Source organism: Apteryx mantelli, chromosome 5 (assembly GCF_036417845.1).
Source record: "Apteryx mantelli isolate bAptMan1 chromosome 5, bAptMan1.hap1, whole genome shotgun sequence".
Classification (NCBI taxonomy): domain Eukaryota; kingdom Metazoa; phylum Chordata; class Aves; order Apterygiformes; family Apterygidae; genus Apteryx; species Apteryx mantelli.
In genome coordinates this window covers 1,242,180-1,530,537 of record NC_089982.1, presented here as the reverse complement: position 1 = coordinate 1,530,537, position 288,358 = coordinate 1,242,180, and the positions used below count along the sequence as shown (strand labels likewise).

General features: G+C 43.2%; 1 long non-coding RNA gene across 1 annotated transcript; it reads left to right on the top strand.

Annotated features, from left to right (window-relative positions):
• The first annotated feature begins 45,247 nt into the window (after nt 1–45,247).
• Nucleotides 45,248–192,723, top strand: LOC136992206 (uncharacterized). Its single transcript, XR_010884289.1, has 3 exons — nt 45,248–45,310; nt 135,074–135,162; nt 192,664–192,723. It is a non-coding gene; the product is annotated as an uncharacterized lncRNA (long non-coding RNA).
• The last annotated feature ends 95,635 nt before the right edge of the window (nt 192,724–288,358 follow it).

The following is a 288,358-nucleotide window of genomic DNA, read 5'->3' as shown; positions in this document are numbered from 1 at the left end:
AGCTTTGAACCATTGCCAGTATGAAAGCAAAAACCTCCCTGTGTTTTTAGATGGAAGTCAGTGTTCCTCACAGTCCTGTGACTGCAGCAGCTAGACCTTTATAAAATATCTGGCATCAGAAAGTTCATTTTTAAAAAAACAAATGTATGTCCGAGTTGGAAGTGCTATCAGAAAGTGGTTGAGTGTGTCAGGCAGTGAAGTGATCTAGGTCAGGACCCAGGTGGTCCGGTGATGCCAGACCCCCGGCTGCCTCATTGCCACTGTTCTGCCCTTTCTTTCCTGAGAGCTGTACCACAGCTACTTTCTCAGCTGACGTAGTTTCTTCTAATTCTAGTTGAGTTGAGTTATTCTTGTGAATTTAACTCTCAGGTCAAAAACTGATTATCATTCAACTCTGGCAGAGAATTATTTCATATCATGCTGAAAAGTATAATAGCTAAAGCTGGCTGAAAATTTTGTGCCAAAAGTTTTAGACCTTGAAATGTTTGACTGTGCTTCCGTTTCATTTTTTTCTAGCAAAAATGCATGCAATCCGAACTTTCATTAGTGTATTTTGGGGTTTACTTCCTTTTTACTTTTCGGTTTTCTGGTTTTGTATTTCTGTTTTTTTGCATTTGTACTATAGTATGCAACAGCAAATATTTAGAATGTCTGGAAAGAAAACCTTTGTTAAGCTGTTCTTGGTGCTTTGTGAAGCTGAAGTGTGTCAAAATTGCTGCTATATGGAAATGTCCATGTTTCTCCCCAAACTCCACTTGCTCTAATTGAGCAGAATAGAAACTCTCAGTTACCGAGGGTTTGGAAATCCCTTATCCACAGCATCTGAATTTATTTATTCTCAGGGACTGAAGAGACAATGACCAATACAGAGCAACTGAGCCTTAAAAGTAATCCTTTATTCTAGGGAACTGCTTTTCCAATCAAACAAGCCATAACTGTACTTTACACCTACACAAAGTATTTCATTTAGGTTCAGTGTTATCGTGACAAGGTGATGTTTACCCATATTCTGCTATTTGTATGAGTGCAAATATCTTGCATTAAACCAAAAGACTAAATAAGTGGAGTGAAGGATTTGACTGAGCTGCTTGATTGTCTCCGGGCAGGAATAATTAATGAAAGCTTACGAAGTAGCTGCAACGTCTGCTACAAGAGTACTTTTGATTTTTCTACCCTTCCGTGATGAAGTTGGTAGGACCTTTTGGTATGAGGCAGTTGCATGTTGTGAGCCAATGAAGCATTCTTATCATTTAGACCTGTTACTCTTTTCGGTTAACCCATGGATTTTACACTTCATCTTTTATTCTTGGCATAGCATTTGTTAGTGTCCATTTCTTTGACTGTCGGCATGTTTGGTCTTTCGTTAATCTGTCTGCACTAAAGGTAAGTGCTATGATTCTTATTGGATAAATACTGGTTTAAATTAGCAGTGCTATCATAACTCTCTGTGATAGTCTAAGGATATAAATGAGGGAAAAACTTGTGGAGAGAGGTCACATAAAATACTTTGAAAAGCCAGTATCAGAACATAACTTCATAGCTGTATGAGATACTAAAAATGCTGGATTGGATGGAGACATTGGAGTTATTGCTCATTCCAGTTTTCAGGTCGTCTGCCCCCTTTCACGCAGGTGCTAACAGCTCCTCCTCCTCTCTGTTGACAAAGGTTAACTACCACTTTCTCTCTCATGGTCCAGTTAATTTAGATAATTAGATTACACTAAGAGCTATAATCCTTAACCTGTACTTAGCGTGCATTTTTTTGCTTTTTGTGTGAATTTATGAAAGAATGCTAATTGCAGAAATTTGTCTGGCTCTGCCCACTCTCAGTTGGCCTAACAAATGATGGTTATCTTTGAATTTTGCCTCCCTATTTAAAATAGATAGCATGGTCTGAAGTATTTTTGGTATCTCTTGCCCAGTTGTCTAGGCAACAAATTTTCTCAAATTGAAGTGGTCTGTTATAGAAAGTGCTCAGATATTAAAAGAAAAAGCTATAATTTCTTTGATATTAGTGATACCTTTCAAAGAAATCTTTTAATATAGTAACATTTTTTGTTTATGGCACTGAAACAAGTAGTCTACAGTATCCTTATTATAACATGGGAATAATGCATATAAAAGCAAAGAAACCACTTAAATTCTGAAGATGTTGGGTTTTTTATTAATCCGGAGCCTATGAGAAATCTTCACCGCTTACCTGAATTTCAGCCGTTTGTCCGAAATGTTCCAACAGCGTTTGTTGCTATGCTAAGGAGTTGAGTGGATAAAAACTTGTAATATGATTGTTAAATAGTTTCTCTATCATTCTCACTGTGAGGAATATTTCACTGAAGCCTGTATTTCATTCTCTTATGTACTGGGTAGAACAGTCTGACACAAGCTTCACTGGAAGTAGGATCAGCCCTTCTCTAATTATAAAGCAAATTGAATTTCTAGAGAACTTGGGGTATGCCAGAATTTTATTACTTGTAAGAACAATCCAGAATTTTTAAAATCAATCATGTCTGGTACTGGACATGTGTTTTCTCTCTTGATTTAATCCTTTTTGCTTTTGAAAGATGAGAACATCTTGTTTAAGTCTGAGAAGAGATTGTATCTGATGCTTTTGAATTAGACCTCTGTCAGTTTTGACAAATTTTTTGAGTTGGAGTGAAGACATTTAACTCATCATTTCAAAGGGCAGAGATGAGTTCAAGCTTGTAATAAATGCCTATGGTTAAAAGGAAAGACTCAAAATTGTGTGCATGTATATGTTTAAATGCTTAGCTGTTGCTGACAAACCTAAACCAAACATGGTTGTAATTACTGGAAACTGATGCATAAGCAATTTTAGAAGTTCCGCATTCTTCTTAAAAGTCATGTAATAAAGATACTTCTATATGCTTTTTTGCAAAGCAAAAAAAATATATATATATAGATTTCCAGTCAGCTGTCTTTTAATGGGCCTTTAAGACAAATCTAGTTATACTGGACTGAAAAATCAATTTTTGTTTGCTTTCTTTTCTGTAGCTCTAATTGTCATTCTTTTTAGGCTGATAAGGGCCCAAACTTGACAGTATATCGGTGAATACATAGAGTGAAAGTTAATAATGTCCATTACTCCTTTGTAAGAACTTTGCTAAGGGATTTCAACAGTTTGTTGTCTGAGGATGTCCCATGTCCCACATGGAAAGTCTCTTTCCTGTTGAACAGATGGTCTGAGTTTGTTGCTAAGAAATACTGCTTTTTGTAAACTGTCTTCTGCAGAAATGGAGAAGAAATCGGCACTCTCACTGAGCTCATAATCAGATATTCTAGTAGCAGAACTTTCCTGTAATCTTTGCACATCTGTAGCATTGCATAGTAATGAAAGGTGTGGCCCGTTACAACACCACCACAAACATGACCTTTTACTTTTGACTTCTTTTTCTAGGTGTGTCTAAGCAGTTGATTAGAAGCTAAATTCAGGGGGAGGAAAGAAGAGGACAGTGTCCAAGGGCCAAAACTGCAGCAAACCAGGTGTGTTGAGAGAAACGTGTTTCCTTTTTTTATGCTAAGTGATGTAAAATGTTGTTTAAAGAGATAATACTTGGTTGTACAACTGCATGTAATGAGAAAATTATGGATGTGTTTTCCGTGTACTTAAACATTTGTTTTTTCTTTGTGCCTGGAAAGAGTTTAACTAATAGAAGATGTTAGTTTGTAGTCAGTAGAAATCAATACTCCCAAAGTCTTTCCTATCTTTGACTTGTGTAATGCGCAGTATGCAGTGTATATATAAAAGGAAATGGAAATCCTCAGGATAAAAACCTACAGTGTGAACAAAGCAAGATATTCGTTCCCTAAATACATGATTTTGTTTAGTTCCAGTTCCACAGAGTCATTCAAGGAAATCTCCATGACATTTCTTATCCCTGTAAGTAATGCACTATCACGATCAAAGGAGATGAACAGTTTCTATAGCACAATCTTATGTATGAAATTGTGTTCTGTAATAAATTTGTACGAGGAAAAGTTTGAACTTAGTGGGAAGTTATTAAACTTCAGAGTACTAGTCAGGGAGACTGTAGAAGAGCTCTTGCATAGGATGGATTGTTGTAGTAACCAAACTGTCAGTAAGACCAGTTAACCTTTCAAAATAGCCGCCTTCAAATATAATTGCAAAAAGCACTGCCACATTTATAGAAAATAACAGCTGGGCAATGTGAAAAAGAATGGTTTGCCACTACAGAAAACAGATTTTTATTCTGAAGTTCTTGAGTGGTCTCCTAATAGATAGTACTGATCATCCTATCTAGGTGTTTTATATTGATTATTTGTGAGTGAGAAATAATTGGTGTTGCTTTTCTCCAACACTGAATTAGAAAGTTAATCAGAAATAAGGGAGACAGTTTACTGTCCATCTACCATCCGTCTTCAGGTTTCTTTCTAGTGCCATTTCTGTCACTGCTTTTAAACACCTAGTGCTGTATCCTTGCACTGTGCTGTATTTGTTCAGGTTTTTAACTGGCTGTGGAGTATCTTTTTCAACTTAAGGTTTCAATGCAAGGGAAGCACGTCTGCAGTTTGGGCTAAACTCAATGGACTACTCCCCCTTATGCCAACAGGGCACAGTGGGGCGAGAGAGGAGGGAATTGCTTGCTGTAAGATGAGCACTGGTGCAGGGACTGGAGCTGGAAGAAGAGTGGTGGTTTTGGTTTATGTGTGGGTTTTTTTGTTTGTTTGTTTTAATATCCAACACTTTTCTCTGAGCTGGAGATAGATCTGAAGACAACTTTTAAGTGCATAAAACCTATTGCCATTCTTAGAAAACTTCACATTTACCTCTGTTTGTTTTTGTTTTGACCCATGGTAACATAAAAATGTCACGTTAAGAGGAAAAAAACCCCCAACCCTCAAACCTAAGAACTTTCTCATTTTCTGTGTTAAAGTGGTGCACACTTGGTGCATGCTCGTATCTCTCTGAGAGATTTGTTTGAACAACTGTTAGAACTTGTGTGGTGTTAATTATGAGCACTGTCGCCAGAGGTGGGAAAGCACTATTGTGGGCCAGCACCCTTCTGTGCTACATATTGTACAAGCATAGGAGAAGAAAGCCTGACTGGGGCCGAACAGTCTGCAGACTTGGCTTGTATGCGTTTTCACTGGTGAGTTTGCAATTTAAATCATGCTGCTGATATCTTAAAGCTCCGCCGTCATACGTACATATGCATTTCATATGCGTTCCTGGTATAACAAACCATCATAGTACATGGACACTCAAAGGTTGCAGATGTGAACATTTTTATCGCTAAGAATGAGCTCCAAAATTTAAATTTAGATTCACTGCTTATTTCTCTAGAACCTTTTGAGGACTCTAGATCTGCAACTTCTGTTTTATGCCTGTCTGCTAAGAAATCATGTCTTGCAAATAAAATATTACATAGAAAATGGACAGAACGAGCCATCCTTTTCCCAGCTTTTAAAAATAAACTAATTGAATTTCCTGCTACTGAGGAATTTATAGATAACCTTATAAGCCCCACAGCACCTTTGAGTCACCAGAGAAAGTTAAGATGAGAGTGTGCTGTTTAAAAAAAAAAAAAAAAAAAAAAGGGATCTTGATAGGTTTAAACTGCTTTGGGACAAGCGGAATGTTTTTATTGAGGTTTCTATAGAAATCCTCTAGAAAAGAAGAAAAAGTGCAAAATACAGTATTACCTTGCAGAACGCTTCCTTTTTTGAAGTATTTTCATTTGATGTTTTGCAACTGTAATGCCAAAATGGTATTTTAATAATGTGATGTAGCAAAAAAGGAATCAGAAAACTGTACGTGGAGCTTTCAGTGTTGCTTGTGGCTTCATCCTCATCTTCAAACAAACTGATATATCCCACAGCAAAACAAAATCTTAGCTCAAAGGAGATGAAAAGGAAGACAGAAAGGCCTGGGCTGAATTATGAATGAAGTGGAAGAATTAATTTATTCACTTACAGCAGTTGACAGTCATAGTATGAGAGAGATTTGATGAATTTTTAACTGTCTTTATCATCACTTAAACATTGGGAAGCCCTGAATATGTGTTTTTTATTTCATTGCACTGGGGTAAAAAGGTTGCGTCAAAACTAAGACCATTGCCAGACATGCTTAATAGGGTCTTTCAGATAATAGAAAAGCAACTTAATTATTTTAGTTGTCTGCTTAATGTGCTAACTTTAAACAGAGTGCGAAAGTGTGTTTTTGTTGCATACAAAAGAAGAAGATTGAACTGGCCTCCCAGCCCCTCCCCACCACCACCTCACGTACACCTCTTCCAGAAGAGAGTCCTTAACTTCTCATGCAGGCCATCCTGTCTTCTGTTTCTTTATTTTTATGTGTGCGGCTTACAGCTGACATTGATCTACCTCTTGTGAGTACTTTGGACTTCCACACTTTCAGCATAGTTTTGGCACCAGCTCATCATTCCTCTGAGTGGGGGTCAGGGTGGCTGTGATTCTGTCCTGTTTGTAATGGAGTTCATTCATTCTCTCCCTCCTTCCCTCCCTCTCTCCATATGTATAGTGAAGCCTTAAAGTTTTTAAGGCTTCTGTTACGTATGTTCTGAGATTACCTGATTGTAAAAGAATTCTAGTGTAAATGAAGATGGGAACCACCAGTTTCAATGGAAAGTTTGTCTATTCTGCTGTTCTTAGTCGGTCCCAGAAATGTCCTCAGCCAGCCTGAGTCACGTGAGCTACATTTCCTTGTTGCTTGCACTGAGCTGCTTATTTTTAAATGTATCTCAGGTTCCTCTGTTGAACTCCTCCAGGAGTCTGTCTAGACAGCCTCTCTCTTTCTGAACTTACTTTCTACTTCTCAACAATAACTAGGAAGGAGGGCTGAGGGGGCTCAGGGACCAGGAATTACAGGATTGCTGTGGGCAGATTTTTGCAGTCTATCCTATTCCTCGATAGGGCGAGGCAAGGGAGTGAGCAGGGCTGGGTCAGCCTCAGACCTTAAGTTCCACAGAGCCCCCCAGGGCTGCATAGGAGAAGTGGACCTGAGGACTGTACCTGCATGTGGTTGGCAGGTCTGGGCCTGCAGAGGTCCATAAAGATTAATCACAGTCATCATTGTAGATCCCAGATGATCACAACCAGTTCTATACCCTACTTCCACAAAACTTTCTTAAGGTAGGAACATGGTTAACTATGAAGATTGTTTTTTAGGAGATGGTTCCTGTGCTTGAAGTGCCCTTGGACTTAAAGAACTCTCTCTGAAGTATGGACTCTTATGTCTTCCGTATTTTGAGCTGCAATTAGAGCTAATGGAATGTTTTTTACTGATCAGCCTTTAAAATCTCATCAGGCTAATGTGATTTGTGTACTCGGTGTGTGCATTTCATCTACATTTTTGTTATCTGCCAAAGTGTAAACTACGTAATGAACTGGAATGCTGTGTTCTAACCTAGCAGATAAATCATCATCGTTTCAGGTATCATCCTGGTAATATTACTAAGAGGTCTGTGGCAAGTTGTTTTGACTGTGGTACTAGGGGGATTTCAGCTTTGGGAATCAGTGCTGTAGAAAACAATGTTTCTCTATCTCCTTTACTGTAGAGTGAATAGAAAAGAGGGAATGGAGGATTTTTACTTTCCACTTTTTTAAAAACTTTGCTAGTATTGCCATGAAACTGAGCAAATGGGGGAGCTGGATCCAGTTAATGGAGCAAAGCTGCTCCATGCCTTGAGCTTCTCCACTGTAAGATCTTTTTGAGAACAGCAGCAGGATGTTTGCTAGACTTCCCATAAAACAACAAGGACTACAGAAACAGCTCAGCTTGGAGAAGTAGCTGGCCTTTCGTCAATCAGAATCTGATTGTTTCATTACCTGCGTGATGGGTGGGTGGGTGCCGGGAATAATTGGTAAATAAATAAAATGCTTGAAACTCATGAGATGTCTTCAGTGACCTGAAGTGAGTTCAGACCATGCTTTTATAACTGTTACAATATTTTGGACAATTTCTTATGGAGATCTGGTTGTAGGTGGTGATACCATTTAGAAATAATGGCACTGGCCATCGTGGTTTTTTTTTTAAAAAAAAAAAAAAAAAAAAGATGTGGCCACGTAGCTCAGGAGGACAGTGCTACTCACCATTATAGCAGCTGCAGTTGGGCCGTAGGTCCTTTAATTGTTCTTAACTAAGTCAATAGAATGTGAGCGCCCTATATGAAAACAGTGAAAGAATGCCTTGAGAGCATTGACATTTATATCCAGATGGGAATTTTAAGGAGTGGGATGTTGAAAGAGAATGCAGACTAAAATGCATGCTTTTCAATATAAGGAAAAGCAATATTTACTGTTCATTCTGAGTGGCATGGTAATATATTTGAAGTATGAAATATTTTGCAGATGATCTAGGGAAGAGTTTGAGAAGGACTGCAAAATTTAGCAGTTGCATCCAAGAGGCAGCTGCCAACGTGCTCTGTTAAGTGTGCAGAAGTGAGAAGAACTATCTTGGTGATTGCTTGGACTGTTTAGTGGATTTGGAAGCCATTTCTCCTTTAAAAAGTAATAGAAAGAAGTGTCAGAACCATCAAGAATCTTTGGAAATCATTGTCCATAGACAGTATTATGTTATGTGTAATATATATCTGGTGTTTTCTTGATAGTATGTTTTGGTGCAAAATAAAGTTTTATATGAATGCACATTGCGTCCAGGGTGCCAGTCAGCCTACAGACTTAAAAATCTGGCAGCATACCTAATACACAGAGTGCACTGCAGTTGGGATAAGTAGCACGCGCAGCATCTGGCATCTCTTTACTTAAAGTAGCTAAACCGTTGCACGTATTTTTGCACATCTTGCACATCTTAGGTCTCTTTTTTTTTTAACCTTTAAAAAATTAGTAGGAGAAGAAAGGCAGCACTGGTGTTATAGCCCAGGGCCACCTACTTTCATGTCAAGCCCTTAATCTGTTGGAACGAGTGTTTAGCAATATTAACACTGTTTCTATTTATAAAACTTAATAGTGGTTCATCAGCCTTTGTTTAATGCTCAGCTACTGTTTGGTGCCTCCCATCTTTGGACAGATACTTTTGTAGTATTGTCAGCCACAGAGCTAGCTGTAAATAGAATGCAGTTACTTTAATTCTTTTAATTATTTTTCCTTTTTGTGCATACTGTGAGCATTTCATTATAAAAATAACTATTCTCAAACTGCTCTAGCCATTGTATTCATTTGATTATTATTTGCCGCTAAATGTAGTGTTTACAGTAGTTTTGGCATTGTTCCTCCTAATCAGGAAGTAAACACATTTCTTTTAGCATTTTGCATTGCTTTAGTATACATTTATTCCAATTCTTAAGTTTTACATTTGCCGTTATGTTAAGAAAGAGAATAATTTATTTTGTATTTATTAGATAATTACCTTTTTATTCATGGTCTGTGTCAAACTAAATTTGCATGAAAATTGGAATTCAATTAATGCAGAATCACAGTTTAAAACTGTTTTTATTACTTTCAAATTAAGGTTTCAGCAACTGGAAAGGTATTAGATATCTTTAATGATGAATTAGAAAAGAAAAACCTAAAAGCATTTTTATGTTTCAGTTTAACAGAATTAAGGTAAAAGTTTTGATGTGTCACAGAAATAGAAGGACTTGATTTTTGGAAATGGATGAAGTAAATACCATTCTGATTAAGCTTTAGGCTTCAGTTACTCATATATGTTTTATTGTATGCTGTCACTTTCAGTGGCAGGAGTTTGTGCCTGTGCCATTCTATTCACCCCTTGTGCACTTGATGCTGTGTTTTGGGAACCTGTCACCCAGGTATGGTCCTGTTTTAGAAAGTTTCATTTCTTATGTTAAGTGTTGCTGTCTGTGCGTTTGGATCGGATCTTTTTGGTTAAGTGCTCTTTGCCTTAGTATGTACGAGGAGATTTGGGTTTTTTTTCCCCTCAATTTAAATAAATACAGGAAATTTTAGCTGTAGACTGACGTACATCCATCTCTAACTTTGAACAGGTTTATGTTTTGGAAAACTGTTTTTATAAAACAGAATTAGGCTTTGGTTATTTTGTTTACCCTCTATATTTGCCTCTTCCCAAGCGGAATCTAAATAGTTGAGGCACTAACTCTTGAGAATTCAACAGAAGCGAAGAAGGGGCTAGACTTGCACAAGTATGAGGAGGCTATTTAATGTGGCATGTCCGCTGTGTAATTACTGGGATTAAAATGCGTCTTCCACTGTGAAATGTCTGTCTTGAAATTTTTCTTTCATACTGTCAAATAGATTTTGTTAAAGATATGTTTTTGAGCATTGTCCCTTCCCCAAAATGAATTATTTTGAATGATTGGATTCTGCAAGCTTTTAAAAACAAAACATTTTGTTTGAAATGCATGTTCTATTTATGAAAGACTGAACCATAGCTGAGCGCCTACTAGACAAACCTGCCAGATGGGAGATGTGAAGGAAATGAGTTTTGCATACCAGGGCATGAACAATGTAGCCCTTTTTGTACTTGTACATCAAGGTTTGTAGTCATGTTCCATGTTCAGTCTATGGCTTGTATGCATATGTTAATTTTTGGTATCATATTTTGTTTCAAATTTTCTGGGTTTGCACTGGTTCATGACTCTGCTCCTTTATCTGTACTTTCTGCAGCTCCCTGGACTGTTAGAGAAGCTGAGATTTAAATTAGCATCAATTCTTATAATAACAAATACAGTTCTAAATTTACGGTGCATAAGCATTTAGGAGAAAAGGGGTGTCTGACACAGTTTAATAGCGGTAGGAGTTTGTTTAAGAAGAGAAGCACCAGAGGTCAGAATTAAGTTTGAAATTAACTTCTTGTGGTATTAGAGATTTAAAAAAGGCAGGGGGAGGAACCTCTCCACTTGCATACATGTATTCACTCGCACACAAATATTTCCACTCTCTCTGTGATATAAAACACAAAAGCCTTGGGCAAGTGCCTAATTAATCATAAAAATGACTCTTATTAAGCAAACAAGTGGGTTTGTCATGCTGGGAGAATCGTGCATGCTTTAAGCTGTTGCTCGATGTGATCAGAATGAGCAGCAAGAGCATTTGGCTTCACTGTCACTTGTAAGAAGTGAAGAATCCCTCTTTGCAGGAAAGTTGCTTTTTAGCTGGGTGGGAGAATGGGGGACAGACCATTGCTTTGGCTCTTGGAGTAGTAATCGCAGCTGTATTAATGGCCACTAAAAATGCTTGTGCGGAAGTTTGCAGCAGGGCGCAGACTGAGGTGCCAACTTTTACTAATAGAATAAGAGGATTGTTTGAAGATTTGGACATGCTGCCTTTCAATTTGTTATGCCACATTTGTTCACTGACCTGAAAAAGCATAATTTCAGCGTGCCTGAAATCTAATTGTGCTTAGGTATAGTTGACTAGAACACTTGCTGCTAGCTTGATGCCAGCAGGCTCGTGCAGCAAGTGTCCAAGTGTTTGCACTCTCAGTGCCAAGGAGCTTGTGCAGCAAGACCCGTGCATTTCCCCAAGGAAATGTCTCATAGAAGATTCATGCATTTCCCAAAGAAAAAAGAAGCAACTTGGTTTAGGTGTGAGGAGTTGATGTCAGCTAAAAGGTAGAAGTGGATTTCACAATCAGACCCCTCTGATTAGCTTTTTAAAGATATGTAGGTGTCTGCTAGCTTTCTAAGACCTTGAACTAGGAAAGCAGCTGAGTACTTGATGAATCCATCCTTTTCAGGGAAGCACGTAAGTACAAACTTAAGTTCTGAACTTAAGTACAAAACTGCCCTGGCTGGAGAAGGTGACAAATTTTGTATGACTTCTAAGGGAATCTCGTCCAAGCGAGACCATGAGTACACATGAGCACATCTATAACGGGCTTTGAAATAAAGATTATCACTTCAAGGTGGGAAGTGATTGTTATCAAGAAAGAGGGGAAGGAGAAGGGGATGAGTGAAGGGAGCAAGAGGCATGGGAAGAAGGTTGTGGGCTGCAGCTGCCTTCACAGTCATAAAAAGAATTGCAGTTCTTTATACCAGACTGGCACTAATTTTGTGGAAGACTAAAAATATGCCTTTCTGTAGAGGGAGCTCTAGTAACAAACCCGTGTTTGCCAGCATTTGTCTCGCACTAATACCTTGATCTAATCCAGTATTGCATATCTTGCAGTGTCTGAGGCAAGTATACTAAGCAAGTTGTGAAAGGATTTACAGTGTGAAATATTTGGGATATGACAGCAAAATTTAATCTTTGATATAAACAGTGTCACAACCCCCATTATAATTATGCACTGAAGCAGACTGAGATGAAGATTTTACCATCACATCTATACTGATCTTTCTTTGCTGGTTTAGACCAGCAGCAAAAATCATTCAGGGATACATGCCTTTGTGCTAAACAAAGCTACATTTAAAAACGAAACAAGAAAAAGGGCAGCAATACTAAATACAGTTATTTCTTAGGTTTAGGTGAGGTTAACATGCCACCACCTTGAGAGAAAGCACAGCAGAGGAAAACTTTATTCTTAAAGGTAGGGCAGACAAATTTCTGTTTATCAGTCATCGATGTGGAGAGGTGGTAAGTATCGATAACTTTATTTGAAGTCAAGAGAAGCAGATGCTCAGATTCCCAGAACTCTTGTCATTGCATCTTTTGTTCATACTCAGAGAACATTATTACCTGCAAAAACTAGTTTACATGTCTGAACATCTCTGCTGTATTTCTGGAGTGGGGTGGGATTTTACAAATTTGTGAATTTGGCTTCATTTCAGTTGCAGAAACCTGAAAACTCCTGCCTATATCTTCTGAAATTTTCTTACCGATAATTGTGTGTGTGTGTGTGTGTTTTTTTAAAAATATACACCTATGTATATATTTTTAAATTTTGTTAACTTACTGTTGCAATGATTGGTCATAGTAACTAACCCAGCTGGCTGTGATCTAAACTTTGTGTACTACGTGGGTTTGTGAATGCTGTATCACTCGCATTGAATGTCACGGAGAGATCATTTGGCCTTTACAGCAGCATCAGATTGTTGTGGTTTTGTAAGAGGCTCCACAATACTTGATTCCTTGCTTGAAGGCCAAGTTCCTAGAATCAGGTAATTCTTAGAAGTAAAAATTAGAGAATTACTGCTTTGCTTGAAAACAAAATCCTTTAGCTTAAAATAGCCTCCCCGTGGGAGGGCAAGGGCAAAAAAAGTACTTCATGGAAGATGCAAAGTAATCCTCTTTAGGAAAGGGATGGTACAGCAATGGTGGGGGTTCAGTGATCCCAGAAGCTTCTTATGGTCTTATAATCCTGGTCCTCGTTCTTGGCAAGGAGAAACTTGGAAGGGTCAGCTAAATGAATCTAAATAGTTCAAAAAGTGAAAGGCAAATGAAGGTATTGTATTGATATAGATTATATATAATTTATGTAATATATATTTATATCAGTGTTGAGATTTTTTGGAATCTGGCTTATTAATACTGAACTCTTGGGATTGGCAATATTGTATAAGTAATAGGAATTTCATTGTCAGTCATTCTAGTAATGTCCATGTGCTCCTAGTTCCTGTGATGTAATTGCATTATTTTTAATAATTGTAGTAAAATAATAGCAGGTGTTCCTTCATGAAAGTACAACTGGCTGGTAGGCCTTTCTGGGTTTCAGATGGAGGGTCGGGCTGTACGCTTACTATAGTAAGAGAGGAAATCATGCTCGAGGCTCTTTGTCTCTGGTTCTTTTTTTCCACAACAGGTATTTGCTTGAGAATCTAAAATCAGACAAGGAAATTATAACAGCTGTGTTTGCTTTGTGCAAATCATTATCTTGGCTTATTGCATATATTAGTAATGAATCAAGTCTTCTAAATGAAATTTCTTAGACATTAATAGATTCAATTTTGTATTGCTTCAAAATCTTTTCAATTTAATCCTTCAAGTGAAGTGGAACACCTTTTTAAAAAACAAGCTAAATGCAGAAGGAAAGAAAAAACAACTCTTATCTGCCAAGCTCTTTTTAATTAGAATGACAATTTTCTTAACTGTAAAATGTATATTCCTCAAGACCCACTTTCAAAGCCCCAAATTAGAGGGTGTTACACATCACAGTCTGATCTGAATATAAGGTGACATATTTCAACACATACTCGGTGAAAATTTCCCAGTGTCCGTGTACATTTCCATGACAGACTAATGAGCTGCAGAGTATATATTATCTTAAAAAATCATAAAGATTTGTTTTCCGTTGATATATTTCAGTGACTTTTCTGCATGCAGTGGCATGCACCAGCACTCATCCAGCATTGAGTTCCCAGCTGGTTAGTAATAAACACCTTTCCAGGCTATTTTCCCTTTGGAATTTAATTTTTTTTCCTGTTTTTCCAGTGTGTCCATGTGGGTAAAACTTCATCAGTCCTGCTAGCACAAATATTATATTCTACAGTGTTTTGTGAGCTTATTGTGGATATGAAGGCTGTTTTTGTTCACCCTGAAATCTGCAATCTACTGTCATTAACTCTACAGCTTTCTGTACTTATGCGGCAATTTCTGTTCTTTTATAGGTTCTGAGGCTGATTTTATGTCTCAAATTCAATTTGGATATTAATTTCAAAAGCTGCATGTTTTACATATTACAAAGTAATACAAGTTATGTCCATTACATAATAAAAACCAAAGGGAAAAGACAAAACTCTCTTCCCTGTAAAGATTCTCAGAGATTAAGCTGCTAAGATTTCACTGTCTGTAGGAGAAATAAAGTACTTTGGAGAGACATCTGGATGTAAGAGAAGCAGCATCCCTGAAAGCACTGGGCAATGTTAGCCTGTCTCTGTTGCTAATGCTATCCCAAGACTGGCAAAGTCTTGCCCATCTATTGTAGATGTGCTGTTTTATAGAGGGTGTAATTTTAACTTTGAAACAAGGAAAAGACCAGCTGCTTTATTGCTTGGAGACTTTGAGTCAAGATTGGTACCTTTACTGACAGAGATACTACAGCCATATATGTTCTTGCAGGGTCCGGTAGCAGATCACACTAGTGAGTATAATAATGCTTTTTGTGAGACAGCGCAGATTTTACGGGTCTAGCTAATGAATTGATGGGTTTTGAAATCTCGAGTGTGTTGTATGACTTTGTGGTGTTGGAAGTGGTAGGTGATACTGTGTTATCATGGGAGAAGAGCGTTGATCGCCTTTTCTCCTTGGCACAAAATCTGCCTTTCCTTTTTATGAGTTTCTTCAAAGCTGTTTTATGACACTTTTTTCCTAGGTGTGGTTTTCATAATGCTATTCTGAGGGGGATTGATTCCATCAACTTTTTAATGGAATTGACAGGCTTTTACAGTCCTGTTGCCTTCTCCCACCCCCAATGCAAGAAATAACAAGCGAGGACTAGTCACTAGGTCTTTTCTAAAAACTGTGATCAACACTTACCTGTCTTTCTCTCTGACTTAGACTGTTTGTGTGATTACAACTACCAAAAAATTCCTGATTTTCCACCGCAAGTTTTCCTCCTGAGGCTATGGCGATTTTCTTGAAACAGTAGAAGTGGGAGAAAGTACTTAAGCTAAAGAATAATGTTGGCCCTTGGAAAAAGTGAAAACACCTAAGTGTGTTTAGGTAGGATATTAGAAGAGAATTTCAAATAATTGATTCCAGAGCAGTCTTCCAAGTGGGAGCAGTGGACAGTAAAAACAAATTGATTTGGAGCTGAAGTAGATCACCTAGTACAAAAAAGGTTGAGGTAAGTGCTTCCAGGAGCAGGATGGTATGCTGCTGGCCCAGGAGCTTCCCCTCTGGTGCTGCGTCACACAGAATTCAGATCAAAATGTTGGTAATAAGTAGAAAAAATATCAAAACTGTCTGAGTGGCTCAGCACTAAACTTTCTAGAAATGCAAGCTCTGTCAAAGGCCTGTGCCAAATGCTTTAGAGGGAGATATCGGAACCCGAGGGCAGAATGTGGTCCTCATATCGCGTTGAATCCTGATTGTTAACGTGCATGATGGGCTCCAGCCGTCCACCATGAGATTTAATACAGCTTCCAGATATACAAACTACAGTAGTTCTGATGGAATAGAGAGCAGTCCTGTGGTGTTTCCTGCTTTGGAAGTGTGGGGGGGTGTGATGATCTGGATGCTGCAGTTTGTTCTCGGTTCTGCTGTTCTCTGCTTAAGAAAAGTCAGTTCCACTACCAGCGCCAGAAATGTGCCATCCTGCAGAGAGGGAGCCAGAGACATAAAGGCGTAGCTGTGCTCTGAGCCCTTGCTGAGGTCTCACTCCAGAACTTGACTTCCTTTTGCTGTCTGTGCCGTACCTTCTCTTGGGATAAACAAGAGATATTGAAATCCGACTGCTACTTGACGCATTGAATTAATGTTGAAGGTTGAATGAGTTTGTGTTTAAAAGATCCCAATTGGATGGCAGCCTGAGGCTTTGCTTTTCACGTAGTTATCCTGATTTCCTCCTCCTGTTGTGAAGCAAACATTATATGCAGATGCATTCACCGTTGGCTTCATCGGGGCTAGGATTTCACTTATGCTTGCCACTAAAGCTAGAGAAATCTGTTCTTGGATGACTGCTGCATATCAGCTGATTGGCAAAATATGCCTTGGGTGGATGTCATGATTCAGAGAAAATGGATGAACTTCCGTGACTTCCAGGTTGCTCAAATGGATTGTCATTTGACGACACTTACCAACTGAAGAGTGGGAAGATAGGCCTGCATACAGAAAAACAGCCGGCATAAGGAGACATGAAAGAATATATCAAGTAAAGTCCTGCTTTAGTGCATGTTTTCTTATGTCTTCTTGTGACTCCCTGACTATTTACGTTGTTCAGATTCCGCGAAAATTCTTCTGGGAGCATCTGGTGAGATCCAGTTGCCTTCTGTATATCTTTACTGTGAAGATGATGCAGAATTTGCTTCCTGTGTGCTCAGAGTTTGCCATTATATATTCTAAACACTATCTTAACTTCATTTCAGCTATCTGCTTTCAACCCGGCACCTGAAAAGAAGAGCAAAGACTGGAATATTCCTTAGTTGCTGAGAAATTTTGCTGCTTAGGTGAGAGCTGTTTGTACTGAAACTAGCTAAATAGAGACCAGATGAGAATGTTTACCTTGCTGACAAATGGAGAAAAATAGACCACGTGGAGTCTGTCTGTCTTCTGCTCCGATATCCCCAGTCAGTACTTGCAAAGGGTGACATTGTGCCCACCAGCTCTTTAAATAGTAAGAATCTTCTGTTTTTGAGAGGGAAATGCTAACACAATTCAAATGAGTTTAAACCAACTTGTTTCTTTAAATAATACGTTACTCAGACTATTGGGTTTGCGGGCATAAGGCATGTGTGTGTTTGAATAATATTCAAAGGATGTTCTTTTACCCATATTTATTTGAAGTACACATTTTATTATGATTATTATTATTATTTTTTACTTTCCTGCTTCCTCTGTGCTCCTCTATCTTTATAGTGAATTCAGGGAGATGCTACATCTGAAAATCTAACAGCTCAATCTGAAATAGAATGTCATCATCAGCTTAATATTCTTGATAAAGGTAGGCCTGTCAGAGAGGGAAAAAAAAAAAAAGGAAAAAAAAAAAGGAAAAAAAAAGAACCTTTGACTTAGGCTGTTTTTTAAGATGTGTGTTATTGTTTGCGTGGCCTGTATGCTACTGTAGAGCTGTGAAGACATCAGTGGTAGGACTGGATTCATTTTAAATGGAAAGCTAGCAGTGGGATGACCTGCTCACAATAAGTAGCATGAAGAGCTCTTGATCCCTGAATGGACAGCTTAATCTATTTTATACTGCAGTTTCCTATCAGTAAAATGGGGATAATTGCATTCTACTGCCCTCAGGGGTGCTGTGAGGGTAAATGCATTATAGGTTGTGGTGTGTTTAGATGCATTTGCCAGAAGAGCTGTAAAAATACTAGGCAAGAGAATCAATTTCACAGAGGATAGGAGAATCCAAAGCAAAGACAGGAATGTACTTATCAGAGGCTTTGAGATCTAATTATGGTCCGACACGTCATAGTGTTTTGTATTCTAAAATATTTCAGCTCGAGTGTACAATTAACAGTAAGTCATACTGTGCACAAAATCAGGATTTGCAGAAACCTTTGGCTTTGTGCTGGTTGCTAGGGCTGTCGCTGTCGCTTTCCCACCATCCAAATCCATACGGTTCTGCAGCAGCAGAGAAGCTCTCCGTAGCTGGGCTCCCCTGCGCTGTGCTGACCCACAGGACTCTCCTGTTAGTGCCTTGAAGCTGCAGTCTTTAGTGGAAATGAATCTTGGTGTTTGGGGCATCCTTGGCTGCATTGCCCTAGCTGGGACACCCGGTGTGGGTTCTCTGAAGTCTTGATTTCCAGGAGAAAACAGGGTGTGTTCAGTGTCAGAAGGGACGTGTTTGTGGAGCTCTTTGAAATACTGTAATGATATGGAAACACATGATGTTGTTGTTGTTGTTGTTGTTATGCAGCAGACAATTTAAAAAGTTCTAGGGCAAGGAGGTTCCCCTAGTTGCAGTGATTTTTCAGGAAATTCACAAATAGTAATATATTTTCTGTGAGTATATTTCAGCTGGCTGACACTGGAAGAAGCTTTTCAGGCAATGTTACTGCAAAATGCAAGTGAAAAGAGTGCAGCCGGCTTTTCACAGAAAGTGCAAAGTGCCTTTGTGATAGAGTTGTAAACTGCTAGTGTTTTCTGACCTCTAAGCTTTGGCGGTATTGGCAGAGTCCTGCTGGGGAAAACTTCTCACACTGGGTCAAGGTAAAATCAAAATAAGTCTTTGTTGTCCCTACTGTGAGACATTCAACCTGCTACTACTTTTCCTTTTGGCAGGAGCTCAGAAGTCACAATATCCAACACGTGCAAATAATGTTACTAATTTAATTAAGCAAGCCACATGAAATTGTAGTTCATGGTCAAGAGTTTAGACTTTTTGTTTGTTGGAATTACATCAATAGCTAATTAAAAGCATTACATAATTGCTTTTGGTTACACAGAAGGAGGAGTATGTCGTCTGCAGATCTATTTATGTGATCTTGATTGTGGCAGAATCTGAGTATTTAATGAACTTCTGTGTGTTTATCTTGAGTGCCCCAGTGAGAGAGGAAATACTCCACTTGACAGTTGTAGAGCTGAGGCATGGTGAGGACAAAGGTCAGAACATTTGTAATTTAATTACAAAGACATGTGTGGCAGCAAGCTGACTACAGTTCAAGTTCAAGACCAAAAAATAAGGCTTGGACTGCTGTTGCATTTATTATACAAGTCAATATAAGGGTTAATAGAAGTCAAATCTGCAAATTCTTGTGATAGAGTGGGAAGTATCTTTGTCTGATGACTCTGTGAACATGAGACCTAGGTAGTGAGGCTTGTAATTTCTGCAGTACAATTTCGGCTCTTCTCTCATGAGTTCCTAGTCTTCTAATGTCCTGTTGTGCATTTCTCTTCTTCCTCTCCTCTTACCCAAAACCAAAATATGTGAAGGGTAAAGGAGGGATCAGAAAACCAGAGATGCTTTTTCTCTATCTTCAGGACTAATTTTTTCCAGTTTGTTACATTTGTATCAGTGGCCAGTACCTGACAATTAATTGCCTTGTGTTCTTTCATCTCAGGTTTAACAGTCATGCTGCACATTAAACTGATCTGGTATCATGGGCCAGAATTTAAAGAAGTGTATATGCTTGGATGTATGGAGGAATTGCTGAGCAGCCTCTAGCCTGATAGATGTGCAGGTCAGCATTGTCAGATTTTAGACAATGAGATTGGCCTGGAAAGGATTACTTTTGTCAGTCCTCTAGTTTTTGAGCCATTAAGGACTCAAAGTTTTGAGCTTAATCTGCACGTAACTGCAGGACTTTAGGAGCTGAGGATTTGAGGAAGAACAACAGAAATGATCCACATGTGACAACGGGCAGTCGTTTATCATGGCAAAGCCATCTGAGTTGGCACTGTGATGCTGTGGAATGGAGCAGATCACAACCCTACTTTTTCAGCAGGGATGGAAAAATAGGATGGGAATAAAGGACCTGACTGTGTCCTGACAGATTCAGTGTCCTGGTCTCTGTGCTAACTGCAGCGGTATAAGCCCATGTGCATGAGTTTGGAAAAAGGCATGAGAAATAGCAGAAGGTTGTGATCACAGTGCCCGTGTTCAGTACGAGCACCACCTGATCAATACCCCCACAGAAACCAAGTGGTCCCGCTTGAGGGGAGCAGTGCCTCACCAAAGAAAGAGCTGGAGTGTGTCTGGAAGCCCACGCTGCGGATCTTGGAAATCAGCTTCCGTTCCAGCTGCATTGTGGATGCCGAAATGAGTTTGTAAAGCGTAGTGTTTCCAACTGACAAAATACCAAACACGTTTTTAAATGTTATTTAAAAACATGCATTGAAAGACAAGAGAAACTGTCAACGGTACTTCAATTTGATGACAGTTATTTTGATCTTTTATATTCTTAGAACCTTTTGCAGGCAGTTTCCTGCAGATGCATCTGTGAACGTTGTAATTGATATGCACTAGTTGTTGCTTGTGGTTCTGAGGGAAGTTTTGGAATTGTTTTTGCAATGTTACTTTTGGCATGTATTTGTTTTCAAGCATGATTTGCCTAGAGAATAACCTTCTACTTACCCTGTGGTAGAAGGTCACAGATTAAGAATTGTAGGAATAAGCTTTAACTGTGGCACGTTCTAGTTAGCTTGTAATGTATTTAAGTACTTAAATATTTTAAGCAGAGTTAACTTGTAATATGTTTAAGTATTTAAATATTTTAAGCAGGTATCAGTTATACAGAAAACGTGAAACTTGTTTCACGCAAATTTCTTTGAGATATGAAACAATACAGAGGATTCGCTGGCACGCTGAAGGCGAAATCTGATTATCTACTTAAAATGAAATACACAAACAATACAGATGACTCAGAGTTTTCAGATGTGCTTTCAAGCCTGCACAAGGGAAATGGATGCTTAAATCCTATTAATTTAGTGGGAATTGGGTGTCCATGTCTAGAAGAGCTTTGAAGTTTAAGCCTTTATGCAAATTAGATGGGTTAGTCCATTTGTGCTGGATAATAACACCCTGTTCCTTGGTTGAGGGGAAAGTATTTGTGAGAGGATGCCAGGAAAGGGGATTTCTTTCTTATTTGCGAGCTCCAAATCACCTTCCATTCTGGAAGTATTGGAGCTGCATAAAGACTGGAAGTTTTTTTGATTGTGAGGGAAACTTTTCATTTTGTATTTTGTTTAATAAAAAGGATTGAAAATGGAATGCAGCTTTATACTGAGTTGAAATCTGAAGGGCTATTTCTTCTGTTGTTCTTCCATCTCTGTTTTTCTCATCTGTCTCCTCTTCCCATGTGCAGTGTAGAAAGGGAACCCGCAAGAACCAGAAGTTTAGAAAGTCATGAAGAGCAGAGTGTGTAATTCCATCTGACGTGAATGGAGGGATTTTTGTGTTCAAAGATGATGAAACATTGTGAACTTTTTCACAGTGAAAATGTTGCTATAATTTGAAAAGCCCCATTTTGTCATTTAAAAAAAAAAGGGGGGGGAGGAGGAATCGTACCTAGAATTTTCCAAAGAGGAAAAATGTTTATTGGGCCTTTCTGTCTGCTGCTGGTTTATCCCTATAAAACTCAGTCACCTCCATTCATTGAGAGATACTGTGCTTCACAGGATAGTATTCCGGACATACAGTTGGGTTGCTTGTGCAAGTGCATATTAGGAAGGTTGAAGGTAGTCATTTGAAGCTTTCGTAAGTTTGAAAACTTAACTTCTGTTTAGCATCACTCCTGCTTTTCATTGAATTCCTGCGTGGTGCTTTTCATTATAGCGTCCTGACTTCTTCAGGAATCACATTGCCTGCTATTTAGGCGCTTACAGTGATATTACCTTTCTGTACTGCTGTATGAGCAGAGGGCAGCTTTCAGCTCTAGACTGTTCTTTTACCCTCTTCTCTTTGCTGTTTGACCTTTCTTTGTTGGTTTTGCTTCCTTTTTTGCAAAGCCCTGTGGCATGCTTTCAGAAGAGACCCGTCAAAGTAATCTTTTCAAGCTTATCAACAGAGCTTCTAAAGTAAGAAGGGTGATCACCACAGGCCACAGAAGATGTCTTTCCATAAGCCAATAAGTGTTGCTCCTTCAGTGGTTATATTTACCTGTGCCACTTCCTCCTCTTTCAAATCCTTATCAGTCCTTTTCCTCTCTCTTTGCAACTCAGTGTCTCACCCCCCCGTTTTAAATTAACGCTTTCCCCCTTTGTGCTGAGTCCTCTTCATGTGGGTTTGCACAGTCTTTCTTTCCCCCATCTCATATGCATGTACTTTCTTTGCTTCTCTTTTGAAACCAAGTTTTATTATGTGTTCATACCTGCATTCCTGCTCTTTTGTAAGTGCTCTTCTTACAGAATTCTTGTCATGAATTTTCAGTGCTTTCTTCATCCTTAGGGTTTAATATAGGGTTAAAGTGAGTGTGTGCATCCCTAGGAACTCTCAAAGAGTTTTTCCCTGTGTTATTTATAGGTGGTTATAAATAATATTAGTTATACTGATGATTTTGTGAAAAAGACATTCTCTCTCCTTTGAATTAATTAGCTAATGCAGAGCTGAAGGTTGTCCAGCAGATGCACAAAAAGATGCAATATCCTTCTTGAAATTAAAGAGCTTTGGGGGTAGGTGCACTGAAATTTGTTTACAATAAGTAATAACTCTTTTTTAATATATCAGCTGTGAAGTTGTCAGTTTCTTTGGAAAATAGCTGAGGTCATTCCAGGGTTAGCAATTAATTTCTTTCATATTAATGAATGTATCGGTGGCTATGGATTGCTAACTGGGTAGGGTTTTTATTATTTATTTTCAAATTTTCTATTCAAATTTATGTAAATTCCCTGCTGCAGCCTGTTGAGTGCCTGTGCTATCTGCTTGCCTGCCTACCTCAGAAAAGCCACCTGGGGCCTGGTTGTGTGAAGATACCCAGACAGTTCCACAGTTGCATATACAGTTGCCCTGGACATTGCTGCTAACGTGGGCCATTTGTCACCCTTTTAGTGGCTCTCATAGCCGAATTGTTCACACAGTTTGTAGCAGAAGTCTAAAGGATCCAATTTTGAGTTCAAAAGGTGATAAAGGAGAGCTTTCGTTGTTAACTGCTTTGAGATTTATTTCTAACCAACTGCTTGTCATTGATCCTGTTGTGGCCTGTTGTCATCAGTAGAAGCCATCCCATTGACCTATGGTATGGGAAGTATTCAAAGTCTCTCAAGGGTAGTGGAAAGACTCCCTGTGATCTCTGGAAGCTTTGGATCAAGCCCTGAGAGATTCCGGAACGGAGCCTTGTCTCTGCTCTTCCCTGCTGGGCTTCTCAGTAGCTGCTCTCTGGAGCCCAGTGGCAGACTTGAAGTCCTGGGAAGCTGCAGGAACCTCATGTTTTTCTGAAACAGGGAAGCAGGGAGCAAGTGGGGACTATGAGAAGGTTTGCTGAGGTCACTCAGCAGTAGTGAATAAAAGCGCCGTAGTGATTTAGTAGTAGCTGCTTGACTGGTGAAAAGCAAGGGGGAGGACTGAGAAGCCAGTAGTACTTGATAGCGGGTATTCAAGCTATTATTTTCCGAAAGATAAGGCTTTTCAATGCAGTTGCTCATAAAAAATGCAAATGTCAGAAGGAGAAGGTGGGAGATGGATGGTATGTCTGAATTGCAGTGCGCCTGGGGCTACGTGCAGACAACCCTCTCACTCAGAACCACTCTTAAAGGCATGAGCCAAGCCTTTTATATTGCTAACAAGACCTATTTGCTGGCCCTGTCCTCATGTCCCTGCTCACATACTGACACTTCAATCTACAAGCAATCCACTTAAGTATATAAAAATGTTTTTAATAACCTTTTTTGCTCTCCTCTAGCTCAAATTTTCTACCAGCAGAATCAAATGAATGGGAAATAATGTACCAAATCACCTCTAGCATGTGAGTTTCTCTCCCTAAAAACAGAAAAGTGTCAGATGCAGCAGGTAATGTGCTAGAGACTTTACTGGGACTATGGGGGTAGTGCTTGTATGGTGCTGCTTTGACAAGTAGGAGAATAAAGCCCTAAGACAGACACGCAGGATAATTAAAAGTGGCAGAAGCAGTCCCTGAAATGCATGCTGTTTAATCATCAGCTTCCTATCATCATCATCGTCGTCTCTTCTTATGGCTCACCAGAAATCTTGCCTAAAGCTCTTTTTATTGAGTATTGTGGTGACGCACAGGTAGAAATGCCAGCAGTGAATTGATGTAGCTAATTAGAAGATGGGATATTTTGCAGGACTTCCGATGTTTCGGTTTCACCACGTTCCTCATAACCAGAGCTTGCCAGTCACTTGCTCCTTGAAGAAAAACAAGCCAAAACCCAATAAACCATAGATGGCCTTCCTGGAATTAAGCCTCAGAAAAACAAAGACTAAGTAGGCACTGAAGCCTGATTTATCTACAAATGGAATTGACAGGAATAATTTATCATTTGGAATCTTGCTACTGAGGGGTTTATTGAAGAACAAACCACGGTGGATGTTACTTTTGTCTTACATTTTCTTCCTGCATACAGTTTGGTTTATTTTTCATTGTGAAATGAGCATGCCTTATTATTCTGTTTCAAATATCTTGGAAGCCAAGATGAAAAATCAATAACACATAACACAAATTGATCAATATAAAATGCTTAAATAAAACACCCAGCAACAAAGACAAATGTTAACTGATAGTTAAAATAATAAGAGTAGGACTCTTTAATAGTTCTTTCCAAAGCAGTTTCTGTCACGCATTCCCATTGATCAAACTCTGGGTTTACCACAGGACTTTCCTGCGAGTTCTGAAGTATATTTTATATTCTAATAAATACAAATATATATATATATATATAAAATGTATATATGTATATTCATTCTTGAAATTTGAAAATTGAAATTTCTTGAAATTTCCTGTGAGGATAAATGACAGGTTTTTCATCTTGCTGAGTGCTTTAATCTCCAAAGAACAACAGATTTAAGTGTGTGGTGACAAGGACCAAGTTCAGTGAAATCATTATATTACTTTCAATGTTGCATCCAGATGGAAAGCATTTTGCTATCCTGACTCATCACAAGTCACACACTTTCATAAGGAATCTTCAGGTTGGATAACAAACAAAAAAGGCCTAGCATCCATTTAGACATTTAAATAAGCAGGTGCATTTCCAAGGGTCCTGGGTATTTCCTTGTGGACCTCATCCATGCGTGTAAATAGGCAGATGGATTTTCCAAAGAGCTCAATACACAGCAGCCCTTATGGAAAATAAAGGGAAATAACCTCTTATTTCAGCAGGGCATTTTGAAAACCTGTCACCTTCATTTTGTTGGCCAGTTAGGAGCTGAACTTGTTTGGAGATCTGCCCAATATTGTGGGTATTGAACATTTTGGAAGAATTAGCTTTAATCTGTGGGAAACTGGACAAGTTTTGCCTCCCCCCCTTTTTTTTCTTCCTCCCCACACTTAAGAAATAATTCTTGGGCATAGGTGGATGTTTTCTGTGTTGGAATTTTTTTAATGAGTGAGTTGCAGTAGAGAAGACTGGGGGGCCTGTAGTACACATCAGTGTTTAAACTATTGTTATCAAGTTGATGCTAATACTCAAATTTGCATGTAAATCTGTTATCCATCATTACAGAGTTTGCGTGAAGCAGTGAGCAGCTGCATTTCCAAATAAAATAAGTAGGTTGCAAGCATGCTGGATGTGTTGTGCTGATGGTGAGATATAAAAGACTGGTGATGGCGATTCCCATCTCAGCAGAATTGCCCCTTGTGAGGATCTGAGATTTCATTTTCAAGGGTAAATGTTCCCCTCTGCAGAAACAGCATTTCCCCATGGCAAAGCCTCTGCACATTCCAGTAAGCAGATTTTCCAAATTACATCTTTACTACATGCCTATCCCATTAGCGCAGTCACCTTGTCATTCATATCCCTGTAATGATCACTTCTGAAACATTTACACCCTGTGTTTGGCTGCCTGGTTGCTGCTTACTCAGTGGCAAGATTATTGATTGCAGGCGCTTATTAAGAAAGTATGAAGCAATAAGCCATGAGAGCTGTTGATAATTCAAGAGGCGAAGCTGGCAATTATATAGGGATCAGGGGGATTATTATATACAGGGCCTGGGTAAATATGACTGATTGCTATGGCACTGCTGTGATGACTGTTTGAATTAAAATGTATCATTATTGATTTTTTTTGTTTTGTTTTTTTATTGCATTTTAAATCTACATCTTTTTAATGCAAACAACCTATTCTACCCTAGAGCTAGAATATGCTACTGTAACCTACTGATTTATGAATATATCCCTGTGTTACAGTATTTTCATCTCTTGGTAAAGCCTTTTTTTTTTCCTATTAGTTTTCACCCTTCTGTTGCTTTTTGAATGAGAGAGGAATTCTGCGCCTGATTTTGAATTCTGCCTTTTAGTTTGTTGCCACTGTTACATTGCCTTTAAGGAGATTTCCTCTAATTAGGAAAAAAAGAATAAAGGGGGTTTGAAGGCATAGAATTAAAAAATATATTATTTCCTTTCTTGTTTGACTTTTAGATCTCACATGAGCTGAGCCTTGCTTGAAATGAGAAGAGCAAAACCGAACATATAAACAAAAAAAACCCCTCACCATTAGATTCCTTTAACATTGAATCAGTTTGTTTCAAGTTGCTTTCTGGTAGTTGTCTGGGCTTTCATCAGGGCTTAGCTGCAAATATTAAACGTATGGCCTTATTTTAGATCGTTCTTTCTGCCGTAGATGGTGCTATTCTGTGATCTCAAGAAGCTCTCTAAAGAGACAACAGGAAAATGTAGCTGATAAAAAGGCCCCCACTGAGGCAACTGCTTGTGCTTAATTTTAAGGAAGTTTGTGAAGTCTAGAGTTCAAATGTAAAATTAATTCTTTATTGATGAATTTGGTCCTTTGCAATTAGCTGCTTAGCAAGGGGAACAGAAAGAAAGCATCCAGCGTACAAGGTTGCTCTGTGTTTGACTGTTGGTTGTTATGCAGAGAGCAGTAAGGCTGTAGTGTGGATACAAGTGCACTGAGTACTGGTAGTTTCACTAGCGTAACAAGAGTGGAGAAACAGAAATTTTTAAAATGAAGCCTGTCTAGAGAGGTGAAAGCCTTGGAGCCTTTGCTTATGCATTGTGTGAAGAAGTTTCTCCTTTAGTTTGTTTTGAAGCTGCCACCTGCTACTTTGATTCCTCCTAATTTTTCTTGCGGAAGAAAAAGAGAATTTTTTCCCTGTGTTTTCTGTATGCTCCATCTACCACAGACCTCTGTCCCTTGCCTGTTCCCAGACCCATCTGTTCTCCTGGTGAAGAGCCCATGTCTGTTCCTTGTTCCTCCAACAGCAGTTGTTTCTTGTCTCTGCTAGTTTCCATGCATGATCTTTGTACCTTTGCTAGTTCCTCTATATCTCTCTTGATAACTTCCAGTTTTGAGAACATTGTGCAGTTCTCAGGAGGTAGGAACATCATTTTTTTAGCAGAAGTTAGGTGTGATGGCAGACAGTACACATTGAGATGACAGTGTGTTTGGTATAAATCATCCTAAACACGGCTTACTGTGAGGAGGATTTTAGGATTTTATTTTCTCTTGTGTTACCTTCTCTTGGTTTTCTGTTTTATACTTGAGTATAAGCTCAAGTTTGTCCGTTATGACAATGTGTTACTTGGACTTTTAGCTTAGAGAAAATGAATGCTTAAGATTTAAAACGATAGGAGCTATTCTTTTGTATACTGGTGGGAATTAGGCCTTCTTTCAAGATGATTGTTGGTGCAACCACATCTTTTTACAGACAGATGCATGCTTTTTCTGCACATATTTTTAGTGTGTGGTTTTGTTTTGTTTTAATCCAGAAGCAGTGTAACCTGCTTTAAGAAAGATTGCTTAACATGTTTACTGTGTGGAACGCTGTGCCTGCACTAACTGTCCATAGGGCTTCTGGACTGGAGTCAGGGAACCTTTGGCCTCCTTGAAGTTCGGATAGAGAAGGCTCTCATTTGGCTTCAGAGTGCTGTGTAGACACGTTGTCAAAGTCATAACAGAAGAGCTGGCTGGGAATTCCTCAAGAGAGTATGCAGGAATTAAGAGTTAAGCAAAAGGGTAACTCATAAATGTGCCCAGTGTATTAATTCTGTCCTTGATTCTTGGCTCCAGGGTAGAATTTCTGGTTGGGGGCTGAAGACTTGGGGAAACCAATAGTTTGATAGTTTAACTGCTTACCTGCGTTGTGAGAAACTCCTGTTTAGATTCTCCACCCTCGATTAGAATCTTGAACTTCAGAGGATGGTTTTATAAAAACCTTACAAAGAGGCAGAGTATGAATGGCTTTAGAACAGGTTAGCTGCTCTGCAGTAACTGCCCTCAGGGAAAGCTCCTCATTAGAGAGGTGAGTTGTCTTTTATTGTGAGAAAATGGTGTGCCTGGAAGTAGCCACCAAGTGTAGCTAGTGTAGAGACTTGACCTTACTTAGTGGTAAACTGCTTGGGTAGTGGTACTGTCACTGTCCCACCCCCCAGTGACCGTTTTGTGTCTTTCTCTCTGTTGCGGGGGTGGGAGGAATATGTATTGAAGTTGACATCTTTAGAATGGGAATATTTGGAAATATTGAAAAGCTTTGAGATGCGTAACAGTTGCATTAAAAGTGGAAAAGAGAAGCCAGAGCTTGAACTGCTTCTGTAGAGCATGCCAGGCGTGCAAATTACTTTGAGAAGACAGCAGCTTCTTTTGAGAAAGCTGTTCATTTATTATAGGATGCATAACTATGATCCTGTTGCTATGTTTCCCCTCTACCGCACCACAGCATGGGCCAGCAAAGGTGATGTTGCATCAGAAACAAAGCAGACTGGCTTCATGGTCAGCTTTGAGTTTGAACTGAGCAAGATGTAGTTGGAAAGAGTAGCAAGACACGTGCTGTTGAAGATGATGTAGGAAAGTTTTCTTTCCATGTTTTCTTTTAAATGGAGATGATGTGGAAGAAGTCTGGAAACTAAGATATGCGCATTTGACAATGAAACTTTAATTACAGCAGCATACTCTTAGGTCAACAGTGTTAGTTAATGAGGACTTCAGCTGTGATCACACAGCTTGCATCACATAACCCTAACTTCTTTTGTACTTTTAGGCAACCCCAGCTAAGTTTAAAGAATGTAGTTTACTTTATTTGTTGGTATGTCTTGGGTTTGATAAATTAAGGATGCCTTGAAAATCTGTTAAATTCTAAAACACCAAGGGTAAATAGTCAAGCAAGTTAATTGTTAATGGGCTTTGCTATTTTGTGTGTCTCACTTCACTGCAAATAATTACTGAAGTATCATGAAATAGAAGCAGGTATATTTTAATGAACCATGACATGTTTCAACTAAATTTTTATAACCATAACTCTGAAAATATTTCACTGGTCCAAACAGACCTGTAACATAGATCAGCTATAAAGCCTGAGTAGGTAAGTCTGTACAACCGATACTGTAGAATTTGGCCAGTGTTTTGAAAAGATGTCACGAAGGCAGGCAAAATCTGTGTGTTCTTTACTTGCTGCATTTAACAGGGCTCTTTGGTTTGCAGTGGGAATAAAGAGATAGTAATTATCAGGTTGCCACCCCAAATGTTAAATAAACCTTTATTTTCCATTGGTGTGTTTGGTTTGGGTTTGGGGCAGCCAGACTGGGACCTGCTAATGTGAATTAAGAAAGCGTGTTCTTAACCATTCCACTATTCTACCACTTGGAAATTGCAGGTGGGAGGAGTAAAAAACCCTCTGGTTAGATGCCCAGCTCAATTAGCATGCATCTCTTGTCTTTATAACCATGCCTCTGTGCTCCTCTGAGGCCTGCAAGTTCCCTAAATGCTGTTCATTGGTGATTCTCACCACTTTGGAGGCATTAAGGAAGTTTAAGTGTGCAATATCTTGAGCCAGCTGATGTAGACTTGGCACCAGCTGAAGAAGAAACCTGCAAGACTCACAAGATTGAAGGATGAAGCTGGGACCGGGTACAGTTCTCTCCGATAGTCATGCTAGTTTCCGAGAGGTGAACTCCCAAAGGTCTGGGTGCTCTGCTCAAATCTCTGAGCTCTCCTGCATTGCACTTCAGCTTTTCTATATCCTCTAGTCATTTGCTGTTGGCAGACTATTTTGGGTGGTGAGAGGGCTGTGGTGTGCCTATGCCAGAGCCCCGGGTGGGTTGCTGCGGAGAGCGGAGTTCACTGTAGTGTGGTGCCATGTGAAGGGTTATGTCCCCTCTGCTAAGCAGCCGTTGCTCTTTCTCCTGCCCCGCATTCCTAAGAGGATCACAAAGCAGGAACATTTCCAGCATGTCAGCCTAGGGGTGGCAAAACTTAACTCTCTCTGCATTGCTGGGAAGTCCTGCCTGATTCCCGGTCTCCTAAACAATGGGAATTTCTACTGGCGGTTCAAGAGACTGTTGAATCCTTTCTGTTTCCTGTATCCAGTGCTTGCTTGTATCCAGCTCCATCTCCTACCTTTTCTTCTTGAGGAGGAAAGTGAATGGGGATTTTTGGAATCAAGTGTTCTTCTTACCTACCTCTTCACACCCCTGTGACCTGCACCAGCATGTCGCTGGATCTGTGGTGTGCCTTACCAGGACCCTGGGGATTTGCTTGGCTGTTCAAAAGATGAATCACCAACCCTGTTGTAGTAGTTGGGCCTCTCGCTGACTGTAGCTAGGATATGAATTGCTTTAGGTATGGTGCTGAAAGATTTACTGAGACCCAGGCCAAGACCTGCACTCCCTTTTGCATACCCCCTTTTTCTTCCGCAGGAACAGCTGGTATATATTGTGAGGGCAGCAGATAAATATACAGGGTGTGTTCTGGAAAAAGTGAAAGGCCTATGAATCAGCGAACACCTTCCCTCCCTCAGCCCTGCAGGAACAGATGGACTGGAGGATACAAGGCATCAGTTATTTATGAATGGCTGGGACAGTGCTTCGCTTAAATAAAACAACACACAGCATGAAAGACACGGTTTGAGCCTTGTTCCCAGGCCTCCACTGCTGTATTCTTCCATGGAGCGTACAAAGGAGTCGTTTCTGAGTCGCTGCTTCTAGACCCTGATAAATAATATGTTTCGGTGTTTTTACTGTCATTGCTACAAATAGACAGTGGACGAGGGCTAAAGAAATTAGTCTGTTACTAGCTCCAAATTAATGTCAGTGTGCTGGAAGACTGTAGCATGAACTACTCTTTTGAATGCTAGCATACGCTGTAGCTCGGCCGTTTCAGGCAGTTGTTTGCATTTGTTCTTGCTTCTGATTGTTTTGACCTGGATCCAGCAAAATGCACACTGTCGTGCTTGGTTCAGGCATGCTGCTGCCTTACCCGTTGCAGCAGACCTGGTCAAGTGCTGCAACTGAATAGATCTCTAAATACCTTCCTGGCCTGAGGTTCTCAGCACTGCTGTTTCCTTATTTCACATTCTTATTCTGCTGAGGTTTTTAATTATGAGTAGGCTGTGTAAATGTGGAATTGAGGGTAAGGTTTTTTTTTTTTTTTTTTTTTTTTTTTGGATTTGGACTTTATTTTTAGAGGGGTTGTATTCTGACTTTTCAGATATTTTTTTCTGAATTCTCCCACACGCAGCTTGCTCAAGAATGCTGTCAATGTATCAATATGCTTTAACAAAATTAACAAATATTGAGAGACAAATGTTGAAATTTTGTTGATAGACTGATGGAGCAAGGTGAAGCGGACTCAGGAAACTTGGGCTCTAGTAAGTGCTACTGAACTGCATCTTTGGGAAGGTAACGATTTAAGTAACATTTTCCTGCTGGTGGCCAGTGGTCTAAAGCCAGCTCCTGTCAGACTTGTCTTTTGCCTTTTCCTGGGAACATTTTTTCTAGAAACAGTACAAAAGTGTCAAACGTCACTGAGATGCAGTGTGGGGGGTGGGGGCTGACGCTAACCAGAGTTGGAGCGGACCACAGGTTTAGGACCTGGGCCGAGAAGGTGTCTGCCTCATGCGTGGTTGGGTGAAATGCTTTGCTGTTCCTGGCTGCGAACACAGGATGAGCTGCACTGTGCCTCTCCAGTAGTCTTTGAAGTAATTGCTGTGTTTCAGCTGAAGCTTGAGCTTTTCAGTTGCTGGTCAGCTGCTGCTGCTTTGAAATTTTTGTTACCATCTGCCCAGTTTGCTGGTTTGCTTGTGCTGGCCATATTGTTCTGCTGCTTGGTCCTGTGCTACAGTATTATTGCATGTTATTTTGGTACTAGCTGTTTGCTCTTAATGTGTGCGCTGGCAAGTGGAAGGGTTTAACAAACTTTAAGAAATTATACTTCAGAGTCACCATTTCCTCATGTCCATATGAAATTAAACGTTAGAAATCACTCATTGTTCTCTTTTCATTCACCCAGCAGAATTAGAGATGTTTCTCATCAGACAAGCAACATAAAAATCACTTAATTAGTTACATTTGCTGAAGAGGCAACGGTTATGAGTTGTACAATGCTCATAGAACTGAGCAGCATTTTACTGAGGCCTGTTTCTTTATGGTGCTGTTACTGCACAGAGCCGTCGCACTGTGGATCGCTGCTGGGCAGACCGCATCTTAGACATGTGCAGAATGAAGCTCTTTTACATGTTATTTACCCAGGTATGTTTTCAAAAAAACAGAGAGCTTATTCCAAATAGCTGCCAACAATGACTAAATCAAACAAGCGCATCTGATGTGGGCACTGAACAGGGTGCTGGGAGATACTAGCAACAGCGAATAAAGAGGAGAGTACTTAGAATATGTTGGAAACTGTCTTTAGGTTTGGTAAGGATGTACTTGAATATTAATTGTGCGTTGCTTGCCTGTTTCTCTCTGTTTTCCTTCAGTGATATACAAATCAGTGTGTTACAAGTTATAGGGGGAACCCTACGCGGTGGTGAGGCTGTCAGCACAGTGGGACGAAGAAGAGGTTTTATAAAAAGCTGATGCTGCAGTTCCATGTTCGCTTTAACGTGCTGTAAGCTCGGGCTCTTGCTGGGGGAGGTGGGCGCTCACTGCCTAGCCTTTTGTTTCCTGTGCTGCCTTCTTTATCAGGCTGGGGTGTCTCTGTCGTGATCCCAAGCACTGATCTGACTGCACGCTCGTTTGTTGCAGCTTACGTTGTGGACAGATGAGTGCAAGTAGCTGAGGTCAGAAGGGAGAGCTGGGCTGTCCCTTTTGATAGCAGCCTGCTCTTTAATCCAGGGTACGTGACTGTAGACCTCTCTCTTCAGTCACTGATAGTAGTATTATATTTGAAAAATAAAGTTATTGTCAAATGACTAGTGATTTTAGGAGCTCTTACTTTTAGATAGGAGGTTACTTGGAGGTTAAGGGGTATTTTTTTTGTTTTTTTTAACTTAGTCCCCTGTTGCATAAATAGTTGCCTTCAACAATGCATCATTTCAAAAATTAGAAACTTTCGAGGATATAGCCTTGAATATGGAGACAATACAATAAAGCAAGTTACAAAAGGGTGACATTTGGATGGGAGGGAGGAATAGGGAGAGGGAAAAATAAAGGGACAGTACTGTATTGTCTTTTTTCTCTTGTAGGAATGAGAAATTCCTACAGACTGTTCCTTCTGACAAGAAGCAGTGGTAAAGGATTATGATCTTCAGTAGTTCTGGCCACATTCCTTGGGAAATTACAATGGATTTATAGGCATGTAAATTCCTTTAGCATATCTAGAGTCTTGGTCCCCTGATTATCAGGAGGTGGCTGGACTGTGTATTGCCTGCCATCAGGTCTGAGCAACTGGATTTACTCCACAGGAAAAGCAGCTTGTGAAAGGGATGATGTTCCTCAGCGTCTTGCCCTGACATGGGCCAGGATGCAGCCAGGGTTGTCCATTAGGCTCAGGAGCTGCAAGGTAGACCCAAGGGCCACAGTTTTGAGCATTGTCTTTGATAATATCAGTTCCTGTAGTTCCCTTTCTTCCCTTGCCTGCTTTGAGACCTGCACTGTGCTGCTTACATGTCCTTTCCCCTTGAGGGTGTCTGTCTTCCTGAGGTGAAGGGGATGCAGCATTCTGCACAGCCAGGAGTCAGATTCTGTTCTGGGTAGTATCATGTCATGTACTGGTTAACAACAAGGTATTTGCTTATATATGTCTTACTAACATCAGGACAGATCTACTTGTATAAGACCCAAATATATAGAGGGATTTGGTTGATGTCAAAATGAATTGGAACCTACAGATTTTGGTGCCCCGGGTGTGACAGCAGAAGTAGGAGTGCTGGAGTTTGAATGCTCTGGATGCAAAACGAGACAGTAAAATAATAGCGATGACACAAAAAGAGGCAAGTGAAAAGGATCCAGTTCAGCGCTTCTGTGTGAAGAGGTGCAGAATATTCTTGGTGAGCCAAGACTAGAGGAAGGTGCATGTTCTCATGGATGATTAGGCGTTTTGAGGTGGTTAGACATGAAGAATGAATGCCAGGGATTGCACCTGTGATAATTTGACTGTTGCATGTTGTTTTTAGCAGAGAAAGGAGATGTCAGGCCACTTACATCAACTGATAAAAGCAATTGGTCTTGACTGGGGCAGTCCAAGAGATTCTGTGCTTTGGATTCTCCCTCATTGAGGCCACATTTCCTCTAAAGATCGCTGGTGTTGAGCATACCCAAGAAGGATTCATGGAAGCAGTGGAGACTCATTTCATTTGTTTTCTTAATTGCTGCTGAGCAGTGAGCAGAGATGGCCTCTGAGCAGTCCTTATGGTGCCCAAGTGATCTTCCCACTTTTAACTAACCTGCTTAGTTTTGCATCATCCTTATGTTCCTTCACCTTATTGCTTATGCCATTTCCAGGTATTAGATGGCTATATTGGGCAGCATTAGGCCTAGTGCAAAACATGGAAAGGCTCCCATCTTCTGTCAAGAGAAAGAGTCCATTACTACAGTTTAGTTTTCTCACTCCGTGACTTCCCACTCTATTGGAAAGCATGAAATCACCTTGTTTCCTAGATTTTGTGAACCAAAGAAGAAACCAGTGCTAGAGAGTGGATTTTCTTTGCCCTCTGCAAAAGCGCAAACAAACGGAAGCTTTCTTTGAAGGCAAAATACCAGATCCTCAGGTGCTCCCTCATTGTCTGGGGAAACGTTACCATATCCCTTTCATTCAGAATTACTATTCTAGCAGTTTCCGCTCTTTTGCCTCATGAACAAAGTTTTCACTTCCAGTGTGGTTCATGTTAATGGTGGAGGGAGGAAAGGAGACCGGCATGAAAATTGTGTACAGTTGCATGACTTATTCTACATAAAACCAATATTGTGGGAGACCGTGAACTGCATAAAACATAACAGCCACCTCACTCGCTGTGTATTTTTTGCACGCGAGGCCTGCTCCTGCTGTCACTGAAAATATCCATTCAATTGTTATTTGGGTGGGCTTGACTTTTGCTTCTTTTTAGCCAGATCCACACTCAGCCCCACAAGCCAGGGGCCTAATCAATGCCACACTAACTGCTCCATTAATCCTCTTTTGCTGCTATTTCTCTCTCATCTTTCCAGGAGACTGTTGTTACCTCAGAGCAGATAATTGATTTTTCTAGGTAATAACTGCAGCAGCTTATTATTGATATTTCCCTCATAACCCTGTACTGCAGGACCCTATCAGGGTCTGACAGATCAGAGCTGCTTTCGGATTATCCTGAAGCAAGGACGGTACGAAGTTAGCCTAATGCGAAGAGCCACAGCCAGCGTAACTGGCAAATAAGCCTAACTGGCTTGTACTTAGGCCTTTCCCCCTCAGGTGCTGCAGTAAGACAAGCAAATTTGCATGTTCCAGTCGGGCATGGAAGTGTGCACAAAATTACCTTGCATATAAAGGGCCCAATGAAAAATGACCAGCTCAGTTTGGGGCTGAGAGAGTTCTTGAACTTAAGGTTCTTGCTTGAGGTTTCTTTATATGCTGGAAATTAGCGGGGAGGGGAAGAGGGGATCAGGTGCTTGGGAAAGTGAAAGTCGTTTGGTGTTTCTCATGCAGACAGTGAAATACATGCAACACCTACATCGGTGTATGTTGTTTATCCTCCCATGTGCCTGTTTTCCTAGGGATGTGAGGCTGTTCCTGCTCTTCAACAGGCTAGCTCTTCAGCTGGGGGCTACTGGCTTGGAGACCTCTGCCCAGTTAGGGTTTGCCAGGATGGCAGTCAGCACAGGAAAAAAAAAAAAAAAAAAAGGAAGTTCATAGCTAATGAATCCTGAAGGGGTTGGTGTGCACTCAGCAGAGATTTTTATGTGAAATGGAGGAGCTTGGCAACTCTTAGAAATGCCTGTGATGAGGGAAGTTGTTCTCCATCTCCAGGGATGTTGCAGTCCCACAGAACATGTAAAATAGCATAGGCAACATTGAAAAAATTGTCAGTCTCTTATATTGGCAAGTAACCTGAAGATGAGGGTAAACTAGAACTGTAAAAGGGCTCTGTGTGGGTAAAACTTTGTCACGGGCTTTTGCATGAGATCTCAGTAGTGTTGTATTTATTTCCTGTGGCGTGTTCTGCTGCGCTGTAACATTATGAAATGCTTAATGAACAGATTACTAGATGTGTTTTTGCATGAGGTGTTAATACTTGAAGAACAGTTTTGTTTAATTTCATGTGTGCTCAATAAATACAATCCCAGAAACCAAATTCTGCTCCTGTGTAAAGCTCTTATGAATTACACTATTGTCACTGAACTTTCTTGAGCTCAGCAGATTTATTTTACATCTGTACTGATGTTGTTGGGGGAGAAAATCACGCACAGTTTGTATAATGGCAATAAAGGCAAGAGGTGAAACACAGGAGAAAGGATTGCTTCTTGCTTCTTAGCTCTACAGGTGGGCAGTTAGTTTCCAGGTGCACTAGGAGCCCCTTTTGAGCTGGGGAGACCGGCTTCTGGTGAGCTGCTCTTCTCATCGCTGAGTTCCCGAGGAAGTTGGTTGTTTGAATTTCAAAGTGGATGCTTTGATTCTTCAGCATATAATGGTAATCTGTAACTACCAGTGCCCAGGAATTATTAATGCCATTATAAACAGCATGGTCTTAAAAAACAAAGCCCATATTTTATTATATTTCATTATATTCTGGTCCCTTTTATCACAACTGAGAAGTGGTACAGTAACTGGTAAGGAAAAAAAAAACTCTCATTGTGCACGCTACATTAAGTTTATTATAATACTAAATTAAGGTTTGTCTTGATGTAATATGTAAACATTTAAGGATGTGGGAAAAGATAATTAATGCCTGCTCTTTGCTCAGCAAGAGAGCCAAACAAAATACACTAGTGGAAGAAGATGGGAGGCTTTTTAATCATGTCAGCCATGATGCACTCTTCTAAAGGATGTAACCCTCTCTTGACTTGTTGCATCACTCAGGCCCTCCGTATTTCTTGGCAAAAGAAAAACCATCAGTCCTGCAGGTGCTCAGAGAATGTATTTTATAAGGGCAAGGCTCAGTCAAACAACATTGTTTTTCTTTTAACCAAAGGTGGCAGAAACCTTGACATACTTTCCAGGTATTGGTGGTGTCTCTACTTACAGTATAAACAAGATTAGCTGTGTTTTGTGCGGGAGACTATAGTCAACATGAAGGCAATTCAAACCCTTACTTGTTTTGTTGCTTTCCCATTGGGAAAGGGAACGTGGTTATGTGAAAGGCTGGGTAAAGCGCAGTCTTCTCAGTCCTGTGTTTACTGAAAGTTGACTGTGCATTAAGCAGTGTGTACCCAGCTTCTCTTTGTGCAGGTGAGATGCTTCTGTGGGTGCTTGTGGGACTGCAGCCATCGGAATACTTCCTTGCCGTGTGTGAGGCAGTGCAGCAGGGGAATAGAAATGAAGCAGCTGTGGAGAACAGCTGGAAGGGTCTCCAGCCTGCAGAAGAGCCATAAGGATAGAGCACCAGTCTCCTGTGAAAGTACTAGCTGGCCTGCAGCTTGCCCAGAATGAGGTCTGAGCCATAGGAGCCAGGCTGAGCTTCCCTTTCCCGCCATGCGTCTGCCTGTCCCTGCAGGGGTGGTGAGAGGAGAAATGCATGGCAGGTGAGGAATTGCTCGGGTCCTCCTGCGATAACGGCTAGAGATACCACCTTGTTGAGCATAGTGGATGAGAAATGGACCTTTGTAGAGTGACTGGAAATTGATACCTATGCCAGCCTCACCCTGGGGTTAAGGACATTGTTCTGTCCTCCTTCCTCCGTCATTATTTCACTGTGTGAGTGAGAGAGGCAGTCTTTGGTTTTGTATCTGTATATGAATACATAATAACACATATATTAAACATTACAAGAGTACAGAGGTTTAGGAGGTGTCAATATTCAGGTTGTTTTTGCAGCCTCGCTTGGCTCCCTGTTGCAGGTATATTGTGAGACCTGATAATCTGAAACTTAAAAGGACAGTGTTTTTGTTTGTTTGTTTGTTTTTACCAGCCTCTGACCCTTTCGGTGCACAGGGTGCACTTGAGTATGTTGGAACAAAGCTGGCGGTTCGCTTCAGAACGCTTGGCTTGTGCGCAACGGGAGCAGGCCGGGATGCAGCGACAGAGGCAAGGAGGAGGAAAGGCAGGGGAAGAAAGACCTTGGTGAGCTGGGGTCTGTCCCGCTTTCTTCCCCAGAGCTGCTTCTGTTGCTAGGCTCGTCACTTAAATCTTTCATAAATGTGAATAAGCAGGTTCCTAGGTTTTACTGATTTGCAGTTTGAGAGCTTGGGGTCTGCTTTGCAGAGGCTCTGGATGTTTACCACTGTTATTAAAGTTACTAGGAGCTCTGCTTTGCACTTTGAAATGCTGTGTAGTGCTAAGTATCATGAAAACTCAGGCAGTAATTTAGGAATCTGCTAATTTTAAATACTTTTGATTTAACTCTCTGTCTTGGTAAGATAGTAAATACCACTTGCAGATGTTGTAGAGGTTTGGTAAAGAAAAAATAGTTAATATTTGCAAAGCTGTAAGATGTTACAGTGATGAGAGCAGAAGAGAGACCCGGAGGAAATTGATCTGCGTTCAGTAAATAAATGTTGGCTTCTGCACTAATAGTGTGGGGGAGAGGGGCGCTCCTTCAGTGAGCACCGTCCTAGAAACCTAGGCTGAGTCTTTAAAACAGATGAAGCTTTGAAGACTGTTCTGAGGTACATCTCCATTTTGGGAAAACTGTATCCACACAGGTAAAGCAAACAACTGAAGCGCAGAGATATCAGGCAACTTTAATTGCAGGCAGCCTTACCTTTGTCTGCCCCACATGAGAACAAGACAAAGAATAAATGAGTGCAGAATAAAGGGTTCAGATTATCTTCTCTCTGTTTTGCCACCTGATTTGCACCTGCAGCTTTCCAGATTGTTCTCTGGGGAATAATTCCAAAAGACTGAGACTTGGGATTCTGACGGAGAATCCCAGGTCTCAGTCGGGGACTGAGAATAATTGATATAATACAATAATTACAAGAAAAGCATGTATATCTATTTCCATCACAGAGTACCTGGATTCTTTGTACTTGTGGTGCAATATGGGAGAGCTTTTAGTGTTTTTATCATCTGGAAGAAGGAGGGATGCGTGTGGGAGTAGCATGAAAGTGGAAAGGGTCTGAAAAGCTACAGGTCACTTTTGTTTGTGATCACATCTTCATGTACCATTACAATGATACAACAGTGCCTTTGCTGGCATCTCAAAGAATAATGACTTTTGTTTCCATTCTTACCCATGCCACTATTAAATAATAATTAACGTAACATTACAAGAAACATCTCTCCAGGTTGGCATGAGGTACTGACTGCACCTGTATCTTCCCTTCTGAAATATTTATCTCTGGGAAACAGTTGAGCTTGTTTTAACTCGTGTTGTTATAAACCTGCTCTGATCCAGCACTGTGACCTTATATTGTGTTGCCATAAATTGCTTAGGTTTGCCTGTGTTTTCTAGGAAATTACTAATTCCATGGTCCGGATGTATGTCCATCACCATCTTCCAAGAAACTTCTTTTCAGCTCATTGTCCAATTTCAGTCAAATTTGTCTCAAACATTGTTACATTACAAGTTTTGTGAAAAGTGGCAAATAGGTGCTGAATACCCACCCTGAGGGAACAGCAAGGAGATTTACCTCTTACCAGTTTTGCTGACTTCATTTGGATTGTCAGTCAGTGTAATTGGGGAGGGAAGGCTTGGAGAATATGGGACAGAGGTTAAGAGCGTGTGTATGTATGTTTAGGCAGGGGGAGGACTGGAAACTTTAGGATGAGGGAATAAAGGCTTGGGGAGCTCCTGGGAAAATGAGCGATGACTATGGAAGAAGGTATACAGATTTTTAGGAAGCCAGATTTCATTATTCGCTGTAGTAATTACTTGCAGTGTCCTTGTTCCTCCCTCCCCTTCTGCCTCTCTCACTTTGGGAAAGTCCTGTTGCTTCATATTGGATGACTGCAATTGCAGGCAAACTTCTTTCTGATGGAGAGAAAGAGTCGTTCTGCTGGTTGGAATGAATCTACTGACAAAAGTAAGAAAACATCATAAACTTGTACTTTTGTTTTCTTAGTTAAGGACTGGCGTATATCCTCATTTTTTTTCAAAATCATTAGTGGAAGAAGAAAGTAAAGATGACTTTGAGCAAGAGACGGATGATCTGTGTGCTGGATACCCAGTCCTGAACTGTCTGCACTGAGCGGAAAGAGTAGTGCTTAGAAGGCTGAGCAGACAAACCCAAAGCCAAAAGATGCACCTTCTGCCTTCAGAAAGGAGACTACAGTCCTAAAACCATAATGCTACATTAAGCTCTCCCTCTGCTATGGAAGCCATTGGTGACCTGAAATTTACTGTTTTATTTTAACTATGCCTTTGTTTGTTAGTGTTTTCAACTGAGCCTCTCAGAATATCTTTTTGTGCCAGTAGTTTTTGCAATTGGTGCTAGATTGGAGTTCTGCAACAGTAAGTGCTGATTTGCTTCAAATTAGGATTGCATATGAGCCTTCTCTCCTGGTTTAGTGCTTTCGTCCAAGAAGTTGCTTCAAATTAGGATTGCATATGAGCCTTCTCTCCTGGTTTAGTGCTTTCGTCCAAGAAGTTGCTCTTTGATGTAAACAGTCTCACTTTCTGTTCATTTCCGGTATCATCATGACTCCTGAATGGTAACTCCTAGGTACTTTAATAGTGGAAGGCAACTCTGGCAGAACTTAAGCAACAGAAATTTTCTCCTGCTGTTGTCTACATCTCTGCAAGCTGGGGAAAAACGTAGTTTGTATTTATTTATATGTGTAGTATTTTTCTTCAAAATGCTTGTGGGTGTTACTGCCCATTAATGTCAGGACCAGAAAGCATTTGCTAGAGTCATGTTTAGTGCAGGCAGTTATTGTGCACAATTTAGAGAGGCTGAAATTGCCAGATTGGATCAGACCCAAGATTCATCTTTCTCTCTCCTCTGCCTGTCAGTGGCTTGCCCCAGATGCCTCTGGGAATGGTGAAGTCCCAGAACTGGTCACTCTAGCCTTTTCCCACAGAGGGTCTCACCTGCCTCTAGTCCTTAGGGATTGGCCATACCCTGAAATTGCTGAAGTGCTATATCCTTCCTCAGGATCTTGTTAACAATAGCAGTAAATCTGAATGTTTTTGCTATTGATAGAAAAATCCAGATCTGCAAAGCTCTTGGCTTCAGAGATTTCCTGTGGCAAAATTCCATCTCCTAATGACGTGCTACAAGAAGAATCTTTGTTGTTTGCGTTTGCCAGACTTAGTTTTCTTTGCAAGTTCTCTTGGTCTTTTTTAATGCTCAGATGTGCTCTTTTTTGAATAACCATATATTCCTATAGATTTATCATGTTCATTCTTACTCATAGAATCACAGAATCACAAAATGGTTGAGGTTGGAAGGGACCTCTGGAGATTGTCTAAATCCAACCCCCCTGCTCAAGCAGGGTCACCTAGAGCACATTGCACAGGATTGTGTCCGGACAGCTTTTGAATATCTCCAAGGATGGAGACTCCACAACCTCTCTGGGCAACCTGTTCCAGTGCTCTGTTACCCTCGCAGTAAAGAAGTTTTCCTCATGTTCAGATGGAGCTTCCTGTGTTTCAGTTTGTGCCCGTTGCCTTGCGTTCTGTCTCTGGGCACCACTGAAGAGAGTCTGGCCCCATCCTCTCGACACCCTCCCTTCAGATACTTAGACACAGTGATAAGATCCCCCCTCAGCCTTTTCTTCTCCAGGCTGAGGAGTCCCAGCTCTCTCAGCCTTTCCCCATAAGAGAGATGCTCCAGTCCCTTCATCATCTTAGTCAGCTTCTGCTGAACTCTTTCTAGTAGCTCCATGTGTCTCTTGTACTAGGGAGCCCAGAACTGGACCCAGCACTCCAGATGTGGCCTCAGCAGGGCTGAGTAGAGGGGGAGGATCACCTCCCTTGACCTACTGGCAACACTCTTCCTCATGCAGCCCAGGATACCATTGGCCTTCTTGGCCACAAGGGCACACTGCTGGCTCATGCTTAACTTGGTGTCCACCAGCACTCCCACGTCCTTCTCCGCAGAGCTGCCTTCCAGCAGGACAACCCCCAACCTGTACCGGTGCATGGGGTTATTCCTCCCTAGGTGCAGGACCCTGCACTTGCCTTTGTTGAACTTCCTGAGGTTCCTCTCCGCCCAGCTCTCCAGCCTGTCCAGGTCTCTCTGAATGGCAGCACAGCCCTCTGGTGTATCAGCCACTCCTCCCAGTTTTGTATCATCAGCAAACTTGCTGAGGGTGCACTCTGTCCCTTCATCCAGGTCGTTGATGAAGAAGTTGAACAAGACTGGATCTAGTACTGACCCCTGGGTGACACTGCTAGCTCCAGGCCTCCAACTAGACTCCACACCACTGATCACAACTCTCTGAGCTCTGCCATTCAGCCAGTTCTCAAGCCACCTCACTGTCCACTCATCTAGCCCACACTTCCTGAGCTTGTCTATGAGGATGCTATGGGAGACAGTGTCAAAAGCCTTGCTGAAGTCTAGGTAGACAACATCCACTGCTCTCCCCTCATCTACCCAGCCAGTCATTCCATCATAGAAGGCTATCAGATTGGTTAGGCATGATTTCCCCTTGGTGAAGCCATGCTGACTACTCCTGATCACCTTCTTTTCCTCCACATGCTTGGAGATGGCCTCCAGGATGAGCTGCTCCATCACCTTTCCAGGGATGGAGGTGAGGCTGACTGGCCTGTAGTTGCCTGGGTCCTCCTTCTTGCCCTTTTTGAAGACTGGGGTGACATCGGCTTTCTTCCCTTCCTCAGGCACCTCTCTTGTCCTCCATGACCTTTCAAAGATGATGGAGAGTGGCCTAACAATAACATCTGCCAGCTGCCTCAGCACTCGTGGGTGCATCCCATCGGGGCATCATCTTTGTAAGGTAAAAAATCCCAGTCTTTGCTGCCTCTTTCCTCCATCCTGCTTTAGGGCAGTCACTTGACATGTAGTTAAGTTCTGTGGACAAAACACAGCCTTGCTAGTGCGCTGAGTTAGGTCAATCTTCAGGCATATCAAGATCAAAACTTGAGTTTTGTCATCACTGTAAAATGATTTTTTTTAGGGACTGGTAAGCAAGCAAAACCTAGGATGCTGTTTCTGTGCAGGTACCTGGAATGACAGCATTTAGAGGTGGCTAGTCACAACTCTCATGTCCAAGGCACTAATTTCAATTTTGGCAGGCATCTGATATGTTGTGGATTGTATCCTTCACTGGGTAATGTGAAAAGAGTTTAAGTGCTTTTTAAATGACAGTCATTTTTACTCTGGGATCGAATCAGACATGCAGTCAAAGATCAACAGATTCATTCTGCAGCCTGGAAACATCCTCTCCCTCCTAAACTGGGCAGGGGGCTGTCAGGGCTCGGGCTGCCTTTTGCTTGCAGTAGCAAGGACAACGTAGCCATGCCAAGGACAAGCCAAAACCTAAGCAGTGATGATGCTGCAGTGCACCTTAAGGGCCCTTGTCAGAGTGCTGCAAGTAGGGCTCTTTGAGGTAGCTGGGTGCTTTATTGATTTCAATGCAAAGCTGTGGCCAACGGGAAGTTTAAGATCCTGACCTGATATAACTGAAAAAATCAAAAAACCCTGAAAACAACAAAGAACACGTATTTAAGCTTGTTGAAAATATTCCTACACTGCCCCTTGGAGAACCTGTTGAGTAATGCAATCTTTAGAAAACATGGCTAGTCTAAATTCAAAAGAATCTCTTTAAAAAAATAGAAAAGAAAAACAGAAAAAAAAAAGTGTTTAAGCATCCTTCCTTGCATTAAAAAAAAAAAGGAAAGTAAATGAATTCGTAAGGCAAAACACTGGGCACTGAATCAAAAGGGAGAGTTATGCCAATATTTATGCTTTGGGACAATATCGCTAAGCCACAGTTCTGCACAAAAGCATAAATAAATATATAAACCAGACTAAACTTCAGGTCAAATGCTAATCTGAGATCAATGCTGTGGACCCAGTGGAGGAGTTTGGGTAAAGATCTGAATTGGTTACATTTCTCTTTTCAAATAAACAGTGTTCATACTGCTTTTTAGATTTTCAAATACATCTCCCAGGACTGGGAGATAAACCTTTTAAAATAAATAAAGAATATGATGACAAGAAAGCGATGAGTCAAAAACGCTTCAGACTATTCTGAATGGAAATGATGCAAACAAATCAAGAAAATGTTAAAAGTGTGAATGAAAATAAAGGTCCTAGCTTTGATCAGTGTGTTTCAACAAGCGGAGAAGTCCAAACATTTGAACAATCTGTTCTCAGGATTCATTTTAAAAAAATAAGGACACCAAAAAAGCAAGAGTCTCCTCTGTGGTATTTTAAATCTGGAACAAGTAAACAAACATAACAAATAACGAGTAGAAAGAGTTTACATTACTTTAGTTTCACATGTGGCAGTTCAAAAACAGTCCTTTTCTTATGGTGTGTGAAGCAATATTCTGCTGTTTTATCTGAAAAATGTTGGTCCCTTGTATGCATGTAAGAACATTCCCCTAGACAATCCTGGAAGTATCTCGTGGACTGATCACAGGGTTACCTGTGATCGGGAAGGTGAAGCATGATATTAAGTCCTTGTCCTGAATGCTTACGCCAAGTGTAGGAGACCTGTAACCAGCCACCTTTGAAATGTTCTTCCTCTTTGTTTCTAAACAAGCCCATCTTTGGGAAGATCCCCATCTGTCCCTTGCTTCAGCTTTTCCTTCCAGATGGAGAAGCCCGTTTAGTCAGAGCTGCTACTCAGGCTCGTAATAGGCAGCTGAGGCCCTCCATCTGTATAAAAGGTGCATTTCTGTCTCTTATGTCTAGCCCTAAGTAATTTTTTCTTTCCTCTAGGTCCAAAGAGAGCTTAACCCACTAGCTCAAATGTCAGGGCCTACAAGATTCATGAATGAAGGTAGGCAAGACAAATTCAATCCTTTTTCACACCGTCTTCTCATGTATGATTAATGTCTCATGAAATTTGTTCTCTGGTGGAAAAATGCTTCAAAAACAAGAGGAGAAAGATTCAAATGAGGCAACATCTTTGCCCATTGTATCTGTAAACGCTAGTTAATTCTTTCAAAAAGGTTTTCTCCTTAAGTCTTATTAAATAAGAGCCATGTGAAAAATCATTGGGAAGTGTTTCTGTTTTTCAGTATTTGGGAGGAAAAGAAAAGGTTAAAAATGACAATAAGCATTTGTGTATGTCTTCTGAGCTCTTAGATTGTACTTCTGTTATGCTTTGGAAAAATTCTGCTCACTAGAGTTCTAGAAACTTGGTTTTAGTGATGGATGTTGGGTTGTCACTGTAATCAATTACCACGAGGAGATGGAGCTTTAAGTAAAATACCAAATATGAAATTCATGATAAAAAGGGTGAGAACTGACCACAGTGGGTTCTTGAGGCTGTTGTCTGTTGCCAGAAAAGTCTGAATCAACTCTTGCAAGTTGTTCAGATAAACCTGATATACCGTTATCAAAAGATGGAAAATGAGTAAAGCTTGTAATATGATTAATATGAATCTTTGTTATCTGCGGGGTCTGTGTGGTTGCTGTTTGTATTGTGCGTTTCTCCCCAGCAAACCAACTAAATCACCAAAATGCCCGTAACTGTTTTTACTTAAAGCAGAAGACTTTTGTACGTTGGAAGGGTGAGGATCCTGATAGGAGAGGTTCTTGCTATGGTGAGTCACCAAAGCCCAAACCACATGCAGACCACTTGGCCTTGCTTCTTTCCGGGGGTTACAACCTTTTTGCGTGGATAGTGGCATGTCTGGAGGTTTACAAGTGTAAACAAGGGGAAACATGCATGGGGCAGCTCTCTGAATACTTCATACCTAGGTAAAATTATTTTCTGTCTCTTTTTCCTGTGCTAATATCACTGAGGCAACTGAATTGTGTAGTGCCGTAAAAGAACTTGGCTAATTATATTTATGTTTGGTATTTATGGTACTGCCAAAGTATTCGAAGTGCAGTAGGTGCTCTTCCTCGTGCAGAGTATGGCATAACACTTGCTACAAACACTTGTTTGGTCTAAGGCAGCACTTTCACAGTCAATGTTAAATGCTCTTGTGGAGTGGTAGCAATGGTTTTCTGCCCTGTCCAGACTTCAGTAAGTGCATGCTGTTCCTGAAAAAACTCATGGCATCACACAAAAAAAGAAAACTTGAGTGATTTGTGCGGGAAGGGGTTTTCCTCTGAAGTGTTACAAACCATCAAACCTGCCTTCAGTTACTTTCTGTATAATTGCATACTTTGTTGTCCCAAATAAAAGGGAAATGTAATGATGGAAGGATTTGGTATATAGGTATGTCTGACTCAATAGGCAGATTACTTGTGAAGTTGGCAGGTAGATTATGACTTGTGTTTAATTGCTATTAAAAATGGGGATAAAACATGTCTTTTATTAGCTATTTGATTAAAATGAGGGCTTTTTTGACCAACACTGCAAGTATCTGCATGTCTATCAGCTAGTGCTGCAGAGGATGGAGACCTCAGAAGACCACAGTGACAACATACTATTCTTGCTGTTGACATTTTAGATCTAACTTTGATAAAATGAGTTGAATACAAAATATTCAGCCAAAGAAACAGGTTATAAATAATATTTTTGCCATCAGTTTCAGCATTTATCCTACTGCCTTTCTCCCTTTAGCTGCACATCTTTCTCTGGCATCATCAATAGCAATAATGAGGTTTGTGTCTAGCCAACATCTCTTGTCAGCTGGTGCTCAGAATCATCACTCCCTTCTCCTTTAGCCCCCCCAAGTACAGGGGACACTGTGGCCGCAGATCCTCTTCGAGTGCCCTGTGGCCTTGGAAATCTTCCTCAAGTCAGTGGACAAGCAGGTGAAAAAGATTCAATTTTTCCTCTGGTAGATTTTTATACTTATTAGAGTAGATGCAATTAAGTACATGTGGTGCAGAGAAATAAAAAAAATTCATGGCATTTCATTTCTAATTGAGAAGAAAATAGTGGAGATGAAAACAACAGAAAGATTGTAAATTAATTCGAAAGTACTCTGAAGGCACAGGTACAGCAAGTTGGCTGAGAGGAAATAGTTCTTAGGTGCTTTTGGTTAGGCTGGCTGTCAGAATGTGGCAGTCGGGCCCAGCACGGCCCCGGGGTAAACGGAGAGCCATTTCCCTGGTGCCCATGCGGCGTACCTGGAGGAGCCCTCACGCGCTGGGGGTGCCGGCAGGGACAGCCCCAGCGCTCACTTAGGGACTAACTGGTGCCCAGTTTACAAAACCGTTTGTCTGCCTGTTAGCAGCGAGGCTGAGAGTCCTCATCTCCGGTGCTGGCAGCGTGGCTGTGCCGGGCGTGGACGAGGGGCAGCCCCAAGGTTTGCTTCATTGCGCCTTGCGCCGGAAATTGTTCTCGCTTTTCTATTGGATTAATCTCTAGAACAGAACGTGTTTAGTGTTCCTTCAGTAAATGCATCGGTCAGCAAATTCTGCAGTGATTTGTCAAATTATTCAATGGATTTTTGATATATATTCAGCCAGCTTTAACGGTAATTAAACCACAAAAAATTAAGTTAAAAGAAACTGCATGTAGAGCTCTGTTGGTGCGTTGGTGACAGTTATAACAGTGTAATGGTAATAACTAATGTATTGAGAGGGAAGTATGAATTTTATATCGTTTCTTTTTAGTTCTTTGCAAAATAAAACTGCCTTTCCTAGAAAACTTGGAGAATTCTGTCTCAGTCTCAAATTTAAACTAAAAAAGTCTAAATATTTGAAATATAACATTTTTGAAATTGGAAATGGAAAATTTCTGTAATTCATTAAAACCCAGAGTGATGCATTTAAAATATATTTTATCTTGAAATTACATTTCAAAAGAAAAATTTCCATTTAGTATTGACATTTCAAATTACCTTTTAAAACAAATTTATTTTTTTTAATAAGAGTTCTCCCTTTCTTAATTCTCCCATAAGGAAGCTAAAAATCTTCTGGAGGGAAGGGAGGGATAAAACCATATTTTTCAACATTTTTAGAATATTTGAAGTGATCATGACCTTCCTTTTAAAATGCATGGACTAAAATATTCTCCCACAAGGTAACTTGCCTTAAAGAATCTTGTTAGATTCTACCCACTCATTTTTAAATACAGCTTTGGAGAAATACATCATACTTTTTCCATGCATTTCAGTCAGAATAATTGCAGTAACTCAGTAACAGCTGAGTGAATTTAATCAAACATGGCTTATTTTGTAGAACTTGAGGAGGCTTCTAGACTTACCATCAGTTCAGTAATTATTTTGGCTCGTGCTCAGAAAGATTATTTGCTCTTTTATCGAGTCTCTTGAAGTGTTGAGGATGCACAACTTATGAGTTCAAGACAGAATTCCTCCTCTTCTCCTCCACCAATTCAACATAGTGTTCACTTAAGTCTAAATTTTCAAGAAAAACTTCCAAATTTTAGGTCTTGCTGAAAAAGAATAACCTGCTGTGCATATAGGTAGATCTGTTTTTACAGAAATGAATAGTGGATCCTTATGGATCAGTACTGTGAGACTTCATAATATTTAAATGTTAAAATTTTTTTAATGTTTTGGGAAAACAGCAGGTCACCAACAAGATTATTTCACTGAGCATTTCGTTACGGCCTTTTAGAATGGGACTTTCAACCTGTCGTTGGCTAAATCAGCTTTCCTTCTGAGCGGAAGGTGGACGCCATAGTGCTCTCAGCGGGAAGCAGAGCGGGGCCAGCGCTGAGCCGTTCTGAGCAGCCCAACCTCTGGTGCGTCTCGTCGGGTTATCCAGCCGCTGGGGGACTAGTGGTCTGGCATTTCTCATCTTCCCTCGCTCCCCGTACATTTCTTTCAGTCTAAACATGTTTACACCAGTGCTGAGAACAGGCACTTTACAACAATACAGAATATAACTGGACAATATTAGAATTAATTACCAGAAAGCATTTTTGTTCAGTTTGATTCATATTAGGATCTGTTACTCTGCAGGGGCAAAGTTATCAATCTGTCAGGAGGAAAACATATAGCCTGACCATAAATTGTAGGGCTGAGCTCAAGGCAGCCAACACTGGAACAAGGTTTACACTACCATATTTCAGAGCTGTTTTAATTTTTTATAGAAGAAAGAACTATAGGGTACTTTGCAGAATTTTGAAGTAGAATTTCTTCTAAGCATAATTTTACTTTTGTTTCATGAAGCAGATCTTAGCAATAAAATACATCTAATGTTTGGTATACTGAATGCACATGATTTTTTTTTATTATTATTTCTTCAGCATATGATTTTCCTATTCTTACGTTAGCCTGACATCGTTTTAATCTGAGAGTTTTCACTAAGGACAAACAACAGAGAACAAAATGAAACTGCCACAAAGAGTTTGATTTGGCTTTAACAAGTTTCCCAGAAGAGACTACCTTAAGGATTACTTGGTATTATGCTTTATTTTTAGCCAACAGAAAACTTTTGGGCAGGACAGAAGTCTGAGATTTAACTGTAGAAGATGAGAAAAAAACTCTATTAATTTTGTCTCAAGAAATCAATGATTGGAGTTTCAATCTTTTTTAGGGGCATCTTTATTCTTTATCTCCCTGTCTGCCTTGAGAAATAAACTCCCCATATACTCTGTCATATGATTTACAGGTTGTTGATTTGAGACACAGGGACAGTAAGTCAATAGTCTCTCTTTGAAAATCTTGCTGAGGGTTGGGATTGTCTGATATGAGTCATGCAATCAGAGTCAGCCTGCTGTCGAGGAGTTGTAGTCTCTACTTTGTGTAGGAACACCAACCGGGATGGTTTCCCCGAGTTTTCTGAAGGAGTGTTGTTGAAACGCACAAGAGAATGTGGACGCAAGTTTGGAAGGCAGCAAGGGCATGAGAGTATGGTCTTGGTGAGTCCTCTTGTCCTGTTCCATTGCAGTGGCTAGTTGACTTGATTAAAAGAAAAGGAGGGGGAAGAGAGAAAGAGAGAGAGAAGAAACACATAAATAGCTTGTAGGCTAAAAGTCTGTATGACAGCATTTGCTGTTAATGGCTTCTTCTAGAAATACGTCATTCCGCTTGAAGGCAGAACTTCAATGCTGACTTCATGTTTAAGGTTTTGGTCCATTTTTGGTAAAAGAAGATGCAGAATCTCTTGGCCCGCTTTGGCATGGTTGACTGTGTAGTCATCCATAGCAGGTTCTCTTCTGAGTAAAATCCTGCTATGTTTTTTCACACAGTTTGCTTGAGTTAGTATGACAGACAGTAACTCCTGAAATGTAGGGCAGTGGGAAATTTAAATAAAGCTAAAAGTAGTGTTGTGATACTTCTTCACAAATGGCTTTGGGCTTCTTGGTGTTTTGATACCCAACCTGAAATACTTTCAATGAAGGGAGAAGCTTCGTCCTTCCTGAGAGTACGTCTGAATTAGCATGCCGTAAGTTGGTGATTGAGATATCTCAAATGACTTCTGAAGATGTAGAGTGTTTTCTCTTACTTTTTTCTCTCTCAAGGTTTTGGGACTTTGAAGGGCTTCAGTAGAGGAAACTAACTGAGTAAGAACAGCTTATTCACTCTTGTTCTTTTATACAAGAGATTTTCTTGTATAGAAGAGAATCACAGACAGGTTTCCAAAGGCAGTGAGGTTACTGTGGGCATTAAAGAGTTTTTGTTTTTCTTAAAAAGATGTGGGCTTAAACTGGACATGGTACAAGATGAGACTGTAAGCAATATTGACTTCTCTCTGTGGGAAAAATATCAAAACAGGATTTTTTTTATTTTTTGGTGAAAAATATGTTAGACCTGAGCTGTCAAAATTTTGCTCCTGTTTTGAAGCCGGTGGTATGTGAGAAGTTTTAACAGAGAACTCACGAGCTCATGGCACTGGAAGCGCTAGCTGTGCTGTGTTTTTTATTTCTTGCCAAAGACTGAATACTTCTGAGAAAGCTATTTCTTATTGCAGTAGGAAAGTCTCAATAATAAACCCTAACAATGCAAGTTGCTGATGTGAGAGAAGTCTTGAGTTTGTCAGATAAAAAAATGAAGCATGGTGCCCAGAGGGAGGTAGCAAGGCACAGGCTGTGAAAGGATAACTGTTTGCTTGCCAGAGTACACTGCTGCTTTACATATGATAATGTCACGTGGTTACTTTTGGAAAAAGGAAATAATAGCCCTCAAACTCTGCATGCAAAATTTGTCAGAAGTTAAAGTACTCCTTTTCTGAGGAGACCTGAAGTATGCCCCGTGTCTGCTGGCTGTAATGCTATTGACTGGAGGCGGGGAGAGTTCTGCTGAGAGCCTTAGCCCCTCTCCCCCTTGAAAAACTTAGCCTGGGGTCCCTAAACAAAATGTCATCAGTAAGTGCTTCAACTTGCTTATTTTGAAGAAGTTTATTGTAGAGAAATAATGAATGGATGGGATCCCCCTGATTAAAATACATAATCCTTCGAAATTCTGGTTATACCTTTGCCGTGTTGCTGTAACAGATTTGAAAAGTCAGCTCAACATGTCAGGGTGATAGATGGTAATCATCAGTTATTTCTTTTTATTTTGTTTTATAGCATGCAATATAATAAATACTATTTTCAATTCATTCAAGTAGCCCCATGCCTAATCTATAATTACAGGCCTGATCCGATTGTGCTTTTAGTCAATTGACTACCTTTCATAGCAAATAAATTAGGATAAATAAGGGTGAAAAAGTACTCTTTCTTCCCCAAAAGGCTTTAAAAAGTTTTATGGAATGGATAAGATTCTTAGAGTGGCTTTAGTAAAACTACACTGGACATATTCATCTGAGTCCAAGCTGTTCTCCCAGGTTTCTCATTGTATGCTGCCGAGTAAGCCTAGCCTTCATAGATCAAGAACAGTGATGGCACTTCTGACGGTTTTCTCAGGACTGCAGTCCGTGATTAATCTCTCTGCTTTGATATTAGTGAGCTAGCAAAGAGTTTGATCCCTCGTAATCAATGATCCTTTGGCAGCGGTTGTGGTGAGCAGCGCTGGGTTCAGTTCCTGAGCCAAATGGGAGTTCATGCTGTCATTTATTTACTGTTTGCTGAAGGGAACATTTTAATCAATGACCTCATCACATTTTTGTTGTTTCATTGGCTCATGACCGGCGTTCTCTTAGCTTCTGGGTTTTAAATTGTCTCTTTCAGCCATCGAACAAGGTAAATAGATAGCAGGTTTGAGTAGTCTACGCAGTATGAAAATAAGGTCTCCGTAAGAACGGCCTAGTTTTAGCTCTAGACTTTGGGTGCAAAAATAGGTTTTCTCAGAGTCAAGGTTTTGGGGTTTTTTATTGTAAAGAAGGGGACATCTGTAGAGGTTACTGGCTGACTTGAGACTGAGCTTCATGCAGCTAAATCACCTCTTGAAAGACAACACGTTTGAGAAGTTTTTCCAAACTCTTGGAGTTTCCAGCCTTATCAGCAAAAACAGAAGAGATGGCTAGTGGGAAAGCTGAGGCTCGAGGGGGGGGGAGGGAAATCTTGCCCAAACTCACAGTTCAGGTCAGCTTCTGAGCTCTCATCTCCCTGTTCCAAGCCCACTGTCTTATAAGGGCACAACGGCTCCTCTCACTGATACCCCTGACCTTTGGGGTTTTGGCCACGCAGGTGAAACCAGGAGCAAAGTCAGTCAGTTTGCCCACACCTCTAGAAATGGCTCTCCCGCCTGTCAGCTGCGTTGTCACGAAGCAGCTGTAATTAATAGTACTCTCCTAGATAAGGAGCCTCCTCTCTGTTGGGCAGTACTCTCTGGTACAACGGCTTATGAGAGCAATCCTTAATTTGCTGGCAGCTTTGCCTTTTCAATTAATTGCTCTGTAGAATTTTCTACATATTAATGTTGAGTAGAGCTTCTCTTATGAAATACCAGAGTGCTGGTCTGGAGAAAATGAGTGATACCTTGCTATATGAAGCATGAAGCAGTGCTTAACAGATTGTCTTCATTGCACATTGAAGTCTTGCTCTGTGTGTTTCATTTTAATCCATGCATTGGTTTGTGACCTTTAGCCCCCGCTGGGAGCCGTAAGCATACATAGTCTTCCTCAGCTGTTCAGTTTGCATTTGGAACTCCGATTTTGCTGACAGATGTGTAAAATCCCAGTAGCCAGGTGAGTCCCCGGTGAACACGCAGTTGATAATACTGAAATGCTGAAGTTATTCAAGGAAGTGTTGGCATTTATTTGCGCTTGCAGCTTTCCCTCTGGATGCAGCTCTTTGTGGTAATGTATTTTAGGTTTGGGCTCATAGAGGTTTTATTTGCATTTCTTGAAATCATAGCTTCTAGGTTAGGGGGGATTTTTCTAGCGGCTGTAATGGAAGAAGAAAGACAAACGATTCTTGGGTGAAAGTGTCTTTATTACCAAATGATGTAATTCAGGGGTCAAATGAGTCAGAAGACCTGATTTTTATTCTGGCTCTGTTTAAAACAAAACAACCCCGTTTCTTCTTTCTGCTCCCTTGCATTCCTCATCTCTTGGGTCTGTCTGGGTGAAAGGTTTCCAAGTGCAGGTTACGTGGGAATGACCAATGCAGTGATGGCAGCAGGAGTAGCTAGCTCTTTACCTATGCCCTCCATTCACCCCCTCCCTCCAAATTAGGAATACTTCAAATTTGTACTACCTATTTCTTTCCTCTCTTCCAGCACCTCAAACCAGGAAACCAAATGTTGGCCAGTTAAAGATCAAATGTATTTTGGGAACATCTGATTTCATTTAAGAGCTTTTTGGGGAAAGAATTCTATCTTTGGATAGTCCTTTCCTAAAGGACCCACAGTCTCCCTTTTGTTTCTTGATGATAAAACCCCATAAAGTGGATTTACAGGGGTTACTTGGAGGAGAATTTGTAGTATTACCCGCCTTGGAGGACAGACCATTTGCTCTTCTGGGAGGCTGGTTTGTTCGTTCAGAATTGTATTACCTGACTCTTGTGCCACTGGTTTAGTCCCTTTCTCCCTGCTAGCCTGGCTGCATCTCGAAAATGCGTATGAGAAGAAATTTAAATACAGGAAAAGTCCATTTCATAACAGCTGCAATCAAACTATGATTTGAAACTTGGAGCTGTTTTCAGATTTCAGCAGGGGGTCGGGATCAGGGGTGGAGAACCACATGAATCAATTCAATATGTGAATGGAAGAAAATTAAGGGCCAGAAGAACAGCTTTCACATGACATGGACTTTAATTGCGCATATTTCTCTGAAAGGAAGGAAATGTGCAATACCTCTTCTCCTGGATGAATGGAAGGAAGGACTGTTATTTGTTGCATATACAGCTCTTAACCAGAGAGCTTCCAACCTGTGGAAAGTTTTTTAAATAGTATGTGTCTTATGCTTGTGTGCAGTGGGTGCTTTACTTAAGCCTGTGCTTGATCATTTAAGCAGTTTTATTTCTGCAGTCCACACTTTTCTTGTGTTTCAGTACATGGGGTGAAGGACGATGTCTCACATGCTTGGTAAGAACAGCTCCCTGTACTCACTGAGAACATACTCGGGGAGAACAGCTGTTTCTCTCAGACTTTCCTTTTCGGACAATTGCAGAATAGATCTTTTTTTGCCATCTAACAAAACCTTTCCAGCAGCTGTAATTAGAGAAGCTTAACTTTTCTTATCCATTTGTGAAAATTTCAGCATCTTGAGTCATTTCACTTGACAAGCCAAAAGCCCTCCAGTAGTCCTCCATTATATTGCCCATTGTATGTCGTGTAAAGAGTTTCCTTTGTAAAAAGGATGGAAACAAGTCTGTTCACCTGACTCCTCCTCCTGGAACTGTGTTGTCTTTTAAAGCACCCAAAACTTTCATGTCTGTGTGAAGAGGCAAATTACCTGGTTGGTTCCATGTCTGTAGGTGGCTGCAGCAGCATTATTTACATGTAGTGATGCATTACTCTGTCTCTTTTTATGGTCAAGGCATCTGCTGGGTCTGATTTCATTGCATGGAGTTGCTGAAGCGCTGCCATGGGACTGCAGCAGGAACTGCTGAGTGGTATTTTAAAGTCTGAATATGCTTTAGAGCCTTCCAGTGCAATTTGTTCTTTGATTTATAAAGGTCAACCAGTGACTGCATAGATCAAAATTTGACTTGTTTTCAATAAGGGTCTAGCTTAGACAATCAATAGGCTACCACCTTGCAGACTCCGGTCCCAAAAGTCCTTGGAAAAGCTTTCTTTTGTAGCCATCTTGCATCCTTATTTGAGGCCAGTTACAGTACATATCATAGTTCTTCTTTCTATGTAACAAAATAAGAAACATTTAGAAACATGTTTATTGCTGGAATGTCAGAAAGCTTAGATCAATCTGCAGAAGTGAAGGCTATTTGTATTAGTCAGCTTTGTTAGGGTCGTCTAGAATATCCGACAGCTTAATGCAAGATGTAATATTTGTTAAAGTGCAAGTCATGATTATAAACCACTTACTGATTTTTTTTTTCTTTCAAATCTTATTCTAAGCATTTTTCCCCCTCTTTGTAGCTCCTAAGTGCTGTCATCCTCTGTTACTGGCTTTACAACAGAGCAAATTCATCACCTGGTCATACAATGTCAACTTTTTTATGTAGTCCAGACAAAGTTATGTGACTCCAGAAAATCAATTATTTACCTGATATTCAAACAGTTTTCCATGAATCTTCCTGAAATGGGTAAGAACTGATTCCTCTGAATTAAAGAAAGATAAAAGAAGGTTATGAAACTATAGGTAATATTTTTTTGCTGTCTGTTGACTGAGTTATTCTGCCAAATAAGCTTACTCTCTTCAGCAGCAGTCAATACAGAGAATGAAACAGTGCTATCTGGGTTAGCTTCTAAGTGTTTTTATGCTCGGAACACATTCTCACAACCATCTCCTTACTTTTTCTTGCCTTTATAATAGGTCTTATTGATATGATTCTCTTTGGTCAAAAGCTGTATTAAATCGGGGGGGGGGGGGGGACGGAGACTTCATTATTAACTAAATAGTTTAGGAAATTCCAACCAAGTTTAACGCTCTCATTGCATTGGGTGCACCATGGATAAAGAACAGGCACAAACAGCCTATACATTTGGTTTTCAGAAGTTGTGTGAATTGTTTTTAAGAACACAAAGCTTGTGGCCAAATGTTACTGACATGCAGTGTCTTTCGTCACACGTTCTAGTTGTTCAGTGGAGCTGCTATAGCTAGGTTGGAGCTGAGCTCTAAAGATCACCAAATTCACAAAAACTTGCATTTCGTTTTTTAGTTAAATGAGAGATTTCAGCTTTTCATCTCATTTGCATACTTGGACTAAGACAGAGAAGCAGTAAAACGCCTCATGCAAATCAAGTGTGCTTGTATATTCTGAGCCCCTAAAAGCAGATTCTTGAAGTGCCTGCTCAACTACCGGTTCAACGTGAAGGTACCTGAAGGCCAGCTGTCAGTGCTGAAGTTCCTGTAGGTACCGAAATACGTGCTTGGGCACACGGGCAGCTGCAGCTTGTTGTTGGCAGGGACTGCGTGGGCTAGCAGCTGTCCCTTCACACGTGTGGTTGTGATTCAGAAGCTGGGCATCTGTTCGGTCTGTCTGTTCTGTCTGAGGCACTCGATCCTGCCAGCTTTTCCGATTCACAGCTACTGGTTTTGGCCCTGTACAAAAAAGTGGTTGCTAGAGATAGATAGTTTTTTTTCAAATCTCAGAGGATAATAAGCTTTCGAACCACAGCACAACAGAACCAGATTAGTCGATATTGGTAGTGTCTGTGGGGCTGGGACCCAGAATGAATTACTCTTGGCGCATGGAGTTACTTATACTACTTACACTGTCTGCCATAGGTGTACCAGTTCCCTTGGGACTGGTTTCTGAATCCCTGAAATACAGTCTGTGTAGATGAACCTTTCTTCCATCAAGCTGCTGTCACGGCCAGAGGATCTCAGAGTTTGGGTAACGCACAGGACAGGCACTCGCGTTCTCATTTTTGATTTTGTGGAAATGCTACCAAACCACAGCCACTAATGGAATGTGATAAAAAAATTTTAAAAAAAAGCATTACTTCTGAGATAGACTATCAAATTCAGGGGCCTGGGATGCATTGCATGTAGGGTGAGGTATTTTAAAGGAGAACTGAGATCTTTAATGCAATTTTAGCCTGTACTTCTGCTGGGTAGCTCTTGAAGGCTCAAACTCTGGGATGCAGTTTTCAAATGATAAAATTTAGTCTGCTATGTCTCAGAGGTGCTTTTGGAAAAGATAATCTTCAACCTAGGAGACTTTAGCCCTTCAAATTTGCAGTTTTGTAAAGAACTGGTTATGGGGCCATACTTTAATAAATGCTGCTCAGCAGGGAAGGACACAAGGTTGATCCGATGGGGATGGTGCTGGGGAAACATAAGAATTTGTGTTGTGATACTGCCTTGCTGGATGGGAAATCAGGAGACCTGGTATGTCTCTAGTTCCTCTCACTTTTTCCCTAGTAAATCCCTGGCTGATCATGGCTCATCTACTTCCACATCTATCTGGACTGTTTGGTCTGTCAGCTGAATTTGCATCATCATTCCTTTAAAAATTAGCTATTTGATTGCTTGCTACTAAGTAGGCTATGTAATACTGATGGGAGAAAATGCATTTCTCTCTATTTTAGACACAGTGCATTTTTTAAAGGACTATGCCATGGAAGCCAAGAAGATTTCTACTCTGAGTAAGACTAGTATTAATGGATGCAGTATTTAACTCGACATTTTGTGTATGTCTGTTTCTTTTTTTAAAGAGTCCCATTTCAATCAGTTACTTAAAAGGTCATGTTTAATGTCACATCAGAGCTCTTCCTGAGAGATTTATTTCTTCGCTGGTGTTGGTAATGTTAAGCAAATATCCAGGGTTCTGGTCACTGTCTTCAGTTCATTCTCTGTTTAAACATTATATTCAAGCATATTAAGATATTAAATCTTGTTTGACAGATCTTACATTTTAAGGGTCCGGTCCAGTTCCTTTTTCACTGAAAAAGAATTGTACTGATCTGAAGGGGCTTTAGTCATAGGTGTGAACTGTGCATATTTAGTACTATTGCAGTTGTAGTCACAGAAATTGGGGCCAGATGGTGAGATTTCCACAGAATCATTGGTAAATCAACCATTCAGTTATTTCTGACTTTCAGTGAGAATTAATGATTCAGTCTTTGAGACCTCTCTCAAAATCCTGGCCCTACACAACCTCTTTGCCTAGCTATTCCTCCCCTAGAAACCAGAGCGGACTTCGCTTTTGTATCCTGTGTCTTCAGCTTTTCATGTTGAGTAACACTACTTCTCTTTTAGCTTAAAGTTGGAGTACAGGTAAATATCAAGTAGTAATTGATATGTCAACAACTCTAACCTTTGAAATCATGAAGAATAATATTATTTCTTATTCTGAATGAAGCTAGGAAGTTCACAGCTTGTGTGAATCAGGTACCAAAAGGAAATGAAAGTACAAAATAAAAAGCAGACTGTTCTAACAGTGTTCTGTTAAGCAGGGAGATCAGACAAACAAGGAAAAAAGGTTTTTAAAACACAAAAAATGTAGATAAAGGAAAAATAAGGCAAAGAGGACACAGTTAAGACAGCTTCTGCATTGAACTTCAATTTAACTTTCAGTTGAGTGGAAAAGATCATCAAGTCTGTCCGATTAAATGCAAGCAAATACTAGCTGGTGTCCTAAAATAGCTTGAGAAGCAGTTTGCGGAACACACTGAAATTGCTAGTAAATATATATATTTTTCAAACATGTTCAACCCAGGTAACACGTTAGTACTATGTTTATAGATTAGATGATTAATTATTAGGTGATTCATGAACAAGATTAGGTGACCGATGAACAAAAGTAGCACTAAAAGAAGATAAAGCCATGGTAAAGCAGAAATTATTTTTGTGTGTTTGCTAGGAAGAATTCTACGTCAGCCTCTTTATAAGGGGCTGTTAGTGACATTGCTTCAAACTGAGGTGGCAGTGTAGGAGACATTAGAAAAAATTGTGAAAATGAGTAATAACAAATTGTCAGGTTCAGATGGTGTTTACTGAAAACTTCAAGAAACTGGAATGAGAATTTGCCAGAGTATTAGCTATGGTATGAAACCTATAGTTTTAATCAGCCTTTGTCCAGAAAAAAAGAAAGCAGGAAATGTGGTGACGGTTTTAAGGAAGGGCTCCAAAGAGATTTAGAGAGCTATGGCCCAAGTCTGACTTCCATCCTGGGCAGCAGATATGTTGAAACTATAACTAGGGATAGAACTGAGAATCATATCAGTATATTTAATAACTAAAGAGTCAGTGTGGCCTTTTCAGAGGGAAATGATACCTCTCAAATCTGAGGGTTTTTTTTTAAAGGAAAAGTGAACACTTGGGCAGAGCCATTGGTGGCATGCACTTAGGTTTCCAAACATCTGGAATAAAGGTCCCTCACTAAGTATTCTTAAAGACTAAGTATCCTTAGAGGACAAGAGTCTTCTTCTGGATTAATGGTTATTTAAAAAATACCAAACAAATGATCAGTTTTAAATCAAACAGATATACAGTTGTATCCTATAGAGACTTTGCTGCTCATTATATTCATAAGTGATCCTCAAAGGAAGGTAAGTAGTGCAATGATAAAGTTTGTTCATGATGCATAATTATTCAAACTTAAACTGACTGTGAAGAATAACATGGTGGGTAACAAAACGGCAGAGGAATTTCATTGTTACTAAACACAAAGTAATATATATGGGAAAAGTTTCAGGAGTATATGCATACGGTAGAGGGCTCTACTTGAACTACTCAGAACACAGATCATAGAGTTGCTCAGCTAGGATTTTTGAAAACCTTGCACCTCTCTTCATCATTGCTCCGAAAGACAAAGAGAATACTAGGGATTTGGGGGGAAAAATAAAGAACAAAATAGAAAACATCATGGTGCCACCTTGTAAATCTTTGTTGTGCCTCCTTCATGAAAGTGGCACGCTATTTTTGTGCCTTATCTAAAAAAGGATTTTGCAGAGCTAGAAAAAGGCACGAGAAAGAACAAGCGTGGTCAAAGATACAGAGCAGGCTTTGTGTGAGGATAGATAGGATAGATTGGTACTCATCACTTGGAAGAATGAAGGCTGAAGAAGGATTGTACAAGAGGTGTATAGAAACAAGTGTTGTGGGAAAGGCAAAGGAATCTTTGTTTGCTCTTCATAAAATGCAAGAGGTTTAATGTGAATACAGTGAATCCCTTTCTCATACAGTGCAAAATTAAACTGTAGAATTTTATGCTGCAGAGATCTAAAATTAAAAAAAAGGGGAAAATAGCATAATAGTGGGAAAATTTTCATGAAGTATGTTAACAATTACTTTGAAAGTCCCTAAGATGAATCCTCTGGGAAGGTCTAACATGCAGTTTGTTGGAGACTGGGAGGGCATATACAGGAGAAGCGTCTTTGTATTGACTTGCTGTGTTTCTTGTACACTGTGCTGAGCAGTACGTTGTCTGTTGACAGTGAGAGGATACTGGGCAAGATGGAGCTCTGGTCTGTCCCAGCACTGTCCTCTTTTTCTTTTAAAAGATTAATTACATTATTAGTTATTGTAAAAATTGTGCGCTTTGACTGTTATGTCATTGCTGCCGGAGGAGCATAAATTTTCCTGCTGCCAGCGTTCTGAAAGGAGAAGCAGTTGTGCAGCTTGCTGCTGTGTCTGCCTCCTAATGTACCTGAAAAACTTGTGTTCTCCAGCAGATTTGACCTTCTTGGCATGTCGTCTTATTTCAAGGGGCTTATTTACAGCTTGCAGGAAGAGTTGTAACAAGGGTGTCCGTAAGCAGATGGAAATAGTATATTTGGGTTTTCATGCCAAAGATTATTAAAGGGAAAAATAGTGCCGTGAGACTGGAGGAGAGGTTCATTTATAGACTGAAAGCTGGTGAAAGGGTAGGAAGCAAAGTTCATTGATGACATGATGGTCTGGAGGTCATTGCCTATCGTGACTGTTGGAAGTAATTTGGAGGGGTTACTTGTCCTGGCTTCAGATCAGTGCTGCTACTTCTAATCACACTGGGCTCTACAGGGAAGATGAGGAGGGAAATAATTTTGCCTCACTTTTGAGACAGGCAGTGCAGAGCTTTTCTAATTTTCTCTGCCCTGAGTAGCAAGCAGGTGAGTGCATCCGCTTGTATTTACTGCTACTCTAAGATGGATTAATTTTGATCTAAGCCAGTGATTTTTAAGTAGGCTCTGCTCGCTTGCACAGGCTGACAGGGAACCCTGCTCAATCGCCTCTTCTTCAGAGGGAACAGCAACTCCAGCACATGGAGACTGGGGGTCCTGTTGTGATAGGTCCTTGTTAGTGCTGCGAGGAATAAAAAGACTTTTGACACACTAGTCCTAGTCTGCAGTGTAACACAAAACCTGGGTTTTTACTTCATCCTCCCTTGTCTTTTAAATACTAAGTGGTGGTGGTGAGTTCTCACTCTGGTAAGAATCTCCTTCTTCCTTGAGATTTTCCAGTTTGCTAAGAAATTCTGGTTTGTCATCCTTTCCGGAGCACTTTGCTAAGAAACAACCAAATTATTATGTCACATGTTCAGCTGGGTGTCGGTTCCAACCCCAGCTAATTTTCCAGAGAAATCTGCTTGAAAATATGTAGGATGTAGAATGATCCTTGCTAGAGGCCTTGCTGATGCACCAAGTTGCTAGGTTGCCTGGTGTTTTCCATTTTGAGATCCAGCTTTCACTCACCTAAAACTGGAAGAACTTTGACCCAGTGGTCTGAAATTTCCCCTGCTGGGTGTCTGCCTGAGGCTGAATGTTTTGATCACTGGGAACATAAGGCAAAATATGTTATATTACCTTTGTGAAGAGGCAGGCAGGCAGGTCTGCAGGCCTCTCCCTGGGGAGCTGTAGTTCAGGACTGAGGGTCTGCAGCACTAGGATGTCATGGAATTGTTCCTGTGAGGTTTTACATGTACTATATTGAGATATGAAAGAAGACACAATAAAAATCATATAATCAGAGATGCATGAGGGACCTGAAATAAGACTGCTTGGACTGCTTTAATATGTCATTTTCCAATTGTGAAATTATTTACTTTTGCACAGATAAATAAAAATTTAAGACCTTTAAAAATACCACTGTGCAAAGGTAAGGAAAGCAGTCTGTTCTGGGTTTTTGGTTCAAAATGTGGACTTAACAAAAGCACTGCTCAGCTGCATCTTGCCTGACAGTTAAGATACGTAAAATGCCCATTTTGTTTAAATGAATGGCAGTAACCTTTATTCTGAACAAATAGCTAGTCCGCCAGGGAAAACACAGCGTTGTCTCTGCAGTTCTTCCGTGTTAACTCTTCACCAGTTATGGCTGAATAACAGCCCTATTTTTCCCCTCTCCGTTTTGCCAGCTCCAGTTTCAGCCTCTTTAAGTGAACACCGTATGGTTCATTAGGTTTTTGTACCTATAAACTGATGTTTGGGGGGTTATTAAGACCTACAAGTGATAGGATCTAGCCAAATTTCTTGTCCTGTCTTGGTCAAAGTACTCTTCCTCACAACAGTGTTCCACGAGATGACACTAAATCACATGTTCGGCAGGGAGGGGAATCCCCTGTTTTGAAAGTGAAGCCTCCCCCCCCCCCCCAACATTATGCTGAATTGCAAAGAATTTTGAAAATTGTGAAGGAATAGATTTTGCAGGAGTATGATGTTGATTCACCCCTGCCTTCCCTAAACTCCATGAGAGTTTTATCATGCTTATACCATGGCATATGAAAACTGAATGGGATGAAAATGATTTTACTTTTTCTGCACAGTTTTACTTTTTGTTGTTTTCAGGTGAAGTATGTTCTATACTTAGAATTAAGGCAACTTCATAGGCAGAAATAAAGGGTCATATGGAATATGTAACTTGATAATCCAAGAGGCATGACGAATATGTAAGACTTCTGAACATTTCCACCGTATGATTAACTTTAAACATACGAGTTGACTTGCTGGATTGATACGTGAACCTCCAAGTAAATATTTGTAGGACAGGCACCTAAGAGCACTTTATTGAAGAACATTATTTTATCTTTATGGCAAGACCACCAGCAAAAACTTTTTCTACAAAATTCTGCCTTGGAGTACTTGAAATGTCAGTGTTTTCTTCAGAGGAATCGAGCCTTCCATGCAGAGCACTGTGCGTTTATCTGATGGAGTGTAGTTGTGTCTCTGCTCAATGGGCTCCACCACAAAGTAGCGCACAGCCCTAGATGCGGATGATTATGGGGTGCCTTTGCACTTGTGGAGCACTGGAGGGATTTTGGTAACCTCACTGAAGGTGTTCTAGTTTTATTCCAGCAGGAAGTCACACTGGCTTGAATTTTTTAAAAAGAAGTGAAATACCTGGAGAGGCAGGAAGGTGCTAAGGCTCGTAGTGAGAACATCATTAATGTTTTAGAGCCTCAACTGTCCAGACCTCCTATGTGCTTCCTGCCCTGACTCACCCATGTTTCTTGTGGCTGGTATTTCCAAAGCTGAAAAGCTATTCAGAGCTTGTTTTAACCCAAAACACAGGCTCAGAGAGGTATTAGAGAGAGAGGCAGCGTCAGCATACAGTGGATGCATACGAGCCGAGTCAGGGACGTGTGAATGGCTGAGTTGGTTAAGTTCCTAGGTCTGAACAAGGATTGCAAGTGGGGAATTGGGGCAGGTTTTATTGCTGTATCTGTCAGATATGCTCCCCAGCTGAGCTGGTGAAATGCTTGAGTTCTCACCCCTTCCTCAGCATTTTATCTGCTTGCCTGCCCAGTTGCTGACAGTTCCTTTCCGGGCTATAGAGATTCTTCTTACCAGAGCCAGAAGCTCTGCCTGAGCAAATCAACCTGTCCTTTCCCTGTATCCTTACAGTGTGGCACTGTGTGGGTAGCGCTGAGCAAACTCTGAGGTAGCCTGAATCTCTGAACAGTGATTCACTGTGCTTTGGCAGCATATTCTTGACTGGCTTGAAGCACTGTGCTGCAGCCTAAGCCCCAAGGAGCTACCCAGTTTAGGACTGAAAATGCCATTAATGCTAAGACAGTTTTTTCAAAAGCATTTCAGTGAATTAGATACCTTCTTCTGAGTTGCAAAGTTGTGGGCGGGAACCAGAATCTTCTAAAAGGTCTGTCCTTTTGGTTGTTTAAAGCCTAAATCACTTCCAAAAAAAAACCCCGAAACAAAAAAACCCTTAAACTCCTATGATGTTGATGCATTTGAAAATTGTACCTAGTCTGCTGAAAACTTCCATTGATGGTAATCAGGACCCTGCCTAAATGTCTTCAGTAAATACATAAACTAATATTTTTTTCTTGCTTATTAAGTTATTGTGCATTAAATATTAATTACTTCTGCCATGCATTAGTATTTCAGGATTCTGGGCTACAAAAGATGCATCATGTGAATAGCTACTTATATCCTATTGTTCAGGGTACTGGAAATGCATGGAGACAGCCCACTCTGTCTGACAGATGGAGTTCATGAAGCTAATTAACAGAAGATATTTGATTGAAATCAAGACCCATTTACGATGAAGCTTTGCACAGATGGAATAGCCTGAATTTTCATGGTCTAAGACTGCTGGACCTTCTAATTATGTTTAATTTTGCTCTAAACATGGTTAATGTGTAAGTACCCAAAGTGCTGCTTTTATAATTAGGGCATGATGATAAGTGAGTGTTCCTGAAGTGAAAAAGCAAGAAGGCTAATGTTGTACAGAACTGTGAGCTGTTCCCTGTGCTTGGAGATGTTAATACCGTGGGCAGAAGAGACTCTGAATATTTGAGGAGGAAAAAAACCCAGATACTTGCAACTCACTGCCTTCCATTTTCTGGAAGGCCTACGCACTGGTAGGGCATTTTCCTTAATATGTTTAGTCACTTTAGGAAATGGAGATGGTCTTTTTCAGTCTGTGATCACCTTAAAGAGCTCTAGTAATCCACTTGAGAAATGTCATACTCTTCAACCTACTTCAGTAAACCAATATATACAAGTGCAAAATGAAGGCATTACATGTGACATGCTATGCTTATGTAGGTAGACATAAACTGATCGTTCTCACTTGTGTTCATGTCCCCTGATCCTGCACCAGAATACTGATCTGCTTCGGAGATTCCCGAGTAGTGCTTTCCAGGGAGCCATAACCACTTGAAATTTATATGCCACCTTTGTCCTGAAAATTTGCAACATAATGCAAACTGATGGGCATTACTTTGGCACCAGCAAAGTACAGTGGAATGTGATGCTGAGACTGCATAGCCCGATATCGCTCTGAGATTAACTGGGTGCTCGGGTTGTAGGGGCCAAGCCTCCAGTGGAGATGGGAAGATGTTTTGCTCTGGAAATAGCAACTGGCATTAAAATTGAGTTGTTGTTTTGCTAGGGTTAATAAACTACATATGTGTCTAGGACCAAATTTGCATCTTCATTTGCTTAACTCTGAAGGGCCTGGTTTGAGAACGGTGCAGTAACTCCTGATTTGGACTGTTATGGCTCACAGGAGGTTCTATAGTAGCTTCTTGAATTATTCTGTCTTAGCAGATTCCTTTAATTCTTCTCTTCAGTTGTTCTCCTGAAGGGATTCAGACTTAATCATTTCTGAATGTAGCATTTTCCTCCCATTCTTCACCCCTTGGTTGCTTGGTATGCAAAGGTAGGGAAAAGGCCAGCTTCTTAGCACTGCAGCTTTTTGGACATGGTTTAATAAGCTGAGACAAGGTGTTCCAGCACAAGATGACTCTGATTTTGTGGTGGCAGGGAGAAAGAGCCTTAGTGAACTGGCAGCAAGATTGACATGTAGCCGGGGAGTTAGAGGCTTGGAGCTGCGCAGAACTGAGCTGTAGTTATAGCAACAGATTGCTCGGCCATGGGTTGAGAGTTTCCACACGGTGTATCTGAATTGCTGGCCGCTGTGATTGCTGTTGCCATCTGTTGTACTGCCCGTGTAACTGGTCCGATGTCTGTAAGCAAGCATCTATCACTCTGTGTCAAAGGAGGTTACCTGCAGTCAGGTATTATATCTGATGGTGAGGCCAGTAGGGATTTTGGTACCCGCTGGAGCAACCTCATGGCTGTGACACGGTTTCTCCCACCGAGGCATGGAAGCAGATGCAACATCCTGTGCCAAGCAGCATTTTAGGTTCTCGGGACAAAGTCTCTTGGCTTTTTTTTTTTTTTTTTTTTTTTTTTTTTAAGCAAACAGGACTGTCAGTATCTGGCAACATGGTTTGGAGTCTGTGTCCTGAGTGATTTAGGTGCTTAATTCCACTGGACACTTCAGCCTGGAAGACTTGTGAATTCTGGTCCTCCTTAAAACCCCAAAGCCCTTGTGCAGCAGAGGTCAGAAGTAAAGCGGGCACTTGATTGGCTTTGTGAATCAAGGGCAAAATGAACTGTCTGGCCACGCTGTCTTGTCTTTGTCCCATTCCGTCAGTAGTCTTTCTAAAGGGAGAAACTAAATCTTTTGCTGTCTTCTTTTTCTCTTCCTTTGTCCCCTTTATTACTCCCCAAATTGAGTGGAGCAGGTCTCTTCTGTCTCCCGTCTTCAGCCAAAGATGTGGCAGAAGGCAGGTGTCTGCGAAGGGAGATGCTGAAAGTTATACTTGAGAGCGTGCAGGTCTAAGGCATAACCTGCCTTCCCAATAAACTATTTCACTTCTGCATGTCTCATCAGCATTGTAAATATAGAGCACTTCTCTGCAGCTTAACCTGCCATCTGGGACCGAATTCCAGTAACAACCCACCATAAGGAGTAAGTAATGAATAAATGTGAGTCAGCTCTGTTGTTAAGAAATACAGCTTTGCAAGTTCCTGCTATAAATTCAGCGAATTTTTCCTCTCTTCTGAATTAGGGATCTGCCAAATTACCATGAAACAATTAGGATAGTCTGCAAACAGAGCTGTTTTCTGGATGGCATAGTGAAATTTCTAATAATTGAGGACCCTTCTGTCTACAGAAACTTTTGCTTGTTTATTTTAATAAACATGTGAGGCAGGAGATAAGAGCACAAGCTGTCATTAGAGCTCTGCAGATACCAAAATGGCCTCTAGCTGTATGAAGACCAGCATACAAAAGTACTTCCATAGCAATCACAACAAAAATATGTTGCTCTTACCAAGGCACTTCTCAGCTGCAAAATATTTCATGAGCACTAGCCACCAGGCTGCATTTCCAAATTGGCAGTCAGTGTCTGGAAGTCCAGGACTGAGTCCTCACGGACAAAACTGGGCTGGTGCTAGCAGCCACCTCCGTCACATGGGTAGGTGCAGAACTGGAGTTAATTGCTCGAGTCAGTAAGTTGCCACGTTGCCTATTTTTTTCCACAAACTAGTGGAGGCTGTCAGGAATAGGAAAATGTAGCAGACCTTTTGCTGAGAATCTGGCTGTGATATGCATGGCTGGATGCAGCTGTGGATGAGGAAAGGGAAGGGCAAGAGAGCTAGCTGGCTACACAGCCATGCAGCTGCTCCTCTGTGACGTGCCTGGGAGAGCGCGCTGCCCCACGCTGTATCAGTGGGGGCTGAAACCCGTTAGCCTCTTTCCTAAATTTGCTCTTATCTATGGCATTGAGACACATTAGCTGTGCTTGACATTTGGAAGGGGGAAATGGACTTTCGGAAGTTTCTCAAACACTGTTCAGTGTGAGAGGAGGCCGCAACTTGTACTGCGCACCCCCTCCCACATCTCCATGCGTCTGCTGCATAGCTGGCAAAATCTCAGTGTGTTGCATGCAGCCAGGAGAGACGAGGGACAGAAGAAAGCATTCGTTTGCACAAATCTTGTGCAGCATTGCAAATTCAAAGTGCAGAGGTCTAAAACTGGAACAGCACAAGCAGGAGCAGTGCTGGTGTCATTCCTGTTGCCGAGGACTCCACAACCAAATTGCAAATACCGCTCTTGGACTGTGCTTCCATCCACTTCCCATTCAGAAAACACTGACGGTGTTGCCCGCTGATGTTGTTTATGCTAGCTTGCTGGTATTAAGTCATTCCTTCATAGGAAGTAAAACTGAGGCCATTATCTCTGTTCCACAAAGGCCATGCAATATCCATTAGCAGGAACAGGTTTTGTTTGCTACCAGCTATAACTGAATTCAAACCATGATTTAAAATATATGACCCTTCATTTAATTTCCAGCTCTATCTCCAAAACAGATCTATTTGCCCAGATAAAGAAATATAGGCAATCTTTTACAAATATATCTACAGATTATCTTTACAAATGTATCTACAGATTATCTTTACAAATGTATCTACAGATTATCTTTACAAATGTATCTACAGATTATTCTTGTCTGTGTATCCTAGGAAGGATGTTTTCTAAAAATAATGATGTGCATGTGTTGCCATATTTTGTGCACTTTCTAATCATTAACTTCCTTCAAAATTTTTTCTTTTCAGCTCAGCCCAAAGGGACTGAGATGGTCAAAAGCCATTGTGGAAGCTGTTCCCCCTTCCTCTGTTTTTTTGACTTGGAAAGATGAACCATGACATCTAATGTGTGTGATCTCATGGAAACCAAGGCGCTCCTTTCCATCGCTTGTTCACCAGTAGATATTTGTAAATGTGTGACTCTCTTTCTCTCTTGATCTTCTTTTCAGTTTTCTGGTGAAGTTTACAAATGAGCCATACTGTCCTCCCCCCCCCCCCCCCCCCCCCATTTTGAAGAACTTTGCCTGGGGACACAGTTTAAGCTGTGGCCACTTCTGTTTTATATACTGCTATATTTCCATATGTATGCATACGTATATGGAAGTATTTACTTCAGATGCATAACCATAGGTTCACAGAAACGATCTCTGGAATAACTGAAATATAGCCACGTCATCTTTGCAGAACACCCTCTTCTTGCTGTGTAGGTGTTACCTCTGCATGAACTTGGACCATCTCTTTTGTCTTAGTGCAAAGATGTTACAGTAATTCTTCCTGATTCTTCAGCTCTGTGCAAGTCCGAATGTTGATTATAAGGAAAGAGGAGAAAAAGAAATAAAACCAAGCATGTTTAAAGGGGCAGTAAACAGGTGCCAGTGTGCACACCCCCTGCTTTTAACTCACTTTGTTCCAGTCTGTAATGATGCATGAGTTTTGCAGTAGATGTTTCTTACTGAAATGTCCTGCAGGTGTAAGTCCGTTGTGTAGGGACTGCACAGTCAGTACCACTAGCAGACCACATGCATGGCTGTTACAGCCAACAGGGAATGATATAAAGGAGAGCCAAGATAAAGAAAAGGGAGTACACTAGTTAATTGTCGGTTAATCTTTGTGTTTTGAGAATGTGCCCTGAAGTGTGGAGAGAGACTGCTTGACACTGTCTGGACAACGATAAAAAGGGAAAAAGAAAACGGTGATGTTGTATGAGTGTCCTTGTAACCATTAAGCTAGGAAGATGTGGGGAATGAGAGTATTCTTCTTAGAGCAAATAGAGTGTTATTTAAAGCCCCAGACTAGCTGGGTATGGAGCACTTGCCTTATCTGGATCTGCTGGTGTGGAATGGAGCAGGAGAGACTGTCTGGCAGGTTCCTGCAGCTTGTTGAGAGCAATTTTTGATGTAGAAAATGGAGAGAACAGCTACAAAGGGTGATCTCTTAGACCTGATTTTTGCTAACCTGTAGGAATAGCTTGTTACAGAAAGGGTAGGAGGCAATTTGGGTGAGAGTGGTAAGAAATGATACTGTTTGGCCTGCTCAGGAAGGAAAGGCAGGAGACAGCTATATGAAAACTGTGGCCTTTTCCTAGTTGTGACTGTGGTAGTTACGACTGGAGGAAATCAGTTCCATCTAAGTCATTCAGGTGCTTCTGGATATTCTTGCTACTGGGAACATGAGCTTAGTCTCCTATTTCAGGGTTTTTTTTTCTTTCTTTGGGGAGTGAGGAGGATGGTCTTGTTCCTCCAGTGCAGGAGAAGCTTGGCAGTCTTGTCTTGAGAGCCACGAAAGAGATTTTTTTTGCTTCTCATATCTATAATACACTAAGTATAAAATAAGCGTAGATTTCCTTTCTATTAATAAAAATAAAAATAAAAAAATGCTAGGTTTAAAAAAAAAAAAAAAAGGAAGGCATGACATAGGAAACAGAAGGAAATCATTATGGAAGTAGAGGAGGTTTTTTTAATGCAAGGGAATGTTCCAGAAACAGTTGCATGAATATGAAGTTGTCTCTGCTAAGCATAGCTGGGCAAACAGGGGAAAATTACTGAATATTTTACTCCAAAATTGGGAAATTTGACCTGTATGTTGTTTGACAGACAAATTTGCAAGTTATTTACAAGGCTTTGATAGAGAGTTACTCATTCAGAACAATTTTTAGGTATTTCAAATGTGATGCTGAATGGTTGATTTTGAGTGTCAGGTTTGTTACTAACTGAAAATTTGAAAGAGATGGAAGAAAAAAAGTGCAGTGTTGTAATATTGTAACATCACAGATGACTGCTTTACTGGCAAGTTTCTCCTCTTCCTCCACGTGCTATGGTCATTTCCAGTTTTGGCATAATGTATTGACCATGGTCTCTCCTTGACATGCTATCAAAGGCAAGGCTGAGACTAGTGAATGGCAAAGCTGGATTTATAAGGATTTGGTTGTTATGGTTGCTGGAGGACATGCTTGTGATGGTGAAGACACGGGACTTTGTTTTGGAGGTGTTTGGGTAAAAAGCGAGCATAGATTTCTGGATGAAACAATTCTGATATAGCTCAGTGGTTGTGTCTCACGCTTGTCTTTGGACTCGCCCCAATTTAAGCATTTAATTATCCTTTTCAGAATGGTGCTGGGCATTGACTGGGTAAAGGCTGTCCTCACTGAAATCAGTAGTAGAACAGCTGTAAGCGTGGAGAACAGGATCGATGCCATTGATGATACCGCATTCTGGTTTTAAGTTGCTGTGTTTCTAGTGAGTCTGCCAGCTGTTTCGGCTGCAGAACCCCCTCCCGTATATTAAGTGTGAGTTGTTTTAGTACAAGTGTTTTATCTGCAGAAGAAATAGTGATACTGTGTGCCAACAGATGATTTCCTGCCACGCTGAAGGGAGAGAAGGCAATTTTTTCTGTCAAGTGAGGCAGCTTTCTCTTATGTCAAGGTCTAACCTGGCTTTAGCTTTCTCACTGCCCCTTGGTGTTCCTGGTGAAATCTGAGTAGTTTTCAAATGCTCAAGTTGATGAAAATTAGAAGGTTTCACCACTCTGTAAATTCTGTGGATTCTCATTCAGATTTGTAAAAATAGCAGTTGTTTTGTATCTTTTTATCACATTTGGTAGGTGCTCAAATTAACGTGAGTTCTCCTGCTGAGTAGGTAGAAACCTTGCCAGTGCAATATAGCGCTCTAGTTTATCCTTCCATCATTGGTTTCTTTGGTTCCTCTGGACTGTGATCTGCAGAACTCTTCACTGTGAGTGAGTCATAATTCATATGTAACTGTTTCAAGCTCTTTTAATCTTACCATGCAGCAAAACTGGCCACAGCACAACCCAGAGAAAGGTTAAACAGCCAGCATCAGTCATCCATCAAGGTAGGTCAGGCCCCATAAAATGAATCACTGCATTCCAGACAGCCCTGAACCATAGGGAACTGTTAAATTTGGGATCTGTGCTGCAATCCCATCAAAGTGAGCCCTCCCCCTGCCCGGAGAACTTGTATCTACATGAATACTGCAGAGCTAGACCCTAAAACAGCTTTCTGTTACAATATTTTTTTAAGAGTATATTCCCAAAGTCACTTTAATAAGAGAAATACTGAAATGTATGTTCACTGTTTTGATGGATGAAGGTAGGGATATTTCAAGGTGGTGTATGGGAGTTAGATATTCTTTTGAAAAGCCTAACTGGGATTTTGGGATCAGGAGCACGGTTTTTGAGTTTTCTCTCCCACAACATTCAAATAGTTGAACTGGCAAGGATACTGGATACATGTGAGAGATCACAGACCTCATTACCCAGAGTAAAGACCTTAACAGCTTCTACTGATAATAATTAAGGTTTGGGCTCCTTTATACCTCAGACAGTTTCTGGGGGTTGTGTTCTTTGGTTAATCCAGCTCTGAACAGCTACAGATACATCATGCAATCCTCCCCTCCCCACCAGCCATCTTATATTTCATGCATCCTATACAACTTCTTTTTCCCCACTTCTCTTATTGACTGCAGTGACACCCACAAGCAGTTCCTCAAACCTCTTTTTTAACACCATTTAGGGCAGGATTTGTCACCCAGTCTCAAGCAGCTATGGAATAGATGTCTGTTTCTCAGGCAGTTATTGAGACGCACTTAATATTTAGTCAATGGAAAGGGAAGAGCATGTCAAGAGAGCAGTTCATCTGGCTTATTTTAGATGTCTTTCAAGGAACTGAGAAATATTTCTCTCCATTGACTTGGAAGGTAGGTAGTGCAGTACCAGGTGTTTGCACTGTAAAGGTCTGCGCTGGGAGAGAGAAATTCTGCCTTTGCAGAACCTCATAAAACGCTTCATTTGGGGTCTTCAGCAAAGAGACGCCTTCCCAAGCTGTGTCATAGATATCTATCTTTAATTGTTAATTTAATTGTATCTGTAATAATCCAATACAATCCCAACATGAGTGGCGATGTTCAAGGGCATTCTCTCTCACTGAGCAGGCATGAGATTCTTACTGCCCGGCACAGTGGGGGCCTCTCTCTTCCACTGTGTACATTTTGTGAAGTGAGGGGGGGGAAAAAAGAACATACCTGCTTCCATTGAGGATTAATTGCACTGATTGATTCCACTGATTGCTTAACTGCACTGTATGAATTATTATCTTTACTTACTTACTTATTTATTTAAGCATCACACCTCTCCAGTATCTTCATGTTTAATTCTGGAATTAGTATCTTGGGAATTTGGGGGTCTTTGTGGTTGTTGGGGTAGCATGAGTTAATTGTCTTTCTCATGCTCTCTGATAAAGTGTGTGTTTTGCATTCCTGTTGTCTTTGGAGACCTTCCAGCCATTTGGATGAGCATTGCCACCAGAAGAAGTACTTAGAGCGTACATAGGAAATCTGAAGCTAGCTGGTGTACATCAGCACAGGCCTCACAGTGAGCTCATCCATGCCAACCTGTGCCAATCTACAAAGCAAAAAGAAAGATGTATCTTCTCCCAATATATCTAGGATTTTTTAAGAAGTAGGGGAGTCATGCCCTTCCAAATGGTGGACTTGTGCTACTGCAGAGGACTCTATAGTTGTTTTAGAGTCATACGGGAATTTTCCTGGACATTGAGAATCCTAGGGCGTCGTAAAGCCCATTTACATGCTTCTCAGTCAGCAGAAGGCCAAAAAAACCCTTTTGTTTCTCTTGTCTAGATTAGAGCAGAAAGAGGAGGTGAAACGCCTGGAGCCTTTAGAAGATAACTGATGGAATGATTTTTCCATCAAAAAATGCAGTTTCATCAAGATCAAAATTTTTCACAGAGACGTGTTGGTTTCAACAAGAGTTTTGATGAGGAAGAATTTGAAACAAATTGTTTTGATGCTCTTGTTTCATTTCACTAATTCCAAGCAGTTGGGTTTGTGAGAGAGGCATGAGTCATATTGATAAGGCAAGCCGTTTGAATGTTATCCTTCCAAGTAATTTCATTTGGACTGTAATCCTAACCTTTATTTTCACAACATATTACATTTCATGGATTCTGTTTAATATTTGAATATGAAGTCTTACCGAAGCTAACCAAGGCAATAAAATCAAACCAACTAACTGAATAAGATGAAACATGTTGGCATTTTTAAAACAAATTAAGTCAACATTATCTAAATTAGATTTTGAAGGGCCCAACTGGAAATATGTCTCAGTTTTTATTTTGCAATGTGTTTTCAACTGTTCAGGTTTTTCTTCTGATCCTGATTGAGGGCTCAGACCTCTTCCAGTGATGTCTTTTCTATCCCCGTCACTGCTCAGGGTCCTGATCAGTGAAGCAATTTGGCTCTTGTGGCGGTGGTGTCACACGAGTCACATGCAGCACGGCAATCAGTGCAGCTCCTGCTGTCTCGATAGAAGGAGAGAGTTTGGTCATCCCGGCAGAGTGCTAAAAGATTTCCCATCTGACATTAATTTCCACTGAATGGCATATTGGGCAAAGAAGACTAGACAGCTTCTTTCGGATATCCTTTAAGGTTATGAAAGCAGTGCAACTCCACCCCTTAAACACTGAAATTTTCTGGCAGACAAACATGCAGCCTTGTAATCTGGAGACAGAGAACTGCTGAGACGACTGATAGGACTTGCTTCCCTGTTACGCTGTCAGTCAGCTCCTGAGCTAGTATAGCTCAGCCTGTGCTCCTCAGTAAATAAAGAAGGATCATATACATTAGTAACCGGTATGCGCATAGTAGTAGTACCACTTAAAAACCCTGCACATCCCTGGGCTGTGTATAGTGTTGTGACGGACAGGAGGTCCCTCTCGGAGTGATTTAGTGACAGAATCAGGGCAGCACTGCTAACCCGAGGTTGAAGAGTTGAAACTCAGGGACATTAACAGACTTGTCGAGACCTTAGACGGCCTGTGGCAAAGTCAGAAACTTGGTTTAGATCCCCAGGATATCGCCCAGTTTATCAGACCATTTATCACACCACCTAAGAAAGAAAAAAAGTCCACATTTGGCACCTTTCTGTTTTTCACCCGAAAACCTGGGAATTAAACAGGAGAATGGGAATATGTATTAAACCTAGTAAACTTATATTTTAGCATTCAGCTTTCTTTTCACACATTATGATCTAAAGAATAATTAAAAAAAACTAGGAAAATATTGTTTCCTTTTTTTAAGTGGCTTTTCTATGCACCCAATGGCTAATGACTTTGTCCTTACATTCCTTCATTTTTTTCTCCATTATACGCTTAACTTTAAAAAGTACTGCAACAAGTCGTGAAATAAATCTTCCTTTTTCTAAAAGTTATTGGGCAGAAGGGAGGAAAAACTTTAGAAGGGAGAAATAGTGAAAGAACAGGAAAAAAAAAAAAGGTGTTTAAAAAAAAAAAAGGCATTTGGACCAGCCAGACTTCTAGAAGACTAAGACCAGAGGGTCCCGGGTAATACCCCATGCAGCCCCCTTGCTCGCTGGAATGAGCTCTCGTTTACGTTTCTTCTCCTTGCCGAAGTGATCGATAACCACAGCCGCTGGCAGACGCTGCCTGACGTGGTGCCGGCGGAGCTGGGACAGGCACGTGGCCTCGGCCGCCGGTGAGCGCTGGGGTCAGCACAAAGGTATCTCCTCGGTTTTCCTTGCGCAACAGCAACTACTGTGAGCATATAATCAGCAAATCTAGCGTTTTGCCAATGTTAGTTAAGCATTTGGTGTGTCTGATAACGATGCCTATCTGTAATCCCGATAAGCAAACGGAATCCCGGGGGATTGTTGTGTTTGGCAGTTGTAGTGAGAAGAGCTGCGGGAGAGCTGGCGAGGAGTCGGCCAGCAGCAGCGAGTGGCAGCGGCCCCGAGGTGTGCGTGAGCGCATGCCCTGACCAGATTCCCACGAGGGCCAGGCGCGCGTCGTCTTCCACACGTTCTGGCCGCAGCACCTAGCTGCTTCCCGGGCGGTAGCCGCGCGAGGTTAGCACGGCCGAGATAAGGAGACGGTGCTGGTAGATTTAAGGGGCCCTTATGAACAACGGGGGAGCCCTGTCCGTGCGTCCAGCCTGTGCCTCCAACCCGTGCGTCCAGCAGCCTCCCATCGGCAGCCCTGCTGTGCGATTCCCGGGGCTCCCTGCGCAGTCTGCAGTGAAAGTCCTTTATTAAATCTACCCTGTTTAACCCCTCATGAACCTTGAGTGTCTCTCCGCTGGTATCCAACCCTCTCTTGCCTGCCTTGCGGTCACAATAGGTGTCACCCAAAATTACTAATAGAGACAAGAAGCCAACTCAGAGTCAAAAATACCTTTACAGTGTTAGTTCCACTTCAGTCCTGAAACTTCTTCCTCTTGTTTCTTTGTTCATAATCCCTGGGTTTTGTAATGATGTTCGTTGCTGGTTTTGTAAAGAATAAGGCTAAGTTCTGAGTGAAAACCTTTTGTCCAGTTTTTATCCGGTTTTACTGAATCTTACGTTCAGTGTTTTACTCACAGGTCTGGGATCATGTTTTTGCCATTCACCTCTTCCTGCCTCCCAACATACTGTGTTTACAGGGTGAGGTGACGCTCTCCTGAACTCCCCATAATGCTGCTTTGGCCTCTGCAGAAATGCATGCCAGAATTGCAGTGCGTTCACCTTATTTCAGATATAAGTGTCCTTTCTACTAATATAGTGCAAAGAAACAGAGTTTTGAGTACTTCAGATTGTAAAATATGCATAAAGAGGAGAATGGCTGTAGTGAGTCAGACCCGCGGTCAGTCCATCTCACTGGCTGATAAGGAACTGGCCTAGGAGTACGGGGACGCTTCTCCCTTTGCATCCTCCACCCGCCTACGGTCTGTGGCTTAGGTGACTGATGCAGCAGATTGTTTCCACCACGTGGTTTTTATTAGCGCTCAGGAACGTTTTTTCCTTTTCTTTTTTATTTTGAATTCTTCTTTATATTGAGTCTGTACAGCATCCTGTGATAGGAAGTTTCCTGGTTTAACTGTGTGCTCTATGAAATAGTATTCCCTGAAATTTTCATTTGTTTCCACGTAGCTCTTCTACTGCAAGACACAATGGATAATGGTTCCCAAGTCACCTCCTTCGTATTTCTTACAAGTTTAGGTACCTCTGTCGTATACCTACTCAGTTGCTTTCCAGACTGCGGTGTCCTGTCTACTTAATGTCCCCTCAGAGAGGAGTTGTTCTTTGCATTACATGATCTTTGTTGTTCTTTCTGTAACTTTTCTACTAAGTAAGAGTTAGGGAAGCAAATATTAGACCTGATACAAGAAGCCGAGATGACTGAAGCAGAAAAAAATGTTGCTGCGTATATAGTGTGTGATTTGAAAGTAGCTGAGGGGTAGCTAAAAATAACAGGTCAGCATAGTAACCCACAGATGTGAAAGCAAGGAGGATGAATGAATTATCCTATTGAAAATGATGTGTTAACAGTATTTAAAAAGTGATTTGGACTAATTTAGTGTCGAAGTCAACAGGAGCAGTGGTATGCCAGTGTTACGGGTGCATCTGAAAATACCTCTCCTAGGGACACTGTGGTACTTTGAGCTCCCCGGCTGACTTGTTCTGGATGTTGAGCACAATAAATAAAATGGAAAAGAATCATGCGGCAGATCTGCTGATCTGCGGCATTTTGCAGCCGTGGAGGAGTAATGTGTACTTTCACACAGATCCTTACATAGCTGATACGTGCCAATGCGGTGATGCGCAGCTCGGTGAGAACACAGACCCGAGAGAGTCTTTGGCGATAACGGATTAACTGGGTAGGGCTGGCACCTGAACTTCGGAAAGCTGCTGTGAGCCTGGGCCACCGTTAGTTCCTACTCTGCAGAACAGATGTCATATTTTCTTTTCCCTCCATCCCTCCCCTGAAATCGTGGGTTTGTTCAGTTTTTGCTTCTAAGTCTTGACAGTTTTTACAGTAGGGAAGCAGTTTCCTGTCAGTATTCTGAGAAAGACAAAGTGAGCATCACTTGGGAGGTGGGATGGCTTGAAGATGTGGCTTCTGCAGAGGGACTGGGAAGGGCCAGGACTGGATATGCGCAAGTTAGAGGTTGGGGGGGGCTGGGGCCGGGGGGGGAGATGAGTACAGTAAGGTGAGAACTTGAAGGGGAAAAATATGCTGAAAAGGTTGGAGTGTATTTTGGGAGTGGGCAAGTCTCCCCTTGCCTCCCTGCCGCCCATGTTGCCCGCAAGTGCGCAACGTTATGGAGGGGAATGGCATATATTAAGGAGATCCCTGCGTCAGGTGTTTCTCACCTTTGAGGACAGAGGCTGTAAATGTGGCGGCAGTCAAGCCGTGACTGAAATTTGAACTCTGCGAGACAGACGAATGGGTCATTCCAAAGAATCCTGCTGCATGGCCAGTGACACGTGGAAGGTGGGGGTTTAGAGGAGCCGAAGCCACGCGGCTGGGGGCTGCTGGGGGAGAGCTGCAGAGGGAGGCGAACTGAGCGAAAGGGTGGCAGGAATACGTCCTGCTTTCTCTTTGAAAGTATTGCCGCAAAGCTGGAGCTGTGCGGGGTGGTACAGAAATGCATTTTCTTTGCCTGGACTAAGAAATTGCATAACTGTCAGGTAATCGCTTACGTTTTCTTTGTTGGGACTTCTTTGAGCAAGGGGGTTAATGCTTTACATTATTTTTTGGAACGAAGAAAATCTGAGCCAATACTCTGTAACATACTCTTAGAAAAAGTGTTCAGTCCTTAAAAACAAAACAAAACAACCCCCCCCCCCCCAAACCCAGCTAAAGATCACATGAACGTTGGACATAGAGGGTGTGTAATGTACTTGCATATAAAAGGTCATGAGCTGCTTGAGTTCAGCCTACAACTGAATTCCCTTGCAGCAGCCCCTGAGGTGCTTAAAAACACAGAAGTTGCCAGTAACCAAATTATTTTTATGCTGTGTTGTGGAAAAGGACCTAAATCTGCAGCTGGTCGGAAATTTGGGGATATCTTTTTATACTGAATTTTTGTATTTTGTCTGTGCCTACCCAGCCATACACATTCTCACACACACACACACACACACACACACACACACACGCTCTTTCATTAGAGGTTGTGTCTCCCCTTTGCCGCCTCCCCTTTCTCCCTGCCCAGTAAAGGAGAGGATGGGGAAACAGGGAGAGAGAGAATTCCTTAAAACATTGAGATGAAAGCAAACCCTTTAAAAATACCCCTGTAATGTATTTTGCTCAGAAATGCATTCACCAGGCACAAATGACACTAAAATGATTTTTTTTTCTTCCAATAGTTGTTGTTTTTTTTTGTTTTGGGGGGTTTTTTTTTGTTTGTTTTTTTAATAAAGACACTGTTAAGGAGCCCTGACTTCAGGGTGTGCTGCAGCAAAAAGTTTGAACGTCCCAAACAAAGTCGCCCTGGGCCGCAGGAGGGTGACCTAGAAAATATAAGTTAGGAAGAAGGTGATAAGCAGTAAATGGCAGCTACTGTGGAAAGGGGACATAAAACTTTTTATGACTGTATGGCAGGAAAAAACTTTAAGTGGAGGGAAGATAGCTTTGCTAATAAGTGAGTGATGGTGTAGCTCAGGGAATTTTAGGGATCTGAAGGTACTTTATGGAAGTCAATTAGTAAAGCAGGCTTGGCAAAGAAATATTTGCAAAATAGAAACATAAGCGGCTCTAACCTGCCCATGACAGGAGATATACGGCTGGGTTACGTATGGCAGAAAGCAGCATGCAATTGCAGTTGGTGCTTATGGGATGGCAGAAGTGTGCTGCTTCTCCTCTGCTGCTGAGCTTGCTCTGCCTTAGCCGCAGAGCTGCTGCAGCTGCTGTGCCCCGGCGGCCTGCTCCGGGCACGCCGGGCGAGCGGTGCTCCTCCGGAAGCAGCCTCCCCGAGGGGCAGCCTTCCTTCGTCCCCAGGGTTGGTTGGCACGCCGTGCAGTGTCGCACGGCACCTGGTGCGATAGCAACTTCGCACAGCCATCTGCAAACACTGAAACCTGGCCCTGAAAAAGGAAAGAGTAGCTGGGATGATGCACATCTAACTTGCTGGAATTTGGGGACTCCGGGAATCTTAGAAATGAAACCAGAAATAATGTATGCAGGGAAGAGATCTTCCAGAGAGACTGCAATTCAGCTGCTTGGCTCGGGATTTCAGGTCTGCTTTTGTAAAATAAGGGAAATGTTTGTAATGCAAATCACCCACAAAGGAAAGTGGATGATCCTCTTTCCTCAAGCAACAAATCCTGGCATAATCTTGCAAACACGATAAAACCCAGTTTCCTCAAGCATTTGATGCATTTTTGTCTCCCTGTGTTCAGCTGACAACAAGTCCTAAGGCAGGATTTATAAAGCGCTCCTTGTGGGACGGAACAAAAGTCAAAGCCCGCAGGAGAGTAGTGCTTTCGTTAGGCCTTGTGCAGCCCTGAGTGCGGAGGGCACCGCTCCAGTCGCTGCTGCCCGCTCCTGAGGCCTTCTTTTCCATCCCTTTCCACTGGTACCCAAGAGTTGTGATGGGAGTCACCAGGCAAACGGTGTTCTTGTATACTGCAGTATCGATTCTTCTCTGTATCGTATGCTGTCCGTGGAAAAATGGCTATGGATGTGGTGACTTCCTTTCTCTCCGAGAAGCTGTCCCAGAGGAGCCCTTGCTCTCCTCCCTCGGGCCCTCCCGCTCCGCGGAGCCCCCTTGCTGCCTTGGGCAGCCCCTTACCTCTCCCTGGCGTTCTGCTCGCTCCTAGGTGTGCTTGAACCTGTAAGGAGGTGCTGGCAAGGCATTCCCCATTTCCTGAAAGGCTTTGGGATTAAAGATAAAATCCCGTCCCAAGTCAGGATAAAAGGCTGAACACTGCCGGTTTCTGTGGCTCAGACTGCTCAAGGGGAGAAAAGCAGCTGAAAGACTAGAATTACCCTGTCAAATATAGTAACTTTTTATAGTCTTAGCATGCTCTCCTTTAAATTTCTGAACAAATAAATGAAATACTTCCAAGTGAAAAATGTTACTTGTTCTATGGAATGCTAAAATGTGATATTTTTAAGGATATTTTTTCAAAATGAAACTTTTATAGAAAACTTTAAATTTCAAAGAATTGACAGCATCCAATGGAAAAATGCTTTTTTTGTAAAAATTACCTATTAACTGTAGAAGCAAGCTCTTCAGAAAAATAACTGTCTGTTATGGTCCTTGGGTGATGGAGCCTCTACACTATAATTCAGATAATAATGATACTTTAAGGTTCTTCCAAGAAAAGAACAGCCTCTGCACCTCATACTCCCATATATATCTCACATAAAAAATAAACTTTCAAGCAGGCAGAGCTCTAATGAAGGAGCAAGCATTTTGCCCATCTTACAGCATATCGATTACTTTAGCAGATCTATAGAGCAAAAATAACTTCTGTGGAAAATAATAGCATGCTAACGAAAGAAGGTTTTGTTTCCAGCCAGGATGCCCGAGTAACAGAAGGAATGCAGAGCATCTTCCTGGGCGTGTGGATAATAATAGCCCGAGAGCGGAGGACATACCTGAAGGCGGCAGAAGGGTGATTAATTATTATTGAAGGAGGCCCAATGGGTATCTAGGAATATAATTTGTGATTTGTCACAAGCTGTGACAGAAAAACAATAAAACCTGGAACAAACAGGAACGCTATATGCAGTATACTGGATGCTAAGTCATGCATCTTCTTTTTACTACGTTTTTATCTGGGCTTGTAAAAGCCAGTGCAGATAGGAAAAACACGAGATTATATTATCTTGAGATCCTGGTGTAAAATTGATAATTCTTCCTATGACGTTAAAGTATTATTTCAAAAAACTGTTTTATTATTTTTGAGTCGCTTTGCTCTAAGGGTTTTCAGCAGTAAGTGTAATCAGAAAAAATAAGCTTTCATTTATAGGCATATCCTGATGTGATGAACGGGTTTGTACTGTTGTTTTTGTGCGTATTGTATGAAGGGCCCAAACTTCTAAGTATCCCCCACTCCAGCTGTGCTCAATCTGGAGGAAGGCTTATCAGGAGATGGGTCATGTTTTGTTTGAATTTTTTCGCAGAAAGGTCAGCTCCCGGGAGAACTGATAGCAGCCGTTTATTGAGAAGCATAACTGGCTGTTCGGGTCGTCTTTCTTGCAGTTGTGCAAGTTGTTGGACCAAGTGAGTCTGAAACAGGAGTGTTTGAGTTGATCTTGCTGTTTGAGACGTTTTCATTCGCAAAGGACTCGGGGACGGTTGCGCCCGCTTTGCTGAGCAGGGGGCCTGGAAAGTCTTGGCTGCGTGAGAGGAGGTGCTGCCTGCTTTTGCATGAGCTACGGATTTCTCTTTCGTCGGTTCAGGTTAAAATGGGCGGCTTTTTTAAGAGCTTGTTAGTTAGTCCCCTCTGGCAGCTGCCGTCTTCTGAGCCTCGCTGCATTTGCTATCGCACCTGACACCCTCTGCGGGGGTCCTTGTGCTGGCTGCGTGCTGCCCGAATCCGAAAGCGCCAATCAAAAGGAGAACTTCACGCTTTATAAACATTACAAAAACACGCTTATGGTCCTTAGGTGCGGGGCAAGGTGAAAGCTGCAAAACAGGAGGCAAGTGGAAAAAAGACCTTTTGAGTGCAAAGCCATCAACTCCCCCCCAGAGCTGTGCGGGTTGGTTAGCGTAGGCAGGAGCAGGCTGAAGGAGGGGCGCCACGGAGCTTCACGTGGCCCCTGCACGGCCTTGAGTTGGTGCGTTTCTGAGACTGTGGCTCCAGCTCAGTCTGGTATGGGCTAGATGCTCCAGCCTTTGCTGTGCAGACAGGATACGCTGAAACGTGTGCACCTTTGGGAGGGATGGATATTGTTCCAAGTCCTGGGGGCAGGAATGGCCTTGGGTGTCTTACTGATTCATGGTTATGTATGCCCCTTCTCTGCCTTCCCCCCATCTCCTATGCTTAAGCAGCAATGGATGCCAGTCTTTTCCAGCTTCTTCGTTCACGCTGATGAGTGTGGTTTGTTTTATGTTGGGACTTCCTGGAGTCTCATCCAGGACAGTGCTTATTCTCCCCAAGGGGACAAATAAGTCAACATATTTTGAGGACAAGGCCATGGAGCAAAACTGGCACGTGATGAGCAACTGGTACCCTCCTGATAGACAGTGCGTTGTGTATCTTGGCAGCTTAGGTTGTTCCTGACAACCTGCTCCCGCCTTCTATCATCCTATAAAGCAACTGCTTTTAATTAGGGAGCCATGGAGAGCCTCAGCTGGATGCAAAGTGGGTTGTCCTAACTCCACAATTCTGTGCAAATTAGTTATATTCCCTGCAAAACCCCTTGCCCCAGGGTACCTGGGATAAGTGCTAAACAGGATTGCTTGTTCATAGCAATGGGCTGTGCAGTCTTCAGAAAGGGGAAGTGGATTCTAACTACGTCGGTAAAAATGACCAACAGGAGGTGTGCGCTGCTAGATGTTTTCAGGAAGAGCTAGCGGCAGATAGACAAAGGAACAGTTTGGTTCCTAGGAGCATTAAACAAAAAAGGACACCTGGCACTTCAGAAAAGTAGTGTATATTTGGTATTTTGAGTTCTCATATAGCAGAAAAGCATGTTTTTCTGACTTAATATATAAATCCAAAATTACATCTTTGTTAAACATTAAAGAGCTAATGTACTTTTGGCTGTATACTGAGTACAGTTCGAGATCTCTTCTGGCAAGTGGTGTAGGGTGTCTCTTTATGGCTTAGTTAGTAAAGGCACATGCAGGCAAACATTCACGTGTGGTTGTTGACTTTTGATCTAAACTATAAATCAAAGTTTTAAAGTTTGCATGTTTACACTGTGGGCTTTTCCCCTCTATGCCTCCCTGTTGACTTAGCCCTGTGCTTTGTCCCTGCTCCCCACTCGCTCCCTGCAGCTCTAGAAGCTCTTCACATCTGCTAAGCCCAAAGGGTAGCTGCGATTAAGATGTTCTTATTCGTGCTGTTGCAGAAAAGATGGTCTTAAAGCTGCCTGGCTCTTTTACCCTTTTTCTTCTTCTTCCTGAATTTTTTTCATAAGCTGCCCATGGACCAAAACACCCTGTTCCTCTCACGGTTTTACAGATTATTGGCCCATCAGGTTCAGTGGAAGTGATAGATGTGGATTCAGTGGAGTGGTATGAACGATGTTCCGGTGCGTCTGCGTTATTGATTCAGTATCTGGTCCTTACAGGCCAAAAAGCATACAACTCTTGCTGACTTTACGAAAATGTAATGATAGTTAGGTTAGGCCTCCACCAGAGATTTTTGAAGTTTGCAGAATTAGGCTTTCCAGATTTACAGTGTTTCCAGGGAGCTTGGACTGAGAAGCCCGCTTCTGAAAGCTATCGAGTCCTAGGCATTGAGGTTCCTTTAAAGAATTGTCCCCAAATGTAGGCACTGAACACTTTTAAAGATTTGTCTCTTGTGCATCATTCTCTCATTTTAAATGTATTTATAATTAGCGAATGTAATACTTACATCCTTAACACTTTATATATTGAGCTGTTAATCTGCTTGTATTGATTGTACTCTGCTTTAATCAGGATGCAAGAAACATGCTATAAAAATGACTGCATTAATAGTCCATCTTTAAGTGGCTCATTCACAAAGATAGGAGATCTTACAGTCTTTGAATGTACTTTCTCTTGGTGAAAAATTCTGCTGTTATGGAGGTAGGCTATTTATAGCTATGTTTTTTAGGCAAAAAGTAGACCTAGTTGAATAATTTATTGCAAGGAGTATTAGCTGTGAATTTAGTCCTATTTTCTGTTCACAAATCATTCATGAAATGACCTGATTCTTTCTGTGAATGAAAAATGTCGGCCTATGGGTTATTTTATCCAGCTTTTGCCTGATTCCTTCTGGGTATGAGAAATGTTCCATCTGGGGGTAGTTTTATCCAACAGCTTGTTGTCCATGGGAACTGATTGGCTGCCAAAACCTCATGGTATCACTTCTTTCCCCTGAGTGGAGAACTGAGCTTAGAAAATTGCAGATACATTTCTGGAGAAACACTGGTGTATTTCCTTGTAGATACAGTTGGCTGGCTGAAGAATAATCCTTCCTCAGTCCTCAGTGCAAACAAGACTCCTTCCCTGAAAACTGGCAAGATAGCTGACAGCGCGTAGCATGAAGGCTTCGGAGCTGAGGGCAGTCTAGTTTGGAGAAGTAGGTGTACTTTTGAATGAACACATTGTGTGTTTCTCACCTACATCTAGCAAGAAGTCATTCATCCTGTGTAAATGATGCTGTTTTAAATGAGGAATTCTGAAATAGGGTTGCTGACAGAAAACCTCGTCGTGTCAGCTACGCCCATCGAAGTGTGTTGGCTTTTTATGGACAACTCGTGCATGTGGGAATGGAGGTTCAAGGTAATGAGGAAAAATTATGAAAGTGCTATGTAATCTGGGAGCCAGAAGCCCAAAACTAGAAGTAACATATGCACTTAACGCTCAGCTTCTCAAAGATGTTTAGGTGTTGAATTCAGTAGTAACTAAGTACATAACGCCTTTAAGGAACTGAGTCTTAATTAACCTCAGTCTCTATAAAAGTCAAAGAGAAGCAGATTCCTAAGTGTTAAGCTGCGATTAGAAATATTAGGTGAGAAACAACAACAAAAAAAAAAGAAAAGAAAAGTGCTTGGAGGAAAGGGAGGTTTCTCCTCTTTTAAAGTTTTTATGTAGGAAACGTGGTTCGGGAAAATTCTGTTTTGAAATGCTGTCTTTTCTGAGGATGGGATGATGTTGACGCAGAATAGAGTTGCTTTGTTTTAGAAAAACCCATGAATAATTATTGGGGTTTAATTATTTTGTTTTGTTTTTGATCTGCTCTTAGAATCTGGTTATTTGCAGCAATGCTAACAGCAGGTTCAGTTCTCTCCAAATTATGCTGAGAAGATTAAAATTGAAAAGCAATCTATGAATAGTTCTGAGGATAATCTTAATGCTACGTTTTGATTTACATGGTACTCTATGTTCCCAAGATCTTAGCAAGATCTCTACAGATACTTTGCCTTAAACCAACTATAAAGCAAATATTTTTCTGCCAGTAATTAAGTCCATTTCAGTGTCATAACACGGGTCCCAGAAGTTGCATTTGCCTCTCTGAAATTACTCAACTTAGAAACCTGATAATAAACTCATAATGCATGGTGAAGCTCAGTACTGTGCAATTAACATTGCAGTTTAAACCTTAATTAGATTTTGCCTTTGAAGGCAGCAGATTTCAATGCAATTTAATGGTTTGTTTGTTCAGTGGCTCTCTGCTTCCATTGGGCTATTTTAGTTATGGTACTTCTAAAAACAATCTTCCTTACTAAAACAGCAAGAAGAGGCTGGAACAGATATTTCTACTGTTCAGCATGGGAAAAGGTAGATGGGAAGATCCTCACAAAGGGTGCCTGGCACGCAGGAGCGGAGCTGCGTACCTACACAGTCCTGCAGCGCAGCAGTACTGGTAAAAGGATGATGTTTACTTTTGACAACCATGGCAGCTATGGAGATAGATGGGAAAGCAGCAACCTTTGTAGTCCCTTAAACTCTTGTCAATCAAGTAAATTCCAGTTCCTCTTCAAGAAGGTTCAGTTCAGATCCCACAAAAAGTGTATATAAGCCTTGCATGTTAGATCAGAAATGCATTAACAGTATTGTCTGTTGGGTCCTTCCCTTTTATAAGTGGTGGGTGTAATGGTACAGAAGCTGGCCAGTGTTTACAAGTTGGCTCCTAATTATGCACTCTCAGTAAGAAATGGCATGCTGAAGAAATACTTCTTCATTCTGCTTATCATTGGGCTCAAATGCACAAGCAAGTTACCATGGCTTAGCAAATTGCTCTTCAGGCTATTGGAACTGTCCAGGTGCATGTTTTTAGCCTGTGGAAAATACAAGTTAATTTAACGTAATGTAATCTCCAGTGAAAGAAAGCAAAATTTTGTGTTTGTCCAAAGCAAAGGGTGCAAACATGGCTGATACTATGGTTCAACTGATGCCCTGTAGCTTAAGAGACAGTAATAATTGGCTGCATGTCTTTGTCCTCTGAGTAATGCTTCAAGATGGATGTTTAAAAAGATAGGAAGATGTTGCTCTTTGCTTCTCCTTGAATGCTGGTATGCTGTGCCTAATGAACACTGTATTAGTGGATTTGCTGATGTTCAGCAGCCACGTTCCCATAGGTGATTAGCATAGTCCTGTAAAAGAGGGTACTGCATATAGGCATTTGGTGTGTGAATTCCTCTCACTGAAAATTTCCACACTGAGGAGCTGAAGACTGACCACATAGGCCTGTCATCAGGTACCAGCCTAGGCTTGGAGAACCTGTCTGCCTTTGAGAATCCCCAAAGGCGATGCTTAGCAATAGCGATTCTGAGCAGAAATCTGAGCAGGGGTTTTGTAGTGGAAGACAGGCAAGAACTGTTAGATTAGGTACTGGTCACTGGCATGATTATCACTTCCCAACTCCCTCCTAGTACAGGAAATACCATTTCAGAGTAAGAAAATATTTAAGGTGGGCACAGACATTACACTGGTGTACTTATTATGTTTATTTTTTACTCTGAAAATTTGGAGCCTCAATCACTGGCTTACTCTGAGAGGGTAGACAAGCATGAATGTAATGATGCCAGGGATGTTCTCCATTTCTGTTCACATTCTTTCTATGTTATTGTTTAATATTTCACGGATTTGTAGATGCAAGAACTATACAAGACCTTTATGATCTTATAATCCAGTCTCCAGCATCTGGTTCATGCATTTTCACCCAGAGTTTCATCAGTCAGGAGCCTGGTTCCAGCGGGCAAAACCCAAGGGAAACACTCCGTAAAGCCTTCACCCTGAGGACAGTAGGATTGGTCAAGAACAGGAGAGCAGATGGGGTGAGTGAAGGGGACAGGAATGCAGTCCACAGTTGTGCATTTTTCTGTGCATTTATTTCCTCTTTTTTTCTGGATGTTTACCAAAATGCCACCTCTCCAGCTGGTTTTCCTTGCTGCCCCTTGTTCCTTGGTAAGAGCTTCCAGTAAATACTGTGCTGAAGTGAGCAGATTGGAGCAATGTTTATGCCTGTGTGTATATTTGCAGCTGCATTTTTTTCTCTGTCCTGGCTTAAATGTTATCACCTAGGGGAGCTGTAGCTTGGTGGGAGCAGTGCTTCTGGAAGGGATGCAGCCTGACCGGGAGAAAATCCCTTACTTCTCACATACTCATTTTGGCAAGCTACTAGCCCAAGTGTGTGTGTTGACCTTTTTAATCTGCTGATGTCCCAGTTGCTTTGTCTCTGGCATTGGGGTAGAAATGCAGGTTGCTGGTTGATCTAGCCAGGGAATGTGTAGTCCTAGCCTGCCTGACTGTACCGATTCTGCCAAATCTCCTCACTCATGGTCCATCCTAGGTTTCTCATTGCCAAAAAGACGAAATACTGAGATTAATATTTTCCTTTAAATAGTGGGGGAACATACTCTCCTTTGAGGTGTAGCTCAAGAGTGGTCCTCTCTGAAGCTTAGTGGCTTCCAACTGTTCTCTTTAATTCCCTTTCTTCTCAGTGATGCCTCTATTGCAGAGGTATCGGGGGAGATCCCGTGATTTTTGTTTACAGTCCTCACTCAACTGTCAGGTCCCAATGATGAGAAGGTACACGTAAGCAGGCACGTGACGCTAGTACATAACAGAAGCATTAGAGACAAACATTAAAGGAATGAGTTGACCTGTCCATTTGGCTTTAAGCTAGACTAAAAAACATTTAATTTTCTAAAGTAATCCTTCAAAAAGGAGTTCCGATTTTATAAATTAATTTTCCAAAGAAGGTGACATGAAAAAGAGAAGACAGAGGAAGAATTACAAAATGAGACTATAGCATATCCCAAAAGAAACAATACAATGGCTAAGTGAAATGTAAAGAGGTGGATGAAAATACTGGCACAAGCAGCTGGAACCAGTGGGCAGGGAGATTAGCCAGAAGCTGTTCTCTTGGCAATGTGTTTGCTAGGGAGAACATTTTTTATATCAATGTAAATGCATTTGAAGACCAGTGAAGGTCTGATTTCTGAAAGCTTTGGGGAACAAAGATGAACAAACTGAGCTTTCTGAAACTGAAATGTAGAAGCAACTAGGTTGGAGAGTGGACTTTGAGTTTATTCTTTAATGCTGTAGGGGCACGTCGGACTTCAGAGCAAGATATGGTGAATGTAGCTGTCTTGCTTTATATATTGCCTCTGGCAGAGAAATTGCTTGCACTGGATAATGTTGGAATGCCATGGTATGTGAAGGAGAAGCAGAATACAGAAGAGCAGTAACTGGAAGGAAATGGAAAAGAACGGGTGAGGAGAGGGAGATAGAAAGCAGCAAAAACTAACAAACTGGATGAAGTCCTTACCCCAGGATCGAGTTGAGGAAAGGGGTTGCTCTGCTTTTTCATCAGCAGGATTTTGGTCCGAAGCCACTGTGTTAATGAATGAAGGGTAGCATTGTACGCTGGAGACTCTGCTGCCATTTTGCTGTGCTACGTGGAAGTAAATGGACAAGCATTCAGGTAGCTCAGCAGCTGCTGCTCCTGAACACAAAGATGATGTCATTAAAAATAGGTTTCAGGGCACATATAATCCTTCGATGACTTTTCAGGCAGTCTCTCTGCCACATCAAGTTGTTGCTTCCTACATGGCATGGGGAGAGGGGACATTTTGGATGCAACACCAGATATTTCTAGTAAACAGTATGAAGGACCTGTGCTGGGTTGTATATGGTTCAGAGGAAAAGAGAAATCCAAAGGAGAGCATGAAGCTCACATTCATTAATTTATTCACCTTAAAAAAAACCAAAAAACAAAAAACTGTAGATCAGTGGATTTGCAAAATATTGCAGTGCTGGATTGTTCCCCAGGTAGCTGCAGTGATGATTCCAACTTGTCACGATTTGCATAGATTTGCTTGTCTGTTTTTGTTTTCCGTATAGGTCATTTTACAATGAAGTTCAACAACTTTATGTTTAATTTCCTAAGTGTAAAAATATATTTGAAGCAATTTGGAAGCACAGTAGAAATGAAAGGTTGTCAATGGTGCGCGTTTGTTTATGTGCGCATATGTGTAGGAAGACTAATGAATCACCAAAGCACACATGTGCTATGGAAAGGCAAGTTGATTATTTCCTCCAAATTAAGTACATGTGATGTCTCAAATTGGGGGCATTGTGTTGAGTAAGGAATGACCTTTGTTTTAGATGGTGGCCCTCACTGGAGCACCTACTGTTGTGGCACAGTGTGTGTAAGAAACTCGTTGCTTCTTCATCACACTTCTCTAAAATGTCCCGGTACAGTTTGTGATAGTCTGTGCGTTTGGAATAACATGGTTTCTGTATTTGTTTTCCAGTTATAAAAACCTGATGATTGCCTTTTCTTGGAGTTCCTGCTTTGCGTTGCAGTGAGGGACAGACAGTACCAGGTTGTTGGGGAGATGGCTCATCTGCCTTCCTCGTGTAACTCCACTGATGTCTCTCTTCTGCCCTGACACTCAGTCTTCTGAAGGCCTTGATTTCCCTCCTCTTTGGCTGCATGCACTGTCTTCCTTTTTCACTGCTGTGCCCAGCCTCAAGTCTTGATCGTAAGAAAACTCCGGTATTTATGCGGGCCACCATGTTCCAGAAAAGTTTTCCCTCTTTCTTTTTAACAACTGTTCTTTCCCCCTTTTTGTACCTCTCCTTAGAAGCCAATACTGGCTTCTTACTGTGTCTCTGCCAACCTCAGTAGCATATATTGCTGTTAGGAGTACCTCTTTCTGCAGTCGCATTCATAGGAACCACAACTACATGTTGCAAACATTAAACAGCTTTTGGTGTTTAAACCTACCTCTTTACTTCTTTTTAAATCTGGTCGATTTAAGTATCCCATGATGAGAAAAGAAACTTCACTCAGTTATGAATTTCTATGACTGCCTATATTCTCCAGTCTATTAGATTTTTTTTCTTTTCCAATCAGTATACCTATCAAAGAGCATCACCTATATTCAAGGGTACATCTAGAATACATTTTAGGTGGGCACCAAAATCCAGCCTCAGATGTGCCTTTGACAGTATCAGGCAACAAGCATTTGTTAGCAAAGTCTGTGGAGAAGGGGAAAAAAGCTATCTTGAGTGACTTTCTGAAAGGAAGAGGGCTACAGTCAGATTTCTGCACCTATATAACTGCCGTTGGGCCAGTCCTTTTCTTCTGAGGTATCTTTGCATTGTTTCCAATTCCCTTCATTCACATGGAGATGAGTTTTTAAAAGAGCCCCGTTCCCCCGAGATGTCTGGCAGAGTAGTCAGATTTTCGGTGCAGGTCGAGCTGAGCAGCTCCTGCTGAAAGCTGGAGTGCCTGAGAGCAGGCATTCTGCAGCGCAGAGAGCTGCTGCGTCACGCGTCCCTTTGGATCGGTGGCCCGGGCATGCTCCCGTGTTGGTCCCAGGTCAGCCTGGGATGCTGCGTTAAGGTTACAGACTACTCCTGATGATAAGCAAGCTTGATTTAAACTGACATTATATTGCATATGTCCTGACCTTAAGCATTTTCTAACTTGATTCTGAGACTTTCAGGGTTTTGCAGTGCAGTTTGAATTTAATAATGGAGAAACGAGAGATGAACAGTCCAGCTTCTGTACTGACGGTAGCCTGAAATGGGCACATTTGGTCACGTAGGTGTAGTACGTGTGCTGCCCTGGAATGTGCTCTCTCTGCTGTGGTAGTTGCCTCTTGTCCAAGGCAGGCAGCTCAGCCTGCTGCCTCGCTTAGGTTCCCTTCTCGGGGCTGCCCCGGGAGGGCAGCTGGAGTGCCTGCCTGGGGGCTGAGCATCCAGGGAGGCCGTAGGACGGTCGGGTACTGAGTGCCGGACTGATTTGCTTGCCTGTTATCTTTTGGGTTGTGCATGATTTGCTGGAATTAATGAATATGACTTGGATTTGTCTCTTAGCTGCTTATTGCACTTATTGGGGCCCATTTCCTGTAACCATTTGCAATCCAGGGATTTTCATCTGCCCTGATTTTTAGATCAGTTTTCTTGTTGCTTAACACAGGAGCAGAGGCAGCTAATGGATGTGCAAATAATTTCTGAAGCAACAGCTGCACAGACAGGTGTTTCTCAGAACCGAAACCATAAATACTTAGGCCTGTTCCTGGGTAAGAAAAATCACCGAAGTTGTGCTCAACTTTACACATGCTGTGCAATATTTTCTTTGAGTAAAGGTGCGTGTCTGTTTTAGAGCTTAAGTTCAGATTACAGCTAGCGCTTGCTAATGACTAATAGCTAATGCATATCATTTCAATACACCTATTCCTGCTTTGTGCTGAGCAGAGCCCTAGGGCATCTTTCTGAATCTCAGGTCATGCCTCAAAGATTATAAGCTCTTTTCTTCCTATTACTATTTCTAGCACATGCTGGTAACGTTCCCTTTGGTGCCTCTAGCTCTGAAATGATTCCTCTTCGTTTCAGTGTTATTTTTGGATCTGAAGTGCAAGAAACTACTGGAGCTGTAACCTGGGTTTCTTTCTCCCATGTGGCACTTAATCCATAATGGTTGACATCCTGCTTTGCCCTGTTATGTTCTGTAACTTCGTGTCCCCAGATTGCCTGCCAAAGCTTCGGCATTCGGCAGCGCTGAAGAAGATTGCTGGGTGTTTTAGGTCTGTCTTGTAACGGATGCCCCGCTCTTTACTCAATCCTCATGGCAAATTTTGGGGGGCTGTCCCTCTGAGGCAGTGCCAGATACTTTTAAGAGGACTAATGCTGAGAATGAAACAAGTTATGCAATGGAGGGCTGCTGCGTATTTGTATCTTCACATGATGTGCTTCCGTTGTATCATACCTGTAAACTTAGCTTGAAATTACACTTCCACTTGGTTACAAACCTGCCCAGTCTTGCAGTAGACTTAGGGCCCCTAGCATGTGAACTGTGTCTAAATGAATCACTTTGCACGTACTCTAAGGCTTATTCCAAAGGCTAAGCATCTCACGAGTCCCACTTTGCGTTTAAATCGAGGATGTGCTGTCTTGAATGTGCTGTGGGCACTGGACCTGAGTTCATCTTGTGGACATGGAAGAAAATAGAGAGGGAGGTTATCCTCGTGCAAAAAGGGATCATTAGATAAAAGTTGATGGTAATAACTGGATGTCTTCTCAAGGTCTTTGAAAACCTAACACAGAGGAAAGTTTGTTTGACCAGCCTGGATTTAAGGCTTAATTGTATTCCGAGACAGGTGGTTTTAAGTTGCTGTGCATTTTGGAAATTGCTGTTCCCTAGTGCCCTGACAGGGCTGTGAATAAACGCTTACGTGGCTAGTTTGGCACCTGAGAAGTTTGTAAACAGCTTCAGCCACTCTTAGACAGCTAATGAGTCCTGTAGAGGGAAATGAGGAGGATTAGAGAGTCTCTTCTCCCTCTACAGCCCTGCTCCAATAAAATCAGTGTACGTGAGGGTTTGGGTGTGTATTGATGTGAAAAACTTGTTTATAAAACAAACCATAAATTTAAGAGTTTGGAAATGCCTACTTAGGTAATTTCTTATCTACAAACATAACAACATAGAAGGCTGTGGAGAGACTAAGGCAGCAATTCCCCAAGTCTGCGGCTTTCAGCAGCAATACCAGCTTAGGGAATCCCCGCTTCCCTCCATTTTCTCCTCATTCCCCTTCATTTCCTCCCCATTTCCCCCCGTATCTTGCCTGGGTCTCTGCAAAGAAAAATATTATATAAGACATAGGTCAGTTCTCTGATTTGGTTCCCAACATGGTCTTGTAAAATGGTTGTTTCAGCAGAAGGGAGGAGGTGACACTACAGCAGGGATCAGGAACAGCTTTGAGTAAGAACTGCACTTTGCTGCTTTTGTGTTGTGCTTTATTGCTGTTTTCAATACAGACCTTAACTTCACTGGACTGGCAGTGAAACTTTGTGGTTTGCTGAAAAAGCTCTAGTTTTTTCACTAAACCACAAAGTTTCACTGCCAGTTTGCTGTGACTGCTCAACCACATTTGGGAGGAAGACAGATCTATTATTAAATTCAAAACTGTCATCTGCACAGGCATAAAACATGACATGTTGCAGATAACAGGGGAAAGAATACAATGATAAATAGAACAGGTGTAAAAGATAAAAGAACAGTATATCAAATGATGAAAATATGCCTAAGTAAAGAGAAAGCCTTTCAAAACAGGCCTTGATTACAGTAAGATGACTGCAAATGACAAATTAAATTAAGATGAAGCGATGCTCTTGCAACAAGCAGAAGATATGACATAAAGATGTGATAGACAGAAAACACAATGGAAGCAAGACAGCAGCACAATGCAGAAGAAAATTAAATGCATCCAAGATACCGGGTGATTAAGGCTTTTTGATCCCTCTAACAATTATACATGTATTTAGCTTTCTGAATGGTTTCAGTGGTGCTTTTCACGTGTGTTCAGTGAGCACGTACAAAAATGACAGCAAATAAAATGCAACTGAAATGCTTGCCCTGAAAGAAATGTAGAGGTGATGACGAGACTTTACACCCTGAGAATTTTTTTTTCTTTGTCAGCTCTCCAGGAATAACGAATTAATCAAAACAGTGCACTGGACAACTGAAATCTGGCATGGTGATCACATTAAATGTCTTTAAACTGCATCTGAAGTTTTTGACACAGAAACAACTGTGTCAGCAAAATTCTTAGACTTGTGACCAGTCCCTTGAACAAAAATCATTCTTCTAGAAGGTGAGAAGTTCAGACAAAGGCAGAACCTACCTATCTTTCCAGGTTAAGCTCATGCCGCGAAGCAGGAATAAACACCCGTGGTCTGTGTTTCAGAAGACTCGATACACTTCAGGTTTTCTGAGCGGCTCAGTAGCACACAAATTTGGGCCAACAAGAGCAAATGTTGGGGAAGAGGACGTGTTCAAAAGGCTAGTTCAAAAGTTGTAAGCTAAGGTGGCAAAATCCTAAGCCCAGCTGCTATTAATGTTATTTGGGATATAGGCTCCACACTTTTGAAAATCCCTGTGTAGTCTCATGCTCAGCTTTAAATCAGTGACTTCAGTCTCACTGAAGGGGAATAACGTTTGCATGTGTTCTTGTACGTGGAAAATACTGTTTTATTTAGCATAGACTTATGCTGTCTTCTGAGAGGAGATTCTAGAGGCATTTGCAGCCTGAAGCAGCCCCACAGATGAACAGAGCTAGTTTTTCCTGTAAATGTACCAACTGCAGGTAGCTAAATAAATGTTTTGTTTGATGACAGTTTTTACCTTCCATAGTAAGGTGGATTGCCTGCATACGTGTTTTGTCTACAGCAGAGAATGGCGTGGAAGACTACAGTATAGCTCTATATTGCTAATAGCAGGAGTGCATAGTGATCTTGGCTTTTTTTCAAAGCAAGGTTGGTAAGCTCTAAAATTTGGGTGGTAAGTGTGAAGGCAGGAGATGTCTATTAACAGCTGCACCGGGTATGCTTAGAATAATATGACAGCTTTTTCTCCTTTTCTTTCTATACCTTACATTTTCAGAGTGTTTTTTTTTAATATATTCAGAATAAGAGATTTAAAACGAAAAGAGGGAACAGTCTTATTACAGGATTTATGTTGTAGATAATTTGCCATTGAAATTAATGTCTTGGAGCTCATGCTTTTCTCTAAATATGATAAAGCACTCTTCGTGCTTATTTTTGATTAACATAGGGGAAGCCAAGAATCTGCTTGATATATATAAATTAAAACAAATTACAGGAAAATCCTGAAAGTCCTGTGGGCAAAATCCTTCTTTTCCAATGAACCCCTTCGATGGTCTTAAATGGAAGAACTCCCAAATCTCTTTCGGCCTTTTACGGAAGCCCTGTGTATCGCTGTATTTTCATGAAGTCCCCAAATTTTGCCATGCTGATGATGAGCTTGACAGATTGCTGGAAGCTGGCCATACGTCCTCCCCTGGAGCGTCACAGTTCTTCCTCCAACGCACGGACACTGGGCTGTTTAGGCCTGCCCCACAACCAGGCTTAAATCGCCCACTGCAGTCACTCCGTAGCCCCTAGGCACGCGGCAGAATCGCGGGGTTTGTTTACCAAAATGCTGCTTCTGGCTTAAGAAATCAAATTGCTGTGAAGTCCAGAAATGAATGACAAGCAATGTGACTTACCAAATTCCTGCTGCTTTCGACCACAAGTTTAAAGCAATTGGCAAAGACAGATGACAGCTGAAGACATGCTGCTGGATAGAGAGATGTTGGTAAGGCCCTAGGGAAGCAAATCACAGAAGACACATGTCACCAGGGCCAATGTTGATATTGAAAGTAAGTACTACAGGAAGACACATAACTGGTGTCAACCATCAACAGATGTTCTCCCTTAAGGACAGTGATGGAACAGCATCGCAAGCAGTCGTGGCAACCTGCAGGGAACATATGTATCTTTACAGTCATCTCCCAGAAAAGATAGCTAAATTGCAAGGAGGCATTGATGCTTTTAATAATGTTAACAGTAAGAGATGTTCAGAGGATTACACTTTGCCAGAACTAGACACAGAGCTAGGATAGGCACTAAAATAAACTGTCTCATAACAGCCCTTTGGTAAATCAGACTCCGATATCTAAAAGGCAAAAAGTAGTCCCATGTATTTTGTCATAGGAATAATGAGATCTTAAAGGGTTGATGTCACTAACATAAGAAAAGAGCATATTTCTTTTTTCCAGCAAGGACTACTTAGTCTGGCTCCTCCATGACATGGTTAATACTTGATTAATATTCCACTCTTAAATGCCCGCAAAGAAAACCGGCTGAGTTTTACTTCTTAATTAGCTTCTTGTTTTCTATTTGCAAAGATTGTGTTGTCTAGTGTGCTGGGTTTTGCCTCACCAGAGAAATTGAGCACTTCTAAGCAGAATATACTTTCAAGCTGTCCGTAGTTGGAATAATTGATTCCAGGGCAACTTACACTGTAACAGAGCTGAAGCTCCATTAAAAAAAAAAAAAATAGAAAACAAAAAAACCCTCCACTATTCTGGTTTAAAGCCATAAGAAGAAAGCTGTATTTATTACAAAGAAATCATATGAAAATCGGGACCTCATATGTAATCTTTATTATAAGAAACAAATGAATAACATAAAAGGATGGAAGACTGAAATGAGAAGAGCCACTCCAAAGTGCTACAAGAGCTGACAGAAGGGTTTTCTCCATTAATAAAAATTAAGGTAAATGAGGAGACAAAATTCAGAGTTTAATGTATGGGAGTATAATTGGAATATCATAATCTAAGCCAAGCTTAAGTCCCTCACCCCACCCATGTAAGTTATAGTGGATGGTTAGAAACTCATGGTACATACATATATACCTGTGAATTTGACTCAGCAAGCCTAAGTGGAAGGGGATCTGAACTGACATAATTTGCCTGCTTGAGAAGATTCAGGAGAAATGGTTAGAGAAGAAGTAAGTAATGAAGAGTAAATAAAAGTATAGTACATTAGATTGCAGTTTGGACATTGGTTTGGCCATATTGTACAGCTACACTATTGTTAAAGATGTTGTGACCGAGCAAGAAGCCCCTACAAGGGATCAGAGAAGGAAAGGAGCCACTTGCTTCAGCGGGCAGCTCGTGAGCCTGGGGAGGGTTCGGAGGGCACAGCGAGGTGCATCGCTGCAGAGTCATCACCGCGGTGGCTTCGCTGCCAGGCTTGGAGGAGTTTGTGCTTTTCATAGAGCCCTGCTTGCAGGAAGGCAGAGACTGCTTTCCGCTGCGGGTGGAAGAGAAGTTTTAGCCCACTTGGTAGCAGAGAAAGTCTTAAAAACATGCTGTAGGAACTCCTTGAAGTTTCAGAGCCTAAAAGGCAAGCTGAAATGTGTTCTGTTACAGGACAGGCTTGAGCCTGGCACTCTCATTGCATGTGCCATAATGAAGGCTCAAGCTGTTTTAAATGAACTAAAGCACATGGATAGCACAGTTGTATGTTTTCTCTCTTTTTTTTCTACTTTAAGGCATTTTTTTGCATCCTTGTGGGGTAAAAAGAAACCCCTTGTCACCATGATGCAGGACATACCCATCATTTCACGATGCTGTACAGAGTACTGGGTGGTGGCAGTTACGCATCAGCTTGCCATTTCTGTGGACTTTTATTTTTAATCCGGGGTGGGACAGTTGTGCTGCTGGGGACCTTGCAGACACCAAGGAATAAAAAAAATGTTGCTTCAACCAAAAAAAGTGTTCCTTCAAGAAAGTGTCCTGCCAGGTTATTAGTTCAAGCAATTTATTTTATTTCTATTAATTAATACAAAGTGCTATGAAAATCTGTCCTACTAAGAGAAATGGTAATTTTTTAAACAAAATCTGATGCTCGAATTTGTGAATGTAGAAATATCTAAAAAGATTGAGAACATGTTAATAGAACTTTTGAAGAAAGACCAAGTGATTTTCGTGTTTCGCACGTGCAAATCTGTGGCTGAAAAGCTTTCAGGCTTTGGAGTATGCATTTGAAGGAGAAGGAAAAAAAAGAAAGAAAGCTTCTACTTATATAAGAAAAAAAGCTGTGAACTGAACTTTTCAAACACAGAAAAAAAATTTTAGAGACATTTTTGAGTAGCCTTACTGACTTTCCAAGAGTTCTCTTGCAAAGATCTTTCTGTATGAGCCCGTAATTGGAAGGCCTGAAAATCTGACATGTTCCTTAAAGTCAGGCTGCTAAAAACAATTAGTATGGTTTAGAATTAGCTCTGAAATCTAGATGTAATCCTCCTGCAAAGGATGGTTTAAATTTAAAAAGACCTGGGAGTGGAGCACATCTGTTTAGAAGGCAATCAAGGTTTTAGGATGCTGTTTTTACACTTTTGTTTGAAAACCTTGGTCAAAGGCTGCAGTACATCATCCTGCATGATCAGCCAGACTTGCATGATGTTAGGATGATAAATGAGAGCATTACTCCTTTGCCAAAAATGCAAAGGGATTGGTCTAAATCATAATTTTTTAGGGGAGGGGTGTAAAATCACTCTATGTTCTTAAATAGGTATCTACAAGATTTAAGACAAAGAAACCTTCTTTAAGTATTGGAGACGATTCGGAGTGCATGTTAAGGCTTTTGTTTAGTTAAAACCTCGCCCATTTTTTTGTGAGTAAGTATATCTGCAGGTGGTCAGGAGGTGCAGCACTTGTGCCAGCCGCGGGAGCCAAGGGGATTTCTGTCGGAATAGGGGTTGGAAGCGTGCTCTATCCTTTGGCCATTAAATGGTGTATTTGTACCCTTTGCAAGGAGTTCAGATGTGCTGCAGCCATCTTTCAGAAGGTTTAGTGTCTACTGAGCCTGGGCACAGCAGAGCTTTTGTGGGGAGGGATTGAAGGCAGAGTGCATCTTTCCCTGCTGCTCTTCTGTTCAGTGAGTTCACGCTCCTTTGTACTTTTGGAAGTCAAGCTTTGGCCGTTAGGTTCATAGAATAGTTTCATACCTTTGGTCAGGAAAATGCACGTGAACTTGTCAAAGTGAACATGCTTTGCCATAGAGTTCATTTCAATACAGCATACTGGTGGGAGGACCAGGAGAAGAACATGCAGTTAATTATTTCTACTCTACTTTTACTGGTGAATGGTGGAAAGCCTAGGTTCTTGAAGAAGATTCACTGCAGAGCTTCAGCGTACTGTTTTTATGTGGGCTTTAGGAAATTGAATGCAGGAAACTATGGCAATAGAAATTTTAGGTTTCTCGGCATCTTATATTCCATATGCAGCTGCTGTTCTGCACCACTGTCTCAATAATCTGTTGTTTAACATGGTTCAGACTGTGTGACTGTTCCTTTCCCTTCTGGCCTGAAGTTTAAGCTTGTTTGGACCGTATGCTCTAGAATGTTTAGTGTATAATATTCCTTGGAGGTCAAATTCTGAATTCTCCCTTTTCTGCTCCAAATGTAATGATCTGATATACATTTATTTATTTTAGTGATTTATATGGTACTTATCACTGTAAGTACCTGAGGACCTAGTACCATAAAAACACTTTGGAATACCTCCAAAAGATTGATGGGTTTGGTATTTGTTTTTGTTTACTAAATATTGTCAGTATGTTTGTTAGCCCTGGCAGGTTTTTGTGTATTTTGGTTCATTTTCACAATAAGTTCAGGGACTGTAATGGCCATGAAAGTGCTGTGGGCCACCAGGAGTTGATGATATGCCATGTCATCCCTGGTGTCACTGTGAAGGGCCCAAGGATTCTCTTAATCATGTTAGCAGTAAAGAACAGCTTAATAAACAGTTCGTGCTGCTCTGAGCAGTAACTAAGCCAAATCAGAGATTTGATTCCTGTGTCTGTTTTCCAGGTATTAGATGATCTACCTCATTAAGAGTCCTGAAGACTGAACAGATCCGTCTTCCTGTGTTAGTCCTGCTCAGTTCAGCTTCAAAGCTGGATGCTCTGGGATAAATGGTTGCTCTTCCATGCACCCCACTCACCAATGTGTGTAGAAAGCTGGCCTTTTTATTTCTTACCCTTAGGTTTGCTCATCAAATGATTTCCAAGATAGTCACCTGTGAGAACAAGCTGTGGAGAGACTGTTCTGCTGTCATCTGCTTGAGTTCTCACAGTAAAGGCTGGGGAGAAGAAATGGGGTAGAGAGATGCATGTTACTTAAGCTAAAGGTGTGCCAATTGATCTGGTATAATTTCTTCTCTGGGAAGCTCAAGATGTCACAATTTGCTTGAAAAATGGAAATTCAGTGCTTTGTGAAAGTTGGAATACTCTCATTTGTTTTAGGACAAGTGATGGATTCTGTATCAATAAGATGAAACATTTAGATTTTCAAATTTATCGATGAACAACCTGGGTGAATAGAAATGTGGTTGGGTTTGTGAGCTGTGCTTGATTTTTAGTTTCAGTACTGTTTCCTGCGAGGAATTACCAGGAAAGTACAAATGAACTTTGAGTGCAAAGTTGTGTTGACGTTACAGTATAATACACTATCACAGAAAAAATTAACAAACCACTTAAAGAGAAAAAATTAAGTGAAATCATTTCACCTTATCAAAATAAGCATTTCTTGTAGAACACGTTGACTTGGTCAGATCAGAATTTTCTAACAGAAAAGGGTTCTTTTGGGCAAGCAGCTTTTATGTGGACACTGTTCCATGTAAAACACTCCCAAATTTCTTCCTCTCTCTCTTTCTCTTTTTTTTTTTCCTTTGTAAATGTAGTGTTTCTTATTTCCTCTAGTTGACCTGTACATCAGTAAGATGTTCTTTCTGGATATTTGGAAATATTTCTAATTGAAGCAGAATATATATTCTAAAATAATTAGTTGCAGATGGTAGACCTAGAGAGCAAATTAGTTCTCTTAACTAAATCACTTGTGATGACAGTGAGATATGTTCTGGAAACTGCTCAAAAATATTGGAGGGGGGAAATAAACGTAGTCCCACAATGTATGCCTTATCTCCGGGCTGGAGCTGGAGCGGACTGAGCATTCTGCTCACCATCACTTACGTGTTATGCTTCAGAAACACACTTAATAGCAGCAGTGCTCATTTTTAGTAAGTATCTGTAAGCCTTAGCTCCCTTTCCAGCAGGGGTTTGGGCAATCTTACCACGAGCCCAGCCCTGAACCTCTCCCTCCTTTATCTCTAAGCCTGTTTATGGCAGAAACTATTGCTGGGATTTCTCCTCGACTTTGTCATTTCTCTGCCTTTGTGAAATCTGCAGTCATGCCTTAAACTTTTCTTGTCTTAATCCATCTTTGTAATTCTCTCTTTTGCGGCACTTCTAAGCTCCGAGGTTGAAAACCTGGCCCTTTGAGATCAACTGGAGCGTTGCCGTTGATCTGAATGGAGCTTGGGCTCTGCCCTTTTTTCTGCTAAATCGCCTTGTCCTGAATGCTGGCATCTCAGCACTGCGTGTAGAGCTCGATACAAGAGGGGTGGTGTGCTCCTCAAATGCCATTTGGGGTGGTTCAGGGAACGGGATGGTCAGCGCTTGCACGACGAGGCTTTGGAAGCAGTATCCTGTAGAGGTGGCCTGGGAGAGCGTTTTGTTGTCTTACGGAGAGAGATCTGTTTGGGGATTATTTTTTCTACCATCTTCTGCTGCAAACCACTTGTGTGATACAAATCATCAGGCTCACTTTCTCCAAGTTACCGTTACGGTACATGGTATATTAGCATATGCTGAACTGCTTGGTCCTCTCTCGGTCTTCCATTCTATCTCTAGAAATTGTTCCTTGCTCCTTTGAATTTTCAGCATTTGTTTCTTTTATCTTGTGTCGCTGAACACAAGGTCTACTTAAATGTGTTTCGCTGTATAGCGTTTTCTCTCTATTGTACTATTGTTTCGTACAACCCTTTGCAATGAATCGTGTTACGTGGGGTCTGCCTTTCTAACTTGAAGCTTTTCCTGGCAGTGTAGGGGAGCTCTGTCTTCTTAGCAAAGCTGGTCTTTCATTTACAGAGTACACCCTAGCAAAAAGTATAGCGCAACTGAATGTTACATGTATAGATTTGAATTATTTCTCCAAAAAGCAGGTATAATGCTTTTTGACTGTTGATTCGGCATGTAAAATCAGAAATTCCTGGATCTTTTTACGAAAGGCAATTAGTATGCGTTTCCTGTGTTACTGCTTGTGGATTAAATTCTAATCATGAAATTCTCAGGTATCACATCACTGAATTGCTCTCAGACACTATCCTTCTTATTTGTGTTCATTTGTCGGGATTTCTTTTCACCTCCAAAGAAACCAGAAGGTATCTTCAATGAACTGAGGTAGCTGAGAAGCTTGGGGGAATATAGAGGGGCCTTTCTTCCCTCAGCAGCAGTGTAAAGGCTGCCTTAAACGCATACCCAAAGGACTGCAGACAGTAGGAATGGCAGCCAAAGATTTCCTGACCTCTGTGTCTTTCACATCGCTACTTAAAAATGACATTGGGAATTTAATTAGCACTGAAACCCACCATTTATGATGTGCAATATTAATAGCTTAAAGAAGATGTATATTCTTTCACAAAGGACCCTTGCATATGATTGTCCTCAGAATGAAATGTCCAATAAGATAAAGTTCCAGATAAATATCCTCTAAATGGCAGTAATTATATTCAGGGCACATCTACCCTGGTCGCATTTTCTTGGTGCCTGATGAGTGCAGGAGGTATCTCCACTGGGCTGTGGTCCTGGTGCCTTCATGCCCCTGGTGTAAAGAATGCTGTGCCGGCTTGATCCTCTGTAACAGTATCTTCCTTGCTTTAGGGAGGAGGCTACAACCTTCCTCAACTTCAGTAAGCATCCTCTGAACAGCTGGCTAATTTGCCTGTAGCATGTTTCAGTACTCTAGTCTACTTCTGCAGTAATTTTTAATGTAATAATTACTTAATGGGGAGAGTGTTTCTTTTATAGCTTCTCTTCTTGCTAGATCAGTTAACATGAATATTAGGAAAGCAGAAGTTTAACCTTCACTTGAAGGATGAGCAAATATTACTACTTAGGGATAAGTAAGCAGTATATAAATTAGCTGCAGGCAGGTCAGCTGTACATGAGTTGTGATTTCTTCTACAGGTTTGCATAAGAAAACTTAGGTTACCGTGGACTAAATTAGATACAGCAATCTGAAGACATGTGAAACTCAGTATGGACTACTCTTTTTTTTCCCATGTGTAGGAGGAAGGGCTTGTTCCATCGGTGGGCTAGTAATAACACAACTGTGGCTGAATCTCTTTTGGCAACCGTGGTGCAATTCAGGACAGGAAAATTCCTCATGCCTGTTTGACAGATTTAGTCGTCCGTTCAGCGGGCGAATCCTTGAGCACTGCACGGCCCCTTGGGGTAGTTTCTTTGCATTGCAGGAAGTTCATAGCCGTGAGGACTATGTGCAGAGGGATACAGCAAGACAAGTGCTTGGATTTCAGTGATATCAGCAGGGTCAACACCACTGCACTGCAGATAGTGCCCTACTCCAAATAACCGCAGAGGTACTTATGAGGGAGCTTAATATCCTAATCACTCCTGCTGTTTTCTACGAGGCAGCTATTTCTGTATGTAACCTTGCATCCATGGCAAATTATTTTTGCAAAGATGCTACTTCATGTGCTAGGAGTTCCTTTTAAGTGTTGACGTATTTTCTTGATAGGATTCCCAGGATTAAAGCTGGTGGTGACAGTCTGTGCCATAATCCTGGTATCTGCGAGCAGCTCCTTGATGAGACTCAGAGCGTCAGAGTTGACTTTTCCCTGTGTCGTGGAAGCCGCTGCAGCTGTGACGCAGCAGTAGGGCAGTGCTCCGTCCTGCTTAACAGCCTCTGAGCACCTTTCCCCGCATGTCACCGCACGCAGCCCAGCCCCTCTTTGGGGCTCTTCTGCCTGATCGTTTCAGTCCTGTAGCCTGCTGCGGGAAAGAGCTGGTGTCTTGAATAAATGAAGCTGTGAACTCATATGCAAAGGGAACACAGGAGGATGAAAACACCCTGAAACTCGTTTATTTACTTGCAGTCTATTTTTTCAGTGACCATTTAAGGAACATAGACATTTGTTTTATCTCTCTGTATCTTTAATTAGCAGATGTTGGTATATGCCTTTAAAGACCACATATGAGATGCTTCAGGTCTGGCAGCATGCATGGCTTGCATGAAACACAAAGAGTGGATCTCCTGGTAGAAGTTAGAAACTAAGCCCCCTACTTATTCTGTACGTGGGAAATGGAATACATGACAGTAACTTCGATTTGCAAACACGTTCTGGCGCCATGTTTTGAAGAGCGTGCCTGCAAACCATGGTTAGAAGGATTTGTCTTGAGGTACTGACGGGAATGGAAGTCCAGCTGCCATTAATGTTGTGCTGAATCTCTTCTGCAGCATGAAGCCCGCTTCCCTCGCCCCCGGCCCCACCAAAGGGGACGTTGTCTTCTGCCGCTGTTTCCGCTGCAGCAGAGCTCCTAGAGGACACGGGGGGAGGAGGGGGGAGAGACCAGCGGCGGCAGGAATCCCCCTAACGCACAGGTTCAGAGAAGAACTTCACCTCCTGGGGACTAACAAGGGTTACCCTAATTCAGAGCCCTCTGCTACTGAATTTGTTATTAAATGAGCAAGTTCTAAAAATTGTTTCATTATTATTCCATTTTTTTACTTAATATAAACCATCTGCTCATGCTAGCAATATCAGGACCCCCCCCCACGCACACACACACAGATTAGATCGAATACCAGATGTTAAATGTATGAAGTGTGTGTTTTGTCAGCTCACTATTTATAAAACCATAAGATTTGGCAATTAGATAGCCAAGATTGAACCCCAGTGAAAAAAGTACTTCTGGCACATTTAGGCTGTAAGAAAATACCTATTTACAGCAATTCTGCAGGGAAAATCAGACAGGAATGAAATAATGGAGCTTCTTTGTACAGATCCTGTAAAAGTTTTCTCCCCTGTTTTGAGGCAGTCTCTGCTGTGAGGTTGAGGTTTGGTGCGAAGGAGCACAGAATGTGTTTCTCGCTGAGTACCGTTACAGAGACCCGTGATTTTCAAAGGTGTAAATCCCAAGAGAGACAGTGAAGGATTAAATCAAAGAACATTGCAACAACGCACAGCTTTCACGTGTCTGACAGGGAATGTATGTTCCCTGCTTCACCAGTTTGAAAAGCAGACTAGAAAAATTAAGCTTAATAAGATGTGTTTGTACAAGAGGAGGACGGAGCCTAGCTGTCCTCAGCAAGTGTTCCTTCTATTTATAAATGAGCAGGAGCACTAGAGGTGCCCTGGGCATGGTCCTCCGACCCCTGAGCTGTAGGACAAGGAGGAGCCTACAAGTGCTGCCTTGCGCCAGAAACCGTTCCACCACCTCTGAGGGAATTCTCTAAGAAAGAGGTTTGGGTTTTTTTAATTACTTCCCCCCCCTCAGATCTTAAGAAACCCAAATATCTGAATTGGTTTGTCTTTATGCATCTGGGGGATGCTTTTGAGATCCCTGCTTATCACTCTGTGGTGAGCAGTTAGTAGGGATGAATCGCAGCGAGAATAACGTGGTTGTAAATCAGACACTGAAACACGCAGGTGTCTCCAGTGCCACTTGCTGCTTAGCTATCTCAACATGAACCCGGTCGTGAGGCAAGGTCTCACAGCTTGGCAAATCCTCAGTGTGGCTCACAGCCCACTTACCAAAAATCAAAAAAAAAGTTCCCAGAAGAATATGATCATGGTTATTGAAAACTTTAGTATCATTTTACTATTAGCATTGTTATTTTAAAAAAACATTTTTAATGGTCTGTTTTAGTGGGCTGAAACCATTTTCAGAAGAGGAGGTGCATTAATGCCACTGGGTTTTTTACCCTATTCGATGCCATATGCAAAGGAAGTTTTGCCAGCCAAATCCCGGGCCTCAAACGGGGGGGCTGTTAGGTTTGTTAAGGATGGTTAATGGTGAGTACAGTTTGGGTTTTCCCCTCATGGCAGGCGTTATACCTACTGATCGGCGGTGCAATGGAAATGGTTTTCAGTGCCTAAGATGCAGCCAGAATAAACAATGGTACGGCCCAATTCCTTTGGTAGGGCACACCTGAGGGAGGACCTGCTTTCCCCTCAGCTCGCTCTCCAGGAACGGTCTGGAGAACCCCCCCACCCCAGTGCTTTTACTGTGCAGTGCTCCCTTGGGGCTCCGGCGAGGAACCCCTTGCGCAGAGGGTTTCTCCTGCGCTTCCCCGTGAGCGGGCAGCCCAGCAGGCGCTCACCGGCAGGCAGGCAGCCGCATAACGTGGGGTCCAGCCACGCTTAATGGCGGTGATGAGAGCATCGCATTTGACTTCAAAGCCGTTGTTTCGGGATGGTTTTATCCGAGGCAGGAGAATTTTGTTCTTTCCTTGTCCTGTGATCTCGTCTTGGTTTGACCCTGTGTACCGCCTGTTGCGTTCTTTATTTGCTTTTCATTTTAAGAGTGCTTTTCCTCCCTCCAGGTTGAGGGGATTGAAAAAACAAAAAAACAATAGAACAAGACCTTTGAAAATCTGCTGTTTTTCCAAAGAATTCTTTGAGGTTGAGAAGCTGAAAAAATAAAACATGTTTTCTGTTAGCCTGAAAGGCAGATCATTTTCTTAAAATATTTCCTTTAGTCTCCTAATGCAAACATATGACTCAGTTATTCACATAGGTGTTTATCTTAAAATAATAGGGCTGAGAATATGGAAATGATAACCCAGCTGGCATGATGACGTTTCAGCAGTTCTCATCCCCCTGTGAATTCCTGCTGTTTCTCAGTTTCTTACATTTATCAAGAACTCCCTTCAGACATCTGTCTGTGGCTCGATGTCAGGAATTACGAGTAACGCATGCGTGAGCTTCTGCTGAGCTGTTAGAGTGGTGTTGGCCCCTGCAACCCAGTGGCCAGCTTGCTGGCAAGGAAGGGTTTCGTCCCCAGTGCGGTCTCCCACGGGGCGGGGGGCAGCAGCACCTGTGCCCAGCCTTGAATCCCCGGCAGCTTCCCCATCCTTCGTGTACGCTCGCCTCCTTCATGCCCAGCCCGAGTCTCTTTATGCTACGAGGAAGCAATGGTTTTGTGTTTAGCGCTTGGAACAAAACACGCCAGAGCAGTGGCGTTTAAAGCAGGAAGCAGATGCGTGTGCATTTAGTCTCATCTTATTATATGCTTAAGGACAAATTATTTTGATAGGCCGAGCAGATTCAGTTTGCATTTCCCAGAACCTCTTGAGTGTTGAAAGCTTTTTGGTCCGTATCTCCTTTCCTGTACATTGGTAGGATTGCTCAACTGGGAGAACGAGCCAGGGTGATGGGATTCCTTAAACACGAGCGTTTTCAGAGCCATTAGAAAAGGCTTCCTTCCTCTGGCTTTGGCTGCTAGGCTGCCTCTGCTAGCCAAACAGTCCTGTTGGGTTAAATGTTGCACTGTTTATGTGGATCCCTACATTGTACCCATACTAAGTGCTAAGAGCGCCTCTTAGGTGTTTTTCCACCAGAAGTTCCCCAGTTGGAAACTAATTTCTAACATATAAAGGAAATGAGGTCACTTGCACCCGTTCAAATATAGCATCCATCTGTTGTGCTGTTTGTCCTGGAGTATCTCATATCAGAATACAGCCTGGTTTGCTCATGGTAAGACATATTGTGACTGTACACAGACGTTCAGAATTGGGGCCCAGTGCAATCTGTGATGTGCCCAGGGATGGGAGACCTCATTATGCTTTATATACAATAGTGCACTATTACAGAACTTAATAATAGCTTTCATGTGAAGATAATTTTTAGGGGAATTTACATCTGTGGCTGGAGAGTGAAGGAAGTTTCTGAAGGCATCTGTTCAACAAATAGATAAACACAAAGCTGAGTAGTAAAGCAGGCGTTTTAGCTTGGGACATATAAAAATAAAAAGCATTCATTTCACTTAGCCCTCAGCATTCAGCATGATTTTTCCTTCAGGTCATTTGTAACATTCAGGAAGGTTCATCCACAAAGAAACTGGTACTTATATAGCAATAGATGGATGGGAAAACTGCCCATTCTCTAAAGAGAGAGATGTAAAAACCCCTTTAAAACATTTGTGTCAATGTTGAGGCTCTTTGGCCTTGTGTCTTTACTGCCAGAGACGCCAGCCTGACCTGCAGGGAAAACTTTGCTAGCAATAAGGTATGATAGACTTGCTTCCTCCCTGGAGCTGCCATGGGAGGGAGAGAAGGATTATGTATCTAAGTCTACTGAATAATACCAAAACTGTCTGTTCTTAACAGAGTTATCAATCCAGTCACAAATGTATAGTATTTCTGAACCTTGATTCTGACCTCCTATATCCCATAGTTCCTTAAAGTTCAGGGTTTGTCCTTGCCTCTTCCTCCAGTAGAGCTCGTCAGAAGTTTCTTAATTTCTCCAACATTTTGGGTTTCACTGCTGTGCTTTCTTTCTTATTAACAGAAAACATTGGGTTATTCAGGAGTTTTGAGTGAGTGCTTGTTCTGACCTAAATCACCAAGATCCTGGCTGCAAAGTTTTCATAGAGAAGTAAACAAACAAGTCTTCTTTAGCTCTAGCCCATCCAAATGTGTAGTAGACAATACTTGGATTTCTTTTTTGGTGCGTACGTTAACATTTATCACAGTGCAGGATTTTCCTCCGAGTCGCATCTCTCTCCATCTCGTAAGTGAACAATTCTTCTGGACTGGAGGGGCTGGAATGGTCAGCGAGAAGTATTTAGGGACACTGGAATTGCAGGGCATCAGCACGGCTAGTGCTCTATGGGCCCGTCGTCATCCATGTCGCTTTGCCTGGTTGTGTGCACCCTTTCTCTCCTCCCAAACATGCCTTTTTTCTCTTTGAAGTGATCTTTGAGGAGCAATCTTGCTCGTCTTTTTCTTCTGGAAACTCATGGTGTATTTGGGGCTTTACTGCAATATAAATCATAACTGAAAATAATGATTTCATGGGCAGATGCCTTGGCTTCCGAGTGTACGGTTATGTGATCTAAAATGAAGATGTTACTATGGTGGAATGAGTTAGCTCCCATCAGCTAGTCAGAACAGCTGATTATATGTGAGCTCTTAATCTTCTGCAATTCTGAAGTAAAACATATTCGCTTAACCCACTCTGAAGATGGTGAACACACTTTTCATTTGAGGTGCCTAAAATGCGTAAACACTCAGTCCCTGCGTTTCAGTGCATAGGCAGTAACTCAGTAAGCCCTAGTAACCTGCCCACTTTGTCTGGTAGGAGTTCACTGATTTTATCTGCACTGCGAAACAAAACATTCATTTGGGGCCTGTTACAAAGCCCATTAAGGTCAAAAGGAGTTGTACTGATGAGCTGTGGAAACAGCCTAGCATCTGCCTATGTGGATGTAGAAATGGCTGGTGGAAAAGCGCTGAAAGGTTGTAGGGTTGCGGTAAGAGGTGTTCCTGGCCCCTGTTCCATCACAGAGCTGTACCGGGCATGTAGTCCCTGCTAGGTCTCCCGTCTGTATAATGTGTGGCTTTGCCTTAAGCAAAACTCTGTTGTGTGTGTGCTTAAATTTGTCCCTGGTCAGATCCTTTGCTGTTTAAGATCTGAAATTGCCAATTGATGTGAATGTCTTCCTCTCTGAGGTCTACCTTGATTTATACCAGTTGAGGATCTGGCTCTGTCTTGATGGGAATGGGGAGAAAAAGACTTCTCATAAATGTGTTTTGAGTTCAGTGACTTTCTTTTAAACCACACACATGCACCTTGTGATGGAAGCCTTGTCTTGGACTAATACTTCAGGTAGTTTGCTGTGCTGTGCTCTGTGCCGTAGCTTTGGGTGACATCAGAAGGTATACTTGTGTATTCACGCAGGGCTCATGCTCTGCATGAGCCAGAAGACATCTGGCTAGGGCACCAAGATGCTGTTGGTGGCAAAATAGCTATAAGACCACTTTCTTTTCTGCTCAGGCCAACTTGCTGCTCCTCTGGAGGAGAGAGATGAGCTAGATGATTTAGCAGCCACTTGTGGTCCAGAGTCAATCATCAGTTCCTCCCCAAAGTAGCCATAGCCCCCTGTACCTCTGTTCTCCTACTACAGTGGCAGCAGTTGCATTGAGCCTGGCTTTCCAGAGCTCTTCCCTCAGCTCCTTCTTCCACCTCTGCTTCTTCCCAGCTGCTTTGCCTTGAGGCTGAGAAGTCACACGTCTCTTCAGTACCTCCCTGCAGGAGCAAGGAACAATCTTGTTTGTGAAGAGCATTGTGGCTGGCGCAAGGTGTGCACCACTCCACAGCCGTATGCCAACCACGCCGGTCTTGGAGAAAGCGTGCATCCTCCTCCCTGAGGAGCTGCTGAGGCCAACAGACATTATCGTAAAATCCTGAAAGTAGATAAATATTTTTACATTTGAATAGCCATGTCATTAAGGAAAGAGACAGCCAAGTGCATACTCTATGATCAGAAAAAGAATAATACTTTTCTTTAGCTCGTTGTAACTGTGCATTTGAAGTTTAATGAAGTGCAACAGTGGACGCTTTGATCAGATGAACATACAGTGTCATCACTGCTACTCTGTCTCTGTTTTGAATTTCAGGGTACACTTACGATTATAGATCTGGAATGGATGTACACATTTGAAGGAACAATTGACTAAACAATTTCCATGTGGTCTCTCTGTGCTTCTGCATCTGGCACGTGGTAAAGCACAATGATTTTTCTAAACCCTTTGCAGTTTTGAATGTCACAACAGTATTTATCTTACAATCCTGCCTCATAGCAAATCCTGCCAGAAGTCCTGACAGGCTGAGAAGGTTAGTTATTTGCAGAGCTGCCACTCAGAGATTACACACTGTGTCTATGAGATGAGCGAACCTCAAAGGATACTGTGGGTCTCAAAGATTTGGATAAGTGCTGAGAATATCTAAACCATATTTCAGACTTTTCTGGTTTCGCTATTTAATTTTTTATTCCTTCCCTTTAGGGGGATGCGGAGTAGAGAGAAAACATCTTGAGTTGTCACACTAGCCCCATTTTCATGAACTTTCTATAGCAACAAGTAGATATTTATTAAACCCAAGGTTTTGAAAACAGGAACATGAAGTTAGGTTCCTGAGTCTGCAGTGCTTTCCTGGCTTTCCAACGATGAGCACGCTGTGTGTCTGCATCATGGCAACAGGAGATCCTCAGTGCTCCACCCTTTTGAAAACTGTGTCACCCATTCGCAAGCTGCAATTTCAGCTTAAGACCTGACCTTTTGAGCTCCTGTTCTCTGAATGTCCATGAGCCAGTGCTTTCTCTCTCCTGCCGCCCCCCTGCCCTTCACAATCTTGTTGGAGTATTATGCACTTCACTCTCTTAGGCACTTTCTCTCCTGTATTTATAGCCCAGAACGTCCACGTACTATGTCTCCTTCCACTGCTCCAGGACTGAGGCTTCTTCGTGCACTCTCTTCACTTGGGTTTGGGGGTTTTTCTAAGATACGTGGGGAGCTGTGGGGCAGCTCAGGAAATCCACATTGCAGGGGCCAAAGGACAAATTCCGGTCATTGAACTAGACCGGCAGTTGATACTAGGCCATGTAATTGGTGAGACAAGGGTCATCTTATAAAGGTATTTGTCACCTAAAAGTGCTGCACAGAAGAACTGAGAGACAGGAGAAGAAAATAAGAGGAAAAGGGCATCCTGTGTGTTGGTGTTTTTTTTTTTGTTTTTTTTTTAATTGGCTACTTTCACACTAGATTGTATTTCAAGAGGAAGCCTGTTTAAATATGGTTCCTTTCAACTGGCAGTGTATCTGTTGTCTGCTGAAAGCGTGCATGTTGCCATTGGCCCTGTTTGGGCAGGTTGAGGGACAGCAGTGTACTTTCTAGAAGGAGAGGAGTACCGCAAAGAGAAAGGAGGACAGCTGAGCACAGCCTCCTTCCTTCCACAGACACCCCCAGGTATCAGAAAAGAGGCAGTCCGAGCGCTGAAAAAGGACCTTTCTTTCTACCAAGGGCATGAAGGGGCGAAGAGCTCACCACTCTCCTCCTTGTCCCAAAAGATGAATAAAAAATTAGGCTCTGTGGTTTGTACCCATCCAGAGCTTGTAGGAAGCTGATGAAAAAAATACTGCCTTTGATTTCACTACGCCTCTCCAGGTGCAAACTGATGCGGGTGATTGAAATTAAACTGTTGTGCCCAAATTACGTATCTGGTGCAGCGTGACATTGCACCAGAAACGCGTTAGGATACTTGTTTAACATTTCTCCCTCCCTTTACAGCTTATGACTACCAGGGAAAACAAATCTGTTGACTCAGTAGAACAGATTTTTCAAGCTAAAGAACTTATAGTCCACTCTGAGTGTTTTATCAAAAGCTGTGGAGCTCAACTAGTAGCCCAGAAATCGTTTGAAGAATTGGAATATTTAATTAGATTATCCCTTGCACTTTAAATACATGGTCAGTCTTGTTGCTTAATGGCATTAGAGAAGCTTCAAAAATGGAGGAGAAAGTAGCAGTAACTGGTGAAGAATGGGGAGCCAGCTTTAGTCTTTTTGTAGTAGGCAAGGCAGAAACGTACAATACAGTACAAACTGCATAATGAGCAGAAGTCTGTAAAGGCCAAAAGAAAAGGGAAGACACTTTTAAAGAGCTTATTCTGATTTTGTTAAGAGTGTATTTGAATAGAAGAAAGCTTTATATTTGCTGTGAAAGAGAGCAGGAAGTATTTTTAAGATGCTTAGCCATTATCTTCACAGGGAAGATCTAAAATATTGACACAGGCCAGTGCTAGCGTGGCTTTGTGGCGTAACACTTAAAACAGTCCATGAAAAAATGAATCTCTGAAGGTCTTGGAAAAAATAACTCCGCTGTGCTCAGCAGGTGGAAGGATTACTTTCCAACTCATAAGTGAGCGTAAAAAGGCTCAACTCCAGTTTTGATAAAACTTCAGATTTACGAGAAAACCCCAGATATCTCCAAAGCACCCATCCGTCCTGGCTCACTAGGGGATGGTGCTTCTCCCCCATCAGCTGGTGAGCTGGAAGAGCTTTTCCAGGATCATGACTTTCATCTGAGGAAAGAGGAACTCCTTCTGGAGCAACACTTTGAAGCTAAGGCCAGATGTCTGAATCCGGTGAAGTCCTACAGCACCTTTCTTTTTCCACTGTAAGTCAACGGGAATCCTTAGTGTCCTAAATCAAACTGCTTTAAATGAAGAACTTAATGATGGACCTAGGGACCTTTAGACACCTTAGAGATCTGAAAGCTTGACCAATTATTTAGGAATGCCGTTAACTGGAAAATCGCTTCTTATTCTCAAGTCTGCTGTATGGAAGCTTGCTGGACTTAGGTGCTTAGCCCTGAACCTTTCCTCTGTAGTCAGAACAAAAAGTCGCAGAAAAAAATGGGGAGGATCCTCACAGAATATTAACCCAAATATGGCACTGAGTTATATCTCTCTAAACTAGAGGTGACCGTGAGCAGCCTCTCACAGTCGGTGAATCGTGGTGAAACACTTCTTTTCAGGTTAATCATCAGAAACCAGAGCATTTTAATCAGAATTTTGTTCTAGGTCGGTGCTACGTCATACTGCTTGGTGTGGATTCCAGTTACTGGAGGGTATCATGGAAGGTGCAGGTGAGGTACTCCATCTCCCAGTCTCACTTACGGCGTGTTTCTTCTTGTTTACTGTCTGGTGCATTTGATCCTTGGCAAGGTTAGCAACCATCTCCACTCCAGTAGCGCCTTGCTGTGGCAGGAGGGATGTCTTTTTCTTTGTAGAAGAGAAGGAAGCGGAGGCTGGTTTTCTATATGTGCCTTTCCATGAATGGGTAGCAAGCACCAGTGAATAGCTTTTTCAGTCCTTCCTCTTTTCTGCCTGTGAATATTCTTGCCTGTCTATCTACTGAGAGCATAGAGGCTGTGAAAAAGTCTGGAACTGAACTCAAAACAGAGCTAGCTCTTCCCTTTCCCAAAACAACGCTTGCTACCACAGTGTTTAGGTGATGGATGCTCTTTTGTAAAAACAAAAGGATCTTCCCTCTATCTATTCATATCTTCATTGTGCTTTCCAAGTATTTTCATCCGAACAGAGTTGCAGGAAAGAAATTTTGTTGAGTTTTTAATATTGCCTCCTTTTGCTGGTGTTCCGTGAATGCAGGGAATTCTTCGTCTCTTTGCTTTTGGAAAAAGCTGGACTCAATCTCTTTGCAAAAATCACAACCCCCAAATTAACTGTCTAATGCTTTGAAATAAAAGTGGGTTCTAATAATACCCTGAGAGCTCAATATCTAATCACTGGAACAGTAGGGAAGCTGATGGATCCGTTAATGAAAGCTTCTATTTTGCATTAGTTTGATCAAAACAAACCATTTAAACTGACAGCTGATGTTTCACAAAGTGGACTGGGGGCTGCTCTGTTACAGCATAAGACGTGAGTTGCTTTTACTTGAAGATCAGTAAACTCCTGCAGGGAAAACTCTCTGCTTGCATAGACGCAGAGCTGCTTGGCACAGGAGGTGAGGGGGGGAGTTCTGCCAGCGAACTTGTAGCAGTGACCTGGATCCGAGCAGAGGGCCTTCAGATCCGTTGGGTAAATAGTCGTGGATGGTGCCGTTCACGGGCATGCAAAGATGCTCTTTGAGATGGTGAGAGACTGATGTGCCAGAACTGAGGGGCACACCTGGAATTCTCACCTTGGCCCCTCTAAAAGCAGGTGGGATTTACTGTGGCACAGAAGCGGAGGGTAAGCTCCTTCGCTCCCTCTCCTCCTCATCTTGGTTATCAAATTGCAGATGTGATAACACAGAGTCAACTGCATCATAGCTTTCTCCAGGCAGGCAGCTGACCCACAGGAGACCAGCTCTGAAAGATGGGATTTTGAGGGATGTTTTGGCCTGTATGTGGGGTCTGTGCTGCAACTCGCTTGTATGGTATGTGTTGCTTCCTTTCTACTAGCGTGCAGAGCCCCATCCTACAGACTGCTGAGCACTTCCAGTAAGGCTTTCAGTTCGCCTGTGCTGCTGAGGCACCCGAGGACTGAGTACCTTGGAGGAATGAGTCCTGTTCTTTATGACATTGCGTCCTTTCCTTCCTTACTGAAAATACTGTGCCTCTCTACCTACTGGTGCTAATTAAGGAATATGGAAACAGCAATGAAAGGCAAAAAATTCCTGCAAAGGTTGGACGGTACAATATCCAAACTGGATCATTTCTCAAAGCATCCCTGTGGCAGCAACAGTTTAATGTTAACTGTGAGACTGTCCTAAATATTAAGCTACTGTAGAGCGCAGGCAAATGCCAGACCTCTAGAACATACCTAATTTATTTATGAGATTGCAATGGTTCTGTCAAGTGCCAAGTGAAGTTTCCCGCGTGCAGCAACTCTTGCCAGAGCTCTGCTGTCGAGCAGGGTTAGCCAGCTGCTAAATAATGCATGGGCCTCGGTGTGTTTACAAAATGCCTTCTGATACATTTCCATTTTTATAGACAATACAAGGAGTTATTACACCCATCTTGCTTTGTATCGGTCGCTGTAAGCTTCTGGCTGGTGTCATGCCTCCCCGAGCACCCTTGGGTACAGGGGGTGTGAACACACAGTATTGGGCTGTCCCCCAATTGCCTTTCATGTGACAGTGATAGCAATCATACAGGCAGTAAATTGGGCAAGCAGCCTCATCATTGACTAAAAATTGTTCAATAATGGTAATTTTTACTTAAGCATTTTTCACAGAGCTTTTTGTTGAATATTTGCTTTGTATTCCTCACTACTGTTAAAGGAAAACAGCTATGCTTGCGCAGCAGCACTTTGGCTAGCGAGCTCTCCCTGCATATCCTCTTCCTTCTTCTGTTTGAAAAGGTGAATGCTGCTGCGGCAGGAGTCCACTCACGGACAGCAGGAGGAAATAGCTGCATACACTTGGAGTTTGCAGGAATTACAGGATCCGTCAGCTGTGGGACACTGCTAGCAGGGCAGCCTTGGACTTGGTACAGTAGTAGCTGGCACGTGGACTAATGGAAGCCTTTGCTGTGGCAGATGTGCTCTTGGATGCTCTGAGCCCGTCTCTAGCTTGCTCTCTTGCCAACCTCTCTTCTGAGGCTGGCCGGCAGACAGAGTGCAATTGCTTGGGGATTTCCCCTGCCTAATGACCGCTGAAGTAAATTCTAGCAACTTCATCTGATGTGACTTATATCAGAGAATAATTATATTTTTACTGCAGATTTCCTCCAGGAGTCTAGACTAAAAATAGTTTCTGTTTGTGGTATTATGCTCTCTTCTGGTTACGTGTGAGCCCTTCCTTTGGCTGTATTGAACTCTGTAACAAATTTATTTCCAAACTCTGAATGACAAGTGCAAAAACCTTGGTCATGTTTTCCGAGGGAATTGCAATCTGGGATGCAATCTACTCACTCTTAACGAGAGCTTTTTACATCGGGAGCTGCACGCGCAGAGGGAGCGGCTGACTCTTTGCCGGTTCGGAGCATGTGCTTGCTGTTCTGGGATCGCAGCATGAGCAGGGGTATTCTGCAGGTACAGATCGCGGGTGCTCCCTTGTCCCCGTAGCCTTTTGAACACCTCTCAGGCGCACGCTTTGGATGGGATTTGCAAAGGCCCAAAAACCCGCTGCAAGATGTTAAGAACTTGACATCCAGCTACTACCAAACACATTTCAAGATTGTTCCCTTTTTTCTTGCCAGTCTTTAGTCCTGAGTATCCGCTAGTTTAGATGAATGATCCTTGTAAAAAAGCAACACAGGACCGTGGGATTAAGTCCCCAGCAGGAGGAGGCTAAAGGAGGAGAGAAATTCAGCAGGTGGCCTGCAGGAGTAATAAATTCGGTACATATGGAGATAAGATGGTGGCTATTTTGAAGAGGAGATGTTTCCTAACAGGCAGTAGCAAGGAAAAAAATCTTTTATTTTCTCTGCTGCTCTCAGTGGCTTTCTGTGCTAGTTTTTTACAATTTAGGTAATCAGGTAGAAGCAGACTTTTATAGCTAGTAATAAGATTGAATCAGATGAAGAGCTACAGTACACGTTTGCACCTCGGCACGCTCTAATATGTGATAATAATAATGGGATGGATGGAAAGACTTTTTAGTCTGACCCTGCAGCACGGTTCCATTTTCTTTTTTGGGGCTCTAGTTTGTGTATGATGTATTACTTTTCTCCTAACACATAATCTTTATACGCCCTTGATTCCTGCAAAATATAAGTCTTTACGACCTGTGGAGCTTTAACCGCTCTTGAATCCTTTTACATATTATGTGGTTTAGTCTGCAGTGCTGTGTACAATCTGTTTCTTCTTAGACGGTCGGGCTTGTTTAACGCTCTTCAGTGCAGAGGTTGTTGGCTGGAGGCTCCAGCGCCGCCAGGCTTGATGGCTCAGGATTCAGGGGTGAGGAACTGCCTCTGTTCTGTTGAAAAACTGACCAAAATAAATGAAGGACAATTTAAGTTCAGTTCCTTGGGTAGTGTTATGTCGGACATCAGTGTAGATGAGCCACTGGAACTTAACCTTTGTGAGTCTGATAAGTCCAGGTTGATGAAAAAATGCAAGATAACTCTTTCTTCCCACCATTTGATTGGGATAATGGTTCCTTTTACAGATAGACTTGCACAAAACCCAGCGTCCTAGCTGGTGAGCTCGTGCACCTTAGAACAGAGAGTCTTCACTGGGAAGTTTATGGTGTGCATAGGCAGCCATGAGCCAGAGGGAGATGTTGTGCTAACCGTTCTGCAAGCGGGACACTGAGGCACAGAAAAACGAGTAATCAGATTTATAAAGACAGGCACTAAACAAGCAGAAGATGCATGCAGTGGAGATCTAACTGAGTGAATGCAGCGTTTTATGAATATTTCTCATCATTAATAGGATTGCTTATTTACCTCTGATTCCTGGCTGCAGATCCTGCTGGAAACCTCTCCTCCAGCTTTTTATCCTGCCTTTCATTACCATACAGTTCTTCAGGGAGCTTTCAAAAAGCCACACAGCAGTTCAAGTCCCGGTGGGGACAGAAGCATTTGGGGGTTTTTTTTGTTTTTTTTTTCATTTGTTTGGGGTTTTTTTTGAGATACTGCACTATAGTTTAACATGTACAGCAAATTCTTCTGGTTTCTGCTTTTCCAAATTTAGTAATTCTGTCCAAAAATGCAGTCAAGTTTGTCTTGCCAAATATGCTTTTAATAACGAAAAGTGGTGGAGTTGTCAGTGCTGATATCCTCTAGGTCTGCTGTGATCTATTTCCTTCAGTACAAGTCCCATTAAGGTACTAAGGACAGAAGTGAGGGTTATGAGATGATAATTACTAGTCTTATTCTTCTATATTCTCATTTGTTATTGTTGGCTTTAAGTCCTGGAACACTTAGAAGGCACAGATAAGACAAGATGAGCCATGATATTAATTGAAATTGTAATTTGAAACTAATTTCTTTGGATGTGAATTTGAAACTGTATTATGAAAAATATCAGACTGAGAGACTTGTTTCAGTCAGAGATACTGGGATGACTAGCTTATGATGTGCCTTAGTGCTCCTTTCTCTTGCGTTTTGAGAGAACCCCAGCGTCCTACTGGACTTGAAAAAATGCTCTTCATAAGCTTTGCAAAGACTGTGTTTGAGGGGAACGTTAACTTCTTGAGACAAAATCCCATAGGTATCGGTCACATTTTTGTATTCTGTATCCCAGCAGGGAGAAAAAGAGATTATTTTGTAAGCTTGCGATTAGAATGAATGGGGTGCTATAAACTAAACTGCTTGCTTCTGGATGAGAAGTGCTAGGTTAAATTCTAGTTTTATGTGTGTATGTGGATTATAATGAAACCATTAGCTTACTTTTATATTCATGGTATTAATGGTTTCTCTGCGTTTCTCAGCAGTTCAAACCCGCTGAATTCAGTACCTTGAGCAGCACAAACACTAATTCCTGAGGAAGGAGGGATCGATACTTTGTCTTCCATTTACTAAAAATAAAAGAAAAGCTTACAAATCATAACTTTGAGGGCACCCGGGTAAAATACTGAAGCAGATTTGTCTTCATTTAGGGCTTGTCTGTCTGCGGAGCTGCTGGGCAAGGAGTTCAGTGAATTTGCAGCATGGTTACTGCTCCCACCAGCTCGTTCTGGACACCATGCTGCGGGGCGGAAAGCCGGAGGTTACTCACTCAAATATTTGTCTCGGTGATCACGAGGTTCGGCTATGTTACCTCCCGCTTTGAAGGACAAACTGAAGCCCGTCAGGCTGGGGCAGAGGCAGCACGGGCCGTCAGTCCTCTGGATTGACTCTGCATCCCTAGAATGAGAGATAGGTGACGGCCAGCTGCTGCACAGAGATCTAGGAGAGCAGTCCGTTGTCCTCCTTCCTGCCATCCCTGCCAAAGCTGGCGCCTGCACCAGAAGAGCAGATGTCACCAAAAATTTTCTTTAAAGAGTTTTTCTTAAAGTTGTGGTGTTAGCTTCTGCAACACTTCTCGCTTTTCATATAAAGGTCAATTAATATCAGCGACCATAACAGAGAGTGAGAGGTGGATAGCTTTCTTTTAAGATGCTTAAGCATTTTTCTGTTTCATCAGTGAATCATCTTCATGCTCCCGTTGAAGACATCTGGCAGTATTTTTCTGCCTCGGGTTGTTCTTGTTTTCTGGCTGGGCTGAGGTGAAAGGCAAGTATCTGACCTTCCTCAGGGCTGTAATCGAGGGGTGGGAGTCATCACCTACCAACAACTACATCGCAGAGGTCTTCGTATTGACTCCTTTTGCAGTTGGTAGAGACAAGCAAAAAATTCCTGAGCCCTATTTATCTGACTTTTTTTAGACATCTGTTTTAGATGGGTATTTCAGATGCAGACATGTGAAATGCTTATTAGGCAGATGAGTCCGGACCAGAGCTTTCCGCTGTGGTGATGAAGTGGTAATCATGGCTAAGGAAGAACACTGTGAACACGTTTGACATCAGCTTAGGTAACAGCTACCCAAACTGTGTGCCAGGAAGAATCACCAAAGGTTAAACCATCTCTGTCTGGTTTAAATGCCAGAAGAAGTGCTGCAGAAAGTGGAATTAAAAGCAATGAAGCTGCTGCTGCAGGCCTCCAAGGAGGTAATGAAATACATAACAAAAAATATGTGATCTCTGATAAAATTGATGACCTGGAAAATTGCCACAGGAGGTCGTATTTGAAAGCTGATGACATTCCTTAGCTCTCTAAGGGCGCAGGTCTGGTATAACTCCTTCAGCCTCTGTTGACTGATCTTGCTGGAAGGGACAACTTCTGTTTCCCTAATGCGCTGACAACAGCGAGTGCTCGGACGCTTCTTGCCAGCCAGCCCAGAAATGGCCAGACACCAAGGTCAGCGGCTGCTGCAAAAAGCAGCAATGAAAAACCCGCGGCTAAAGATTGTGCTTAGGAAAGGGACCTGATAAAAACAGAGAGGAGAAAATCCACTCATTTTTCCTCTGTATTTCTAGCTGCATTTTCTAAGAAAAAGAAACCATCTACTATGCAAAAACTGTCTCCTGCAAGATACGATACTCAGTAGTCAGTGCAGTGATGGATTATCTACAGATGGCTGTCTGTGTTGGTGGTTACTGTGGGGCCCAATTCTGCCTGCGGTAAATGGTGTTCACACAGCTCAGGAGAATCCTTGCCCCAGAGTGCTGGTTGCCTCAGGGGTGCGTGCACAGGGCGAGGGGAAAACGGCCCTGCAGCCGGCCGGGCTAAAGGGTCTCCCTGCGGCAGGGCTGAAGTCTGCGATCCAGGAAAGCAGCCTGGCAAAGAAGCCAAGTTACAGGCGATACCACGGCTGAAGCGGAGCGGCACCAATGCAGAACGTAGCCGTGGCCTGCTCTGGTTGCAGAGGATCACCCGTGGCAGATCCCTCTGTTCTGCCTTGCTCAGGTGTCGCTATCTCTGTGTTATGCTGGCGGTATGAATGCATACAATGTTTGGGTTGGAGACCGGCATGGTAAAACCATCAGTTTTCCACCCAGGGCATCTGTGGGAGGATGTCTGAGCTCCTGAATCCTTTCCGCTCTCAGCTGGTTTTGGTTACGATCCAGCGTTGCCCAGCCAAATCAGCGGCAGGCAATCCAGGGGTGCCGCAGGCTGGTGGGAGAAGAGGAGGGCGCTGTCTCTGTGGAGGTGTTCCCCGGTGCCACACTGGGTCCTGTGCCTTTTTTTTTTTTTTTTTTTTTTTAAAGACTTCTCCTTTGTTATTAAAATAGCCTTACTACTTTTGCTTTAAAAAGGCCCTTTATTTCTGTCCGCTGTTTTTACTTAGGGACTTTCAAACTAGAGCATCCTCCTGGGGGGCAGTGTGTAAAGCTCCTCTGCTTGATCATAACTGGTGCCTCTGGTAGGACCGGCTTAGAAATTATTTTGCCCTGTGCTTGTTTGTGTGACCTCTGTTCACTATTTTCGATTCAGAATGAGAATCCTCTAAAAATGCTAGGCAGTTTAACCTCTATTATCTGTAATATGCTCCAGAGATCTTCTCCTGGAGGTTTTTATTTACCTGCTATTCCTCCTCGGCTATTGAAGGTGAATTAAAGGTTGTTATTGCATTTTTATTTTCTTCTAAAAAACACTCAGAGACCTATACTTTTGGTTATCTCAGACATACGGGTTATGCCTAAAACCCCAGAAGAGAGACTTCAGTTTAGAACATGCAACAAAAACGGGATGCAAAAGTGTCTTTACAACGTGTACGTCTGTGTACGCTGCTTTGGTCCTGCGCCAGGCACGTGCCGCTTGGGTGCTTTGGTTCCCAGCAGCTGCCCAGAAAATAGTGCTGTAATACGGGCAGGCCCTGCTACGCCTCTTTGCTCCTGGTGGGCCTGTAAGAGCATCGAGGTGGAGGTGGCTGCCGTGTGAGGCGTCTAGGTTTATTTGGGTTTATTCGGTAAAAATGGCTCATTTGCTGCTTTCTTACTTCGCTTGCGTTGTATCTGTCGTTTGATGATAGTGACACCATGGAGTCTGGGCAATCACAAAAGTCCCACTAAGTAATAAAAACTGGGGCACGGTCTACCCATATTACACACATTCAACCCGTATCAGAAAACAGTCATTTTTCATTATTGCTCAGCGCTGTAAAGGATTTAATACCTGTAGCTTCAGTGAGATTAGGAATGCGATGGCTTCTTTTTTTGCAGTAGGAGCTCATATATTAAGTAAAATGATAAAGGAATATCCTTGGGTGGAAAACAGTTAGAATGCAGGCAAGCAAGATAGCGCAGCGTCGTGCACGGCAAACGGTTGGGGCAGGAACCTCCGTGTGTAGGATCCTCAGTTTTTACCCTTCCCCAAGGAGCCGTGCAGAAGGCTAGCTAGCACGCCTCTGTGGTCGCTCCGCTTGCTTGTGTCCAAAGGAGACGTGGATTCCCCTGACGCTTCTTAATACCTCTAATGCTCCGAAGTATTAATGTATGGGAATTAAAAACATTCATAATTTTGTTTTAATTGGTCTTACTGGATACTAAGTCCTGTCGTCCGTGTCCTACTCCTGATTATATGAACAGAATGATTCAGGAGAGCACAGCAGCATGATTTTACATAATCTTTTTTCCATCTTCTACAGCTGTGTTTCTTTTAATACGTAAAGGTGTTATGTTTGCTCCTAGCAGACACCAAAACATTTTCACTTTCTTAAAGGCAAAGCTAGAGTCCTGTCAAGGGCTTACAAATATACAGCGTGTCTGACCCATACCAAACTGATCAGTCTTAAACACAGCTTATGAAATAGTTGCTTGTATAAATTGCTCTTTTATTTTTTGCAGTGAAGGAAGAAAACAGGATTAGAAATTCCAGCAAATTTTGTCTAATCGCTGCCATGTTTATTTTTGCCCTTTTACCACTGAGTGTCTTTTACCGCTGTGATCTGCTGCCTTTGAATTCCTCTGTGACTCGTGTGACCAGGTTCACTTCAGTGAGCTTTTCCTTTGTACCTGTTGTAGGGTTTCCCGTCTTGTTTCTACTTTTGCTTGTGATCATAGTCAAGATGTTTAAAGCAATTGGGAAGAATGTTCCTACTTCAGAAACACCGGGTTAATTTTGATCGTATTTATAATGATGTAGAAAATGGAATTTTGCCTCTGTAATATCAATATATGGAAGATGAGCATCTCTCCTGTAAGTCAGCACCAGAATGTAAAAAATACTGATATTTAACATCAGCAAGAAAAACTTTAAGCAGATAACCACCAGGCTGTGTTTCTGCTCCTGCTAGCAAAGCCAAAGTTCTGTGTGCAAAGTAAAGTTTTGCAAGGCACAGGCAAATTAAACCCGGGTCCCTGTATTGCTACCTCAGTTCAGAAAGCCTCACTTCCAGATAAAACACCCTGGACAGATAACATACTTTCTACATACTGCAAGCTGTAAACCACATAGAAATGGTAAAATGCATGCAGGAAGGTACCGTCTTATAATGTTATTAGCAGGAATAATTTCTTTCTCGAGTATGTCATTCTGGAGCGTTCGTCCCTTAAGCCCGTCTCTCAAGCAGAGCAGGTGTAGAACAAGACGGTGTGCCAGCCGCTTCGCAGCAAGCCGTGCTTCGTCTCTGCCCGTCCTGCTCGTCCTGGTTAGAGGCGCTCGCCTGAGCCGGGCCCTACGTGTGCTTCTCTTCCACTTTGCTGCGAGTTTGCTTTCCTATGGAGGTGAACTGGTTGGAGCAAAGACTGTTTCTACACGTGGGTGCTGCCGTGAAGCATGCATGCATAGCAGAGGAGATGCAGTTACGCAGTCCTTCAGCTAAGCATATACCCCCCGTGCCACCGCAAGCAGCAGCTCCATCTGCCTGCCGCCCCCAGCAGCTTCCCGTGCCAGCCCTGCTGGTGGTTAGCTGTCAGCTGGACCAGTTCCCGCGAGCCGCCGCATAAGGCCGAAGAGCAGGGATGAGCAGCTGGCGCAGGGAAGGGAAGGCACCGAGCCCTTCTCGGTAGCAGCATGGACTTCTGCCAGGTTAAAGCGACCATTTAACCACGGCCTAAAATACTGCAGTGCTCTGACGAAGCTAAAGATGCATCCCATCCTCCAGCGTTGTTCATACTTAACACAGGTAACGTTCTGGCTCTCACATCAGTTTTACATTATTATTGCTTTTACAAAAATTACCTCTGCTCTCTAACCTTTGAGCACTGAGAGGTGGATGGGGTTAGTAAGATAGAAAGCAATCGTTTCAGTCTGGGAATTAATTTTGAGGTTGTGAATTAGGCTTTGGCTTAATATTTCCAAACATCTGACCTGCGAACCAGCCAGAAGAGTCAAGATATACAGGAAGAGAGACTTTTAAAGGATATGTCAGCTGGTTCTTGACATATGGTGCTAGAGACTTACTGTACAAGAATGTCAGCAGTACTTGAAAGGTTAATGGAAGTGGGATTTGCAAAGACATGACTGATTCTCCTAGAACAGGTGGGGAAAAAAAGCTGATTTGGACAAAGACCTTTAAAGCCCTTTTGCATTTACATCTCTCTATCTGAAGGGAAGAAAAGCACTAGTCTCTCTTTTAACTTACATCATTCTAATCTCTTGGAGGATCCAAAACTTGTTAGAGAAAACATTTTCAGACTAGGAATGAGCTATCAAAATGGGCAAAATGCTCAATGTGAAGCTTATGAAAACGTAGCTATCAGAGCATAGGAGAGCTCCTGATAGTATCAACAGAGTTAAGGTTAAATGTTTTGTTTTTACTCTGTGTTGCCCTTTCTCTCTCACACACACTTGCGCATGTCTGCAAAGCCATACGTTTCTGAATCACATTTATCCCATCTAGTTGAAATGTATCCAGGTCTTTTTTTTCTTTCTTTTTTTTAAAATTTAATAGAAGCAATTAAAATACCTTTAATCCAGGAAATCCAGGAAAGATTATATAGCAACTTACCAATAAGAACAAGTCTGTTATTGGGCCACATGTGATTTAAATTTTTCACTTAGTATAAGAAAAAAATAATGGCCCTGTTTTAGGTGAAATAAAAGATGCATTGTCCTTGCAAAATATGAATTCACACTAAGCCAGCAATTATATTAAAACCTAAGTAGTAATAGGTTTGGTAATTTTGCAGGCTGACAGCAAGACTGGGAGAACTGGAGTGCTAATAGGACTTGCCACTCAGAAAAACCCTACTCATGCACTCTCATAAATCCTTTCTGTCCTCAGCTGCTCATTACAAGTTACGCATCGGCGATGTATTTATTTGCCATTGGCTTTCCCTGTCTGACGTCTGATCCTGCAGGCCAGTGAGAGATACATGTAGGTAAAGAAAATTGCAGTTCCTACAAATAGACCTCAGGGCAGCAGGGGAGTATGTCCCATGTTACGGAAAAGGCACGCTGTGTAGGTGCACTTGGCCTTTGAAATGCATAGGGTCTCAGTAGGCAGAAACGCAGCAGATTGCTGTGAAGTGTTTCCAAGGGCCTGGGGTGGAAGGGGCCTCCTGAGTCAGGGGATTAGGGAGCGGGCAGCAGCTGCTCGGAGAGGGGGGAAGCTGCCCTCAGGCGGCAGCTCTCCGTGCATCCCAGATGCTGGCATCAGCCTCTGCTACTCTTAGGTCAACCCGCCTGTGCTGGGCGAAGGATTGGGGTGCAGGGGGTTTGCCTTGGAGCTAAAGGTAGCTCCTGTGCGCAGTGTGAGAAGTAATGCATCTGATGAGGAAACAGCTTCTGCAGGCCTGAGTATGTACAGTGCAAATTATGAACCCTGTGTCTGTTTGTCCCCTGCCATGAACCAGGCTTTCTGGGGATTCGGGAAGGAATAGCTGCAGAAGTAGGTATCTGCTTGCCATGCATTTTTATTTGAGGCATGGGCTACAAGAGCTGTGAGAGCCCGCGTGTCAGGCAGGTCTGGAGTAAGGCATGAATATTATGGCCTCATACTTAAACCCCTAGATCTGATGCATAAAGATATTTGGGGAGCCAGTTCCTATGGGTCTGATCATCAGGGCTTTAGCTCTGAAGGTCCTGTGATAATTTCAGAGTTTCAGCTTTCCTTTAAAATGTGTTTTTTCTAGAATTATGTTTGAAAATAACCTCAAGCAAAGCCCTGTAGCAGCAACTCTAGTAGGCGTTAGTGCACTCATTCATTTAATTCCTAAGTGCTGCAGAGAGGTCTGAGTAGGCTGTGGAAGCCCCAGGGGAGGAGTGTTGGCCAGGCCCCTGTGCACAGGAAACTCCCTTTGGTTGTGTGGGGCAGAAGCAAATCTGTTTAAAGATGGGGAACTGTTCTGGCAAGTTGCAGACTCCTCAAAGATCTGTAGTGGACACTGCCCTGCTTAGAAGGTGGCTTCTTCAATATTCGCAGTGCCACAACTTAGTAGGCCATGGCTTTGAGGACTTAACGTGGATTGTGAATTGGGCTGTGACTGCTTCAGTATGGCCTGGCTTAAAAGGATGATGAACCTTTAGCTATAGGAGATTAGAAGCAAACTTCTCCTATAAAGGGGATATCCCATAACTATTCCCTTTGGTCTGTTCACGTCTTCCTCTACTAGTGCACATCCCATTAGGAGATAGGCTGGCCATCCGCTCTGTATCCTCCTCATTTGGCACAGTCTGCCTTTGCATCTGTGTTCTTCCTCTCCTCTGGACCTTTTCTCGCGGCTTGATGCAGGTAATTCTCACCCATTTCAAGAGAAACAGGGCTAGGGGTCAGACTTGCTTCATTCTTGCACAGACATTTTACTTGTGTAGTACTGGGAGGTTGTTCACCAGACCCTCTTCCTTCTCCGGTGGTCAGGGCAACTTGTCATGGGAAGGGTCCCAGCTGGAAATGCCACTAGAATCCTAGCATTATCCACAGGAGACGGATTGAAAAGTGGAGGATTTTCAGAGGAGCCGTGAGCTGTGGAAAGCCAACCAAAGAGTGAAAGAACTCAAGAACTCAGCATTTATCAAATAAAGGTTAAAGATAGCCTAGTAGACTAAGGAATAAAACCCTCAGATTCAGCCTGGATCTGAAGCATTTGTCAGCAGTGAAGGTAATTCATCACTCGAATGGTGTGTCCAGGATGGTGGTATTTTTCTCAAGCAGTGAGATTGGATTGATTTGGAGCTGCCCTCTTTGCTGGGTCACAGGAGGGGACAGCATAGATGATCCCAGTGGTTCCTTCTAGCCCTTGCAATACATGACTTCAGCCCTCTTCCCTTGGTAGGCTTTGACTTTCTATTGAAGAATAAAACATCTGTCATCTCTGTGATGACCTACCGGGTGTAATTTGGGGGATGTTTGAGTGAACATTGCTCTCCCCTAAGCTAAAACATTTATTGTGGCTTTTTTCCTATTTGTGCTGGTTTGTGCAATGTAAAGTAAAATGGATAAAATAAAATGAACTTAATGAACACTTAATAGATGGTGGTGATTCTAAAATTGTCCCTTTGTCTTTGATATATGTAACCTGATTCACTTGCAAGCTTTGTCAACATCTCCTTAACATTGCAAGGTAAATGTAGCTTGCTGTTTATTGTTGTGTACATATATTTTTTAATTTGTAAATCCTAAAAATAGCATGAAGCTGTGTTATCCTCTACATTAATTTGCCTGCCAAAGGAGGACAGCATCACATAATGAGGTTTGATGCCCAGCAAAGTAATGGAGTTTGACAGGCTGCGCCGTTGAGGGGATTGATTGACCGATCTTGGCTGACGTAACTGCTGGGCAGGCGGCCGCAGCGCTGGTAGAATATTTGATGAGATCAAGGCCTGACTAGAAGAGGGTACGCGTAATTGCATGAAAGTCACATCTCTAGCTTATTCGGTAATCTGCCAGTCCTAAGCGGGGACCGGAGAGTTCATACGGCTTCATACGGTTTCGGGATTGTTTTCCGGCTGTGGTGCTGAGCACGCTGCCTGCCTGCCTTGCCTGTTTGGTGCCGGGGTAGGGCAGCCCTGCAGGGGGGATTCCATCTGCTTTTTCCGTTTTATTAAGGGCTTACAAAACTCGCTCGGATTTTGTTCTTCTCAGAAGTTTAGCCTTACACAGTTTCTCCTTTCTTCGGTTTCGTGCTGGTGTGGCTACGTGCTAGCCAAGCAGAGCGCTGGGCTTTGGAGTGGAGGAAGCTGCTGTGGGGTGCAAGTAGAAGTGGTGCAGGGACAGGCACACGCGCACACATGCTCCTGTGTACAAGGAATACGTCTTTCTCCTCCACACCACTCCTTTTCTCAATCCCCGCCAAAACGCTTTGCTTACGCTGGTTGCATACCAGTTTCCTTCACGTTCCTCATTCACACCAGCACATACTAGAAAAGATTCGAGCCCTTGGTGGGCTTTTCCCCCTCTCTTCTCCTGACTCCGTGTGCCAGCCCATGCCTTGCACAGGCTTTCATCTCTCTCTGCATGCTGCTGCTCCTTTACATGTTCTTTTTCAAGCCTAATCCAAACATCATAACGTTGTAGTGGTTCTTTCCAATGTAGGATGCATGAGCAGGCTTGAAACTAAACTGTGCTATTTAGTCAGTGGATTTTTGTTTGTTTTGATCTGAGTTTTAGTTTTTGTTTTGAGAAACTTAAGACTTATTTGAAATATGGTCTCCACATATCTACTTACCAGCTGGTACTGATTAATTGTCCATGTGTATCTTCATAAGTGTTAATATGCATGCATGCAAACTATGTTTTTCTTGCATTTTTATCACTGCTGGAGAAAAGATGCATTTATCTAACCATCTTAAATCAAAACATACCTTCTTATGGATTCCAGACCACAGTCTTAGTCAGCAGAAGTAGTTCCTAGTAATGGGATCTTGGCTACCAATGTCTATAAACAAATATTTGTTATTTGTCATACTAATTGCGGTGGGTCAGAAAGCTACAAAACTCTATAAAGCACAATGTTTAGAAAGGCTTTCAGTATCAAACTGAGCCTTATTTTTTGCAGGTCAATTTGCCATATAAATGTGGACCAAGGAAACACAATGCAACATTAGGAAAAGCAGTTTCAGATTGCCGGCATAGGGCACACTGAATATTGCACCCCTCAGGTTCTTACATATTTTCATTTTAAAACTTCTATTTAAATGCAAATTCTGCCAGTTAAATAGTGTCTGCATGGACTTTATTACACTATAATTACTGCTGTCCATCTTGCCAGGCCTGGCTTATAATAAGGCTGGGGTCATTTTGCTGGTCCTCTGCAAGTGCAGTTGAAATCAGAGAGTCCTCATCTGCAGTGCTTGTGAGTTTTAGGAAACGCTTTTTAGGAAAGCTCAGAGAGCTGAGCTGAGCAAATGCTCGAAAAAATATTTTGTCCTTATACTTACATTTCTGCTAAAGAAGCAAGACCTCCACAGAAGTCCTCTCGTCTAAATTTCACCATGCAAGCGTTAAGCATTTAATGTGGGCTGGCTGCTGAGGCTTCCTGTGCTGTGTGTGGAGGGAGCTTTGCACCACCAGAGGCGATTCTTCCGCTCCTCGGAGAAGTGGCCAAGACGGGGGGAAGCTTGTCTCTTCCCAACGGCTGTAGCAGCAAGGCAGGCACTAGCACAGGTTAGAAGCTCTCGCATTCAGAGAGCCCAGGTGAAGTGAGGTGAATCCCACCTTCGTTGTCTGTGGTGCCCTCCTGAAGAAGAAAACTGGAAGGCAAAATGAGTAGTGCTCATTGCAGATGACTGCTGCTTTTCTGATTTGCAACAGAGATGGTCAAGTTAGTCCCACAGGCGAGAGGAAATAGCAGAATGATAGCAATTATTGAGAGAAAACGGATAAGCCCTTGATAAAAATGCACTTAATGCCTTCTGACTGACACAGCGGCAATGACTGGTGGATAAAAAAGGAGGAAGGTTTAGCAGGGTGTAGCTGCAGCGGACAGTACCTCTGCTGCATGCCTGCCTGCAAGGCTGGCTCTTCACATGTATGTTGGGACCTTCCTGGCAGTTAAAACAGGAAGAAAAGTTTAAAACCAGGACTTGTCACTCTCCATCCTGGGACTGCCAGGCTTCCATTTGCAGCAGCACTATCTTCAGAGCTATAAGCAGTGCGGGTCTGTGCCGCTGCTGTTTTGTGGCTGTATTCAGAGGGTAGGGGCCAGAAACCTAATCTTGTGGCGAATAAGGGTCATGACACATTTGTGATGGGTGGGCAGCGAATGCTGTTTAAGTCCTCCCAAAATAGGAGAAACGTTAAATCCCCAAACCTCAGGGGCCTTTGAGCAGGAGCGCCGGTTTTGCCTTAGGTGGGCCTGGGCTTCAGCTGCGGTCTGATGCCCTGAGCTGTGGTTTGTTGCTAGCAGTACCCACTGGTAAAGGTGCCGAACGCTTTGAGCCTCTGCGGAGAAGGCTGGTTCCTGGTGGTGTTCCCTGCAGCCCCGATTCTTTACCTTCGACTACAGCAGCCTATGCCTTGAGATCAGAGCGTTCCCGCTCAGTGCCGTGTGCGCAGAGCAGCGCGGCATCGTCACATCAGGTAGGTGGAGAGCGCGCTGCCATTTCTGCTGTCTCCCAGGGTCAGGCCTGCTTCTCCTGGGCCTGATGCAAGGGCAAAGCCTTGTGCGGTGTGCTGCAAAGATGGCAAGAGGCTCCGGCGCCATTGCTCCCTGTTACGCTAGAAGCCGCGGGAGGCTGCTTGGCCAAAGCCGTCTTTCTAGGGAAGCTCTTGCCGAGATTTTCTCCTGTTGTCTGAGCGGTGAATCACAGCCCGCTCCCTTGTCCGTGGCAGTCCTTTAGCTGTCAGTTGGAGCAGTGGCTGTTATCGCTTCTCTTCCGACTCCCTGCTCTTCTAGAGAAAATAGTGGCTTTTAGACGCTACTCGCCACAGTCTGCTGTCACCCACAGTGCTTGCAACCCATGCAGGAAAGGAAGGATCTTTATTCCTTCGGAGGACCTTGCATGGACACAGGAGGCTATCTGCACACTTGTCCATGTGTGATATCATTCCTTCTAGTAGCTGGCTGCATACAGTGCCATTTGGTTTGTCACTGCTCACCATGAGCAACACTGTCGAGCTTCCTGGGCTAAACAGAAACATTCTTGATTTCTTGAGCTTTGATGCTGCTTTGTTGTCCTTGGGATCAGAAATAGTCCAGCAGCTGTGACTTAAGAAGTTGTCCTGGGTCAGCTGGCTGAGCCGGGTAACTAGCCAGGGACGTGTTCTTAGCCCGCGGTGAACACGAGGTACTGCAAGGTGCCTGCGCCGCAGGCTAAATCTAGCACCCTTGCATTTCCTGGGCAGCGCGGGAGCACACCCAGGCGGTTTGCACCGCTCGTGCCTAGCAGTGGCCCCGTGGGGCCTGATGGCTTCAACGGTGCCGGGAGCCTGCACTTCACATTACAGGCTTTTCACATTATGCAGTGTGTATACATCTCTGAACAGATGCTTGGGTACGTATATATATATGTGTGTGTGTATTTTATATAGATACAGAAACGCTATTTAGGTTTATGGTTGTGTGCACTTATGTATAGCCAAAGAGACAGGACTCTCCAACGTGTGATTGAGCTGTTCACCACAGAACGTGAAGGTAAGGTTCCTTTTTTGTCACACGAACCATCAGCATGTTAAAATAATGATTTGCAGCCTCGGGGCTTTCTCTGTACTTCAGTTACAAGTGATCCTGACTGCTCTGAAAACGCGATGGTGGTTGTAATGGTAGGTGACAGTTGCTGGATGACTTCTCCTGGGTCAGAAGCGGGTGAATGTGGTGACAGTGAGCATTCCCCATCCCTCAGTCACTGCGTGCAAGTGCTATACTCAATCCTGGCGTGTCCGGATACTGCCTTCCACCCCCTGTGCTTATCCCTGTGGCTTGTTTTTAGTGAAAACGGAAGGCTGCTCCTGAAAGTTAGATCTCGACTGCTAATTTAAAAAGCCGTGTACTCTGCCCATAAGACACTTAACTCTGGCCTATTGAACATGTTTTTACAACTTAACCACTTGCAGCAGCCACCTGTGTTACACATTATCCACACAGTGAAGGTGTGCTAATTTAATTAAAACTGATGTAAAAGCCAAGTTGATTAGGCCAGTACAAAACCCCCTGTGCAGACGCATTTATGTCCATTCACACGACGTTCCTACTGGCTAAGCTGACGGTGGTAAGTTAATTTGTACATTGGTATTAATTAAAGCAGAACAACCTCCGGGTGTGTATCAACAAGCTGGTTGTCTCTTTGGTCTGAATTTATCAGAATAGCTCTGATCTGTTGCTGAACTCAAGTTAGAGAGGTTAACATCACAGACCGCGTGCTCCCGGGCCTGTGGCTCCAGACACTTTCTGCCCCATTTGCACAGCCCTACGTACGCTCCCATTGGTTCTCCGGGAACATCCACATGGCAGCGTTCTGGGGTGTTAGCTGGTATTAACAGGCCTTACATGACTCAGTAAGAGTCTTCCGGGCCCTCCCAGGTGAGCGTAATTCAAAAAAATATTTATGCTGCGAGAAGAGAGGATCTTGAGGAAATATTTCTGTTAGTACAACTAAGTTCAGTAGCAATAAAAAAGTACATACTTTTCCATATTAGCCATCATCAGAAATTGATTATGGAATTAGCAGGTTATTTGGCCTGATCTGTTAGGCCTGCTTTTCTACATGGCTTCACACTGTCCAAAGAAAATTTAATTTAGCGGCGATCCCTGGCTGTAGTCGCCTTAGGAAAATCGTCACGGTGTTCTAGCTGTTGTCAAGTTAAGATACCGCCTACGTCCAACAGCCTGCTGTAGTTGCTCATCACCACTCTTTCACCAGTTTGCCACCCCCCTTCCCCCGCATAAGGGAGCCCAAATGCAAGCGTAGTCGTTTCCTATCCTCCTCCCGTCCAAGTGATCCAGGCTTAAGGAAAGCAGTGTCCTGGCTGCCTTGGATCACTTGCGCTGGGCTGGGTTGGGGGACTGGGCTGACTGAGCCTCATGTAGGATGGCTGCCGGCTCACCACGTTCTCTCCGTTAAAGTGTACGGGTTACCTCTGAGCTGAGTTCGAGGTGGCTCAGGATCTGCTGTAGAAATAGACCCATTATAGGTTTAAACCACGGCTGAGCTAAGAGATTCTGCATGAACATAGATTTGCTCAGGTTGCCTTGGGCAGAAACAACACTGTGCAAGAGACTGCGTAGGACTTGCAGGAATGGGATTTATCTTAACTAGTCTGGTGTAGGACTTGGGATCCCAAATTAATCCATTGTAGGACTGAAACAAAGGTGCTTTGTTAACAGGTAAGTTTCTTGCTAACTGCTGAAGTTCGCATGGGGGAAGTGAAAATAAAGATTCGTAATGTTGAAAGAGATGGTCTTCTGTACCAGGCGACTTCCTTTAGGAAGCTCTAGGTGCAAGACCTTGAGGTCAGGATGCCTTACAAAATGGAAAAGTCAAAACTCTTTTCTAGAAAAGAACAACTTATTTCATTAGTTTTTAACCCGAAACCTTTAGATTTGTTTTCTAACATCAAAAACATATATAATAAAAATATGTGCTTTAAAAAAGATGGAAACATAAATGGTTTATTAGAAGGTTTTTAACTAGCCCTATTCAGTGTACCACTATTTGTTTTTCCCTAATGCTAGCTTAATTTAAGAGAGCAAGGCGACTTTTGCATGTTCCTGGTTTGTGTCATTTGTGCTTTTCTTTCCTCTGCTGCTATGTTTGGGTAAATTTCTGTGGATTTTCAGTGGCCACTGAAATGCTCATGCCTGTTTCTGGGTTGTGTTTTATTCTTGTATTTCCCCTAAGAAGATACATGAATGCGAGAACAAAGATATGGCCAAATTATCCTTCACATTAGGTGACATGATACTCCAGAAAATACTGGCAAAGCCTAAGGGAGGTGCCTAAGGCACTGGCTAATCTGACAGCGTTTCCATCTCTTGTACCCAGGTACTTAGACGTGATGTTGTAATGACTAAGCAGCAGAGCATTAGCATCCTCCAGAACGGTGGGTACAGTTGTCCCAACAACACATGACAGTAGCAGTTTGTATGGTCCATTACAGAGCAGTGGGGATTCATTCTTTAAATATGGATTATTTTATTAATTTTGAAACAACCAGGATATATGGTTAGATTTCTTTCACTGTACTGTGTCAAGTCCATAGGAAAGCAGAGAATAGTGTTGGGGGGGGGGGGGAAGGGGAAAGGAAATGGGACGACTGGGAGATGAAGACTTGATAAAGGTTGCTCAAGTAGATAAAAGCCGATGCAAAGATTAAGGAAGTAAACAGCCTGTCTCCATGCCTGTGGAAACCAGAGAAGTGATGGTATTAAATTCTAGCAAGGTTTGCTGTTAGGAGACCCCTTACCTACGTGGGGATAAGAACTTTAGCAGCCTGCCAGGCAGGCAGGGAACCTCCATCAGGGAAGGTCTTTAAGAACAGGTCAAGCAAACGCCTGTCAGAAATTCTTAGCTCTAGCTGATTCTTCCTTTGCACACGGTGGTGGGCTAGTGGACCTCCTGAGGTCTCTTCCAACTCCACCGATCATGATTCTGCTAAGATTGATGAGTCACAGATATGCCACATGTCAAAACTCTTTCAAGGATCTTTGAAAAATTTGCCCATTTTTTTGCATAATTCATGCACAACAGAGGCATTGAACAGTGCAGAATCTTGGTTTTCCCATCCAAGTTGCTGATTCAATAGCATCTGCGTAACATGCTTCATACTCCTACCAGCGTGGAAGGTGACTTGCAGGGACGCTTACCTGGGCAGCGAACCCTGGATTCGCTGAAGATTGCATTTTTATTCTGTGTAGGGGAAGAAATTACTTTGTTCTTTTTAAGGAAAAGCTTTCTCTGCACCAGAAGCCTTGCCAATAGATAGCATTAGGGCTCTGCTGTGCTCCATCTTCCATTTTCTTACGTGCTCTCAGATGAGCAGCTCCTGCTGTGCCTTCTGTAACATTGGAGTCACAGTAGACACAGGAGTGAGGCAAAGGCTAAAGATACGACGACTTCTCCCTTTCAACAAGAGAGAAGTTTGTCACAACCTCTTTCTCTGTTTTTTTCTCTACAGGTCTGCAGCAAGTCTATAACCAAGTTTTTTATGGAACACGGGTGCGAAGGATACTGTGTGTGTGGAGAGATTCCAGGAGACTCTAAAAGGTAATGGATAGTGTAGTTTATATCCCAGTCTTTATTAAAGAATTTATCATATACGAGTTTTCATTAAGTGATGGGAATGCCATGATTAAAAGCAACAGCTGGTTGGAGAAAGCAAAAGGATAATATTATTAATGTGTATTTCTTTGCCAAGTTCTTGAGTTCTTGTTACAATGTACTACTAATTTCAATACAGACTGGTCCTAGAAATGAATAGATGCAATATCTTCAATTTTAATAAGCTAACAGCTGCTTGTCTTGGAAGGCCTGAAGGCAGCAAGATATGGGAGGGAATAAGCAGATGGCTTGAAGGAAACAATTCAAAAGAGCTAATTGTTGTTTGAGCTTGCCCTGTAAAGAAGTTCCAGAGGCTCAAAGTAACGTAATAATCTGAAAGACATCAGAAAAAATATCAAATAATAAAGAAAAAGGTAAACCCAAGGGTGCTGAGTTACAGCAGAAGAGGACAAAAGCTGTAGCAAAAGGCCAGGAAAGCCTACCCCGTCCCTAGCTGGGACTATATTTAGTTCTGATGCGTGCTTGTGCTAGAACAGATCTGGTACAGAACCGGCCCATCAGGTGGAGGTGGCAAAGAGCTGTGTTTCTGGCGTACAAGTTGCATGGGGCCTACTGACCAAGGTGCTCTGACGAGTGTAGAGTCTGGCCTGGTCTCCACCAGCTGGTTTGGGGTCAAAGTAGGAAGATGTACCGTAATGCATCAACTTCCAAACTTGAAATCTGCAAAGTCAACGCTTCTTCCTTGAAAGCTCAAGGTTTCAGATTTTCAGTTTGAAATGAAACTTAGTTTAAAACAAAACAAAACAAAAACCTGTATTTCTACTAAGGGTAGCTTAGAAGTTTGTCCCTTGAAATTAATTTTATCCTAATTTTATCCTTTGGTACTCAGTTAAATTTTCATACCGGTTTTGCTGCTCTCGAGTCGTTGTTAGAGTCTGAGTGCCCTAGAATAAAGCATTTTTCACCCCCAGAGTTCTCGGTTCTTACCAGATTTACTTTTCCGTTGCTATTTTGTTTTCTTTCTTATGATGTAAGTAATTCAGATAGCAAGCCATGTTGTTACTTATAGAATTTCTTGTATTTTGTTTCTTGGTAAATGAAATGTAAGCAGTTGCGCTCTAATAAACATACCTTAAGGAACATGCAGTACCTTTGATAACCACGAGGATAAACCTCCAGACTTTCAGATTCAGAAAAAGGGAAACACTCGGTAATCAAGTGCCAAAAAAAGGTGCTTGATCTGGGTGAAATTCATATCTGCTCAGGGAACTCACAGCTGGTGTAGCCGTCCCAGAGGTCACAAGACTTCTTTGGCTGTAATGGTCTTGCACGTGAGGATGGATATCATATGTTGTCTTTAGTTATACCTGCCCTTAAAGTCCCTCAGCCTTTTAAAAGCCGACTTACCACAGTGGCCGGACCACAGAGTGGTTAAGTTGCATGCTGCCAGCTTTCAGCTCCTCCAGGAATCTCTTAGCTCTACCAAGAGGGACCTCATGGTTTTAGATCCTGAGGTCTGAAGGACTCTGCGATATCAGCCGTGCAGGGTTTGTGTCAGGGAGCAGTCGACAGGATGCCATCTCTGCAAAACACCTGCTGGGTTTGTGTTGCCTTTTTCTGGAAAGGTTCCTGGTCCAAAACAAGGCATCTTGTGGTATGAGCTATGCTTCTGGGAAGTAGAGTCTGCAGTGGTTGGCATTACAGACGAGAGACGTTTCTAAGACTTAGTATGACCCACGCATTATCTCCTCCACCATTTCTGTAAAGCAAATTGGTTTTTTGAGTACATCCTGTGGAATGAATTAGGAAGACATTAAAGTGAAACTGCAGCACTGCATCTTTTAGTTACATCTAAGTGCTTTTTAATAAAAATAATGCAGTATTCAAATTTGCATTTTTATCTCACTTCCTTGTTTCATGGTTTATTTTTTCAAAGCAAATGCAATGCTGAACTCTAAAAGACTAGAGACAGTTCCCCTAAAAGTATTCAGTGCCCGTAAGCTGCAGCTGACCCTTATATTTTCCCCATCCTCAGTGCCCCATCTGATGATGCATAGCAGGTGCTTATGGTGTTCAGTAAGGTTCGCTTCTGTCAAATACTGTTTTCCTGGAAAAAAAAAAAAAGGTTTGGAGAAGATTTATTTATATTTGGTTATTCATATATCCACTGAAAATCTAGAATCATTATAGGAGAAACCTTAGCAGCGGTGGAGTCAAGAATAGGCAGTCGTGCTCGGTATACGATGTCTTTTAGTTTCATTGCAGAACAGTAGAGACTGCAGGAGAAGTGCCTTAATCTCACCCCGACATTTTGGCAGTCAAATCCTTGTTCCTGTTAAACCTTTTAAGTGTCGGTCAGGTTTGTCCATTGCTGCCGCCCTTAGCTGCTGAGGTTTGGGGTGGGTCTAATAAATGGACTATCAGGGATATGTGCTCTATATTTTGAAAAACAGAAAATGTCACTGGCCTTTTCATTGCTTTTATGACAATGACCAGGTGAGAGGGTATCCCGAAGGGGTAAACAGTGTAAACACCCGGTTTAATTGCACATCGGAGAGGCTTAGTATTAATAATCTCTAGAAAATCCGGCTGTAAACTCTCTTACTAGTTTTACTGACTTTAAGCCACCTGCTGTGGCTTATCTCGATGGCATTTAAGTATTTATTATGTAACCAAAAAGTCATGCAGAATGAGAAGTATTACAAAATTGCTTTTGTTTGGTCAGAAACAAAAAAGCAAAGGGTAGTAAACATAAACTCTAAATCAAGCAACAATTTCTCAGTGCACAGCATGCTGTGAAGTTTGCCAGACTGGCTTCTGGAAGAATTAATTAGTTAATGTATTTAATGTGTCTAGAGTGCTTTGAAAAATATGAAGTGCTTTATAACTGCTAGGAATTTTATTTCTTAATTTGTTAATTGTGTATTTATTTATTTCTAAGAGAAGCGAATACCAAAGCAGATGGCATTTGATACTGAAATTCTTGGCAACAATTCTTGAGTTTTCAGTCCCCAAGGGACCTGGAAGAGGGTATGCTGTCAGGTGATCTCCCGGGTAATGAGATCTTGGAGCATTTTATGCCTTAGAAGTTGTGCGTGACGTCAAGAAGGAAAGACTAGATTGTCATTTTAATTACTTTCTTGTAAATTCACTTGGAGCTCTTACTCCACTGCAGTGAGCTGAGGTTGCAGCGTGTTATGAAATATGGAGCCTCCTGTGTGCGTATGACGGTGGCTGAAGTTCTGTGGTATCACAGTTTGGATGGGTTGGAGTTCCTACACAGGTATTATAACCTTGGTGTAATCGGAGCAAAAGCGTTTTCAGTTTGGATAATACCTAGTGCAACAGCGTCAGAATCCATACTTGGGACATCAGTAGGAAGAGAAATAAAGATAGCCCACTAGCAAGTCCTCCTGCAAGGTCTGCATGTAGAGAAAGGCTCACGGTCACACTGTGACCTACAAATCATGGGAGAGCTGCTGTCCAGTCTTGTTAAATAAGAACCTAGAGAAAGCGACAAATCCATCAGTTCTTATAAGGCCATATGTAACGTGGCAAAAAATTCACTACATGATGCAGCGGCTGCAATTACCCAAGTTACTACATGCCTCCTTCTGCCAAAAACATCTATACCTTCTCAGGCAGATTGGAAACAAATCTAAATTTGCCATTGTTCAGTAAAGCAGTGCAAAACAAATGTACTTGAGGCAGAATAAGAATGGATAAAATCAGAGGCCTAAATAGAGCTCTTAGGTCCGTACCGTTGAGGTATTTAGGAGTCTAACTCATGGTGACATTATGAGAAATTAGGTTTGTAAATAGTGGAGGTGGGCGCTCGGGGCAAGATGTTACTCTTTTTGCTGTTGAACTCTGCGCCCGCGTTGCGTTAGCAGAGTGACCCTGCCGTGAAGGAATGTGGGGAAAGGTTTTCCTCCGCTTGCTAGGCACAGCCAGGCGCCGGTATGAGCCCTGGCAGCCGGGCTCCTCTGCCAGCGGGTCTGGGGAAGCCTCTGGAGCCTGTCTGGAGAAACGGCGAGCCCTGCGCTAGGGCTTGTTCCTCGGGGCTGCACTTGTGAGACAAGTAGGAGCGCAGCAAAAACGGTGTTCCTTCGGTTTTAGTCTTCAAGCTGAGATGGGAGCCAAAGCGAGCTTCCTTTTCTGCATACATGAAAGAAAACAGCTGGTTTATATACGTATAAACGGCCATTGATCCCAGGGATCTGTACTAACATGGTTTAAATTCTCCATCTTTACTGTGCGGTTTGTTTTCCTTGATTTGCCTTAAGTAGCAATAACAGTGCTAGTGGCAACATCAGGAAAGGAAGGCCATACCCTGCTATATACGCTCACCCGCTTGCCCATGGAGACGGACAAGACAGACAGTAATATAGAGAAACTCAGTGACTTACTTTTCAAAACATTTCAAATGTTATTTCAAAACTTTTTTAAAAAGATCTACTCTATTTACAATACGTTTCATTTCTTTAGCTTTGTGCAGATTGAAACATTTTATTTCCTTCCTTAAAGCGGCTTCTGCTTTTGTTGTAATGAATCATCGGGAGATTTTGATCCAGAAAATATGAAACACGCTTAGGGGTACAACCACATAGAGCCTTACAGGCCGAAACAGCCAAGTTGTCTCACATTTTACTTTTGTGTACCATTCAGTAAGGATCTATACAGACTGCACAATAGGTCTTTGAGGGAACACTAAAACCCAGGATTTTCTTCTTTCTGGAAAGTAATTGCCCTACCTTCCAGGCTATAGACTCTTTCAGGCGTTTTCGCTCCCTCCTCTGCAGGAATCCCCATGGGCACGAGGTGTACCAAGAGGGGAAGGAGGAAAACCGGGCAGAGCGAGTCCTAGACTTGCAGGGCAGGGCAGCAGAGCACGACCTGAGCGTGTGGCCTGGCTCCCCGCCAGCCCATGGCTTCGCGGCGGGGGCCTTCGCCAAGATCAGCAGGGATGTTGATGGCTTTTTGCAAACTGAATTCCTGCGAAACTTGGTTGCCTCTAAGGTAGGTTGCAGCTAGCAGCCCAGCTTTGTATTCAGGGCCTAAATGCAGCGAATGTCCTCAAAGTCTTTGTTGCTTTGAAGCTCTTTGTTAATTGCACTAATTAGAGTATCAGCTGTTTTCAGTGACCTATGAAAATGAATCCAGAGTAACATGAATTATAATGAAAAAGCTGCTCCTAAATATTCCTGGATTTAGATATGATCTCAAAATTCACGGTGTCTGAATTTCAGGGAAAGTTGTGATTTTTCAGTAGGAGGCAGCCTTTCCACTGCAGTTTACCTCTGTTGTTGCATGTTAATCTGCTGCTTCTGCAATTACCCTGCTCCTTTTCCAGCCATCCGCCTGTGTCTGAAACACTGTTATCAAACCCAGCTGTATGGCAGATGCTTTCAAGTCCGTTCTCTTGTCCAGCGCTGCACCGATGCTGACAACAAATTGCTGATGGCTGAGCGTGTTTTCTGGGGCAGTTAGTTAATAAATGGTGTTCATTTATTTTAAATTTTCTCACAATAGCGGGGCTGAGAACGTGCAAAACTTGTGCACGTGTAACCTTGTGTCCCAGTCAAGGTGACGCTCCTCTCCTTCCGTCCTGTAGCTGCAGCGTCCATCTCATTTCTGTGGACAGATCAGAGTCTTGCAACATCTGCAGCATCTAGCCCAAAGCAGCCACATCCAGAGCAGGACGCGTGTCGCGCTCAGCCCCGTAAAAGATACGCGGTATGTTTGCTGTTCTCTCTAAAGCCCGTGCGTGCTCAGCAGGCAGTGGCACAGCAGAGCCCGGCTCGCAGCAGCGAGGGCCGCTCGTGGCAGCAGCCTGTGGGAGCCGGGGCAGAGAGGGAAAGGCAAGGGCAGACTGCGGCGCGTCCCGTAAGAGCTATCAGGCTGCTGTTCTTTCCGACACATGGCTGAGGAGGAGGTGGGCACGAAATGTACTCCCTATCCCATTAGCAACTCTGTCGGCACCGTTTATTGCCGTAGAGCTGTCAGCACAGCAAATGAAACTCTGATCACACGTCTAAATGATTAGGCTTTTTTAGCCAGCGTACTCTTGCAGGGAAACAGGGCTGTATATTAGCATTCACATCAAAGCTGCATTATTTTTTCCTTAACCATTTTGCATCTTGTTTTGTGCTTTTATCAACATATTTATAAGCAATGCTCATTGTTTCTGTCCTTACTATACCAGCGTTGTTGTGATAGATTGGGAGATAGCAATGATATACGTGTGACTTTGTGTAGCCAGCTGGTGGAGACTGAAAAAGGGTGGCATTTTGCTGTGGTTCTCATGGGCCAATGCTGTGTTCATCAGCTGCAAAATATTTTGCAGGAAGGCTGGGGTTTGTGCCTGCTGGGGCAAAAGGATATTATCCAACCAGATCTATACCAGATCTGGCAGCAGTGCTTGAGGTATCTTTGATGTGAGCTTCAGCCCCAGGTTGGGAGCTAGAACAGACTGGCCCACCATATCACACCAGGTCTGAGAATGGCGGAGCTCGGACACCTCTCAGGAGCCGTCGTGGTCATTGCAGCCTCGGCTTAGCGGGTCTTGAATGAGGCTGGGGGCTGCCGGCTCTGTACACAGCGGTGGTGCAGGCAGGCTCCTGGCGGAAGGCTTTTCTTGAAAGGTCGAAAGGCAAATGGTCAGCAGTGTGCCGAAGGCATCAAGGTGCCGTGCACCAGCCTTTTCCTAAAGGGCGCCCTGCGCTTTCTTCTGCCCGTACCTCCAGCCTGGCTGGGGCAGAGACCAGAGGTCTGGTGCTGTCACTTTAGCAACAGATGAGAACAGATGCAGCCAAAATGTTCGCCATCTCAAATGTCAGCAGTGCGCTGCAATCGTTCCTCATATTCCGCAAGTGGATGCGGTTTATTTTGTGTGCCAGGATGATTGAGGACACCTCTGGAACACCATCACTCACTCCAGAAAGGTTTGCAAAGGATTTATGCCTTTTGTATGCACAAATGAGCCGGATGAATACCTTGTAACTGCCAGGGTTTTGTTTTGTTATGTTGTGTGTGCTTGCTTTTTAAACAACAACTGCCTCATCACTAAAATATGAGGCTCTCTGTGCTCAGGCTTCTGCTGCTCTTCCTTTGGGGAGATTGAGACAGCGAGAGCTGTGCTTTGCTCTGGATTATTTTCATATTCATCCGAAATTCAGCTTGCTTGCACTCACGGGAGGAGCTGCTTTACAGCACTGAGGGTAGCCTTCAGTTGAGAACTGGAGTGAAAATAGCCCGAAGTCTGAAAATGTAGCTTTCTAGTGTTACATTACCCTCTTTTTCTTTTGCCTTAAAGACCAGGAACCTACTTATGATCCCTAGGGCTTCTAAAATGTTGCGTTGTTTTCTTTTATTACTCTCACTACAAACTAAAATGAAATTATTTTAGTCTCTGGTGTATTGTACTTGAAAAGACCTACATTGTAATGGAGATATTAACTTTCCACTGGGACTAGCTCAAAAGAATTGTGCAGTAAAATGTAGGTGTACTGTATTTTAGATCCAAATTCTCTCACACAAATTCATCTTATTTTTGCACTGCAAGATACATGCTCTTTTTCATAAATTCCCTTTTGTTGGTAGTTTAGATGTAAAACCCAAAGGATGCGTTTGAAAGGATCTTGATAAAATAAGAAGTGACCCGAAAAAGCGTAACTGAGCATTTCAACAGAAGTGCCTCCGAGCCTGTGCCAGACTTTCAGACCGGGTTTGTTCTCCTTCTTTACAGCTAAGCCTGCGTGTGCCTGGGTCTGCTTCCTGGTGGTGGGGGGAAAGGAAGGGTGACGGGGAAAGCTCTGCCCGGGGGGTTTGCAACAGAGCTGACGCCGGGTCTCCTGAGCGCTGAGAAGAGGTCCTGCGTGGGGTCAGTGCCGCAGCGAGCGCCTGCGGCAGGAAGAGCCGCTGCTTCCTCCTCAAAGCCGTTGTTCCCAGCAGGAGACGTGTGCTTCTCTCCCCCATCAGTCCCTGCGCCCATGTCACCCCGCGTTTTGTGGCCTGTTGGTTTGTGATGGTGCAGAGCTCTCCCCTGGACTGTGTGGCCCCAACTCGGTCCGTGACACGTTTTAGCCGTCCTCCGAGGTGGGAATTCCCCTCCCAGGCCTGGTTTTGCTTTGCCTGACAGGCACTGGGGCGTATGATGGCTGCCCCAGCGCCTGTCGGGGAAAGCAAAGCCGCTGTTAGGCTGTGGCCCGCTGGGGTGGCGCCCAGCCGCCTCCACGCTGGGATTTGCTGCCAGCCGTTGGGCTAGGCGCTGCCTGCCGGGTGCCCCCTCCCGCGGGGCTTGCTGCGCCTCCCGTGCAGTGTAGCCCGGCAGCCTCGGCCTCAAGCGAGGCAGAGCGGAGAGTCTCCGCAAACGTGGCACGAGCTGCAGCCTAAGGCGTCACCTCGGCTCCCTGCAGACGGTCGCTGAGACGTGTTATCAGAGGGGTCGAAACCACGTTGCCCCGCTGAGACGGCGTTGGCTAGGAGAGCGTCGTGGGTGAGCGAAGGCTGAACTGTGTGGCCGCGCTCCGCTGACGGAGAGGCAGCAAGCACAAGGCAGCTGGGGTTCAAGAACGGTTGGGAACGACGGCTTTAGCATGGAGTTTTTTAAAGCAAAGCCTGGGGAAAGGGTAGCTCTGGCCGTATGCTATTACTGAAGCACACTCTCCCTTTCCCAGCAAGCCGTCAGGTTATGTAGGCAGGTGTGTTTCGCTGCCCCCCAGCCGGCTAACGGCAGGGCAGCTAGGCCTCGTCTGTAATGACCGGAGAGCAAGCGGCACCCCCAGGGCTCAGCCCTCCCCCTTGGTCTGTGTTGAGATGGAAGAAAACGCTCCGGAGGTGCCAGGGTGCAGAGGGAGCCTGGGAAGATGCGGTGGACTGCACACACCCGAAGGCAGGTGAGGTGACCGCTGCCCGTGCGAGTAATCCCTTCCCCTCTCAGTACACTGCTGGCACAAGCTGTCACCCGGCTCAGCAGTTAGCTTGGAAAATGGGTTTGGTGTCTGGAATGACCCAGTGGGAATTACTCCTCAGCCATACCTTTCCTCTAGCCTGTCTGGCTGCCGCTGGGATTCTTGATCTGACCGCAGCATCCCAGAGCGCAATGCCTTCAACTCCGCTGAGAAAAATTCGGAGGCTTTGCCTCCGCTGGCGTGCTCAGAGCCGGTCTGATGGTGCGCTAGCCGTGCAGACACACCGGTTCCATTGACACAAGCACGCTGAAACGATGCGGTTGTGCAGGCCCCGTGTTGTTGTGTCAGCCTGTAGCACCCGGCTTAACAGCTTTTCTCTTCCTTCCCTCTGGCACCTCACAGAACTTCACCTGGGCTCCCTTCGTTCTTGTGTGTGTAACGTTTGTAAAGCAGGGGACGATAAAAAAAATTAATTCACTTGTAAAACAGACCTTTACTGACAAGCACCTGACCTTAACCGATCCGTTGCTTTATTTTATACTTAAATTGAGATCTCATACTCACTGATTTATTATTTTTATAGCCTGTTTCAATTTCTGCTGCAGACTGGGAATTTCTTGATGTAATGGGCTCTTTATTAATGGAAAAATGATGATTTGTTGCATGGGAATGGGTCGGTTTTCTGACAAAATCCTAATTTTAAGATTGGAAAGCATTTAGAGATTGCTGAAGTATCCTTTTGCACATTTTCAAAATGAAAACAGAAATCTTCTTTAAGTTTCCACTGATTTTTCCCTTTTGATACTCAGTCATTTTAGTTTCAAAAAATATAAAAGATCAAAATCAAAATGAAGTTTTTAAAAATTATCAAAATGTTTTGAAGTATTTAAGATGCAACCTTTAAGAGTTCATCTTAGTGTATGAAAAAATATCATGGCTCTTGCTTTCCATCCTGAGGATGGAAAAGATTTCATAATCTGAAAAATGTTTCTGATCTGGGAAAACCATTTTCGCACCAGGTTTGCTAGATTTCCATATTCGGTATTACCCAAATCTATCATATCTGCCTTCTTTTCAAGGAAGAGAGAAAACAGTTTGAAATTGTCTTGTAGTAAAGGTTTTTCATAAAGGAAAATCATAAATTTTCCTTGTTTCCTTTGAATAAGTAATTTTCACACATCCTGCTCTGAAAAATTAAAACGAATACTTCCATTTTCAGATGCTTTCTCATGCAGACTGCAAGATGGTTATGGTTCGCTGACTTCACTCAGCCTCCTCTTTTTTCTGGTCACTTTTGATTAGCAAACTCTTCACTTCTAATAACTAACTAAAGCTGATATGCTCTAATTGTTTAGTTAACTAGATTTCACTGCGTTCTAATGGGAATACTGTATTCTGGGTTATTGGTTTGCCTATCGCGGGGATAGTGGGTCATATAAATGTTCTGATTATTACACAATGTGCAGACCCAGTTCTGCTTTGGGGTATTGCAGTAGGTTTGCAAGGCTGAGTGCCAAATGAAGCAATAGAGCACCGAGGGGAAATCAAATCAAATGGTTTTACATTTCCAGTGACATGAAGAAAGGATTACCCTTGTTTTACTCATACTGAAAAGCAATTATTCTGTAATGAGGATCACAAATTATCATCATAATAATGAAGCCTTGCTATGGCTTTAAATACTTTTAATTTATTACACATATTTGGCATATTATTGACAATCATTACCTTGGATGATTTTACTGGCCATCCTTCTAGTTTTGTGAAGTAATCAACGGATTTAAAACCATTGCAGTAAAGAATGGAGGCGGGTTACCATGGCTTTATGGAACAAACATATGAAAGGAGCAAAAAGAGCTTTCCTAGAGGTCCTAGAAGGGAATAGATGTCCTTCAGGGCAGGTCAACACCTTAGCTTCTGGTGGGAAAAAGGGAATGAGCCTTAGAGCGACAAAAGGGTTGAACATGCTCAGCTGCAGGTTAGATAGGGACTATGCCATCTAAAGGCAGTGCATGCTGAATCAGATACAGATAACATGGAGAACTTGTATGTCAAGAAGGAACTTCACCTGAGCTCTTTCTTCTGGGGAATACTGTTCCATTGGAGTCTGTGGAGTTTGCAGCACAGGGAGGAAGGAAAACCAAGGAAGAGTGACTGACTGAGGGCAGACGGCAGACAACTGTTGCACTTCTTATGCTTTGGGGATTGTGAAGGCATTGTTAGTCTTTCTGGTGATGTTTTTTGAGGGTTCACAAGAACAGGCAGGTTTATGTAGCTCTTGCTTTTCATGTCATTTGAGCTGTCGTGGGCTGGACACTGGATAAGAAAGGGTAACTCTGTATGCACTTTGACAGCCCACAGAGTGAGGAGCTGCATGCTCTTGTCTGCCTTTCCCCCGCACATTAGTGGAGGGTGATAGTTTGGCCACCAACAAAGTAGACGTGTCAGCCCCAAACTAGTTAACCACTGACCAACAGGAGATGGAGATTGTGAGTCTCCACAGGGTAACTGTCACTCTCTTGAACACAAGTTTGGGCTCTCAAAATTAAATAGAGTCATGGCAAAGCCATAGCACAGTCGTAGGCAGAAGGCCTCTGCTGTGGCCCTGTATGTCTGAAAGTTTTGCACTTACAGTTGGTTGTCCCATGTCTTAAGAATGATGATTTCCCACAGGCCTGAGCACATCTCCTAGGTCCAGGACATCTGGTAGACCAGAGGCAAAGCAATCACAGCAGAGAAAGCTTCTGGGAAAATCACTGCCCGTGAATTCTTCCTCCAGTAACAGAATGTCCAGGAAGACCACGTTGGGCTGTTCTCCTAGGTAGCTGCTGCAGCATTAGGATCACCATTCTCTGCCCTCCTTATTTGGCTTACCAAAAAGGTCATAAGGCCAAATAAGCCTACTACCGTATTTTTTTGGGGGGGGGGGGAGGGCTATACAGGTAATAGGGGCAGTGGCTCTGATGTGCTGCCATCATCTGTGTGAGGTGAATGGGCAGCATGGTGTTTCCAAAAGTGGCTTGCTAAAGGACCTGCAGTCCAGAAAGCAAATGCTTGTGGGATAGCTTACCATGGAGTATATATGAACAACATCAGGGGAGAGATTCATCCAAAGGACCAAACTAGATCCAGTCTGAAGTAAAACTTAATGAAATACTTACAGTGGGGATGTCTGGCCCCCGGTGCCAACTGCTTCCACATATGCATCTAGCCCTGTTGGGCCTTGCTGCTTGCTAATGTAGAGGTGGTCTGATTTTACAGGACTGCTAGCTCAGTATCTCCTTTAGGAGCGCTGTAATTAGAAAGTTAGGTAATCAGGACAAAACAGTAGTGATCACTTTGTGAAGTACATGAGTAGGAGGCTGGCAGTTCCCCGTCTCAGGACTCAAGAGACCGACTGTGGCATGAAAGGAAACTGGAAACATCGTATTAAGGGGAATTCTTATGTCACTGCTGCAAGTGTCTTGCTGTGTCGCAGTGTGAGTCATCTGGGGAGCTGGTGCTGGAACAGGACAACAACAGAGATGACAATTAAGCTGTGCCCCGTGACACTCTTCAGTGCCCTCGGAGTGTCTCTTGGAGGGAACTGACAGGCTGCTTGCTGCAGCAGTAACTCTGAGTACCCGCTGCCACCCTTTCACAGGTGTCAGGCTGATGAGGAGGGGAATAGCTGTACTAAGCAAAGCAGTAAAAGATTTATATCTGGAGATGGGACGCATCTATGGCGTGGGAAGGAGTGGTGTAGAAGCACCGAGTAGTCTTAAGCAGCTGCAATTATGACATTATCTCAGCTTGTTATTGCTGTTATAAATAAAACAGCTGAACGGTAATAAGTACACTGAGCTAGACTCATGTCAAACCCTGCATGAGTGAATGTAGTGGAGAAAAGGCATTTTCATTGCCCTTCGCAGAGGCCAGACAGAGTAGCATCCCCGTATTGCGTGGGAATAAGGAGCATAGGAGGCGGTTCACCATGGAGCAGGGAGCGTGCTGCAGCCTCCTTGTGGCTGGTGGCACCACTGTGGGGCTCTGTGCCCCAGAGCCCCAGGGAAACCAGGTCTGACAGGCAGCTGGCTTCTTGCTGACCACTCAGCTGCGTGCTGGCTGCATGTCCTGGCTGTTTTCAGGCTTTGGAAGTTAAGGTGATCTGGACCTGGCCCACACGTAAAGATGGGACTATCTGGAAATCCTAGACTGTAGAGTCAAAAACCACAGGATGGTTGTTAAATTATAGACCGGGGAGCTGAAGGAGTTAGAAGATGCATGTTAACCCCTGAGATGAGATCGGGTTTTGCCACTTTCTGACTTCCGTCATGTCGCCTCCACTCAATGGTTTTTATGGGTGATGACTACCTAAACCTCTCATGAAAGCTTTGAAGGAGATGTTCCAGCTTGGAATTTGCTTGTGGGGATTTTTGTTTCTTGCACTCGTCCCTTTCCAAAACAAACAAAAAACCCTTTGTCTAGAGCTATGGGACCTTATATTTTCTGAATTTTCTGAAGTCTCACTGAGATAGCTATTGACTTCAGGGAAACTAGGTTTTCATATTCTCTCTGAAATAATTTCTCACCTGTTCTGAGCATCACTGTCCTGACCCGGGGTCCATCTTTGAATTCAGCCATTCAAAGGATTCAATACCAGATCATTTTCTGTATTGAGATCTGCCCACAGCTATGTGGGCATAGCTACATAAGACGCTGTTCTTCAGACACAATCTAGTCAAAATACAGAAAAAAAAAAAGTGCTTCAGAGTTGGATCTGAAGTGCCAAATTCTTTTATTTTTTGCTAAACATGCCTTCAGATATTTTATTTCTCAACCCTTAAGGTCTCATGACCTTTTAAAATTTAATCAAAATAGATTTATAATAATAACACATCATATATATTCAAATATGAATAAGACATAGAAAAAGTATCAGGAAGAAATTACAGGTAAGATAATGAGGACATTTTCCTTCTTCCCTACGCAATGAAACACTGCAGTTGTTGAGGGAGGTTTTGCCGCACTGTTCCTTGGTAGCTTTTAGGGTCGGATGTGACAAACATCTGCAGAGGGTGGTAATGCGGTCTTGCCTCCAGCTTCTAAACACAGAGGGATGGCATAGATGGCTTTTCCCACTCTGTACTGCTTTATTTTATAAGGTGTTGCACTCTGTCATGTCGTCTCTGTGAGGTTCACATGAGGGAACCTTTTTAGGCGTTCTTGGTTCTGACCGCCAAAAGGGGCGACTAAACTGAGACATTTCTCTGGAAGGGTTTGAGTTTGGTGGATCAGCAGTTCCTAACAGAAGAGCATTTTGTTGGGAAATGTTGATCTGTCTGTGCCCCTGGTGTCAGAAGGAAGGCTGCCAGGCTGCAGAAGCCCAGCGCAGCTGCTACCTTGTTTGGTTATCAAGTACCAGTCACCCCTGCCCTTTCCTCCTTTCACTCGAACTGAGAGTTTGCATCGGAGCAAGACAGGAAGGGAAAACATTGTAAGATGTATGATGGATCTCTGCTTTCTGAAGGCCTTGAAGGGAACTTACAGACTGATTTTGACCAGACAGGTTTGACTTCGGTAACTGTTTAAATTGGCGTATGATAATATGGAGTCTGCATTAATTGTGATAGTACAATACATGCTGCTGTATTTTCTTTAGAAAATACTAATATTGTGCATGTGTCTCTGTCTTGTACCTATATGGCTACATAAAAATGTGCACTAATATGCTGTCTTGGAAAAGTGAAATTATAATGACTCTAACTGCCTCTAATTGATAGCAACAGATGCAATTCATCTTTGGGTCCTGAACGAATATCAGCTGGTTTCATACTGATGCAGTTCCAGTGCAGTAACTCAAAGCCTCTGCCTTATACAGAACAAACTTGCCAGTGCCAGTAATTTTGGCTAGCCTACCAGGGGTCTGATTTCACACGGCATTTCTGAAAAACAGCCAGCAGCAAAATATAAATAATCCAGCACAGTATCAATACGCAGAAGGAAGCAGTAATCTTTTGTCTGTCCCAGTCCTCCCTAAGGACCAAACTTGAAGTGACTGGGAAGGCCTCTGTCTCCCATTGACCTGCCTAAGAGTTGCAGGAGCAAAGCATTGTTCAAGGTCAGTAAGCCTGGCCCATTTGCCTATATCATCTGCTGCTGTTCTCCTGACACAGAGAATTTCTCACTTTCCGGTGCCTTTCTTAACAACAACAGAGCAAGATCTCAGATGCATCCTGGGAGCAAAAGCCATTTGCAGTATCTCACTCTTCCTGCTTTCATTCTTCACCTTTTTCATTGGCATTAGGTATGCCGGGGACAGCAGTAAGCTCTGCCACTAAATCCATGCTTAGATGAATTCAGAGACAGCACTGCTCTGCAGAGACATCACGGCAACATGAAGAGAGAGAGTGATACGTTTTATAAGCCAGTTGCACAGGCTGAGAGTTAAGTGCAGACAATATATTTCATAAAAGAAATATATGTTTAATGGCTGTAAAGCAGTTTCTGAGGATACTTAAAAGTCTGTTCTGTGAAAATGTTTGTGTAATCTTAAGGGTGCTTGAAATAATTTTTTTTAATAAAAATACCAACAGGGTTATTTATAAATTGATTTGTAGAGTATTAGTTACAGTTTGTGGCACTACTGGAAGAAGATGAGCTTCATGGCTCAGATACAAGCCCTGCCAGTCTCTCTAAGAGTTTATCCAGTACTCCGTCATGTTTACAGCTCAATTAATTCAAATGCAGAACCTTTAAGTATTCCTCTTAAGAACTCACGTGTTGGAAAGGTGGGACTCTGCGATACATTTGTTATCCCCTTGTCACTCTCAATGGCAGCAGTGGCCGTGTCAAAATCTTAAGAAGGGTGCTCCCTGCCTTCAAGGCAGCGTGGAAGCTCTGCCCTAATTCACAGAGCCCCTCTATTTCAGGGACTCTGCTGTCATAACGATATGGGGAGACGTGGTATGATAACGTAGAGGTCATGACATCTTTTATAAAGCTGTGTGAAACCAAACAGTAGCAACATTTGGAGACACTGTAGTATCTGCATGTCTGTTGCTCTCCCCCAGCATCCTTCTCCTGTGCACACACTGCTTGGCTTTGCTGCGCCTCTGCTCTCCTCCTGTCCCTGCTCTTCTCAGCAGGGAGGTGTCACCTGCATGGCCTCTCATCTCTGACAGTGAAGAGAGAGTGCCGGGCTGGACCTGGAGGTTCAGGAGAGGATGAGATGCACCCCTGCTCTCAGCCATAACCTTACAAAGTCTTATAGGCAGCCTCAAAGGTTAAGAGTACCTGGTGATATCATGGAAGTGTTTTCAGGGTTGAGGGGAAGCATTTCTTCTGCCGTGGAAAATTCAAATGATATTGCTCAGCCCTGCTTCTCCCTACTCCCTCAGCTCATTTCCACTATCACTACAAACCCTAGAATTGAAATTATGGATTAAAATCAAAAGCTGCTCAGGGAGCAGGAGAATGAGTGAATGGTTTCCTGCTGACTTGTCACATTTGTCTCCTGCACACCTTCCTTCACTACAACTACTATGGCTTTCTCCTGTAGCTGTACAGCCCCTCAGCAGTAGGAGACAGCACTGCTGATGGCCACTCCACAGCTAAGCTGCTGCTGCCAACAACATGCAAGAGTGTTTTCATGCTTTTCACGCCGTGAGGCTATTCACACAAAGCATGTTCAGAACTTAATTACATTAAAAACTTTCAAACTTGGTGGGAAATGGACAATTAAAATATATTATTTCCTTGCGAAGCCAGACTGTTAAACAGCTCTGGTGTCTACCTGCTCTGTAATTCAGAAAACAGAAAAGCAGCAGAATGTCTGCTATAGTTCAGGTAGAAATAATAGCTAATTCTCCTGCTGTAATACCACCTCAATACGTGCCACGGTATCTCTTGCAATTCTAATGAAGGCTCTCGCTGTCAAAAGTTACAGAAAACTCTGTACCGTCTTATGCCTTCAGGCTTCAAGCAGAGTATGTAGTCTACAAAGATTCTTGCAAAAAGAATATTAACGTCACAGTTAAAGCTTGATGGTCTATGGATAATTAAAAAGGAAAAAAGAAGGCAGCAGGTCCCAGGAACACATCTGAATCATGTGTACTGTAGTTTCTGTTGCATGATATATTGCCACATTTACTGTGATGCATCTTGTTAGGTTGGTCTGAAAGCCAGCTCTCGTCACCCATAGCTTGTCAAATACTGGCTCTTTTTCCTTGGTCTCAACGTTTATTCCAGAGCCATCTCTCCTCCCTGAAAGGAATTTGGAGCCACAAATCAATGCATTAAAGTTTGTTGTCATCAGCTGTTGGTAATATCACTGCTTGGTAATGTGAAATGGTCGGTATGGTGTCTTGGTGTTTGTATTTGCGTGTCTTCATGCCAACGCAGGAACCGCTGGGTGAAACACTAGGGCCTCTCTCGGGGTCAGGCGGTTTCCTGGCCGTCAGGACGAGGGAGGTCCATGCTGTAACCACTGGTCGTGGTGAAAGGGGAGAGGAGGGTGCAGCGCGCCCAGGGAAGTGGGAGAAAGGCTTGACGTGGTGAACGTGCGGCTGATGCACGCCACCAGGCTTGGCCCGTTGCTGCCGAGGAGCCGGTGTGTGGCAGCCTGTCGCTTTGCTGACATGCAGGCCATATGTCACGGAACCGCGCGCTGTTAGTGCAGCGCCTTGCAGCAGTCTCTATTCATTGGGTTTGCCGTGTGCGTGGGCTATTTGATAGATAGCTTTTCCATGGAGAGATCAGAGGAAGGCTCAGCTGTCTGTGCCGCCCAGATGCAGCTAAAGGAGATTTCATTTCTCATACAGTGCTGATCTTAGTAGCTCTCTGCTGTATTCTGTAGCTAGTAAAGAAGCCCGCTGAGCGATGGAAAAGCATCAAAGTATATGTGGTATAATAGTTCAAACAACCGAGGAAAAATGCCATAGGTGATGGTGATTAATACATGCTCGTTAGAGGTGGAGATACGTAAACATTGCTTCCATCACAACTGGAAATAGTGCCTGCTGTAGCGGGAAGGCGACGCTCTGCATAAGCTGCTCTTTTCTTCAGCCGAGCAGAGGTATGCAGGCACCTCCTTGGGACAGTGACATTTATCATTACAGTAGTCAAAGTCACATCCAAATAATTGTCCTGCCTGTTAATCTGTCATCATGCAGTGGCAGCAAGATATATTATCTCAATGTTTACTGTTTCCCTGCTAGTAATTTTTTGCACTGCTGGCATCATAAGCTGTCCCCTTTGGAGGAAGCTCATAGAGGCTAACCTGGCAAAACTCCCACGGAAGCCAAGGTTTTGTGTGAGCAGGGACACCAGGAGCGGTGCCAGCATTTTCCCCTGTCAAACTGCCTTGTAAGAAATGAGAAAGGTGACTTACTGTAATCCTAGCTAGAGAGCAGCTCCAAAGATGACATGCTCCAAAAAAAGAAAATTAATCCAACAAGGAGGAGAAGAGCTTTTCTCTTTGACATCTTTCTTAGCTCTTTGTCCAGCACATATGGTTATGTTTACTAGCTTCCTGTGTTAATTTTTTCCTATTTTCAATTCTGCCTTGACAACTCCTTAAATTATCTTTAAACTCTATGAGCAACGATATAGGATAGAAGAACTCTTCAGGTAACTCTTGGTATTTTTACTTGTCCCAGTCTGTTTAAATGGCATGCATGGTGCTATGGAATTCCTTGAAAATGTGTTCCTTAAAATGAAGACTCCTGTTAGTTACAGCCTTCGTTAGAACTCTGTCTGCATCTAACCCCCAGTTAGTTAGTTCTCTTTCAGGTTCCTGTTGCCTCATCTTCTCTGCAGCAACCTTTATATCTTAGATTTAATCAATTTTAGTTCATAAATGAAGTGACTGAGCAGCCTCACTTAAAAATACGCAGAGACAATAATGTCTAACACTGTTCTCTCTGATTTAATGAATAAATCATCACAAAAAATGAATGGTAACTTACGCAAAATATCTTCAATACAAGATTTCAATTAGAAATACTCAAGATGTTCATATTAAAAAGCCCTGCATAAAACTACAGGGAAAAAAAAAGACTATTTTTAACTGTCATTACAGTGAAGTACATACTTTCTCTTCGGAGATTTTTCTCTGTTGACACCTGGCCAGTCTCGGATGCTTTGTTGCTTTAACTTCTGTGTGTTTAGACCAATGCAAGATGAAGCACACGCAACACCAAATCCAGAGGGGGTGAAAGGCTGCTTGGCGTTGGTGGAAAGTGCTACACAGAGTGCAGGATGTTTGGGATGTTTCATACAGGCCTTTGGTCCTGAAAGAAACAGTCCGATCTGTTCACCTTGCCCCTCAGCTGCGCCTCCATCTTTACCTGCTGCACTGCTCTAACAAAGTCCTGACTACCGTTAAAATAACGGCAGAACTCCAAAGCCTCATCCGAAGGTGAGATTTCCTTGTGGAACAGTTTCACTGCAGTTGATCCAGATGCCTGGTCCAAAGTCCGTTGAATCCAGACCCGGTCTGTCATTGCTTCAGATGTTTTGATGCGGGAAGAAACCATTCTGCATCATCATGTCTATCTCCTGCCTAGCCAAGCCCTCAGGATTTCTCCCTGGGCTTCTTTCAAGTTTTAGAGCTGGAGGCTATTTTTTAGGCTGGGTTTACCAGTTTAAATGATGGTGAATCCACCACTCCTTGCCTTGTTGTTAACAGACTGTAGCTGGAATGGAAAGAAAAGCTCCAGACAGAGACATAGTTACATATTTAGTTCAACAAATTCCAGGCGGATAAAGCAGGTTGATTTGTTACATGATGTTTTGCTGGTTCCAATTTGTTAACAGCGCCTCTGACCCGGGCGGTTAACGGCAGCATACGCAGAAGTGATGAGATCGTGGCGGCTTTGCAACTGCTGGTTAGTTGCAGTCCAGCGTCAATAGTGATTTTGTTAACAGGAGACTTCTTCCCAAAGGCTTTGCCAAGTAGCTCGCCTTGAATGGCTAAACCTTATAAGCAGCTTCATTTAAATAAAAGTGGGCATAATAAGTTAAGTGAAAAATCAAAGAAACTGAATTGTCCAAGTAGATGTATAAAAACAGTGTGGCAGAAAATCAAACTGTGCCTTTCTCCCTTTGCTTTCATATTGATTTTAAGGAAAAGCGGCAGCAGTTTGTTTTCCTGCTTTTCTTGGTCATAAATTCTCCATTTTCCTTAATGATTAAAATCTTACTCCATCGCAAATGAGATTGTTTTATGTATGGAAAATTTAAACCTTTGGAGATAAATGGGCAGTTCCTCCAGCCAGTTGAATTTTATTTGAGAACTCTCATTTTCTGTGCTAACATAGCTGATCCAAAGTCTTTCTGCCAGAGTCCCTCACTTGCTCTGATGACAAAAGAGCACTTACTCTTCACCTGTAGTGCCTACGTGAAAGAAAATATTTACGAGGCATAGCATAAAACTGAAATGACTTACCAGCACACGTCCTAGTCTCGTGTCAGTCTGCAGTCGGTAGTTGCACTGATCCTGAAATGGGGGAGAGGAGCGACTGTTTATATCCTTGATGGAGGAGGAAGCAGAGCACCCGAAAGGCTTGCACGAAAGGCAGCAAATGTTGAATCAGGCTTAGTTCTCTAAAGAACCAGAATTGCACCTAGAAACATGCACAAAATTACTTAACCCCCCTTCTCTTCTGTCTAGTTGCTTCATCTCTGAATGCTCTCTTGGCCAATTTACAATGGTGACAGGCAGCTTTAATTAAGACATTAAACTTGAAGTTGTTCTAATTATTGGTTTCTAATTACTGGATTTTTCCCTGGTTCCATCCTTTTTTGTACTTGATTGTTTCCTGTGATGCGGTCTAATAATACAGCCCTTCTATAAAAGCAGTGTTGGCGGTCTAAGTAAATTCTCCGTTATTCTGTATGGAGTGGATGTCCTGTAGGCTAACGTTTCATCAGGACTCATGTCAACTGTTTTGCTGTCCGTGTGTGAATTGTAATGGGCAGTGCGTGTGGAGGTTCTCCCTCGCCCAACCGGGAAGTCTTCCGGACACTTTGTGGCACCCCCTCTTCGTAAAGGCCTCCAAGCAGTTCTGGTTTTTCTGTGATTACTGGTGCTCTTACTATTCTGCAACTAGGTAATAAGCATCAAGAGCAAGCACAGAACCCCTTTCTCCATGCCTAAATAACAAAAGGCAGCAAAAAACAATGTAGCCTTACTGTCATAAAAAATGTCACTGATCTGTGGCATGGGTATCTGTGCAGCAATGAACTGGGAAACTGTAGGCGCCTTCTTAATGGGACTGCAGGCTTGCAGCACATCATGTGGTTGGAGGGCCTTTAGCTAGCCACAGCATGGATTTTTCTTCCTGTGTATAACCACACCACAGGGGCAAATGCAGTATGGATTGTGGTGCCCACCCTGGCCTACTCTAGCAGCAGTAGCTGTGAAGCTGCCTCAGGGCAGGCTTCAACGCAAGTTGCATGAGTTTCCTGTGGACTCCTGGTGTATCCTGGGCTGCTGATAATCCAGCTAGCTTGATAAAGTTAAGACTAACCTGCCTAGGACCTACCACACTAGAGTCACGCTGCCTCACTAGAAATAGTGGGACCATTTCTTACTGAGCAAACCGTTACAGGATTAAAAAGAGGACACCTTCGGTTTAGGTCCCGTAATCAGGCATGTCTTTCTTCCTCAAAGATCTAAGGGTCCCTCTCCTACTTCACTGTCCTTGCGTATCTCCACTGAGTGGCATTCCTTCTGGCTCTGTTCTGGTTTATAACAGGTTACATCAATCAGCACTCTTCCTTTTGAAATAATCCCTTCCTCCAGAAATTTTCGACCTACTGGCTTGTGTTGTCTGCATTACAATTCCAGAAACACAGATGAATTTTGCAAGCAAGTAGACAAAAAGCAGAGTAGGGAAAGGAGAAGAAAGAGAAGAGAGTTGCTAAACTTGTAGAAATATTTTCTGTAAAGAAAGTGTTAAAGAAGTTTTCCAGGGACATCAGTAAAGTTTGTGAAAGGCCGTCATTTGGTTATTCAGAAATAAAATGCTGAATTTGATACCCAGGTTCAGTTCGAGCAGTTTCCTCTTTCTTTAAATGCTTTGTAAGTGGTGCTAATATGAACTTAATGCCAACAACTGTGATGAAGATTTTAAAAAGCAGGAGCATCTAAATCTGCATGTAAGCACTGTAGTCTGATATTCAAAATTAGTCTGTGTTTGGCAGTTCCTCTCAAAGGAATCCGCATATTTACCTGCTGAACAAGCATTTTGGCATTAATATGTGAACCCATGTGTGTACTGGCAGGTAGCTGAAGTGTTCTCCAACCCGACTGTGATTACTTGGAATCTGGAGCAACGTGCATTTATGTCACACTCTTCACTTGAAAGTCTTTTGCTTTTTTGCCCAAGAAACTGCATTTGGACTTTTTTGATAAAAGGTTGTGCTGTAACCGAGGCCTTTTTATAATTGACCTCTTGAGGTCTGTGAATCATAATGAGACTTCAAACAAGATGTACAACCCATGCTAATTCAGCATGGTCTCTGTCCTGATCTCATGACAGGTCTACATGAGAGATCTTACAGTCAATCTATAACCACTTGTCCCCCTGCTGAATGCAGATGCTGCCCCTCTCCCACTGCTGGTCATGCAGCGTCATAACGTAGTATTAAGAAAACATTTCAAGTATCTTTAATTGCTCTTACTTTGAAACGAGGGTATAGAACCAGTGCTGTGTAAGCTTTCACGTCTTCGGAGACCACTATCACTATGGCTTGATAATCATGCTCATATCCTTGCACAGTGCTAATTTCCCCCATTCGGATAGCAGGCTTTGTAACAAATTTAAATTACAAACAAAGCAAAGTGTTCATGAAAAGTGCATTAGCTGCCTAAGCTAGAAATACAGAAATTGAATATGTGATTTATGTAAATTATGGAACTGCAAGTGCTTTCCAAATTAAGCCACTAATCTGTAATGTAAACATATTAAAATGTTGCAAAAAACATTCGTTTAGTGTAGCATGAAAAATGCTGCAAAATTACTGTATAAAATGCTTTATTTTTGGTTGGGCCACCTGAAAGTAAGAAATAGAGTTGGTAAGACTGGAGAACCAGCTTGATTTCTCAGCGAGGAATCAAACACCTGATAATCATTTTGTTTTGTGCCTTGTGATTTCTCTTTTGGTGTGGAACTATCAACATTCGCCATGAAAATTCAGAATGTGCATGCTACGCTTTATTTTGTTAATTTGGTAAACACCAGGATTAATTTCAAGGTTCTTTCTATAGTGCTTCTAATCAAATGTCTTCATCACCCCTGAGGGACCTCTCCTCTAGAAGGAGTTGTGACCTCCCATTTGCCGAGGCGCGGATTTGCTGCGGGGGCTCTGCCCACACAAAACTGCCGTCATCTTGGATTTCATAGCATGAGGACAAGATCCTGCCTAGAGCTCCAAGTAACGGCCAGTAGGTAGTTACCATACCCCGTCAGATCCTCGACTGTCCGGGGTGCTAGCAAGATGTTTAACCTCTCCCAGTCTCTTGTTCCTCATCAAGGCGCTGCTCTGATCCTACAGCCCTGCCTCCCGCTCTTCCCTTGCTCCGGTGGGAAAACGAAGCTGTTAGAAGCAAGGGCAGCGACCGGCTACACGGCCTGGTGCACTGGGGGATGGAACCAGGGCTCTAGCCACCTCCAAACGCTCAGAGGGGGAAGGGGGCTGTAGAACGGGCTGGCTCCACAGAGGAGCGCCCGAGGAGGTTTTCTCCTCTTTGTGCCTGCAGCTGGCCGGGTGTGGGAACTTCTGCCAAGAAACGGTGATGTTTTTGAAAATTGTTTCCATTCCAAAGCAGAAAAGAGAAAGAAATAGCGGTCAGAATTTTCCGTGTGAGATCATCAGGAGTTACTCTTCTGGGTAGGCCAGAATGTCCCATTTCACAGTAAATAGAATTGTTTGGTTATGATGTCAATCAAAAAAAAAAAAGAAGAAGTGGAAAGCATTTAAAACGAAACGTGAAAAGACTTTCAGAATTCGGCATGATGTATTTCCTGTGGAAAGTCAGAGTGATCCACTTTGATAGCATCAGAGTGGAAATTCTGATTTAAAAAAGAAAATCCGTTAATGCTAAACTGTAAATTTGACCAAGCTTACTCAAAAGAAAGCTGAGTAATAAATCCGCAACTGAATTTTTCTAAACCCAGCTTGTATTTCATATCATCTACATGGCCTCAGGTTTGGTAGCAAAATGTATTTCAGTTAAGGGATCTGATCCAAAGCCCATTCAAATTAATGGATAGATTCTCTTCGACTCTCCTAGATTTGGATTCATGCGTGGAAGGGCATATCATGCCCTTAATGGGCTGGAGAACTGGTCAACAGAGCAGTGCTGTGGAACAGAAAAATGTAGCAAAGCAGAGTGATATTAAGGCTTTACTTTTACCTCTGCAGAAGTGCTACAGCAATGACTCGCTGTTGTTCCAATGTATCGATGAGCCACAGGTCTGCAGCTCGGCCCTAGAAGTATTGACTGCCTTCGCAGGTAATTCTTCTTGTGAGCACTTGGAGTAGCAAAGAATTGCACTTAGAAATTCTAAGGCAGTCAAATTAGGGCAGTTGCAGTAAATGGATGGTGCTGCACTAGAGTGAAGAAAAATTATGTGGTGCAAGAACATGCTTAATAAACGTGTTGTAAAAAATCAGTGCTGTATCATGCCCTTTATGGTAAGTGGAATCTGACTGCTGCCTCCTTTGGTCAATGTGCGGCCGTAAATATTTGCTTGTCGGTGGGATCCGTGCTCTTTGTGAGTGCTGCGTGTCAGCAGAAGTGCTGCCTGGCTGTCTAGGGTATGAGCCTGGCCCACCTGTGTGCGCCCTACAGCACACAAGACTGACTTTCCAAAATGCTTGTCCTTACCCATGGCTGTGACGGCTGTGAAGGGCTGGCTGCTGACTCCTTCCTCTGTCTTCGGCGCTCAGGGTCTGCCTTGACCAACACTCCAAATTATTAGAGGTTAGAGGTGCTGGCAAGCAGAGGAGCACCTTAGAGCAGCACTCCCATAGCCAGTGTCATCAGAGCAGGGTTCCCCTCTCTCGCATGGCCACAGGGCAGCAGAGTCACTTCCACTTAGTCTTGCTTGGTCAGTGAAGTTTGAAGCACAAAGTGAAATAATTTCAGCAGGAGAGATGGAGAGAGCCTCATCCCAGGTTAGGGCAAGGACCTCAGCACTCCAGTTTTTGGATTTAGCCACCTGAAAGTCTTTACCCTTAGGACAGAGGAGATATATCTGTGGGCCCAAATGATACGTTTTGGAAAATCAAGACTTGTGCCAGTACTGGGAGACTTGGATGATCTGTTGAAGACCTTGAACTGTTTAACATTGCTACAGTGGTACTGCCTGAAGGCCCCTAGCAGAATGTATAGTACAATATACCATAAAGAAAGAAAATATCCGGAGGTCAGGGTAAGAGCTTATGATAGTGCCCCAGACTGATCTCTCAGTCACCAGTTTGAACAAACCTTTCTGCTCCAGCCTTCAGTTAGTCAGGAAGACTTCTGTATGGTGATTTCTCCTGTCTGTACAAGAATAAAAGTTAGAAGTTGCTTTCTGGCAAAGTCCGGTCATGTCTTAGTTACTTGTTTAATATTCATATCAAAATCTATGCCAGAAGGATTCTGGTTAGCATGGCGCCACTGCTGGCACGGCATGAACGTGGAGGTAAACCTGGTCTTTGTCTCAAATCCGCTTGTATGTGCAGTGTACATTTTTCAGAAGAGAAGTCATTTACAAATCATGCCTGCCTGGGGAGAGACAAGATGACGGACAGGCACCACTTCTGGGAAACAGAGTTTCCAAAAGGGCTAAGAGAGCGGAAAACAAACCGTGTTAAGTTGCGGTGAGACTTGTGCTGCTAAATCACAAAGGATCGATATGTTTGCACAGTTACAGATAGCCACTTCTGAATATCTTTTTCCAATTTTTTATTTTCCTGGCAATTATAAAACTTCTTGAATGCAGAGATTCAGTACAGTGATCATCTTATAATAATCAATTTGCTTTTAATTCCTGAACAGGTTTTACAGATTGAATGTAATTTGAGCATTTTAAAGCATTCCCCTTGGAACATGCCGTCATTACATTTATTAAAATATCCCCTATGGAGTTGGCTTTTATCAGGTAAATTATAGGGACTATCATCCATTTGGCAGTTTCACAACTTTTGATCATCTATTTCTCCATTCAGCATTGGCAGGGAGAATTTAGAGGTATTATGTAAGATTGTGCTTCAGCAAGCTGATGTTTGATAAAAGAGATTGGGCCTGTAGTCAGGTAAAAAGAAAATGGACTCAAGTTAAAGAGAAGACGTGTGAATCTTAAAAATCCTGTAGTGAGCCTACAATAAGGTACCTACTGTCTGCTTTCTAGTTGCCCAAAAAGCTATAGGATGAAGGATATTAAGAGCCTAGTCAAGTTTTTGTTTCCTTTAAAAGTCTTCACTGCATACTGCGAAGTCATCTGTGTTGAAAACGAAGCGGCCCCTACCCTTCTTGGCAAACTTTGGTGATGCTCTTTGTATCCGAATCCACAAATCTATCCACTCAATAATCTTTCCCCCTCAAACTGCTTTCTCCAGCCATCTGCTGAAAGCTTTGAGCTATTTGATCTTGTAGAAACACAAGAATTAGCACCTCTGTGACCCCTTCAGAGTCGGTCAGAATGCCGAACCTTTCCGTGTTATTTTTTCCATGGTGAAATTCAGCCCACTTGACCCCTCATCCTGCTGAAGCTGAGGACGTGCTGTCTGGATCAGTACCGTTACTGCAGGAGTAGCAGTTGGCATTTGGGCTCGAGTAACACAGGAGATTCGGCTTCTGCTCTGTACAGTAGGACAACTTGTTAGATTCATATGTTTTGCTGCATGAACTTAAACGTCCATTATTTACAAGTGTCAGCAATAGAGTCAAGAATGCTTTCTGGTTATATGACCACAACACATTGCATACAGGTGCAATGTAGGTTTATCGAATCACGTAACCTCTGGCAATTCGATTTCACAAAGAAGCATTTGTGGTGGGAGTGATGGAAAATGAGTTGTTGCATTATGATGTGAAGTTTAACCTTGTAACCTTGACTTCTAGATATAGTCAAATATGAATTGAAGTGTCATTTCATTTCTCACTCTCAGATTGCCAGGAAATGGGGTATTGTCACTACAGCCTCATTGAAGTTAGTTGCTGTTTTATGGGAAACTGAAAAACATCCTGTTCATAGAGACTGCAGCATATAGCTTTTATCTTCTCTCTGTCCCTTCTTTCTTGCTTTTCTCAGAAGACATCGGGACAAATGAAGGATTTTTATTCCCCCTAGCTCATCTACTCCCACCTAGAATGGGAAATCTTTTTAGATTAACTTCCTAGTTAAATATACAGCACCAAGTGGGAGGTACAAAGGAGGATTTTAGTAACTGCTGGTGAAGAGGAGGCAGCCACAGTAGCAGCAAATGAACTCCAAGGAACAGGGACCCTGTTTTCATGCAAATGTTTCTATTAATAAGAAACGAGAGAAGGAAGGTACACAAGATCTATAATTTATATTAAAAAGTCTCTAAATAAAACTTCTTTTTAAGTTTTCCTTGAGTCGTCAGCAACTCTTCAGAGCATACTTCCATATGTGAGTAGCTGAGTATTACATACAGCTGTATGTATTTTTAATACCCATAACACAGGATCTTTCTGATCACATCAGTGTGCTTTAGTGTAATTTGCTGAGACAGACCCAGAAACATGCCTGATTACAAACAATGCTTTGAAGACTCAATAATTGACTATTAAGTCTAGAATTAACCAAAAAGAGATCATAAAACAGCATGATTCAATTCACTAAGTGATTGCAAGGATGTTTGAGGAGGTAACTTTTAAATGACTTTGATATCCCTCTGGGCCAATTCTGCCATCCTTAGTCATGCTGAATAGTATTTTATCCTACTAATAGCCCATATCTGATCAGTGGGACTCTTTGCAAAATGAGGCAGAACTCAGTGTGAGCCAACATGGCTAAAATGGGTCCAAGTTTTAGTGTTTATATGTTTTATTAAACAGTTTGTAGTTACTTGGATACGTGATTTGTTGGTACTGACTTCTTAAGAGCAAAACCGCAAACACCCGAGTGTATTTTCCAAGAACCTGTTTCTTGCGCTGCAGCATCGCTGCATCATGAGCAATAGAACTGCAGTCTGACTAGATGCCGGTATGATCGTCATCAGGCTGGTGTTTAAGGACTGAATAAGTCTGAACTCCCTGGAAAGAAGGGGGTATTAGTCCCGCTTGAGAGACAAGGAACTGAAACACACATTAGATACAGTGGAAGATATGAAGAATAAAGTATGTTGAGGTGAGGGGAAAGGCTGGTGTCCTAGACTTCAAGAGAAGGCAATTTTCTTTTGAATTACAGCCACCTTTTGTTTTCGTCCCCAGCACTGAGGATGAACTGGATTAAAAAGCTTTTTTCACTAGGCTTTGAATATTATATTTTTCAATCTGCAGGCAGAATCTAGCTCACTTTTTTATTAATCTGTATAGATTGACATTTTTAAAAACCCTGAACTTCAGCTTTTCCAGGTTCATTGCCCTTCTGGTAGTGAAGACTGTCTTCCAGCTTTGGTGCAAAATGCATGAATTTGTAAATGACCTTAATTTCTCTCTTGGTGTTTATTCTGAAGACTAGTGATGACGATGTAATGCTCTCCATTGAACGTTGCACTGTAGGCCGTACTATCAGAGAGGTTTTCTCAATAAATGTGCTTATTCATGGTTGTTTGATCACATAGTGCTTTTGAAGAGGCAGGGAAGGTTTTGAGGTGTGATAACAGAAGACAAAATGGGAAAGTAAGTGTTGCACTTGAGGAAGGTGCTAGCTTAGCGTGACACTTAGGCAACAGAAGTTTCTGCTGAGCTGCCACAAGGCACGCACCAATCCATAGCTTGTCACATTGGCCTCTTGATGACTCTGCCTCCCTGATGTATCAGTCTGCTCTTTTTTTATTACTTTTTTCTTTCGTTTTAGTTCAGGAGCCTGTGAGGAAAGGCAGAGACAGACCTCCGCAGCTGTTAGCAAGGGCTGCTTTCCCAGCACACTGGGGCCCTGCTCCGAGAGCTCTCCTCCCCAGCTTGAATCGCGGAGCGCACAGCCGCGGAGGGGCTTGTACTGTGGCGGGGACAGCGACAGGCCTATGGAAAGTCAGATTTCTTTCTGTGTCCTGTCTCACAGCTCGTACGGAGATTGTGGCGTGCTGTTTACTTGCAGAGCAAAGCCTTCTGCTAGTCCGGTTGTGGATTTACTCTCCTTCCAGGCTTTTCTCTCCCACTGGGTAGGCAAGAAAGTGGATGTTTCCTAACGGTGCCAGTAGTCAAAAAAGGTTATGGGGAATCTGGGGCAGCAAGTTGCCTACCCTCCAAACCAGGATGTTCCCAACGAGAACAGGAAGGCAGCGCTAGTGATTCCCTTCCAGTTTCTGGCCGTTGGCAGTTTGGGGATCTCCTGTCCTGGAGATTGCTCTCAGAATAGGAATGAAGAAGAGTTCATCTTCATGTGCTCCTTCACTGCATAAGCTCATTTCTTTGGATATTTTTTAGTGTAACTCTTTTTCACTTAGAAGGTCACTTACAATGAATGTGGTGCAACACGCTAGGAAAACCTGATGTTTTGACAATATTCTACATATACTTGCTGGAAAATATGGAAAAAACTAGGTGCAAAAAATGCACGGGTAGTGACCAGATGTTATCTAAGCAAATTTTAGTAAAGGTTAGTGTGAAATGGATGTTAGCAGCTCTGTTAAACGAAACCAGGTGATTTCCAGTCTGCCACTCGCAATCTGGTGGGCTAATGCAGTTAAGTTTTGCCTAAATCTGTAATAGAGGGGAAGGCTCGTGAAATGTGCTGTTACTTTTCCAGCTTATACTCGGTAATTGTAGGCTTACCATTTCCGTTACAGCAACAGCTTGCTCTTTCCTACTGTTTCTGAAAGGCCCGTGTCATATTTTAGCCTCTTGGCCTTCACGTGGCCTTGCAGGGAAATTTCATGATTGCCAGCCACCCAGCGTGTTGTAAATTTGACAGGCCCTCATATTTCCTCGCTTCAGAAGTCTCTCTTAACCATCTTTTGCAAGCAAAATATTTTTATTTGTAACACCTCTTTTCTCTAATGCTTTGCTAAAGGTACTATACACTTTTCACTACAAGCTCAGTTGTGGAGGCTGATCTTTTGTGTACGGCAGTGGAAAACAGACCCAAGTCTGTCCCATGATGCAGCCCCCTCCTGCTCCTCTCTTGCAGGGAATTGCATACTTGCCTGTTTTCAAGGAAAAGCAAATTTTGCCGGCTCAGACTAGCACCAGGTCAGGTCTCTCCACATCAGACTCTGTCTCCAGTGCATATGTGCTCTTAAACGCCGTTAGAAAGCCAGTGGACTCTTAGAGTCCAGTCTGGCTTCGCAGACCCCCTTCTTTTAGGTTTTGTGGTTTGGACCTGCAAAGATACAGAATTGAAAAAGCAGGTTCTGGTTGTATTTACATATTCTGTGTGTAAACAGTGTATATAAAAACATTCATACATATGTATGACACACACACATGCAAAAACTCCTCCTTCTGTGCCTGTTGTAGGAAGTTATCTGTATATTCTCAGAGGATGCATGGAATATAGGTTTGGGCCATATATCTATTAGATCTTTTTTTTTTATGGATGATATTGCTCAAAGAAACCATGGTCTGATGTGTATGAAAATCTTCATGTCTTTTCTCAAAGCTCAGGTTTCCCCAGCCCGTACCCGAGTGTTCCCCGATGCAGACCAGCCTTCGAGCCCACTCAAGATCTCAGGCTTCTCCTGTATCTCTTATCGCCAGGGCTCAGCCTTTGACCATCCAGCCTCACTGAACCCTGCGTGCTGGCACTCGTACTCGCCAGAGCTGCCCATAGCACTGGTGTTCCAGCACCGTGCTCGGCTGCACAGTGTCAGCGCGTCCTCACGCTCACTCACACAGCCAAGGGGCTCTTGCAATCCAGTCTCACTTCTGTTCACACCTCGGGGCTCCCCCCTTCAGACTGTTTTTCTCTCCTGTCAGAGATGCTCAGTTTTCAGCATGCTCTTGCATATTTTGGGTGCGTTTGGGCTCAGTGTCTTGCAGTGGTGTCTTTTACAGAGGTGGGTGTGCAGTCTTCCTTTTGTGTCAGACCACTCTGTTTGGAAGCTGAATGTAACACAGCCCTAATGTCAGCCCTGTTCATCTGCTGTGTTTTGAAACCACTGACTTCTTGAACTTATACGTTTGTGGGATTGTGTGTTGAAACACTCTTCTCTCTTGCTATAGTTCATCAGGCCTCCTCAGAAACCCGGGCCATAGAATACCTGGTGATATGCTCTTAAGGTCTCCCTGTCTGACCTCCCCATACTCACCTTTTTGACGGACACCAGATAGCAGACAGTAACTAACATGAATGACTCATGAGTTGTCCACGTGCCGGCTAACCTTCTGGACAGATTGCATGCCCAGAAGTGACCTGCATTTCTCATAAATTGGGCCATTACATTGCAGTGAAGTTGCAATGATCATTCCTTACAAACTACAGTGCCAGATTCTGAGCAGCCTAGCTTGGCTTGGCAGGGCACGCGCAGACCCGCAGCCTGAAAAGTGGCTAGTTTATAATGGAGAAAGATCTGAGCTGACAAAGAAATTGAAAACAATTGCATTGTTGCTTTTGTTTGGATTCATTCTCTGTTGAAAATTTCTTTGTAATTTGATCATAATGAAATCTCAAAAACTCAGTTTGATCATGTTGCAAAGCTTGAAGCTTATTTGCAAGGAGTAAACAAATTCAAAATAATGGCAGAGAGTTGGCTTGACTTAACTTTTGCATATCACTGCACTGAGTTTATAACTTATATTTTGCCAAATGGGGATTTTTTTAAAGACTGTTCTCTGTGCAGAGTTAGTGTGGGCAGTGCAGTTGTCCCACATGCAGAGCTTAGCACCAGGTGCAGAGTGGTGGCTACAGGGGGTTCTACACTGCAGCTGGAGTAAGGGTAGGATTTGTCTTCCCTAGCTTCTCCATTCAGAAGTTAAACTAGCTAAACTCCTAGTCTAACCCAAAGAAGTCATTTGGAATTTCTGGGGGTGCCTGTATTTCGCCGTTGATTGTGTAAGGAAGCTAGACAGTTGTCATAAACTGTGCATTAGATGCCAAACCAGATTGACGTGAGCCCCATGTCAGCACAGCTCTGAAACAGAATTACTCTCTGTTTCAGCTTGAACACAGATAACGTTCTCCGTTTGTTACACCAGTGACAAGGCTCTACCAGGAGCCCTGTCCTGGTTTGTCATCTTCTACTAGCTTTAGACTGAGACAACAAAGAGAAGAAATAGACCTTTTGCAGACTTCTGCATCTTCTTCCCTTCTGTTAGCAGCTGATTTATCTGTGAAGAACCCATTGGCAGATGGCTGGGTGGTGGGCCACTGCTCTTGCAAGCAGAACCGTGCGCATAGGTGTAACTGTAGTCAAGGTCACAAGATAACAGTTGGGATATGGACCTATGTTGCACGTGAGGTGGGTTCTGTTCCTGAGGGATCATGTGCAATTGCCTTTAGGTTTAAATAAAAGAAATGAGAAGAAGTTTTCCAGGTAGCAGGCAGATTTTTTTGCCTTGTTTTTTGAAAGTAGAGAAGAAAATGTTTGGCTATATAAGCATAGACATCTGACCCCATGTTAGATGCTCTGGGGATCCCACCTGGCCTCTGGCAGGCCCTTCAGGGGATACAGGTCTCTCTAAAGTCTTGTATCACATCTGCAGCCCTGTGAAGATACCTTGATAGCTAAAGATGTCCGAAACAGTGCTATGCGCCTATGTTCAGTCACACCTGAAATATCCTTGACTGTGCTGTACAGGCCTCAGCTACTTTTCATTCCTCACATGCCTCTCTCTCCTCCCAAAGTCATCCAAGTCTAAACTATTCTTTGACCCCTTATGTAAAACACTTGAGTCATCGTGTCAGGAGACGGGACCAACACAGCGTGGTTTCCTATCATGTGAACGGGGCTGCAGCTGGTGGAGCAAACACCTTGCCAAAGACTGTTGCACTTACGGACAGTTTGCAAGCCGTGTATAGGCCAGTGTTTATCAGACAGCTCAGACAACGCACAAATCCAGGCAACTGCTGATTCCCTCCTGAATAATTTGCATTGAGAATAAATGCTAAGCTTGATGAATGGAAAGAGACTGGATTCCATGCTAAGCTTGATAACGCGGCTAATTCACTGTCAATGTTTTGACCAGCGCTGTTGTAAAGTATCGCTGAGATTTTCTCTGGGCTAATACGTATCCACTGGAGAGATGTCGTGTTGATAATTCAAATTACCTGCTTTTATTACAGAAGATCTCGAGCACGGTTTACTAACACTGCCCTGCCGGCCGTTTGCACAATGGGTGCTGGCCAGAGCCAGCTATTTAAAATGAAGGTCAGCCCTGAAAAGGCATAATTAACCTGCTGAGCTATAAGCATGTCACTGTGGCCCACGCCCCCTCTCTGCTGCGTAGAGAAATGAGACCTGCAGAAGATCTTTAAGCATCATTAAGTCCAATTACATTCTAAGTAGGACAGACTGTTAAAAGGCTCTCTTATTCAAGCTTTTCCCCCCTTTGCTCATCCACACAAGGATGCGTTCTGTCCCAGTTCTCCAGCTCCTTAACAGGATATTTTCGTAAGTTGCTAGAAAAGTAAAGGGTTTTTTGCATAATACATAGTCTTATCAATATTATTAATAGTTAAATGGCATTTACATTGGTAAGCAAGCTGAATAATTAAAAAAATGCCAATTTAGACTCCTTAGAAGCAATAACTTTGCATGTAAGTTTTATGAGAGACATTTTCATTATTTATTTATGAAGCGGTAACAATTAAAACCAGTAGCATTTAGTAACAAAGTGTAAGAGATGGCCTACAGTCATTTTGTACTAAGGCAATTTGAACGTGGTGACCTAGCACAGTTTTTATACAGATGTAAACTTGCATAAGCGCTCTGTCGCTTGCAGCCAACACAAGTGTAGGTTGAGTTACTCTCCGCGGTGGACTGAAATTTGAATTACTTCCATAACCCCAGGGTGTGGAGTATAATAGTACTGCAAGCATGCCCTTACATTTATGAGATGGCTTCAAACTTCAGCACGGGACAATGATACAGAAGTGGCGGACTTACCTTCCTCTGGATTCAAAGCCAGGCTGAGCTGCTTTTGCAGCTTGCAGGCAGCTGCAGCCCTGGGCTTCAGAAGAAGCCAAGGATGGGATGAATAAGCATGGGAAGAAGAACAAGCAAGGATATAAGGGCATGAGGAGAAAGGAGCACAGTGTGGGTCATTTTTCTTTAGCAATAGATACGGACATTTGTATGAAAATGGGACTGGGACACTTCCGATTGCGACATTCAGTGAGTCCCCAAAAGACTCGCTCTTGCTGCTCAATCATGGGATTTTTATCAATACTTCTTTCTGCCACTTTGAGAGAGCCCTCACTTTAATTCCCAGGTGCTTGGGTGTGTGTGTGGGGGGTACTGTCAGCACCCTTGCTGTCACCCGGAAGGAGAAGATTTCCCGTGCTTGGTGCCTGTGAGAAGGGAGCAGACATCTGACCTGAGCATGCTAGCAGCAAACTAAGGACATTTGCTGAGATTCTACCTGACTTCCAGGCTGCCTCTGCCTCTGCTGCACACCGACAGGAGGGCAGGGAGGGCAGAGTGCACCAGCCAGGCAGCCTGCTGTTCAGGTCCACTTTCATGTTAAATCCCATGCTACACTTGAGAGGGGTCTACTCTAGATGTCCTCATGGCATTGTTAATAGTCCATCCCTGCAGATACCAGCTCCACAAATGCTCGGCACAGGCAATGAGCTCCGTTGGTTAACCACACAGATGAAAAGATTTTTCAGTCAATTTACTAGTCTCTTGGGAACATGTAAAAACAAAGATGAGCCAGCTGACAACGCAGGTTTGAACATGCACCTTCTCCATAGAAGAGGCCTTTGTTGACTGGAGGATGTTCCTCCAAGTGAACTGACCTGTAAAACCCTGTTCTGCTTTTACTGTGGCATCTTTTTACAGGTGTCTTCCAGGGTGCAACGGTGTGGGCTGCCGAGTACAGAGCACACAGCATGCTTCTCCTACGCATCTCCCTTCCAACGAGAGACAGCAGTCACTCACATGTAATAAGTGGTCAGCTCTAACCCGGAGGAGTTAAGCTACTGAAAGGCTGAAATGCCTGGCAAAGACAAGGAAGCAAACTTAAACTGTATGGCAGAGATTGCATATAATGCATGAGTGTTACAGTATATGTGCAGTTATTAAGCTGATCGGCTAATCACAAGTCTTGATATAGGTCTGTCAGCAGAAAGAGGATGAATGGATTCCAGTGGGACTGGCAGGACCATGTTTGGATCCCACTGGGAACTCAGCCTGGCAGGGACCCGAGGACGGTTCAGTTCACCTCCATGTCTCCAAAACCAGAAAAGCAAAGCTTCTGCATGGAGCTAAGCTCCTCTGGGAGAGAGAGACAAGGCCACAAGAGACTTTCTAATAGTGCAGCTTTGCCAGACAAAGCTTTCAGCCTTACATTTGTCTTTGTTTTATATTTGGGGAAAATAAAAATAAAAAGTTTGACTCAATGTGCAGTGGACTGAAATTTCCATTAGTTGAATGCATACCTGCACATTTAGAGTTATTCACATAATGGTGTGAGACAGTCTCTTGAGGCAGATTTAATTATTGTCACTATCCCTAAGGGACGAGAAGCTTTAATAAGAGAGGGGGAAAAAGTACTGTCTGATCTGCTCCCAGATGGAAGAAAAGTAATACTCAATACAGTTTTTTTGGCTTTTCAGAAGCCTATGCAGATGACAGATTACTAGGATGATCTTTCAAGAATACCAAAAGATTATGTGCATAATGATGAGTTTTCAGTTCTTGCTGGCTTCACATTATCAAAGACGCATCAATTGTGTGCCATCCTGGTTGAAAAGTACTGCCTGTGTGTGCTGCCTTTAGATTTCTGATGCTTCTAAGGGTGACTTGATTATTTGTGATGAATTGTCTGCAATCCTGCATCTGAAAAGTATGTTCCTGGGCATGCAATAATGAATGCAAAGCAAAACAAGATCGCACTGACTTTGTTTGACTGTCCTTATGTATATGTTAAAAGCTGAGAGATGTCTCTGTTGAGAGAGCCCCAGCTTTCTCAAAGCCTGTCTGCACAGTCAGGTGCAGGCAGTCACCTGCTAACCCTGCCTATGCTCTGCAATGGCAAGACAAGAACCAGTTTTGGACCAGAAGCAGTGCTGTGATGTCAGTGCAGTGCCTATCCTGCATTAAGTCCTGATTCTGCAGGGCACAACCATGCTCTAATATGGCCACAAGGCTGTAGTCCAACTGGCCTGTGCTGCACAGGGTGTAGGCAAAGCTAAAGTAAAAGATGTTGCATATGGCTGCATGGGCATGCATCTCTGTGCAGCGCTTTGCGCAACAGGGCCTGGATCATGGAAGTGGAGAGTCTTGAAGGAACTATTCAGATATGAACAATTAACAAAGGGAAAAAAGAGAACAATCAAAGTTACTATGTAGGAGAAATATTTCTGGAGCTGGTTTGTAACGTAAAAGAAAAATGATAGGAAAAGTAGCTTGCATTGAAAGAGCAGGGGAAGAGTCTTGATGTATTTCATATTGGATGGATCAAGGTGGAAAAAAAACAGGGGGAAGGAGAAGCATTATTTCTGTTTATCACAGAATGGTTGAGGTTGGAAGGGACCTCTGGAGATCATCTAGTCCAAACCCCCCTGCTCAAGCAGGGTCACCTAGAGCACGTTGCACAGGATGGCACCCAGGCAGGTTTTGAACATCTCCAAGGATGGAGACTCCACAACCTCTCTGGGCAAACTGTTCCAGTGCTCTATTACCCTTACAGTAAAGAAGTTTTTCCTCATGTTCGGATGGAGCTTCCTGTGTTTCGGTTTGTGCCCGTTGCCTCTCATCTTTTCTCTGGGCACCACTGAAGAGAGTCTGGCCCCATCCTCTTGACACCCTCCCTTCAGATACTTGTACACGTTGATAAGATCCCCCCTCAGCCTTCTCTTCTCCAGGCTGAGGAGTCCCAGCTCTCTCAGCCTTTCCCCATAAGAGAGATGCTCCAGTCCCTTCATCATCTTAGTCAGCTTCTGCTGGACTCTTTCCAGTAGCTCCATGTGTCTCTTGTACTGGGGAGCCCAGAACTGGACCCAGCACTCCAGATGCGGCCTCAGCAGGTCTGAGTAGAGGGGGAGGATCACCTCCCTTGACCTACTGGCAACACTCTTCCTCATGCAGCCCAGGATACCATTGGCCTTCTTGGCCACAAGGGCACATTGCTGCCTCATGCTTAACTTGGTGTCCACCAGCACTCCCACGTCCTTCTCCGCAGAGCTGCTTTCCAGCAGGTCAACCCCCAACCTGTACTGGTGCCTGGGGTTATTCCTCCCTAGGTGCAGGACTCTGCACTTGCCTTTGTTGAACTTCATGAGGTTCCTCTCCACCCAGCTCTCCGGTCTGTCCAGGTCTCTCTGAATGGCAGCACAGCCCTCTGGTGTATTGGCCACTCCTCCCAGTTTTGTATCGTCGGCAAGGGTGCCGCATTGCTGAGGGTGCACTCTGTCCCTTCATCCAGGTCAGTGGTGAAGAAAAAGAGACATGACAATGAGTCAGAATTGTTACACAGTGCTTCTCAGTTCTCCAGTACCGTCATACTGATGTAGCTGCAGTCAGGAGCATCAGGGGCTGCAGAACAGTGTGGAGATGCTTGAGCTGACGTTAAGCTACTCCCTGCTCCATGCTGCTGTGGGTATGCTGCTGGTACCCAGCAAGTATTTCAGACAGGCTGGTGCTGCCAGCTGGGAGGTCACCACAGGGATTTGTGGGGAACGGTTTCAGCAGTGGCATGGTGATTTGAGTTTCTTGCTTTTACATGTGCTTGCCATGCTCTGCGCTGGGGAGGCTTTGCAATAGGGGAAGAAGTACCTGCTGGCGGGTCAAGGGAGAGTTGCTTTAACTTCTCAGAGCAGAAATCAAATATGTTTCTGAATATGGCCTTGAGCTGTTCTTTGTGTCGTTTTCCCTACAAGGACCCTGAAGCATTTTGAACCTAGTACTGGTTGCTAGCATCAAGACTTGCCTGAGGAGCTCCACCTAAAATAGTACATTGCTACCTTGTAGCAGGATAGTGCAAATTAGCGCTTATAAAATGTTCTCAGTGCTGTGGATGAGGGGACGGGTGTGCACCTGAAGTATTAATATTCTCTCAGTAGAGGGCATTGTACCCTGACAGTTATTGATGCTTGGTCTGGCTCTTCCAGATTTGTATTTCCCTCTCTCTCTCACTCTCCTTTTTTTATGGCATCCTATTTAGAAAGCCATTAGCCCAGACCCTGAATTGACTGATAATTTAAAGGCATTTCAAAGTAAGGGCTTTGCTCCATCCCCAGGTACATGATGCATATCATTGGATACCTACTGTAACACAGCAGCACTATCTCACAGTAATGGCAGATGGGTCCTTTTGCTAATATAAATCAGCCCTCAGATCTTGCAGGAAGGAAACTGGCGTCTGGAATTTATCTTCTATGAGTAGCCTTAAGAAAGGGGGAGAAAACGGCAGGAAGAAGCAAAAGGCTGAGTAGAAGGAGAAATAGTATGAGCAAGCGAATCCAACAACTAAGTTCCTTTCTCCTCTGAAAGACATCCCTAAATCTGTGATTTCTTAGGAAATGTGGTCTATGAACTGAATCCTTTCTCCATGTGAGAGGTCTTCCTGCGAGTCTTCCCTGCCTGGCCACATGCATCACGATCAGCTTCATGTTACTTGTTACTTATACGGTGGCCAGGTCTGCTGGAGTGAAATTTCTACTTGTATCTTGACTGATGTCCTTGACAGTGGCTGCTGTACTCCAGTAAGGCCCTGCTGAAACCAGTGAGTACTGCTGGAGCTACGGTACCTTTGTCTGTCCTTAAGTACATGGATAGTTTTAAGCACGTGAGCAATACCGTTGATCTTAATGGGATCAAAAATGGAAGAGAATGTTTTCTAGATGACAAGTAGGTTACAAAGAAGAAGCTAATTTTAGAATTAGTTTGGGGAAGCAAGTAATTCTGGGGTATGGGTATGACAAACTCTAATTAGCATCTGTGAGGAATTAGAGGAGATTTGTAGAATAACAGTTCACACGTTCATACTTTAAATAACAATTTGGTCTACGCGTAATTATAAAAAAGCTTTTGTTTCTCATTAATTTTCTACTTGATTACTAGAGCCATTGTTCAAGCGTAGAACAGAAAGAAACCATTAGAAACTGTTTATGCTCTGCAAATGAGAGCAGAAATTATAAAGGAAATGTATATTAATGAATAAAAGGACATTGATCCATGTGCAGAAAATTTTGTGCCTGAATGAGATGAAATTGTGCTGATTATTTTCATGCACAGCCAGGAATATATAAGAGAACAACTGAGCAGGTCGGTACAATTTCTTGTTTATGCTTCTGGAAATATTTTTTTCTGTTTTGTTTGAATATTATTTTTTTTCCCATAATACTTGCTGAAATGCATTATTTGCAAATCTCTCCCTTAGGCTTGGTAATTACAAAATATGTAAAACTACTTAATATGTAATTATTGAACTTCTTATATAAAAGTATTTAAACACTAGATCCAAAGAAAAGGGTTTTTTTCTGTCTTTTCTTTCAAATTTTGAAGCTAATCCTTTAAAGTAGTTCATGAATCATGAGATTTCTCATCCTCCTGGCTGAATGAGTGAAGCCAGTCACGATGGGCTGCTCTCTTTATATGATTAGAGTTACATATTAGCTGAAGCACTGGGGATAGTGGGGAAGGGTTGGGCAAATTTGATATTCCTCTCCATGGCCTTGTACAGTTACAGCTGAAACTGAGGATATCAAAGTATTCCCTTGTAGTTTATATCTCTGCAATGGAGAAACATTCTTTCTATTCCTTGCAAGGACGGTGTCTTTTATTAGAACTCCGTTTAACATGTTCTTCATAACCACAGTGATTGGTTAACCCACGTGTGAGCACTTCCCTTTAGGTAATGCAGATGCATTGTGATCTCCTAGGTTAGAGTCTGTTCCCTCCAGATCTTTATACAGTTCTCTGCAGTTGATCGTCTTAATTCCTTTTCTACCAAATTACTTTGCAAAGCACCATCATCTCAGAAGGTTCTTTTCCACTTAAGTCACTGGCATTGTGCAAGAAGGCAATTGCCTAGAAACATTATGCGTTTTAACTGGAGCATAAGTGGGCTTTGCTGGGTCTTTCAGGACCGTCTTTCCCTTCTTTCGTTGTGAACTTCTCCATGAAGAGTGAATTAGCAGAAAGATGGGATACCACAGGCTTTTGTTAAGAAAGTTCTCACAGGAGTTTTCTCTGTGCTGTATTCTCCTCCACATCCTTCTGTAAGAGAAAAAATGAAAACACTGTGGTTGCACTGGTAATGAGGTTCTGAGCAAACCTGTAGGTTCTCAATAGAAGAAAAAAAAAACCTGTCTTTTCTTAGATGCACCACCTTTTCCCCTTCTTTCTCCCCTACAAAAAATGGCATGGAAAATCTTTGAAAAGAAAATGAAAACCTTGTTGATTGGAACTGAGAAGGGCAGGGGTACCATTTTCCAAATCTCTCTGCTTGAGACACTGTTGGTGTGAATGATGAAATTTAAACAAAGTTTAGATATCTACAGTCAACTGGACCTGAATAAAGGACTTCTTATTATGTTTGTTCAGCCAGTTTTCTTTCACATCTTTGTCAAGCTCATAAAACCCCAAACTCACTTAGATTTCAGATGATGACTTCCTTTAGTCTCTACTTCGATGAGATGGCTCTTTTGCTACAGAATTTAAGAAATGTGTGTTCATTCCTCATTCAATACGTCCAGGGTAAGGGGAAGTCTAAATATGAATTTAGAGCTCTAGCCCATGTCTCATCTTTGCAAAAGCTAATTTACGCAGGTTAATTTTCTGCATGCAAAGCTGTTCATTAGCATACACAGGGGCAAAGAAAGTAGCACAGTTTATACACCTCCAGTTGGAGTATCCAACCCTTGAAATCCTGATTTTATTTTTCCTTTTCATGACACAGGAGAGGTTCTGGCAGGAAGTTACCAAATTCTCTGATGTTGCTGCGGGTCCCTTTGAAAGCAAAACTGAGTCACTTTACATTGGTGCATTTGGGGTGAATGGATGAGAGCTTTGCCAGGGAGCTCTAAAATGAAACAACTTGAATCTTCAATGCTGTAGCTACAGCAGGATTTAAAAAAAAAAGACATTATTATGTCTAGACTAGAGCATAATAGAGAAACGGTTCAATTAAGTCATCCTTCAAAGCAGGAAAATCACAGGCTGTGGGTGGAAATGCCTGGTCTCCTTTACCACAAAATTGTGCAGACAGGCATTCAGTGAAGATGCCTCTTGAACTCCAGGAAGACAGAGGATTTAAAGCCCAACATATGTGGGAGAGAGGTAGGGAGGGAAGAGGAAGTGGTTTAAACAAAACAGACAAAAAAATAGTTTTTCCTTCTGAAATTTTGGCTTCTGTGTTGAATTCCAGCCACATCTGAACACTTTTCACCACATTTTCCAATTAAGCAAGCATCTAGCGCTCATCATTTCTCAACAGCCTTCAATTCTGAGCACAAAAGGACATCTTTGGGAATGATTCAGCAGGTGATCTTAGTCAAGCTGGTGAGTAATCTCCTTTTCCCTGAGAATGAGAAACTCATTGTGAGCAATACCAGCTGTCTGTGTGGATGTTAGGAGACATTCTTGCATTTCCAAGGAGGGTTTGCATTATACACTATTATCTCCTTCCCACTTACTTTCTCATTCTTTTTTATTAACTATTGATATTTTCTTTGGTTGTTTACAGGTCATCTTGATTTTAATCTGCACTTGATCTGTTTGTCTGTCCTCCCACCCCCTGCAAAAAGAAAAAAGTTGGGCATCTTCTCACAGTCACAGAAACTGTAGTGTATGGCTTTCCCGTCATGTTTAGGCTACCAGATGCGATGTGACTGATACGAGGAAATCAAGGCTGTGTAACAGCAGCCTCTCTGTGAGCTCTTACCACGGTTTGAAAATTTCGTGAGACCAGTTTTGCGGGTGGGGAAATGATCAGCAGCTGAAGTGTTTCTCGCAAAGTTGGAAGAGAATCAGCGAGAGCATCAGGCATAGCACGGGGGTCACCTAGCCTGATATTCTCACTACGCCATTAATACTGTTTTCTTGGTGCAGAAATAACACCAGTTGTTGCTTTGCCCCAGTGAGCCCACGGGAAGCTACCTCCGATAGGGAAAACAGCTCTTTTGTACATTTAGAGGAAGTGCAACGAAATGCAATCACTTGGTTTATTTTGGCCTTTTGTTAAAAAAACAAACAAACAAACAATCCCCCCCCCCCAAACAGCCCAGCCTTACAGAATCGTTCAAAAGAGTGCACCAAAAATGACACCTCGCCAGCCAAGCTCTTTGAGCTGGAGAGACGCAGGAGTGTTCCATGAGTTTGCGTAGCTGGGTTTGCTTGGCTGTGCTGGGCTTTGCAGCAATAGTTAATTGCTTTTCTAATGTCTTTTATCACTACATTTCATTGTCTTCAGCCTGCTTTGAACTCCCCTTCTCTTCTGTAATCCTAGAGCACCCTACCCTCTTTGGACAGAAATCTGTCAGTAAGGGATTTACCCTCAGCAGGCTTTTGGCAGATTAAGGTGCATGCCAGCAGAGCCTTTTTATTCGAGTGTTCCTTCTTTCTCAGTTCAAAACTATCTGCTCGAACACTCTGGACACCTCACTTTTGGCTCCGGTCCTGCGTTAGAGCTACACAGCCAGCCTGTTCTTTCCCCTTGGCCCTTTCCGTCTCCTCCTTTCCATCTCTTGCTGCCGACCTGTTCTCCGGCGCTGAAGTTCCTTATCAACCCTTCTCACTTCCTCGCCCTCTCATCCCTGCCTTATCTCGCACCTTCTTACTGCAGCACTTTCACTGCTCTTGCTGCTGCGTGTTTTGATATAGCTGTAGGCATGACTGGTTATCGCATTTAATTGCTGTGTGTTTGTTATTCCTCTTGGCTGCCAGTGGAGCTGGACTGACCCGGTACTACATTTGCATAGTCTGCAGGCTGTCTACAGCTGTGGTCATCCTTTCGGGATAAAGTAGTCCTGCTGGAACCCAAATTGATTTATGTAGCTGGAAACAATGGGATTAGGTGTGTAGCAGTGGGACTGTGTCTCCCCTGCAAATTGGGAGCTCAGAATTCATTTCCCCTGCCTTCCCAGACCAAACCAATTTACTCACATACACAGCTGTAATGTTCCCCATGGCCACTAGTCCTTAGAATTACTTGCCACCTCCTACATGGGTTGTTTCCAGTGAAGACCGGACCCGGCTGTGAGTAGATGAGCAGGCAGTATTAGACTAAGAAGCAGTGATCAATGCCTAGGCTTGGGAATTTGTCTTGTGGGTTGTCTTCAGCTTGAAGTCTTGCTTTTAGCTCATGATAAAGCTGAGCAGCTTTATTCTCCAGTTACTTTCCTGACCCAATCTGTATTTTTAATTCCCTCCCAGAAACTCCTCCTTCCTTAGTTGAAGGAAATCAGTATTTACTGCAAAGACTCCAAAGGGGAAGGGTTAGCAGAAAAGAATCTGAAGGGTATGGGCTGTCCTATTGTAAGGCTTCCGATAGCTTTTAAGACACAGCTTTATATTTTCTGTGTGATGCAGGTTTTCCTTGATGATAGTTTTCACATCATATAACAGGTTCTTTTGTTCAAACCTAATAAGCATCCTTGCATCATTATAGACTGAAATACTGATTAACAAAGAGAAGTTCCTGCTATGAGTTTAGACTCTCTCTTCCTTGGTAACAACAGGATTTAATTTTGACATACAGCTATCTTGTAAATGAAGGGTGATTAGCTTAATAACACTTTCAACTTAAAAAGTAATCTATTATTATGAATCATTGTCTGAATAACTTGTGGTTCCATTTTTCATGGGTTATAAAAAGCAGAGCTGATGTAAAACCAACCCATCTGATTTAGGCTTGAAGGAGTAGGCTTTTTTTGCTATTATGTCCTGTGTTTTAGGGGTTTCTAAATTAGTTTAAGGAAGGAATGGTCTTTTAAAAGTTATCATCTGGCTAATCCTAATTTGTTCAGGCATTTTCTCTTTTGAAAGGCTTATGTTTTATCTTGAACATCTGGATTCCTTGTTCTTTAGGCAGCACATTTGGCAGAGATGGCACAGGAGATCAGTAGCGATCACAACAATTTGGGGTTGAATTGTATAGTCTGTGTTTGTCCTGGCTCACCTGGAAGGGAAGAAAAAATCAAGAAGGGATTAAAATGGAATTCAGCTGCAATAACAACACATTTCTTGGCTAGAAAGTGTCCTGCGAAAGGACTTTGAGGGACATGCAGGGGTGCACGTAGAAGTGGTGAACTTTTTTGAGTGGTGAACTGAGCTATTTTGTGGTTGAGATGCTCTTAAATCTGGCATTCAGATGTAATGTTTTTATTAGGATGTTATGTTAATGAAGTAATTAGGATAATGTAGCATTTAAACATTGTTGAGGCCCATAGCTGTAATCTTTTGTGAGCCACTACCAAAATGTTGTTATCCTTGGAAATTGAAATAACACAACATTTTGGCTGAAACACTGAGAGAATCTGGAGTTTAGATGTGCTGTTTTATGGAAGCTTGAGTGCCTAGTGCCCGTGTTTCTCTGCGATTACTTAAGTCGGAGATTTCAGGGAAAGCTCTTTTCCTGACATTTATAGCTTTAGAGATATCAAAATTTTGTGATAAAGATCTCGACTGTTTAGGTTCTTGTCCCAGAAACAGCTAAATCACAGGGAGAAAAGTGAGGTTTTCATACAAGCCAGGAAAGTGATCTCTTTTTGTAATTGGGTAGTTCGCCAGCTTGTGGAGTGGGGTCTGAAATTTGCAGATCTTTGTAAATAATAACTGGGGATGGTTGGCCGTGTGTTTGTCTGTTTTGTCCTCAGGTCTTGTGCTTTCAAGATATTTCTGGGTGATAGGATTTTGGATGTCCACGTGGAAATTCTGGAAATTTGAGAGCTTTTAGGGGGATGAAAAAAGAGATTCGATCACAAAATCAAAGCTACTCCCTAGTGTCATGACACCTTGCGGCGCTGTTAACTCCTCTCCAGGAGTTAACTTTGAGCCCAGCATTCCCATCAAATGCTCTTGGTGAGGCCTGTGAAATATGCCTAGACCAGATAAGAAAATGAAGCCAGTGATGATTCTTATAACAGCCATTGGCCAGATGTTTCCCAGGTCTACATCAGGTCATACCTAGACTTTTAAAGTGGTTGCCACACTGATTGAATATGAACTCTCACTCCTTTATGGGTAAAATGTATGAGTTCCTTTTAGCATATAAGACATTTTCTGTGGTTATTTATTATTAACTCAGCACAAAAAGCCTGACAGCCCACTGCTCTTGGATAGTGTATCTCCTGGCACATCTCATAGATAACTGCACTTCAGGTGCACAACTGTCTGTGCAACCTGGTAAGGAGGCAGGTGTCAGTACTGGAAGAGCCATCTTTCACTGAGGTTTGGAGAGAAGGAAGATATGTTCGTTGTCCCATTGATGTAGACTCACATGACATGGAAATGATCCGTTTCTTTTGTACCAAGGAGCAAGGGGGCTGTCATTTCAATCCAGCCGTGTGATAATTTGCAACACAAAGGAACGCGAGAGAGGATGAGAAGTGCCTGGTTTGTATACTCCGCATGCTGTTTGCAGAGACGAGCAACGCAGTCAGATACCAAAACAGAAGTATTTGTGCAGTCAGACTAGCACCTTAGCAATGTTTACTTAAGTGCTGATTTGAAAAGTGGAGGTCCTGCCAAGCCATTTCAGGTGTGGACTACTCAATGCATTCAATACAGTATGTTCTTTAAGGGAAGTAGTATAATCAGTCTTGAACATCATTGTAATAGACTCATATGCCTTCAGCTGAGTTTAACAGAAGGGTTGATCTCACCCCTAATTCTAGGGCTTCAAATTCAGTTTTCAAAATGAAAACTTTGTCTAAATGGATGGTGACATTTTTAGCAGTTCCTGAAGGTCTTAGAATCCAAAGTCACACTGATTTTTAGACATGAATATCTAAATGCCAAACTCATTTTTTGGAAAAATGACTTAGCTTCCAAAGTTACTGAAAGATTTCTTGAAAATTTTGTCCTTGGACCCATCAGATCAGTGTGATGAGAAGTGAATGTTTATGCCTTTCCATTGGACAGTAGTGTTATCTGACAGTGTCAGATCAAAATATTGCTCTGATGTTCAGTTTTGTCTGGTCATTTGTTCCCTTAGCTATAAAGTGTGTATAATGTATAATTACAAACAGAAGAGCAAATTGCTTAGAAGCTACTTAGTAGCTTTGACTTGTTTCTGTTTGTAAAAGAAATACTTGAAATAACAAATGAATTCTGCCCCTCCCCTGGCAAAATGCCATTACTTGTATGCCCGAAATATGTAGGGGGGAAAGAAAAATGGAGGGGTGTAATTATAGCAAAGTTATAACAAGCTGAAATGTCTCATCCCTGTGAACAGGCTGTCTAAGGGTTGCACTGGGAAACATTAATATTTAAAGATATTCTTCAGGACATTTCCAAGCAGCTCAGTGTGAAACATCTTTGCCTACTTAACACATAAATATTTTAAGATGTCAATATTTTGCACACATAGAAAAACACCTTAGCTCACTGCGGGGAAATCAAGGGTAAATGTCTTTCCATGCTCCCAGCACTGCCAAACTATTGGATTTCTAGGAGTTATTTCAAGCATGGGAGAATGCACAACTCTTGTATCTAATTTAATTCAGGTTCTAATGTAGCCTTGACTTTTAAAAAATAACTCTAGAAAGTCAGTATCTGCAAGTCCAGATCAGAATTAACAAGCCAAAAATGCTAAATTACTAAAATGCAACTAAGGAAAATGAAATAATAAATCTCTGGAGAAAGGAGGTATAACCCTTTTGTTTCTGTGTTCAGCTATTTGTTTTTGTTTGTTTGTTTTAAGGAGTATTGAATAACTTTTCTGCGGCAGCCAGTTTGGGGCACCTTGGGACACCAGGCATCTTCATTCGCAAAGACTGGGTGGTCTGTAAGGTCTGAAATTTAAGCCTCTTAGAGGTGTCCCACGTGTCCCTTCTTCAGACTCAAAGGGATGGAGGTGCCATTTATTTGACAATCTGATATGTTACTTGTTCTACGGGTCTGTTCCTAACAGTCTCTTTTGAACGTTCATTCCAATACCTAAAACATTAACAAAACATGTCCACAAAACCATTGTTTTTGTCATTTTTCATAAAATATCTCCTTTGGTCATATTCAGGTGTGGAATTTGTCACAGTCTTCATTGAAATGTTAGTTAGAAGGATGTTTATGTAGTTTGATATTAGAGAGCCGACCTTTGTTAGGTTTGTCTGTTGGTTAACAGAATATATATTTTATTATTATTATTATTATTATTATTATTATTATTATTATACTTGCCCTCAGTCTGCTCTATAGCTTTCACTGAAAACGTTACCTACAGCGAAACACAGGAGATGGAGAACAATACTTCAGGGAAAGATCTTAGGCTAGAATGAGTCACAAGCTCAAGTCAACAATGTCAAGTCAACAATAAGTCAGCAATATCTTGCTTTTGGAGGATATGGAGGAAATGGCAAATGACGTCCTGGGATGCAGAAACAGAAGATTGGTGCCAGAAACACTGAAGAACTTACTATAGCCTTGTTGAGGTGTTAGCACCAGGGCTGTGTCTGCTTGTGGTCACCATGCTTGGAGAAAGATTTGGAAGAGTTGGTGGGAGAACAGCACTGAGAATGAACAGTGGTCCAGAAAATATAACCTAAGAGGGAAGACTGGAAGAATTGGAGTAGCCTGATATACATGAGAGAAAAAAACAGATAAGTGTGTTCATCTTCAGCTGTTAAAAGGCAGCTTAGAAGAGTAGGTGAACTGCATCTTTTTCTATGCTCATTCTGCAGAGGACAAGCAGCAGCAGGCTCAAATTACAGCATGAGAGAAGAGGGTAGGCGTTAGGAGAATATTTTCAGCTCTGAAATGGATTGACTGTTCAGCATGTGATGCTTTCTGGCTGCCATCATTGAGGGGTTTTGAAAGCAGTATTAGAAAAATGTCCTTCAGTAACAATAGAGATAGTCTTGGGCAAAAGGATGGATTAGGGGACATCCAGAGAGCCTGCCTGGTCCTTTCTTCCTATGGTTTTATTGCATTGAAATTCAGAGCTATAACTACGGTTTGTTTTTTGACCTGTCTGCATTATGAATACTCTTTGTGTCCTATCTTCCATGCTTTGAAGTACTGTATTTGGTCAGGAGTAAGCCCTTAATATTGTTTAGTTTTCATTTGCTCAATGCCAGCAAAGAAATTTTTGCAAAAGAGTGGGTTGGATTTTTTTCAATATTGAGCTTTTCAGAATGCCTGGAGGATTTCCTCGGGACAGAAATAACATTTGGCAGATTTAGTGGAATTACCCTGAGATAAGGGCAAGTATTTGACGTCTCCCCATATGTAATGGAGCTGATCCTGGCAAGCTGTTTACCACCAATTCTTTAGATGATTGCTTTAGCTCAGGATAGAAGTTCAGAAAAATTAATTTTATCTCCTTCCAAAAAAAAAAAAAAAAAAAGTGTTCTTTTGTGTAATTATATTTTCACTTTTGAGTCTGCTTCCTCTATTTAAAAAACTGAAAGACAAGCACCTACATCATTTTCATCCTAAACTAGCCGCTTGTTGCAGGATGTCCTACCAAACAGCTGCCTAAATAATTAACCACAGCAGTCCTGCAGCATGTCAGGGTAGAGGCTCATTCTTGTCAACTCAAAATTGGCAAAGTTGTGGAGGATAATGCACGTTGTCTACTTGAGAATAGTGTAGAAAGTCAGACTCCATTTATATCTTACTAGGAAAACTCAGTTCAGGTTCATATCTTTCTCAGTTACAAACAGTCAGTATTACTCTAAGTAATAATAGTAATAATGGGTTGCTATCACATGTGATAGCCATGACTTCCATCTAAGAATAGCATCAGGATCTGCAATCGCAGAAGTGCCAAGTGATCCGCTGGGGTTGGTGGAGCTCTGTGGATCCTTCCAGCCTGAGAGTCTCACACTATTTGAGGACCTGCTTGTTAGCTGCAGTGATAACAGGCCATGGAAGGAACTGATTTATTAAGACTTTGCAGTTTTACAGATGTCGTTGCACCTCTTTCTCATGGATTTAACATATCTAAAAATCTTTATGCTGGGGAGAGAAAAGGGGTGGAAGCTCTTGGAATCATATGTGTTGTCAGCAGTCTTCTGCAGCATGATTATGCAAACTGCCTCTTTCACCCTTCCTTGAATCTTCAAAATTTAGGTTTATTTGGGTTCAGCTCATTTAATGCATGGGAGAAGGTGGGAACTCAAAGGATGTTCTTAAAAAGGCTCATTCTTCTTTAATGGTTAGAATTAATGTAGTAGAGCTCCCTAAAGGATGCAATTTTGAGCTCTTGTATTTAGAGTTTATTCACTTTCTGTAATGGAGTCAATGTTGTTGACATTGTTTATATTATGCTGCGGGCACTAATTTGATTTAACACCACCAAACTCAATTAGAGGCAATTAATTCTCACTATTATTTCAGTAAGAGAAGTATATGAATGTGATGAGAATATACTGAGAAGCTTTGCAAACCTGGGTAGCCATTATTGGTTAAGTGCATGTTAGTGTGGCAGTAACCATCCGGATTTCCCTAGTTACCCCGTATGGCCTGCCTAAGTGTTCGAGAAAGCCTATTATCCTTGATTAGTTTGGAACCACAGATAATTCATTACCCTCCAGGAAGCCAGAAAATGCCGAAAAGCTTTTAATAGCTCTCATAAAAAGAAGAAGAATATTAGAGGGCACCATGAAAACAGTGAGCAAGTGACCAGTGTGCTCTTCATAGTGGTGGTGGTGGAATTATATATTGACCAGCAGTGTTAGCAACAACTGAAGATAGCTTGGTTTTCATGGAGCATGTCGGGTACACGTGAAGAGATGCCACTGATGCTTGGATGTCTCTGCCTTCCACGAAATAAGAATGCCAAGAAATGTCGCAGATATAGAAAGGGATTATCTAAAAGGTTATTTAAAGTTTGTTTACATGATGTGACGCGTGTTTCCAATGACTAATTTAGATAGCATCTTTGATTTTGTTTTTTTCTACTTAAGCTGGGATTAGCTCAGTTTTCCATTGTAGCTAAGCAGTTTCTCCTTAAGCTAGGCTGCGGTTTTTTAGAGATAATGTATCTCAAAAAATTACCTTTTCTTCAGGCTTTATGAATTTTCCTAGTAATGAGATGCAGCAAGTACTTGCCCCAGGTTTTGTGAGCTGTGTGCAAAGACAGATACGTGGTAACGTCAGGCAGCCTTATACAACCTTCCTGGTTCTTTGCTTCCTAAAAGAAGCATGAAGAGGAAGACTGAAGAGCAGGCTTAGATGTTGTTTTGGTGTAAGGAAGAAGCAGGTAGAGCTGGTTGCCTGCATTAATCTGTGTGAGAAAGAGGAAGAACTCTGCTGGTCGGTCACTGCATGAGAATCCTAAATAGCTGCTGGGAAAGCTGCTCAACTGGCAGGACCTCTCTTTGGAGCTGAACATACAGAAGTGCACCTGCAAGTTAGCTGTAGTGCCCAGCAACAGGGAATTTTTATAAACTGGACCAATAAGGATGCTTCCTCACCTGCAGCTTCCCCCTCTCGGGCTGCATCGCCGTCTCCATCCTCCTCTTCTTCCTTGCGGTCACCACAGAGAATTCCCTTTCTTTGGCCCCTGACTCTGTTCATGCAATGTGCTGGGGAAGATGAGGACAGGGTAGGATAGAGAATGTGAGTACTCACAGGGTGCTGTGGATAAATCCAAGTTGCACCATGGATGAGCTGGATGAGTGTCCTCACGGTTTCAGGAAGTTATTTTCAGGTTTTGGCATTCCCATTGAGTGCATGGCTCTAGCCCCCATGTGGGAATTCTCTATGCAGGATCTCTGTGTTGTTAAAGGTCTTAACCGCTTCCAAAACATCTGCACCGATGGTTCATGTTGCTGGACACAATAGCCACAGAGGTAGCTGGAAGCTGCAGTTGAATGGCTTTGGACAGCTCCAAAGGGAGTCAGGATGTTTCGGAAGAGCAACGGAAGCAGCTTTTGGAATTTCTGGCTGATTTCAGGGTGCCCCTGCGGCACCATGGCTGAATGGTCCGTATCGTTCCCTATTTCAGAGGAGAGCAAAACTTTATTTTGTTTTGGCGTGATGCCATATCTGGCTCCCACCTTCCCAACTGTGTGTATGCATCCTTGTCTACGTAGTCCTGAAACAGGAAGGAGTGGGAGAGCTTGCTGCATACAGTAAAACATGGTGCGGTGTGCTGGATGCACAGAACCACCAATGGTATTTAAATAAATTACATCTTCAAGCTTACAGATGGATGAGTAAATTCCCTCAGGGCTTCTTACGGGTTACACTTGGGTAGTTGCCATCACTTCACTACAGTATTACCATTTTAAAGACAAAAATATCGATGCTTTGCCGGACTTGCATCGCAATTAAAAGAAAAAAAGACACTGGTTATTCCTAGGCTTGGACTCCTAGGACTGTGCAGCTTTTAGACTATAGTGATCTTCGGGCTGTCTGCTTAGTGAAGGGGGTTCTTCTTACAAGGAGATGCCTGAGGGTATGAGGCCTGATTCACTGGTACCTGGGGAGCTGGAATTCCTCCTGTTGACTTAAATGGCATTTGCATGTGGGCCAAAATGAAAAGTCCAGCAGCAGTGGTATCATGTGGAAGCAGAGAAGTAGCAGAAAGTCCTAGAGAAGGTGTTTTCCAGTGAAGCTAACCGTACCCAAAGGGGAAGGAACAGAGCAGGAATTGGTGTCGTGTATCCTGTGGATCAGGATGTATTACAAGTAGTAATGCAATTCATACAAAAACCCCAGAAGGAGACATTTATACTGCATAGTTAACCAGTGTGCATAAAACCTTAACTCAGGACAGATATCCACTCCAGTAATTGGTAGCCACCGAATCATTTTTCAAAGAACACAATGTAATATCAGAGGTCTTTTTTCCTGTCTTCTGCTAGGGAGTGCTACTGTGGGAATGGCAGGCAAACAGTCTTTCAAAGTCATTTATGTGTCAGCTATGAAGTGAATGAGGCAAAACCGTGAAATGAATTGAAACTTGTGTTGCAGCTGATCAGTCTTTCATTCGTCATCTTCCCCTTTGGGATAAAAGGCATGGTCTGAAATAGGAAAGGAAGGAGGTGAAGTCTAAGCAGAGATTTTGTCCTGGCTTATGCCCAGCTATCGCCTCCTGCCTGTTGGCCCTTCTGGTGAGAGCGTTGCCGAGACCATTTGCACCTTGGCAACTTCGGAAGAGGGGTGCTTGCAATTATTCTATGACTGAGGAAAAAAATATGCCCCTACAGCTTAAGGTGAATGAAAATTAGTCTAGGGCTGAGCATCATAAGATTGAAATAGGATGTTCTTTTTCATTGTATTTTAGCTGTGAAATTAAAGTGTGCGGGACCCCTGTGTTATATTCTTAGGCCTCAGACTACCTGATGTCATAAAACATGATGACACAAATATTGCTCATTTATGTCACTATAAAGTTAAGTTTATAGTGGTACAATCAGTACTACCATTTATACTATCTAGGCTCAGCATTACTAATTGTATCACTATAAAGCTATTTTATAGTCATATAAACAGTACGAATAATGCTGTCAGGCATTGGTATTAATGCTGCAAATAAACCTACAAATACGTTATCTGGATATTTTTTATGGTGCTAATATGCAAATATGAGGGGCAAGCTCACCGTTGTAATCTGTGATTCTGTGTCCGGTTATTTTTTATCACCGGAGAATGAGACAAGGCAGCGCCCTTGCCCCTTCTCTGGCTGGAACATTTATTACCACATATGCTTTTCATAACTGTTGACTATCGTCGCTCCAAATGGGGACACGCAGTTAGCACGTATCTAAGGGCAGGTCTTGCTCTGAGGACCTGCAAGCAGGAGAAGCTCTGTTTCTGGGTGAGCAGCTGACATGACTCTCTAGCTCCTCTTTGTGCCAGATGAGATGGAGGGACTCCAGTTGGAAAGAAATCTTCCAAAAGCAAGACTGTGTGTCTGATAGAGAGCACATTGCTTTTTTGTTGCCTCCTGAGCATAGTAGAGAGCAGAAAAGGAAAGACGCTCTCTGTGAGAGTTAGTATTGGGCCCTGTTGACAGATTCTTGTCTCACCTATTGCCTCCCATAAGTTTCCTGAGTTGGAGAAGACCTCAGACCTGTAATGGAAGAATAAAAGGGAAATTCTTGTCTCTCATACTAATTTTCTGTTAATTTGCAACTCTTATTCGTAAATCCAGTAAAAGGAGTACCCAAAGGCCAAGACAGGTTATATCTACCCAGCAGCAGAGGCAGTGGGAGGGGTGCAGATGATTATTTTCTGGTTTAAGGGCTATTAGGCTCGGGGATGGATGAGACACTGGCACATGCGGTGTGATCGCATAAGCCTTTTTTCTGTAGAAAATCAGGATTAAGGAGATTATTAAAAAAAAAAAGACTGACACACAGAGGTCTGCTACAGATGTTGATTAAACTTGCAGGAGATCCAAGAATCCGTGGGCCAACGTGACGCGTCTCAAACGTTACTCGGTTGCGAGCTGAAGGCAGGGAGGACTCGCTATGGAGCTGCAGTGCTGCCAAAAAATCCGGGTGTCTATTTAAAACCTTAAACAGGACTCTACAGGGACACAGCGGCATGGCCCCCCCAGTGCTCCTTACAGGGCTGGGGCCCTCTGGTCAAGTAGAAGAACACGGGGGATTGTAGCATCATTTGGGATTCGCTGTGAAGCCCATGGTAGAGGGGAAGTATTTTGTGATTATAAGCACTGGAAAGAGCCTCTCCTTGGAAAATGATATCTGCTTTTAGTCTAAATCTCTTTGCCACATTTTTATACGTTGCATATTTTAAGTTTTGATGAATATAATAAAGCTAAAGGCAATATCTTTTTTATGCCTCAATTCATATAAAGTCAATTTATTCTTCATAATTAACTTTGTTTAAAATAAGAAATTATACATTGACAGGAACATGTGTTATCTACTGATTTTAAAACCAGCTGACAGACACAACATAAAGCTTGCCTTTATGTGTTAAGTGTTGTATTTTTATGTTAGCCGCCTTGATTTTACTTTTCTTGCCAGGTAAAGTTAATTAAGAGATGCCCTCTGTATACAGTCTAGTCACTGATCCAATCATGAAGCACTCTGAGGTTAAAAAGTTCAGTTTCCTCTTCTGAAATGAGTAGTGCTGCTTTGCTTTGGGTTTAATATGGCTTACCACAGGTATGTCTGGATTTGATGCCCAAGATTTTTGGTCTGGTTTGAATGAACTGAGTTCTTTAGACTGACACCAGGATCTTCAGCCACCCAAACAGATGAAGATTGTACAATTAAAAGCTTTATCTCATTAGGGGGAAAAAAAAGCTTAGGTGCAAATAATGCAAACAGCTACCCCCTCAAATACTTCATGACATCAAGCTAATGCTTTGCAAACCGAGAGTCATACGCCAGAGTGAAATATTCGGCCGGCCTTGATATCATCAGACGATTACAGGAGGTCGAGGGCACAAGGCAATTCGTGCACTGTGAATCCACATAGGTCTCGACAGTGACTCTTCAGCTACATATATTGACATTAGTTGCCAGACATACTGCACACTAATGATCCGGAGACTATATTAACAGCCTTTGGTTCTGGAAAATAAATGGTTCTGCTACTTGAGCTTTAGTGAATACTGTCTTTTTTATGGCTTGTAAAGGGATATACACGAAGAAGCAGCATGCTAGCAGAGTCACTTTCTTGGCTTCTCAGATATTTTGGTGTGTTTTTGTTTGTTTGTTTGTTTGTTTTAAATAAGGTCTTTCTAGCTGCTGTAATTATAAGGAAACCCTTGAAAACATGACCTGAAGGTAGCCAATGCAATTATACATGCTTGAGTATGCCAAGAGCTCGAAGCACTAGCTGTGAGAATAAATAGCCCCTTTCAGCTTCGCATATTAACTTGGATGCCGGGGATGACACTTCAAATGTCAACAGCGCTAGCTGCTTCCTTGTTTGTTGAAGCATGGAGAAGGGACGAGGGATGCAAAGGTCTGTGTGACCTACTCCAAGTGAAAACTCTCGCTTGGATGCAGCAGGAGAGCAGTGCCTGGTAGATATCCACGCTTACCATCTTCCCTGGCAGAAGGAGTTAAGACTTCAATGCTCAGTGTGATGTCGAGATCTATTGAAGGTGAGGCCAGAACAAAAGAGCCCCCAGAGACACCGTGACACATTTTGAATGTTCAACCAGACTATGCAGAACATCTTAGTTTGATTCCTTTGGTGATGCCTCATTTGCTTAGTTTGAGCAGGTGGAGGAAGGTAACGCTACCCATTACTCTGTAATTTAACCTCTTATTTTCCATCGCTGGTATCTCAGCTTATGCCTTCCGTAGATCTGAGCGCAAAAGATGGCACTGAACAAACACATTGCCACTGAGGCCAATCAAATGATTTCTCAAAATCTGACATTTTTTCTTACCGTTTGTCAGATTCTTTTGGGTGTCAAAGACATGAATACAGGCCCCAGGAATGGACTGATTGAGGGAGCAGACAGACTTAGCTAGCGTCCGTTTTGGGTGGGATATTCTGGGGAGAATAGAGGGAGCTGGACACATGGCTGGACAAGCATGTAAAACTCATGCCGGCCCACTCTGTCGTTTGGTATATATTTGTGAAACGTGTTGGCTTTGGTATTGAGGCATGCAGCACTGTTTTCTTTGCTGAAGAGGATGCATTTCAACTTTCACGCAATAGATGCTAAAGTCCTTCGCTTGAAGATAGGGCCTCTTCATCTTTACGCTACTTTTAATATTGTGCTAGATGAGCGCTCCGTGCTTCTCCTGGGCTTAACATCAAAAAGAGTGAATCTGAAATCCCCCACACCCTGGCAACTCCACAAGCAAAACCTTGTGTGGTTCCCTCAGCTCTGCAGCGTATTTTCCTCAAAACTGAACAAAACCCTTACGCCAGCAAAGACCAAGGGAGCAGCAAATACCTTATCCGCTTAGCTTTAGTATCCCTTTCTCTCTCTCCCAGATGGATTCTTTCTCTAAGAGTTGTGCAGCGAAACGGTGGAGGCCTTGTCCTCCACGCCGTGGTACGCCGCGACGTCGGTTCCCTTCTCTCCTGCCCGAGCAGCACTAGGCTGACCATTCCCTTTCTAGCTTGTGGATCGGTCGTGTCGTAGGCAATGGAGCCATTCAGCGCAGCGCATTTAATCCTTTGGGCTGACTCAACTAACCTGGTTTCCTCCTGCCGCTTCATCAGTCTGCTCCTCCGTGTGGCTATTGATTGGAGTGATACTTGACCCTCTCTCTGGCACTCTCTTACTCTGTTCATCCTTGCGCCTCTCTTGTTCACTCACTGTCTCAGTTGTTTTATTCCGTCCTTGTTAGCAGTGTTGCTGGGGGATCTTTTGTCAGTGCAGCTGCTCCCCCAAGCCAATATCGGGTTGTGTCTAGTTGTCCTTCTGCACGCACTGCAGTGATCTGCCGGCTTCGTCCAGGTCCCCTGTACAGTATTCAGCCAGCACACGGTTCGCATATCATTGCCGTAGAAAAAGGGAGCGCTGCTTGCTGCTGGAGACAGCCAAGCTCTGGAAAGAGGTGGGAGCCGCATGGGAGGCAGCAGACCAGAGCTGTGCAATGGGTTTGTTGTCGGAGGTGTCTGGAGTCCTGGGTAGCTGCATTGCGTATTTGTGGCAGCCCCCTGAAGCAGGCTGTGCTCTTCATCATACCCTCACGCCTAGGTCTGAACCTTTGCAGTGTATGGTCTGAGGACACTTCTTTTCTCTGTGGGGCTCGGAGGTCTGATCTCAGCTTGTGCAGGTTCACATTGGCTTGCGTCATCTCCGTTTGGTGAGCAGTTTTTTCCATTAGAGATATATATATACATGAGAATTGGTACTTGCCATTTTCACTGACCCGGCGCCTCCTACATTGCAGGAGTCAAAGCAAGAAAAAAGTGAAAAGCAATCAAAAAGTTAAAGTAATTGATTAAACTAGACAGTGAACAACTGAGCAAGGGAGGCTGTGGTCTACGGCTTGAGAATAACGAAGTGTGAGGGTACTGGGCTGTTTGTATGAGGTCTGTGTCCAGCTGTGTTCAGGTGGGGAACGACATGGGGTTTAAGGAAGAGACAGGTTACAATCATGAGTATGCAAGAAATCAAGAAGAGACTTTATTCACAGTGGATAATATTACCAGCTTGTTCAGGGTGGCATTGAAGGTAATGTCTTTTTCTTGATGTGTGGGAAAGTGAACTAAGTAAATCAAATTTTTTTTTTTGTAGGCCTACATGAAGTGTGAAGGATGTCTCTTCTCTTCTAATTGATGCGAAGTTCATGGTGCCTCATTTCTTCTCAAGGTAAGTTTGAAGGTCCTTTAATTTTTTCTACAGTTTTTTGTTAGCTGAGAAGGATCTCAGTTCTATAGTAGATATTTCTGTTCTACCAATTCTGGGATACGAAGGACTGTGACTGCTTTTTCTGTGTGTGATTCTAGCAGACCTTTAAGCAATTAGCCATGCCTCTGTCACTTGGTGTGTGCATTGGTACAGCTCCTCAGTCTGTCTGGCCTAGAAAGGGTTCGTACAGGTCTTGTTGGTCTGGGGAGCAGCCACCCTGCAATTGAAGCATGACACCTTATTGACCAGCTGGAGAAAGCTCTGGGTTTTGCCATTATACAGTTGGGTACACGAGCATTTCAGTCTTTTTCTGTGCCAAACTGAGTAAGGACAGCCAAAGGAAATCTGTTTCAGTTGTTACAAACTGGCTCACAAGCTACGCAAGGATGTAACATCTAATATACAAATAATGTGCACAGTGTGACCCCAACCTATTTTTAGATAGACTGTTTGGCAGGAGTCAGGAACTGTGAGAGGACATGAAAACAAACCTAATGTCTTCTGCTACTGACTAGGACGGGCAAGGGCTGGGAACGCGACCAGCACACACAACCCCAGAGACTGGGGGTGCTTCTGGGGGAAGCTCTTCCAGCTGGAGCTGGTGGAAATGCTTTGCTTGATAAGAATTATCCAAGATTATCCAGCCTCACTCTCAATGTAGTGTCTGAGCTCCCAAATAAAACAAAAGCCATAGCAAAATCTCCTGTAGGTTTTCAGGAGTCCTCTGGCACTTTGTCTTTTGAGACCTCTGTGGAACATTTTGGAAAAATGCTGGGTTTCTGTCATTTGCCCTGCCTGGATTGGATGGTTCTACCAGGAGTTAATGCAATCCAAAATAACTTAATTAAACTAGATCACTGAAGTACATGGACATTCTCACTGTGTCAAAATACATCAGCTCCTTTGAAAATCTACTGTGTCTTTGGTTGTTGCTGCTTGCCACTGCTGGAATAGGAGACAAGATACCAGGCTAGATGGGTCTTTGCTTTGACCCAGTGCAGCTAGGCTTGTGTCAAAAAGCAAAGAATAAGAACAAGACTAAAGGTAAGCATTGAAGTAGGTAACCTCGGGAGACCGTGTATTCTCTAAAGACCTCTGATGGCAAGCGTCATGCAGGAATGATGCAGGTATAGTTCAGTCTGCCTGGGGACAGACAAACTGACCTTTTCAGGTTCCTTCCAGCCCTGTAAAGAGCAAACAAACATAATCACAGCTCTGCAGAGGTGTCCATTTTTTCAGGGATTTTCAGATCTGAGTCAGCTAAGTGTGTCATTAGGCTGTCTGCTTGCGCTGTCGCCAGACCATCAGAGCCCTTGCTTCTTTCAAATGCTGACGGTAACTTACTGCAGTGGAGAAGCAGTTTCCGTTGAGCAGAAAACTCAGTGACGGGCGAGTGAAGAGTTAACAGGACTGAAGTTTGTCAATTGATATGCAGAAGAACTGATAGCACAAGAGCTGACGTGCACAAAGCTGCTGAACAGAGGACTTAACAGGACTAAAGAAGTCTACCAACCGATATGCGCAAGGACTGATATGCGCAAGGCTGCGGAATGATTAACAAGACTGGAGAAGTGAAGTCTGCCACCTGGAATCTGCACGGACCCCCGGGGAGGGAAGAAACAATACGGAGGTGTTGTGGTCTTGCCTCGCTAGCAGTGTCCTCCCAAGCAGACAAACAGACAGTCCTGTGACTGCGAAACTCGCAAAAGTCAGCAAAAGCAGTGTTTGCCCAGAGCCCCAGCCGTATAAAAAGAGACTTGGGAGCTAGGAGAGTTTGAGCAGGGACGGGAACGTGACCTGATCATCCTCTCCGGCTGGACCGTGAGTATTCCCCCCCCTCCCCTTTTCCTGGGACGCTGGGTTAAGGTAACTCCTCGAGGTTGAGAGCCCTCTCACTAGGAGAGTGAACAAGAAAGCTTTCAAGTAGGGATAAGCAGTCCTTCCCATTAATAACGCAGTAATCGACGGTTTCAGGTTATCCTTTCTAAATTAGTAACTGATGGTTTTGTGTTATCCTTCCTAAATTAGTAATCGCATTATTTTAATGGATGTTACTAATCCAAGAACTTGTGTGAGGAAATAAACATCTTTTTTATTATTATTATATTACTGTCTCAGTCGTTGCTATCGAACCTTCATAGCATGACAGCGTGACAGTTTTTTGGCGTAGTCGGCAGGATAGGATAAGGATAGGATAGGATACAGACTTAGTGGATACATAAGCTGGGGTAACCGGATAGAAATATTTTTGAACTATGTCACTGCGTGAGTTATTGAGAAGGCACGGAAGCGGACCCTCAAGCCCTGGGATTGACTGGGCAAATGATAATTGGGAAAATGAAGCCTCTGTTGTGTGTAGGATAGAGGAAGTCAGAGGTAACCAAAGAGATGGGAAAGGAAAAGGTGGTATATGTGCCATCTTAGGGGCCTGTTTACTGGCAGCCCAACAAGCCAATCGGACCCATCAAAAAACTAAGGAACAGTTACAAGAAAAGGTGCAGGAGTGTGTAGATCTTGAAAGAAAATTGAAATTAGAGAAAGAGCGAAATCAGAAATTACAAAACAAGTTAGAACTCGTCCTTTCAACAGCAAGGAAGCCCCCCACAGCAGCTCAGATTAGAAAAATGTTGGTGGAGGACCCGGACGAATGGGACGGAGATATATGGGGAAACAGCAGTAGTTCAGAGGACGATGGTGATTTGTACCCTCCAGAACCCTCACCTCTGGATGTGCGGCCAGTTGTAAAAACCGAAACCGCAACAGGACCCCATGGGGGTAATGCTAGAACCACAGTTAGAACTACCCCTTACTCAGGAGACGAGATGGGAAAACTGCAAGAGAAATACTGCAGGCAACCTACAGAAACAGAAACTGAGTATTTGTGGCGGGTATCCTTAACAGGAGGTGATCGCATAATACTAAGTGAAGAGGAGGCATCAGGATATTGGGGACCAGGAGTTTTCCTGACGGGTAGAGTTGGGAATCGCTCCCTCACCTCCCGAGTAGCCTACTGGGCAGGGGGACAGGACCCGAGGAACAGAGGAGAACCTTTGAGAATAGGTATAAATACCCACAGTGAGCTTACAGAAGCCATACAAAAGGCAGCTTGCGTACAGCAGATATATGAAAGGGGAGCCTACGATGTCCCCATGCAAGCCCCAGTAAGCCCAAACAGCCTAACGCCTTTAATACGGGGATTGCCTACAGTGTTAAAGCTGAAGCTACAAGCAATACGAGATCGCATTGTAGCTGCAGAGGCACACAATCATAATAACCTCAATGCCCCCCCCATGCCAATACCGACATGGGCGGATACCTTGTTAGAAGTGCATCGAACTGCGCAAGAGATGGGGATGGATACCAAACCACGGGAAAAGCGCATTAGACAGGCTACTGCCTCATATGCCCCGAGGAGAGGACATTCCCCCCCCAGGCGGCACAACAAGGAAATGGGAACTAAACAAGAAGACAGGGAGAAAAGAAATAGACTGTGGCGGCATGCCCTGGCATTAGGTGTCCCACGATCCATGCTACATAATCAGAAAACAGAGGACATAGAACAGATAGTGAGCAAGCTGGAACAAGCGAAAGGGGTGACTCTGCCATCCGCCCCACCTGGCTCACAAGATAGTAAACAAGAATCTAAACCTAGTAACCCTTTCTCAGAGTTACGAGAAGAGTTGCATGATCTAAAAAACTAGGTAGCGCTGGTCGAAAATCAGGCCAACCGACCCGAGTACTATCAATAGCGCAGCGGCCTGAAAGTTTAGAACCCCGGATTGTGATTCCAGTAGGACCTAGAAAACACAAAGTTTCTTTTTTAATTGATACTGGTGCACAGATAAGTGTTTTGGACAAACAGACAGCCAATAGGTTAAATATCAAACCATCTAGACGATCAATTTTTATAAAGGGAGTTACAGGAATTGCTGAATCTTGTCCTTTGGCAAAACTTTGTGCCTGGCTCCCGGGAGACAAACGTCTTACCAAATTTGAGGTAGTAATAAACCCAAAGGGAAATGACAACATTTTAGGGTTTGATGTTTTACGAGGAAGAAACTGGATACTCCCAAACGGTACCCGGTGGAGCTTTGGAACAGCTAACATCAAGCTTTTGCAAACCTCCCCCGCGCTGCCGCCTAGTAAAATAACTAATGTTAAACAATACCCTTTAGCATCTGCTGCACGATCCGGGATAAGCAAAGTCATTAGAGACCTAGAAGAGCAAGGGATTATAGAACGCACCCACTCCCCCTATAACTCTCCGGTGTGGCCTGTCAAAAAACCAAATGGAGAATGGCGATTAACAGTAGATTATCACCGATTGAATGCTAATACCGCTCCCCTCACGGCTGCGGTCCCCAATATAGCGGAACTGGTGAGTCAGCTTAGGACTGCAGCCCACCCCTGGATGGCCACACTAGATGTAAAAGATATGTTCTTCATGGTCCTGCTAATAAAAGAAGATAAAGACAAATTTGCTTTCACCTGGGAAGGCATTCAATATACCTTCACTCGGCTGCCCCAGGGATACAAACACCACCCCCTGAAGGTATAGCCCAGAGACAAACAGTTCGTAAATGGTATGCGTATCTATCAGGAGTCCAAGATAGCCTGGAAATAGAGGAGGGACCAGTAAAGATAACCAAATACCAATTACCCCTAACTAGCCTTGTACCAGAAACAGTACCAAGCTACCCAAGATCTCCCATTGCAGTAGCCGAACCGCTCACTGAAAAGTCTGACCTAAATGGGGTATGGTTCACCGATGCCTCTTCACATAGGATAGCCACGGGGTGGCAATACAAAGCAGTTGCCTTAGAAATAAGCAGAGGCCATAAGGTATTACAAGAATGGTTCAGTGTATTACCGGTACCAAAGGAAATACAAAGCGATAATGGGACTCGCTTTACAGCCCGTGTAGTACAGGACTGGGCGACACAAGAAGGGATTAGTTGGACATTCCACACCCCCTACTATCCCCAAGCAAACGGGATGGTGGAAAGGGCCAATGGCTTACTTAAAAGATATGCTCAAGTAGAAAAAGCGAGTTGGGACCTACGCATTAACCATGCTGTGCATCTACTTAATAATCGATGGGGAACATTTGGTAGTCCCAGAACCCAGGCCTTTTGCCCTATCGATACGGGCATCGTTAAGGATAATCCTGACATTGATCCTGCACGTGGTAAACCAGGACAGCCTGTGATGGTAAAACTACCACAAATTGGAGTAGTCCCGTTAACATTGTCTAAACCCCGAGGACCCCTTGCATGGGAAGCACTTGATGCCACAGAAAAAACCCATCGAATCAGTTCTCGGTGGATAATTCCTGATTATTAACCACTTATTCCGAGGCACCCTGCCTCGAGGAAAACCTAAATGTGTTCTCTTACAGGATACCATGTGGAGACTTGTGCTCCTACTCCAGACGGCCCGGGTGACAACATTGATCTCAAACCCATGGGGCAGCAATGTCAATATTTGGGAAAAGTTAGCTAGAGAAATACTAAATACCACTCACTTTTGTCTAGAAGGAGGAACTTCGGCGGCCCAAATTTACACCACTTGCACTATTGGGTTCCCTACACCCCTAGAGACAGTGCAAAACAAGGCAATACTAGCAAATTTCAAAGTAACTAATACGTTTAATCAGATGTCTTGATGGGGTTCCGCCACAACACAGTATAACAAAGCAATGATAGAAATTAAGGTGAAAGGAATGTTTCCTGCAGTTGAGTGTGCTATGATGGTAAATTGTACCAGCAAAACCCGACCGTGCCACAATTTTACGGAAGATGGGCCTCCTCTTAAATGTAATCAAACAACCAATGTAACCTTTAACTATGCACATATTGTGCTCCCTACAGGAATGTTTTGGCTATGCGGGGTAAAAGCTTACTCCTACATTCCAGCCAATGCTACTGGTGGCCCCTGTACCATAGGTCGCTTGAGCATCTATATGCCAAGCAAACAAGAGATTGAGGAAATAGCTGGGAATCAAACACGAAAGAGGAGGGAGGCCTCATCCCTCAACCCTGAATGTAATTCAGAAGTAATCTTATTCTCAGCATCACAAATCTCAGCTGCAGCATTCCTTACACCTGGGGTGGGAGTTGCTATGAACTATCAAGCTATAAAAAAGATTGCATGTTCTTTAGCTAAAACTATCAACACCACTTCTGCTGCCTTATCCGCAATGCTTAGAGATGTGCAAGCCTTGCGTGCCGGTGTATTAGAAAACAGAGCGGCAGTTGACTATCTTCTTTTACGACACAACCATGGATGTGAAGAATTCAAAGGCATGTGCTGCTTCAATCTGAGTGACCATTCGACCCTGATTGAAGGGGAGATCACAAACCTTAAACACCTAGCTTTGGACATTAAACAGCATAATGATAACGGGTTTAATTGGCTGCAAAAATTGTTCCAAAATTTCGGACTGTCTGTATCAGCTTGGCTCGCGTCGGGCTTACAAACTGTCATAATAATTGTACTCATGATAATCATTATATGTATTGCTTTTGTCTGCTTGAAAGCTTTAATATTACGCACAATCTTTGCTAAGGTAAATGCTTTAAAAACAGGCTACTTGCCTTTGCAACAACAAGATCAAACCCATGATTGTCCTTGAGGGGCAAAAAAGGGGGGGGTGTACGGCTGTGACTCTGGTCACGGGGTGGACTGACGGGCGAGTGAAGAGTTAACAGGACTGAAGTTTGTCAATTGATATGCAGAAGAACTGATAGCACAAGAGCTGACGTGCACAAAGCTGCTGAACAGAGGACTTAACAGGACTAAAGAAGTCTACCAACCGATATGCGCAAGGACTGATATGCGCAAGGCTGCGGAATGATTAACAAGACTGGAGAAGTGAAGTCTGCCACCTGGAATCTGCACGGACCCCCGGGGAGGGAAGAAACAATACGGAGGTGTTGTGGTCTTGCCTCGCTAGCAGTGTCCTCCCAAGCAGACAAACAGACAGTCCTGTGACTGCGAAACTCGCAAAAGTCAGCAAAAGCAGTGTTTGCCCAGAGCCCCAGCCGTATAAAAAGAGACTTGGGAGCTAGGAGAGTTTGAGCAGGGACGGGAACGTGACCTGATCATCCTCTCCGGCTGGACCGTGAGTATTCCCCCCCCTCCCCTTTTCCTGGGACGCTGGGTTAAGGTAACTCCTCGAGGTTGAGAGCCCTCTCACTAGGAGAGTGAACAAGAAAGCTTTCAAGTAGGGATAAGCAGTCCTTCCCATTAATAACGCAGTAATCGACGGTTTCAGGTTATCCTTTCTAAATTAGTAACTGATGGTTTTGTGTTATCCTTCCTAAATTAGTAATCGCATTATTTTAATGGATGTTACTAATCCAAGAACTTGTGTGAGGAAATAAACATCTTTTTTATTATTATTATATTACTGTCTCAGTCGTTGCTATCGAACCTTCATAGCATGACAGCGTGACACTCAGCTAGAAAGCAGTTTTGTAGATTAAAACATAATCGATACAGCAGCCAACTTTGGTGTAACCAGGTGGACGGTGGAGCTTCCATCTGGCACATGAGGTTGTGGCAGCCAAGCGGAGTCCAAGAGCTGTATCGCGCTCTTGAGCTGTGCGGGATGCCTCCTCTGCCGTCAGCGGGAGCGGCGGGTGTGAGCGCGCGTGCGTGTTGGTAAAGTACATAAGAAAAATGAAATCCTTGCCTTGCCGAAACCAGTGAGAGCTTTGTTTCTGACTTCTCTGGAGCCCGAGTTTTACCTTAAAAATACAAATCTTTATCTCTGTTTTGTAGATAATTTACAACAGGGAGCAGACCTAAGTATTGGATTCTGTCCTGGAAATGGGTAGACTTTCCCAAATTTTCCAGGGCTTTTAGGACTCTTACACAATTTTGTTCATTTGCATGTAAAGAGAGCTCTTCATTGCAACGTGCTAGGATTTTCTTCAGAAATTTATTACAAACCCACGGGCAAGTTTTAAGGCTTGCTTATTCCGGTACCGAGTACAGAGATTCAATTCTTTTTGGCTTTCCCCTTGCACATAATGGTAACGGGCTGATAAAGGGGAAAGAAAAGTACCTGTTCAGGTTGAGATACAGTGACTGCAGACTTGAAAATAGGAAATAATCAGAGTTCTAGTAACAGGGGAAGGAACGGGATATGAAAGAGCCAGGCGTATGCACAAAGGGAAACGGCCTCTTTGATTTCACCCACATCAAGTGTTAACTTTAACAGGATCTTTGACTCCCTCTGGCCCACACGCATCTTTTCTAGTGCAGATTGGAAGGACATTTTAAAGAATTTCACAGATGTTTTTTGTTTTGTTACCTTTTCCTTGCAAGTTTAAAGTTTGATAAAAGTTATGTCTGAGATATCCAATTTCTGACATTTTGACCAGTTCTCATCTGCTAAAGTCCAAAAATACCTCAAAAAGACAGCTGCAGCAATATAGCATATGTGGCTATTTTTACCAGAATATCAAACTCAAAAGACTGAAGAACATGAGTTTTGATGGGCAGAGAAATTCCGGTGGTGACAGAAAGGCTGACATTAGCCTTTCCATCGCTATGCCTGACAATGTGTGCTTTTATATGTGCCTGTGTGTTTATTTACTGCTCCCAAAGGCTTTCATATAATACTGCATTTCAGATTTCCACATTCAAGGAGCTGCTTCTTTGATCTGGTATTCCTACAAATTAATTTTCTTTTCTCTAACCTGAGCTGAGATTTTTCTGTGTCTCATAGAACTGGCAAGTTCTCTAGCCACTGTACTTATTTCTATACCATACTAATGGTCTAGATCATTGTATTAATAGACAGAAATTGGAGCTGGGTTAAGCAGAGGAGCAAGAGACCTGTGTTATATGGATACTTCTGCCACAGTCATCTTCCGTTTGGGCCGTAGCTGTTAGTCCTGTATCCCTATAAATTGGTACAAACCATCTTTCCATGCCTATTCCGCAGTTGCTTAATTAATGTTTGTAAATCATTTTGAAGGCTACTGACCATCAAAAAGGCAGTATATAGTCAGCGTGAGGACAGTGGAATGTGTGGCAACACCAGGGATTCTGTGTGCAAAGGGCCACCACTCCCCAAGGACCATGGTGTCATGGCCAGAGAGAATATCCAGGAGGGGGTATTTTTGGTGAAATGGCCAAAATCTCCCTTCCAGTATATTGTGCGTCCGTGTCTTTCCAAATGCGAACTAACTAACCGTGCACTGAAACAAACCCAGCACATGAACCAAATGAATCAGTAGAAATGTTTTCCAGGGCTGGAAATACAGATTTCACTGTTGAAACACAGGGCAGTTCATGCTCAGCTCGAGTCGGCAGGGCTGCTTTGGTAAGATAATCTGAATTTTCTGCTTGCTGTGTTTAAAACAATGCGACAGCAGTACAGGACAGTGAATTTTAGAAAGGTGATGCTGTCTTGCCTAGATAATGCTGGACCATCCTGGACCTGGAATCTTTCCTTTCCGTGCCAGATCGCCGAGGCCAGAGCATTTGATCTTTACTGAGAAGTGTTTCTCAAAAGCCAGTAGCTCTACTTTTCTGTTCCAGTGATTCTATTGATTTCCATTGATTTGAGTTACGGCTGTACAAAACTGAGGTAAAGCAGGAGTGAATCCAGCTCTTTGCAGGGAGGCTTTTTTAATTCCAGGACGCAACAGTGTTTTCACATGGGTTTAAGGGAAACTTTGTGCTCGTTTCAGAAGGCGTGTGTCCGAGACGTGGTGTTTGGCTTGCTCACCTTTTATATTATGGTAACCTAAATTGTTTTTATGCTGAAAACCTTCACACTGGTGGTACAAAAGGAGTGCTGTGGAGCTTTAGAGCAGCTATGCTGCCAGTCCAGGATGGATAAGCAGAAGGAAATGGGCAGTGCTAGCATCTTGGTTGTTTCCTTAGTAAACCGAGTATTTCAGTCTCGCTCCTTTGCAAGAATCACTTAGCTCAGTAGTTATGTCAATGACATCTGAGATTGAAAGTGTTTTGCTGACAAGGTCATTAAAATTTCAGTGTATTGTTTAAGAATCAATAAACAAGTATTCAGAATAGCTTTTTTAAGTAGAGTGCTCAGCAGGGTTAAGAATGGAACTTCCGCATCCTTGAATCTTTCTCAGATCAAGGCTCTTTCCTTCTCCTTGAATAAATCTATTCAATTAGTTGATGAGATTTTGCTTTCTCTCTTCTTCACCTACCTTTTAATAACAGTTTAACGTATGAATAATCAAGCAGTAACTAGCATGCTGTCTGCCCCCATCAAAATAGGTTAGCTGCTGTCTGTGTAGAGATTTATCCTAAGAATACAAGGGGTGAAATCGTAGGATTGTGCATGTGATTTTTTAAGAGCATTAACATAGCTGTGTTTGTCTCTTGGCTTTTGCTGCCCATGGTTTTACAATATACTGTCATGCTAACCAAGCTGAGCCGCATATGAGAAAATAGCTTTATCTTCTTCAAATACCCATCTCTTACAAATGTTCCTGCAAAAGGACGGATTTTGGAACATCTCCCAAACTAATAGATACCAGCTTTGTCATATTTGAATGGGAAGTGATTTTAGATTTAAATTCCTTTCACTGCGGATATTCTTCCTGTGTCCCCCAAGATAGACTCAAGCACTGTTGGTCTGGAGTCCCTGATGATCTGCGTTACCGGGGATAAAACCTAAAAAAGATTATGGACCTGATTCTGCCCTTGAGCCCTCCTAGATCAGGAGTCAGGCCAGTAGGATCTGCTGGGTTACAGGACTTTACAAAAAGAACAGAATCCAATGGATGGCCTTGAATCATGACGATTTGTTGATATTACAGTCGCACATCGGGTCTCCAGTCGGGATCAGAGACCTATTTCCCCCTTGTCCAGACTTAGAATGAGAAAAGGTTGAATGGTTGTAGTAGCCTCAAGGGTTGCAATGCTGTCTGCTTAAAAATGAGAACATGTCATTTTAAGCAAGTTCCTCTGCTTGTGAGCTGACCCCACAGTTGCTGTCATCTTGCAGTGGGAGCTCGGGCTCCCGTGCGACTAACTGTTGCTGCCTTCATCGCTGCACTTGCTCAGATGGCACCACCCCAGAAAGGGCCTTCATCCCCATGTGGTTGAAAGGAGATGGTGTGCTCACAAGAACAGAGGAAAGGATATGGCAGGAGAAAAACACGCAGCTTTGCATATAATTAGGCCAGGTTCCCTGTTGAAAGTAAATGGCACAAGTCTATCAACTTCAGTGATTCTCCATCCTTTGCACCACTGTGTGTGCAGGGACAGGGTTACAGCAGGACCAGCTGCTGCCGAGAGGAGGAGGTGTGAGAGGTCTAGGCAGGGTTCTGAGCCTACACAGTAATTTGGTGGCTAAAAGTAATTTAGTTGTTCTTTTGCTGAAAATATGGCATTTTGCAGAAACCCTAATTTTCTTAAAGAAAAAGAAAAAAGTTCTTAGAAGATGATAAACAAACATTCTCAGCGTAGGGTCATTGCCCGACTTCATTTGCTCCCCTTTTCCTGCAGCTGAGACAAAATGAAGTGGGATTTGTTTTCATTTGTAAAAACTCATTTTATTTGGAGTTCAGCCACTTCAGATGGGTTTCTTTTCTAGAGCCATTTCCTGACCTTCCTTTTGACTGTAGAAAAGGACACAGTGCTATTAGCAGAAGCACTCTTGATATAGAAGGAATTCTTAATGCTTCCTCTTGCTGAAGGAGACTCCCTTGCTTGGGAAGTTCAACCTCCTGGTTGACTGGGGGATGAAGAACAGAATCTGGCTGAAGGATCCCAACACCGGAATAAAGTGGGAGATTTTTCACTCCAATTTCCTAACAATTTAATCTGCCCTCCTTCCCCCTTGTTGTGCTGACTGAGATCCCTTTGATGCCCCCAACCCTTGTCAAATTAGTGGATCAGATGCCACCCAAGGAGCTGAGCTTGCTTGGCAGAGGGCTACAGTTTGTCCCAGTACCTGTTTTTCATTTAGTTAGAGACACTGTCTCTCATTTTAGCTTATTTTTTCTCATTTTTTTGTCCTTTTCAGCTATTGAGGGGAAGGTATCCCATGTTTATTTTTATCAGAAGTTAGGAAAAAATAGCTGGATTTGGAACATCCTGTATACAAAATACAACACTTCAGGATTTTGTAAGTGAATTTGACATGGTCACAGAACTCATGGGGAAGTGATGGCATTAAATGGTCAACATCAATGTTCTTGAATATGGGGGAAGAAACAATTTTCCACACCACGAAACCCTCACCTTTCTTTATGGAAGTAGAAAGGTTAATGTTTTCTGAGAAGTAATGGAAGTGGAGCCTCTACAAAAGTCTGGCTGGGGTGAGAGGAAGGGAAGGAGCTGAGCTCAGTGGATGAGCTCATGCTTTCATTTGACACCAATTTCAGCAGAGCTGAGATTTCACCTCTCAGAGCTGGTAGGTCACGTAGTCCATCCCACAACCCGATGGCAGAATCGGCTCAATCTAAATGGCTTCAGGGAAAGGCTCATATTAAAAGCTTGCAGAGTGACTGTCAACTTCACAAAGGAATTTTCATCTATCTATAGATATGTAAGTCAATGACTGCTCACAGCTAAAATTGATTTAAATCAAAACTGAGTGGAGGCTCTCTACACACACCAGCCTGGAGAGCAAAGGCACACTTATTCCTGAACAGCCACAGCAGAATGACAAGAAGAAACCCTGCTACACTTCAGCGGCAATCTTGTATGTTGGGGAGACAAGCAGAAACAAAGCGTACTTTGGTTCAGGAGCTGTGCAGGTTACAGGGGGCGATGCAGTGAGAAGTTTGCTCCTGAGCCTGCTCTTACGAATTCATTTCCCTGCTTCTTTTTTCCCCTCCATCTGCTCCGCTCCTTTCATAGTCTTCCTTGCCACTGCCCTACCACTCTCCTGACTTTGCATGGACTGTCTGAGGCGGTGGCTACGTGTAAGAAAGCGTGAGTATGTTCGTGGTGCGTCCCCGCATGGCACGCTGTGTTCTCTCCCAGTCATCTGATCTAAGAGATGGTTTTTGAAGTTTTTAAAATGTAGACAAATTGTCCTTCATTTTGGACTGATGGACTGAATTGACTGGGTGCCTGGAAAAGCATCCCTATGAAAAAGTACTTGAAAAGCAAATGGAAATTAAGACATTTCAGCTGGAGATGAATCAGAGGGGATGTAAGAGCGTTTTATAAAATGCTTTCCCAGAGAGAGGGACCAGAGACTTAAACTTACTCCTTTTTATGCAATCAGAAAAATTGGTGTTAAATTGCAAGGACAACCATTTAGAGCTAATAAGATGACTTGAACGTTAGAAAGGTAACTAGTGGAACAAGAAATTATTGAATCAATAACATTTTAGGATTAGATATTTTGCAGGTGTTGAAGACATTCACAATGATGTCAGAGAGGTTATAAGAATAACAAGTAGGCTCATTCACACTTAAGAATATAAGTCAGCTATAGGTAACTAGGAGCTAGGAGGAAACTTCATCTTATAGGCAAGCTATTTTATAAATTTTTTAGAGAATTTTTCCCATCTCTTTTTGTGGCAGCTAGTACAAGCCGTTTTAAGAGACAAGGTGCTTCATTAGATATCCCTCTGCCCTGATGCAAAATCATATTTCTTATGTTCTTTGCTTCTCAGACCTTCCTACAGGGCCAAATTTGCCCCTTCCTAGAAAGCTTCATGGAAACTCTTCACTAGCAGGCTCCACATCTTCATAAAATCTGCAGGCAAACTGCTCTGCAAGCTTCTGAGCATTGATTCGTTTCTGACAAGATCCTGGAAGAAGCCAGTAGCCTGTGGCATTGGATGAATCCTTGGGCTGTACTGCCGTCAAAATTTGAAAATTAGCATTTACTCCAGCTGGGGTTATTGTAGAGTACTCTGTTTTTAGGACCTCTATTTATAACGCTTTCATTAACAGTGCTGCGCTGTTCTGGCTTGGATGGCTCCAGCACCCATTGTGCTCAGCGCTGCACAAAACCGTTCTGAGAAGTAACGTCCTTTCCAACCAATTTACAAAGGGAGACCCACTTTCACGTCTCACATTTTGCCTGGGCTTCCCTTTCTCCTTCCACATTTATGCACCCATTTATCTATTTTGCTTGCTTTTTCTTTTTTTCTGAAGCTGTGTGTCTTTGAGGTGAGAACAGCTTTTGCCCTCTTCGCTGCAGTTCCTAGCAAAAGGGCCAAATCCACAAAAGAGCTAAATTTTATTTCTGTAGTGAAAATAGGACTGGAAGGTATTTCAGCAGGTTGTCTGCTACTCGAACGTCCCAGTGTCATTCCTGGTAGCACACGCTTATAACAACGGACAGAGTAAAACTCAAGCCCAGAGAAGGGTGGAGGTGGCTCAGGGCAGGCCAGACCTTGCATCTGACACCCAGCGTTGGGGGTTCTGCACTGAACTAAGCGCCTCTCTCGGCTGCGATGACCCATTCCTCCGTTGCGCTGCTTCTCTCAAATTAGCAGCAGAGCACTGCAGTTGCTTGCTGCCGTATTCAGCACTGCGTTCCCAACTCAAGACGTAAAAGTTCTCTTTGAGGGCTGTTCACCAGAGTGTCCCTATGACAGACATTGACAGGAATTGAAAGGGAATTTGTAACAGTGATTACTTTTTGTCTAGCCTGAATCATCATCATTACAAGTAATAGCTTGGAAAGTTGTTCGGCTTGCTTGTCCGTAATGAATGGTGTTCAATAGTCTCTGTATCTTGAGAGGCTTTGTTGTCAAATGCAAGTTCGTCAGTAATATTGGAGCTGTGCTTGGCATGCTGTGGCGATCAAAGAATAATGAAATGTTAATAGATGGTTCTCTCTGTTTTTGCAAAATATAATTTATTTGCATTGTTTCGAAGCAAAGGGACGTGCCTACACTAAGTCTACCAGCAGAAGCTTTTCAGCTGGTGTTGCGTCCCCAGGCTGGCAGATGCAGAGGCTGGATTTGCAGCAGGTGCCTGGAAGTTAGCCTGGCTCCACTGCGTTGGTGCAGTTTTGTTGGTGCAGAGCAGCTGGGACACTGGCCCAAAGAGCTCAGATGCTCCTAAGTGCATCTGCTCCCTCTGCTCACAGCTCCCTTTTGCATAGCAGCTTCAGCAGCTTTGCAGAAGCCCGACTTCCCTGGCATCATGCCACTGCAGCCTCCTCCCGCACTGATTGCATCCTCTTCCTCCAGCCCCCCTGCATCCAGATTCAGAATTGCTCATTCCCCATTTCCCCCAGCACCCACTTAGTGTCATGTGAGAGTGTCGTGAGCAGCTGGGTCTCCTCAGGCTGTTGTTGAGTCTGACAGTAGCTCTTGATTCAAGAGGTTTCATTGCAGCAAGGTGATAACAACCACTTTGCATTAAATTGTAGTCTCAGAGAGGAAAGTTTCGGTCTCCCTCAGGTTAACAAGAAAATCCGAAGGTCTGAGTCCTCCTTGGAGGGCACTGCTCGTGGCGAGACAAAGGACAGTAATTGCGCCCTGTCTTAGGCTCGTCTCAGGGCTCCTGGTGACTGATTTCCAAAGAGCCCACGCTGATTGTCGGCTGGACGCTTTCAGTCTCCCCCCATATTAGATCCCATTTTGCCCAGTGTGACTGTTTCAGCCTAATGTGTTCTTCGCATTATAAAAGAAGCGGGTGAGAAATTGATATAAGGAAGGAACGGAGGGAGCCCAGAATGGCCACACTGTGTTTTATTTTCCTTTCTAAGACTGAAATGCAGACAGCTCTGCGTAGTACATCTTCATCCCTACCTGCTCACCGCCCCAAGCTACCGCGGTTTAGCACTTGCCACTTACAGTTGGCCAAAGTCCAGAAAAAGGCCTGGTGTCCTTTTAAAATAATAGCATACGGGTACCCCAGGCAGGTCCAAAGCCGGGCTTATGGGACATACCGCACAGGGAGGCCAGGCACAGGGCTGGGGTGCAGATCCCTTGTACAAGCACATGGCCTTCTAAGATAAGCCTGGTACAACCTTCAGAGGGACCCCGCACATGTTCCTGGGGGAAATGCCATTCCTGAAATCAGGTTATGCTGTAGAAAAGTTGGTAATGAGCAGGGAGATGGGAAGGCGCTTCCACGTTTGCTTGGTCAGCGTGGCTCTGCAGGTGGCACTGACGTGCCCGCGTGGCAGAACTCATGGCGGGAGCTGCCTCCCTGCCGGAGAGGTGAGGTGCTCGCCAGAGCGTCTCAAGCCAGCTGGGAATTTCCAGTTAGGGTTTGGGGCTTTTTGCCAGGGCAGGACTGAAGCGGGGGCACCCGTCGGTGCGTCCGAGCCCGCCGCCGCTTCTGCATGGTTGCGGTGGGAGCGGCGGCGCGAGCTCGTCGCGCCCCTCGGAGGCTGCGCGTGGCGGCCGGGTGCCCGGCCCCGTGGGCTTCCCCGTCGGCGCTTGAAGGCTGAACTATTTCTTATTGCCTTTGCTGGTCTGATCCTCGGAGAGGAGCGTTTTTATTAGCCATGATTAGATTTGGACGTCCCGCAGGGCTGCAGGGCTGCAGGGAGCAAGGGAGAAGGAGGTGGGTGCGGGAAAGGGAGGGAGCCTGTCCCAAGCCAGACGGAAATCTCCGGCCAGACTCGCTGGATGTGGAAGGGCACGCTGCGCACTCCCAGTCCTCATTAGCGCATCCTGGGAGCCCGCACAGCTGCTGCTGTCAGCGCGGAAGCCCCCAGGTTCAAAGCGGTTCTGCCTGTGTGCAAAGCATGCCAATTTGCTCGCGCTCTCGTCAGCGCCCCCACGACTGCCGCAGCTCCACGGATAGGTCCCTTCTGGGGGCTGGGCGGCAGCGATGGCCCAGTGCCACCGGAGACGGGGGAGATTTGCCTGGTGTGCGTGGCAGGAGAACTCGAGACAAATCTTTTCCCCTTCCTGTACCCCAGTTTCCCCGTTTGAAAAGAGGGATAATTATACCGGGCTCCGTGATACTCTTTGAGATGCATGAGCAGCTAAGCGTCATTATACTTGCTGTCTCTTACGCTGATGCTTCAGATGGAGGCAAATAGGCACAAAAACATCAATAATCTTGCAACACTGCCGTCATGCACTTAACCTTTGTTTTAACATTCCGGCTCTCCTGGGTCTGCACAGTGAAGAACAATTCAAATTGTTTGGAGAAAACCCTCCGAAAATCAAAGCACCTAATAATAAAGGGAAGCAAAGGTAGAGAATATTACTGGTTCTTCAATAACCACATTTGCATACAAATATTTTATGCATGCAAAAATATGCATCTTTTTTTTTTAGATTTGTCTAAAATGCAGATAGTTACAAAAGCGGTTTCTTAGTACAGTTCCTCATACGCACTTTCAAGAGTGAATATCAGTAACCCCTTTTCTCCCAGTTGGTAATTAAGATCCTTTTCTCTTTCGCTGCTCTTGTTTAGTGTGTAACTTATGACTGAAGGTTTATAAATCCCCAATTATCTGTTTAGGCTGAAAGAACTTCCTTACTAAATGTCTTTGTTTTAAGATTCCTCTCTTCATCTGTTAGATGTCAATACTAGATTCTATGATTAAATTTATAGCTTACAACATTTGCTTTTATCTGTCTGGAGGAATACTATTTTTTAATTTTTGATCAGTCTTATTTTTCTAGCCTGACTTTTGGTCTGTCCAGGCTCCTACTTCTTAAGGTGTTATATTTTAAGATTACTAAAAATGTTTATCTGTTGCGATTGACAAGTGCAAATTGAAAATATAAACAGATGTCCTTTCAAATTTCTATATAACGGGGATAAAAAATACAGGGAAAAATAAGCCCCTTAGGAAGTTCTACAGCTTGGTGATAAACTGCTTCTGTCTTATGAAGTCTGTGTGTTGCTGTCAAGCAGAAAAAGGCTGAATAGCAGTGTGAGTTGGCGCTTAATGTGGTAGATAAATAGTTCTGCCATCATTAATGTATTATTTTTATCTGAGGCCTTATTTTATTAAATGTAGTGCAGTCTTGTTAGTCATCCAGAAATAGCTTTTGTTGGTTTGTGCCCTAGTACCTCAAAGAATAGCTATTCCCTCCCATCACCCTACCTAGATTCTTGTACTGGAGATACTGATGAGAGTTTGGTCCCTTAGTTTCAGTATCGTGCCCCGTACTGTCTCTGAAGTTAATTCTAATGGGGATGCTCTTCGTTTTTGTTATCGTAATGAGAACTAGGAGAGAAAGCTCTGCATTTAGTTAATGAGAATGCCATGGTCTGGGCAGAGCTGGAGAAGAAGTAGATTTGAAAGGTTGACCTTTGTCATGAACCAGAACGTTATCAAATGACAACAGCCATGACATGGAAGTGAGTTTAACAGCTCCGTGTCATACATGAGGTCAGATAGCTGTATGCCTGTGAATTTTGCATACTTAAAAATATACAACAATTTGTCTCTTATAGAAAAATGACCTGATCTCATACACACATACTGTTGATCAATCAAAGTATGTAGTGGTAGGTAGGACTAGGGCAAATGCCGGTTGCTGGGAACTGGAACAAGCAAAAATTTTAGCACCAGAACAGGCTTTATGCTTTCACTGGGAGCTGAATCTGAGAGGCAGAATAGAGTAGGATCTGGAATGGCTTTGTTGTTAGCGTGCCAGAGGAAGACAGATTGTAAGATACTCTAGAGAACTACCCAGACCTACATACTGAAGGTTATCAGTCGCTTAAAATGTTCCCGCCATGGGGCATGCTCACACTCCAGTTCAAATGGGTTTGAAAGGCACTCGAGCGTGATTGCATCAGTTTAACTCCCAAGTTGTCCACGCAGCTCAGCTGATGCAATCATGGAAACAAGGGTTTCAGCAGAGGCTGCCATTACTGTCAGTACCCAGTACCCTTGTCGGCTTGTACAGCTTAGCTGTAGCCCCCTCCCTGGCAAGGCTGGTTGGATTCAAGTCAGTCTGCTTCTGATTGAGTGGAGTGCAGGCCTGACTGCAGGGCTGAGCAGGCCTTTTGGTGAGTCTCTGCTTTGCTGTAGATTACTGCGGAGACCTGTAAGAGAGGCCACCAAGCAGCTTCAACAAGGAAGGGCAGCGTGCAAGGTGAACCATGGTTCCCTCATCCATTCCCATTCCACGGCAGCAGCTGCAGGCTTCGCCCCTCATCTCCTTCTCTTTGGGTAGGACCAACCATGCCATAAACTAATAATTTGCACTGTATTGGAAAGTGTTTGTAAATGGATGTGCATGTTCAAGCCTGGATTTAGATCCAGCAAATAATAGTTGTATGATCTTCCTGATAAACATGATATGTTTATCCAGAGGTGTGACTTATCTTAAGTGAGGCAACATCCCCTTGAAACAGAGAAGGACTGTGGTGGGCTCGTACCTCAGGCTCTTCGGACAGCTGTGAGGTGGATCGCTCACACGACACAGCAGGGCCAGAAGTCCAAGATGGTCAGAAAAACACTGCCTCTCTTCTTAGCTTTTCACCAATTCTAAATTTGATGTTGGGTGGTGAGAACATCTGTGATTTGGCTTATATAGCAGAGCCGTAGGAGGATATTTGAAAGTGGGTTCTTTATTATTATTCATAGACATGATGGGAGGAGGAAGCAAAAAATATCTGAAAATTGGAGCATACTCAGATTATTAGTTTATGACTAAATGCTTCATGTTTCTAGTCCTCTCCAGCCCTTCTTCCAGCTTGCTCCCAGATATCTTCTCATCCATGTGGAAGGATGAATTAGCATTTCCAACAAGGCAAGCTCAGGCAACAGAGCATCAGCATTTATTTGTTGTTTACATGTTGGAGGTGCTTCTCAGAAATTATGTGGGATGCTTTTAGCTCAGGTGAGGTTACAGAGATTACTTATATCGGCCAAGCAGTGATTCAGTCTACTTAGAAGGTAGCCAACGGAGGTGTTAGGCCTGACTCTGCCTCCACTGAAATCAGTGGCTGCTCTTAAAGAGAACTGTGTTCTGTCTCTTATTTGCTACACTGCAAAAATTCTGTAGTACATAATAATACTGTTTCTCAGCTGAAGTCATTTTTCAGACCTGCACATGATAGATGCAGAGAATCTACAGTCCCCTTGGTGTTTCAGGTCTTATTTTTGGTTTTGTGGTTCACACAGAGCCTGATGAAATTACTGTAATCATCCCCACTGATTCAGCTAATACTGAAACCCCTGGAACGCGGCTAGAGACAATGCTCAGGCAGTGTAGACAGGGTTTAGCAGCACCACACGTCCCTCCTGTGCATCCCAGCTTCCTTTCCGGTTCATTTAACCGAGTGAAGGAAGCTGAACTGATCAGCCCAGGGCTCCCAGGGAAGCTGGAACTTGGAGAAGAAAACGTATAAATCTCCAGCACAGAGACGACTGTCAGCTGCTAACGAAGCGGGGGGATGTCGCTGCTAATTCGGAGTGCTTGGTAGGCTGTGAGCAGCCTGAGTGCATGTGTTTGGCGTTCAGGTGAAACCTCAGCAGTTCGGTGACTTCCGTGGTTTCGGTGCTGCTCTGACTTATGTGCGTTCAGATACAGTCCGATAGCGTAGTAGGTGGTTTCTGGCAGAGCAAATAGACTTTTAGCATCTGGGATTGTTACCAAAAATGGGTTGCACAACTGGAATTAAATTAATGAGGCAGTGCTGGTTTGTTCAAGCTATAGGAATCATAGTAACTAATACAGGCATCCTATCTCAAAGTCTCCCCAAATGCTTTACAGAAATGCAATAAACTTACTAATAAGTACATGCAGCACAGATGATTGCTTCAAACACTGCTGAAAATGCAGCTATTGCTGAGGGACTGATATTTTTTCAAGGAGTAACCTGTTACAACGAGTAGAGCAATTCCTATTTATTCTCCTTATCCTTCCTGATTTCAGGGGTGGGCCAGAGCCAAAGATTTGGATTGCTATTTTCACTCTACCTCTTTTATTATCCTCATCTTACTTTTCTTTAAGATTGGAATTTGAAATCACAAGTGCCTAACAGCAAAGTTTGACCTGCTGTATTTTGCCATTAACTAGAAAATCCGCTGCTTTTTATTCCCTAATCATGCACGGATAAAAAGTAGGGATGGAAAGGTGTATCTGTCTTGCTGTCTGTCAATCAGCAGCATGCCCTATGGCACAGTCAGGGGAAAGTATTTGATTTAGTACTGACATATTGTCCAAAGAATTAAATTAGCATGTGTCTGAGGAATAGAAGAGTAAGCAAATTTTCTAGGCGTTGGGATCCAGCACACTGTTGAGTTAGTAAGCTGGCTGTTGGGGGGGGCTGTATGGCTCAGAGCTTCGGTGTTTAATCTGCGGGTTTTTCTCCAGCGCTGCAAAAGCCTTGTAGGGGCTTAACATATTTCACCACAATAAAGAGGAGTTTTGTCACCAACTTCAGGAGAAAGGCCTTGGTTTTACTACTACGTCCACAGGAGCAGACCTGGGTTATCGTGCAGGGGCTCATGGGAATTTGCGGTTAGGACAGGGCCTTACATGGGCCTTGAATTTGATCCAGGGTAAGCAGATGCCAGCATTTTATCCCCTTTGGAGGTTATTTGAAGAAATCCTGCCTGTGCTCTCAAAGGCCTCGTACCGGTGCCACACTGAGGGAATAGAGTTCATGCCTTAAATCAGAGTTTTCTGTCCCTTCCCAAACTCTGGGTGGAATCAGAGGCTATAACTCAAGTTCCCTTGAAATGTCTAATTTTGCTTTGAATCCTGCCCCATTCTTGAACTCAGTGTCACCCTGCATCAGAGACTCCACAGCTCTCCGTGCTGTAAGATGCTCCTGGTCTACCAGTCTAGGGGAGTTAGACTGGGAAGTCAACGCTGGGCTGGTGGCACCCACTGGAAGGTTTGAGGCCAAAGGCAGAAGCAATCCTGACGTGAGAACTTATTACAGGCCTGTATGCAATGAGCTTGTGGCCTCCATCCAGTTCCTCTTGGGAGTGGTCACCCATCACCCATGTCCCTATGCTTTGCCTGTTCCTGCCTGGACACTGTTCAGGGGTTGAATTGTCCTAATGGTGACCAAATGCCCCCTGTGCTCCCCAGCAGATCTACACCCTCTTTGGAAGAAGAGCTGAAGCGATGGGGGTGACTGGGCAGAGCTGGTTTCCTCATCAGACATGCACTCAGATGCTTTCCTTCCCCGGCCTGTTTCTCCATCACCCCATCTTGATCCCATAAATAGGAACAGCCATAGGAGCTCTTAATGCTGGCATGGATGTCACTGCTTCCACATTCAGATCCCTCTTTCCCTCAGCCTTTCCTTGTGGCCACGTGCCAAGGCTCAGGGGTCCTGGATTTGACTAGATGCGGCTGTGTGGTGGGACTGTTGATGCCCACGGCTGGGGTGGCACTGAGGGTCCACCCCTGCTTTCTCCCCTCGGGGCAGAAATCTCTCCGTTCCTAGCCTGGATGGGCCAAGAGATAGCACATCTGGATGCCCGCCTTGCCCGCATCTGAGCATCGCCTGTCCTGCCCTTCGGACTAGCATTGGCTAGTAGACGTTGGCTCCCGCTTAGCAGCACCTGCTCTTGCAGGTGGCCCGTCAAAGCTGGGCACCTGCTTCAGCCTGCTTGGAGGTGACCAGCACTAGCAAGGCCTGGGAGGAGAGGACATCCGAGCAGGCAAAACGCAAAGGACACACGGGCAAGCCATAATAAATGAGGCTGTAGTGGGAGCTGTTGTGGCCTCAACCCCTCAGAAAATACTCCGGCATGTATGCCAGGGATTCTGCCTCTGTGTGCGTGTGTGCAGCGATGTGCGGAAAACCTCGTCCCTCCGTGGCTTTTAAATCCTCCTGGGCTGGCTGCTTGATTTGGTGCCATATGCCTATCAGCAGGCTAGGGATTCAATCCCGGCAGCGAGCGCTTAGCCGAGCTCTCGCTGAGACCTCTGACAGATTTGTTGCTGTGAAATACCTGGGCGCTTTCCTGCAGAAATATCTTTCTGCCACGGCTAAATGCAGGCGCAGTGATATGGTGAGGTACGGCAGAAGGTTCTGCAGGAAAAGCCAGGTGTTTTTTGTCCAGCTGAAAAATATGTGCATGACAGAAATGCCTGATCCCCTTCAAAAGAAGCTCAGAAGGAGAAAAAACCGCTGCGTGCCAGCAGCAAGGCTGTGTAGGAAGCTGACGTGGCTCCACCTGCCGGTTTCAGGCCATGGATGACATTGTTCTTTTTTATGGGAAAAATTCGGAAACGTTCCATTGTTTTGCAAACAAAACCTCCAAAACAAGCAAACAAAAAAAACCCAAACCGGGAAAATCCACACAAGCCTTCACTGAAATAAAAGAATGAAAGGTTAAATGGAAAGAGAACATAGTTTATGTCCTGTAAATCGTGGTTTGTGGAAGGAATTTTTAATATATCAAAAGGAATGAAGTGGTTTGAATAAGCTACTGGTGCTTTGTAGTTCTAGGATTAAATTTAATTAAAATGTAGACAGAGAAAAGTGCTGTTCTTTGGGATGAGATAGTGGGCTTTGGGGCTGCAGAGTGGTATTAAAAATAGAAAAAAGACTTGTGCATTTTTTCCTGGGACTGAGCTAAATAAAATTATTCAGGAGACATTCCTAACCTCAGGGATATATGGAGGGAATGCAAGGGCGATTTATCTCTGAATGAATGTCCGCTCTGAAAGGCCTAGTTATCTGTAGTCAAACTCCCTGCTACAGATTCGGTGACAGAGTATTCTGGCTTGTGGGTGGGTAAGTTAAACACATCCATTCTCGATTAGGATGTGGTGCCAACTGCTCTCTAAAAGCTTATTACAATTTCTAGGGCTTGTGAAAATGCTGATTATGGTGATTGCTATCCAAATGCCTTCAATTTACTAATAAAGCAGTGTGATAAGTTTCCACTAGCGCTGTTGCCATCTGTCCAACATGGGGATTGGACCGATGAGTTTGGGTTTGGTACTTCTGGTTTCTTTTTAGCTCAGACATTTATTTCAACAGCTGTCAAAGTTCAAAGGATGTATTTTCCATCTTTTCTCCCAGCTCATGTGTGAAAAGGGAGGATGCATAAAGGAGGGTTTTACATGGAAGGAAGACCCGTTCCAGGACTGTGGATCCACATCCTTGGTCTGCCATGGATTTCCTGTGGGATTTTCGTGAGGAATCGGGGACTTCCCTATTCTCTGCTGGTGGGGATGTGTGCTTGCTGTAGAGGGAAGTTTCTCCGAAGCGTTGCCAGGGACGGTGTGGCTCTGCTCTTGGCTGACACCACTGGGTGCTGCCGTAGCAGAAACACCCCCAGTAGGACATGCTACGTGGAGCACGGCAGGGCTGGCAGCCACAGCAGCACAGATCTGTTCCCCTCTGCATACCGACAAAGTGACTTCAGGCTGTAACTGCAGCAAACGGTGGCAGCTTCGCAGGAATGGGCACTTCTGGTATGGCCAGCCCTGGGCATGACCTTGCTGCTGCTACCTGGAGGACAGGCTCTTACTTTCCGAACGATCCCTTCCTTTCATTTTTGCTTTCGGGCCTCCTTTTAAACAAGTATTTTAAGGTCATTCCTGTCTAGATGTGCAGCCCGAAGTCCAAGTACATCATCAGTGCCACTTACATTTTATGTGGAGGAGTCAAATAGAGTGTAATCCTTGTGCATGCGTGGGAGAGGAACAGCCAGCTGTATTTGTTTTGTCGTTCAAAGGTTTGTGGTAGGAACCAATGGTGATAGTTGCATCATTTTATTTTTAATTCCAGTGTACTATGCCAGAGAGAAAGACTCAGATTTACCATGGGCTAAAAGGCCTCTCACTCCCTCTCTCATCCCCATTGCCTTGGCCATGTGCTTTTGAGGCTAAGAAATCTGTTTGGCCACGTGAGTGTTCAACCCTCCCATTGACCGGGACTGTGTCTGCCCTGCGGGAATCTGAAGAAAGCATTGCCATATGACGGTGCTAGTGATTTGGAAAGACACTGTTGGTAGGTGCCTAACTTTTGATAAATGTTTGAGTCTGCTCACAGACTCACGTACCATGAGAAAGCATGACATTGTGCTCACCATGGAATAGGACAGGCTTTAGGATAGGCTCTCCAGCAAGGACGGACTCAGGTGCTGCCTCAGCACAGCCTGGTGTGGTGGTATATGAAAACCTGTCTTTTTTTTTTTTTTTTTTTTTTTGCTAGCTTCAGGTCATGTCTGTAAATTTGTTGTTACTCATATAAAAATGAGGCTTTGCATCCATCGGAAGGAAGGTTCCACGTAATATTTGTACATCCTATGTTTATTATTTATAGCAATAACAGTTCGAAAGCACAGGTTTGGACATCTTCTTGGGATCTTACTTCATTTCTTGCTTTTATGGAGCTAATGGAAGAGTAAATGATGATGACAGGAGGAAGATGGGTTTCAGAATAGTTACTTGCCATGACTTGGAGCTGCAGGACTATGCGAATGTCTGCAGATTTCCCAGGGCTATGTCTGTGAAATAACTTATGATGACTTTCCCCATAACACACGCAGCACTTTTTGGATGGCACCCACAAATTCTCTGTAGCACTTTGGGCTTTTTTTTAATCACGTGCCGCGTGCCAGACATTGTATCACCCTCTGCTAAAGCTCATAAAATGGTATTCAATCTTTATGTTTCTCTAGCTGTACAGCTTTACGGGTTATTGTTTTACTGGTTCTTAGGTGATTATCTTACCCATATCTTATTGCAGTGCATAAAGCTGTTTTTCTTTATAGGAAATTGAGTTTTGATTGTGATTCATATTTGCAATTATTATTTAAATTCTTTCAATGACTCAAAATGACACTTCAGCTAGTAAAAAAAGCCAAACCAATCTCCATCAATAACATCTTTCTCCCTTGTCTTGTATCTTTGATAATCCGTACTAGCATGGTAGTCCAGTGAGTCAGATCTTGGAACTCGTTCGTACCTCTCTCTTCCCTGTGTTCATATAAATCAGGACAGTAAATTAGGCTGGAAAAGATCTCTACAAAGTACTAGCTGAAACAGGGATGGCTATACATAAAGTACGTGAGTGTTGTTAGGATTTAGTGCACTACCATTGCACCTCCAGGGACTTTGGCCACATCCTTTTGATGTCTCAGTCTAGTTTCTCAATAGAGGGCTTTCTGCAGGGTGGAGACACTCCTCTGTCAAACAGTTTGAATCCCAGTCTGAGATCAGTCTCAGCGTGGGAAAGGCAAGCAGACTTGATATTTCCAGCTCAAGGCTTGGGTGCAAGGTTAATGCAGTATGAATGTGGGTTTTCCTATAGACTGGTGTTAGTTAACCTTTCTTTTTCTTTAAAGAAAGAAATGCGTACCTACAATTACATGCATAGAATTCTTCCAAAGACTCTGGCTCCAAATAAAGTCCACCAAGGCTACTCTCTACATAATGGATCTACTGGTTACAGGAGGCTCCAGAATTCTCTGAAGCCTGGATTTTAGGTTTTTTTTCCCCTTCCCTGAGAGCTTGGTTTTAGCTACCTTAAAGGTACCTGATTTCGAGAAAGTGCCGAGGGCTTTTCTTCTTGAAGTTGGGTCCTGTTATGGTGCTTTCAGCTAAGTACCTTAAAGAAGTAGTCAGTTATGAACTTCTTGGGATCTTTTCTAAACTCATGTGGGAAACAAATGACTTCTCCGTATTGCAGTGGCTATCAAGATGTAGTAAATGTTATGTGGGCACAAAGAAAGATGCAATTCCTGCCCCAATAGGCTTGTTGGCTGTTAGTAAAGTGCAAGAGGGCCACTTCCTTATTAAGCAGATCTGTCTGCCTAATAGCAGCCCTTTGTCTGTCTGTGCAGTCATACATTTCCAGAGCTGTTTACTTCTATTAGGACTTTAGTCAAAGCAGTTCTCCCTCATGCATCATCCAGCCTTGCATGGAAGCTGTTGCATTTCTGCAAAGCCATTGCATACAGTTCATTACACAACCACTGCTCTAGGCATAGTTGTAGAGATGGCATTGAGGTCCTAAATTTGGCCTGCAGTCCCCCAGTCACTAGCGTGGGAGAGGAGGAAAGAACCAGCTTGGCAATCCACTGTGTACGCCCAACATTAGAGACAGTCCCTACCACAAAGTGATAACAACTCAGTAAGACAAGATGGGGGAGAAGAGGCAAAGCGGCTTCGTGAGAGTCATTGATCAAATTAGTGCCGAAGCTTGGAACCGAGCTCAGGATAGCCAGATCGCTGGTGAGCATCAGTGACCACACCTCCTGTTTCCACCGAGGGTTGTATGTGAAGGACGAAGTGAAACAAAGATGTTATTTGTGCTCCTATTATTTCCGTAAAATGAAGGCCTTGTCTCATTTCTTTGCCCATCACTCCTGCACCCTTTTCTGTTTTCCAGCTATTTTATGAGCATGGAAATTTCAGAGAGGTTAAACATTGCCCTCTTGGAGAACTGTTCTTCCAACCTGTCCCACCTAGAGCCTTGCAGGAGGAGATTTTACCCTCTGGGAAAGCAATAATGATACCGTCTCTGCTGGCCTCTGTTGACCCTGCAAGACTAGAACAGCTTTTATCAGTAGCTGCTTCTCCATAGGAAGCCATCTCAATTCATCATAGAGAGAAAATTAAAAGCTTGGACACTGTTTTGTTTTGGTCTGTTGTTCCTCTTTACCCTCTCCATGGATCAGCATAGCACAGCTGGAACATGGCTCTAATAAGCTTCACATGGTGTTTGTAAGCTTGATTTAGTGTTTTTAAAAGCATTTAGAGCTGTGTACCTGTGGAGAATGATGTGTAAAGGCAGAACGGTATTTTCCTTTGGCAGGAGAGGATGACACAGGAAGGACTGAACTAGATTCTGAGGACTTGGCCATACTGCTTCTGTACAGTCTGATGACTTAGTGGGACATATCTTCCAAAAGGGAACCCAGTCCTGAACTGAAGTTTTCAGCAGCTTTAATAATCATCTCTCCTCTTTGTTGTTTGTTCTAGTGCAGTAAAATTGTTTTTATTTCAAAATCTGTGCTGTAAGTCTGATTGGATGAGACTGACCTTAGGCTTGTGGTGATTATCTTTTTTTGCTAGATGTTTCGTATGCAATTTTTCTAAATAATGTGAATATATACTAAAAAAAAATCATGTTTGACTAGATAGAAAGTTTTTGACCTGTTGTCTCAGAATTGGGTGTAAACCTATCTCAGTTTCAGATGAACACTGTTGAATATTGTAGAATTATTGATCTCGTGTTCATTTATTATTTAGTTCTTTTTTTTCCTTCCTTACTTGCCCTTTGCTTCCCTCCCCGACACCGGGGACAGATGCAAAACTTAGTGAGAACAATCTCGCTAAGCAATTTTTTCAGTGCTGTGACTGCTTTTCTGAAGAAGTGGGCTCTGACCACTGACAAATGTTCATGTTTGAGCTCAGAGGAACACGCTGCAGTTCTAGCAATAAAGTGACCCTTTATTTGAATGTTTGATTATTTCATAGTACAGATGACATTGAGTAAATGAAGTCAATACTTTGAATGAAGCATGACAATCAATACTTGAGGTCCAGGGGGTTAATAAAATAAGTCAATATCACAGATCTGCCTAGGAGGTTGTGATCTGGTTGCACGGAACGTTACTCCTTAAGAAAAAAGAAATATAAAACCAAGGTGCAAAGTGCATAGAAATTAATTGAGAAAGTAGCGAGCATAACCAATTTTTTAATAAAGTTCATTGACCTCAATATGGATTTAGTATGATGTATTCAAGTTATCGATTTTATGCTTTCACAGCAGTTCTTCATAATGTGAAGCAACTGCTCTGCTGGGTCACGCAGTAGTGTGGTAGCACACTTGTCACTCCTTTCTTCTGCTCACTTCATCCATGAGGCTTGCCATCTGGGCAGCCATGCTTAGCGTATGCATGGCTCAGCATATGCAGTGTCTATAGTGTGCCGCCTTTTATACCTGTGATTTAGCAGGGTGAGGAGCAGCTCCGTAGAATTCAAGCTGCGTGACCGACAGCTTTACTTCTCAAGGTGACACTCACTTGATCTGATTTCTTCTGTAGCTGTGTCCTTGAGCTTGTATTTTCCCCTTTTTTCTTTCCCTTTCCATGAGGTATCTTTTACACCTGCTGTCCAGCTGTAACGGAGGGGTGTGAATGGACGACTGTAGTGAGAGAGGCCTCCATCACGATCACCACGCTGGGAGCAGGTGTGGAGGGACTGCTTGTGCGAACCCACCATTAGGCCGTTGATTCTGCTGCCCTCGTTATAAACCGTTAACACCTTATCACACGCTGCTTTGTCCTCCATCTCGTGTTGCTCCTGCTACTCAGCAAAGCCAAGCAGGCAGCACAAAGAGGCTCTTCTGCAAACTGCTCTTTCATTCCTTAGATCTCAAATCCATCAAAAGAAGTTGCAACAGGTATAGCACCTGCTGCTTCTTGGGCTCGGCCCACTGCCATGGGCTGTCATGCAATTTTCATAAATGGGAATGTTTGTATCTGTAAAAGTGTAGACATTTGTGCATGGTTTATAATTAAATAAGACATGGCAGGCAATGCATTATAGTACAATAACAGCTGCTCTCATTGCCGTGCATTGTCAAGATGACAAACTAGAAGTTACAGTATCTATCACACGCTCTTGTCTGTAAATCTGTTAGTCCTCGTTATCATTACTGCATGCCACTCAAATACTAAATGAAATCTCCTATTTATACAGTCAGAACTGGGAGAGCTCTCAGTGCTTGATCTGATGTCAGCTCTCGGGCTTATGTGTTTTTTAGATTTCAGTATCTTTTCTGTGACACAGGAGAAGTTTTCTGCAGAGAAGTTTGTAAGAGTGCACAGATTCATAAAGTGGGGTTTGGAGGAGGGACGGGGCAAAGGTTTTTTTCAATTTCCAATGGTGATAAATTAATTTTAACTGGATAAATTACAAAAAGATAAATACACATTCTGTATTTTTCCTTATTTATATCAACACTCAAAATGAAGAATGCGTATGTATTTTTACCATGACAGATATTATCAGCAGTGATCTACACTCACTTGGGGTGTGTGTGTGCATGGGTGTGTTTTGATGTGTGCATGATACAGACTAAACCCTAACTCAAGTGATATAAGGATACAGACAGTGTGCATGAAATTTCAGATATAAGCTGGGCAAAAATACTTATTTCTTTAGTTTATCAGTGGTATGTGCAAATTTGTCGATGTGCAGATTAGCTGTGTTGTTCTGCACACAGTTGTCCATGCACCGTTTAGAAGATCAGACAAAACATGACCTGGGATAAGTTCTTCTGGCCTTCTCTCAACATTATCCAGCCGCTTTGATCTAGGAAACTGTGATGGTCTCAGATATGGCCAAGTTATCTCTAGGAATTGCATCATAAAACTTTCAACACCTGTAATAACCCAGGAATGTGTCTCTCATATACATGTGCATAATGATTTAATGATAATATTCTTACATGTTGCCAATACTGATTATTAGGAAAGCACGTCACCTGGAGTTGTTGAATTGTTGGGTCTGTGTTTGACAGTCAGTAGCCTTCCAGGGGGTTGGAGTTAGCATGGTGTGGAGGCATAGAGCAAGATGTTTTTGCCTAGCTGCTCACTTGGAGTAGGAAGCTGCAACCCAGGATTCAGGTCACACTGAGATAAATCTCCACCTGAACCTGCAAAAGAACTACCTGAGAACTTTCAAAGTTCCTCAACTACTGTTTGACCCGAGCTTTTTTCCAGGATGAACTTTGTATCCTGAAACTATTGCTAAAGTTTGAAGGACAGATACAACAGGCCTGTGGAGCTTTTGGGGTATTGAGAGCTGCTTCTATACCTGCTGATGCTCCAGTTCAGGATTGTATTCATATATGTGTTTAAGCACTGGGTGCAGACACATGAGTTCTGATGTTTTGGGGGATCTCAGGGAACTGCAGCACCAGACACCATTTCTAATCCATGGCTGGAGCACCCTCATTCTTCATTCCTCACATTAGTCCTCTCAACTTTTTAAAAAACCCTCATCTGTTGAATGGGTTTTCAGCTGTGAGGAGGGAGCAGAACCAATTAGAGTGAGCTTTGGTGTATAGTGTCACTCTGGGGATCTCTGCTGACATATCTGAAAATAGCTAATGTGGACTCGATGCATCCCTAATGAATTATAGAGGTCAGTGGGCCATGGAAATAATATGATTGCATGGAAGGCCATGAATAATTCCTCCCCAGCCTGAAGAGAACTGATTAGTTGTCACCCTTCTCTTTGACTCTGTATTTTGTTGTTTTTGTTTGTAAAAAACTCCACAAACCCTAGTATTTGCCATACCAGAGTAATGAAAAATACCAGCTTTATTACACATCCCAGTAGATAAATCTGTGCAAATGTGGTGTGACAGGAGACTGCAAGTATGAAGAAGGGCATGATTACACTGGGATTTCTGATGCGTGTATTTTTTATGCCTCCTCGCTTCGCAGTGGTTTCATTTAAAACAAACCGTAACAAGAACAAATGCCGATTCGATGTCTAAACATTAGGGTAAAGCTGAAAAGTCAAGGTCTAAGGTACAATTAAAAGAATAAACACCAGCATACTTTCTGCAGTCACAGTTGATGCATTAATTTGTGCTTTGCTCCAGGCTAGTGCGTTTCGACTAATGATCTCTAATTATATTAAGAATATTAGGCCCAAATTAGATATGTAGGTGCTGAAATCACTGGGAGTTAGATAGCAAAATAACATTAGTAAACCAGACAACTAGTTTTTTTCTCGCAACACCTGGCTGACGTAAGGCAGGACACATTTGCTTCATATAGTCTTCTAGAGGACTCCTGGATCCCCTCAAACACTCTGCAGTTGATGCTAAGTTGGTGGAAATTGCCAGAGCTGCACTGAAGTTGATGGAGTTGTAACAGTTTACATTAGTTGACAAACAGCCTCACCGAGGTTGTGGTACAGTCTGGCACCTTAATTTCTATATAGCCACTTAAATGAGTAGCTTGGGTTTCAGAGGTGCTGGAGCACTGCCGTTCTTTTACGCCTGCCTGCGTGCTGCTTGCGCTGAACTACCGGTCAGGACCCGGTGCTCCAGGCTGCCTGTCAGAAGAAGCCCTGAAGGTAGCTGTGACATGAGCTACGTCTGTCCCCAAAGCTGAATTTGGTTATGGCTGGGTATGTTTTCATTGGCCAATGTATGCATGTGGCATATGGTAGCTCTTCACAACCTGTGTTAATTTTATTCTGGCACCTAAATCATTGTAATTACCGCAGTGATTGAGGATAGAGGCGTTAACAGCTCTTCAGAGGGAATAAACATGTATATGTTTAAATCAAAGTTGCATTAGAGCAGAGGATTTTATTGCTTCATCTACTACAGTGCAAATGGGCTTTTTTGATGGAGAGCAGGTCAATTTTTTCCTCATCAATTGATCAAGAAACAGAGGAGATAATTACCAAATCTGTGGAGAGCAAAAAAGAGATTTATTTTAATGAAAGAATGTAAAACCGGTTCTAAGGGCAGTCCTCTTCACTTCCAGCAGTAATGATGAGGGCTGGATTTTTTTGCAACCAGCACAGGTTGCTGGAAGCAAGAACCAATAGGAAAGTATCTGTAAACACATCCCTTTTTGCCTTCAAATCTGCTTATCGACAAAACAGATTTTTTTCCTCCAAAGCATCCATTTTGATCGCAAATATGGGCATCTTGAAAATGAGATTTTAAGGAAAGCCTGGAAGCAAGGGAAATATTTTACTTTTTCCTGTGAAGAACTGTGATAATCATTGACTGGCTAGATTTGTTATATCTCCAGCACTCTGTAAAGTTATATGAAAATTTTCTGATAAGACGGTTTAAATATGGATTCAGTTTATTAGAGAGGAAGATACCACCGTTTTTAGAGGTATTCCTGGTTCACAGTAGCTCACTCACAGTTCTGCATTGACGGGTGGATTGAAAGTTTACTTTGGAGCAGCCTTCAAATCCTACTTTCACACACTGGTTAAATTTAGTGCCTGTTAAATGCAGAGACTAGGACAAGTGCACAGTTTTCAAGTGCGGAGGGAAAACCTTTTCCATCTTGAACAAAATCATTCCCACTGTGATCCTCTTTAATGGTCCGTTTTTTCATGGGGATTGTCTGCGATTTGCGATGTTTCTTCTCACGTGTTTGGGAAGTTTTAGAGATCTTCAAGAATGAGGCCTCTTTGGAAATGTTTTCTCGCGGTGGTTCTGACAGCCGAAAGAAGGGGTTGTATCCTGAGGTGTGTTGCGTACGTGCATACCCGCGTGCGCTGCTGTTGAACATCAGCTTGCTCCGGAGGAGAAGCACGGCACTGTGTGGGGACGACGGGGAAATAAGGCTAGAGACAAAGACGGATGAGGCTGCGCTCCCCTGGAGAAGGTGACTTTAGTTCAGAGCTTATCTGCTCAGAAAGGAGAGGCTGCTGCCGGCAGCAGCTGAGTTACCAGAAGGGGGGTTTATCAGGCTGTATTTCTACCAGACTGGAGCAAATCACTTCCCGCGCAGCCCTGGTGCACCTATACCTATATCGAGGTACATCAGCCCCAGCAGAAACCAGCCTCTGGAGTGGGGAATTTCTGAAGCACCATCAGAGTATTCATCCAAAGTCGACATCGCTTAAGGCTCCAGAATTGCTCTGGAGCATTTGAAAACATCACCCACTAGCAGTAAACACATGAGAAGAAGTGTTGGTTTTTAAGCTCCTTTGTGATGGTGGAGCACAAACGGTGCCGAAACCTCACTGTCGGCTCTTGTTTGGTGTCTGTTCGCATGGGGCATGCACAGATTCTCCATAGCTTTGGGCAGAGGTACCATACGTGCAGCTTGTTTGCCCACGTACAGGGACACCAACGTGGCTGGTTTATTCCTCACAAATGCCTGTGGCCTGCTTTCAGGGGAGGGACAGTGTCGTTAAATATTTAACGGTGCTGTCTGTGGGGAGCGACGCCGTTTGGCTCTAACTGCGTAGCATAGCAGTAGTTTTCAGAAGTGGCTGCAAATGCCCGCAAGGCAGGTATTCTGCATTTACCTGCCCGAGCAGCTATTTAGAGGCCGTCACAGCCCTGTGTCCCTGTTAACATGCCAGGGAGCCTCCTGCCGGGCTGTCCTCCATCTTCTGTTCCTCTTGTGCTGTCTTGCCTCATTAGAACTGGAAAAGTAATAAACCCAAGTACATGCAAACACTGTTCTGCAGCTTGTGCAGGGCGAACTGGAAGTAGCCTCGGGCAACGTACTTCAGGCGAAATGTCACAGGTAAGCAGGATAAGCCTGCGACCCTGCGATCACAGTCCTGTTTATCAGGAAGCGGTGAGGTTTCTCTCTCTAATTGTGGCATTACCAGTGATAACTCTGCCCCTGCCTCTGTGAGCTAGAAGGTAGAGAGTAACTTCCCAGAAGCACTATGGTGGGCTCCTTGGATGTGCAAGAGACTGTCCCACTTGTTCACTTTGGTTACACGCATGCAACCTGTTCTTGGACCAACCCCGAACTCGAAGTGCTAGAGCACCCTGATTCGGTCGCCTGGCAGTGATACTGCTGAGCACGGGGGAGAGCTTTAATGACGATTTCATGTTAGTAGCTTGGGTGAGATCAGAAAATACCTTGCAGTTGCAGTGAATGCTTGGTTTTTCATAGGAAAAAGGATCTCTGAAGGTCTCTGGTCCAGCCCCATGCTCAAAGATGGGGCAACTTCCAAAGTTAGGTCAAGCTGTTAGACTCCTCTATGTGTGTGTGATTATATGTGTGCGAATAGGTTTAGGACTTCGTAGACCTGGAGAAACTACCTTCAAGGAGAGCTCAGGTTTGGAGGAGGTCATGTGTATCACAGTGAGGAGACTGATTTCATTGGATCAAGAAGTATGGTGGTAGCAAAGTCTTGTGCTGGGAATTGATATATGAGTGACAAATCTGAATAAAAGGCCATGCATTTGCCTGCCAACATAGGAATTTAACTGTAGTTCTTGTTCTAGAAGTGGGCAAATGATACAGCAACACAAATCTCAGGGAGAGTCCATAAGATTTAGGCTGTTAAATTACTCAGGTGTTTTTAAATATGCAATGCTAAGTGCCTGAAAGGTTACCCCCTCTGAACCTGAAAATTTCCATCCCACTGAAGGCTTGGCAGCGTGAAGGCTGGTGGACTCGAAACCAAAACACGCTGTGTGGTAAAAGCTAAGGGGGCAAGCTGAAAACTTTTGCCTGGAATAAAAGTTAACTTGCACACGCACTTCACTTTGCAAAGCCAACCGAGAGCACCTCTCCGGGAAGCAGCCTGACCTGGCAACCGCAAGCATGCACATAATGCCGGCGTGAATCAGGACTAAACCTTGAATCTTCTGCGCTGATCAGCAAAGGCTGCAAAACATTCGGGCTTTTGCCTAATTATGTATTTCCTGGTTTAGTTTCAGTAAAGCATGCGAGATACCAAACAGCTGAAGGGCTGTTTTGATGGTATTTCTGACCTAACGAAGTGCAGACTTCTGTAATTGCCAGCACTGTGAGGCATTTCTTCTGATGAGTAATGAGGTCTTTATCTTTTCCCAGGGGGAAAAAAGAAAAAAATATGTCATACCACTTGTCAGTTGTATAGTGCCATATTGGTCATAAAATGAACCTTTACAACAAATTAATTAGAAGAAAAGAGAATTACACCGCAAAAATCGGCTTTGTTCTGGCCGACATTGTTCATAAATCAGCCTCCTATAAGCAACTGTAGAAACCGCTTGTCTCCACAGACGGTAGAGCTGAGTCAGCATGTATTCGTGCATGTGTAGGCTCTCATTACGCAGGGATATTCGGCTCCTCAGACCCCTGAATGTTCTCGAGGTTTGAGAGCATTAATTCACAGTAAACGACAAACAAGGTCTCTGGTGCTTGTCCAAAAAATTGTAAGCGCTTTGTACCCGTCCGTAGCATGCTCTGGATTTCCATTATTGAGAGCCCTTTCCGAAAACTGTACGCAGGGGGACGTCAGAAACATCACCGGTTTTGGTTTAGCCGGCGGTTTGCTCAGAGCGCACTGTCACTTTCCTGGCTGGAAAATGCCTAATATTGAGCATGATCTGTTATGCCCGGGTCAGTTATCTTGTCCCGCCTGGTCAAAGCAATGACAATAACGGCGCGATTGGAATCACTAGGTGATTATGCTAGGGGAGGATTGAATCGGGCTCAAATGAATTAAATGCACTTCTAAAGCGAACAAAAGGCAACAAAGTCCTCCTGTTAGGACTGTTGTAGTTTCCCAACTGCTGTCTGCTTGGTCCGATGAGGCATCTAAGACTTTGTGCATGCTCAAAAAGGGTAATTAAGCAATAATTGTGTTTGATGCAGAGTATATGGCGGGGGGGGGGGGTAAGCAGCTTGTGAATCAATAAACCATGAGGCTGCAGGCTGAGTTACTTATTGATTTATGACCCGCTTAGCTCCAAGTTTACTCCACATCTAATGCAATTATACCTTCTGGATTATATTTCATTTAAGGAGGAGGGAAAGTATATCGTTTCATCTGAGGAAACATGCTGTCTGCATTAATAATACCTTTCAGAGTTGGATACTATTGTGTTGCTGGATACATTTTGGTCAGATGTGACATTGAGAATCTAATGTACTGTCTGCTTGACTTCAGCATAAAAAGCCCTAACAAGCCGTGCTGCAAAAGCATTGCAGAGCAAACCTATTAGAATCCATCAAATTGTATTAGTAAAGGTTGGTCTGTGCTGATATAAAAGATCGTGGAACAATATTACTCACTCCAGCAGCAGCCATGTAATCCGTGAGAGTTAGTGGCCTTTTCAGCTTGAGCAGTACAAGGGACAAAAGCCAGGACACAGCTGAACACTGGGCAAACATGTGGCAAGCGTTCCACTTGCCAGGGCATATCTGGAGCAGATGTGCCCTAGATAATTTGCATCCAGCAGTTTCATGTTGAATTTTCAGGTCTGGCAAGACCACCCTGAGTGAGAAAATAGTTGTGTGTAAGGAGGGAAAACTTGCAACCAGTTCCGCTAAGCAGCAAATGGACTTCCACCCCCCCCCCCCCCCCAAATCCCTGAGGTGCATTCTCTCTGGGATATGGCATGATGTCCAGGAGCATGCAGAGGACAATCCTGTAGTGCAGACAGGTGGCTTGCTTTGGGGTCAGCTGGTCTCTGGGAAGAACATGTCTCAGCTACAGGACGGTGGGAAGAGTGGTGTTATTGCCCTGGCATTAGAATAGCCCAGCTGCAGGCTCTATCCTCTTAGGAAAAGTGTCGGACACTTAGAAGAGTGTCCAGGGACCTAGGACCACGGACACAGGGACTTAGCAGTGCCACGGCTGGTCCTATCAATACAGGCTGGTGTCTACCCAGGGACGGCATCCCAAACTTGAACCCACTGTATTCCTTCTTCACGTTGTCCTGTGCAGCTCCTGTCTCACCAGTCATCTCCTCTGGAGCTGGAGGCCATGAAGCATGCATTCTTAATGCTGTAAGAAAAGATCATTAGCAGGGTACTCAAATTCTTAGTTAAATCACTCTGAGTCTCCTGCAGATCATTCATTTCAGTGAACGTGTTGCCTTGAAGCAATAAAAAATTTATCCTCCTTCCTTCACAAGCCTAACCCTTCAGCTGTGTCTCTATAAATCTGTAACACTTTCTGTTGATTCGCGACCTCCATCTGTAGCTGTCAGCAGTATAATTTCCCCCACCGGTAGCCTGCACCTACCAGGTGCTAAGAGTCTCCTTGCAAAGTGCGGAAAGCCACACACAGGCTTGTTGCAATTGCCTTCTGCTGCCCCTGCGGAGTCTCTGAGGTACCCGATGAATTACACACTGTTTAGAATAGACCGAGGCATGGACGTTGTCCAGTGGAAATCCTGTCACAGTCACTCACATATCTACCCAGTGGCGAGACAGAAATTTGTAGAAGTTCAGGTTGATTTCAAGATTGGCCTCTTGGATTTGCTCATTAAGACACTTTTGCTGAAGCATTCTCACCAGTGGAGACTGCCTTGAAATGTTCAAACACTTTCTTTAAAGACCTTGAATAGGAGCAGTGACTTTTAATCCTAGAATGTCACTGCTATCTGTGTGCGACTAATCTTGGGATGTAAGTTGGTGCTGGGACCCATGTTTGAGGTGCTTGGTCAGAGTTCAAGATGTCTTTAAGAGTAACTGCCTCTGAGAGACGTGGAATATCTTGTAAAGCTCATCTGCTGGTATTTGAGATGAGTTTGGTGTAGGGAAAAGATGGGTGGGATCCCTGGGAATCACTGTGGTTATTATTATTATTATTTTATAACTAAGAGAATTTTCTGACACTGTGATAACTGTGTCGGGTGCCCGTTTGGCCTGTTAGGGTTACATGGTAGCTCTTGGTAAATCCTCACCTCTCTGTGTTGGGCCACCTGTTTAAGTCATCTCTAGCCAGCTTGCCTGTTACTCATTTTATTCTGCAGCCTTCTCAGAGCATTATCCAGGCCAAATGTCTCAGAGGACAGGCCAGATGAGACTTTCCCACTCAGATCTCTGTGTGGGCTACCCAGGCTTCAGGTGCAATGGCCCAGACCCTCGCAGGCATCCCGAGCTCACCTGCACCCCTTCTTAAGGCTGGATGGCCCACAGGAGGTTGCAGGGAGGGAAATGAAGGTGGCAATGTTTGTTTTTTGGCCACACAAATGAGACAGGCTGAGAAAGTCTACTAGTTAGGAAAGAGGACTTGGAGGAGGATGAGAGGCACGTTGCCTGGGTGGGGACATACTGAAGTTGGCATGGTTTCTTTGCCGCTTTATGGTAAGGATTAAGATTTAGAGGCACAGGCTAGCCTGAACTCTTTGGGAGACGCCTTATGAGCCTGGCTTACACATGCGTGAAGAAGGATTATTGCTTCATGTGTCTCTTGTATCACACTAAGTCTTGAGGTGAATCTTTTGGGGAAGGGAGACTGAACGTGCTGTTATCCTCCAAGGTACTTGTAGCCTCTGATGGGCTCTGGGACCTGAGCACGGTTGGGGGTGAGTTGGCATAACCTGCCACACACGGTCCCGCTTGCTTTGACCTTGCTGCGTTTCATGTGTCCATGACACCAGTGAGGAAGCCCAGCATCACCAAGAGAGCTTATAGCCCTCCGCTCCTCATTAATATCTTTTAATCCTTTTTTTTTTTTTTAATATTGGGGGGGACCAGTTTTCTTCCCTTTGCTTCAGCATTTAAAGTGAGTTATAATTATAGGAACAAAATCATCACTATTTAAGCAAAAGAGCAGAAGATGGACCAGGTTTTTGTTCCTGTATCTTCCTTTATATTAATCATAATCAACCAATGTATTTAAAAATGTTTAAGATAGGTAGCTGCTGTCCTACTGTACTTGGGAATGGCAAGGCTTTGGTTAATGCAGAAGACAGTTCTGCCTCTCACTGAGTAATGTCACTGCCGTTACCCTAAGGGCAGCGGGAAGGTGCTTTTTTTCTTAAACATTTGGACTGCAGATATTTGTTGGGGGGGAGGCGTTTAAAATGTAGAGCTTCACTCCCTCGCCTGAGTCATCCGTTATGTATGTCACTGGGCTCCCAAGCAGGGAAGTCAATTGGTGAGATTAGAGCCGGCTACTTCATTTTTTATGAATCAGGTAAAGGGTGTTTATCCTTGGGGCTGCACAGGAAGATAGAAAACATTTTGTTCCTTGAAGTGGGGTATCTGAGGCTGCCTGCGTTAACAGGGAGTCCATGCCGCTGAAGCCATGTACTCCAGCGGTGCCCTGCTGCTGTAGCAACATCTCTAGTCCTGCAGCAGGTTCTCATTTAAAATCTCATTTTGAGAAGATACAGAGTCAGAGCTGTTAGTGACGCGCCCTCGGTGCTATAAAGAGTTTGTAAATTAATTCTGGTTTATTTTTCTTTTGCTTTTCCTATGTGCAGGGCAGAGAAATCATTACAGCCTGAATTACGATACATTGACAACAGACTATTACCCTGCATTTTTAACATGACATAATTATACTAAGTTTAGTGGCGCTATTACAGTTAAATTATTTAGTTCAGTGCCTAAAGTCAACAACATCTACTCATTGCCGTTAAAAAATGGAGAATAACGCAAGAACAGCTTCATGGCGCCACGAGTAAATAAAGCCATTTGCTACATGTTGTTTTTCATCTCTGCGGAGACAGCAGTCTGAGAGCAGGAGATCTGTAGGGGACAGAGGGCAGCTGAAAACTATGGAGATGAAAATGAATTTCATTGGCCTGAAAGAGTTACTGGCAGAAAATAATACACCTTTTTTTGTTCCAGTATATTCAACCTCCCTCACACCAGTTGGCTGGGTTCAAAATACTCTTTGGCACATAAATCTGAGGGTTTGAGGGGATGCCATATGTCTTCAGTCAAGGAGGGGTTTGGGCACTGGGGAAAAATCCTATCTTCTGTGAATTCCTTTGATAAAAAGAAGCTCTGAGCCAGCCAGTAGAACAACTGGGAAAGGCATGATCACAAAAAAGTGATGGTGCAGCTTTTCCAGGAGAGGCAGCCAGAGTAATGCAAGAATTGCTGCTTTAAGAGGCGTGAATCCATGTGCCAGCTGTAGCATACCGTTATTTCTTCTTTTGATCAGCATTATGGGAGGTATGACTGTGCTTCAGCTAAAGCTAAACCCAAAGAGGTGTGCAATTCTGGGGCTTATATCAACTGGCGTATATTTGCGTGCATCAGTTAAGTCATGATTAATTACATTTCGGAAGCACCGAAGTGCCATAGGAATATACTTCCCTTTGTGAATAGGGTGCAAGCTCCTAAGTCATGTAGGCACTTTAAAACGTTTTACCTTTGGTGCTTGGTTAGTTGCAGTAGCCTTTCGGGCTGACCCAGTGCTCTGATTGATGGGTGAAATCCACGGAGTCCATATTCATTAGTTGCAGTAATGTGAAATTAAAGCCAGTGTCTACAGCTGTTTTTTATGGACATCCAGGAGAACTGGAGGAGATGAGGCATAGTTTGAGACTGGTGGCATTAAAGAGGGGCTGTCAGCTTTTTAGCGGAAACCAAGCTAACACCAAGGGAAGAAAAATGAAGGCAATTTCTGAAGATTGTGCAAGCAAAAACCTAAACTGATGAGTTGGTATGTTACCCTGGAGTCTAGTAAGATCGCAAACTTGACTCTTAAGCCGAGATTTCCAGAGAGCTTGTTGTCATCTTGATGTTGTCCCCAGAGAAGCTTGGTATACTTGAGAAAGTCAGCCCTGTAGGTACTTGGGGGCACGTAGGTGGTCCTACCTTGTGTTCCTTCTGGGATCCTTCCCGATAGGCTGTGATCTTTTGAGATGTATAAAGCTGGTCTGGTATGTTCCTTTTTCACGCTGATAACTGAAAAGAAAGTTGTCTAAGAAATTAGATGTGCTGAGTAAATATTTTGGGTTTTTTTTTATTCTAGTAGTATTAGAGTATTATTGCTTTTCATTAATCATGTAAACGTATTTGAGGACAGCACTGATGTTTTCCAAAAAACATATACTACATGATGTCTGTGCATCTTATCTGAAACTGTACATCCTTAATTGTATACAATTAAGGAAGAGATTCTGATCCTTTTAGTTATATTTTGATGATAATGAAAAGAGATTTTCACACATTGAATAGTGCTTTATGAGTAATTCCTTTGAATTTGGCTAGTTTTTCATCACTAAATGTATACATTCTGCAGTGTTTCTGAATTAGGTTGAAAGAAGAAGAACCCCAAGCCAAATTGCCTGAACTTGTCTGAAAAGGTTGAGTGCCTTTAACCTTCAACAGAGAGCCTTTGTCCAAAATACTAAACAAGCATTTAAAAAAAAATTAATGTTGATAACAGCAAACAGAATAAAATGCTGCTGCTTTCCTTTCCTTACACAGTTCTTCTGAAATTGTCATTTCACGCACATCGCAGTCAGCATGCATCACTGTGTACATGTAGCCCAAATTTCTGGGAAAAAGCTGAGAAGGGAAAGGAAAAAACTTTTCAATACTTCTTTATCTATCATAAGAAAAAAAAATAAAATAAAAAAGGCACAAGCCCATTTTTTCCCCCCCTTTTGGAAGGCACCTTGAAGAGATCAAAATTGCAAACAGAAGCATACATACATCATTTTTACGAAGATAAGAGGGTGCTGTGCTGCTCCATAACAGGAACCAAACCTAGCTTTGCAATGGCACGTAAATCACTATCCATAAAGACTAGACAGCCCAAATTCCCAGCTGTGCATTAGTAAAATTGGAGCAGAGACAATCCCTAATGGACATATATGATCCAGACAGCCTGCCACCACCATGCGGCTGGGCATTTGACAAGATAAAAGAAAATCAAGTCTAAACCTCTATATACAAGTATGTAAGGCTAGAGAGTATTCCTCAGCACAGCACAGTTATATGCTCTGTATCAGGGAATATTAATAAAAGTTTGGGTATTTGGGTTGTCCTCATCCGGTGCTCAAACCTGAGAAATCAGAACAGATGGTCTTTGATTTCTGAAACAGGCAAAGGAATTTGTGCGAGGGAGGTGAAAAGAAAATCCCCCCTGGCTGTCACATGGACAAGCTTAAGTTTGAAACATTGGATTTTCTTCTTGGGTCAGAAGCCACAAAAATGAGAAGGCCGCACCCAGACTCCTGCCCAGAAGTTTCTTCCAGGTTGGGGCAGCATAGAAGAGAACAGGCAATACGTGAACATTAACCGGCCACTTCTGCTGGGGTTTGGGCACCTTGCTCCTCCAGGGCCCACCGAAGTCCTGAACCTTTTCAGGAGAGCTCCAAATTTTGATTTATCTTCCTCCTAAATCCGCTGCAGTGTCTCATGGTAGTTTTGAACTTGTCTTCATTCAAAATGAACAGACATTTCCAAAAAATGTGGCATGTCACAGTTAAGAACAAAACAACAAACTTTCCAATTTGAAAATGCCAGAATTTTGAATTTATCAGAACTTGAGCTTTGAGCTTTTTTTATCAAAATGACAATCATTGACCTTTTCCTGGGGAGAAAATTAGTGTTTTCATATGTCTGTTTTCCAGTGGAGAAATACCTTTTTAAGACATACTCTCCCAACATGTCCCTCTGACAAAAATGTACTTATCTCCACAAACTTTAGATGAATGCTGTTGCTTTTCTGAGAGGGCACCAGGATAAATGGCTGCAGAGAGAGCATCCAATATATGTGGATTTTAATAAAGTCATGGATGCCATTTCTACATAATTCACACCTCAAAATCAATTCCTGTAGCAATGCTCCCAGGTGGACTGAAAAATAGCTGATTGATCATAACACTAAGGTAGGGTAAAGAATTTGCAGTATATCCTCTTGTGCGGCACTTTCTGGTGAGAGATTTGCAGGTGTCCAGTCGTAGATCCGGTCTTGTTTAAGCTCTGTTATTTGTTCACTGCGACCTCTTATAATAAATACAGCACTCATGGCACTGACCATGCTAAATGCAGAGTTCTTGCAAAGAGCAATAAGAGTAGAGAAATAGGCAAAGATAATTAATCAAAGCAAGCGTCAGCAAGAAACAGAAGGAAAGCTAGGGAAGGCATGCATTTGTATTTGTGCAAATCAGCAGGCCGGACATGTCCAACCTGGCCAGCACGATTTCTGGAAGGAAACGGCTGAGGGGCTGCAGACTATTCTTCATGTCGTCCGTGACCCCTTCTGGGGTTACAGAGTTGAGAACTGGCCTCAGCCTACCAAATCAAAGCGTAAGTTAGAAATGTCGTCGTAAATATGTAACGTGTTTCTCCAGGGGACAGTTCAGCTCTTCCATGGGCTAAATTGTCCTCAAGTGATGGCAGTCTCTCTAGAAATACCTTACCATGACTGTGCTCCCACTCAGGAGCCTTTGGGATGTGCCTGAAGTTCACTGGGCTGAATATGGGCCTTCAGTTCTTGTACTGTTATGACTGATTATTATGAGTATTATGAGTATTATGATTTTGGTTCTGTATTACAAGACCAAAGGATGGCCACAGAGGCCACACTGTAGGTCTTTACTAAATAAATATATTTTGCAAAGATACAGTAAAGATAGGAAACCTTCAGTGGTTTGATGCCTTAGATTGATGTTTGGCACATCCTCACACTGAATCAACTGCGCAGGACGTGTCGCTGGCCAGGAGCTGCTTTCTGCATGGGAAAGATGTGGTGTCTTGATGATCAAGTCTCTTCTGTCTAGCAGAGATTTTTATAGTGCAGAGAGCTTGGCATACCTGACTTACTCTTTGATTCCTTCAGTGGTCTTGGGTGCCTCACTTTCCATACCAATCAGGCCTAAGCTTGCTGTTTTTGTGAAGAGAGGCACATTAATCACTGGCATAAGCATTATTTCAAATGCACGTGACAAGGAGCTGCAGTGCTTGCAGCAATGCTGTTACTGACAGTATTGGCCAACGTGGCACTGTGCTAAAATAGTACTCCAAAGCAATTCAGCTCCAATCCTGCCTCCTCCCAGCATTGTACAATATATCAATTTCTGTTCTCAGGGGCTGCTTTGCTTTTCTGCATAATGCAGGCAGAGTCATCATGGGCCTTGTGGCCACTGGTTGAGCTTAAATTGGTGGCCGCAAGCCATGGCATCAGTGCATTAGCATCCAGAGGCTAATGAATTCAGAGCACCATAGTGCACACGCTGAAAATACACAGAGAAAACAGCAGTCTTGCCCCAAAGTGCTTGCAGTTGGAAAGGAAACAAGCAACAGCAAAGTGAAGAATAACCAGCACTTGGGAGTGGTTGAATAGGAAAATGGCCAAATAGCCACAGTATTTAAGGAATCCGTCATCAAAAAGGAGAAATAATCATGCCTTTCATTTTACACAGCCATCCTTAATAGCAGTATATGGTGCATAATGGGGGGGGGGGGGGGGAGTGACTGCTTAATCTGTGCAAGGGGTTTGGGCTAGTTTTAAACACTTGTAACCTGAGCTGTGAGTCTCTGTCTCCATCTGGAAACCTGCAAAATCATTGGATGTGCATCCAGCAACTTGCACAGTTAATTCATCTTTCTAACCCAGCTGTCTTAGCTGTAGGTAATGCTGCAGATAGCTCGTGAGAAAGATGCTGTTACAATTTGATACTCTGGGAAGGGGTGCCTGGAGGAGAACCCAGATTTCAAACTTAAAAAAAGACAAAAAACAGGCCAGTCCAAATGAAAGGTATACTTCATAGACCTTATTATCAGTAATGAAACACGTAGCCAGGCTAACGTAAAGCATAAAAAAACATTGCTCGTATCATTTTGCCCCCAGGGAAGAGAAAGAAAGAGAACAAACAGCATAAATATGTAGGGTAGCAGGAGCCTCTGGAGGTTTAAGCCCTCCCTGCTCTGTGGCTGGGTGAGCACACCTCACCCAAAAGCGTTGTATTCGCTTTCTGTTGTGGGTCTGATCCAATATCCTGTCTCCTGGCCCCTATTCAGGCTACGTTAGTAAAATAGGCCAAGATACGGTAAAGCTGAACCGTATATAGCAAATCACCCGAGTTGGTAGTCTGTGGGGTTTTGACCAAGATGTAAATGTTCATGAGTTGGGCACCATCCAAATTCACAGATCACTGCATCACTCTCAGTTGCTTTAATTAAGTATCTGATCAGAGTTAGCTGTTTTCATGAAGCATGAAGAAAAAAGGGACAGCCAGGCCTTCACCTTCCAGTGCCTGCTCCACTGGCACTCCCTCACCACCAAATAACAGGTCTCTGCCCTCTGGGTCTGTTAGTTGTGTTTGGAGAACCAGTTTCCTGCTGGGTTTCGTTCTCAGTGATACTGGGAACTCATTTTGTGCTGTACTGGTTGTATCCCCGCACTTTATACTTGTACTCAGGTGTTTCTGCTCTCTGTGCTGGTCCTCTGATTTTCAAGTCACTGAAGACTTCCATTGCAGCCCTAAGGGGTGTTTGCTAACTTCTCTCTTTCTTAGGTGTTGAGGAACTTGCTTTTGTGTCTTTTAATACAGTAGCCAGCTCACCTATGCTCCTTCTTTTCCTGAGAGACCTAGTTACCAATTCCTTGCGTATGAAATATGCTTTTTGCCAAGTCTGTCGTCCTTATGCTTTTCCCTGCCCAGATTTCTGAACTCCATCAGTTCACAGTCGCTTCTGTCCAAATTACAACAAACCTCCTGAATACCACGGTGAGGGGGATTGCATAAGAGCTTGCACAGAGTAAAGAAATGAAGTGCTCAGCACCCAGCACTTATCTTGCCGCTAAGAAGTCCATCTGTGCTTGCGAGGATACCAGACTTTGTGTCTCCAGCACCATGCAAAGGATTCCCCTGCCTCAGGACTAATGGCCGAAGGCAGCAGCAAATGCAAAACAGTAATTGGTTCTTAGATAGCTTGTTAAACAGGGAATCGGTAGCTGGGCTACTGGCTGGTTTCACTGGGAAATTTATATATTAATAATAAGGCATGGCTAAGTTAACAGGTACACAAACAAGCAAGGCAAGTTGCTTTTTGGCAGTGGAGAAAAAAAAAAACAACTTCAAACTGTGGGAAGGCTTGTGATGCTTTTGACAGATGAGCCTTAATTTTCCAGTTCATCTATTGGGATTCTCCCCTGCTTCCTCCCTATGCTGGGAGAAAACCACCTCGAACTCAACTAAGGGAGACACTAATGGGCCCTGAGAAGCATGACAAAATGCCAAAATTGTGTAGAAGGAGAAGCAAACAAGGACAGGAAATTGGCTGTAAAGAAGAGAAAGGAAAAGAGAAAGGCACTTGAATGGCACTGGCAGCTAATTTACAGGAAAGGCCTTGAAAAGCAAAGCTGTCAGTTGAGGCTGACACCCTTCTGCCGAGCCGCCTTGCTGAAAAGTGACTCGAAGAAGCTCCTGGGCTCCCTTCTTCACCTCCTCCCGCTCGGGCTCCTTCAGCCACCTTCCAGCCGCTGCGGAGCCGCTCCACGTGCGACTGCACTTCATACGGGGCTCCTGAGCTGCTCGCCTTGCTTTCTTTTTCATGCCTTTTTTTTCCTGAGGACCTGGAAAGAATCGTAATTCGTACAATACGTTTAATTTTCAATGCCGCTTCTGCAAAAGCCCCCAGTTTGGCCTCTGAAACTATTGGACAGTTAATAAAAAAAACCCAAACTTGTGATAATTCCCCTGGAAGAACGAAGATCCAAGCTTGCGCGTTTAGCGGCAGTACCCCCGGCGAGTGAGCGAGCGGGCGGACGCCCCCCGCTGCAGCTGGGGTGACGGTGTGAGCAGCAAAGCCGCGTCGCCTCCCCAGCGTGTCGCGGGGCGGCGGCGGACGTCACCGAGTTAGTCCTGCTGTCCTGAGGGGAGCCTTCGGAAGCCGCGCAGCAAATAAGAACCAGTGTGCGGTAAATCGGGCCACACCGGGAATGAAAAGGAACGCAGAGACACGCTGAAGAACTAGCCGTTCCGTGAGTGAAACGGAGATCCGCGGGGAGCCAAATGGTGTATCACCCTGTTATTAGGCAGTGTCATAAAACCCGTACAGCGGAAAGGCAGATTATGGATAACTGTTAATCCAGGGGTTTCCAAACTTCTGAGTGCCGAGCTAGACCCCATCCTGTTAATGACAAATCCTATCTACAATACAGCACTGTAAGACATGTGACGCCCCTCTGTGTAAGACTGTAGCAGGCTCGGCCTTGGAGGTGGCATCTGCTTGGGGAGGTTTCTGGCACTGTCAGAAAGTCCTCTAGCTGCGAATGGCCAACTGTCAGGAACGGAGCTCTCCCCAGGAACCGGGGCCCTAATATCATTGCTGAGACCAGGAAAAATTAAAATAAAATGAAAGAAGAGTGACAGATTTGACACTTGAGCGAGTCATCAGGAGACTGAAGCCGCCCAAAGCCTTGGCTGGAGGATATGCTATGCAATATGAAGGGGCTTTTGTGCTAAAAAAACCCTTGTTACCCGGAGGTCCCTTTACGATTCCTTTTCATCTCTTTCAACAAAGGCCTCGGTATGAAGAGGAGACGGGGGGGGGGGGAGCAGGACACGACTCCTCCTCTCAGGCAGGCCGCAGACGTTGAAGCGCGAGGCCCTGGCTCGCTTGCTAAGTAGGGAGCTGTGCAAGGGCTGCAAGGCCCGGCTCTTGCGGGCCCGGCTTTCTGTGGAGCCCTCAACCCCCAGGCAGGCAGCGTGCAAAAGGCCTGCAAAACGTTGCCCTCCTTGCGCCAAAACACGCCAAAACACGGTGCCTGCAATTTGAGGGACACCCTCAGGGCTGCATTGCTGTGCAGGGTCGTTTACCTCCAGGTGGCGGATGAGGAGCGAACAGCTTCCACACTGAAGGTTTGCCATCAAAAGCAAGGCTTCCTTGAAGAGCTGAGGTTTGGCAGTGGGGTTTCTGTGCGTTGTTTTGGTTTTGAGCGGCTTTCTTTTTAAACGAAATGTTCCCAGCGGCACACGTTTCACGTGCAAGGCTTTGAGGCCCGAGCGATGCTCCGTTTCGGAACCGTGGCAGCTCGTGCCCCTTTCTGAGCGGCGTTTGACACCTGCCGGCTGAAATGCTGCGGCCGCGCACCGGCAGTCTGGCTTCCCGAGAGAAAGTCGCTTTGCCTGCGAAAAGTCGCCCTTCGAACGTTTGCCATTGAGGCCGTTGCCTTGCAAAGTGAAAGTGCTGGTGTTCGTACTTCAAAAGGAACACGCGACTCCCTCCTTTTCCAACTGGCAGACGTGAAAAAGGCTATTTCTTTGCACCCTAAACACGAGAGCACCTTCCCTCCTGTGAGGCATCAGGTTGTTTCCACTACTGTTATGCGGGGAGATGCTTCGAAGAGAGCACAGTACAGGGTAAGTGAGAATTAAAGAAATGTTCTGCGTGGAAGATCTAAAATAGTGTTGTGGATGAAACAGTTCATGAAAAACTTCCACTCCTAGTTAGAGCATTTTTGCTTTGTCGCATGCCATCACTTTCATTAAAACATATGTGCGGTTAAGGGGAGGCAGACATTTCATGTTTTGCCAGGTTGCTGATCAGGCACCTTTAATTAGGGTCAGTAGGAGCAACGCTCCCTCTCAGCTATCTCAGAAAGCTCCGTCTCTGGCCGCAGAGCCGCATTTGCTTCTCTGAAGCTTGACCTGAGTGGATATTTTGGAAAGAAATGTTTCTTTCCCCCTCATCCCACCTTATATCCACTCAATTCTCTTGAAATGTGAGAATTGCAAAGGGAGAGCTAGATCACATGCTCCTAACTGCTAGGAGTAAGGAATACATTTGCTCAAAAAGTAGGTAGTTTCTCTTAGACGCTTTTGTGCTCCCCAGTCATCTTTTTAGAATGTCTGAATAATTAAGAGACTTCAGTGAGAAACTGGAAAACGCAAGTATTTACATTTTAGAGATGGGGGACTGAGGAGAAGTTTTTGCAGGAAAAGCAGGAAAGGTTGAAATCAGAAAGTTTGGAAGCAAAGCATCTGTACTGCAAGTCAGTTGAGCCTCTTCTTGACTCTCTGCTTTACAAAACTGCTCGCAGCATTCAGATATTTCGTTTCATCTCATTTAGAGCAGGGCAGGAGAGAGGAGCGGAGGAAAAGGAAATAGGTTTTGATCCACCCTGGCAAATGCAAGGCAGCACCAAGGTGTAAAGCCTGTCTTCAAGACTGGTGAGAAGGTCGAATCGCCAGGGTACTTGCACAGTCATTTGATTTGACAGCGGGCACATGCTGCTTTTTGTACTTTATTTTAAATTTCACATTGTGGAATTGTGCATTTTAAACTATTTTGTCTCCATTCTGCTTCAAAATGACTTGTACAAAATCAGCATAAATGTTTGCATTATTTATAATAAATCCAGGCCGGAGACTTGTCATCACAAGTCAGTGAGAGCCAGGCCATGGGAGTGGATGATCTTTGTCCTTCGTGCGTTATGGTCAGGAAAGGACCAACTATTTCTTGCTGATGACCAGATGAGCACTTGGAGAGCTGCTCTGGCTACAGCTGCCGTTTGGACACTCTTGAATCAGGGAAGAGGAAGAATTATCCTGCAGTTCTTGCAGGGGGGATATTGAGCAGTGGAAGAATATACGGCGGAAGGTTTCTCACTGCCTGGGGGAACTGTTTAGTGCTGGTCTTTTTGCAAATCTGGCCTCCCTGTTTGTTCTTCAGGAGACCAGGTAGCTTCAGCAGTTGGTAGAGCAGCAACCTCTGGCAGCTGCAATACTCAGTAAAGATTTAAAACCCAACAGGGCTGTTTCTTCAGGAAACTGTGGAGTCATAAAACCTTGTCACTGCTTCCTCAGGGTGGGAGTAATAGACAGTGGTTCTTACTCATAAAGCAAGCTGTAAAGCAGGCAATTCTTTGAGTTACAGTCTTTCTCCTGGCAGAGATTAGCTAACATATTCAGATTAAGTGCATCCCCCAGGATGAAATAATGGTTAAATATAGTCTCTGTTTGCTAGAGTTTCTAAACAGGCGCAGAGAGCCGAAGCACCCAAGTTAAAGCTGAGATCCGTAATGCTTTCCCTGTCCTTTCTGAATTGATCAAGGGCTGCCATGGAAATTCTGATTACTCTTCTATGGGCAATGTAGTGAAGAAGGAAACAGGGGAAACATTGGCATGATAAAAAAGTAATCAGCCTGTTAATCTAGACTAGTATCCTTTTATGGGACAGTGGAGCAGTGTATTAGTAGGGGCTGGAATTTCAGAGATATTTGGGTGCCTAAAGATGCAGATAGAAACCTAATGGGATTTTCAGAAATGCAGTTTTTCAATGACGTTTTGGCTCACAGTCTCCTCTGAAATCCCTGTTAGGAGCCAATCTGTGTGCTTAAGTGCCCAGCTTCCTTAAATATCTAGCTCTTGGTGCCTAAACTCAGCCTTGCTATTTTATATCTCCTTAAAGTAACCTGCTAAAGAAGAATGCTTCCAGAAGCAGTGTGTAATCCAGATGGCCTCTTCAGCCCAGCAGGATTTCTTGAGCTCTGATGAATTTTGAGAAAGAGAGAGGTGGTTTGAAAATGCTGGGGGAAGGGAATTATGTAAATAATTAATAATCTCTTGGGCACATGATGGTGCCTTTTGCTTTGGCATTAGATCAGTGCCATTTATTAGAATACAGTTTGCTGTCACCCTCAAGTGGCAAGAACACATTGATGTGCACCTGTGTGCCAGGTGTGACCTTCAGGGTAAAAACCTGCTATTCTGATCAGGTGACAGGGGACTCTCACCTTTAAGACCAGAAAGAGTTTTTGTCCCTGAAGAAGGTGACTGACTCAGTTGCATCCTTAAGTCCAAAGGCTCCAAATACTGTGCTAACATACATGTATTTTTAAAATCTGAGAATGCTTAAAATAATTGAATATTTTACTTCATATAAAAATTATTTTTATGTAAGTAACTGGGTGCAGACCATAGGTAGTGTTGGTGGCTATGTATATCTGCTGGTGCCTAATTCTTCAGCTGCTTTTATACAATACTGATGTTTTCAAATATTTATGTACTCATACATACATTCCCATATTTATGTGTGACAGATACATTTTCATAGACTATGAATTCAATATAGCTATGATATTGATGATGACAGCTGTCAGGCAATTAAAATAAACTCTTCAGGAAAATCAAACAGCTCAATTTTCTGTGATTTTTGTGTTATAATAGTAGATAAAAGCTAAAAAATAACCAACCTTGAAATAGAAATGCAGCCTAGTAATAAGGGCCATACCAAATTTAGTTGAAGATTAGCCAAATTATATTATAGGGCAGTGTCAGGTAAGATACCACTAATGGAAGGATCAGTGTTCATTGGAAATGAGATCCAAGGGAAGAGAACAAAGGAATACCTGTATGGATTTTATGTCCTCACCTTAATGGCATAAGGGTCTCATTTTTGTGTTTGATGGCTCATAAAGTATTGAATATTTTATTGGGGTTCTGAGTGATTCTAGCCACTCTACAAGCACGTGTGCTAGCATTAATGCAGCACGTTTTTGGAAAAAACATCTCTCCCTCTGTTGCTAGCTTTCAAAGGTTTTAGGTGCCTACAGACTCCATTGTCTTAGCCCAGTGTGTAGCTCAACACATCTGAAAACCAGCTATATAATTTAGTGGTTGAGATGGGATTGCATACTGGTTTTACGCTAATGTTTCTCTGCTGTAGTCAACAGAGCCGCTAATTTTTACCAGCGTGTGACTGGAATGTACTAAGCGCAGGGATCAGCTGAGGATTTCGTTATGCAGCTGATGCAGGCAGAATGTATCCAGCAACCCAGTACTTCAGACTATACTGTAAAAGCAAAATTTAAGTGTGATGTTTTAGCAAAGGCAGTACATTTTGATTTTGCACCCTGCATGGATTTACCCAGAATGTGAATAAACAGATGTCGTTGAGGGAACTTTTCCATCTAATTAGTGGTGCCAGTTTAAAATTTATAGTTTGCACAGCATGCTGCCTACAGGTCTGCTTGCAGGAAATAGTGAGAGTCATTTATGAAATACTTCACAGGCTACCTAAAAATGTCAGAGAATCGGCTGATGCTCCTGGCATAGTGATCCTGTCCATGAATGGATGAGCAAAAGACAGTCTAATATTCCTTATCTGCAGGGTTTGTACATCTGAGATTTGTCATTGAGGAAGAAGGTAGATTGAGGTGGAGAGAAGTCAAGAAGCGGTGTTCTGGGGAGCTTGGGACAGAGCGCGATGGCATACGGACACCACTGGGCAGCTGAAGGCCTCTCCTTCAAAGCTGATTTAGTTGCAGAGGGAACTTCTGAAACGTAAGTCTAGTATAACTACTACAGAGAAGAGTCTGCAGAGTCTGGATAATAGCTTTAATATGTAGATAGACAGATGTATATAATGGCTTGGAAAAGCATCTCATCCCTTTTCCTCCCCAGTTGTGACCACCAGCCTGGTTCTTACATATTCTCTCTTAGCCTGCCTTAACCTCTGAGTAGCACTGTAATTCAGCTTCTCTGGAAGGGTCCATAGTGCCCAGTGGATGTTCAGGGACCAGGGGTGGGAACAGAGGTGTGTTGGAGACTGAAATTCCAGGCAGAAGTGTGGCTTTGTGTTTGCTTGCTTGTTTATTGAGGGTTTTTTATTATTATTTTAAAGCTAGTGATTCCTGTAGTGTCTGGTGGGGTCTAACTGCATAGCCTTTTTGCATATGTCTCCGCAAGTGGACAGTGAGGTGATAAAGATATAAAGGTAAGGTTTTAGTAAAGTCGATAGGGCTGGTCCTTCAGAGCAGCTGAAAAAGCAGAGTGAGACGGTCCTGTTCACCCTTACCAATGTATATCCAAATCAATTTGGTACTCACTCTCTCTATGCCATGACTGACTTCTAACCCAACCCATCTTTATGCACTCTGAAGCTGTTGCGTTTCCTCTTGTTGGAGCCAGTCACATCCAAGTTCTCCTAGACTTACCTTATGATAGCTTGATGCAGTCATTCCCTTCATCTCACTGCCAGCCCAAGTGCTTCTCATGTTTTTAGATATTTTTTCAAGGCATGGGGACTAACGTTGTTCCCCCCCACCATGCCTCATCTTCTGTCTTGCAGCTGCTTGGTTTCTTGCTTTTACCTCCTCTAGCAGCTGGTAGAGATTTGGGAGCCATCTCCTACAGCTGGTTTCCAGGATCTGTGCCATATGATCTTATCTCAGTTGCTCTTGTCAGCAGTTCACCCCTCAACTTCCCTTACTGCTCCTGCAACGCAGAGGCACTTGGCCTCTAAAGCACCATACGTTTTGCAAGGCTGTTCTCACATTCACTTCCATGACAAAATGGGTGGATTACAGGGAGATTAGGTGCTCCTGAAACCGTGCTCCTTTTCCAGATGACCTTCATCCAGTGCCACTGGCTCAAAATTTAGCAATGCTTCTTTCCAAACTTATAGTCCATTTTACAGAGATGGCTGCAGCAAAATAGCTGCACTGGGCAAGGTGGATGCTGGGCTTTTAGGCATTTGATCACCACAGCTGGCACTTGATAGTCCCCTCACAAGCAGTTCTATGGCCACCATGTTTATGATGCTAGGGGAAAAAAAGCAAAACTGTTACGCCTGGAGGCTTTGTGCTGTATTTAACTAAAAGTGCAAATGTTAAGAATGGGTCTGCTTCCTCAACTGCTGCTGTGCAGACTGTCCCCAGGCCAACTGTGACACAAAGACTTCCCTTCATAACTTTGAGATCCTGCTGGCTCTAGGGCCACACTGATGTCCGGCTGTCACAAGGATGTTCCCTGTCCCCCTGAATTCTCTCTCATCTCAGATGCTTCCCATCCAAACTCCCCCCTTTGTACAGCAGCTCAGTCCAAAAGGACTAAGTCGAGGGTGATGAACCAGGGCCGACATCTGTCTCACAAGACCACTGGAACAAACACAGAGGGCTTGTCCCTATTCCAGGCCAGCTTTACAGCCTGAAAAGGTAAGAGGAGCAGAAAGATGGAGCAGGAGGCAAAGAACTCCATCAGTTCACTCCTGTTCAATATCTGGTCCAAACGGCACTTGAGACCCACAGCCCTTGGAGAATCGGCCCCGTGACTCCAGGCAGAGCAGGACAGTAGCGTTGTCACTAGCAGTAGGGACCTCCACTTTTTGGCAATAACAACCAAAACCTGTGCTTTGTATGGAAACAGGAGCCCAAGTCCGGCAGGAGGTCAAGTAAGAGAGTTCTTTCAACTCTATTTCTATCTGATGTTAAATAGCCAGCTCTTTTAATTTTATCCCCAAAATGACCTTTAGTAATTGCACTTCTGGACTTACTAGAATACATATTAACAATAGTATTGCTTATAGTAGTGACCTTCTAATATATGCTTATAATGTAATTTTAAAAACCAAAAAGCAGGAAGTTAATATTTGACTTTTATGTGGTTTTAATGACTTTTAACAGCCCTTTAAGCTTGTATTTTTTCCTCCGTCTTAATTTAGCTAGTAGACATGTTCTATTTATCTCGGCTTTCAGCCCACTTTTTTTCTGGAAGAAATTTTTAAAATATTTTTTCCCCTCTCAGTTACGGAAAGAGACTAAAATGATGCATGTGTTTTCTTTGAGGTTAGCCAACATTTTCATCATATGAGCAGGCAGCTATTTTTTGATTCTGCTCTTTTCTTATAAATTCAGTTGCCAGCGCAGCCAGTTTTGCCTGTGAGCTTCAACTTCCCACGCATCAGCCTGCTAGCTCAAGAATGCTTCCTCGCGGACCAGCCCCTCCGCTGGGGAGGTGACTGCACAGGAGACGTATAAACGCGGCTCATAAAACAGCCCCTGCAACGTTGTGCAACGTTGTGCAATAGATGAGATGGTGTCTTGGTTCACGCTGACCTGAAGGTTGTGTTAGGAAGGAGGGAGTCAACGTCTATGTAGGGTGGAAGGGCACTTACTTTATGTGTCTTTGGAGCTCCTGGGCCAGGATTTTGGAGGTTCTGAGGCTGTATTTTGATGAAGACTCGTGCTCCTTGCGCTGCCGTGTCTGTCGCTCTGAAAGGACGCTCCGCCTGGCTTCGATTCGGGGCCTCTGTGGCAGCACTCTTCTCCCTCTGGGGAAAGGGAGCTGTGTGCCCTGCGATGAGGAAGTCGCATTCAGCTCGCTCTCTGCTCCGCTTTGGGCTCTTTTTTAAAAGGTGGGGTTGCCAGTGGGGTTGCCACTTCACATGACCTGTGTTTCAGGCCATTTTCATATACAGCTGTGTTTAACTAGCCATGGAAATCAGAGGGCAGGAAAACCTTGGAAGTGGAAGAAAATTCACTGGCTTGTTGGCTTATGAGGGAGAGCACAGCCATATAAAGCAGTGCCCACAACAAGCCCATTTGTTATTGCAGGCCACTGCACCATCCAAGCCCTTGCTTAAGCTTGCCCTTCTCCAGCTTACGGCTCAGTTGCTCATTTGCCCTCAAGACTCTAATTCTACAAGCAGACCCAGAACTGCAGCTCTCCGATAAAAACGTGCTCCATCTTTGCTTCTCCACTTCCACTGTCAGCACGCACCAGCTTTTCTCCTGCCAGTGCTGTCCTTAGCCCACATAGCTCTCCTCTCCCCACCGGCAGCTGTTCCTCGCCCAGAAGGACAGCAGTCGTATCTTCTCTCGGCCTTTGTTTTGCTGAACCAAACAGACCCACATCCTTTAGTCCCCTTTCGTACAGAAAGCTTTGCTTTCCCTTGATCAGCACCGAAACCTCGCTCATCCGGGGGCAGGTTCAGCTGAATGCAAGTGAATTGTGTGCAGTATTCCAGCTGTGCCTTGCAACTGCAAGACACTTTCCTCTCTCCCCTGGAAATGCCCCCACCAAAAATCCATCCTGGGGTCACATTTCCCTTTTCCACAGCTGTATCCCTTGGCAGTTCCTCTGTTGTTTGCAAATGCTGAGGTCTGGCATGCGACAGCACTGTTTCTACGTCAGTTCCTTTGCACTGTTGAATTTCATCCTTTCTTTCATTGCCTGTCCTCAAGGTTACCCGGTCCTTCTGTCTTGATATCTCGCTCTTCCCCCTAGCCTCCTAGCTTTGTAACTCGCATTCCATTAAAGGCCTTTTACTTTTTAGGGGCGTCGTTAATGGAAATTGGTCCTAAAAAGTGTTCCTGAGGAGCCTCATTAGGAACTTCCCTTCAGCCTGATCCTTCCCCTTTCAGCACAATATATGGCTGTACTGTGTTTTACAGTGCCTTCCTCACCTTACTGTTCTTATATTAATCCCCATCTTCTCCAGCTTAACTAAGAGTCTCCCATGTGGCACCTATCTAGTGCTTCACAGAAGTCCCAATCAATTAGATTGCTCTATTTTCTGTGCATAGAGAATGATATTCATGAGATAGAAATCAGGTTGCTCTGATACAATTGCCCTTTGATAATCTCATGTTACATTTCATTGCATTTTCCATTTATCTCCATGTATTTAATGTTTCTTTCTGCTAACATTTGTTCTAAAGCTGTGCATGCCATCGAGGCCAAGCTTACAAGACTATCATTGCCCAATTCTTTTTTCTCCTGATTTTTTAATTTGTTTTTAATACAGCTACTGTGTTTTCTGTGAGCTTGATAAATTCGCTGAGTGCCGACCTGCCATTTCATCTACCAGTTCTTTGAAATTCTGGGGTGGATATTCTGGTCTGTCTGCCCCAAATCTATTACTTCAGTCAGGTTTGTTTTGTGTTGTTCTGATCGCACTCAATTTCATACCTAGCGTTCTCATCTCGTCTCGTCCCTTGTCTTCAATACCACCCATCTCACTGAAAAATACTCAGTTTGGGAGAGAAAGGTTTTCTGAACCTTTACATCATGCTTTCCGCCTCGTGGCCCCACTTCTTCTTCTTTTGCTCCATTCATTTATCTGTCTGAAGAACTTCTGCTAATCGTTTTGCAGTACCTTGTTCAGCTTGATTTTCAGCCTTTCTCCCTTTATTACTGTGCTCTGCCTCTGGATATAGCTTTTTTTTGCTAAGAAGTCACTTTTTCTTTTGGAAATGACTGTTCTTTCAATTACTTCTGACAAACTTCCTTACGAGTTTTGTTTGTTTTTTTTTTATTTTCTTCTTAGAATACAAATTCCAAATACCTTTGCATGTCTGACTTAAAAAAATGAGTACATTCCAAGCCTCATCCACATTCAAATCCCTAATTTCCTCACTGCCCTAATTCTCTTCCTGTGTCAAAGTTTGCCCTTTCGGAATTGAAAACCCTTGTTCCAGAACTATTGCTGTTTATCCTTCTGTTTGGTTTAAACAAAACCAGCTCGTGATCACTAGATCCAAGGTTATCTTCTACAGCCTGTGCTTTTACGATGGCCTTATTATTTACCAAAGCAAAATCTAAAATGACTTCACCTCCTGCTGCTTCAGAGACTGTGTCGTAACAAAGTCTCTCAGCTGTCATATCCAGGCATATCTGGGTCTTACCTCATTAATAGCATTTTTTCTTCACTTTATATCTGATAATCTAAACTCTTCATAATGCCAGAGGTCCCCTCTTAATAACACTGAAGACTATGTCCCTATCCAAATCCTACAGCACACAGCACGAACCCTTAACAGGATCTCTTCTACTGCCCTTCCTTAAAGTGATCTTGATCCAAATCACTTTTGTTTCATTCCCTTTGTTTTCTTTGTCGTCTCCCTTTGCCATTTCTTTATTCATTGCTGTCCTTTAGCTGCTTGCATTTTCTCTAGCTATATTTTAAAACCAAGCGTGGAGAGTACATGAGCATCTCCTGCTCTGTGGTTAAAGCTCATCTGGCTCCTCTCAGCCCTGGCCCCAGGAGATCTGCATCCCGGGTGCAGTCTGCTGAGAAAAGCACATGCAAGGTAATCTCCATACGTGGAAAAAGGGAGATTGTTACGTGCTAGTCCTGGTCGTGAGCTTGCGAGATGTACTTTAGAAGAAAGACAGTCAAAAAGTCTTTTCTTCATGTCCACGTGACCCATGAACATCCACAAGAAAAACATTTGAGTGGAAGTGTTTTGATCTATCTTAGAAATGTCATCATGTTTTATTCTTCTTTATGGCACTAGTACTAATAGGCCCATTTGGGAAGCTAGACCCCGTAGTGTAGGATGGGAAGATGGTTCCTCCCCTGGAGAAGTGACATTCTTTCAAAAGACAACTCCATCCGCAATGACAGTCCTTTTTGTTAAAGAAATCATTGCCATCTGCAGACATCTTTGTTTTCCGTGGAGCAGCATTTGTCACTTAACTGGCTGGCAGAAATGAAGTGGTAAATCCATTTGTAGCAAGCCTTCCCTTCATAAACCTGACAGAGAAAATCTGAGTCTAAGTGGCGTGTAAAGAGTGCAAAGGCGGGCTATTATAGCGGCGCTCGGCAGCGGCCCTCCACTGCCAGGTTTTGTCGGAGCGGCACAGGCGCAGAGCAAGGCAGAGCACAGATCTTGTCGCCGCTGAAGCAGCCCTGCCTGTCAGGAGCAGCAGCTGAAATCTCCACCTAAGCTGTATGAACCCAGCAGAATCCATCTGCTGAACCATCTGTGGGACGACTCGCTAAAATGAGAGCCCATCTGGTGTTTCGCTGCCACTAAGTTTGCCAGCCTTGTCCTCACTCCATTATCTGAATATTTTTCTGTCCCTGTGGGCCTCCTCTGTACTCTTCTCTCTGTCCTGCTCTGCTTTTTTCTGTTTTGTTTTGTTAAGGCATTGCCTTTCCAGTCTCCAAAGTGTAGAAAAGAAGAAAGTTGTATTCCTGCTGCCCTCCAGTCAGCCGTGAACGGCTTGCCCAGGGCAAGAGGCTTTTTGTGTGTGCAGCATATAGGCCTCTTAGGTGCACAGCATCGTCGCTGGGGCCTCCGAGACTATGCAGGGGGGCCAAAGGGGTCAAACTTCACACGAGTGGCAGAGGGAGGTGGGCTGTCTGCACGTGGATTGGTATTTGGGTCTTGCTTCCTGACCCTCCACCCCACTGCCCTCACCACAAAGACAGGACGCAGTCTGGCTCCCACAGCCCCCCGCTACGTGATTTTGTTGAAGCCAGATTCATTTCTTGCAGAGGCGAGCAGTGAGACATCAAGAGACTGACTGAGAGAGCAGAAATGCACACTAGAGCATATAATCCCCAAGCGAATCAGAAATCCATCAGAAAAACCCTGGGCCAGTCTTCAGCTGCTCTGGGCCAGCAGAGCTCCTTGCAGGCAAGAGATCTAGGCTGTTTTACACAAGCTAAGTCTGTCCCTCACATCTAAGCTGTCACATGGGACTACTGCAGTTTTTTATTGTGCTTAACCTTGCCTCACTCTTGAAGAAAGTATTTTTCATGTATTATTTCCTTCTCGTTTTGAAAATTCAACCTTGCCTTCAGTGTAGTACTCTGTAAAAGAAACAATAACAGGAGCCAAAGGCCTAGTTCCCTGTTTCCTCCCATCCATCCTTTATGCTTGGGGAAGGCTTAGCTGCAGGTTTGTCACTGGCGGACCAGTGTCAGCTGTGCTGTGACAGTGGGGATGGGCAGGAAGAGTGACCGTATCCAGAAGAGCAGGTTGATTTTTTGTGCAGCAAGTATAAGGAAAACCTACCCTCTTTTACTGCCGTTACAGTCCATCCGAACAGATTTTCATTATTTGCCGTCGGCTTAGATGTCCATCCAGGAGCAAGAGTAGAGGTTTGATCCTGTGTGGAGGCATGGAGAACAGGAGAGGGAGATCTCCATTACCCGTCATGGTTTTTGAAGGGGGACTGGAGTGCTAGCAGACCCTGGGAGCACAAAATTTAGGTGCTTGGCTCTTGCTGGCAGCAGCAAGTTGGACACTTCTGAGACATCAGGGTTGGGGTTGAATCAGGCTAGGTTGGGAGGGCAGTGTTGGACACCCTACTGCCTGGGTACCGCTAACACAAACCGTGGTGTGGTGCAGGCCCGCGTTTGCCTTCCCTTGTTGCAGTGCCAGCTCTAGCTGTCTCCCTGACGTCTACAATATGACAGCGCTGTGTCCATCTGTCCGTGTGCATACGTTATGGAGCCGTTCAGCTCAGCGTGGGTGCATGCGTGCGTAACCCTCCTCCTGCATAGGGCAGGCCCTCCGCTTCTCCCCGGCAGTTGCTTCATCTGCTTGTAGGATGGCTGAGGGGTGGGGGGAGCGTATTTGTACAAAACCCGGATCCGGCTGGGATGCCTCATTGTGGCATCTGTCTCATCCGAATGTAGACTAGCTGCCTAATGCTAAGCCATACGCCAAGGCCGCCGTTACGCTCCGTCCTCTGTGCACCCGCTGAGGGGAGACGTACAGCTAAGATCAGCGAAATTAGGTTTCTGCTTGAATCATCCTTGTCTTGAACGGCCCCCCTCTCCGTTGCCTTTAGAGGGACCTACAGAGACTAATCTCTTAATATAGGCACTTGAATTACATGCCTAAAATAAAGTGGTCTGCGTCCCCAGCCCCCCCATACACACGCCTGCTTCCCTCACTCTGGGTTTAAAACAATGGCAAATTTGTATCCCCCCCAGGAGATGCTGAAATGATTAATTATCCTCTTTAAAAAAAAAAAAGTATCTTTAATTTTAGATTGGCTATTTTTTAGCTTCAACCTCCCGCCGCTGGATCTTGTTAAGACTTTCATCTACTAGATTAAAGGACTCTCTCCTGTCAGATATCCTTTTGTATAGGAAATGATATTCCTGCACTTGGGAACATCAGAGATAAAAACCAGAACATAAGGAGCACCTAATACTGTTGCACTTTGTTTAGGAGAGGACAGGCATGTGAAATACTCTGCCTAATGTGATCACTTTTCTCAAAGAAAGAGCAAATAAGGGCAACGTCCGCTCTTGGCAAGCAGACTGGAGAAATAGCAGCGGCAGTGTGAGCCTGGGAAACAGTGATTTCTTGGGAAACAGTGATTTCTTGGTATTTTTGATTGGACTGGAGCTTTGCCTTTTCATGCAGCGTTCACTTGCTTGTTTAGTAGCACACGATCCCAGGCAAGCACCAGGGCCGTCAAGACAAAGAGTTAATGAAAACGTATAGTAAAATGGGGATGTTAAGTCTAAAACAATTAATGGAGGAGCCCAGAAACAGGATTAACTCAATATAGGGAGGAAGAAAGCAAAGAAAATAGTAGGAAAACTGTGATATGTGTGAGCCCAGGAAGGTAGTCCAGTTTTCAACAGTGGAAGAGTTCAAAACATTCCAGTTTTGCATATATAGACAGTACTGTTCAAAGGGTACCTATATTCATTTTAATACATATATCTGTTGAAAGATACCTTCCAGCATAAGCAAATTCCCCATAGTTGATATTTTTCTTATTGTCTCTCTGACTTGCATCCAGCCAGACCAGGCATTCACTTACTTAGATTTGTAGTCTTGTGAACTCCGGTGGTCTTGAAGGTCTGTGTGTAGCAAGAGTAGGCTAGTTTTTCTTATTTACTTTCTGTGGTTCCCTAAGAAGTGCTCCGCAGGTTCAGGGTTGGAAACTGGTGGGCCGGTGATGGACAGAAACATGATGCGTCTCCATGGTCAAGGAGACGCAATCCACGCTCAGCTGTCCACACTCTGAACCCCAGTGTGAGCCAGCTCCCCTCCAGAAATCATTACCGCAAAGGGCATCTCCTCAGAGGTAGGCCGGTCAAGGTTTACTGTGCCTCCACAGGTTGGCACCAGGTGGCTTGTACCTTGCCAATTTAGAGTCCAGATGGAGTAGCGTACAGCTAACACAAGGAGATGTCTGCTTCTGCCCCAAGGACTCCGTCTCATCAAACAACCATAGGAAGCAGGGTCAGAGAGGCAAGGGGTGGCTTCTTCTGGTTCCGGCCCATGCACTATCCTGGAAGCCTTGGCTGTTGTGCACTAATTCCTGTGGCATCTCCTCTCCTTGACAGGTTGGAGCTTTTATGTTCTACTAAACCACAGAGAAAATAACTTTAAACTACTGGCAAGGAAGCTACAAAATGTAATACATAAGAAAGGCTCACTGAGTGCTTTTTTTATAGGGAGAACATTAAAAATTCGTTTGGTCTCGGCAAGCAAAATAAAAACAGTCAGGTGAGTCTCTTGACACTCCAGCTAACCCGCAAAGCTGTCAGGATGTTTACCTAAATATATTCAGTGAGAAGGCTCTGCTCAGAAAGGGGGAGCAGGATTGCGTCTTTGTACTGTACGAAGATGCGACATTCCTCAGCAAAGAAACAAAACCAGGACAGCAGGGTGGGGCGGAGATACGAGAGGGATTTACAGGCTGGAAAAAAGGGATGTGAATACAGCCAGTGGCTGCCAGTTGCAACATGTCCCTCTGTCCCTTTTTGGACGTACTGAATGCAGAAGGCTTGCTTCCAGTGGGCATGCAGAGGATGGGGTGCAGGACAAGAAGAGACAAGCTCCCAAGAACGAGCATCCCTTGCATAGAGGAGATTGGGGTTTTATGGTCCTTCTGTATAAGTTTTTAATGCGAGAAAGGACTGTTGTGATCGTCCATTCTGAGCTGTCTGTAATCTCCATCTAGGAAAGAGGTAGGTGAAGGTAACTGGCACTCAAGGGATGTGTGGATTTGAACTGCTATTTAAGAACGTGGAACAGCAGTTGTCTACGCTCTGTAATAATAATAATAATAATGATAATAATAATAATAGCAACAACAGATATCTGTGCCAATTTAGATGGGGGTGCTGCAGGAGAGAAGGCGCCTGGAAAGGTTCCCTAGCTGGAGGAGTGGTTAGAAGGCAGTTGTGGCACTCGCTGTCACCTCATTGGTGACAGAGCTTGCTGAGACCTGGCTTGGTGGCCTGCTGGCCTACTATGCTGCCTCTGTGACTGAAGCTAGCGTTGCTGCAAGGCACTGCACTGTGTAGACATGTTGTCTTGCTCAGAGCTAGCTCTGGTATCTCTAACACACCGCTGCGCGGACATGCTGTATATTTAAGACCCATTTGTTTTTTGGTTGGGTAATTTATAGCTCAGGATGCAGAACTGTCTCAGCAAATGAATCCAGTGCTAACTGCTACAGCCCAGGAAGACCTTCTGGTAGCTGTTTGTTCTTGGCTACTAGGCTTGCTCTAGGCTATTCCTTTGACACATGTCTGCAAGGTGTCGGACCTGTCTGCATCTGTGTGGTTTTCGGTGTTTGTGATTTGGAAAATGTAGGTTGGAGGGTCAGTGCAGCCAATAATGCAATAAACCTGCTCGCGTTTAAAAAAAAAACAAAACTACTATGGTTCTATATTAATTTATTCTGTTTTTTATTATCTGCTATATCTTGTAGATGTTAAAATCCAAATGTGAGAATTTTCTGTACAAAACAGTATTGCAATACAGCACAGGGACTGTGCATTTGGACTTTTTTTCTGATGGGTGAATATGAATGTATCCCAGAGTGGATGGCTGTAGTTGCTTGGGGACAGCTGGTTACATTCACTAGGGCCAAACAAAGAACTGTCCTAACCCACCGTGTATGCTTTGTGCTCTAAAAAAAATCTGATTTGTCAAAGGTGAGGAAAATTTGGATCAAAATTGACTGGGAGAAAAAAAGGGAATGAAATTTGGGTGTTGTTTAAGAAAACATGTTTTAAATGACCCATAGCAGAGACAAAGAGTAACTGCTGGCTGAAAGACCATCCAGGTTTGAAAGCAGTGAATAGAAATTTGAAGCCGTATATAACAAAAGAAAGAAGCTACACAAATAAAGGAAAATGCCCCACATAGTAAGATTTAAAGTGCTGAATCTCTTTGGCATGCTAAAGAAGATAGAGAGTGGTTTGTCTACAATATATAAGAACTTTCACAAGGAGGAAATGACACGACTAATGGACTTCTTAATCTAGCAGTCGAAGATATAACAAGAATCCATGGCTGTCAGCTGCAATCAGATGAATTCAAATTAGTATTAAGGCTCAGCTTTTGTAAAGGAAGGTGATTAGCCTCTGGAAAAAGTCTCTAAGTAGAAGAAAGGGTTTAAGAACTGGAGCTTTCAAAGCAAGGCTAGGAGCCCATAGGAGATTGGATTTGTACTTCAGGTGCAGTGTAATCCAGTGCAAATTCTTGGACTCGCTGATGAGGCTCAAGAGGAGATGGGAAAAATCAAGGTATTCAAAATACCTGTGGGTTGAACTACGTGGTCTAATCATCTTTAATCCCTCTGAACCTGTGATTCCTACACAAACTGGCCATTGTTTCCCTAATCTGTCTTTCTAAAACTTAGAGATTGGGGAATAGCAAAGTAAAGTGTTTCTGTAGAAAAAAGACACTTGATACACGCATCCCATCTTCTTATTGCATCCCCCATAACTGTAGCAGAGCATCCATGTGTTACTGCAGACCTGGGGAATCTGGAAGTTTAAGACTGAAGCGTTTCTTTTATTCAGCAGAGCATGGTTTCGGACCAAAGTTAATCTTATTCTTCACCCTTGTATGGTCAGATGAATTACTGTTAATGTTAGGTCAAGCATAAACATCTAAAGGAAAACTCCTCAACCGACTCGTAGGCATACAAGTAGTATCCATGCTTTTCTATTGAAATGAAAACTGGATTCTTAGCTACATAAATACAGAATTAAAGGCCAAATAGAATAATTTATTTCTGAAAATCCTAGTGCACAAGTCTATTTGAAAATATCCAGGACTTTATGTGTAAGTCTATGAGTACATCAGCTGATGTTCTGATAGCAGTAGTGTATTCCAAAACTACGCTGTAAGTACACACTTGTTACATTTAACACATATGTCAATGCAAGTCAGGGTCCCGATGCAATAACTGCGTGGGCCAGAATTTCTGCAGGAATCAGCTGCTATTTACATGTCTAATCACACAGCTGAATTACCGATAGAGTGAAAAGGGAAAAACTGGAAACTTCTGGGAGTGGAGCCTTTTGAATATCTGATTCTTCACTTGCAGTGCAAAAATAGTAGCTGAACTCTGTGAAAACACATTAGGCAGTGGTAATGGTGTTGGCAAAGTGTCTTTGGTCTGGTCACTCAGATCCTGGGTCGTGTCATCTATGTAGCCTGAGAGGAAAGGAGAGGTGGGTATGAGATGACATATGTGAAGTTTTTAAAACTTAGATGACTAGAAACATCTTCATGCTTCTTATTTTCTCTTCTGTTTTGAATGACAGCAGCAGTTTATTTTCTTCTTGATCATGGCCCAATATTAGATTTGGTTGATGCCATGAAGCTCTTCACTGCAAGGATAAAGGCTGACACAGCTCTTTGAAGGGCCACAGACTTGGAAACCAGCTCTATTCAGGGAACAGGGGACCACAGGCCTTAGCAGTTTTCATGTTAACGTTAGGATTACGGAGACCTCGGTTAAACTTTCTAAAAGATAGCGGTATAGTTTAAGTGAGTTGTCCCAGACTCTTTCTCTCTGGTCAGGAGAGAGAAGCATCTGAGGTTGATTACCTGTGCTTAGACACCTATAGCAGTATGGGATGAATCATCCTCTGGAGGTGCCACTACAAATGGAGCCCACGTGACTGGCTTAGCCTCAAAACCTGATTATTAAGCTACTGCCCTTAGTGGGGGTGAAAGCCACCCTAAGTGCCCAGTACCTTTCTCCAACCTAAGCATGTGTTCTGAATCCCAGCCCAGCACATCTGCCATTGAAAAATATATAACCCATCTAATAGCCAGGCAGGAAAATTTACCCAGACTGCAGACATTTTTCAAGATTTTAAAAATTTTCTGATGTGCTTACCCTCCGCTCCAGTCTGTTGACCATGCACACACACACAAAGACCAGACTCCTCCTCTCCCAGCCTGTGACTACGTAGTCCAGGGACTTACCCAGGACGTTGGAGGCCCAGGCACCAGGCTGTTTTGCACCTTCTGTCTGTGATTGATAGGGATCAGATGAAAGTGTCATCAACACCACTGCATTCCTGAGGGAAGATAATTGATTTGGAAAGCAAAAACATTGCAGGGAATTTTTGAACAGCTCTGCTTTGAGCTGATGAGTTTCTTAAAGTTCCTTAAACAACAAAAGTAAATAACCTCATACAATATGTCAGCTAATTTGTTTGACAACTGATGAAGGAGGAATGGAGAGAGGAAGGTGGAAAAAAAATGATTCACCAAAGAGCATTTTGCCTTCTGTAGAAGCAGTCAAATAATGATAGATCCTGTTCAGAAAAAATGTGTTCATAAAAAAAGATTCATTGGATAATTTACTTGAAACAAATAATGTGACCACCTCTACTCCACAGCCACTGAAAACAAATTTACCTAATAGCATATGACAGGGCTTCCTTAGGAAAATGTATTGCTATACAGTCAGCAAGTACATTTTCAAAGGAACTGGCACTGGGAACAAGCACCCTTCAAGCACTTAATAAAAAAGATTTTTCTTTATGACTTTCATTTAAAATACATTACGAAAATCACTTGATTCTCCTTAGCTGCTGCCAGATTTTGAATAACTGACTTTCAAAGCCTTCACAGTGCTAGAACTAATTTAATATATTAGGAGGAAACATTGTCAGAGCAGCATGTGGCATCAGCCACACTGGTTTGGAACTTTACCACTGTGTAAAAAATACAGTATCGTCAGATCGTGGAGTGAGAGATGGAGATTGACACAAGCTGCCTGCCACAAAAGGGAAAATCTTTGTAATTCTTACAAAATCTGTAGCAAACAGATTCAGAGAAAGGGCCTTGCTTTATGATTACCAGTTGTGAGCAACACTAACCTCCCCAAAAGCTTAGTTAAGAGTTTATATCTAAGTGAGCTCTGACCTGAAGATGCCCCTTGCAAACGGTTCACGGTGTTTCCCCACGGAGATCTGCTGTTCCTTTCACTGCAGCAAAGTTGGGTCAATGTCCTGATGTTATGAGTCACAGAATCACACAGTGGTTGAGCTTGGAAGGGGCCTCTGGAGATCTTCTAGTCCAACCCCCCTGCTCAAGCAGGGTCACCTAGAGCGCATTGCCCAGGACCCTGTCCAGATGGCTTTTGAACATCTCCAAGGATGGAGACTCCACAACCTCTCTGGGCAACCTGTTCCAGTGCCTGTCCCATGGCAGTCTGTTAGCTGGAGCCTGTCTGGAGGCAGTCGTGCCAGCAAAGCATGTGGTTGGCCATGCCCGTTGTCTGAAGCGTCTCTAACAGACCAAAAAAATATTTGCCATGAATCGAGTCTAAGGCTTCTGTAATATTTAGAAACTACTTGTAACCATCCAAATGCTGCTGGTGGCAACTGGACCTGGTCAAAACAAAAATGTGCAAATTCTCATGAACAAGCGTGAAGGAAATTTGTCCTAGCTTTTCATCTAAACATTTCAAGGCATGAAATCCCTCCACATTTTGATCTAGCCAGTAAGGCAGCAAACAAACTGCCAGCGGAAATGTTCTCAGGCAGAGTTCCCCTGTTATACATGGAAATAAAATGGAAGAGGATTTTTCTAATTTCTTAGTACTAATGTTACTCAAAAGGCCGAGAAAATTCAGCTAGCAGAAAGCTGCTGCCCTCCTCCCTGATGTCTTTGCGTGCTGCCTCGGGAGAACGGGAGAGTGCGCCAGCTTACACACGTTAGTGCTAGACTAGAGTAAGCACGGGAGGATCGGTGTTTTATGGCTGTTGCCTTTAAGGGACGTTTCAATTATTTTTTCATCCATGGATGAAGGTGTTTATTTTTGGGTCTGCATAATTGGCACTGGAAAAAGGTGTCAGTCCCAAGGAGCTGTTTGCTGTGTCTTGTCCTTGCTGTAAACCACCCTGGGTTGTATTAACAGAGTTTCTTGGCAAAGATTGCCTCTCTTACCTGATTCTCCGTTCTCACATTAATCTACGCTTATCAAACAAAGGGAGCTTTTTATCAGGTTGTACTAGGCAGCATGAGAATTTGCTGTCTTATACTCTGTATATCTGCAGTCAGGTTCATCTAACTCAACTCAACCTACAGCAGTGATATAGGATCCCACTAGTCAGTGAAGGGTAGATAGGTTCCTCGCGCAGTGATTCTTCCTGTCTCCAGATATGTATCTAAGAAATGTGGGTTAAGTCGTGCTCGTGATATACTGATTTTTTTTTTTGCAAACAAAAGTGAGATTTTATATGAGATGCTAACTCTGGGCAGCTGGAGCTGGGTGATACAGATCCCCTCCCAGGTTCTGTTCCTGCTTCTGCTTCTAATCAGCTCAAACATGTTGCTTCAATTATCTCCTGTGTAAATGTATTCCTGTGTCAGTGGAAACAATCCTTGATTTATCCGCATAGCAGGGTCTCTAAGCTAAATAAAATGAGAAGTACAATCCCCCTTCACCCCAGCCCACCCCATTAAAAAGAGTTTTGTCTGCTAGAACATTTTGCCCACAGTTCTCCAGAAAGCCGTCTTCGGGGATGCTAATCCTTCCTTCGCTCCTGTTTCCAGAGTTGGTTATTGATGAAATAGCGTCCACTTCCTGAGCTCTTCGTGTTTTTCTACAAAAAGTGTCTGTATGCTTCAAATAAGTTTTATTCCTGTCATTCTAGTCTTGAATCTCTCATCAAATACACCTGTAGGTGTTAGTTCAGCAGTCTTGTGGAAATACAAACATCCTCCAGGCTTCACGCCGTCAAGGCTCTTTTTTAGAACTAAAGCCTTTTGCCTATCAGAGAATTGCACAACTGCAGTAGAAAACTGGGACATAATATGGAGCCCTTTAAAAAATCAGAAGTGATTTATGCAAAAGTTTCTTCACTAATCCCTCCTCAAATAACATATTTTTGACAGACATTTGGTGAAAGTAAGCTCTTACTAGCCACAAATATTTATACAGTGTCAGTACAGCTATAAAGGCGGAAGTGGTAAGTCAGTGAGGAAATGGAAAGGTTTCTAGGCAAAAGTATTTACTCACGGGAACATGAATCCCGAGGCTTTATAAAAATAAAGGACATGATAGAAACACAAATGGCAGAGAAGCTCTGTTAAGTTTCGGTGTGGACTTGTTCCCAGTGCCCACGGGTCCTTCCCACCGAGGGTGCTGTCTTGTTTGCTTCGTCTGTCCTTTCCCACAGTTTTGAACATTGCAGAATGAGGGCAGGATTGATGACAAAATTAGCCGATTATTGTGTTCTGGCCATTTCGGTGTGACCAGTAGGCTTTAGTACAGGGAGGCGTTTGGGAATGGGGAGCCGGCATTTGCAAAGGTGAGAGCTTAAGGTTAAGTTTCGCGGTTCATATTTTGGCCCAAAGTGTAAGGGCTGTTGCGTGCTCATCCCTTCAAAATCAGGGCACTTATGTATCACATTCATTTCTTTATGAAGCCGTGTGCGAATTCTCCAGTAAGAGCGAACCAGAAGCCTCTCCATTTTATCCCTGGGAGTTTGACTGTAGCGTCTGTTTTCAAAAATCTTGTCGGGGTACAAGGCTACGTGGAGAACAAAATATGTTTCAGGTGCCTAGTCTGATAAGTCTCTCGGTGTTGAAACTTTTCCGCAGAAATGCAGTTAGAAGCAAAAAGATCCATTTGGATCCAGATGCAATATTTCTCTGAATCGTACGGAAAGTTTTCTCCAATTTAACAGGGGAGAAGAGAAACCAAAGGGAGCAGTAGGATGCTAATAGAGATCCATCACCCTTATTGCTCAAACAAAATAAAAGCCTCTAAGATTGCGATAGAAGCTGAAGGATTTTCTGTAAGTTGGTTTTGGGCTTTTTGGGTTTTTTTATCCCACAGCTACTACATAATTCTACCGCACAGATAGTATAAGTGATAAAATTCTGCAGGATGGCTAGAATTTAAAAAAAAAAAACAACAACAACAACTTTGAGATAATTATTCCCTGCTACATTGAAGGGGATTTTCATGTCGCCGAGTGGAACGAGGTGTTGAGCCGGGAGCTCGCTGCTGTAACGCGCCGGGCCGCTGCGCCCCGCTCGCCCCGCTGGCTCTGCAGCCCGGCCCAGCCTTGCAGCTCGCTGCATTTCCCGGCCACTTTAGCCTTGGAAGAGGCTCTGCCTCGTGGGAAGTCTGCTTCTGTGACGAAAGTCAACATTATAGCTTGATCCATCTTCTCTGCAGGGTTGATTGGGGGGAAAAAAAAAAGACAAAAGTAAATGAGAAGGGGCAAAACGGTATTTGATAAAACAGAGATGAGCCGGGATGGTCTCTGATGAGCAGTTGGCTCTTCTTTGGTTTTTAGGGAAAGGCGGCTAGCAGAAGGAGGAGGCGAGCGTGGCCCTTGCGAGCCACCTGGCTCACTGGGCGGCATGTCCAGCCACTCCGCCTGCCCGGATGGCGTTCGCCCTCCTCTTCTAGGCTCTCTTTCCCGTTCAAACCGGGAACTCTTCTGTCCAGGAGCCACGTGTTGCTGCGGGTGCTGGGCAGGGAGCTCCCGCTTTGCGCGGGTCTTCGCGGCCCGTCTGTAAAACATGCATGTAGGAACCTCCTCCCCTTCCCCCCCCCCTTTTTTTTTCAATGTGGTAGAATTAAAAATTGGTGGAGCTCAGTTTCTACTGGCACTTGCCGCAATAGCCAGCTGGTGGCACAGAGCTAAAACGGGGGGAAAGTCAGCACAGTAAAGGCATAAGGAAGGCTGAAGTAACGGTAGGGAAAAAAGAAAGGAAGAATGCTGGTGTTCGGCAGTAAATACATAGCTGTAGCTATTCAAGCTGCTAGTATTTATGTGTTTTGTAATTAGTACTCAGCATTGCAGGAACTGGTCAAATTCTTCCTAAAGTAATGACTTTGACCTTTTGAATCTTGCTCACACTGATGTGGTTATAATTACCTGTAACTCTTCTCGAGAGTCTTTTGAGGACTGAGCTAGGCAATCGGGAGATATCAAATAGCAGCTTTTTTGCATGGGAAAACAAAAATTACAAGTCCCAAGAGAAAATCTCGGGTTTGTTTTTGCCTTCCGTAACAAATTGCAAAAGCACAAAGAAATGTTAAGCCCCAAACTGGCTCATAAAATTCCTTCAACTTTAAGAGGTTTCAAAATGTCATGCCAGTCTTATGCTTACAGGAGATGCCTTAATTTTTGCTTCTTGCTGGTTCTGCACTGTTTGCAGAAAGCTCTTCGCCGGTGTCTCTTGCAGATCAATAGTACATAAACAAATACTTTGTCTTCCTTGTTAATCCCATCAGCTACTCATTTATCTCTTACTTTAACTTGTATTCGTAGAAAGGTCCCTGCTTCTTATGTCTCTGTATATGGATATCTTAGTCCTGAAAAAACAGTTTTGTTTTAATCTTATGTTTTTTCTCCAGGTTATTTCTTTCACAAGTCTTAATGGTGAATATCCTTTTCCCATGTTCTCCTCTGGTGTTAAACTTCCATCATGACGCTTGGTTCCCCCCAAGGAGGGGGAAACATGAGAGTGAATGGTAGCAAAATTGTTACGCTTGAGAAGATGCTTTCAAAATTCTTACCAGACTGTATGAAATTGTAAAAATTACAGAAAAAAACTGCCCAAAGAGCAAGGATCAGAGACCTTGGGCTGTAAATTTGTGCATGACTTCTTATGGCTTCAACTGAATTATTCTAGGGAATCTGCCATGGAGTCTGGTCTTGCAGTCACCTGCATGGGCAACTGCTGAGTGAGGTCTGAACCCCTGCCAACACCTGCCGTCTGCTTTTGACCCTCCCAGCGGGGCCTTCGTTTGTAACCAAATTGCTTACAGCAAGAGCTTCTTGCCTTTCTTTGCGTTGGGGTTACAGGAACATTTCTAAACCACCAAAAGATCAATGTTGCATCGTGTGCATCGGGATTTGCAGCTTTGTCAGTAGGAAGAAGCTTGTCTTAGCGGCGCCTTGCTCCCCTGCAGGACTTTGGAACAAGTAACCGAACAGCTTGCCAGGCGCCGCGGTCAAGAGCGGTGGCAGTACTGCTGCCGACTGCAGCAAAGCCGGGATCCATCCCGCTCAGGGTGGGTGGGAGAGCCCGTGCTCCCTCCGGCAGCATCCCCCCCCCGGCAGCCCCGTAGCTGCAGAAGGAGCAGCGGGACAGAGAGCCGGCCAGCAGGGACGGGGACCTCTCAGCAAGGACACTCACTGTCCGGAGAGGGTTTCTCTCTCTCGGGTCTGCTGTCCTTCAAATGCGGCATGTTTCAGCACTCTGGGATGAGAAGGATTCAGAGCAGTGCTTTTCTCTAGGTGTTGCACGGTGCTTGACGGTCTTGCTTTACAGAAACGGGGACTGATCTTGTTCCTGCGTGAGCCATGAGTTTTGGCAGTGATCAGCAGAGGTTTGCAAGACCAGCTCCAGGCCTTTGCTGATTCAGCTGGGAACTGAGCGTGGTTTCTGTCTGGCGGATAGGGCTGGGGATATAATATTAACGTGCTGGTGGCTGAATATTTTATTCAAAACCTTTGGTGAAAATCTGTCAAATAATTGAATCAAATCTGTGAATTGTTAGGTCGGTTCTACTAGGTGGGTTTTGAACGGGAAGAACATGTTTTATTCCAAAAATAACACCCAATAAATTATTCAGCAAATAACATTTGGCCAGCTCTTGCGGCAACTGAGAGGAACCTGTAGCAAAGTGGGTGAAATTAAACTACCCCTCAAATGAGCCTGAATATTGCAGACTATTCCAGCAACAGCAAAAGTGCTTTCCACTTTTCTAGTTCACAAACAAATGGAGAGAGATGCTTGGAGAAAAGCTTGCTGAAATCAGCAAGCAGGCAATACCCAGTATACTTCGCTCCAGACATTGCTAACTTAGGAGTGATAATTCCCTTTTTTTTTTCTTTTATAATTACCTTCTAGGAAAAATGTACCGATGTTAGCAATGAAAATTAAATCTGTGGCAGGCTCAGAGCACATCGTGACTATCTTTCAGACTGTCTTGGCCTTGGACGCTGTAGGACTCTCCAAAACAACTGCAAATGTCCTTGTTCATTAACTTCCTTTGAAGCCTTTGTGGAGTTACGGTAGCACGTTGTAACCACTGACCGTGAAAGGGAGAAAACTCTGCTGAAGGAAAAGCGTATGGACTATGGTTTGTAATCGAAGCTGTCCAGTGCTGTTTGCTTTTAGTTCAGAGGAGAAACCCACAGAGCACAAAACCTCGAATCCGCTGGGGTCTGTCTTCCCCAAAACACTTTACCTTCTCCCAAACCGTTCCCATCTCAGCCCATGCAGCGCACCCACCCGAACTCTCAGTCTCTTGCGGGATTTTTAACAGTGATCGGCCATCCCATCTAGATTGTAGATTGTACAGCCCACAGTCCGCAGCAGACTTGTTGGCCAGCTTTGCATCCAGCAGATTTGGGGGAATGCTGTGGGCTTACAGACAAGTCCCTCCACTGAGCCTTCTCCCCTTTGCTTCCCACAGACCCCTCTGCTGTTGAGAAGAGCCAGGAGAGCGGGACATCCTTTGCACTTGAGTTCCTGGGTCTCGGGACATCACCTTAAGCTCCTGCTTAGGAAAGTGGTTAGGGGTCTCCTATTTATCCTGGCAGCTGGGAAGCTGCCACCACAGCCAAGTTGTGTGCGTCAAGACACAGGCAAGCATGTGCCCGCGCAACTCCCTTCCACCTCTGCAAAAAAGCAGCGTTGATCCTGAGGCCTGTAGCCCAGTACAGCAGTAACCGTGGAGGAGATTAGCATGGGCAAATGCTTTAGTCATCCACCTCCTTATAAAGAGGGCAACAGGGAAGGCATTTTGGCTGAACAGGGCACTAGCCAGCCCCTCTTCCATGTTTTCCGGAGCCCAAAGCAGCATTTCTGCAAGTTCTTCCCTTCTCAGCTGCCCCCAGCTTTCTTGGCTACAGCAAAAGCTCTGGTTTGGTCAGGCCTGTCTGTACTAGGATGTCCTACCAGCTAAACTCACGTTTCAACCTGGCACACTCACATATTCTTTTTTTCTTCCCAAATCCTTCACTTTTCCCAGCAGCTGATCTCTCCTCTGGACCCACACAAGTTCCTGGCCCACATCCATTGGAAGTGCCAGCGCAGGTGGACTGGAATAAGCCGTCCTCTAAATGTGGCACTGCAAAGCAGCCTCCCCCTCTGCAGCGACCAGCTGGTAAAAGCACAGAGCTTGTTCACCCGCGGGACACCGTGACCTGGACCATGCCTTGCACGCAGAACGGCCACTCTGCGCCCCGCAGCCCTTCTTCCCATTTCTCCTGCAGGAGTGCAATACCGTGCTAGTTCCGCGCTGCAGAAATTGCATAGCGAACGCCTTTTCTGCATGATAAACAAGGACAAGCTGCTGCTCAGGAAGGTTCCTGAAATATGTTTCAGATTTATAAGCTGATCTGTGACATTTATTTCAGTCTTAAATTGGCAGTCACCTACCAGTGAGGTGAAAGAAGTTTACCTCTGTAATAGATGCATCTCTTTTGTTAGGTAGTTTTTCTTCTGAACAAGAAATTGCTTGGCAGGGTTTCTCAGGGGGAAGGGAAAACATCCTCCTTGCATGCGGAGAAGAAAAAAAAACAAGAAAAATAGTCTCTTCTATCAGAGTTTTTTACTATTTGGAAACTGGGAGGTGAGGAGGGGCATAATTTATTACACCCGTACACAGTGTCATAGGAACAAATAAAATAATAATTGGTCAATATTCCTCAAGGAAAAACAGTACTGATTTTTAGCCCAAAGAATTATTATTCTGCTTGAGTGAAACCAGCACAACTCAGATTCATGTATCAGACAAAAGATTAATTAGGAATTGGAATGGTTTATAGTGTCTGCGGTGCACAAGTTTGCTGGAGCTGTTGATTTTGTCATTATTTCAGCTTCTTTGAGAACAACAATCAATTTCCTGAATCAGAAAATGGCGTAAACATTTTTTCTGCGAGTGAGATTTTTTTTAAGTGCTTGAAAAATTGTTAGGGAGATTTAGAAATGAAAAACTAACACCCCACGCTTCAGTTCTTTCTTGGAGCACATTAGGGTCTCAGTTAGAAACACTTAACGTGATTTTGCAATTGGAATTAACCTGTCATCCAACATCTGAATTTCTGTGAAAAATAGGTTGAAGCCGTCCGTGAAAATATTTGGGGGAAATGTTATCCTTTTCTTACTGGCAATGGAACTAGTCAACTAACTGTTCAATTTGAAATGTTAATAAAAAAATCATGAGAATGAATTGGAGGGGGGGGGACGATGTAAGGATTTTGGAGGGTTTTATGTGTGTGAGAATGATATCTTAAATTTCACTGGGTTCTTAGAGCTAAGAAGTTGTAAGGTACTTAGCTGTAGGTATCTTATCACTGCAGCAAGAATCACAGCTCCACTGAGTAGAGTAAGCCTGTCTTTTCAATCTGTGTTTGGAAAATCTGCTTAGTTTCCCCATCTTCTAGTCCAAGGATAAAGCACCCTCAGAAGGCCTGGTGGTGCACATCATAAGATCATACTCAGTTGCTCTCTCATTCCTGACAGGCGTTATCCTTCTGGAAATGCCCCTTACCATGAACTCAGAGAGCCGGCAGAGGACTTCGGGTATCAGAAGTTCAGGAGGTTGAACGGTGGGCAAAAGGCAGGCTGTCTGGTGGCCCGTCTTAGGGGCAGAGAGCACATTTCAAGGGTAGATACATGGCTGAGCAGGGTCTGCTGAACTGTGTCACAGGCTGTGCCCAGGGTGTCGCTCTCCTGTGGGTGAAGCAGTGGAACAGAGGAAAATTTCCCTCCTGACACAGAAACTTGTTCTTGCCACAAAGTGTGTCTAAAAGGGTGATGGGAAGTGAAAGATACTCTTGAGATCTAGCAGACGTGGAGTTTCCTGTTCCATTCCCCGTTCCTTCTCTTCCTGCCACTCGTGTCTTGCTGTGGTCCATAAATGGTGAACTTCGTCTCAGAGGTGGCCAAAGTTCCCATGACAGTGATTTGGCCTCTTTACCTGAGCATTTTTCCCAAAGGAAGATGCACAGTTGCCAGACTAGCAAAGCTAAAGCTCTGCCTGAGGCAAGAACGGAAAGGTCTGGTGTAGCAGCAACGTTTTCCATTGCCAGGAGAAGTTCCAGGATGGGTGGAAGCAGTGGGAGAGGCCAGGCTAAGGCCCATCTCGTTGGAGAAGCCACTTCTTCATGGCCAGGCATGGAGACAAATGTTAGTTAAACTATGCAGCTGTTTGTACGGGAAAAAATAATTTGAGTGTTTGTGGCGAGGAATTTGTAATTTGATCTGACGTCATGCATTAAACAAAAGGAAAATACAAGGTGGCGTAAAGGGCACGGGGCAATTTAAAAAAAGATTTCTGTTTCTGCATCTCGGTCAGGCAAGTGATTATTGTATTTTATGTTAATGTGGTGCTGTCAGAATTAATGTTTATAGCTCTAGCGTATCCGTGTGTTAGCAAAATGCTAATACTTCAAATGCAAACACTTGAGATGCATTTTATCTTCCCATACGCTTCATTCATTTCTGCAGCTAAAAGAGTGTCCTAACCCAAAATTCTGATAAAAGCATTGTGCCATTGCCGTAAAAGTTGAAATTAACTTAGGTAACAATGTGGCAAAACAATTCCCAGAGGAATATGAGAAACCATCTGCTCAGGCGTTCAGCTCAGCAGGAACGTGAGAGAAGGAAAAAAAAATGTTGCACTAAAGTATTTCCAAGCCTGGAGCAATAGATGAATACAAAGAGGTGTTACTGTTAAATTCTGGCAAAAGCCTACTTCAGAGTTTTTCAATAAGATAATATGCTACCTTCCATATAGTCTGGTAGCTTTTTCTGTGGTGGCAAATTCCCAGCAAATATACTCTTCAGTATATCTCTCCTGCCTGCATTTCATCCTCACTTTGGCAGCCAGCTGGATGACTGATTCCACATCCTTCATGCGGAAAAACGTATTTAATGCACAGCAGACCTCACTTTTTACCTGCCTTGAAAGAGCATGTGGCGGGAAATATTAGAATACCTTGGCCTTTTTTTTTCCAGAGACATTTAAGGACCTCTTTGTGTGATCAACTCTTGCTGCAAAACAGAGCGGAAGTCTTCACCCTGTTCAGTTCATTTTTGGTCTGTACGAGGCCAAGGGGGACAAAAGAGTGATTAACAATCAGCAGCGGAAAAACAGGTCAGAGGGCTGCTGAGTTTATTGATTTTCTGGGGTTACTTGGAAAGGCAGATCCTCTGTCAATAAGTATAAATTAACTTCAGGCACAGAGTAAGAGAATTCAGGAGACAAGAGACAAGACTTCTCTCCAAAGAAATCTCGCAAGGAGATGGAAGATCAGGCAGGAGCGCTGAGCAAAGGGAGAGACTAAGGAGTTGTGTTGACTTTGACCATGTTAGGATAAGAACTTGCTTGGTGAAAATAGGGCAAATACAAGGTGATAAATATGGTGAAAGCAAGGTGCAGCTCCAGTGGTTACTCTGCAGCTGCTTTGATTTAAGCCAGCCGTCACTGGCAACAGGACCTGCCCTAGTGTTTGCTGGAGCCTCTAGAAAGGCTTCGTGACTGTCAGGGGCAGATACCTACCCCTGCAACTCGTGCTGAAAGCAAGTGTCCTTGCTGTCCTGGGCTTGGCCATACCCTACAAGGTTATCGCTCGTCCCCAGCCCTCTCTGATTATTTCAGAAAAGCTCATTTAATATGGGTGGTGAGAATCCTGACCGTGCCATCCCTGTTTATGGTGTGACCCTTTAAGATTTCTGGTAGGCTGGAACAAATGGAGACCTGGGAAGAAAAGAGGAATGCGACAGGAGAAGGAAACAAGTCTCAGGAAATAGTGATGGTAAGGTGGAGAAGAGCAGCTTCTTCTCTGTTGAAGGTCGGAGAACCAACCTGGAGTGAAAGTGCAGGAGAGACAGCTATGTATATGCTGCTTCCCTCCCCACAAGAACACCTGGTCAGGGAAGGCTGTTAACCTTGAGCCTGGCCTGGAAAAAGTTAAGCAACGACGGGGGTAGATAGAAAGGACCTAGTGTGATATCTCTGCTGACCTGGAACAGCACTGACTGCCGGAGAAGGGTGGTGGGCGTGCTGGGGTAGAAAGAGAACTTGGCCTGAATTGTCACACTGGCCCAGTTTGGGGGTTAAGTGCATTATGGAAGTGAACTTTAAATGGATCATTTCAGCTTTTCTGCAGCAGGTAGGAGAAACACTGACTGTCACTGCTGAAAGTGAAGTTGTGCAAGTTTACGTGTTAAAAGGCTGGCAGCTGAATAAGAGCGATTGCCTTGCTAACAAGCAGTAATGTCGGGGTAGTTAAGCGTTGTAGAAACCCTGATGGCATAATGGTGCAAAGCATCCTCACACGGCTCTGTGCAAAAAACAAAAAAGTACCGGGTGAATTTTGCAGGATCTCTCTATAATATCTACCTCAAGAAACCAGGCTTTGTTTCTTCTGCTCAGGCATTGCTGCACTTCATAAATATACCCATGAATTACATATATAGCTCCTGATTCAGCAGAGAATTTACATAATGCTTAACTCTGGGGTTGTGCTTAAATTTAAGCACAGGGTTAAGTGTTCTCCTGTGTCATAGATCTTGCAGAAAGCATTTTTCTATTTGTCAAAAAGATAGTTTATTCTTGGTTTTGATACTTGAAGAAGGGATTTCATTAAATTATGTATCTGCTCTCCAGCTAAATAGCATGAATGTAAGTTTTGCATCTTTTGTCTGTCCACCACTTCAAATACTGCCAGAAGTTTAAAGATATTTTCTTTTTAAGTTTAAATTGCTGGATACTCTGCTTTCTTCTGTTTCTCACACACATATGTTTATAGTAGGGAAAATACTAATCAAACTTTCCCAAAGACCTGCTCTTTAATGGCCATAATCCAGAAAAACACTTAAATCAGCAGATGCTCAACTTCAAACATATGAATAGTCTCAGTGAAGTTAACAAGAAAATGCTCTGGTTTAAAGCTGGGCACATGCTGAAGTACTTTGCTGAAAGTAGATCTACTTCTGTGAATTTTGGTTTTTTTGCGGTCCAGATTTTCAAAAGAATTCATCTTCTGACACCTCCTGTTTAGGAATATAAATAAAATGTCCAGCAAACGACAGCTGCTTTTTGGGGAGTTGCTAAAATCTTGAAAGTCTCGCCAAAATTATTCTGCTGAGTGTGTTTGAAAATCTGATCTTAATCTTAAATCCATTGTGTGAGCACTGGATAATACTTTGAGTCCTAACCAGCAAAATGGTCTTTTTAATACTGAAATGTCACAGCTACCCCAAACTAAAACACAGCTGTTGTCTCCTCTTCTTAACACTTCTGTAATTCAGACACTCTTTTAAAAAGCAAGGGTAGTAAATTAAGTAGCAAGCCTAAATTGATATTCATATTAAATAGACTTAAAATCTATTTAATGCAGTGTCTATGCAGAGCCCTGGCATTCTTGTCTGGAAGTGTGACATGGATTAACTTGTGTTTATGAACAACAAGATTTAACCAAAAAGCAAAAACATCCCGCAGCTCCATAAGATCTGCGGAAGCTGGAGGCAGGCTGGCTGCTGAGACCACTTAAGGCCAGTCTTTTCACCAGAAAACAGTTGCACGTGAGCAAAGGATGTAGAGATCCTGACCTCAGAGCTGTGCACCTCTGCATTGCCCTCTTTGCCAGGATGGTAGTTGCTGGGATTACGGGATTTAGTGGCAAGTAAGTGGAATTGGATGAATAGATGAAGGTTAAGATTTTTTCCATAGTATCTTGGATCTCTAGCTTGGTTGATGAGAGATGAAGGCTCCTAGCAGCGGGTAAAGCTAGTCAAAGTCAAGGCTGCAAAACCAGTGTTTGACTGTGTTCTCCAGAAAAGACCTCCTTTAGCATCTCTTCTACTCTCAACTTTCTCATAATATTTGGGTAATACAATGGCTGAATGATCGCTCTGATACAAGTAAACACTGCTGAGTTTTCTTAACTGTCAACCAACATAATTCCAATTAACCATCTATTAGTTGATTAACCACCACGTAAGACGCATCTGCTGAAAACAGTCATCACCCCAAGGAATTTGTAGTTTAAGAGGCGTAAGCAGGAAAAATCAGACACGGGGGGAATTTGGGAGGAAAACCACTTTTTGATCATTATTGCTAGATGATTTCTGTTTACCGTCCTTTTGGGTGAATTTTTCTCACCATGAGCTACTGCTAAATGCTCACTAATTTCACTAGTATAGAGGGCAGAATTGGTCTTCCTTCTCCTGGCTACACGTGCCGCTTTCCGTCTTTCATGACCTCCTCTCTTCTTTTTTTCTTTGCTTTGTGTGCTGGCTGGTGAGTTACCTGTTGTTAACAGCACAAATGATCAAAACCATGTCCTTGCTAAAGTCAGCCAACAAGCTGTTTATGACTCAAAAAAAAAGAAGCCTTCTGGTTATTTGGCTCAATTGGAGCCATATGGACTATCTACCTCCCAAGAGCAAATGGCAATGAGTCGGAGAAAGAGACTCCCTCCCCCAGCACTGAGCAGAAAGCGTTGACCTAATTGACAGATAAAAGATCTGGCAGGTTAAATGGAACAGAAACTGATACAGCCGTTGCTTAAAATGCCTTGTACATCTAGGCTTAAGCAAACAGTAAGAAGCCCCAATAAAAAATGAAATTATTTTAATCTGATTTACGAAGTGACAGAGATGCTACAGTTACTTATATCGTGCCACCCTTGTGCACAGGTGCAGGCCAGCGTAGTTTCCTGTTGCATAGTACAAATCATTGCAGAAAAAAATACAGAAGCACTTTAATATGAACACAGTCAGGCAAGTCTCGAGAGTTACAGTAGATAAGGCTGGTGTAGATGAGCATACCTGTAGCAATTGCATTAGAGCCTTGCTGATGTACACAAGAAGAGGCCACTCACCTGGAGAATTGAGCTCTAGGTACTGCAGGTGCTATCACAGATATTAAGGTCAGCTATGCAGGAACTATCCATAACAGGTATAGCTGCTTAGGGACTTTGCTTAATCATAATCAAACTGTCCAGCTACGGGCTGAGTCAGAACTTCTTTCCTGCGTTGAGCTTGTAGATTTGAGGGATTTGGGGGCCCTTCTTCATGCTTCAGGTACTTGGAGTCATTATTAGTTCTCAATTCCAAAAGCTTTCGCTTTCTTCCTCTGAGCCTTCATCAAAGCCTTATAGACAGTAAAACGTTCATGCCTAAGCTGCTGCAGATGCTGCTAGAACAAATAGATTTTAACAGCTCCAGTCTTTTTCCTTCCTTAATGTTTGCCTGCCCTCTGAATTTGACTATGATAAAATTATTGTGGCAGATGCCTTGATAATTTCCTATTGCAGCCTGTTTCCCTTCTGATCCAGCATTAGTTTCTTTTCTTTCTTTTTACAGCACTTTGAAAAACTCCTCTCACAAATTACAACATGCATATTTTATAAAGCGACTTAGTATGCTAAAATATGCACAAATCAGCCTGATTTTGCCTGAAGGCATCTGTCCAAGAGGAAATGAACCTTCAGAAGTTCATTATTTGCAGTCTTACAAGTGCAGTGCTGTACACAGATATGGCTACAGAAATCGTAGAACACCGAGACCGGAGAAGGCTTGAGTTTTATGTTTTGTTTTGTGTTGTGTTGTTTTGTTTTCATCAAATATTTAACTCGGGAACTGTAAACCCAGACCTGTCCTGGTACAAAGATAACATCATGTCCAAACATTGGACTCTGAATTTAGGCAGGGCCTGACTGTGGAAGAACTGATGAGTTTAAAAACTCCCGTTGTTCCCAGAAAAAGGTTAGGATTCTGTTAGGTACTGAGTCCATATCTGAATCTGTCATTTATTCATTTAGGCATTCAGCTGCATGTTGTGCTCTTGATAAAACAACCCCAGAAGCATGTGCTGAGCCTTATTGGAAATCAGAGCTCTGAAGGGGAACTTAAATATGTAAATTGAGGTTGGGTGAAGAGAAGAAGCTGCCATCTGAGACTGTCTCCCTTTCTGTTGTACTGAGCACCACGAGGAAGAGCCCCTCCTGTTTAGTACCTGCTTCCCAACTCCCAACAAGGCTGGTCCACCGGGAGGATATTGCTGCAGTGGGCCCAAGGGTCGATTCGTGAGAGGAGCACTCCTTAGTAATAGGGACCTACGTTATAAGGTACAAGCAAGTTGTTCTTCCCACGGGATTTGCACTTAGGTCAGGGAAGGCAAAGCCCTGCATCCATAAGCTGCAGAAGTCAGTAAGTATTTTGCTGTTGACTTCACCAGGCTTTGATTTCTCCTCACTACCATCTAAGAGGCTAACATACTGAAAAAGAAAACAGAAGAGGTGGGCTTGTTGTTTTCACATTGCAGTGATTTCAAGAGTGAAGGTACGTCCCTGGAACAGGATGTTTTCTGTACTCGTGTAACAGCTGACCCATGTCCAGCACAACTTTTGGCAAGGACATAATGAGCCCAGTTCTCCTGTTCTCCTTGCTGTGAATAAGGTTTTCAAGACTGAGCCCCTCTGCTCCCTGAGGCCCGGTCCATCTCTGAGCTCTTGCAGGGGAAAGGGAGGTTTGGACCTTCTCCAAAGCAGGGTGGTGCCTGGAGACACAGGCCTGCCCCTGTTGTGGAAGGATAGGCAAGCACAGGCAGTGAGCATCAGCCCCCATGTCCAGAGAGGCCATCACAGCACTCAAGGTCGGTGGAATGAATGTCTCTGAATTGTGTTTCTGTGAAAAGTTTTGACTTCCGTATTTTAATATTCAAATCTACTTGCCTTTTCCCTTTACGTTTCTCCTATCTTTCTTTCAATGCAGAGAAAGCAGGGACATGAAAACTATCAACTAAAACCAGGAAATGATCAAAAGATATGGACTTATATTTCTGTAGAAGGTTGAAGGTGGTGGGATTACACTTGAAAAGTGTTAACATGATCTTCTAAATCCTTATGCTTAAATATGAACAGTAGCTTCTTGTATCCTATGGGCTATTCAGTTGTGTCAAAGAAGGATTCTTCCCCAAAATGTTTTCTGTGGTGCTTGCATTAGGGACATACTGATGGCTTGTGGACAAAATAAACTGGAGAGGAAATAGTATGGGGGAAAGGAAGAAGGGTAGAGGATGGGAACAAAACCATTAAACTACTTTAGTGTCCTGTTAGGCCCGTGAATTTCCCTTTCAGTACCACTCAATGTGCTTTTCTTCTTCCTGATAATGTTCTTCTCAGGACAAGATTCTGTCCAGCTCTAACACTGCCTTAGAGACACTTTTATTCTTTACAGCACCTGGGATGACAGGCTTTTCCCAATCCTGCAAGCAGAGGAGGAGTGGGAGGGCTGGTCACCTTCCCCTCTAGTTGCCAGAGGCTCTGATGAGGGCAAGGAACATGGTGAGGAGGCAGCAATTCAGAAAAGGTGGAGATGTTGGAGTCTGCAAGCCTTGGAGTCAGGCAGCCAAGTGTCTCCTGGTGTGAAGCATTCACACCTGTGCAGCATTCACATTGATTTCCATGCTCTGCCCCAGGCTCCTTCTGGGACTGTAACCGTGTCACTTAGCCTTTCTGAACTGAAGTTCCTCAAGCTACAAAGGAGGGCAATAAAACCTCCTTTGCTTTGCACAACATGAAGCTAAACAGCGTCGTTATGACAGGGCACAGATACTAGGCAATGGGGGCTGTATATGTATCTGAAAAAGGCCGTGGAGGAGGACTGTAATGTGCCCTGCTGGATTTCTGCTGTAGATTGCAATCTGTGAATCAGAGCAGATGCAGAGTTGTCACGTCAGCCCACTAAATGCTGTCAGCAGTAATGCTAACATGCCACGGATGCTTCCAGCTACGGTAAAGGAAGTTCTGTCTTTAACTGTGGTGCAGGTGGGGGACACTCATTTGGTGTTTTTGGAGACTCCTGCTGTAGGCCAAGCCGTCTGAGCTCCTGATCCAGGGTAGTGTTGGGGTAGAAATACCTTTGTGCTAGCTGAATTCCTACTATAGGGTGATGTGAGCTCAGCTTCACTCTATGCGGTGGGTGAAAACGGGCCACGTGCCACCAAACTCATTTACTCTTCTGTAGGCTTGTTCTGTGGAAAGTGATGTGCCAACCTCAGCCGCTAATCATTTGTACAGTTTGGGCTGGGTCCTTTTCTAGTTGCTGAACTACCAAGTGTCCCTAATTTGGCAGATGAACGTTACAGCAGATGTCAAAGCAGATGTGTATCATTTTTGAGTTCTGAATCCAGGGGTGGTGGCACATTATCACTAAATGAAAACTGGCTGTTACACGGAGAGCTGGAATCGCTGGCCAGGTATGCTCGGATTCCTCTCTTTGGTCCACATTTTACGCTAATGAGAGCAGGCTGACAGAAGTCTGGTAGATTAAGGACAGGATCCAAGGTGTACTCTTTAATATTTGCATTATGGAAACGCTTTGAGTGCTGAGGCGATAAATGATTTGCTATTATGTACTTTTGTCACATGCACAGCAGCTTCTTGATAGGTATTCAGGGAACGTGCTACTCCAAGGTCTGCTCTGAAAGCAAATATGCAAGTTGTTTTTTCTAGCAGTCTGTATCACTTTTCTTTAAGTCAAGTAGTTGTGATGAAGATCCACACAGTATGTGTCCTTTACCACCACAAGATTATGAATGCTTATTATGACAACTCAACTGTGTCTTGAGATGACTGACCTATTTTTTTTTTCCTTTGGAATATGATAAATGAAGCAGTTTTCTACAGTATATTTGCACTCAAAATTGGCAGATTGGTATAGTAACCTATAAGACAGGATGCTGTTACAGTTTCATGGGCGCTCCTAATGACTTAGTCTTTTTAAACTAGGACTTGTTTTTTCTACTGTGTCCCATAATTTTGATTTTAAAAAATCCATACAGGAGAAGTGTTAATATATGATCAGTTAATGCAGATCAAGAGGAATATGACAAACGCATAAAACGAAATGGTGCTGCAATCTGAGAGAGGGCATGCAGTCAGAAAACACACAGTGCATTTCAGAGCAATATATTTATGAGTGTCTTCAGTTTTGGAAGTATCTCCTTTTCCTGGAGGCTGTTGTTAGCTGTATCTTTTCTGGTCATAAGCCTTACATTTCTTTGTCACTTGGACAAGAGTTATCCTTCCCTTGATATCTTGAGAACTGTAATCATATACATATTCAAATTCAGGTTGTGCTTAGGGTCTCAGGTTATGCCAGGATTTGTCCAGTAACAGACAGGGTCTGTTTATAAGCCTATCATCGTTATACAGTGCTCTTAATTAAATGAGGAGAGTTTGGGTTTTATGGATGTTTTATAATTGTATTTTCATTTTGAACTTTACTCAGGCAACAAAAGTTCTGTGACATCAAATGACTGCAAGTGGACAGATTTCTGCGGCCTGATCCTACATCCTAAAGTAAAATCCTAAAGTAGGTTTCTAGCTGTGATGGTTGCTGTGGTCACAATGTGGATTTACCAGAAACAGAATCACAGAATAGTTGAAGTTAGAAGGCACTTCTGGAGATCACCTGGTTCAACCGCCCTGCTCAAGCAGGGTCACCTAGAGCAGGACCATGTCCAGTCGGGTTTTGAATATCTCCCAAGGATGAAGACTCCACAGTCTCTCTGGGCAACCTGCTCCCGTATTAACCATCCTCAGAGTAAAGACGTGTTTTCTTGTGTTTAACTGGAATTTCCCGTGTTTCAGTTTGTGCCCACTGCTTCTCATCCTGTCACTGGCCATGCACTGACGTTGGTTTGAGTCTGCAGGGAGCATGAAGCAAGAGCACTGCCCCTTTCGTTTCATTGCAGTGGGCTCATCTCATCTCTCAGACCTCCTGCCAGACTGGGAGCATTGCCCTCAGAGGTGCCCGTTTGTGTCTGCTGGCCAGAGCCTGGATTAAGAATAGCTTAGAGCTGGATGTTTACACCGTAGGCGGCCCAAGTTAGGTGAAACGAATTCCACTCTGTGTATGATGCAACTTGATGCTAGCTATGCATGGCAGAGGCTAACAATTTCTTCCTCTTCTGAAGCTCCTAGCAGAGCCCAACGTGGCAACTATCTGAAGGTCCTGCCTGTCTCCTATCTCCAAAGTAAGTGAGGGCTTTTCTGATGAAATCAATAGCGTAGTCCCTGATGGACCAATAGGAGAGTCACTGATAGCCCTCTCTCTGGCAGAGAATTGATATTTCCTGAGCGTTCCCCTGTCATGCTGTCATGCTATGAAGGTTCGATAGCAACGACTGAGACAGTAATATAATAATAATAAAAAAGATGTTTATTTCCTCACACAAGTTCTTGGATTAGTAACATCCATTAAAATAATGCGATTACTAATTTAGGAAGGATAACACAAAACCATCAGTTACTAATTTAGAAAGGATAACCTGAAACCATCGATTACTGCGTTATTAATGGGAAGGACTGCTTATCCCTACTTGAAAGCTTTCTTGTTCACTCTCTAGTGAGAGGGCTCTCAACCTCGAGGAGTTACCTTAACCCAGCGTCCCAGGAAAAGGGGAGGGGGGGGAATACTCACGGTCCAGCCGGAGAGGATGGTCAGGTCACGTTCCCGTCCCTGCTCAAACTCTCCTAGCTCCCAAGTCTCTTTTTATACGGCTGGGGCTCTGGGCAAACACTGCTTTTGCTGACTTTTGCGAGTTTCGCAATCACAGGACTGTCTGTTTGTCTGCTTGGGGGGACCCTGCTAGCGAGGCAAGACCACAACACCTCCGTATTGCTTCTTCCCTCCCCGGGGGTCCGTGCAGATTCCAGGTGGCAGACCTCTTCAGTCTTGTTAATGCTGCCATTCCGCAGCCTTGCGCATATCAATCCTTGCGCATATCGGTTGGTAGACGACTTTAGTCCTGTTAAGTCCTCTGTTCAGCAGCTTTGCGCACGTCAGCTCTGGTGCTATCAGTTCTTCTGCATATCAATTGACAAACTTCAGTCCTGTTAACTCTTCACTCGCCCGTCATCCCCATATCCTCTTGGTACGCGTCCTTGCATCAGATTCCCCTGCCTAAGAAAGTGCTGTCTCTAACTCTCCTGGTCCTCAGCTTTGAGACCTGTCCCAGGCAAATCAGTTGTCATTGGGGGGGGGGGGGTGTCCAAGATCAAAAGCTGGCTTTATTGTAGCTGGGGCAGGGGTAGCTTTTATAGTCACTCTTGATAATTTTTCTCTTCTGTAAAGACGAAGAATAGCCAAAACCAGCTGGAGCGTAAAAGCCAATCCCAAATATCTGTGATCAGTTTGAGATTAATCTTCTGTCTTCCAAGACAGGTCTGATTCAGCAATCTCCTTGTTTTATACACCTATAAAAATACTTTGGCTGATTATAGAAGAGCTGTACGTGTGATATTCCTTCTTTTTTCCTTCACTTTTTAGAATCCTTTACAACACAAGCCAAACAAATGACCCCATCTTTCCTCAACCCAGCCTGTCGCTACATACTCGGATCGCAGCTCTATGTGAGAAAAACAGTACATTTATTAGGAAGGCTCCGAAAAATGACTGAATGTTGCTCATTTTTAAATGACAGTGTAGATGCATGTGACAAAACCATCAATGGTTAGCGAACTGAAATGTCTTTCAAGGACAGCCTTCCTCAATGTTCATGAAAAAGACAATCTCACAATTAGACAGCGTGTCTTTTGCAGGCAACGTGAGGATGGCTGATATTACTCTTGCAAGGTCTGTGCGTTCTTTCTACCTCTTTCATTTTTCGCGGAATAGCTGTCAGCTTCTGGCTGTTTGCTCAGTGCGTGACAAATGAGGAAGAAGCCACCTGAAATGTTCCAGAGAGATGGTAGGCTCCTTATGGGCCAGGAGTGCCATGTGTAATAGATGGTCCCAGCAAATCGTTGAACAGAAAAAATTCTTGAGGCATCTTCCTCTCATGGATTTATGAATTATTCTTTTCTTTTCCTAATTCCTTTGTAATTATGGTCCTTCCACGTAAATACTTTTAGCAGATGCATTCAAGATAATCCTAAATCTTCCAAGTAATGGCAGTTGACAGTAGAGCACCCCACAGACCTCCTCCTCCTCTGCCTAAGCAATTTCTTCTTTCAAGTAAAAGCAAAATTTTTGTCTTGATGAACAATTTATAAAAAGAAATGGTACAAAGTCCCCAATGCAAGAAAGTATGCCCTCAAGTCTATTCCTAAACAGCGCCCAAGAATATGGTGACAGTGTGACTTAAGCACATATTTAAGGGAATTTTTACTTTAATGATGCATATATAGTTTTCTCTTTTCCACAAAAAAATACCATGACTCACAGTCACCAAATCCGGGAGGATAAATACATTTATGTACAATGGAATGGAAAGAATATTTACCATTTAAATATTCAAGGTGACTTACAGATATTGTTTGACTGCATTCAGTAGCGAACCATTATTACGTCTATTTTGCAGAAATATTAGTCTTAGGATTGAATGTACCACAAGTAAGGCCTGTGAGGTTTACCTTCGTTTTCCTGAATCAGGACACTGGTTGAAATGAAATGATTTGGAAAAGGGGGAAGGTTAAACACACCTGCCTTTCTTGATTTACTGAATTTTGCAAAATGATTCTTTTATTGTGATAGTCCAAATTCAAGAGGGAACCTGATTCCTTCAGTGTGCGGGGTGAAAAATTGCATTAAAGACAGGCCTTATCCCAGAGTGCTTAGAGCCTGGGAGGAAAAAAAAGGAATAGCACGTAACAGTGAAATCTTTGCTTGTATTACTTCTTATTTGGCTTAAGCTAGAAATCGTTGTGAGCCTTGAAATCTACCCTTGCATCCAGATGTTACAGCCACAGTTTGGTGTGTTAGGTGCTCGTGGCCGGCGAGCTTGTGAATCTCCTGCTTTCAGACGGAGAAGGTAAAAACGTGCGTGCACGGAAGTGACTTCCAGGATTAAATCAATGAATCTATTTTAGTGCTCCAAGTTAAGCCTGTGACTACAAGGGACTAAATGTTTGTGCAGTGCTAGAAAGCCTCGTGGCATCAGACTAAAGGCACAGCGTGCGGTCTATAAGTTAGAATGGATGAACGGGAATTTTGGTCTCCGAGTTAAACAGACTGGGCTTTTTGCAGCGTACCAGGAGTGCAGAGTGACCTGGTTTGTCCCTTTGACCCAGGTGGAAACTTGGCAGTCGAGTTGTCGAGATGGAGGCTAAAAGCTTGCGTTTGGCGTCCCATTAGGGCGGTGAGCTCATTAGTCCCGGCTAGCTGCTGTGTATTAGCCAATAAATCATTTTGTGCGCTCTTCATTTTTATTTATCCTGTTTGCAAAGTCTTCCTGCACGTGGTAGAAGTTGCCCCAGTTAAGGGACCAAGAGAGGGAAGGCTGCAAGCGCTGAGCTGGTCGTACATCCCCCACCATTAGCAAGGCAAATACAATCATGAATCACTGCTTGCTGTTAAGTGGTGCAGTTTACATCAAATACACCCAGCCCACCTGCAGGCTTTTCCATAATTCACAAAAAAAGAGAATTAAAACAGTCGAACATAAAACACTAGATAAAACTACTTTAAAGTGTCTCTTTCATTACAGACTGGCAACCTTCTGGAATACTCCAGGGACCGTTTCATCCCCGTGTGCTGTCAGTCGAGACACCCGAGGTAAGGATGCCTGTCCGTCGTGTGCAGTTGCGTTGAAAGCGCTGGCTGGTGTGCAAGCCCGGCACAAAACGGTAATGTCTGCATGGGCAGCTGACCCTTTGAGCTTGTACATCTCCCCGTGTACCCCACGGTTAGATTCCTACGCGCAGCCACTTCTCTTCGGCTCCGCCTTTCCCTCCGCTAAAGCGTAAGCAAACATGGCAGCAATATTTACGGTGGTGTCAGGTTTTAGTGCAATCCTCTTAAAGTGCTAAGAGGAATCCAATTAGCAGGATCATGATGCCGCTGCTGGCACGCAATGCTGAAAGCAAATTGCTGCAGACTGCGTTCACTCAACAACACCAAAACCCCTATTTTGACTGCTGAGCCAGGCAGCAGCAGGGCTGAAGAAGAGAACTAAGCAAAAGCATAGTGGGAGGCCCCCCCAGTTATGCATTATACAGGAACCAGCAGAATAGCTGTCAGTCTGGGCTATGTCATGAATCAGAAGTTATTTGCATTCTCACAACAGCTACACCTCACACTTGGAGAGCAGCTGCTTCATCAGAACTTGAGTGAGTCGCCTATTCAGTCTGTAAAACTTTGGCAGAGATTTCCCATGTGTAACAGCTTTAACAGCAGCCTTGTAATACAGGAAGAGGCAAAGAGAAATGTAGTTTGGTGGGAAAAAAAGTTTCCTACACACACATTCATCAGTCCCAGTTTTTGCATTGCAGCAGTTCTGAGGAAGCAGCTCTTAACCCTAGATCAAATACAAAAGAAGGTAGGAGCCTAAAGCCTCTGCTTCTGATAGCATCGTGGTCTTGAAGCATATATACAGTCCAATATAGGTACGTTTCCATCCACAGATGCATGGGAGAGGGTCAGGGCTGCCTGCATCAGAGGGGAGACTGTGCGTTATTGATCTTGCTGTATTTTACAGAACTACTCTAAAAGCAGCAGCAGGTGCCAGTGACAGAGAGCAAGCATGTGCAGTTTTCATTGAGCGGTCACAGAAAATAATAAAAAAATATTAGAGCAAATAGCTGTCTGCCCATATATGGTCCACATTTGGGTTATTAAGCTCCATCAAAATTGGCTCATTGGGCAAAAATACCTTTAAAGTAAAAAACTTGCATTTGCCCTTCATTTCAGTTGTTATTTCTCCAGCTCCTCTACTGGGGACTATAGAAAATCTTGAGTGACACATTGTCATCTTCCTCTCCATTATCAACTACAGCTACTCCTGCTGCTTGACAGGAGCTGAAAAATTCAGGCACTCGTTCGTTTTTCAGCTCTGACATCTGCGTCTATGGCAAGGCCTCTCTTTGGAGTGCTCCCGGCTGGGCTCGCTCAGCGGCTGAGCGAGTGACTGGCACTCTTTTTGTGCCTGCTTTGTAATGCCGTTTCCAGGGTGGTCGGGAGCTCCAGCTTCTCGCCCGGCTCAGGAAGGCAGGATGGTCTGGTGCTCACAGAGCTAGAGCAAGACATGAGAAAGGTCTGCTTAATTCCACTCCCTGCCCTCGCCCTCCTGTGTGATCTCGAGCTGAGTTACTGGGCAAGGGATTCTTCTTTGCTTTAACCAGGAAAAAGTTAAGCGTCTCATTTTACATTAGGTGAAAAACCTTAAATTAGGTGTTAGACACCCTCTTCAGACAATAGAGAAAGTTATGAGTCTTCTGAGAATGGTTCATCCCGACCATATTCATCTCCTGAGTTAATCCAGGATGACTCACCTTACTGAACTGCCTCCCTCTCCTTTGATTTACAGGAGATGGATCCTACGCTTAGTCTTTCTCTGATTTTGCTTCCTATCCGCAAAGTGCTTTGCAGTTTTCTCTCAGTAGTGCTTGTAAGGCCTCATATGCTTTAATGGTGTTGCACAGCTACCTGCGTGATGGAATCAAATTGCTCTGCCCTTATTAATTATGTCAGCCACTCTCAGTGTTTCTGAATGAGCATAAGGGGCATTAATTTCACACCCACAGTGCAGCTGAATCCCAGCACAAATGGGAAGGCTTTGGTAGATGGACTGCGCAAATTTTTGTCTGCTGTCAAACAAGAACCGTAAACACAGCAGAAGGACTCCAGAGTTGATGGTGACAGTGAAGTTTGGTGATCTGTGCTCTGACTTCTGCCCTCCCTTAAAGTGGTGTAAATGTTGCATCAGCAAATGTACTTGAGACTTAAATATGAGAATGAAAATTATCTCCATATGCTCTGTAACTACATCTGCAGTACTCCCATGGTAGAGAGGTGGTCAGATTTTGGATGTCTGCCTAGATGCACAGAGTTGGATTCATTTCAGTTAGCTTTAGACATCTTACTCTTAGTTATCTAAGCCTAAGGTAGTCGTGCAGGCTCCTTCTGTAGTCAGAGATGGAAGCATCTCCAGATTCATCCCATCGTAAGATAAACAACTAAGACTGTTGAGACTCATCACCCTCTGTAAGTGCCTGTCTCTCTCAATTAAATATAAAGGGAGGCTGGACAGCTAACTTGGACAACTTCTATGGTTCTGAAGTTAGATTAGGTGAACCCAACCCCATTAGTAAAGACTGCTTTTCAGCAGTAAAGACTTACAACCCCTGACTACTTTGCCAGATGCACAATACTTTTTTTTATTAGTCAGGAACTTAAGTTACTGTTCAGTGCACTGTTTTGCTGTTTACCTCACAAGTAATCTCCCTGAAAAATTTCTTTCCAGGTCCATTAACACTTTTGACAACAGATAAACTTCCCTAGATGATGACTTGTCTTGCTGTCTCAGAATATTACTGAGAGCTACGGCAATAGTGACCACTTGGCACTTCCCTTTATTAGGCCAAGAGCATTTACTTTGGTTTGTCATAGGGAAACAAGACTTATGGTGCAACCGTTTTATCAGTAGAAGGTAGCTTCTTATACTTGAAGGGAGCCCTTGGCAGTAATGACAGAACTATATTATGGCTCAGTACTTGATACACAAAACTGCTTTTTACTGTCAGAAGTTGCAGTCGTAGAACTGAGTACAAGGTCCACTGGGTATGAATGGTTTGCTACCATTCATAGCAAACGTAGCCCTGAACGCTAGCTGCCAACACTAACATTACTGCAGAAAGGGTAATCCTGACAGCGAAATCTAGGGCTATTATGTCTCGTTAAGGCAGTAGGTATCAAATCTGAAGTTCGTTTTTGTAAGGAAATCACACCCTCTTCGCCCAGTTGTCTAAGGTCAGGGTTCCCCCAAGGAGATCCAAAAAACAATACACACATCATCTGCTAGAGACAGGTAGAGAGATGACAAGCCCTACATAAATGTCTGCTTCTTATTCAAGTTCTTTGATGCTGTAATTGTGTCCAAGGGCTTGAGCTACAAACTAATGGTGACACTCATCCCAGCCAGTTTTGGCTTTCTAAAAGTTATGCATGTAGGCTAAACCAGTAGTCTAGACTCCCTCTATATTGAGAGAGGCTTCCAGAGAGTGGTTAATTCTGTGTTTGAGTAAGCACGTAAAATAGATGGGGTTCATCACCCCTGGAGGTCCTGTCTCACTTTACTGACTAGGAAGGTCCTGCTCCATAGCATTGAGAAACCTGAAATTTGGTGACCTAAATCCTACCCTAAACATGGATGGATATGAACTGTTTTCAACTTTAAGATTCTTGTACTTTAGGGCAGCTTGGGCTTAATTCTATAAACTTCTCTTTACGAGAACACTGCAGAAGTTTGGGATGAATGTAAGACCTGTGATATTTACTTTTATTACCTAAGCAATTTTTTTATGCTGCTTCCATTTTCAATATGTCAAAATCCATGCTTTTGGGCTTAGGTCTCTTTTACCAAAAGAGAGAGGAAGAGTGAAGGAAAGGGATTGAGTGAAGGTGCTTCAGGATAGAATATTGATGAGATAATTCTCCACTGTTTGTAAAATCTCATGTGTCTGATAGGGATATTATACACCATGCCAACAGCATACCTTCAGCCTGGCCAAATTCATAATAGTGAGAGAAGAACCAGTGGTGCGGCCCCATTACTCAATTCAACTGTAGATTTGGAAAACCCCAAACTTCAGCACAACTTACATCCAGTGGCCGGATCTGATCTGATCTGCTCTAAAGATGACTTTTTTTCTATAGAGAGATTTCTGGAACCAAAGCCAACATCTTTCTTCAACTTTTTGCTATTTAGAATTCAAATTTGGTTCCAGTAGTCTACAAAAGCTCCAAATAGAGCTAGTAATAACTGTTGTAGAGGAGACTGCACCTGCCTTGTAAATACAATTTCACATAATAGCCATGGAAACATTTTGTTGCAATCAGCCACTTCATCTCCCTATAAAAAAGCAATGAACTTACAATCCTTCATGCATGAAAATCTCTTTATCTAGGGCCTCCCGTTATAGTGCTTTTGTAAGAAAATAATTTGTACTGTCAACAGGTCTGTTAATCACTAACAAGGAGTCAGTAAAACACTGTGGATTGTTGTAACGGGAAACCACAAGAATTCCTCCCAATCAAAACAGCCTTATTAAAAAAAAAAAAACAGAAAACAGAAAGTGGGTTCAGGCCCTTGCTTGGCCAGTTATGGCCACTGCCGTGATAGGAGCAGCCCCTGCCCTTCTCAAACAAGGGAGCAGAGACTACTGCTCGTCTGGACGTACTCACTTATCGCCTGCAGCATCCCTGCAACCGCGGAGAGTTCGGCGCGCTTGGGGTTTTACCCAGTGAGCGGAGTGGCTTTTGCAATTCTTCCTGTTCCTTTACAAGGGCCTGAACAAGCCGCTTGAAAGAGAATTTGCCCACGTCTCCAAATGCAGCATAGCCATACCGAGAACTGCACTTAGGCCTGCTGCCTTGGAAAGAACGATGCCTTCACAGACCATCCCTGGCCACCACCACAGTGGAGGGCACGTAGTTATAGCCGCTGGTTCCAATCCTGCCAAGAACTCCGTGTTATTTGCTACAATCCTATAGCACTCGGCAAGTGCTGTTTCACACATCCAAAAAATCACCAGGCCTGTGCTCAGTGGAGTCAGCACAACGTACGTACCAGTACAAGTCAACCATGCTAAGTGTAACCATTTGCAGTGAAAGCTTGGTACCCTTCAACGTCGGAGGGGTTCAGAGCAGAGGCATGCAGAAGTCTAGCCATATCTTCCCAGAAATCTCTGGCCTCTGGACGCATCAGACTTAAGTATGTGAGATGGTAAGAAAATAGCAGCAGCAGACCCTTCATTAAAAGCCCACAGCTGCCAAGAACTGAAATTGGGAATATTTTTAAAGTTCAGGAACAACTGTTACATCAAAAAGGTTTGAATTCTCTTCTTTCCTACAGGATTTGTTTAAGAATAATGATAGTTTAAGAGATTGCTGAACAGCTTGCATGGAAGTTCCTTCTATTCTGTCTTGGGAGTAGGTACTTACTGGAAATGTGGGCTATAGCCCAATGGAGAACATGAAGACGCCCCCTCTTCTCTCTCTGTTCACCTTCCCCCCCCAAAATCTTTTGAAATATTGCCCCGCTACTGCTTAAAAGGTCTCCGTAGTGCTGTGAATTTGAATGTCAGCAGATAATTATTGGATTTAATTACATGCAGAGAGCAAATATAGCCGAGTGGCACATAAGCAGAGTGAGACTCTCAGTGCGTCCCTGGTATGCAGAACTGCCTGCAGATGTTATGCTAGGTGGTGGATACCGAGTCAGGGAGGCTTGCGAGAGAAAGATAAGGACAGCGGAGAAAGCAGAGTGAGGTAATGCTACCCAAAGAGGAAGGAGGAAGGAGCTCAGCTTCCACTGACAAGAAAAAGGTTAGAAAGCTTGTTCATGGAGGAGGAGGAAGCTACGTCCCTTGAGGAGCCCTAAACGCCTGAACTTCTGTAGCAGTATAAGAAAGGATGGATTGTGTCAGGGCAGAAAAATAGATAGGGTGTGGGGGGGGGGGGGTGAATGCCCACAACCCTCTCGTAAACGTGTGGCCTTTCAAAAGCAGCGAAGGTCTCGTTGCCCCTCTGGCTCTCGGGGATTTTTCTGCCGTACCCACAGCCACAGACTCCGTGGTGGAGGGGTAGGACAGTGGGCATCTCGGCCTGCATGG